Here is a 220706-nt window from a genome sequence, read left to right on the forward strand (position 1 = left end):
CGTCTGACGGAAGGCCATGAATTCTGAAAACATTCTCGATGATGATTTGTGCCGTCTCTTTAGCAGAAGGAAGCTTAGCAAGGGGAATGAAATGAGCCGCCTTAGAGAACCTATCGACAACCGTAAGAATAACAGTCTTCCCCGCTGACGAAGGCAGTCCGGTGACAAAATCTAAGGCGATGTGAGACCACGGTCGAGAGGGAATGGGAAGCGGCCTGAGACGGCCGGCAGGAGGGGAGTTACCGGACTTAGTCTGCGCGCAGACCGAACAAGCAGCCACGAAACGACGCGTGTCATGCTCCCGGGTGGGCCACCAAAAACGCTGGCGAATGGAAGCAAGCGTACCCCGAACGCCAGGGTGGCCGGCTAACTTGGCAGAGTGAGCCCACTGAAGAACGGCCAGACGAGTAGGAACGGGAACGAAAAGAAGGTTCCTAGGACAAGCGCGCGGCGACGGAGTGTGAGTGAGCGCTTGCTTTACCTGCCTCTCAATTCCCCAGACAGTCAACCCGACAACACGCCCCTCAGGGAGAATCCCCTCGGGGTCAGTGGAGGCTACTGAAGAACTGAAGAGACGAGATAAAGCAGGGGTGTCAAAGTCAAATGGACGGAGGGCCAAATAAAAAAATCAGCTACAAGACGAGGGCCGGACTGTTCGAATGTTCATTGAAAAAATTTTAAATGACGCATATAGTCTAGTGAACCTAATTGAACCTACTGAAAACCTAACAAATATATTACAATATGATCAGATAAATAAAGCAGTATTTTCTTATGGCTCTGTCAGTAATCTTTAATTTTCAACAGACACAAAAGACAAATTTCCTTTATATAAATATCCCCATAACATGAACATTAAATGAAAGAAACCGGTATTCAAGGCACCATCAGTAGACTATATTTTCTATTTTAGCAAAAGTGGGCTAAATTTACTTCAAAGAAAAAACAATAATAGCAATTTTCTATCATCCACTCAACTGAAATATTTTTAAAATATAATTGGATTGAAATACAAAAAAATAAAGTGCAAAAATCTATTAATCAAAAACAACACTTTGTTTAAGGAGAAGTAACATGCAGTGAAAACAAATATTACATTTTAACTTTTAAACTTGAACTGAGTAAAAACTCTAAATATGTGATTGCACAGTAATGTTCACTTGTTTGAGGTTGAGGGTGATACTTGGTGGTGTCCCATCTTTTCCACAAGTTCATCAATGTTCGGGGTAAGGCTCTGAGCTGAAGAAATCCTCAGAATTGAGTGGAGGTGTTCAGCAGTAAGTCGACTTCTGTGTGATGTTTTGTTCAGGTTCATCAAAGAAAACAGTTGTTCACACAGGTATGTGCTGCCAAACATAGACAACGTTTGAGCAGCCTGGATGCGCAGCTGGGGCATTGTGCCGGGGAGGAAACGGGCGAACTCCGCAGCACCCACTGCCGCATATTTTGCCCTCAGTGCATCATTGCATTGGAGGTCAATCAACTCCATTTGGAGGTTTGGTGGTGAGCTTTCCACGTCAACAGCAAATGGGTTACCGAGCAGTTCCAACCTGCTTTTTTGTGCTTCAAAGTCAGCAAATCGGCGTCGAAAGTCAGCGGCAAGCATACCTATTTTATCAGCCAACTGTGTGCTCGGGAACGCACTGGTAGAGAGCTTCTCTTTCATGGTCTGGCAGCTGGGAAAGTGGCTCAAATTTTCTTTCCGCATCTGCGTCTCCCACAGAGTCAGTTTGGTTTTAAATGCCTTCACTGTACTGTACATATCAGAGATGACACGATCCCGACCCTGCAGCTGCAAGTTTATTGCATTCAGATGACTCGTAATGTCACACAGAAAAGCCATTTCACACAGAAACATTTCGTCTCGGAGTTGTGTTGTGTCTTTCCCTTTGCTGTCCAAGAACAGACAAATCTCCTCACGAAGCTCGAAACATCTTTGAAGCACCTTTCCCTGGCTTAGCCATCGCACCTCTGTGTGATAAGGCAAATCACCATGCTCCGTTTCTAACTCCGTCAGAAATGCCTTGAACTGGCGGTGATTCAAACCTTTGGCTCTGATAAAGTTAACTGTGCGCGTGATGATGCTCATTACATGCTCCATTTTCAAGGCTTTACCGCACAACGCTTCCTGGTGTATGATACAATGATAAGCTGTCAGCTCACCTGTCGCGTTTTCCTCTTGCATCTTTTCCCGTATCTTCGCCACCAGTCCGCTCCTGTGTCCACACATCGCAGGTGCTCCGTCGGTTGTCAAACCCACGAGTTTTTCCCAAGGCAGCTCCATCTCATTTACACATCTTGACACCTCTTCATACAAATCATGCCCCGTAGTTGTGCCATGCATAGGACGTAAAGCCAAAAACTCCTCTGTCACGCTTAGGTTGGAGTCCACTCCGCGGATGAAAATTGACAACTGGGCAATGTCAGAAATGTCGGTGCTCTCATCCACAGCCAAGGAATATGCAATAAAATCTTTTCCCTTTTTCACAAGCTGCTCTTTTAGATTGATGGACAACTGGTCTACTCTCTCGGCAATGGTGTTTCTGCTCAGACTCACATTTAAAAAGAGTTGCCTTTTTTCTGGGCAAACTTCGTCACAAACTTTAATCATGCAGTTTTTGATGAAATCCCCCTCCGTAAATGGCCGGGCTGATTTAGCGATCTCTTCTGCCAAAATAAAACTGGCCTTGACAGCAGCCTGGCCTTGTGATTTGGCTTTTTTGAACAGAGCCTGTCGAGATTTGAGGCCTCGTTTTAATTCCTCTGCCTTTTGTAGCCTTTGTTCCATGTCCATATTCTTGTTTTTGTCCGCGTGTTTCGTTTCATAATGTCGTCTCAGATTATACTCTTTCAGTACCGCCACACTTTCTCCACACAGAAGACACACAGGTTTTCCAGCTACCTTCGTGAACATATACTCCGACTCCCACCTTGTTTGAAACCCCCGGTTCTCAGTATCCACCTTCCGTTTTGCCATTTTTGATGGGTATCTGAAAGTTAATTTTACTGTGATGCTGACGACTGCTGTGCCAATAAATATTGAAATGAAGCAGCCTACTGCTCGGTGCGTCACCTTTGCATTGTGGGAAATGTAGTATTGGTGCGTGTAAAAGATCTGCGGGCTGCCGGCTTGCTGCGGGCCGGTTCTAATAATAAATCAAGATCATCCCAGGGGCCGTAAAAAACCTTCTTGCGGGCCGGATGTGGCCCGCGGGCCTTGACTCTGACATATGTGAGATAAAGCATCAGGCTTGGTGTTCTTAGAGCCCGGACGATAAGAAATCACAAACTCGAAACGAGCGAAAAACAGCGCCCAACGCGCCTGACGCGCATTAAGTCGTTTGGCAGAACGGATGTACTCAAGGTTCCTATGGTCAGTCCAAACGACAAAAGGAACGGTCGCCCCCTCCAACCACTGTCGCCATTCGCCTAGGGCTAACCGGATGGCGAGCAGTTCGCGGTTTCCCACATCATAGTTACGTTCCGACGGCGACAGGCGATGAGAAAAATACGCGCATGGGTGGACCTTGTCGTCAGAGAGGGAGCGCTGAGAAAGAATGGCTCCCACGCCCACCTCTGACGCGTCAACCTCGACAACGAACTGTCTAGAGACGTCAGGTGTAACAAGGATAGGAGCGGATGTAAAACGATTCTTGAGGAGATCAAAAGCTCCCTGGGCGGAAACGGACCACTTAAAGCACGTCTTGACAGAAGTAAGGGCTGTGAGAGGAGCTGCCACCTGACCGAAATTACGGATGAAACGATGATAGAAGTTCGCGAAGCCGAGAAAGCGCTGCAGCTCGACGCGTGACTTAGGGACGGGCCAATCAATGACAGCTTGGACCTTAGCGGGATCCATCTTAATGCCTTCAGCGGAAATAACAGAACCGAGAAATGTGACGGAGGAGGCATGAAAAGTGCACTTCTCAGCCTTCACAAAAAGACAATTCTCTAAAAGGCGCTGGAGGACACGTCGAACGTGCTGAACATGAATCTGGAGTGACGGTGAAAAAATCTGGATATCGTCAAGGTAAACGAAAACAAAGATGTTCAGCATGTCTCTCAGGACATCATTGACTAATGCCTGAAAGACAGCTGGAGCGTTAGCGAGGCCGAAAGGAAGAACCCGGTATTCAAAGTGCCCTAACGGAGTGTTAAACGCCGTCTTCCACTCGTCCCCCTCCCTGATGCGCACGAGATGGTAAGCGTTACGAAGGTCCAACTTAGTGAAAAACCTGGCTCCCTGCAGGATCTCGAAGGCTGAAGACATAAGAGGAAGCGGATAACGATTCTTCACTGTTATGTCATTCAGCCCTCGATAGTCTATGCAGGGGCGCAGGGACCCGTCCTTCTTCTTAACAAAAAAAAACCCCGCTCCGGCGGGAGAGGAGGAGGGGACTATGGTACCGGCGGCAAGAGCTACAGACAAATAATCTTCGAGAGCCTTACGTTCGGGAGCCGACAGAGAGTATAGTCTACCCCGGGGGGGAGTGGTTCCCGGAAGGAGATCAATACTACAATCATACGACCGGTGTGGAGGAAGAGAGGTGGCCCTGGACCGACTGAACACCGTGCGCAGATCGTGATATTCCTCCGGCACCCCTGTCAAATCACCAGGCTCCTCCTGTGAAGAAGAGACAGAGGAAACAGGAGGGATAGCAGACATTAAACATTTCACATGACAAGAGACGTTCCAGGAGAGGATAGAATTACTAGACCAATTAATGGAAGGATTATGACAAACTAGCCAGGGATGGCCCAAAACAACAGGTGTAAAAGGTGAACGAAAAATTTAAAAAGAAATGGTTTCGCTATGATTACCAGAAACAGTGAGGGTTAAAGGTAGCGTCTCACGCTGAATCCTGGGGAGAGGACTACCATCCAGGGCGAACAAGGCCGTGGACTCCCTTAACTGTCTGAGAGGAATGTCATGTTCCCGAGCCCAGGTCTCGTCCATAAAACAGCCCTCCGCCCCAGAGTCTATTAAGGCACTGCAGGAAGCTGACGAACCGGTCCAGCGTAGATGGACCGACAAGGTAGTGCAGGATCTTGAAGGAGAGACAGGAGTAGTAGCGCTCACCAGTAGCCCTCCGCTTACTGATGAGCTCTGGCTTTTACTGGACATGAAGTGACAAAATGACCAGCAGAACCGCAACAGAGACAGAGGCGGTTGGTGATTCTCCGTTCCCTCTCCTTAGTCGAGATGCGGATACCTCCCAGCTGCATAGGCTCAGCACCCGAGCCGGCAGAGGAAGATGGTAGTGATGCGGAGAGGGGGGCAACGGAGAACGCGAGCTCCTTTCCACGAGCTCGGTGACGAAGATCAACCCGTCGCTCAATGCGAATAGCGAGTTCAATCAAGGAATCCACGCTGGAAGGAACCTCCCGGGAGAGAATCTCATCCTTTACCTCTGCGCGGAGACCCTCCAGAAAACGAGCGAGCAAAGCCGGCTCGTTCCAGCCACTGGAGGCAGCAAGAGTGCGAAACTCAATAGAGTAGTCTGTTATGGATCGATTACCTTGACATAGGGAAGACAGGGCCCTGGAAGCCTCCTCCCCAAAAACAGATCGATCAAAAACCCGTATCATCTCCTCCTTAAAGTCCTGATGCTGGTTAGTACACTCAGCCCTTGCCTCCCAGATTGCCGTGCCCCACTCACGAGCCCGTCCAGTAAGGAGAGATATGACGTAGGCGACACGAGCAGTGCTCCTGGAGTAAGTGTTGGGCTGGAGAGAAAACACAATATCACACTGGGTGAGGAACGAGCGGCATTCAGTGGGCTCCCCAGAGTAACACGGCGGGTTATTGATTCTGGGCTCCGGAGATTCGAAAGCCCTGGAAGTGGCCGGTGGATCGAGGCGGAGATGGTGAACCTGTTCTGTGAGGTTGGAGACTTGGGTGGCCAGGGTCTCAACGGCATGTCGAGCAGCAGACAATTCCTGCTCGTGTCTGCCTAGCATCGCTCCCTGGATCTCGACGGCTGAGTGGAGAGGATCCGAAGTCGCTGGGTCCATTCTTGGTCGGATTCTTCTGTCAGGTGCGTGAATGAGGACCCAAAAGCGAATTAACAAACAGAGTTTCTTTAATGATGAACACACGTGGGCTCAGATGGACAGGTAGATTCCGACAGGACAGGACAAGGTTGCAGCAAACACGATGATAGTCTGGTTCAGGCATGAGACACACAAACAAGAATCCGACAAAGACAGGAGCAGAAACAGAGAGAGATATAGGGACCTAATCAGAGGGAAAAAGGGAACAGGTGGGAAAAGGGGTGAAATGAGGTAGTCAGAGAAGACAAGGAACAGCTGGGGGAAAGAGGGACAGAAACGGTAACCTAGTACGACCAGCAGAGGGAGACAGGGTGAAAGGAAAGGACAGAAACAAGACACAACATGACACATGTGGAATTTGACTGCCATCATGACTGGTGACTGCTGGTGTGGCAGTAATATGGTCACCATAACAGCCCTAAATGGGCTGTAATTTGGGACGCAACAGTGTGTATGGTCAAAATACACTTCATGGTAAAGAGGGATTTTCGCTCATATCATTGTTTTTCCTATACAACAACCATAGATTTTTCATCACAAAACGGCATCTGTAGGATGATAAATATTATCTCTGGCATTTGGGCATCAACATGGTTTATGGGTGGTAGCGAGAGGTATACTATCAAAATCGGAAAGCCTGACAAAACTGAACAGGAGGCACTATCCTTTGTTGTTTTGGATGTTCTCATTTACATTTTGGAACTCAACTTGCCCATCATCTGTATAAAGAAGAGCACTTCTGTTAGCTCCCACATCCATTCTCACTAAAAATAGACAACAGCATTCTTGATGAATGGGGGATTGATAAGGGGGATTGATAGCATTCATGGTAAATTGGCATTTATTTGCTGAATAAAATAGGTTTAAATAAAATCTGGTTTTATTTGGATACCTTAAAGGGACATTTCACTCATAAATGGAAGTTTGCTCCATCTTTTCACGCCTCAAAATTAAAGTAATGTCAAGATGAAAGCATGTCCCATGACATTAGAGGTCTGAAAACATCTGACAAACTTTTAATGTCACTTTAAGTACTCATTGCATTAAGAACTCTAAATGATTATGTTAGTACAGATTAAGATCAGAGGTGGCAGAGGAAGTATAGAAGTGTTAATATTGCAGTTTCTCTCTCCTTAGGAGCTGCAAGGGCCTCAACTGTTCTCACTGATCAATCACTGATGCAGAAACTGATTGTAAGTGTCTCATTGGGTGTTCCATGAACACCTATTACGTCACCTTTCGTCATCCTTCGGACACTATAAAACTGCTAACTAAATGTAATTAAAAGAGCAGACCCCCTCCCCATTATCAAATAAAATCATTTAGCAAAGTCACCTCATTGATATCAACATATTCTTATATTGAGATATACTGTATCCAATAGGTATTTTTGTTAGCAGTTTACCTTCAGTAGATGAATTGAAATTTCACAAATAGATGAGTGTAATATGACCTCTGGGTTACTCTATTTGGTTGTCTCCATCTATCCCCTCTGGCACCAAACTGTTCTCAGGGCATGTCGTATTATTCTGTACATAAATTGGAGACACACCATTTAGTATGATATGTTACGTTTCGTACGATATGTATTAATTTGTGGACGGATGTCCATCATCCATTTCGTATGATATGTTACGAATTTGCAAATGTGCAATATGTTACAAATCTGCTAAACTTATTTTATAAAAATAAAAAAAATGCACCTTTATTTAACCAGGTAGGCAAGTTGAGAACAAGTTCTCATTTACAATTGTGACCTGGCCAAGATAAAGCAAAGCAGTTCGACACATACAACGACACATGAGTTACACATGGAATAAAACAAACATACAGTTATGATATGTTACGAATTCCAATTTGTTGTGGCACTAACGTTAGCTAGCTGGCTAACGTTAGATAGGGGTTAGGGTTCAAATTAGGAGTTAGGTGAAGGGCTTGCTAAAAGGGTTAAGGTTAGGGGAAGGGTATGCTAACATGCTAAGAAGTTGCAAAGTAGCTAAAAAGTAGCAACTGGCTGAAAAGTTTCGAATTAGTTAAAATGTGAAAGTTGTCCGTGATGAGATTCAAATACACAATGTTTGGATTGCTAGACGTTCCCGTTATACGTCCCATCCACACCGACCAAGGATAGTTCGCGTTACACGCTCACCCATCCACCTCAGCCAACCACCCTACTTTTATTTTTGCCTGAAGTAAGCTTCTGTCTTATGTAACCATACCAAACGTAACATATCATACGAATTTGAGTGTCCTGGATTTACATTTACTATGTTACATCTGGTCTATGAGACCAGGATCCTGTCACTTGTCACAGTTGTTGTGCTCTGATGACACCCTCTGCTGTTCACTTTACACCACAGAAAGTTCCAGTGGCCACATGACTAAATCAAATCAAATCAAATGTTATTGGTCATGTACACATATTTTGCAGACGTTATCGATGGTGCAGCAAAATGCTTATGTTTATATCTCCAACAGTGCAGTAATACCTAGCTACAAGAATAGTGGCCAAAAAGGACAAAACCAACTGTTTTTATAAAAAATATCCCACAATGTGTCTCCTTACAAATGAATCCAGCTCATCAAATGTGTTTACACGAGTCAGCAGGGTAATTTTCATTAATGCACACCGTAGCAAAACATTTTACAACGAAAAATGGAAATGTGTGTTTCTTATTGGGCAAGTTCAGGTTTTTAAAGTGTGTGTGTGTCTCTGTCTGTCTGTCTGTCTGTCTGTCTGTCTGTCTGTCTGTCTGTCACCAGATCTCAACCCAATTGAACACTTATGGAAGATCCAGAATTCCAGACACTCTTAAAATCTATGCCAAGGCACATTGAAGCTGTTCTGGCGGCTCGTGGTTGCCCAATATCCTATTAAGACACTTTATTTCTGAGTTTTAACAATGTAGCTAGCCATTGACAGGCTCTTCCCAGTTGTAATAGTGATAGAGAGGGCTGAGATTGGACACCAATATAAATTGTCCCTGAGATGCCATCTGGCCGAGCTTAGAACCCACTTTATCCACCTTGACAAGTGAAAATAAGCACAATATTTTATTCTTATTTTTTTCATTAGGTTTAATACACACATCCATTAGGACCGTTTTGTACTGTTCAATGCTACTGTCAAATATTATAAGGGTCTAAACTCTATGGCGAGGGTGCAGTTGTGTTGCTCTACTCATTCCCCCTATGTTCTTCTCATTGCTCATCTCAACCTTCATGAATCCTTCATATGCCTGACCACATCTCGGCTAATGTGCTACAATGCATCTCTTTAAAACTGTGTTAATCTGCTAAACATAAGTCATACTCGTTCGCTCTCCACAGCTCCAAGTGGCATGTTTCAAACTGACAAGACCAGAGGGGGAGGAGGGCAACAACATTGGCGGTGGTGGGTTGCTATTGGAAACCCTCTGAAAAATGCAGCTTTCATAACTCCCACCTCAGTGATTTGAGCCTGCATTAGCATCCCAGAGCTGATTCCCACTCCATGGCAGGGAGACTGCGTGGGCGGCCGTTGGGCTCCGAGTGGCCCGAGTGCAAGTCTACACAGGAGGGTTCAACTTCAAGAAGTGCAAATTGAACAAATCTGATGTGCGTTTCCACAGCATACGGCTAGGGCTGTTGTGTCTCTGCTATTTCTGTATCTGAGGATGTGTGTTCAAATTCAAATTGCAAAACTGGCTACATAAACTATAGTTAGTAATGAGGATGTTTTAATGAATATGTTGTGCTGCTTAGTCTGCGGCTATACTACAGTGTCTGTTTCATGGTGGGGGTTCCGGTTCAGAAAACTGCACACTTGAGGCAATTTCACCAGCAAACTATTCTTATCCTTGAGAATAAGCAAAGAAACAGTTGCAAAGCTAGGTCACATATTTATGGTACAGCCAAGCATTCCTTGACCGAGATGGCAACTCCAAAAGAAATGCCGATAAAATCCCTACACAGTAGCTTGGTGTTTTTAGACGACAATCAACAACCAATCAACTAAAAAAAAAACAACCCCCTCCAGCAACTCCATAGCAACCATCACCACCACAATAAATAGCACCGTGATGGTCTGTCTCACTTAACAGTTGCTGATGTGGCTAATGTATGAATCCTACATCGGTAGCATGATTCAGCCTGTGCCCTTTTAGCTGCCGTTAAATATAACTGAGGTAGTTACTATCCGGAACGGAAGGCAGGATGGGATAATTACCACATGCTCCAGTTTCCCTTGTCCTCTCATGTCCATTGTGATTTGTGCATAGTGATTAAAACATAAGTGCTGCAAGTTGCACATAGTGTATTAGCTAAGGGAGGAGCCATGGAGGGTGGAAAGCAACTAGAATGTCAAAAGAGGACAAACTTGAAAATGGATGAAGGGGAAGGTGTTTAGGAGTGGGTTTTATCATTGCTGTTGTTGTGTGTTGGGAAGGTGTCTGTGTGTGGATGGGTGTGTGTGAGTGAGAGAGACAGGGGCAAAGAGAGAGATAAGGTGGGTGGGTGGGCGTGCATACCATTGGTACAGTAGATTACAAGTAATATCCTCCGAAAAGCTTTCCAAACAGATGAATCCAAACATTCAGTGTAAAGGTGTTGTAATGTGTTATTCTGCAAGACTGCACATAGTGAGTGGTGAGTGCATTTCACTGTATACATTTTTAGCATGCAATCAGTTCTACATGAGCCAAATTTGCCAGGTTTAAAAGATTGATTAGCCACAACACAAGGGAAAGAAATCACACTGTTAAGGGCCTATGGCAAGAAGAAGGTAACAAACTGAACACTGTGCTCATATTATTACTTCAATCGCTATTCCACTATTTATTTGTTTTTCACCACAATCAAACCTGCCAAACACCATACAGACTTCTACACTTAAGACATTTTTATTGAACCATGTAGATACTTTACTGTTATATATATATACATACATACATACATACATACATACACACACACACACACAGGGACAACCATGACAACCAAAGAAAGTCCCTAAATAATAAAACATTAACGTAATTGAATGTTATGTACTGAGCAGTCCTAACGATTCTATTTCAATGAATTTCTCTTTAGAGTTGCACAAAACACACACATTAAAAAAGTTTAACTGTCAGATCAGAAAAGTCATACTTCTTTATTGTAAAATGTATATGATTATATAGCCGTACGTAACGTACATTCCCCCAAATCATCTGCCCTCACCTTGCCATTACCTTGCTAACTTGTTATTACACTTGCTCTTCAAATCCATCAAAATGCACTTTCCACTTGAGTGCACTTGTTTTGTTTACAACAAACAAAATCATGCTGCAAAATGTTATTTTGGGTCATAGACATTTATCGACCCGATACTTGGGAAGGAAGGAGAGTGTGTTTGTGAATAAGAGAGTAAGAGTGTGTGTGTGTGTTAGAGAAAGAGAGTCTGTGGGGGTCTTCCAAACCTAGATCTAGTTCTATTTGTGTTATACGGTACGGTGACTTTTTTTCTCTTCATGAAAAGAGCTCTTGATGTTGGAGTGGCATGCATCTTTCTGCCAGGAACCACGACCTAACAGTTCAAGCTCTGACGCTTCATCTCTCTCTCCTCTACTTCTGTTCCCGTCGCTTCTGAAAAGCACACACACAGACAACACGGCATCACAGACTGGAATGGCAGGATATGACTGGTCCAAACTCACTAGCACAGTGATGGTGATCTAAAAGACAGCTTTTAAAGGGTTCACTGAATGATGAGAGCAAATTACCACCATTACTTTAGCAACTGTGAAAATGTTAAGAAAGAAAGCTTATTGGAACATAATTCCTACATGCACACTTTTAAATCTTTAGTGCTAAAAGTAGTTGTGTAGTGCTAAAAGTTGTGAGATCATCAAGAGTGCATCATGTCCAAAGTAGTATGGTATGCTAAATATCCACTATAACTAACCATCATGAATGATGTCTTATCAAATCTTATGAAGTAAATCATATTGTGTAGAACTGTCAGACAATGCTATAACAATGCTATAACAACTTATACATGTAAATGTAATTATAGAAAATAGGTACAAAACTCCTTGTCTACATAGGTATTTGACTGGTGTAAGTATTCATTGCTCATACAAAACACAGTCGAGATCTTGCACTCTCATGACATTAACTGGATACCATCTGTATTATTGCCTAGAAACACGGAATTAAGTCAGCAATGTTCTGAAAGCTTTTTTTCCTATCCGGGGGTTAGGTGATAGGAGGCTGGCTGGGTTACTGATTCCTGAGGGAACACACACAGTTTGCTAACACTCTGTTGAGAGTATTGAAACGATTAAGAGTATATTAGTAATATAAAGAGTAAGAATAAGACTAATGTTAAGAGTAATAGTAAGTAATAGCAACAAGACTACCTTAACTCTGACAGGAAACATACCTCGGCCATTGTGTAAAACTGTGGCAATTATTTTGTACTGATAAGGCAGCTAATATATGCCAGTCAACCCTACCGTGGGTATCAATGACATAACCTTTGATTTATTGGAATTTGGAACCTGAAGTTGTGTCCAATGAATGATAGACAGTAAGTGTTATTGCATATTAGCATCATGTAATAACATGGTCATTAATCCCTCTTGTGATCAATGTCACTACTATGTGACTAAATATTATTTTCCACTTTCTTTCTCAGTCCTCTAACATTACAAACAAAACTGTATACAAAGTTATTAACTTTCGTATGACCTCGTTACATTGTACAATACAGTTGATCACTAGAATGACTTCTTAAAGATCACAGTCTATGTACCAAAGCCCGTCTCTAAAAGGCAAACTTGTTGTGTATTCAAGTTATGTTTAAAGTATACTAAAGTTTGTAATTTCCACTTAAAATTGAAAAAAAAATATATACTTGCCTAAAGAACAATTTATGAACTCCTACAAAAAATGTCCATTAATTATTATCCACATAATAATTCACATTTCCTCGTTCTCTGGGATTCTTTTCCTGCTGTAGCAAACTGGCTCAAATTAAGATCCTACATCTGTAATACAAAAAATATGTTTCAGGTGCATGATAATAGAAAGGGGAGACTCTTATAAACACGATGGTGTAAATATATGTTTCTGGTGCATGATAATAGAAAGGGGAGACTCTTATAAACACGATGGTGTAAATATATGTTTCTGGTGCATGATAATAGAAAGGGGAGACTCTTATAAACACGATGGTGTAAATATATGTTTCTGGTGCATGATAATAGAAAGGGGAGACTCTTATAAACACGATGGTGTAAATATATGTTTCTGGTGCATGATAATAGAAAGGGGAGACTCTTATAAACACGATGGTGTAAATATATGTTTCTGGTGCATGATAATAGAAAGGGGAGACTCTTATAAACACGATGGTGTAAATATATGTTTCTGGTGCATGATAATAGAAAGGGGAGACTCTTATAAACACGATGGTGTAAATATATGTTTCAGGTGCATGATAATAGAAAGGGGAGACTCTTATAAACACGATGGTGTAAATATATGTTTCTGGTGCATGATAATAGAAAGGGGAGACTCTTATAAACACGATGGTGTAAATATATGTTTCTGGTGCATGATAATAGAAAGGGGAGACTCTTATAAACACGATGGTGTAAATATATGTTTCAGGTGCATGATAATAGAAAGGGGAGACTCTTATAAACACGATGGTGTAAATATATGTTTCTGGTGCATGATAATAGAAAGGGGAGACTCTTATAAACACGATGGTGTAAATATATGTTTCAGGTGCATGATAATAGAAAGGGGAGACTCTTATAAACACGATGGTGTAAATATATGTTTCTGGTGCATGATAATAGAAAGGGGAGACTCTTATAAACACGATGGTGTAAATATATGTTTCTGGTGCATGATAATAGAAAGGGGAGACTCTTATAAACACGATGGTGTAAATATATGTTTCAGGTGCATGATAATAGAAAGGGGAGACTCTTATAAACACGATGGTGTAAATATATGTTTCAGGTGCATGATAATAGAAAGGGGAGACTCTTATAAACACGATGGTGTAAATATATGTTTCTGGTGCATGATAATAGAAAGGGGAGACTCTTATAAACACGATGGTGTTCTCCGTTTTGCTTTACGACCCCCACAAGGTAACTCGGTACAGCTTTATGGAGGTAGTTTTATGCCAACCAAAAAAATGGGTTTAAATATGAGTCCAAAACACAGAAATATTTCCTGAGCTTTCTTTTATCACCTAGATATAGGACAGACACTTTTAAACCTTATGATTATTTTTTGAATGTCTGTTTTCCCATTTATGAATGTATTATTCATTATGTTTCTATGAGCGTGTCACGACTTCCGCTGAAGTTGGTCCCTCTCCTCGTTCGGGCGGCGTTCGAAGTCGCCGACCTTCCAGCCATCGCTGATCCTCCTTTCATTTTCCTTTGGCAAATTTGTCTTGTCTTGTATCACACCTGGTTTCAATCCCATTCATTACTTGTTGTCTATTTAACCCTCTGTTCCCCCTCATTGTCCTTGGTGATTGTTTGTTTGTAAGCATTGTGCAAGTTATGTTCTGGTGTGCGACGGGTTTTGGCCTGGTTGGTTCCTCTAGGTATCGAGGCAACAGGCTGGGCGCTCTGGCATCACCCCAGGTCGGCACCCAGAGCCCTCGGTTGCACATATGTTTGTCTGTCACTTTCCCCGAGTTTTCCCCGCATTCCCAGCATAAGGCGCTCGTCGATTCAGGCGCGGATGGGAATTTTATTGATAGAGCTTTAGACCATAGTTTAGGGATCCCCATCGTTCCCGTGGATGTGCCTTTTCCCGTTCACACAGATAGTCGACCATTAGGGTCAGGGTTAATTAGGGAGGTCACCGCTCCTCTGTGCATGGTGATGCAGGGGGGTCATGCGGAGATAATTTGTCTCTTCCTTATTGACTCTTCTGTGCTTCCCGTGGTATTGGGCCTACCCTGGTTAGCTTGTCATAACCTCACTGTTTCTTGGCCACATAGGGCTCTCACGGGGTGGTCGCGAGAGTGCTCAGGTAGGTGTTTAGGGGTTTCTGTTGGTGCTACTATGGTGGAGAGTCCAGACCAGGTCTCCACCGTGCGCATTCCCCCTGAATATGCCGATTTCGCTCTCGTCTTCTCCAAAAGGAAGGCGACCCAATTACCACCTCATCGACGGGGCGATTGTGCAATAGATCTCCTGGTAGACGCTGCACTTCCCAGGAGTCACGTGTATCCACTTTCACAGACGGAGACGGAGGCTGTGGAAACATATGTCTCCGAATCCCTGAGTCAGGGGTACATTTGGTCCTCCACTTCACCCGCCTCCTCGAGTTTCTTTTTTGTGAAGGAGGGAGGTCTGCGCCCGTGTATTGACTACTGGGGTCTGAATCGGATCACGGTGAGGTATAGTTACCAACTACATAGCCACAGCGACAGAATCAATGCACAGGGCGCGCTTCTTCACCAAACTAGATCTCAAGAGCGCTTACAACCTGGTGGGTATCCGAGAGGGAGACGAGTGAAAGACGGCTTTCAGTACCACCTCTGGGCACTATGAGTACCTCGTCATGCCGTACGGGTTGATGAACGCGCCATCAGTCTTCCAAGCCTTTGTAGACAAGATATTCAGGGATCTGCACGGGCAGGGTGTAGTGGTGTATATTGATGACATTTTGATATACTCCGCTAAACAAGCCGAGCATGTGTCCCAGTTGTGCAGAGTGCTTAGTCGCCTGTTGGAGCATGGCCTGTTGGAGCATGACCTGTACGTCAAGGCTGAGAAATGCCTGTTCTTCCAACAGTCTGTCTCCTTCCTAGGGTATCGCATTTCCACCTCAGGGGTGGAGATGGAGAGTGACCGCATTGCAGCCGTGCGTAATTGGCCGACTTCCACCACGGTAAAGGAGGTGCAGTGGTTCTTAGGGTTTGCCAACTACTACCGGAGGTTTATCCAGGGTTTTGGTCAGGTAGCAGCTCCCATTACCTCACTGCTGAAGGGGGGCCCGGTGCGCTTGCAGTGGACAGCTGAGGCAGACAGGGCTTTTAGTCACCTGAGGGTTCTGTTTACCTCGGGTCCTGTGCTGGCCCATCCGGATCCCTCTTTGGCGTTCATATTGGAGGAGGACGCATCCGAGGCTGGGATAGGAGCGGTGCTCTCTCAGCGCTCGGGTACGCCACCAAAGCTCCGCCCATGTGCCTTCTTCTCGAAGAAGCTCAGCCCGGCGGAGTGAAACTATGACGTGGGGGACTGGGAGTTGTTGGCTGTCGTCAAGGCCTTGAAGGTGTGGAGACATTGGCTTGAGGGGGCTAGACACCCTTTTCTCATCTGGACTGACCACCGTAATCTGGAGTACATCCCGGCAGCGAGGAGACTGAACCCTCGCCAGGCAAGGTGGGCCATGTTTTTCACCCGTTTTGTGTTTACCCTTTCTTACAGACCAGGCTCCCAGAACGCGAAGGCAGACGCATTGTCCCGGCTGTATGACACAGAGGAGCTGCCCATGGATCCCACTCCTATACTCCCCGCATCCTGCCTGGTGGCGCTGGTAGTGTGGGAGCTGAACACGAACATTGAGCATGCGTTACGTGCAGAGCCCGCTCCCGTCCAATGTCCCGCTGGGCGTCTGTACATCCCGTCTGCTGTCCGTTACCGGTTGATCTATTGGGCCCACACGTCACCCTCCTCTGGTCATCCTGGGATCGGTCGTACAGTGCGCTGTTTGAGCAGGAGGTACTGGTGGCCTACCTTGGCTAAGGACGTGAGGGTTTATTTCCTCCTGCTTGGTGTACGCCCAGTGTAAGGCTCCTAGGCACCTGCCCAGAGGTAAGCTACACCCCTTACCCGTTCCACAGCGGCCTTGGTCGCACCTGTCAGTGGATTTTCATACTGATCTTCCACTCTCACAGGGTAACACCGCGATCCTGGTCGTTGTGGATCGTTTCTCTAAGTCCGGTTGTCTCCTCCCTCTGCCCGGCCTCCTTACGGCCCTACAGACTGCGGAGGCCTTGTTTACACACGTCTTCTAGGCACTACGGGGTGCCTGAGGATATAGTGTCTGATCGGGGTCCCCAGTTCACGTCTGGGGTCTGGAAGGCGTTCATGGAACGTCTGGGGGTCTCGATCAGCCTTACTTCAGGTTTTCACCCCGAGAGTAATGGGCAGGTGGAGAGAGGGAACCAGGATGTGGGCAAGTTTCTACGGTCCTATTGCCTGGACCGGCCAGCGGAGTGGGCGGAGTTCGTGCCCTGGGCCGAGATGGAACAGAACTCGCTCCACCATTCCTCCACTAACATCTCTCTCTTCCAGTGCGTACTGGGGTACCAGCCGGTTCTGGTGCCTTGGCATCAGGGTTAGACCGGGGTTCCTGCGGTGGACGACTGGTTCAGGCGCGCGGAGGAGACATGGGAAGCCATCTGTGTCCACCTTCAGCAGGCCGTGATGCGCCAGAGGGTTAATGGTGTTCGCACCGGGGGACCGGGTCTGGCTCTCGACCCGAAAACTGCCCCTCCGTGTGCCATGCTGGAAGCTGGGTCCGCAGTTTGTTGGGCCATTTAAAGTCCTGAGGAGAGTGAACGAGGTTTGTTATAGGTTACAGCTTCCACCTGATTACCGTATTAACCCCTCGTTCCATGTGTCTCTCCTCAGGCCGGTGGTGGCTGGCCAGCTCCAGGAGTCTGAGGTGCGGGAGGTTCCTCCGCCCCCTCTGTACATCGGGGGGGGCCCTGGCGTACTCAGTAAGCTCCATACTGGATTCGAGGCGACGGGCAGGGGGCTTCAGTACCTCCTGGAGTGGGAGGGGTACGGTCCGGAGGAGAGGTGCTGGGTTCCGGTCGAGGACGTGTTGGACCCATCAATGCTACAGGAGTTCCACCATCAGCTGGAGCCGCGCGTCAGTGGGGGGGAAGTTGGTTCCTCTCCTTGTTCGGGCGGCGTTCGACCTTCTAGCCATCGCTGATCCTCTTTTCATATTACTTTGGTTTTGTCTTGTATCACACCTGGTTTCAATCACATTCATTATATGCTGTGTATTTAACCCTCTGTTCCCCCTCATTGTCTTTGTCGGTGATTGTTTGTTTGTTAGCATTGTGCAAGTTATGTTCTGGTGTGCGACGGGTTTTGTACCCACTTGTTTTTATTTTGTATATTTTGGTTTTCGGAGTTTGAGCACTTATTAAACTGCTCCGTTTATACCAAGTTCGATCTCCTGCGCCTGACTTCCCTGCCACCAGCACGCACCCTTACAGAGCGATAGTAGTAAATGCCAAATTCAATACTTTATTTAAAAAAATATATATATATTTTTTTATACCTACAGGGGTCCTAAAATTCCAAATCTAATATCTAAATGATCCATAGTATGACCATATTAAAACAATTCCATATGTTAGCTTAGTAGACTTGGGAAAGTTACCAGAATGTTGCTACCCTAATTCTGCAGAAGCTCTCACCTCCTCTCTGGGTTTGTCTTCCTTCATTCTCTTGCGAGTCATGTGACCACGGAAGCTGGCCTGGATCTTGGCAGCAGCCTTGTTGGCCTCGGGGTCATCCAGGGGGATATCCATGATGTCATCCTCGTGGGTCCTTGGACTCCCATCCTGAGGGGGACAAACACCGGGTTGGGGTCGGTTCCTTTTTCAAATTAATTTAACTGGAATTAAAAAAAATGTTTTATTATCTTTGAAACACCAAGGCCAATGTCAGCTGTTCTCATCCCATTCACTGACTGACTCTTGTACAATGTGAAAGCTAGCCTGGGTGCCATGTCTGTCTCTGCTTTAGCCAACTTGTTGCTGTCCAGCCAAACAATGGAAGGCAAATTTTCCATCATTCTGAATACAGTAACAGATACAGGCTCCTTTGATTTGGCCAACCATCTGTATATCTGTCTAGGGCAGATGTAACTTACTGTAGTTATATAGATAACTCATAAACTTTTAGGTTGCTATCTAGCTCTTATAACATGGTTTGATGGTCCGATATTGGAAGTTCAAAAATGTCTGGTCTGCATGTATGGCTATGAGTCAAGTGGACCAAATATGCTACTCCAAGTAATGAGGTATAATTTCCAAACAATTTGATATAAATGAAAGTGAAGGACAAATGGTGCTCAAAATTCACTGATAATAGAAAAAAAGAAAAGATTGACAAGGGTTAGAACACAGTATAGGTATAGTACCAGTTTCGGTTAGGATAATTTTTCCAACAATTGCTTACAGAAAGATTTCACTGTATCACAATTACAGTGGATCAGAGGTTTACATACACTAAATTGACTGTGCCTTTAAACAGCTTGGAAGTTTCCAGAAAATTATGTCATGGTTTTAGAAGCTTCTGATAGGCTAATTGACATAATTTGAGTCAATTAGAGTTGTACCTGTGGATGTACTCCAAGGCCTACCTTCAAACTCAGTGCCTCTTTGCTTTGACATCATGGGAAAATCAAAAGAAATCAGCCAATACCTTCACAAGTCTGGTTCATCCTTGGGAGCAATGCACATGAGGACAAAGATCGTACTTTTTGGAGAAATGTCCTCCAGTCTAATGAAACAAAAAATAGAACTGTTTGGCCATAATGACCATCGTTAAGGGCGGGAGTGGCAGCATTATGTTGTGGGGGTGCTTTGCTGCAGAAGGGACTGGTACACTTCACAAAATAGATTGCTTATTGAGGAAGGAAAATGATGTGGATATATTGAAGCAACATCTCAAGACATTAGTCAGGAAGTTAAAGCTTTGTCGCAAATGGGTCTTCCAAATGGTAAATAACCCCAAGCATACTTCCAAAGTTGTGGCAAAATGGCTTAAGGACAACAAAGTCAAGGTGTTGGAGTAGCCATCACAGAGCCCTGACCTCAATCCCATAGAAAATTTGTGGGCAGAACTGAAAAAACGTGTGCGAGCAAGGAGGCCTACAAACCTGACTCAGTTACACCAGCTCTGTCAGGAGGAATGGGACAAAATTCACCCAACTTATTGTGGGAAGCTTGTGGATGGCTACCCGAAACATTTGACCCAAGTTAAACAATTTAAAGGCAATGCTACCAAATACTAATTGAGTGCATGTAAACTTTTGAACCACTGGGAATGTGATTAAATAAATAAAGAATTATCTCTACTAATATTCTGACATTTCACATTTATAAAATAAAGTGGTGATCCTAACTGACCTAAGACAGGGAAGTTTTACGAGGATTAAATGTCAGGAATTGTGAAAAACTGAGTTTAAATGTATCTGTCTAAGGTGTATGTAAACTTCTGACTCCAACTGTAGGTATAGTACCAGTACAAAGGCTACCACAAAGACCTGCTTATCCCTAATGATCAGTATGCACATGTAAAATACGAGATAATCAATGTTAATAGACTATACACTAATAAAAAAATGTAAACAGAAAAAAACAAATGGCTTATAAGTCGATTTATCATTCTATACCAATAACATACAGTGACATTGGGCATTGTATTGTCATATCATTGCGGAGCAGATAAACAGTCTCGGAGCGCATTGTTCACCTCTAAGGAACAAAATCTCGTCAAAGAAAATAGCTTCCTGTGCTTTGTCTGTAGCTCTCCAGCCAGGTCTTGAGTTTCATCTGCACATCTATTTTTTTCTTGACTGTTAGGGGATGACTGTGTCCCAATTGCCATTCTATTGCATGTATAGTGCACTACAGATCCCTATTGGCCCTGGTCAAAAGTAATGCACTATATATGAAATAGGGTGACATTTTGGAGACAACTGATGTTTGTTATAGGTCAGAAGCCTTACTTGGCTAATGAAGCTTGCTATTACATGATGGTAGTTTAGTGAAATTAAAGCAAGATCCTCACGTGAATTTCATGCCAAGGAAAACAAGGGGATGTTATACAACAAGTGTGGCCTCGCAGTTATAAAATATTCCTGAAGCCTAAACTATCTGACTTTCACAGAGGTAAATCGATAGGCCACTCTAGTGGGTGATGTTTTTTTCCCATCTTTAGATAATGGCCTCCAACACTTTACCATTGTCTTACATCTGACAAGGTACAAATCTGTCGTTCTACCCCTGAACAAGGCAGTTAACCCACTGTTCCTAGGCCGTCATTGAAAATAAGAATTTGTTCTTAACTGACCTGCCTAGTTAAATAAAGGTACATTTTTTTTTTTTTAAACATTGGATTCTGCCTGCACGGATCTGTCTCGCATCTCACAAAAGGTAATGGGATAAATCAAAAGTAGTCTGGCTACAATGGGCTGCCATAACATTAGAAAGTATTACCATCAAATATGAATATGAGTTCCACGTTCGACAAGACAGATCAGTTTGACGGACGAGCGTCACGGAGGAGTGACGCCATCTGGCGTGAGACAATGAAACTTCACTTAAGGACAAAGGTCATAATTCATTATGATGCAGTAATAATGCATAATCATTATGCATTATTGACATAAGCACATATGACCTCGTATGATGTCTTACCATTATTCCTGATTCATCCTGAATAATCAGCCCTAGGCATTAATGAGTGCATAATTAAACATGATAAGGGCTCATACCTAATTACAACAAGTTATAATGCATTATACCTGTTGACCTGAGTTATTTCAATGATGTGGTCACAAAACAAAAACCAAAGACGAGGAGGAGTGGTTTGCGAGGTGGTTACCACTGAAATACCTTGGTGGCAGTTACATTTGCCAAGACACACAGTTACATGTGCCAAACACATCTTAGGCAGTATACTATGAGCAGAAACAAGATTGAAGAGGGAATATTTAGGTCAAGTGGCACCCAATATCTTTTTAATATTCAAATAGAATACCATGTTGTTGGGCAGAAATGTACCCTGTCAAGATATATACTTTTTATGTAATTATCAATCATTGACCAAGTCATCTGACATAACGGATCTTCAAATTATGCAGATCAAATGATTGGTGAGAGTTAGTATACAAATTACCATCTGTCTACTCTATTCACAAGCACATGGTAGCAAGTCTTCAAATTATACACAGATAATGGAAGTTTCTTGAAAGTCTGGGGTCCACCTTCAAACACACAACTTTCAAGCCCACGCAGTTCAGCAAGGATGAGTTGTGTAACGTACCAACTGCTTCTATCCCTCCCGGAAAAAAATGAAAGCCAAACACTTTGCATGAAATCATCCACCCCAACTGAATATAGCTCTCTTTGCTCAAATCCCAATAGAATAAGTTGTCAATGTCGGATTGCTTTTGAAGATCTCCTTTTCTAAAATGATTCACAGAATGAAGTTCAGTGATTATGCTACACATTATACAGCTGCCATTGTAGCCCTTTCCTGCAGTCAAATGACCTCGTGACCTTATGGATGGAATGTTATTCATATTTTTCATAATTAATAAGAATTATTTTTGAGAGAAAAAACTACGAAAATATGGCGTTTCGATGTCAAACAGTTTTGTTATATTTCAGTCTTCTATGATACAAAGTATAATATTGGGATGCAAACTCAATATGTAATACATTTCAACTCTATATCTGTCACGCCCTGATCTTGGTTATCTTTGTTTTCTTTATTATTTTGGTTAGGTCAGGGTGTGACGAGGGTGGTATGTGTGTTTTTGTATTGTCTAGGGGTTTTTGTATGTCTAGTAGTTTTTCTAGTCTAGGTGTTTATATATCTATGGTTGCAGTAAAAGGTTAAGCTGTCATGTTACTATGCCATAGGAATCAAGAATCTACAACTGAACTGGTTACAGTACACAGGGCAGCCTTGCAGGTGAAGGCTTGTGCAGACACCAGGTTATGAACTTGGTAGTATTCAACTTAAATCCTGCAGGTTTAGTGCTTTATAACTTGTTATAAGAATGTATAAGCCTATATAATGTCTTATAAACAAGGGATGTGTTATGTCTCAATGTGTCCACATTTCATTTAAACTGACTCAAAGTGGCTGGTATTTAGCCAAAGTCCTTGTTAGATAATAAGACATAAGGGGTTATATATGCTTATAACAAGTCTTACGATGCATTATACCTGTGTTACACTATATATATACACACACAAAAGTATGTGGACACCCCTTCAAATTAGTGTGTTCGGCTATTTCAGCCACACCTGTTGCTGACAGGTATATAAAATCAAGCACACAGCCATGCAATCTACATTGGCCTTACAGAAGAGCTCAGTGACTTTCAATGTAGCACTGTCATAGGATGCCACCTTTCCAACAAGTCAGTTCATCAATATATTTTTTGCATTGGATATATTTACCATATCATATGGAGACAGAAACAAACATTTTACCTTATCATAAATATATATAATTGCAAATTATGAAATCCTTCCAATAGAAATGTAAAAAAAAACTATTTAGTTACAAATTGAAATTTAATTAAATGAGTTGACTCTTCACATGGGATGATTTCACTGAATAACAAAAGAAAGGGAATATAGAAAAATCTTCAATGATCCATTGCATCTACCAAAAACATTTTCAACATTCATCTGTAAAATGAAACTAAAGCAGCTTTGGTTGTCTTCCTCTTAGGCTTCCATGTCTTCTCCCTGGACCTCCTCAATGGCCACCTCTTAAACATCAGACTTTGAGGCCTCATCTTCACTGTCACTTTCCAACCTTGTTGAAGATGGCTCGTTGTCAGCCTCAAAAAGCCTCAAATTTGCCCGGATGGCCACGAATATCCTTGTATTGGTCAGCCTGTTGTGTGCTTTGGTGTGTGTGTTCCCAAACAAGGACCAGTTGCGCTCTGATTCGGCTGATGTTGGTGGGATTTGGAGAACGATGGAGGCAACAGGGGAAAGAGCTTTAGATCAACAAAGTCCCCTCCACCAGGTGGCTGATGAGATACTGTATGTTGGCACGACTGCCATATTGCATCTCCATCCCAAAGCCCTTGCTTGAAAGTACACTTTGCCAGACTGCCAAGAACCTTGTCCTCATCCAGGCAAAGGTGGCAAGACACAGTAGTGATGACACCATAAGCCTTGTTGATCTCTGCACCAGACAGAGGGTCCAACATGTACGCTGCGGCATGTATGGGCTTCAGGCAGAAGACTTCACGCTTTTTGATGTATTTCAGAACTGCAGTTTCCTCTGCTTGGAGCAACAGTGAAATGGGCAGGGGAGTACGGATTTCTTCTCTAACTTCTGCAAGCAGAGTCTGAACATCAGACAGGATGGCTTTGTCTCCCTCAATCCGTGCAATGGCTACTGCTATAGGTTTCAGGAGTTTCAGGCTGCTTTCCACTCTCTCCCAAAATACATCATCCAGGAGGATCCATATTGGCAGACCCCCCAATGGGTGTTGCTGGGCAGCTTCAATGTGGTGCTCTTATTCTTCTCACTTTGCTTGGTGAGGTAGATTGCTGCTATAACTTGATGACCCTTCACATACCTAACCATTTCCTTGGCTCTCTTGTAGACTGTATCCATTGTTTTCAGTGCCATGATGTCCTTGAGGAGCAGATTCAATGCATGATCAGCACATGCATTGAATCCACTTTAGACCAAGCAGCCTTCATGTTCGCAGCATTGTCTGTCACCAGTGCAAATACCTTCTGTGGTCCAAGTTCATTGATGACTGCCTTCAGCTCATCTGCAATGTAGAGACCGGTGTGTCTGTTGTCCTTCGTGTCTGTGCTCTTGTAGAATACTGGTTGAGGGGTGGAGATGATGTAGTTAATTATTCCTTGCCCATGAACATTCGACCAGCCATCAGAGATGATTGCATGCAATACATTCTGCTTTCTCTATGATGTGCTTGACCTTCATTTGAACTCTGTTGAACTCTGCATCCAGCAAATGAGTAGATAAAGCATGTCTGGTTGGAGGGGTCTATGCTGGGCGAATAACACTCAGAAATCTCTTCCAATACACATTGCCTGTGAGCATCAGAGGTGAACCAGTTGCATACACAGCTCGAGCAAGACATTCATCAGCATTTCTCTGACTACGTTCCTCCATTGTGTCAAGAAAACTTCTGATTCCAGAAGGACCATGTGCTGGTGCTATCGATAAGGTGTCTGATTCATAATTATCTCCTCGAATAGAAGTAGAGGGACTTTTGTCAGAGGCTGCTTGTTGTGAGCTCTGAGGGAACTTTATACACTTGGCCAGATGATTCTGCATCTTTGTTGCATTTGGCATAGTATTTGCAAATGTACACAGCTTTTCCTTCTACATTAGCTGCCACACGTGGCATTTTCCTGTAAAGATTAGGAAAAAAATAGGAAAAAAAATAATAATACAATTCCATGTACAGATAAATAGTTAAGCAGTTAGATTAAACAACTCCTTTGTAAATGTTGTAAAATGAATCATGTATGGAAACAGGTGAATTAACACTCCTCAGTTAGCAGCCTCAAGCAAGTTAAATCCCACATGGTAGCAAAAACTAACTAGCAGAAATTGTTAACAAGTTAGAAATGATTTAAACATACTTTGCTGTAGGCTACTATTTACTAGTAAACACAAAAATTATGTCATATAAAATATATTCACCCCACCCAGTATTGTAATCAAAACTTACCAGAACGCATGTAGTCCTTGGCTCAGAAAGTGTAGTAGTGTGGGCTCAATAGCATCTCATTAGTGTGCAAGATCTTGAGAATCAGCTGTACATGTGATGGAAGAATGCACTGTGCATACAGAGGGTTGCTATAGTTTAACCAAAATATGCCACAAGACCTAGAATTGCCTTGTGTATCCCACAAAAAAAAGATTCACTGATATAAGCTAACTTTATGATGAATTTAAGCTAAATTCCCGTGCTTAACTTCTCATGGAAAATATCCGGAAACATTCTGGACATTTAGCGGAAAGTTTCCGACACTTTGCAACACTAGTCCCAACTGTAAAGTTTGGTGGAGGAGGAATAATGGTCTGGGGCTGTTTTTCATGTTTTGGGTTAGGTTCCTTAGTTCCAGTGAATGGGAAATCTTAAAGCTGCAGCATTCAATGACATTCAATGCAGTTTGGGGAAGGCCCTTTCCTGTTTCAGCATTACAATATCCCTGTGCACAAAGCGAGGTCCATACAGAAATGCTTTGTCGAGATTGGTGTGGAAGATCTTGACTGGCCTGCACAGAGCCCTGACCTCAACCCTATTGAACACCTTTGGGATGAATTGGAACGCCGACTGCAAGCCAGGCCTAATTGCCCAACATTAGTGCCCAACCTCACTAATGCTCTTGTGGCTGAATGGAAGCAAGTCCCCACAGCAATGTTCCAAAATCTAGTGGGAAGCCTTCCCAGAAGAGTGGAGGCTGTTACAGCAGCAAAGGGGGGACCAACTCCATATTAATGCCCATGATTTTGGAATGAGATGTTCGACGTGCAGGTGTCCACAGTTTTGGTCATGTAGTGTATAATGCATTATACCTGCATTACTGCACAAACCAGTCATTGGAGTACAGGTAATACAGTATTTAACCAAATGTTTGTCCTCATTCTAGCCTGGATTTTCCTGAGTGATTTGCATGTGCCTGTGCTTATTATACCGAAGGTCAATAAGGTTAACGTTATCTGTTGGAACCAGTCCAAACACCTGCACAAGATATTTTCACCACCCTCAATCAAATGCTGGTACCGTGGCGATTTTGGGCAGTCTGGCAATTTTGGCAAATGCTAGAAGGGCCGGACCATCTTTTATTGGGGTGGGCTGATCGAAATATTAAATATATAATATTAAATCATTATTTAAAATAAAACATTGACACTGCCGACAGCCCATGGACCTGCTTTTTTTAATGACATTTGAGCAATTTGTCATTATAATCTATATTGAGCATTTGGCTGACCATTGGGGTACAGGCATTGGATTGCGAGTGGCACCGATGAGATGTGGGCTGGTGTAGCTGAATTTTTGTCCCAGTCCGCCCATGGTTGGCATTATCATCCTGTTTTAGCATAGTTTTAAATCTTTCCAATAATTATTACGCAAATGTACATTGGACTGAAAATTACATACAGCCGAAAACACAGTTTACTAAAACTGTAGTAAATGTAAATTACATCAGATGAGTTAAACACATCTGTCAACAGTTCTATGCACTACTGATTTGAAATCAATCAAATAATGCTAGTGTGAGCCTGCAGCTGCTCTCCCACCTCCATGATTAGAAGGCTAGCCGAACCAAATAATTACTTTGTCTCATCATCTCTACATGGATCCAAATTCTTTGTGCAATTTTGTGTTGAGTCTCTGGTCAGCTTTTGTTTTGGAGTAGTTTTCTTTTCATAAACGCACCAAAAACACATTGACTTTGGAACGTCAATTTTGTTGTACCCATTTGGGTGCCTTGGAACGTCATGTCAATGTCTGAATGTCGTTTTATCAGATTGATTTACTATATCCATTAGTTTAACCTGTCTCCCGTTATTCATTATGAAATACATCTAACAAAAGGTAGCCTAAAACGTAAGACTTTATGTTCAACATCTCAAATTTTGACAAATGTAACCTAGAGTTCGATACTTACATTTCGACATTCCATTGCGAGAGAATGCAAAAGAAAAATCCTGTACTGAAACGTAACGTTCACTTCTCAGACTTTTTGTTTGATATTTTTGAAGAATAAACCTCGTCCTCTTCGTCACGTCTTTCCCGTAACTATTTTACTCCTATATGGCAGTATGCATGCACATCGGGATTCATTCTCCAATCAGCTGATAGCACATGAACGAGCTCTGACGTGATTCCTTGCCCTGCTCTCCCCGAAATCACAAAAAAAAAAACATTACAGAAGTGTACGAAAAGGTTATGGCAATGACTCATGATAGCAATGACGGGTATATCTATTGTACAATGCATTTTCCCTCGTTATCTTCATAATATTACACACTGACAGCCTGTAAATTCCCCACTGGCCAAACCATGTCATTTCAACTTATAAATGTGGTTAATATTTGGTTGAGATGTTGAACAATGAGATTGCAACCTTTATTCAACCACTCAAAAAGACAGCCAGTAGTTGAATTCCCGACTTGTTATCACTATACCATCTAGAAGCACAACCAAATTCCAATGGAAAACAATGTCAGATTTTTGGTTTAGTTGTCATCAAAATGTCTCCAACACAATCATTAAGTTTGCTGACGACACAACAGCCTGATCAACAACAACACCCCTAATGTTACTTCAATACCTCAACTACCTCGTACCCCTGCACATTTACTCGGTACTGATACTCCTTGTGTATAGCCTCGTTATTATAGCCTCGTTATTATTTTATTACTATTTATTTTTTTATTTCACAATTTTTTTTAAATATATTTTTTCTTTTTTCTCCTTATTATCCAATTGTTAGTAGTTACTATCTTGTCTCATCGCTACAACTCCCGTACAGGCTCGGGAGAGACGAAGGTTGAAAGCCATGCGTCCTCCGAAACACAACCCAACCAAGCGACACTGCTTCTTAACACAGCGCCATCCAACCTGGAAGCCAGCTGCACCAATGTGTCTTAGGAAACACCGTGCACCTGGCGACCTGGTCAGCGTGCACTGCGCTCGGCCCGCCACAGGAGTCGCTAGTGCGCGTTGAGACAATGATATCCCTACCGGCCAAACCCTCCCTAACCCGGACGACGCTAGGCCAATTGTGCATCGCCCCTCGGACCTCCCAGTCGCGGCCGGCTGCGACAGAGCCTGGGCGCGAACCCAGAGTCTCTGGTGGCACAGCTAGCACTGCGATGCACCACCCTGGAGGCCCGATTTGTATTACTTTTGAACTCTGCGTTTCACTGCTACACCTGTTGTATTCAGCACGTGACCAATACAATTTGATTTGAATTTCTATTTTTTGTTGAATTCTGGGTTGAATTGAAAAACAATAGCTGCTGATGACTTTGCAAATGCTATATAGGCCTATATGAGTGAAATTATCTATGGTCATACCATATTTCATTTGCTCTGTTAAACTTACCCTATGGAATGAGTTCAATAGGGTTAGGGTAGCAACAGTTAATTTATTTAATTTTTTAATTTTTAAGTGGAATTCTCTCAACAATCATTCTCAAGATAGCACATTGGTAATAGTCAGTGACAAATAGCATAGCTAAGCATGGCTTGGTTAAAATCCTGGATGGGAGACCAAAGGATAGCTGTAAAAAGATACATTATCCAGTAAGAGGTACTGCCCGGCCTATTGTTTTTCTGATAGTGGATATAACGTTGAAGATCTGACGTTGTTTCAAAAGTACAAATTTAACATATTTTATACAAGGTTTGTCTATGTTTAAATTTGGATACCATGATGACAACATCCTGTGGTTGAAATTACCCAGTTTAATTTGATGCCTTTTTAAAATCCAATGTATTTTCCACATCACAAGACATTGACAAATTACATTGAAACCAGTTGGTGTCTAGTGGTGTCTAGTGGGAAATGACTGCCAAATATTGTAAATGTTATCGTTAGGTAGGTCTATAACATCTCTTAATTATCATATTATTACAAAATACTAATGGATAAACAAAATATGTGGGACAGGTAACCATTTTAAATAGTGCCCTTTATTCATGTGTTCTTTATGCATCTTATTTGCTGATAAATAAATAAATACATTCTCCATGATATTGGATAATCTTAATAAACAGTTTTTTGTTGCCTTCATCATACTTATACCATACTGTATCTAACATGTCATACTTTGTTCAGGCAGAACAGTATCATAGCAGATGTGAAAACCTTGTTTCCTGTGGGATCTTTCCAGTCTCTGTAGGCTGTTCATCAGTGTTGGCCCTATGTTCCTCCTCTAACTTCCCTACCATGTGGTGTTATGATAATATATTTCCACATCTTTGTTCAATTCTTTTCTTCTGTGGTGTTATTTTAAGAGCAATCATCACACAACTCCCTGAGACAGTTCAAATACAGTTTGGTCTGTCTGAGTGGGCAAATTGTCACTTTAACTTCTCACATAATGGAATAAATATTAATTAGAATTGCATTGCAGGAATGATATGCTATACAGGACCTATGCAAAAATCCAAAGCTTAACTGTGCATAATTAGCCTACAGTGCCTACTCTGTGTGCAAGCATATGCTTTTGTTGAATCGGTTTTCAATTATAAAACAATTTAAAAAAGGGTACACATCAAAAAATATTCTTATTTTTTACATTTCACCTTTATTTAACCAGGTAGGCAAGTTGAGAACAAGTTCTCTCAGCGAAGTAAATACAATATAGCGAGTAAAACACTGGAATGGTTGATTTGCAGTGGAAAAATGTGCTGAGGAGAGATAGAAATAATGGGGTGCAAATGAGCAAAATAAATAAATACAGTAGTTGTTTGGGCTAAATTATAGATGGGCTATGTACAGGTGCAGTAATCTGTGAGCTGCTCTGACAGCTGGTGCTTAAAGCTAGTGAGGGAGATAAGTGTTTCCAGTTTCAGAGATTTTTGTAGTTCGTTCCAGTCATAGGCAGCAGAGAACTGGAAGGAGAGGCAGCCAAAGGAAGATTGATTTTGGGGGTGACCAGAGAGATATACCTGCTGGAGCGCGTGTTACAGGTGGGTGCTACTATGGTGACCAGCGAGCTGAGCTAAGGGGGGACTTTACCTAGCAGGGTCTTGTAGATGACCTGGAGCCAGTGGGTTTGGCGACGAGTATGAAGCGAGGGCCAGCCAACGAGAGCGCACAGGTCGCAGTGGTGGGAAGTATATGGGGCTTTGGTGACAAAACGGATGACAAAATGGATTTAAACGGATAAAACGGATAAATACAGTGTATGAAATAAAATGGATAAATACAGTGTATGAAGTAAAACGGAAGTGACAGGTTCATCCAAATATAGCATCCTCCCTTGAGAACGCAGACAGGCAATATCACTTGGTGATGCTCACGCAATCCCTAGAATTGTGTGAGTAAAGGGGATAGTGTATTGGTAGTGTCTTGGTCGCACAGTATAATATATAGTATACAATAGAACAGCAGCGTTGACTGTGTGTGTGTGTGTGTGTGTGTGTATGTGTGTGTGCTTGTGTGTGGTTGTGTGTGTGTTTATGTGTGGTTGTGTGTGGTTGTGTATGGCTGTGCTTGTGTGTAAGGGTTGGATGTGTGGAGAGTCAGTAGTGCAGATAGTCTCTGAGGTGCAGGTCTGTGCAGGTCGACAGCTAGGTTTACCTGTTTAGCAGTCTGATGGCCTGGTTGTAGAAGCTGTCTTGGAGTCTATTGTTCCGAGACCTGATGATCCGATATCATTTGCCAGATAGTAGCAGAGTGAACAGTCCATGGGTGACGGAGTCCTCAACAATCTTCGGGCCTTCCTCAGACGCCGCATGATATTGCTATTGCTTACTAGCCATTTAATAGTTAGAGTCCTACTTCATTAGACAGGAAAATGGCTTGTGGCAGTTAAAACACTGTATAAACAAAGTGTTGAGATTTCACTTCAGGAGGAATTTCTTCACTCTGCAGGTATCCATGGCAACATACTCACAAGAGTAACTCAGTCCCTCATTGTTGCCTGCAAATTTCAACAGAGTCTACATCAGATGCCTGGGAAAAATGTTCACATTTGAGAATACAAATTGGTTGAATTGGATGGTGTTTGCCTCTGTCTCAAAATGTCGATGTATGTGACAATCAGCACATCCACATTGAACTGTTAATGTGCCAGTGTTTGAACCACAAGTTATTTCTGAGTACACCTCTAGTTTCTCTTCATTTGGGTGTGAGCGAATCATATCAGTGATATGATATCACCCAATGCACCATGGGTTGTATATGTATCGATCGTCTCCAAGTAGGAGAGCTGTTCTTGGATTAGTTCCCTCCTGTCCATATAATTGTATCAATTGTGGGGTTGGCTTAGACTGTTGAAAACAAATACATTTGCACATTGAGCACTTGTTGTCTCTAAAATATGTTGTTATAGTTGTTGGTTAGCCACTAGTCAGCCAGGATCCGCCAGAGCCGCCAGTCAGCCAGGATCCGCCAGAGCCGCCAGTCAGCCAGGATCCTCCAGAGCCGCCAGTCAGCCAGGATCCTCCAGAGCCGCCAGTCAGCCAGGATCTTCCAGAGCCGCCAGTCAGCCAGGATCTGCCAGAGCCGCCATTCAGCCAGGATCTGCCAGAGCCACCATCCAGCCAGGATCTGCCAGAGCCGCCATTCAGCCAGGATCTTCCAAAGCCGCCATCCAGCCAGGATCTGCCAGAGCCGCCATTCAGCCAGGATCTGCCAGAGCCGCCATTCAGCCAGGATCTGCCAGAGCCGCCATCCAGCCAGGATCTGCCAGAGCCGCCAGTCAGCCAGGATCTTCCAGAGCCGCCATCCAGCCAGGATCTGCCAGAGCCGCCATTCAGCCAGGATCTGCCAGAGTCGTCAGTCAGCCAGAAGCTGCCAGAGCCGTCAACCAGCCTGAACGATCTCTCAGTCCTGAGCTACCCCTCAGTCCTGAGATACCCCTCAGTTCTGAGCTGCTCCTCAGTTCTGAGCTACCCCTCAGTCCGGAGCTGCCCCTCAGTCCGGAGGAGTTTGTTTAGTCCAGTGGGGCACTTTAGTAGTGTTGCCAGTCCTAGATTGGCGGCGAGGGTCGCCGTTCCTAGGAGGAGACTAAAGCGGACAAAGACTTTGGTGGAGTGGGGTCCACGTCCTGCGCCAGAGCCGCCACTGCGGACAGATGCCCACCCAGACCCTCCCCTATATGTTCAGGTTTTGAGGCCGGAGTCCGCACCTTGGAGTGGGGGGGGGGGCGGGGGGGGGGGGGGGGGGGGGTACTGTCACGTTCTGACCATAGTTCTTTTGTGTTTTATTTGTTTTAGTGCTGGTCAGGACGTGAGCTGAGTGGGCATTCTATGTTGTGTGTCTAGTTTTCCCATTTCTATGTTTGGCCTGATATGGCTCTCAATCAGAGGCAGGTGTTAGTCATTGTCTCTGATTGGGAACCATATTTAGGTAGCCTGTTTTGTGTTGGGTTTTGTGGGTGGTTGTCTTCTGTCTTTGTGTTTATGCACCAGATAGGACTGTTTCGTTTTTTTCACATTTGTTGTTTTGTATTTTGTAGTGTTCACGTTTATTGTCCATATTAAACATGTTGAACACTAACCACGCTGCATTTTGGTCCTCCTCTCCTTCAACGGAAGACAACCGTTACACTCCCCATCCAACTTAACTGAGCTTGAGAGAATCTGCAGAGAGGAATGGGAGAAATTCCCCAAATACAGGTGTGCCAAGCTTGTAGCGTCATAACCAAGAATACTCAAGGCTGTAATTGCTGCCAAAGGTGTTACAACAAAGTAATGGGTAAAGGATCTTAATACTTATGTAAATTTGCAAACATTTCTAAAAACCTGTTTTTGCTTTGTGATTATGGGGTATTGTGTTTAGATTCATGAGGATTTTAAAAAATGTTTTAGAATAAGGCTGTAACGTAACAAAATGTTGAAAAGTGAGGGCGTCTGAAAACTTTCCGAATGCACTGTAAAGTTTCTCCCTTTTCTCTTTCCCTGTCGCTCACTCAAACTCACACACGTACTCAGTTGCAGAGAAGAGGATGATATTTGCCAAATATACCCATTTCTAACAATGTTTGTTGCAGGAATGATATGACAGACATAACTTATTATTTTTTTGTCTCTTAATGTCTCATTACGCAAACAGTTTTTGCATTTACCTTTCTTGGGGGAACCGCTGTCTGGGACAATGTCCTCAGGATTATGGAACTGTGTGTTTATACAAAAGTTGTATTTATATAGCCCTTCTTACATCAGCTGATATCTCAAAGTGCTGTACAGAAACCAAGCCTAAAACCCCAAACAGCAAGCAATGCAGGTGTAGAAGCACGGTGGCTAGGAAAAACTCCCTAGAAAGGCCAAAACCTAGGAAGAAACCTAGAGAGGAACCAGGCTATGAGGGGTGGCCAGTCCTCTTCTGGCTGTGCCAGGTGGAGATTATAACAGAACATGGCCAAGATGTTCAAATGTTGATAAATGACCAGCATGGTCAAATAATAATAATCACAGTGGTTGTCGAGGGTGCAACAGGTCAGCACCTCAGGAGTAAATGTTAGTTGGCTTTTCATAGCCAACTGACATTTGAGATAATTGAATTTTAATTTCTCTACCACAAGTCGCTTCCAACATAATTTTAGACAATTTGACAGTACGTTCAACCGGCCTCACAACTGCAGACCACATGTAACCACGCCAGCCCAAGATCTCCACGTCCGGCTTCTTCACCTGCAGGATTGTCTTAAATCAGCCACCCGGACAGCTGATGTAACTGGGGAGCATTTTGGGCTGTAATAAAGCCCTTTTGTGGGGATTGTTTCCTGCTGATTGGCTGGGCCTGGCTAGCTAGTGGGTATGTCTGCCCCCCCCCCCCCCCCAGGCCCACCCATGGCTGCGCCCCTGCCCAGTCATGTGAAATCCATAGATTAGGGCCAAATGAATTTGTTTATATTGACTGATTCATTATATGAACTGTAACTCGGTAAAAAAAAAAAAAATTGTCACATGTATTGTGTGATATTTGGCATTTCATTAGGATCCCCATTAGATGTTGTGAAAGCAGCAGCTACTCATCCTGGGGTCCACACAAAACACAAACATGACATAATACAGAACATTAATAGAAAATAATATCTCAAAGACAGAACTACATAAAGGTAAAAACGGCACACAGCCTACATACATATCAATACATACACACAAAATATCTAGGTCAAATAGGGGACATGCATTGTGCCTGTTAGGTGCTGTTTTATCTGGGGGGTATTTACCATCTTTGCTGTTCATTTGAGCAATATGAGATGGAAAGGAGTTCCATGCAATAATGGCTCTATATAACACTACACTTTCTTACATTTGTTCTGGATTTGGGGACTATGAAAAGACCCTTGGTGGCATGTCTGGAGGGGTAAGTATGTGTGTCAGAGGTGTGTGTAAGTTGATTATGTAAACAATTTGGAATTTCTAGAACATGAATGTTTCTTATAAAAAGAAGTGACGCAGTCAGTGTCTCCTCAACTCTTAGCCAAGGGAGACTGGCATGCATAGTATTAATATCAGCTCTCTGATTACAATGAAGAGAAAGGTGTGCCGTTCTGTTCAGGGCCAGCTGCTGCTTAACTATGTCTTTCTTTGCAGTACTTGACCACATGACTGGACAATAATCAAGGTATGACAAAACTAGAGCCTGCAGGACTTGCTTTTTGGAGTGTGGTGTCAAAAAAGCAGAGCATCTCTTTATTATGGACAGACCTCTCCCCATCTTTACAACCATTGAATCTATATGTTTTGACTATGACAGTTTACAATCCTAAGGTAACTCCAAGTAATTTAGTCTCCTCAACCTGTTCAACAGTCACACCATTCATTATCAGATTCACCTGAGGTCTAGAGTTAAGGAAACGATTTGTACCAAATACAATGCTCATGAAAAAGGAATTTGTGGCGGAGTTGAAGTAGTAAAATGTGATTATTTCAAGCCCTCAGACAATCTATTATCTGTACACTACTGAAGTATTGCAAACACATTGGCCAAAATGGATGTATGGCCACCTAGTGGTATTAAAATGCATATACTGTATTTAAATGTGCCAAGAGAGGGTAAGTGTAAAGGCCTTCTCAGCAGCGGTATATTTGTTCAAAATAAGTAAAAATGCATTATAATTAACAGGGAGAGAACAACACAGAACTATATTAGACATTTGGTCCAAGGTAAACTACTATTCAAAAGTTTGGGGTCACTTAGAAATGTCCTTGTTCTTGAAAGAAAAGCCATTTTTTTGTCCATTAAAATAACATCAAATTGATCAAAAATACATTGTTAATGTTGAACTTGACTATTGAGACCTTGTGGGACTCCCAATCAGAGCTGGTTGTGATACAGCCTGGATTTGAACCAGCGTGTCTGTACGGACACCTGTTCTTCAAGGAGTTCTGAAATGCAGTGCCTTAGACCGCTGCGCCACTCAGGAGTCTGAGTTACAACATAATAGTGAAGACATCAAAACTATGAAATAACACATCATCATGTAGTAACCAAACAAGTGTTAAACAAATCAAAATATATTTAATATTCAAGATTCTTCAAATAGCCACCCTTTGCCTTGATGACAGCTTTGCACACTCTTTTAATTCTCTTAACCAACTTCACCTGGAATGCTTTTCCAACATTCTTCAAGGAGTTCCCACATATGCTGAGCACTTGATGGCTGCTTTCCCTTCACTCTGCGGTCCGACTCATCCCAAACCATCTCAATTGGGTTGAGGTTGGGGGATTGTGGAGGCCAGGTCATCTGATGCAGCACTCCATAACTCTCCTTCTTGGTAAAATAGCCCTTACACAGCTTGGAGGTGTGTTGGGTCATTGTCCTGTTGAAAAACAAATGATAGTCCCATTATGCGTAAGCCAGATGGGATGGCATAATGCTGCAGAATGCTGTGGTAGCCATGCTGGTTAAGTGTGCCTTGAATTTTAAATAAATCACAGACAGTGTCACCAGCAAAGCACCCTCACACCATAACACCTCATCCTCCATGCTTTGCAGTGGTAAATACACATGCAGAGATCATCCGTTCACCCACACCGAGTCTCACAAAGACCTGGAGGTTGGAAACAAAAATCTCCAATTTAGACTCCAGACCAAAGGACAAATTTCCACCGGTCTAAAGTCTATTGCTCGTGTTTCTTGGCCCAAGCAAGTCTTCTTCTTCTTGCTGTACTTTTAGTAATTGAATCTGGTTGAGAGAATGCCAAGAGTATGCAAAGTTGCCATCAAGGCAAAGGGTGGCTACTTTGAAGAATATAAAATATTACTCCAAATCTTAAAGACGTGTTCACTTAAAAGTATATGCTTTTGCTCACTAAGATTAAACAGGACCTGATTAACTGGTCTACGCTACCAAACTCTCTGTTTGGCAGAATGAATGTCCTTCCTCTATTCCAAAATATCCCCTGCCATCTATCTCAGTACTTTTTTCAGGAAATGAATGCCAATATGTCTAAATATATCTGGAACAATAAGAAACCCAGAACCAAATTTACCAAACTAATTAAGCCGAAGGATTTAGGAGCGGTCTCTTTTTCAAATCTGCAACTATATTACTGGTCTGCTCAGATGAAACACATGATTAGTTGGTGCCTAGACAGACCACTTACTTTGGGTTTGGATGGAATCAATAGCATGTCATCCAAGTGCATTAGCCTTATCTGACAATTATCTGACAGTACACAATACACTCTTAGCTTTGGAAAGATGCAAGGACGTACTTGCAGATTCCAGACCATATATCACTCTGGTCACCGATTGCCCTTAATCCAGCTCTTCCCCCCAAATAAGGAGTATTGGACTTCTGGACTGGAAGACAAAGGGTATTGCTGACCTTACGCCTATATTTACTCAGGACACTCTGAAATCGTTCCAACAGATAAAAACTGAGTTTGACTTACCCAACAAATATTATTTTAGGAACCTACAATTTAGACACTTCATAGAGGGTCAGAAGAAAGTTGATTAACTATATTTTTTATCAAGGCACAAGGCGAGACCCAAATGCAGACACAGGAGGCAGATGGTTGGAGTCTTACAATGTTTATTAATCCAAATGGGTAGGCAAGAGAATGGTCGTGGACAGGCAAAAAGGTCAAAACCAGATCAGAGTCCAGGAGGTACAGAGTGGCAGACAGGCTCGGGGTCAAGGCAAGCAGAATGGTCAGGCAGGCGGGTACAAAGTCCAGAAACAGGCAAGGGTCAAAACCGGGAGGACTAGAAAAAGGAGAACGCAAAAAGCAGGAGAACAGGAAATCCGCTGTTTGACTTGGAAACATACAAGACAAACTGGCACAGAGAGACAGGAAAAAGGGATAAATATACTGGGGAAAATAAGTGACCCCTGGAGGGGGTGGAGACAATCATAGGACAGGTGAAACAGATCAGGGCGTGACAGTTTTCAAATGACTGAAGTTATAACACTATTTACGAATCCTACTGTTCGGAGAGGTTTAATCTCCGACATTTTATTGAACAGAAGTGCCTCATCCCATGATGTGTTGAGACATGTTTTGGAGAGAGACATTGGACATGCATACTATCTGCGAAAAGGTCTACTCCAAATGCACCTCCATAAACATCCAATAACCAATAACTACAATTTTTTAATAGAACCTACTTCACACCTGTCCGCCTTCACAGAATGTTTTCCAATGTATCATTTATGTTTCAAATGTAAACAGGATACTGGCACCTTCATGCACGTTTTTTGGTATTGTGGCAGAATCCAGTCTTGTTGGAATGATATTCATTTACACATCCAGAAGATCGTGGGTAGACAATTTGCTTTTTCACCTTATATTCACTCTACTTTGATTGTAACCTTGTGTTTTGACTCTGAACATCTGTTCAATACCCTTGTTTACTTAGCCAAAAAAATCATTGTAACTGTGGTCCACACCTGAAGTACCATCTGCGAGAATGCGGCTTTCTCAAGCTTCTGCTATTCTACCCCTAGAGAAACGCCTCTCTGGCGCTCAAGGGCACCAGGTTTCCCATCATTACGCACACCTGTCACCGTCATTACGTGTATCAGTGCTTCTTTCGACTCACCTGGACTCCTTCACGTTTTTGATTGAGTTCCCTATATCTGTCTATTCCTCAGTTTCATCCCCGTGTCAGCATTATTGTCATTATGTTTCCCTTGTCCAGACGCTGTCCTTGTTTCGTTTCATCGTTTCATTCATTAAATGTTCACTCCCTGTCCTCACAAAGACAACTCGGAATAAAACGAGATCAAATCATGACATTAGTTATCTTCAAGTTGGAAAGTCGGAGCTCTAGAAAGATGCCCAAGTTTCCAACTTCGAATTCCGAGATGGATGACCGTTCAAAACTATTTTTCCCAGTCGGATCAAAACATTTTCTGAGTTCCCAGTTGTCCTGAACTCACTGAAGTCAGCTATTTCCGACTTCCCAGTTGTTTTGAACATGGCATTCTTCTTCCACCTGATGGTGAAACTCAAGTCACACCGCATTTGCCTCATGCACAAATTCAGGTTGTTCCTATGACCAGAGAAAGTTAAATATGAATTGATAATTTATATGAAAATAGACATGACGAGCTGCTAATAATAATAAAAACAGAAGGCTTTCAATACACTTGTCTACTCATTCATTGCAGCTGTAGCGCGAGTGGAACTACGGAGAAGCTAGTTCTGTTTTGTGATAGTGTTGAAAAAAAGTGTTGACAGTAGAGAATTAGGCATGAACTCATTCATAAAAACAGCAGCTCTGCAGTATTCTTTGACAGTCTCTCTCTGGTCATTGTTTTAAAAGTTACAAAATCTCAGGCTAGTATTAAACTTTCCTGTGGCCGTGGTCCCTATAGGCACGGTGATTTGTGCTATCCGAATGGCCAGTGCAGTAGGTACACTCGATTTAGCCACAGATTTGCCAAGTAGGCAGAGTTTGTATTTCAGACAAATGAAATGGTTCAGAATGGGAACACTTTGCCTACCCTTAATTTTAGCATTAAAAGACTCAAAAAATGGCCAACAATTTCAGGTCCAGTACCATCGTTGGGCTGCGGGTGTGAAAGATTCAGCAGACTGCTGGCATTACACATCTGGCTAAAAGACTACTGTAGCTCTGCTGGAGTCACTTTTATTGATAACTTTGACACCTTCTGGAAACAGAAGATACTCTACGGGAATGACGGAGTCCATCCAAATCATCTTGGCTCCTGGACTCTGTCCACACATTTCAAGGCTGCGTTGAAACAATGACTGGTAAATGATCCAAGACCAGCTCAGTTAATCCCTACAATTGTGACAATTAGTTGTCATAATGCTGCATCAAATGTACAGTACATGATCTTAAGGGCATTGGCAAACACAATGTAAGTAATTTAATTGATGTACCCCAAATTGCACCAAATACATCTGTTTATCCTACAGCTATTGTAAGCAATAATCATGAGCCTATAAAACAGAGTTACACTGTTAGCACTGAGGCAGTGTGCAATAGTAGGAAGACCACTTTATGCAGCTCACCCTGCACTATCAGCACCAATGTAAATAACATGAGTAAGTCTATCTCTGATAAGCTTCCTAGTAGAGCATTAAAAACAATCAAGCAACCCAGAAAAGTGCTAAAAATAACCCATATTAATATATGTAGCCTAAGAAACAAGGTCCATGAAGTCAATAACTTGCTGGTAACAGATTCATATTCTGACTCTGAAACTCACTTAGATAATACCTTTGATGTGGTAGCAATACATGGTTAAAACATCTACCAAAAAGCGGTTTTCGCTGTCTATATTCAGAAGCACATTCCTGTAAAGCTTAGAGACAATCTAATGTTAAATACTGTTGAAGTAATATGGCTACAGGTTCAATCTTCCTCACCTAAAGCCCATTCTTGTGGGAAGCTGCTATAGACCACCAAGTGCTAACAGTCAGTATCTGGATAATATGTGTAAAATGCTTGATAATGTATGCGATACCAACAGAGAAGTATATTTTCTGTGTGATTTAAATATTAACTGGCTATCATCAAGCTGCCCACTCAGGAAAAAAAATACAACTGTAACCAGTACCTGCAACTTGGATCAAGTTGTCAGTCAACCTACCAGGGTTGTTACAAACAGCACAGGAATTAAATCATCAACATGCATTGATCACATCTTTACAAACGCTGCAGATATTTGTTTTAAAGCAGTAACCAAATCCATAAGATGTAGTGATCACAATATAGTAGCCATATCTAGGAAAACCAAAGTTCCAAAGGCTGGGCCTAATATAGTGTATAAGAGGTCCTACAATAAGTTTAGTAGTGATTCATATGTTGATGATGTAAAGAATATTTGCTGGTCTGTGGTGTGTAATCAGGAGCAAACAGATGCTGCACTTGACACCTTTATGAAACTACTTATTCCAGTTACTAATAAGCATGCACCCATTAAGAAAATTACTGTAAAAACTGTTAAATCCCCTGGGATTGATGAGGAATTGAAAAATTGCATGGTGAGAGGGATGAGGCAAAAAGTATGGCAATTAAGTCTGGCAGCCCAACTGATTGGCAAATGTACTGCAAATTAAGAAATCATGTGACTAAACTAAATAAAAATTAAAAATAAACTACACTATGAAACAAAGATAAATTATATAAAGAAGGACAGTACAAAACTTTGGGGAAACTTAAATTACATTTTTGGGGAAAAAGCCAACTCGGCTCCTTCATTTATTGAATAAGATGGCTCATTCATCACAAAGCCCACTGATATTGCAAACTACTCTAATGACTTTTTCATTGGCAAGATAAGCAAACTTAGGAATGACATGCCAGGAGCAAACCCTGACACTACACATTCAAGTATATCGGACCAAATTATGAAAGACTGTACTTCTGAATTCCGTAAAGTCTGTGTGGAAGAGGTGATTTTTTTTTTGTTGTCTATCAACAATGACAAGTCACCAGGGTCTGACAATCTAGATGGAAAATGACTGAGGATAATAGCAGACAATATTGCCACTCCTATTTGCCACATCTTCAATTTAAGCCTACTAGAGAGCGTGTGCCCTCAGGGCTGGAGGAAAGCTAAAGTCATTCCGCTACCCAAGAATAGTAAAGCCCCCTTTACTGGCTCAAATAGCCGACCAATCACTCTGTTACCAACCCTTAGTAAACTTCTGGAAAAAACTGTGTGTTGACCAGATACAATGCTATTTCACAATAAACAAATTAACAACAGAATTTCAGCATGCTTATAGGGAAGGACACTCAACAAGCACAGCACTTACACAAATGACTGATGATTGGCTGAGAGAAATGTATGAATAAATGATTGTGTGGGCTGTCTTGTTAAACTTCAGTACAGATTCTGACATTATTGATCATAGTCTGATCAATTATTGATCATAACACGTATGTGTTATAACCCCCTGTTATAATGTGGATAAAGAGTTACTTGTCTAACAGAACACAGAGGGTGTTCTTTAACGGAACCCTATCAAATATAATCCAGTTACAATCAGGAATTCCCAAGGGTAGCTGTTTAGGCCCCTTGCTTTTTTAAATTTTTACTAACGACATACCACTGACTTTGAGCAAATCCAGAGTTTCTATGTATCGGATGACTCAACACTATACATGTCAGCTACTACAGCGACTGAAATGACTACAACACTCAACAAAGAGTTGCAGTTAGTTTCAGAGTGGGTGGCAAGGAATAAGTTAGCCCTAAATATTTCTACAACTAAAGGCATTGTATTTGGAACAAAACACTCACTAAACCCTAAACCTCAACTAAGTCTTGTAATAAATTATGTGGAAATTGAGGAAGTTGAGATGACTAAACTGCTTGGTGTAACACTAGATTGTAAACTGTCATGGTCAGAACATATTGATGCAGTAGTAGCTAAGATGGGGAGAAGTCTGTCTATAATAAAGCGATGCTCTGCCTTCTTAACAACACTATCAACAAGGCAGGTCCTACAGGCGCTAGTTTTGTCGCACCTGGACTACTGTTCAGTCGTGTGGTCAGGTGCCACAAAAAGGACTTAGGAAAATTGCAATTGGCTCAGAACAGGGCAGCACGGCTGGCCCTTGGATGTACACAGAGAGTGAATATTAATAATATGCATGTCAATCTCTCCTGGCTGAAAGTGGAGGACAGATTGACTTCATCACTACTTTTATTTATGAGAGGTATTGGTGAATGCACCGAGCTGTCTGTCTAAACTACTGGCACACAGCTTGGACACCCATGCATACCCCATAAGACATACCACAAGAGGACTCTTCACAGTCCCCAAGTCCAGAACAGATTATGGGAGGCACACAGTACTACATAGAGCCATGACTACATGGAACTCTATTTAATATCAAGTAACTGACACAAGCAGTAAAATTTGATTTAAAAAACAGATAAAAAAAACACCCTATGGAACAACGGGGGCACGGGCACAGGCACAGGCACAGGCACAGGCACAGGCACAGGCACACACACACACACACACGCACACACGATAACATACGCACTATACATACACATGGATTTAGTACTGTAGATATGTGGTAGTGGTGGAATAGGGGCCTGAGGGCACACAGTGTGTTGTGAAATCTATGAATGTATTGTAATGTTTTAAAATGTTATAAACTGGAGAGTAGCTGCTACTTTGGCAGCAGCTAATGGGGATCCATAATAAATACAAATAGAAATACCCTGATGCACAGGGCTTCAAAATCAAGTGCCCCTATCCCCAACAGTGAAAAAAAAATACAAAAAAAGGAGCAAGCCTTTATCGTTGGTTTTTCAGAAATATTTGGTGATCGAATAGGAATGACTGGATGGTGACCACTGCTGTAGACCATTCCTCAAGCAAGTGGAGATGGAGGGAATCTCCAGAGTTAGCCATCTCTGAGATAGGTTGTAATTATGTAGGTTATCAGAGAAGTGTTTTGTAAAATCCATGAATAACTTCGTAAAACCCACAACCTTCTGATTGGTGGTGTTAAAGTGATTTCCATTTTTCAGATTTTTAAGACCTGGAACATTCTAATCTTGTTGCTGTAAAATTTACTCCAGATTTTCATCTGTGTGTTGGTTGGTCTGTGAAGGGCTGCTTCTGCAGCTCAGGTGTGCATAATGTAGTGTACCCAACCACTATAGGGTCTCTGTTTAGAGTCTTTAGATATCCTTTTATATCATGATGCCACAACTTAATGGTACATTTCCACTCCCTGTAAGCACTCTATTGCTACCCTGGTGAAGTATAATCTTACACTCCAAATGTACAATAAAGATTTGTTGATGCATGACGCCACAGTATGGCATGTTTCCACTTCCTGCTGTTTTTTTGTTGCTAACCTAGATCCGGTAACGAGCTCGAGCTCCAACAGATATCTAAAAACTTTTGACAACTTCAGACACTGCTTTCTAAGTTTTGCGTTTGCGCAATAAACTACTTGAGGGAACTGCTACTTGTAGGAAACGTCTGTTCACTAACTAACCACAGGTTGTTGTTTCACAGTGTTCCGTTATTTCCTTCATATACTTTGAGTTCCAACCAGTCTTTAGGTAGAGGTTTCTTTGATCTCCCTGTGAAACTGCGAATGTGCAGACCGCTGACATAGCAGGTGGTATGGCCTCAACCAATCAAGAGCAAAATAATTAGGTCTCTGAGTGGTTCTTACTCTAGCACACTTTCTGTACCAACTGAGAACTTTAAAGTAACTTTAAAGTAACATGTCTCTTAGGATTTTAGCCAAATGAAATACTAATTCTGAGAGTTGTGTTAGCATCATATTTTAGCTTTATTAGTTGTGGATCATGTCATTTAGAGTGATAGATGGATAAAAAATAGTTACACTGTTGGGGGAAAATGGTCTCTTGTAGAAAGGAAAGAGTTGTGGTTTTGGCACTTGTGAGCTACTTAGTTCTGCAGTGGGTGTTTTCCTCCATTGGACAGGAAGACATGACAGGGAATGTAAGTGTTTGTGTGAGTGTGCATGCGTACTTGCATTCATGATCAGCTATTGTGTCTGAAAGACATACAGAAGTATCGGTACACAGAGTCTTTGGCTAGAGGGTGTAGGTTCACAATGCTGTTCACAATGCTGTTGCCACAAGCTTTCTCTCTCCTAACCACCCTCACCCTCTCTACCCAATTTACTGGTGAGTATTTCTGTCTTATTGTTGCATTTTGGTAGCATTTATCTATTAGTTGTACAGTTGTACAATGATTCATTGTAAAAAGAATTGTAAGCTACAGTAGCATTTCAGGGTGATTCGTCCATTCAGTGGTTTAGTTGTTTGAATCAACATACTGTAAGAGTTGAAAACCAGTTATTGATTGACCAGTCAATGTAGATATGAATATTATATTGTAACAGCTATTTGGGTTTGCTTTGTTTCAGTAGCGGTCCGTGCTGTTTTTTATGAGCATGGCCTTATTTCTATTACAGCATATTGGATGACTGTCATTCATATTCCATTCACCCAGCTCAATGTAACACTGATAGGTTTATGCTACAACATGATACAAAAATGTTCCCTATACCCATCATGAGGTTGCTTCCATCTAGCCTATGAATTCAAGTTTACAACGTAGGTGCACAGGTTGTGAGAAAAATGTCAGTAATCAAGGTAACCGACAATTCAATACCGCTTTGCACACTCTTGCCTGCATCTAACTTATCTACGGTGTAATCAATAGTACAAACAGTTGTAAACGAGAGTTTGCATTGGACAAGTTGAGGTACTGTATGTTTATCCCCATTCCGTTTGCTTCCGTTTAAGAAATGTTTTTCAACAGAATTGGCGGAATGAATACACACCCCTGTTCACCTGCACACACAGTTCACTTTCAATACAGCGAGATACAAACAGCATGATCACTTTTCTCATTGTATAATTTCTTCTTGCATGTACACACTCTCCTCTTCTCATCTTTTCCCTTCGCTTGTGGACTTCAGTGCACAACAAAACCGCTCTCTGTGAGCAGGCGAAAAAACCTTTCCAAGCCAAACCTTCATACCATAAGCGCTCAACTCTACACACAGCCTACTTCATTGTCACCATATTAGCTAATGTCATAGTCAACATAGCTTAAAGAACTAATGCGTTAGTAAACCCCTTCCTCTGAGGAGTCTCCACTGCTTTGGTTGCATTAATCTGGAACATCAACTTTTAGCCACTTCATATAGGTATTTTCAGTACTGGAAGTATGTAAATAGTATGGCCTAATATAGCATGATCTTAATATGGGATGAACTTTGTTGTTATTACCATTATTTGTATTTTTGTTCATTTCCTTTACTCTCACGTAGTATCATGAGTGTACAGTTTCCTGAATATGAATGAGCACATAACCTGTGTCCTATTTTATTGTGTTAACTTTGGATTGAAAAATAATCCTGTTTGGTTCCGCAGGTGTTAAGGAGAACGTTAGAGCAGCCGAAGGCAGTCCTTCCCACCTTCCTTGTCCCTCACCCTTTGGATTTGATGGGAAAGTTGTTTTTAAATGGAAGAAAATTGGAAGTCCTGGCATTATTTGCGAATACAATGTGAATAGAGAAATCAGTTCAGTCGTATCCTGTAAATCTCAATTCAAGGTAACCGGACAACCTCCTAAGCTGTATGTTACAGAGCCAAAGAGCACCGACTCTGGTCTATATACCTGCTTCATATCAAGAGTCATACCACCACCAACCATTGAGAATTCCTCCGCTGTTGAGCTTCAAGTGACAGGTAATTTATCTCGTTGAAGATATCACTTTATAAACACGTGTTTACTGGTTTTTGTGTCTCTAAATCAAAGCATACAGTAGGATATTAGAATGGCATTTACAGTCGTTCTAGTTCCAGTGCTATTCTCTTCTTCTGCAGTGCCTCCAGGTCTAGTCCTAGAGAGGCAGAACAGCAGTGATCCTGGCTGCATCCAGCTCCTCTGTACTTTGGAGGGCCTTGACCCCCAGGACGTCAACTTCACTTGGACCCGACAAGGTCAGGGTTCACTGGAGACACTGTTGACCAATCACACCCCCTCTAAACAGAGCAGCTTTCTGACCCTGTGCCAATCAGTGTGGAGAGAGGGTGACACGATCACCTGCAATGTCAGACTCCTAGCCAATAACACCAACCTGAGCATCAGACTTCCCTACAGGGAACTAGGTGGGTGACATTCAGACATAATACATGTACTGTTAAGTAGTGCAGTCTACTTTTAATAGTAATTGACTTCTGATTTTGTTATTTTTCTCCCTCTAATTCATTGGTTGACTGTTGAGTGTAACCTGACAAGATTCCTGACACACAAGGTCATAGAAAAACTGTGATAAACAGACACTGAACAGTGGGGTTAGCTAAATCAGGTTGTTATTTTGCCCCAAGCTTCACAATCACATATGGCAGGCTGGACACTTTGATTGATGACACTATCTATAACGGTAAATCTCTGACCCTTGATGGTCTTGTTGTTTCAGAGACCTACCATGAGGACAACCTTTTGACTATCATCATCATCTGTGTCAGCACATCCATCGGGGTTGTGGCCATCGCAGCTGTCACCATAAGTATTTACAAATGTAAGTCTTGTAGTCTATATATTTTTGGGGGGTCAGTGCTTTCTTAAGCTTACACAATTTATACATATTTTTCTATTTACACAAAAGGCCATGTAAGTTCCATGGTCAATTACTTTATTCACAGGCTTGATCATTTGAGGTAACGCTCAAGTCACTGGTCTTGTAACCAGTTCACTTTAAATTGTGGTTTGTTGTTTGGATTCACTGGAATCCTGAACAAAGAAAGCAGAAGTGGACCATTACTTACAGACAAAATCTTGGCCACAGCGTCACCTTACATTTCAAAGTGATATTTACTCTCATTGGAGAAAAATTCTGCCCCCTCATACTCAAAGAGGAAATGACTACCTTCCCACCACCCCTGCTGTTGACGCCTTTGCCTGCTATCTTATGTTGACATCCTGGCTTGTAGGCTACCAATTTATGGACTAAACCACGAATCACATCAGCTTCCATTTTAGGACTCAGTGTGTTGGAGCACGCCTGCTCTGCAGCGCTCTCATCGCCAACACCTCTCTCCAGAATTTTTCGGCGAGTTCCTCCTTAGACTCCCTGACTGGCTCTGGTTCACCCCTTGGTTCTGATATTATAATTTGATGCTATAGTTGTCTTTCTTTTACCACCACACAATGATAAGTCATTGTGAATTTTGCACAGCTTAGTTTACAACTGTTTCAGCATTTCGAAAACAAATCTTGAAGGTTTAAGACTGTATAGTCTAAACTGTCTTTTGTGTTTGTGATTTAACAGGACGTCACGATCATCTAAAGAATTAATGGACCAAGGCGCAGTGTGCGTAGAGTTCCACATGTTTAATAAATGAAACCCACCAAAACAATACAGAACGAACGAAGCGTGAAGTAAATGCAGTGCTCAACAGCAACTACACAAAAACAAGATCCCACAAAAACCCAGTGTGAAAAAAGGCTGCCTAAATATGATCCTCAATCAGAGACAACGATAAACAGCTGCCTCTTGATTGGGAATCATACCAGGCCAACATAGACATATAATAACTTAGATAACTAACCCTAGTCACACCCCAACCTAACCAACATAGAGAATAAAAGGCTCTCTATGATCAGGGCATGACAGTACCCCCCACCCCAAAGTGCAGACTCCGTCCGCAAAACCTGACTCAATAGGGGAGGGTCCGGGTGGGCATCTCACGTCGGGGGCGGCTCCGGTGCAGGCACAGGACATACCGGACTGGGGAGGCGCACTGGAGGCCTGATGCGTGGGGCCGGTACAGGTGGCACCGGACTGGTGACACGCACTTCAGGGCGAGTGCGGGCAGCAGGCACAGGAAGTACCTGACTGGGAAGGCGCACTTGAGGGAGATTGCGAGGAGCAGGCACAGGACTGGGGACACGCACTTCAGGGAGAGTGCGAGGAGGAGACACAGGACGTACCGGACTGGGGAGGCGCACTGGAGACCAGATGCGTGAAACTGGTGCATATGACACCGGACTGGTGTCACGCTCCTCAGCATGCCCGCTCTGCAGCGCTCTCATCACCAACACCTCTCTCCAGAATTTTTGGTTCACCCCTTGGCTCCGCCGACCACCCCATGTGCCCCTCCAAAAAACATTTTTTGGGCTGTCTTTTGGGCTTTCTACCTGGCCGCGAACCCCGAAGTCGTCGCTGTCCTCCCTTCTCTTCTTGCGTCTCCCTCCAAGGAAGGTGATTTCCTCCCAAGTCCAGGATCCCTTCCCATCCAAAATCTACTCCCAAGTCCATGATACTTTCTCCACCTGGGCATGCTGCTTGGTCCTGTTGTGTGGTGGGATCTTCTGTCACGATCGTCTAAAGAATTAACGGACCAAGGCGCAGCGTGCGTAGAGTTCCACATGTTTAATAAATGAAACTCACCAAAAAAATACAGAACAAACGAAGTGTGAAGTAAATGCAGGGCTCAACAGCAACTACACAAAAACAAGGTCCCACAAAAACCCAGTGGAAAAAGGCTGCCTATATATGATCCCCAATCAGCTGGGGAACCATACCAGGCCAACATAGACAGATAATAACCTAGATAACCCACCCTAGTCACACCCTGACCTAACCAACATAGAGAATAAACGTCTCTCTATGGTCAGGGCGTGACACGGGGATTCTATGCAGGGCATGCAACTACAGGTGAGTCATTTTCAGCATATGGACTCTGTGAGGTCTGTGCATAGACCTACAGTTCCTTCAGAAAGTATTCATATTCCTTGACTTTTTCCACATTTTGTTGGGTTACAGCCTGAATTTAAATTGGATTAAATTGAGATTGTGTGTCACTGATCTACACACAATACATAATAATGTGAAAGTGAAATTATGTTTCCAGACATTTTAAAAATGTATAAAAAAGGAAAAGCTGAAAGGTCTTGAGTCAATAAGTGTTCAACTCGTTTGTTATGGAGTAAAAATGTGCTTAACAAGTCACACAATAAGTTGCATGGACTCACTCTGCATGCAATAATAGTGTTTAACATGATACACACATACAATTATCTGTAAGGTCCCTCAGTCGAGCAGTGAATTTCAAGCACAGATTCAACCACAAAGACCAGGGAGGTTTTCCAATGGTTCGCAAAGGGCACCTATTGGTAGATGTGTAAAACAAAAAAAAGACATTGACTATCCTTTTGAGCATGGTGCAGTTTTTATTACACTTTGGATGGTGAATCAATACACACAGTCATTACAAATATACCGCGACCCTTCCTAAGTTGTCAGAGAGGAAAGAAACCACTCAAGGATTTCACCATGATTTTAAAACAGTTACAGAAATGAAAGGCTGTTAGAGGACAAAACTAAGAATGCATCAACGACATTGTAGTTACTCCACAATATTAAAATAAATGAGTAAAAAGAAGGAAGCCTATATAGAATACAAATATTAAAAAAAGTAATACTGCCAAAAATAATTGCTAAGAAATAAACTTTTGGTCCTGAATACAAAGCGTTATGTTTGTGGCAACCCCAAATCACACCCTGACCGAACCAAATAGAGAAATAAAACATCTCTCTAAGGTCAGTGCATTACAGTACCCCCCCCCCCCCCCCCCCCCCTACTCCAAAGGTGCGGACTCCCGGCCGGAAACCTGAACCTATAGAGGAGGGTCCGGGTGGGCATCTACCCTCGGTGGCGGCTTCGGTTCGGGACGTAGCCCCCGCTCCCTACGCTGATCCCTACGGAGGCCTGGGAACCCCCGCTGGGGGCTCTGGACTGCAGCTCGTCGCTGAAGACTCCGGAGTGCTGACCGTCGCTGGAGGCTCCGGACTGGGGGCAGTCGCTGGATGCTCCGGACTGGGGACCGTCGCTGCAGGCTCCTTGCCATGGATCATCGCTACAGGCTCCGGGCCATGGATCATCACTGGAGGCTTCGTGCCATGGATCATCACTGGAGGGTCCGGGCCATGGATCATCACTGGAGGCTCCGGGCCATGGATGATCACTGGAGGCTTCGTGCCATGGATTATCACTAGAGGCTCCGGGTCACGGATTATCACTGGAGGCTTCGGGCTATGGATCATCCCTGGAGGCTTCATATGTGGAGCCGGAACAGGTCTCACCGGACTGAGGAGAAGTACTGGCAGCCTAGTGAGTGGAGCTGCCACAACACGTCCTGGCTGGATACCCATGTCCCCGGAACACCAGTTGCCCAATCCTACTCTAGAAAAAAAATGGGTGGCCCTGAGCTCAGCACAGCTCAGCTCAAATCTCAATATGACCTTATAGTTCCCACAAACTTGTCATACAACACAACAGAGGTGTGAAAAATTAAGCTAAATTGAGAGTTACCAATGTTTTTCAAGAGTAGTACGGTATCAATCAGCCCACATGCAAAATGTTATTTTAGTATGTGCTTTATTTAATATGGTGCATGATCGTCTAAAAAAATATTGGATACAAATACATTTATGGTGTTACAGCTCTGTTACAGCTCTGTTTAAAAACTGTAATTTAATTTGATTAATCTGTGCTATTTTGCACCACCAAAATGTTGCCTGGAACGCAGTAAGTAGTAGGCAACTATTCAGCTTAAGAGTCAACACAAAATGTGATTAGTTGATTGGCCTTCTCCCCATGCAGGTCGGCAGAGGACCAATGATGAAGGTGATTCCGTCTCATATAACAACAAGGTGTACGAGAACTTCAGTTTCAGCACACAAACCCAACAGAGACAGACGACCACTGCGTCCATCCAGGAACAATGCATTTATGAGAACTAGACAATCTTAATCTCACTCTGACACCCTTGTTCCTCTTTTCATCCGAGTTCATAGATGCGACATTATGACATTGCCAGCAGTAAGATTTTAGCTTGGTTTCCAAAAAGTCAAGGCCTGTAGCTTTCAAATGATATGTCAATTTCTATTTTCTGATTATTATTTTGGGGGGGGGGGTTCAGAGTTTAACAGGTTAAAATATATCTGACAATCACACAAAAACTCTTTCCAAACATTTACTCTAGGCATACATTGGGTGGTTGCCATTGATATCATTAAATTGTATATAACGTTTTCCTCTTGCTGTCCTTTTTAATGTGATATAAAACCTTACTGTGCGTGTGTGAATCACTCTGGATAAGAGTGTTTGGGCCAATGACTACTGGTAAATTAATGTAATGTCCTCAACACCTGCTTGGGACTTATTTTCTATGAGATTTGCATGTTCTGAATATCAATCCTGTGGAAATTCATTGCTAAATTAACATGTATGTAAATGGTTTAATGTACTGGTTATCTGCGTTGCACCTGCAGACTCATGACTTTTCTTGACTTCTTCTGTTATTACAAGTACACATGGGTTGTTCCAGAAAAGGTTGAACAACTCTGACCCTGTTTGAGTGCCAACATTGCTGTCAATGCTACAGTCTGCTTTCACGTGACTGGAAACAATTAGGGTGCAGTCTATCAAGTTCACCACTCAGCAATGTTGCTGTCCACTTCTGCAGGTCCCTCAGCCATTTTTGCCATCATTGATTGCAATATTCTTTTTGATGTGGAGTTTTTTCACAGTTCACAGTTTTATGACTTTATGACTTTTCACAGTCTTCAGAGTGAACAATTCATAATTTCTAAAGGTCTCTTTTTGCTCACCAAAGCCACAGAGTATATACAGTACCCATCAAAAGTTTGGATACAGCTACTCATTCAAGGGTTTTTCTTTATTTTTACTATTTTCTACATTGTAGAATAATACTGAAGACATGAAAACTATGAAATAACACATATGGAATCATGTAGTGACCAAAAGATGTGAAACAATTCAAAATATATTTATATTTTATATTATTCAAAGTAGCCATCCTTTGCCTTGATGACAGCTTTGCACACTCTAGGCATTCTCTCAACCAGCTTCACCTGGAATGCTTTTTCCAACAGTCTTGAAGGAGTTCCCAGTTAGCTTGGGTGCTTGACTGCCGTTGAACGCTGGATCAACCCTACTCCTTGGCCAAAGCATCCAGTGTGTGCTCTGAACGCTCTGAGAGCGAAACGCTCAAAATTTACAAACGGACAATCTGACAACACTCTGGATTTACGAACGCCCAGAGTGCACTCTGGCACTCCAGATTGAATTCACGAACACACGCAAAATCGTAAAATGTCTAGCTAGTCATTTGCTATGCTAACAAGCTAGCAAGAGGTTGAATAGCAACAGCATCAACTTCCGGTAGACAGGCGAAGCACTAGTACGCTCAACTTAAACAATACGGTTCGTTTACAGTATACGTCAGCTCCTGACTGACGGGCGGCTCTGGCAGCTTCTGACTGACGGGCGGCTCTGGCAGCTCCTGACTAACGGGTGGCTCTGGCAGCTCAGGACAGATGGGCGGCTCTGGCAGCTCAGGACAGACGGGCGGCTCTGGCAACACAGGACAGGAGGGAGACTCTGGCAACGCAGGACAGGAGGGAGACTCTGGCAACGCAGGACAGGAGGGAGACTCTGGCAACGCAGGACAGGAGGGAGACTCTGGCAACGCAGGACAGGAGGGAGACTCTGGAAGCGCTGGACAGGAGGAAGACTCAGGAAGCGGGGCTGCCACCGGAGGCCTGGTGCGTGGAGGAGGCACCGGATGAACCGGACCGTCGGTGCTGCACAACCTGTCCTGGCTGGATACTCCCCATAGCCCGGCAAGTGCCGCGGGGTGGAACAGACGCACTGGGCTGTGCTGGCGAAGTGGGGACACCATGCGTAGGGCTGGTGCCATATAACCCTGGCCGAGGAGACGCACTGGAGACCAGATGCGCTGATCTGGCTTCATAGCTCCTGGCTCGATGCCCACTCTAGCCCGGCCAATACGAGGTGCTGCGATGTAGCGCACTGGGCTATACCTGCGCACTGGGGACACCATGCGCCTCAAGGCATAACACAGTGCCTGCCCGGTTCACCTCAAACAGTTTTGTTCTAAGGGGGAGGGGTGGGGGGTGGACTATCGTAGGTCAAATTATAATTTATGATTGCATAAGAAAGAATCAATGACTTTGCAACTGAAATATGAAAATTACGGAACCAAAATGAAAAGTGATTGCTGAGAGAATTGCTGTTTGGTTTTACACTTGTGGTAAATTTAGTAGACAGACCCTACATTTATTGACTTAATACATTTGTCCCAGCCAGTATGGAGCTGGGAAGTGAAGTGGCTTAAAATAGTTTTACAATTGTCATATGTATCACCACCTGAACCAGTTAATCACCTGTTCTCGGACTGATCAATATTGGTCTCTTTTTTCTACAGGTTTACTTTCAAATCCAACAGCAGTCATATTACACAAAGGAAATTCAGTGACGATTAACTATAAAAGGAACAGAGGTGCTGTGCTTTTCTCAGTTTAACAGACGAGAGTGGCTGGTGTCGAAGACATGTAAAGAAAGCATACAATTTAATTGGAATAATGAGACTGAAGAGATACTTTTAAAAAACTTGGATGCATTTGCTGTTTGTTTTGGTTGCGTTTCACATTATGCTGCGCCCAATATGAATGGTAAATAATGTATGGTGTTATTTTGGAGCCCCTTTTGTAAATAAGAATACATTTCTAGACACTTCTACATTAATGTGAATACTACCATGATTATGGTTAGTGCTGAATAATGATGAGTGATAAAGTTCGCCACAAATATCAAGTGATATAATTTCTAAACGGTTCACCTAATATGGATGAAGATACCCTCAAATTGAAGCTGACTGTCTGCACTTTGTATCATTGCAAATCCGAAGTGCTGGAGTACGGAGTCAAAATATCAGCGCTGTGAGTCAGGAAGCAGATGCAACATTTAATAAAACAATTCCATTGTTTACCGGCTACATGCTGGTAAACAATAACAATACCAACTGGTAGAGAACATGAGGGAATGACATATAAAGGGGAGGAAATGATGAAGGTAATGAAGTCCTGGTGTGAATCATGATTAACAGGTGCGCGTAATGATGAGTCCCAGGACCAGTGGTTAGTATTCTGGCCGATGTTGTACACCGGAGGGGAGGAGCAGGAGAAGATGTGACAGTAATGAATGACCACTAGGAGCAGGTCGGTCTGGGCGATGAAGGTGGAGATCACGGATGATGTTGAGGGTCCAGATTGTCCTCCACCGGAACCCAACACCTCTCCTCTGGGCCAAACCACTCCCAGTCCACCAGATACTAGAGCTGGCCCCCCAATACATAGGAAGTCCAGTAGGGATCTTACAGCGTAGGCCTGGGGAACAGTATCAGCTAGAGGACCAGGAACCACCGGCCTGAGAAGGGAGACGCGATATTGACTGGGTAGTTGTAACCTGTATGTCACCTCATTGACTCTCTGGAGAACCTTGAACAGCCTCACAAACCGGGGGCTCAGTTTCTTCCAGGGCAGGCGGAGTGTGAGGTTCCTGGTAGAGAGCCAGATGTGGTCCTCAGGATGGAACACAGGTGTCTCACTGCGGTGACGGTCTGCCTGTTCCTGATGCCAGAACCACTCATCTACTGCAAAGGAGCTGTGATCAGGCCCGGGGTCCACGGGGTCAGGGCCGGCTGGAAACCCAAAACACACTGGAAGGAGGTCAACCCAGTGGGGGAGTGACATAGGGAGCTCAGGGCGTACTCTTCCCAGGGAAGGAATCGTCCACACTCACCCTGCCGATCCTGACAATGACTCCTCAGGAACCTCCCCAGATCCTGGTTCATCCTCTCCACCTGCCCGTTGGACTGAGGCCGATACTCGGAAGTGAGGCTGACCGTGATCTGCTGGAAGAGACCTGCTGAAGACCTGCTGGAAGAGTGCCTCAGCAACCTGGAGAGCAGTGGGGAGACCAGGAAGAGGGATTACGCGATGATGAAAGCATAAGAGGGGGGAGAGAGATCGGTTACACAGTCAATGGATAGATGTGACCAGGAGTTGACATAATGAGTGACACCCTGCACCAAGGTGGGCCACCAGTACTTCTTAGCGATGGAGTGGATGGTGCGAGAAATACCTGGATGTCCAGCGACGACAGCTGTGTGTGCCCAGGACAGCAGCCGGTCCCTTATCCCTGTGGGAACGTAGATGTGTGTGCCCAGGTCAGCAGCCGGTCCCTTATCCCTGTGGGAACGTAGATGTGTGTGCCCAGGTCAGCAGCCGGTCCCTTATCCCTGTGGGAACGTAGATGTGTGTGCCCAGGTCAGCAGCCGATCCCTTATCCCTGTGGGAACGTAGATGTGTGTGCCCAGGTCAGCAGCCGATCCCTTATCCCTGTGGGAACGTAGATGTGTGTGCCCAGGTCAGCAGCCGATCCCTTATCCCTGTGGGAACGTAGATGTGTGTGCCCAGGTCAGCAGCCGATCCCTTATCCCTGTGGGAACGTAGATGTGTGTGCCCAGGTCAGCAGCCGATCCCTTATCCCTGTGGGAACGTAGATTCGCTCGGGAGGACATTTTCGGGGTGCAGGCTCCTTCTCTAGAGCCTGGCGGATGTCCACATCTATGTCCCAAACCACTGGACCCATGACTCGGGAGGATGGGATTATGGGTGCCCTCTGGACAGGAAGCTCTCCCAAATTGTAGATACGGGACAGAGCATTGGCCTTCAGTTCTTAGAACCTGGGCAATAAGTCAGCATGAAGTCGAACCTGGTGAAGGTGCACACCTGGCTTGGCGCGGATTCAGTCTCCTCGCTGTCCGTATGTACTCTAGTTTTCGATGGTCGGCTAGGATGACGAATGGTTCCTTGGCACCCTCCAACCATTGACTCCACTCCTCTAACACCAACTTCAATGCCAGGAGCTTCTGATCGCCAATGTCGTAATTCCTCTCTACGGAGGAGAAAGAAAGCACACAATCTCAATGGGTTACCCTGTCTTAGACAACTTCCCCCACCTCAGATGTGTCTACCTCAACCACAAGAAATAGAGTGGGGTCTGGGTGTTTTAGCAAGGAGGTGGAGGTGAAACGCCCCTTGAGACGAAAGGCCTCATCGGCTGCTGGAGACCACACCAACCTACGAGGCCCACCCTTGAGGCCGGAGGTGAGAGGGGTGGCGACAGCGCTGAAAATCCTGATGAAGTGGTGGTAGAAGTTGTCAAACCCCAGAAACCGTTGTAACCCCTTGATGGTGGTTGGGACTTGCCATGACCTTAACTCATCTACCTTCTTGTTCTCCATCCTCACTCCCTGCAGGTGATTTGGTAACCCAGGAAGGATACAGCCCTCTGGTGGAATTAGCACTTCACCTTGACAAACAGGTGATTGACCAAGAGGCATTCCAGGACTGCTCGAACGTGGGTGACGTGATCTTTCAGGTTGGTCGAGAAGATCAGGACGTCAATGTATACAATCACCTGCCCTCCGAGCAGGTTCCTGAACCTCTCGTTGATGAATGCCTGGAACACTGACAGAGCATTGGCCAAGCCAAAGGGCATAACCAGACATAGTGACCAGACATCGTGCTGAACGCAGTCTTCCACTCATCCCCCTCATGGACGCGGATGAGATTGTAGGCACTACGCAGGTCCAGTTTGGTGAAGAACTGAGCCCAGTGGAAATGCTCTATGGCTGACGGCACCAACAAGAGAGGGTACCAATACTTCCTGGTAATGTCATCAAGTCCTCGGTAATCGTTACATGGGCATAATCCTCCCTCCTTTTTGGTCATGAAGAAGAAACCAGCAGACGCAGGGGACGTGGATGTGCGGATGAAACCCTGTTGGAGTGCCTCTTGAATGTAATCCTCCATGGCCTGGGTCTCAGCCACAGACAGAGGGTAGAAGATTTTCTGATTTTCATCCCCGACCATGAGATAGGGTTATGGCATGTGGAGCCAAGGGAGGCCGATTTTGTGACCTGGTGCACTTGTGATGAAGAAAGATGCTCTCCTGGTGATTGGACTCTATGGTGAGGGTGAGTGGTTGAGTGATGTGTGTGATAGACCCAGATCCTAAAGTCCTTGAACTGGAAAAGGAGAGGAGAGCAGATAGATGGTAATGTTGAGGGAGTAGGCAAGGGTCTGATCCATAAAGTTTCCGGCAGTGCCGGAATCCACTAAAGCTGTAGACAAAGTACATGAGGGACAGTCAGCCAGAGTGATGGACACCAAAAAGAGTCTAGCAGGAAGAGCTGAATATGGAATACTCACTCCTGGTCCAGGGGATGGAACAGCACATGACTGTCCCTCTGCTCTAGTGAATCCCAGATTCAGAAGTACCTTACACCGCTGGAGGTGGTGCCTTCCTTGCCCGCAATACAGACATAGCCCAGCTGTATCCGTCTGCGTTGTTCTGCCGCGGAAAAGCATGTGACCTCTACCTCCATGGTTGATCCAGAGTAATCGCCGAAGGAGGGAGAGAAGCGATGAGAATGCCGACTCTCCTGGAGAAGGTTATCCAGGTTATCGCAATGAGTGCGTCCAGGGTGAGGTTGTCGTCCCGACAGGGCAGTTACGTCTGGACCTCCTCGAGCAGACCTCATCTGAATAGCGTGTGAAGCACCGGCTCATTCCATCCACTGGAGCTGCTACTGTCTGGAAGGTGAGTGCATACTCAGCAGCAGTCTGATTCCCCTGCTGTAGCAGAAGCAGACGCTCACATCCCACTCTGATCGAAAACGCATTTAAACAGAGCCAGAGCCCCTCATAAGAACCTAGCTCCTCCTCTCCTTTCTCCCAGATGGCCATGTCTGTAGCCATGAAGTGCTTTGAAAGGCTGGTCAGAGTGAACACCATCATCCCAGAAACACAAGACCCACTGAAAGTTGCATTCCGCCCCAACAGATCCACAGATGATGCAATCTATATTGCACTCCACACTGCCCTTTCCCAACACCTCCCTCTGCAACTGGATCCTGGACTTCCTGATGGGCCGCCCCCAGGTGGTAAGGATAGGTAACAACACATCGCCACACTGATCCTCAATACAGGGGCCCCTCAGGGGTGCGTGCTTAGTCCCCTCCTGTACTCCCTGTTCACTCATGACTGCACGGCAAGGCACGACTCCAACACCATCATTAAATTTGCCTATAGGGAGGAGGTCAGAGACCTGGCCGGGTGGTGCCAAGACAACAACCTCTCCCTCAATGTGATCAAGACAAAGGAGAGGATTGTGGACTACAGGAAAAAGAGGACTGAGCATGCCCCCATTCTCATCGACGGGGCTGCAGTGGAGCAGGTTGGGAGTTTCAAGTTCCTTGGTGTCCACATCACCAACAAACTAACATGGTCCAAGCACACCAAGACAGTCGTGGAGTGGGCATGACAAAACCTAATCCCCCTCAAGAGACTGAAAAGATTTGTCATGGGTCCTCAGATCCTAAAAATGTTCTACAGCTGCACCATTTCATCACTGCCTGGTATGGCAACTGCACAGACTCCAACCGCAAGGCACTTACAGAGGGTAGTGCGAAAGGCCCAGTATATCACTGGGGCCAAGCTTCATGCCATCCAGGACCTCTATACCGTTAGGTGTCAGAGGAGGGCCCTAAAAATGTTTTAACGACTCCAGCCACCCTAGTCAAAGACTGTTCTCTCTGTTACCGCACGGCAAGCGTTACCGTAGCACCAAGTCTAGGTCCGAGAGGCTTCTAAACAGCTTCTACCCCCAAGCCATAAGACTCCTGAACATCTAGTTAAATGGCTACCAAGACTATTTGCATTGCCCCCCCTTTACACCGTTGCTACTCTCTGTTGTCTTCTATGCATTGTCACTTCAATAACTCTATCTACATGTACATACTACCTCAACTAACCGGTGCCCCTGCACATTGACTCTGTATCGGTACCCCCCTATACAGTATATAGTCTCACTATTGTTATTTTATTGCTGCTCTTTAATTACTTGTTACTTTTATCTCTTATTCTTATCCGTATTTTTTCTAAATAGCATTGTTGGTTAGGGGCTCGTAAATAAGTAATCACATTTAATTTTATTTTATTTTATTCTAGGCAGAGTTCCTCTGTCCAGTGTCTGTGTTCTTTTGCCCATCTTAATCTTTTCTTTTTATTGGCCAGTCTGTGTTATGGCTTTTTCTTTGCAACTCTGCCTAGAAGGCCAGCATCCGGGGGTCACATCTTCACTGTTGACGTTGAGACGGGCCAGTTTCAGTGCTTCTTTAATGAGCACAACAGTTTTCAGCTGTGCTAACATAATTGGAAACCCCCTTAAGTTGTGCCGTGGCGGAGGTCTTTGTGGGCTATACTCAGCCTTGTCTCAGGATGGTAAGTTGGTGGTTGAAGATATCCCTCTAGTGGTGTGGGGGCTGTGCTTTGGCAAAGTGGGTGGGGTTATATCCTTCCTGTTTGGCCCTGTCCGGGGGTGTCCTCGGAGTGGGCCACAGTGTCTCCTGACCCCTCCTGTCTCAGCCTCCAGTATTTATGCTGCAGTAGTTTATGTGTCGGGGGGCTAGGGTCAGTTTGTTATATCTGGAGTACTTCTCCTGTCCTATTCGGTGTCCTGTGTGAATCTAAGTGTGCGTTCTCTAATTCTCTCCTTCTCTCTTTCTCTCTCTCGGAGGACCTGAGCCCTAGGACCATGCCCCAGGACTACCTGACATGATGACTCCTTGCTGTCCCCAGTCCACCTGGCTGTGCTGCTGCTCCAGTTTCAACTGTTCTGCCTTATTATTATTCGACCATGCTGATCATTTATGAACATTTGAACATCTTGGCCATGTTCTGTTATAATCTCCACCCGGCACAGCCAGAAGAGGACTGGCCATCCCACATATGCTCTCTCTAATTCTCTCTTTCTTTCTCTCTCTCGGAGGACCTGAGCCCTAGGACCATGCCCCAGGAATACCTGACATGATGACTCCTTGCTGTCCCCAGTCCACCTGACTGTGCTGCTGCTCCAGTTTCAACTATTCTGCCTTATTATTATTCGACCATGCTGGTCATTTATGAACATTTGAACATCTTGACCATGTTTTGTTATAATCTCCACCCGGCACAGCCAGAAGAGGACTGGCCACCCCACATAGCCTGGTTCCTCTCTAGGTTTCTTCCTAGGTTTTGGCCTTTCTAGGGAGTTTTTCCTAGCCACCGTGCTTCTTCACCTGCATTGCTTGCTGTTTGGGGTTTTAGGCTGGGTTTCTGTACAGCACTTTGAGATATCAGCTGATGTACGAAGGGCTATATAAAATAAATTTGATTGATTGAATTTGAACTAGTTTTCTAATGCTCAATTAGCCTTTTAAAATGATAAACTTGGATTAGCTAACACAACGTGCCATTGGAACATAGGAGTGATGGTTGCTGATAATGGGCCTCTGTACGCCTATGTAGATATTCCATTACATATCAGCCGTTTCCAGCTACAATAGTCATTTACAACATTAACAATATCTACACTGTATTTCTGATCAATTTGATGATATTTTAATGGGCAAAAAATGTGCTTTGCTTTCAAGAACAAGGACATTTCTAAGTGACCCCAAACTTTTGAACGGTAGTGTACATACGAGGAAAGCTGAAGTCTCTACCTTTCTATTGATGTCTGATTCCCAGTTCATCCAACAGATAGCAGTAGTACATCACATGACGTCTCTTGCCGCCTTGAAATCAGTTGCACCTGGTTTGGGTAGTGAGTCACTGTTCCAAAATGGCGGAAAAGATTTAAGCCTAAAATATTAAAATGACCTTAGCAATCAGGGCTTTCAAGTTATGTAGTTAAACAATTAAAAATAAGACACAGACAGGTAAAGGAACTTCAAACCTTTTTTCCCGTTCACTTTTGCTATTGTAAACAATGTTCTAACTAAACAGTGCATGTGGAGGATGCATACAAGGTCATGTGGAGAAGGAAATGCATTGCTTTACAATGACCATCAGAGTGTACGGTTTCCATGCATACTACATGTTGACACTTTTGGTGACTTGACTTAAATATGTCCATAGCGCATCCCTCTGAATGAGAGTGTTTTGGCCAATGATTACTGGTAAATTAATGTAATGTCCTCAACTGCTGCTAAGAACTTATTTTGTTTGAGATTTGCATGATTTGAATTTTCTAACTTGGAGATAACTGAAGTCAAACCTAATATATCTATCCTGTGGAAATTCATTGCTAAAATAACATGTATGTAAATGGTTTAATGTACTGGTTATCTGCGTTGCACCTGCAGACTCATGACTTTTCTTGACTTGTTCAGTTATTACGAGTACACACGGGTTGTTCCAGAAAAGGTTGAACAACTCTGAGTTCCTGTTTTAGTGCCAACATTGCTGTCAATGCTGTGGTCTGCTTTCACGTGACTGGAAACAGCTATGGCGCAGCCTGTCATGGAAATTGCAGGATTATGTTATAATGTTTGTATTGCATTATAATGGTTGTTTTATTCGACAGAATAGAATATTCTGTTAACTATTGTGTGTGTGTGTTCTACAGAGGATGGGCCTCTATGAGATAACACTGACAGAGGAGATTTACGATGTCTTTGGGTGATAAAACCTAAAGAACATTCCAGAGAACATGAGTTAATGTTTCTGCTCTATACCGTACCAGGGTGAGATGGTTCCAGTTTGGAGTAGGAGGGCCAGACACTGGTCTATACAATGAAAACTGTTGACACAGCAGTTGCTGTCTGCTATGTATTATAGATATCTTTCATACAAATCTTAACCTTGTGACCATTCTATGTATCTGTTGTTCGTCATGTAGGTTGAGAGGGGTGTATCTTGGCTTTAAAATAACTTTATACTTTTGTTTTATCACTCTCAACGGTTAATTAGAAATGGTGAATCGTTGAAAGTCATTGCTATTGCAAAGCTCTTCTTATTAAAGATTTAGTTTAAGTATAACTCTGACTTGTGTGATAAGTTTGTCTCTCCTCGTTTGATAATACAGAAATTAACCACCACAAGCCTCTCACATTCACCACTCAGCAATGATGTGGCCACTTCTGCAGGACCCTCAGCAGTTTTTGCCATCATTGACTGCAGTATGATGTGGATTTTTTAAAAACAATTTCATGACGTTAGCCACAGTCTTCAGAGAAAACAATGCATTATTTGTAAAGTTCCTTCTTTGCTCACCAAAGCTAGAGAGAATGTATAAAGAAGGTAAGATAAGGATCTGAGAGTGGGAGGGGAGCTGGTGAAGCATTTGGGTATTTTTCACATTTTGTTTTGCTTGACAACTTATACCAAAAAAGTGTGGGGAAAAATCTTAACTAACCTTTAACCTCTAGCACTTAGCCATCCCGGATCCGGGATCGTGAATACAGCCTCAAGCTCATTACCATAACGCAACGTTAACTATTCATGAAAATCGCAAAATGAAATGAAATAAATATGCTAGCTCTCAAGCTTAGCCTTTTGTTAACAACACTGTCATCTCAGATTTTCAAAATATGCTTCTCAACCATAGGAAAACAATAATTTGTGTAACAGTAGCTAGCTAGCGTAGCATTTAGCGTTAGCGTTAGCATTCAGCAGGCAACATTTTCACAAAAACCAGAAAAGCATTCAAATAAAATAATTTACCTTTGAAGAACTTCAGATGTTTTCAATGAGGAGACTCTGTTAGTTCAGTTTTTCCTGAAAGATTATTTGTTTAGGAGAAATCGCTCCGTTTGGTGCGTCACGTTTGGCTACCAAAAAAAAACGAAAATCCAGTCATCAAAACGCCAAACTTTTTTCAAAATTAACTCCATAATATCGACTGAAACATGGCAAACGTTGTTTAGAACCAATCCTCAAGGTGTTTTTCACATATCTCTTCGATGATATATCGTTCGTGGAAGTGTGCTTTCTCTCCTGAATCCCAGGAGAAAATGCCCGCACCTGAAGATTACGCACCAATTTAGACAAAGGACACCGGGCGGACCCCTGGAAAATGTAGTCTGTTATGGCCAATCTTCCAATGATATGCCTACAAATACGTCACAATGCTGCAGACATCTTGAAGAAACGACAGAAAGGGCAGGCTCGTTCGTGGTGCATTCACAGCCATATAAGGAGACAATGGAAAACAGAGCTTCAGAAATTCTGCTCATTTCCTGTTTGAAGTTTCATCTTGGTTTCGCCTGTAGCATGAGTTCTGTGGCACTCACAGATAATATCTTTACAGTTTTGGAAATGTCAGACTGTTTTCTTTCCAAAGCTGTCAATTATATGCATAGTCGAGCATCTTTTCGTGACAAAATATTGCGCTTAAAACGGGCACGTTTTTTTATCCAATAATGAAATAGCGCCCCCATAGACTCAACTTTAAACCTGCCCCTTTTAACCTGCCACTAAAAGGTCTACATACTTTCTTGGTGTCACGGTCGTCCTCCTCTTCATCTGAAGAGGAGAGGCGAAAAGGATCAGAGGACCAATATGCGGCGTGGTAAGTGTCCATGGTAAATCTTTAATCAAGAAAGTACTGAACACTGAAAACTATACAAAACCAGTAAACAAAATAACAACCGTGAAGCTAATGCGAGCTGCGCTGAAACAAGCCATCAACATAGACAAACAAACATAGACTGCCCACCCAACTCACGCCCTGACCATACTAAATAAATACAAAACAAAGGAAATACAGGTCAGAACGTGACACTTGGTCTTGTCCTAATCTGAGGGTGGGTTGATGATAGTATCTGCATGCTGTTGCAAACTGTTTCAATGTTTTTTTATACTATGTGAAAGGTATTTCTAAAGCTAATATGGATGTTTGTGTATTTTAGAATACAACTACAACTTAGATTGATGAATCCAGAATGAATGCTACGTTCAGTATTGTTGATTGAAAAAATAGTGAACATAGGAAATTCTGGATTCACCATGCTAACTACAACTAGGGTTCGAAGTCAAATCAAATCAAATCACATTTTATTAGTCACATGCTCTGAATACAACAGGACATTATAGTGAAATGCTTACTGACGAGCCCCTAACCAACAGTGCAGTTTCAAAAAATACAGATAAGAATAAGATAAAAGTAACAAGTAATTAAAGGAGGAGCAGCAAAAAATAACAATATATACAGGGGGGTGCCGGTACAGAGTCAATATATACAGGGGGGTTCTGGGGGCACCGGTTAGTTGAGGTAGTATGTAAATGTAGGTATAGTTAATTAAAGTGACTATGCATAGATGACAACAGAGAGTGGCAGCGGTGTGGAGAGGGGGGCAATGTGAATAGTCTGGGTAGCCATTTGACTAGATGTTCAGGAGTCTTATGGCTTGGGGGTAGAAGCTGTTTAGAAGCCTCTTGGACCTAGATTTGGCTGTAAGGGGTGCGTAACTGGTGGCAGGGAAGTCAGACGCAGGAGAGAAGAACTAGGTAATAGCCGGAGCAGTTTAATTCCAAAACCAAGGGCATCAAGAAAATAACAACTTGAGTACAAAACCCGACGTGCGCCAGTCAACATGTGCACAAACACTTACAAACAAACAATAACACACAAAGACATGGGGGGGAACAGAAGGTTAAATACACAACACGTAATGAGGGAATGAAAACCAGGTGAGTGGGAAAACAAGACAAAACAAATGGAAAATGAAAAACGGATCGGAGATGGCTAGAAGACCGGTGACGTCGATCACCAAACACCGCCCGAACAAGGAGAGGAACCGACTTCGGCAGAAGCTCCGGTACCGAAAAATGGATCGGAGATGGCTAGAAGACCGGTGACGTCGATCGCGAAACACCGCCCGAACAAGGAGAGGAACCGACTTTGGCAGAAGCTCCGGTACCGCTTGCCGTGTGGTAGCAGAGAGAACAGTCTGTGACTGGGTTGGCTGGAGTCTTTGATAATTTTTAGGGCCCTCCTCTGACACCGCCTGGTATAAAGGTCCTGGATGGCAGGAAGCTTGGCCCCAGTGATGTACTGGGCCTTTCGACACTACCCTCTGTAGTGCCTTGCATTCAGTTGCAATAGCAGACAGTGCTGCAACCACTGTTTTGTCAGGATGCTCTCGATGGTGCAGCTGTAGAACCTTTTGAGGATCTGAGGACCCATGACAAATCTTTTCAGTCTCCTGAGGGGGAATAGGTTTTGTCGTGCCTACTTCACAACTGTCATGGTGTGCATCGACCATGTTAGTTTGTTGGTGATGTGGTCACCAAGGAACTTGAATCTCCCAACCTGCTCCACTGCAGCCCCGTCGATGAAAAGGAGGCGTGCTCATTCATCTTTTTCCTGTAGTCCACTATCATCTCCTTTGTCTTGATCACGTTGAGGGAGAGGTTGTTGTCCTGGCACCACACGGCCAGGTATCTGACCTCCTCCCTATAGGCTGTCTTGTTGTTGTCGGTGATCAGGCCTACCACTGTAGTGTCATCGGCAAATTTAATGATGGTGTTGGAGTCGTGCCTGGCCGTGCAGTCATAAGTGAACTGAGAGTACAGGAGGGGGCTGAGCACGCACCCCTGAGGGGCCCCTGTGTTGAGGATCAGCGTGGCGGATGTGTTGTTACCTACCCTTACCACTTGGGGGTGGCCCGTCAGGAAGTCCAGAATCCAGTTGCAGAGGGAGGTGTTTAGTCCCGGTGTCCTTAGCTTATTGATGAGCTTTGAGGGCACTATGGTGTTGAACACTGAGCTGTAGTCAATGAATAGCATTCTCACATAGGTGTTCCTTTTGTCCAGGTGGGAAAGTGCAGTGTGGAGTGCAATAGAGACTGCATCATCTGTGGATCTGTTGGGGCGGTATACAAATTGGAGTGGGTCTAGAGTTTCTGGGATGAGGGTGTTCATGTGAGCCATGACCAGCCTTTCAAAGCACTTCATGGCTACAGTTGTGAGGGCTACGGGTCGGTCGTCATTTCGGCAGGGTAACTTAGTGTTCTTGGGCACAGGCACTATGATGGTCTGCTTAAAACATGTTAGTATTATAGACCCGGACAGGGAGAGGTTAAAAATGTTAGTGGAGACACTTGCTAGTTGGTCAGCGCATGCTCGTAGTACACGTCCTGGTAATCCGTCTGGCCCTGCGGCCTTGTGTATGTTGACCTGTCTAATGGTCTTATTCACATCGGCTGCGGAGCGTGTGATCAGACAGTCTTCCGGTACAGCTGGTGCTCTCATGCATGTTTCAGTGTTAATTGCCTCGAAGCGAGCATAGAAGTAGTTTAGCTCGTCTGGTAGGCTCATGTCACTGGGCAGCTCTCGGCTGTGCTTCCCTTTGTAGTCTGTAAATGGTTTGCAAGCCCTGCCACATTGGGCAGCAGGTAGCCTAGTGGAGCGTTGGACTAGTAATATCGAATCCACAAGCTTTACAAGGTAAAAGTCTTTCTGCCCCTGAACAAGGCAGTTAACCCACTGTTCCTACGCTGTCATTAAAAATATGAATTTGTTCTTAACTGACTTGCCTGGTTAAAGGTAAAATAAACAAGTGTCAGAGCCATTGTAATATGACTCGATCTTCGTCCTGTGTTTACGCTTTGCCTGTTTGATGATTCGTCGGATGGCATAGCGGGATTTCTTGTAAGCCTCCGGGTTAGAGTCCCGCTCCTTGAAAGCGGCAGAGCTAGCCTTTAGCTCAGTGCGGATGCTAGTTGGGGTATGTACGTACAGTCACTGTGGGGACGACATCATCGATGCACTTATTGATGAGGCCAATGACAGATGTGGTGTACTCCCCAATGCCAGTGGAGGAATCCCGAAACATATTCCAGTCTGTGCTAGCAAAACAGTCCTGTAGCTTAGCATCTGCTTCATCTGACCACTTTTTTAATCAATCTAGTTACTGGTGCTTCCTGCTTACATTTTTGATTGTAAGCAGGAATCAGGAGGATAGAATTATTGTCAGATTTACCAACTGGGAGAGCGATTGAATAAACCCCCACTTCCATTGCATAAAAGTCCCCGGCTACTAGGAGCGCCGCCTCTGGGTGAGCGTTTTCTTGTTTGCTTATGGCGGAATACAGCTCATTTAATGCTATATTAGTACCAGCCTCTGACTGTGGTGGTATGTAAACATCTACAAAGAATATAGATGAAAATTATCTCGGTAGGTAATGTGTTCTGCAGCTCATCATGAGAAACTCTACCTCAGGCGAGCAATAGCTCGAGACTTCCTTAGATATCGTGGACCAGCCATTGTTTAAAAAATACATAGAACGTTGCCCCTTGTCTTACCAGACACCGCTGTTCTATCCTGCTGGTATGTCGTATAACCAGCCAGTATGTTGATATTGTCGTCGTTCAGCCATGACTCCGTGAAGCATAAGATGTAGCTTAATCTTCCCAATAACTCGTCCATTTTATTGTCCAAAGATTGCATGTTTGCGAGCAGAATTGAGGGAAGTGGGGGTTTATTCGATCGCCTGCTAGTCCTCAGAAGGCAGCCCGCAATCTGCGGTTAAACCCAATGGTGAAAAAACCACATGAGATGAACTGGGCAGTTGGGTTTGTAAATGTACATGATATCACTGTTGTGTGGTAGAACGTAGCTAGCACCCACCTTTGCGCTAACCTGAGATTTTGAGCAAAGATCCACTAGATTCACACACATTGAACCTGCTCTGTAAGGAAATGAACACCACAGCAGAGACTCAATCTGCTTAAAAATAGGGGGGACACATCCCACAGGAGCTCTGTGATTTTGTTAAATTTTTCTTAGTTCATCCCTGAGTCAAACTGTGCTGCGTTTTGTGCTGTCTGAAAAATAAAGTTGTTTTTTCGCTCAGTCCCATTGCACAGCATTGTGTGCTGTCTGTTGTGTCTGCAGTGCACTGCCACTAAACTGCTACTTCTTGTCTTCTCCTTCCCCTCATCCATGCCTATCACTTGTTTCTCTGTTGCAGACATCACTCACAACCCTGTCACTCACCGCTCCCCCATGCATGCAACCATGTACACTAAACTGACACTTGCACCATAATAATCCCATACCTCCGTCAGCTCAGTCAAAACTCCTTGCTCCTTTCTGAGTGTTGTTGTACGTAGCTATCTAGTTAAGTCAAGTCTCTTGCCAACATCGAACAGAGGGGAATAACAAAAAATATATATGACCATGTAAATTACAAGTTTAGTATTTTGTAAAGAAAAGAGACTGTATTTACTATTTACCCTCCCTCGTACATGGCGGAAAATTCCCAATGTGATTTGATGTCGGCCATTTGGGAGCTAGCTCAAGAAAACTCTAGGCAACATTCTGCCTTCTCCCTACAGTTTTCAGTGGTTAGCTTAGCCCACGACTGGCTCATGTGAACTACATTCCTGTGTTTTAGCGTTTATAAATGTCATTAATCATCGCTTGTGATATGACTTTCTAAACATATGGCCCTAGTTGGTGTTCGGAACATGCTAGATAGCTAATTAGCAAAAGTATTAGTCTCTGTCTTCTGTCTGTTTTCCATAAAAGTGCGGTAACATGGAGAGAAGGCCATGTGGGAACACTAACCCTTAAAAGGTGTGTATCAATTAAACCTTTTGTGTTTTTTTGTTTTTTTATCGCCAATATGAAAAATATGGTCCTTATGCTTCCAAACCTGTCCTGCAAGCAATGCATGTTAATGTTCAGACCAAGCGTCTGGGCTCTTAATAACAAAACTGCCCCGTACAGAAGACGTTTTCGTCCGATATCTCTTATGTGTAATGGAACTGAGAGATGATCAAGGGCTATGTGGGCACTAGCTAGCTGGCTGTAGCTATTTAGCAAGTGTAGAGCATTAAGAAGAAGACGTCACCAGACATCATAGAATGTTCTTGTAGCTAATCAGAAGAATACAACTGGACAATTTAGAATGCATGCGTTCTAAATGCATATGCAAAACTTCTTGACATGAGTCTCACGTTAGCTAACCAGCCTTTGCGCTAACCTGAGATTTTGAGCAAAGATCCACTAGATTCACACACATTGAACCTGCTCTGTAAGGAAATGAACACCACAGCAGAGACTCAATCTGCTTAAAAATAGGGGGGACACATCCCACAGGAGCTCTGTGATTTTGTTAAATTTTTCTTAGTTCATCCCTGAGTCAAACTGTGCTGCGTTTTGTGCTGTCTGAAAAATAAAGTTGTTTTTTCGCTCAGTCCCATTGCACAGCATTGTGTGCTGTCTGTTGTGTCTGCAGTGCACTGCCACTAAACTGCTACTTCTTGTCTTCTCCTTCCCCTCATCCATGCCTATCACTTGTTTCTCTGTTGCAGACATCACTCACAACCCTGTCACTCACCGCTCCCCCATGCATGCAACCATGTACACTAAACTGACACTTCCACCATAATAATCCCATACCTCCGTCAGCTCAGTCAAAACTCCTTGCTCCTTTCTGAGTGTTGTTGTACGTAGCTATCTAGTTAAGTCAAGTCTCTTGCCAACATCGAACAGAGGGGAATAACAAAAAATATATATGACCATGTAAATTACAAGTTTAGTATTTTGTAAAGAAAAGAGACTGTATTTACTATTTACCCTCCCTCGTACATGGCGGAAAATTCCCAATGTGATTTGATGTCGGCCATTTGGGAGCTAGCTCAAGAAAACTCTAGGCAACATTCTGCCTTCTCCCTACAGTTTTCAGTGGTTAGCTTAGCCCACGACTGGCTCATGTGAACTACATTCCTGTGTTTTAGCGTTTATAAATGTCATTAATCATCGCTTGTGATATGACTTTCTAAACATATGGCCCTAGTTGGTGTTCGGAACATGCTAGATAGCTAATTAGCAAAAGTATTAGTCTCTGTCTTCTGTCTGTTTTCCATAAAAGTGCGGTAACATGGAGAGAAGGCCATGTGGGAACACTAACCCTTAAAAGGTGTGTATCAATTAAACCTTTTGTGTTTTTTTGTTTTTTTATCGCCAATATGAAAAATATGGTCCTTATGCTTCCAAACCTGTCCTGCAAGCAATGCATGTTAATGTTCAGACCAAGCGTCTGGGCTCTTAATAACAAAACTGCCCCGTACAGAAGACGTTTTCGTCCGATATCTCTTATGTGTAATGGAACTGAGAGATGATCAAGGGCTATGTGGGCACTAGCTAGCTGGCTGTAGCTATTTAGCAAGTGTAGAGCATTAAGAAGAAGACGTCACCAGACATCATAGAATGTTCTTGTAGCTAATCAGAAGAATACAACTGGACAATTTAGAATGCATGCGTTCTAAATGCATATGCAAAACTTCTTGACATGAGTCTCACGTTAGCTAACCAGCCGGTTAGCTTAGCTAAAGTTAGTTAGCGCCTGTTAACGTGTTTGAAGTTACTGGACATGAATAGCAACAGGCATTGTACACTTGTCATTGTTTTATATGTTTTTTTCACCTTTATTTAACCAGGTAGGCTAGTTGAGAACACTTTCTCATTTACAACTGCGACCTGGCCAAGATAAAGCAAAGCAGTTCGACACATACAACAACACAGAGTTACACATGGAATAAATAAACATACAGTCAATAGTATATATACAGAAAGTATATATACAGTATGTGCAAATGAGGTAAGATAAGGGAGGTAAGGCAATAAATAGGCCATAGTGACGAAGTAATTACAATATAGCAATAAAACACTGGAATGGTAGATGTGCAGAAGATGAGTGTAGTAGAGATGCTGGGGTGCAAAAGAGCAAGATAAATAAACAAATACAGTATGGGGATGAGGTGGTTGGATGGGCTATTTACAGATAGATACATATGCAAACATAGATACTATATGTTTGCTGGATTTTTAGTTAGGTCATCTGAGAAGGACAGTGTACCGTCTAGCTATTCTCCCAAGTACTTGTATACTCCCACGTGCTTGTATGAGAAGACTACCTCAAGCTCTAAGCCCTCAGAGGTAGTAATCACACCAGTGGAGAGAGGGGCATTCGTATTACCAAACCACATGAGTTTTCAAAGATGTCAAATTAAAAGAAAGTAGACAATGAATGTAGGGTGTTCCAGCAAGAGCGAACATTGAAATATTTATTTATTGAGGCATCAGGGAAAGCTGTGTGCTTAGTGTGCAAAGACAGCATCGCTGTCTTGAAAGACTACAACTTGTCCCAACCCTTCCAGACAAAGCATGCAGAGAAATATAGAAAAATGTCTTCTGAGCAGAGGGCAAGTGCTTCGAAAGAGTTACTTTCTCAGCAGCAATAGCAGCAAGGACTTTTCACAAAACTGTATTCATCAAACGACACAATTGCGAGAGCTAGCTATTTACAGTCCCACAAAATTGCTAAACATAGCAAGCCATTTGCTGAGGGTGAATTCATTAAAGAATGTTTAATTGACTGCAGCAATACTTTGCCCCGACAAGAAAGATCTGTTTGAAAATGTTTATCTGTCAAGAAGAACAGTGACACAACGTGTTGAGGACTTCGCAGAGAATATGGAACAACAGTTGAAAGACAAGGTAAAATATTTCACCTATTTCCCCATGGCCCTGGATGAGAACAGTGATGCATGTGACACGGTGCAGTTGTTGATATTCTTACGAGGCATAACCCCAGACTTTGAAATTACAGAGGAACTTGCTTCAGTGCAGTCAATGAAGAGCACAACCACAGGACAATATTTATTGGAGGATGTTAATAAGTGTGTGGCAAATCTGGGACTGAGTTTTGAAAAATGATCCAGTGTGACCACTGATGGGTGCCCAAATTTGGCCTTTTGATAAGGATACAAGATCAAGTAGCTGAGTTGAACCCAGATCAGAAAATGATTTTCCTGCATTGCATTATTCATCAGGAGGTTCTCTGTAAATGTGTTCTGAAAATGAGCCATGTTGTGGATACAGTCACTAAAGTGGTAAACTTCATAAGAGCAAAATCTTTAAACCACAGGCAGTTTGTCTCACTGTTGGAAGAGACTGAGTCGGGCCCTGCAGATATCCCCTACCACACAAACATGTCATGGCTGAGTCTGAGGAAGGTGCTTAAAAGGATGTGGGACCTGAAGTCGGAGAGTTATTTCAAATGAAACGAAAACATGTGGATTTCCCTCAACTGCAAGATAAAGAATGGTTGGCTGATTTTGCCTTCACCGTGGACATCATAGCCCTCATGAATAAACTGAATTCCAATCTACAAGGGAAGGGCCTTTTTGCACATCAGCTGTACGGCCTTGTCAAGGCATTCAAGGGAAAATTACTCCACCTAACCCGCCAAGTAGGTGCCAACAATCTCACCCACCTTCCGACACTTCTAGCCTGTTCCCCATCAGATAACCAGCAGGAGAAGTATACATCGCTGCTGCGTGCTTTGAACGGTGAGTTTTCTCATCGTTTTGAGGAACAAACAGTCTGCCCCTCGGTTGGGTAAACAAGCAATTTCATAGTCAACAAAGCACACAGGAGTCATGAGAAAATAGCATGAAGCACAAGAACAAAATAGAACGACTTGGGGCTAGTAAGTTCAAAGAGTCACTGCCCCAACAAGATAACTTTAGAGAGTAGCTCTCTATGAGTCCAGTAGGCTATAAAAGTATGAGATAAAAGCTAACATAATAAGCTTCACTGCAGGAATGACTGCAGGAATGTCCCTCAGAGCTGTTACCTGAGAATGTCATGATAATTTCTCTACCATAAGCCGCCTCCAACATCGTTTTAGACAATTTGACAGTAGGTCTAACCAGCCTCAAAACCGCAGATCACGTGTATGGCGTCGTGTGGGGAAGCGGTTTGCTGATGTCAATGCTGTGAACAGAGTGCCCTATGGTGGGGTTAGGGTATGATCATGCATAAGCTATCAACAACGAACACAATTGCATTTTGTCAATGGCAATTTGAATGCACAAAGGTACCGTGACAAGATCCTGAGGTCCATTGTCGTGACATTCATCAGCCACCATCACCCCATGTTTCAGCATGATAATACATGGCCCCATGTCGCAAGGATCTGTACCCAATTCCTGGAAGCTGTCTGCATACTCACCAGACATGTCACCTACTGAGCATTTTGGGATGCTCTGGATCGGCGTGTACGATAGCATGTTCCAGTTCCCGCCAATAGCCAGAAACTTCGCACAGCCATTGAAGAGGAGTGGGACAACATTGCACAAGCCACAATCAACAGCCTGATTAGCTCTATGCGAAGGAGATGTGTTGCTCTGCATGAGGCAAATGGTGGTCACACCAGATACTGACTGGTTTTCATATCTGGTAAAAGATACCTTTTTTTAAGTGTATTCCCAGTCATGTGAAATCCATAGATTAGGGCCTAATGAATTTATTTAAATTGACTAATTTCCTTATATGAACTGTAACTCAGTAAAATCCTTGAAATTGTTGCATGTTGCATTTATATTTGTGTTCAGTAATACTTTGGATTCACTGGAATCTGGAACAGAGAAAGCAGAAGTAAACCCTTAACCCAGAGACTGATATCTTGGTTACAGAATGTACTTATATTTCCAAGTGATATTTACTGTCATCGGAGCAAGATCTAGCCCCCTCATGAAGTCAGAGGAAATGACTACATTCCCACCACCCCTGCTTTTGACGCCTTTGCCTGCTGTCTTGTGTTGACATTCTGTTTTATAGGCTACCTATTTATGGCACTAAACTACAAGTCACATCAGCTTCCATTTTAGGACTTGTTATGTTACATGATGTTATTTGAATCACAACTGTTTCATCTCATCCAACAGGAGTCCTGAAGGTTTAGAACTGATTGGATATTCTAAACTGCCTTTTGAGTGTGATGTAACGGGTTCAATGGCCATGCAACTACATGCTTAATTTTTTATTTCCGCTAGAGGTCAGCAGATGGACTCTGTCAGGTCTGTGCATGTACCTGTGTGTGAGACTATCTTCATTTCAGGACATAAATGTATTTTCCATCACCAATTTACAGTTTGAATCAGGACTTGAATACTTTATTTTAGCGCAGCAAATATGCAGTATGTCACACCGGCACCATTTTTGCCACCATATTAGATTTGTGAGTGTTTTAATGATCCTATATAAAAATGTAAAGGTGCAAAATGCAGAATTTGCTCTTTTCCTGGTCGTCAAAATAATTAGCCTAGTTTTGGGTTTATGTGACAAAACAAACACTCAGAGTGTAGAGAACTAATGTACCATCTAAACCTCTTTGAAATATATTTTAAATAACCATATTAAACGTATTTTCAGCTGTTTGAACATAAAACGTGAAGCATAAAAATAGCGCACAAAGAACAGATCTACCGCTTCTTAGACTTGCTTTCAATGAGAATGACAGATCTATAACTCGCATTTCAGTCCAGATACAAGGCAAGGTTGGTTTGTTTCCGGCACCTGGGCTGCCAGTTGTCAAACCCTGCTCTAGAAAAAATGGGTGGCCCTTGAGCTCAGCACAGCACAGCTCGCATCAGACCTTAATATGGCATTATACCTTGTCATGAAACACAACAGAGGTGTGAAATTTAAAGCTGAGAGCCACTAATGTTTTTCAAGGTATCAGCCCACAAGCAAAATGCACTTTTAGTATGAGCTTTATTTAACATGTTGTATGATAGTCTACCAAACACTTGGATACAAAATAACTCACTTATGGTGGTACAAAATTGATTGTCAGCTCTATTCAAAAACTGTCATTTGATTTAATTTGATACTTTTCTGCACAGATCTGTGTTATTTTGTACCAAAAAAATGTTGCCTGCAATGCCAAACACCTTAACAAATCTTTTGACACTTAGCAGTAGGCAACTATTCAGCATGAGCTTCAACCCTAAATGTGATTAGTTGATTGTCCTTCTCCCCAAGCAGGTCAACAGAGGACCAATGATAAAGGGGATTCAGTCTCATACAACAACAAGGTGTTTGAAAACATCAGTTTAAGTATGCAAACCCAACAGAGACAGGCGACCACTGCATCCATCCAGGAACAATGCATTTATGAGAACAAAACCATTTAAATCTCACTGTCACTCCTTTTTCCTCTTTTTATTTGAGTTCATAGGTATTTGTAGCCTTTAGCCAATTTTCAAATATGGTAGTATTGTTGTGTGATGCTTTACTATCCCAGATCAAGGTATTGTTGAATCGATCAAACATTGGACCAGAGTGTCTTGAATGCTAGCTCAGTTGAACATGTCCAAGCTACAGAAATAGTAATTTAATATATCTGACAGTCACCCATAAACTCCTACCCTACATTCACTCTGCACATAAATTGGATGGTTGCCAGTTATATAATTACATTGTATATAACGTTTTCCTCTTGCTGTCATTTTTAATGTGACATAAAACCTTAATGTGCATGTGTGAATCACTCTATAAGAGTGTTTGGGCCAATGAATGTAACGTCCTCAACTGCTGCTTAGGACTTATTTTGTATGAGCTTTGCATTATATATATTTTCTGACTTGGAGATGAAAAGTCTAACCTAATATATCAATCCTGTAAACATGTATTGCAAAAAAAAAATCGGGAAATGGGTTTAATGAACTGTTCATCTGCGTTACACATGCAGATTCATGACTTTTCAGTTATTTGTAAGTACGCATTGGTTGTGCCAGAAAAGGCTTAACAACTCTGACTTCCTGTTTCAGTGTCAACATTGCTGTCAATGCTGTGGTCTACTTTTACTTTACTGAAAACAACTATGGTGCAGCCTCTCACAACCACCACTCAGTAATGTTGTGGCCACTTCTGCAGTTTTCTCCATCGTTGACTGCAGTATGCTTTTTGACCTGGTAGTTTGTTTCACAGTTTCATGACATTAGCCATAGTCTTCATACATTCTCAAGTCCCCCTCTGTTCACCAAAGTCAGAGAGAAAGTATCTAAAAGGTAGGATAAGAGAGTGTGAGAATTGGAGGAGAGGTGGTGATGCATGTGGGTAATTTTCACATTTTGTTTTGCTGGACAAAATCTTAAAACTAATCTTAAAACCTAGCTGCCCATTATAACCTGATACTCTTTCTGGGTCTAGTTCTAATCTGAAAATTATTTTTAACACCTAGCTAACTATTGCAATTTTACTTGCCTTCTCTAAATAGGTTTTTATTGTATGTTTCTTGCCAAAGTAGAGCTTTAGATAACTCTGTAATGAAAAGCGTTAAACCATAGTATTACTAAGTGTGTTAAAAAAAAAAAAGATTCACATGAGCTGTGAACTCTCTGTTTCAATTCGCCATATGACCATGGGCTGAGTATCTGCATGCTGTTGCAAACTGTTTCAATGTTTTATTATAGTATGTGAACGATATTTCTAAAGCTAATATGGATGTTTGTGTATTTTAGAATACAACTACAACTTAGACTGGTGAATCCAGAATGAATGCTACATTCACTAATGTTGATTGAAAAATAGTGAAAATAGCTTATTCTGGATTCACCATGCTAACAACAACTTGGGCTACAAGTCAAACCATTATCAGTAGTTAAACCCAATGGTGAAAAAATCACATTGGGTCTGTAAATGGGTCTGTAAATGTCACTCAAGGCGTGTTGTGTGGTAGAGGGTAGCTAGCACCAATCAGCTAACATGAGATGTTGAACACAGAAGCACTAGACTCACACTCATTGAACCTGCGCTGTGAGGAAATTGATACGAGATGCAATGGTGATATAAATTATAGTGGTTCACACAGCGACACAGAGGACGTAAGTACAGTGCATATCTTGAGGATTTGGATGCAGGTGTCTTTAACTAATAGATATGGTGTATTCAAACAGATTTGTTCATTCCATCTTAATTAAAAAATGTATATTTAAATGTAAAAAATGTTATTATTTTAACTGCACTATGGAAAAATCAGTCAAATATGAGAGTAAACGGAATGCTTCTTGAACGATTTTTGTATTCAACTTCTGTTAAATCTATTCACTGAGAGACTTGCATATGCTTTAGGTCCGCAAGACTCCACACTTCTGTGTCAGAATCTTGCAACAAAAATAGAACTGCAATACTGCGATAGATAGAACTGCGATAGAACTGCAATATTCAACATACTTTAATGTCTACCATTCAAAATAAAATGTATTTGTTATTTTGGAAACTTCACAAAAAACATTTCTGTCATTCCATGCATGTTTTCAGTGTATGATACAAGCCACACTTCACGTACTGAACCTCTTGTAATCACAGGATGTGAAGGTTGAAAAACCACTGAAATGTTGTGTTTAAGTAACTGTCTTATCTTTGTCGTTGCTCTTTTTGGAACAGATGTCGGTGCTCTATTCTTCTGTTCTGCATTTGGCAATGCTTCTGAGTCTCCACTCAGGTAATGTGAAATGCTTTGACAAAACCTCTTCATACATGATACATGATACATTTAGAGACTGCACTTACTATGAAAACTGTGGACACTTAAGGTACAGTTTTGTTCTAAGGGGAGGGGTGGGGGGTGGACTATCGTAGGTCAAATTATAATTTATGATTGGATAAGACAGAATCAGTGCCTTTACAACTGAAATATGAAAATTATGGAACTGAAATGAAAAGTGATTACTGAGAGACTTGCTGTTTGGTTTTACACTTATGGTAAATATAGTAGACAGACCCTACATTTATTGACTTAATACATTTGTCCCAGCCAGTATGGAGCTGGGAAGTGAAGTGGCTTAAAATAGTTTTACAATTGTCATGAGGTGTATCACCACCTGAACCAGTTAATCACCTGTTTTCTCAGACTGATCAACATTGATCTATTTTTCTACAGGTTTGCAGAACCTAACTACACTGCCAAATCCAACAGCAGTCATATTACACAAAGGAAATTCAGTGACGATCCACTGCACCCACAATTTACCCAATGACATTGAAATATTTACAGTAACTATAAAAGGAACAGAGGTGCTGTGCTTTTCTCAGTTTAACAGACAAGAGTGTCTGGTGTCAAAGACATGTAAAGAAAGCATACAAATTAAGTGGAATAATGAGACCAGAGAAATCTCCTTTTCACTGATGAATCTACAGATAAATGATTCTGGACTTTACTCTTGTGAAGTGAAAAGAGCTGCACCTCCACCCGCACAAGTTTTCTCAAAAAACATAACTATTTGTGTAACAGGTTAGTGATCTCTGAAAATACTTGATAGAACTACAATCTACATGTAAAACCATTATGACCCTGTCATCACATGGTATGTGAATGCTAGTTGCCTCCAAATTGAAAATAATTTGTCTACAGTTTAAACTCTTTGTTTACACTTTTATTTCTGCATCTGCAACTTTCTGTTTGTGCATCCAGCCCCTCCTGCAGTGTCTGTGTCTGATGTAAAGGAGTCCAGTAGTGGACTTCCCATGTTGCTGTGCTCCTCTCAGGGGTTTTACCCAAAGACCATAGAGCAGGTGTGGTTTAGAGATGGTCAGCTCCTCAACACCAGACTTTCAGACAGGCAGAGAGAGGTCAACACAGATGGTTCCATCACCGTCCACTCCTACCTGCCTCTGTCCTCAGGACCCAGCCAGGCTGGCCTCTATCTCTGCTGGGTCAACCACTCTTCCCTCAGCCATCCCATCACTGTCAATCACACAGTCATGTCCAATGGTGAGAGCTAAGTGTTAATAAATCAGGATTGCTAGTTGACAATGTAATCGGTTGATTTCTATATCTATGTAATATAATGTTGGTGGTCTACACAACTTTTCCATAATATCTTGTGATACAGTGTACTCCAAAAGTATTGGGACAGTGACATATTTTTGTGGTTTTGGCTGTGTACTCCAGCACTTTGGATTTGAAATGATCTGGTTAGAAATTACAGCACTTTTTGTACATTGTCCCCCTATTTTACAGGACCAAAAATATTGGGACAAATTCACTTACATGTGTATTCAAGTAGTATAAAGTATTTGGTCCCATATTCATATCACACAAAGACTACATCAAATTTGTGACTCTACAAATTTGTTGGATGCATTTGCTGTTTGTTTTGGTTATGTTTCAAACGGTTCACCCAATATGGATGAAAATAACCTCAGATTAAATCTGACAGTCTGCACTTTAACCTCATATTCACTGTATAATTTCAAATTGAAAGTGCTGGAGTACAGAGCCAAAACAACAACCAATGTGTTACTGTCCCTATACTTTTGGAGCTCACCACCATTCAATCACCATTCTAAGAGAATGGTGGATCCATTTTTCAATATACTGATCTAACTTCTATTCTTTCTGGCAATAATTATGTTTTGGGGTACTGTATGTCAATAATTTTTCTCATTATTTAATGAACATCACACACTTTTCCTGATATTTTTTAGGTGTCCCAGTGCATTGGCCATTTATTGTGGTCAGCATTGGAGCAGTCTTGATTCTAGTGGTCCTTATCATCATGATCATCAAGTGTACACATTTCAGTGAGTAATTAGCTTTTCTGTTTCGCATGCTTGACATCGTGATAGCATGATATGATATATTAAAGATGCACTCTGGAATTTTAAGCTCAACAAATTCATAACATATTGCACGAATGAGGTTTGTAGCATCACACAAATTGCTAAATCCCTATGATATAATACGAATTGCAAAATTCGCAACATGACACAAAATGTATGATGCAGTACACAATTTGATGACGTAGTACACAAAAAACTGACCTGTGTTGGCTCGTGAGCACCACTTTCAAACTACTGGCTGAAATGATACAAGAGTTTTAGAGTGCATCTCTAAGTATCAAGCACTAGATGTGTAATGCATTAGAAAACACTAAAAATTGTTAACTACATTTCCAATTATAGTACAAGTCATAAACATACAGTAATGTTTGGGAGTCGGGTTTTTTCTAGGGGAATTATTTGTGACATATTTCCCAATCGAACATATTTTGTTACAGTGCATTTGGTCCAGTTGATCAATGTCACATTGATTTTTATCCAGAGAGAGTCAAACACCTTTTTCTTCTTGGAAAATCCCAAGAACCTGTCCACACTGTCTCCTCCGTGACTGAGAACATCATCTACTCAACACTGGGAGACCATCATCCAATCACTCTCTCCACTGCTGTACCAACATAGACAAGGGATCAACAAGCAGTACTGTACCAATAGGGCCATAGACAGTACCACCTGATGTACCAAATCCTAGGATGGGATCCTAGCTGCAGATGAATCATGTAGGACTTTCTCAGAATCACCATGTTTGGGACACTTGACTGAGGAATGAAAAAATATAAATTTGCTTGTAGGCTATCTATTCTAATGATGTGCATAAAATCAATTTGATGTTGAATGGTTCTCCATACTGTAATGCCTCTGATTATGTTAATCTCAGATAATCCAATGATGACTGTCATTGATACCAGTAATAGTCTCTCTATGTCTGGGTAGCAGCCCAGTACAATTCCTCCTCCCAGCTGCCCACTGCACGGAGGCTAGGAAACACTGTCACCACTGATAAATCCATGAAAATTGAGAATTTCAATAAGCATTTTTCTACAGCTGGCCATGCTTTCCACCTGGCTACCCCTACATTTTCTCTATTGTGTTATTGGCTGTATGTTTTGTTTATTCCATGTGTAACTCTTGTGTTGTTGTTTGTGTCGCACTATTTTGCTTTATCTTGGCCAGGTCGCAGTTGTAACTAGCCTACCTGGTTAAATAAAGGTGAAATAAAATAAAATTTAAAAAAATGATATGCCATTAAAAAACATATTACATTTTATTTCTGTGAAATGTATTTTTGATGGAGACCTCCCTTAGAGAGCAACTTGTATAAACACAGCATACTATCATACATTTAGGACATGTAGCAACAAAGCAATATATACAGTGGGGCAAAAAAGTATTTAGTCAGCCAACAATTTGGCAAGTTCTCCCACTTAAAAAGATGAGAGAGGCCTGTAATTTTCATCATAGGTACACTTCAACTATGACAGACAAAATGAGGGAAAAAATCCTGAAAATCACATTGTAGGATTTTTAATGAATTTATTTGCAAATTATGGTGGAAAATAAGCATTTGGTCAATAACAAAAGTTTATCTCAATACTTTGTTATATACCCTTTGTTGGCAATGATAGAGGTTAAATGTTTTCTGTAAGTCTTTTCACACACTGTTGCTGGTATTTTGGCCCATTCCTCCATGCAGATCTCCTCTAGAGCAGTGATGTTTTGGGGCTGTTGCTGGGCAACACAGACTTTCAACTCCCTCCAAAGATTTTCTATGGGGTTGAGATCTGGAGACTGGCTAGGCCACTCCAGGACCTTGAAATGCTTCTTATGAAGCCACTCCTTCGTTGCCCGGGTGGTGTGTTTGGGATCATTGTCATGCTGAAAGACCCAGCCACGTTTCATCTTCAATGCCCTTGCTGATGGAAGAAGGTTTTCACTCAAAATCTCACGATACATAGCCCCATTCATTCTTTCCTTTACACGGATCAGTCGTCCTGGTCCCTTTGCAGAGAAACAGCCCCAAAGCATGATGTTTCCACCCCCATGCTTCACAGTAGGTATGGTGTTCTTTGGATGCAACCAAAAAGTTATATTTTGATTTCATCTGACCATATGACATTCTCCCAATCTTCTTCTGGATCATCCAAATGCTCTCTAGCAAACTTCAGACGGGCCTGGACATGTACTGGCTTAAGCAGGGGGACACGTCTGGCACTGCAGGATTTGAGTCCCTGGAAGCATAGTGTGTTACTGATGGTAGGCTTTGTTACTTTGGTCCCAGCTCTCTGCAGGTCATTCACTAGGTCCCCCCGTGTGGTTCTGGGATTTTTGCTCACCGTTCTTGTGATCATTTTGACCCCACGGGGTGAGATCTTGCGTGGAGCCCCAGATCGAGGGAGATTATCAGTGGTCTTGTATGTCTTCCATTTCCTAATAATTGCTCCTACAGTTGATTTCTTCAAACCAAGCTGCTTACCTATTGCAGATTCAGTCTTCCCAGCCTGGTGCAGGTCTACAATTTTGTTTCTGGTGTTCTTTGACAGCTATTTGGTCTTGGCCATAATGGAGTTTGGAGTGTGAGGTTTGAGGTTGTGGACAGGTGTCTTTTATACTGATAACAAGTTCAAACAGGTGCCATTAATACAGGTAACGAGTGGAGGACAGAGGAGCCTCTTAAAGAAGAAGTTACAGGTCTGTGATAGCCAGAAATCTTGCTTGTTTGTAGGTGACCAAATACTTATTTTCCACCATAATTTGCAAATAAATAAATAAAAAATCCTACAATGTGATTTTCTGGATTTTTTTTCTCTCATTTTGTCTGTCATAGATGAAGTGTACCTATGATGAAAATTACAAGCCTCTCTCATCTTTTTAAGTGGGAGAACTTGCACAATTGGTGGCTGACTAAATACTTTTTTGTGCAAATGTACAGGATTACTGGATACGGAACCATATAATAGTAGAATGAAAAGTACGTCGGAAGCTTTTTGTGAAGCTCTCTCTTTCATGGACGTTAGCTGACAATCAAAATACTGGAGTAAGTGGATTAACTTTTAGATTTATTTTATATTGAATCTTTGATTTCTATTTCCATGAAGTCTCTTGTCAGTAGGGTATTGATGTTGGATGTATATCCATTAGTAATGAAGTTAAGATGACAAGTTAGTGTGATGATGATTGAAGTGATGCTGAAACAGCCAGCTTGTCACTAACATCCGGAGGCTCAGTTAGCTACTTTAGCTAGATAAATAAGGTTGTGGAATGCATACTCTAGTTATTGCATTGTCGACACCTATTCCATAAACACGTTTGGGTGTTTTGTCAGCTACCTGCTTCGGATTTTATATAACGTTGAATGTTACAATAGCTAGTTAGGTAGGATAGCAAAGTTACTAGCTAGCTAACTAGCAAGCCTGTGCGGGTATAATTATCTTGTTATAGCTAACCATATATATCCTAGCTAACTAGATAACTACTTTTACAACTCGCCAATAAAGACATTGGATTGCTAGGTCATTTCTGAGGGCTGAACGTACTCAACTATCTACAGTTCTGCAGTGGTCGATATGCAATGTATTCTGTACTTGCATGTACTGTTTATTTACTTATGTCTCTGATGGGCTTGGTGTTTGACTGTATTTGCAGTTGATGTTGGCCAATTTGTCAGCCATGATGACCCATGGGTTTAAGAGCAGTAAGCAAGACTTCATATTCGGACCATGGAAAGTGACTGCAGCAAAAACCCACATTATGAAGTCTAAGGACATTGAACGGTAACCTGGTCCAAGTATTTTGCCGATTTTTGTGTCAGACTAAACGTTTTCTTTAATGTTGTCTGTTTAGTATTCTTAAGGTTTAATCTACATTGGGGAGCTTGTTTATCGACTTGGTCTTACTTTAAAGACTAGTAACCAAAATGGTTGCAAGTTCAAATCCCCGAGCTGACAAGGTACACATCTGTCGTTCTGCCCCTGAACAGGCAGTTAACCCACAGTTCCTAGGCCATCATTGAAAATAAGAATTTGTTCTTAACTGACTTGCCTAGTTAAATAAAGGTCAAATAAATATTGTCAACTTACTTGGCTAGCTACATTGAGGTTGGTTTTGTCCCAGGTTAGGGGAGGAGATGCACATGCCCTCACTCCCAGAGATGCTGTTTGGGGACAACGTTCTACGCATTCAGCACACAGACGGCTATGGCATTGAGTTTAATGCCATCGATGCCCTCAAGAGGGTCAACAACATGCAGGACTCTGTGAAAGTGGCCTGTGCACAGGAATGGCAAGAGAGCAGGTACAACCACTATCATAATACCACTGTGATAACAATATCCACCTTCATTGTCTATATGCTTGTAAAATAAATACAACAAAAAATGGCATTTTTAAATTGTTTCGATAAAAAGTGTTGAATAATCAGTCAATTACCAGTCCCGTTATGGAGAATGGATCTGAGACTGTTGTCGTGTGGTTGTATTCCCAGGGCCGATTCTGAACACTCCAAAGAGGCTGTGAAACACTACGACTGGACATATACCACAGACTACAGAGGCACTTTGTTAGGAGAGGACCAGCAGATGAGGGTGAAAGGCCTTTCAGTTCACACTGGATACAATACAATATCCCAAACAAACACATTACAAAATAAGGGGCAAATCTTAATTTGAATTTAAGTCAAAATTGAACTTAGTCTCACATTGATACATGACTAAATGTATATTTGACATACAGTACCGGTCAAAGGTTTGGACACTTACTCATTACAGGGTTTTTCTTAATTTGTACTATTTTCTACATTGTAGAGTAATAGTGACAACATCAAAACTATGAAATAACACATGGTATCATGTAGTAACCAAAAAAGTTAAACAAATCAAAATATTTTATTTGAAATGCTTCCAAGTAGCCACCCTTTGCTTCATGAGGTAGTCACCTGGAATGCATTTTCCTCACAGCGCAGGTTCAAATATATAAAAAAAATAATTAAAACCTTGAATGAGTAGGTGTGTCCAAACTGTTGACTGGTACTGTAAGTGGAAGATAGGATTCACCCCCAAGTCATTGGCTGCGTTTCAGGTCGTCTATATTGCAAACTCCTGCCAGATCTATCGGTGATTAACATATCAACTAACCACACCATATGGTATATCAGTCTGATGCCTGACTGCACCGTCAATGATGTGGAACACAACCATCGGCTGATGCAATGCAACAACTGCAATGTAGTCCGCCTGGAATGCAATGTTTCTTTCACATAGGCATAATATTCATTAACTTATCTCAAGCTGTCAATTGCCTTATTCATTAGGAATCAAATTGAGGCAAACATGCCGAAACAACGAGAGACCTACCTACCTGAATGTGTCCAATAAAAAAAAATTCAGTTGCAAAACGTTTAGTTTTTTGCTAAGGTTTTTGCACTAATAAATCACTCTTTATTCCATCAGGCGACAGAAACGTTGGAGCGCATCGACATGGAGAAGCTGAAGGCGCGAGAACAGATCATGTTCTTCGATGACGTGCTGCTGTTTGAGGACGAGCTTCACGACCACGGCGTGTCCATGATCAGCGTCAAAATAGTGAGTGCCACTTTCAGACAGGAACTGACACTTTATGATGATGCACATTCGCCCCATATGATGTCTGTGGCTGTGTGACAAGCACCAAAGGACATGTCCTTGCGGGGGCTGTAAGACCAGGAATAAAAAATGCTTTTTATATTCACCTATAGTACTTATGTTTAATGGATTTTCTTAAACGCTTGCATCTTTGAGAGACAGATTAATTTGTTCTGAGGAGATTTTGAAGAATGACTTACTCCCTTCGTACCCACTTGTGTGTGATACAGAGAGTGATGCCCACCAGTTTCTTCCTGCTTCTGCGGTTCTTCCTGCGGGTGGATGGAGTTCTGATCCGGATAAATGACACGCGGCTCTATCACGAGGCAAGTGTGACTGGGCTTTCCTGGGAAATGGCAATCGATTAACGGTAACCACCAGAATGGATATGCATTGGAATCAAATTCTGTGGATAACTTTAGTGATGTCCATTTCCTTCTATGTAACTTCAACTACATAATGGTTATGCCTACTTATGAAATGACTAATCGCTTACAGAGGTTTTCTTTACAGACTGGAAAGAATTACATGATCAGAGAGTTTAGCACTCGGGAAAGCAAAATTTCAGAATTGAAGGTGAGATTTTTCTTCTCTGTTTGAAAAGTACATGTGTAGCGGAAGTCAGCATTGTGCAGTGATGTGTATATGTCACTGTGCAGCTGATGCAATCATACCACTATTGTAAATGGAGAACAATTAGTCAATGGCAATATCTAGAAAAGACAACGGCATTTAGTTTCTCTCTCTTTGCCTTCCAGAACGTCCCTGCTGCTCTGTATACTGACCCCAACGAGATTGCCCAGCACTTAACTTTGAAGTTGACCGAGTGCGAGAAGTTGGAGCTCCCTGAGACAGGCCCCCATCCAGGGGACACAGAGGCCCCCCAGTGATGGAGAGCAGGCTGGGTCCTGTGATTGGACATCAAATTCTCTCCTGCCTGGACTTAAGATGAGCGTCTGCCAACCAAGGCAGAGTTCATCCTCCCTCCGCTCTACAAAGAAATACATTTTTTTTTTTTTTTTACCAAAACACTGCACCTGCCTCCCTCCATACACAGGAAAAACAACAGTTAATGGAACTTCATTTTGGCATTTTCAAGTGGCCTCTTATTTTTAGTGTTATTTCACATTTCCTCAACGTAAATATTTTGGTCGGAAAATTGTGATAATTGCGTCTTTTCTATTAGAACTCCACATAATGGGTTTGTTGAATTCCACATAAAGTAGTCTGATATTTGAATGTTGTGCTATCACAGAGATAGCTATTATAGAGATCCATTCCTCATGTTATCAAAATGTTGAAAGAGCCAATGTGTAAATAAATTAACTTTTTGTATGTGTTTAATCTTTTACTGGACATTGGATCTTGATTAGAGGAGAGCTCACTGCAGAAGTCGAGGAGCCCCTCTTGTGCATCTCACTTCAATGACATCTCCCTACCTTTCCCCCTTTTCAAACTAAGATTTTGTTCTAGCTAGCTGTTGTAATTAGAACGGTCTCCTTACAGAACCTGCTCAGCTCTGCTTGTTTTATTGTATTCAAGATAAATGTCAACTAATAAAAGTCTTTAGCCTTAACATGCAAACATTCATTGTAGTGGTTGCGTATCATTTCTGTATTGAATACAATTTGGAAATAATCCACACTCGAGACATGAATCACCAGAGCGGAATGGAAAGTACTTGTTTGCCTTCGGACATTTTATGCTACCGGACAGAACACGATTCTCACGTGTAGCTATCAAACCAAACTGATTTGGGAAAAGGGAGAGTTTATAGCTAATATGTGTTAAATCCGAAGGTGGGAACATAAGCAAAACAGGTAACGTTCGCTATGTTTTAGCATTATATAACGTTAGCTACAGTTTGCAAGCTAGCTAACGTTAATTAACGTTAGCCCATAAACTTTGTTATTAGCTAGCTAACATTTGTATCTGAAGCTTGCTACAGTAGCTACACAACACCGAGTATTTGCTATCGAACGGGCTATTCCAACTGCACTTCACCAAGGGCACTGTTAATCTTAATTTGATAGCAATGCAAAATTGAAACTGCTAATTAGCTATATTCTAATCTAATGCCACTGATGTAACGTTCTCTATCAGCTAAAGATGCCCAGGAAAGGAAGAAAAGCAGCATCCGGAGATGAAGAGGTCGCTCCCAAACATAGGAAAACAGACTCCAATGGCGTCCCCTCTCCTTTCTGCTTCGACACCCCAGACACTGTCTTCCATAGCCTAATTTCCCCAGTGGGACAGGAGGAATTTTTCACTGACTACTGGGAGAAGAAGCCCCTCCACCTCCAGAGGTCTGACCCAGGCCTGGCCTCCTACTACAAGTCTCTGTTCCAGCTTTCAGACCTGAAGGGGCTGTGCGCCCAGGGCCTGACGTATGCCAGAGACCTCAATGTGTGCCGCAGCGTCCAGGGCAACAAGACTGTGTTGAACAAGGAAGGCCGTGTCAACTACAGCCAGCTCAAAAAGGACTTCAACCAGAAGGCCACCATCCAGTTCCACCAGCCTCAGAGGTTTAAGGTGAGAGTAGTGGACATGTGTTTATCCACAGTGTTTTGTACTCCCGAGTCATGGGTTCTGGTCTGTGATAGTATGAAACAAGAGAACATGTTTTGTTTCTACTGAACATGACTCTGCTCCTGTAGGGCCACAGTATGTGGGGAAGGGTTGTCCCAGCCTAGCATTATTACCTAAACACATGATTCAGCTTGATTGTATTAATTATGACTGTTGATCAGTTGAATAAGGTATTATTAGATCTTGGCCTGCCAAAACTGCATCCCTGTAGAAAATGGAGTGAAGGTCCTAGTTAATGCAGCACTGTGGCAGTGGCTCTGTGGTAACAGAAAGGGACTGGTAGTGACATATATCCTTTAGCTAAGATGTTGTTTAGCTCAGATTCAGATTTGCCTATTTTAAATGGGAACACCTTGAATATGTTGGTGAACACAACATGAATTAAAATCTATGGCACAGATATCTGAACATCTTGATCATTCCATATTTGTGCAGAGCTGAACCCAATAGTATTCTATTCAGAGATTCTAAGATGCCTGCTCTCCTCTAACTAACCGTGTGTCTCCAGGACGAGTTGTGGCGGATTCAGGAGAAGCTGGAGTGTTTCTTCGGCGCTCTTGTGGGCTCCAACGTCTACATCACCCCACAGGATTCCCAAGGGCTACCCCCACACTACGACGATGTGGAGGTACACCACTGAACTGGCCCCAAAATGGTCCACATCAGGGTAGTGTTCAGTGGGAACCAGAACATGTCATAGCTACCCATAAGAAACTAAAATTTCACCTTTACATTTCAAATAATTTTGCTACAGTGTTCCCTACTGAACACAACCCTGGCTGCAACGTTTGTAGTATAGTTTGAGGATTAGACAATATTTAAATGTTTACATACACTTTTACCCACTTCATATGTATATGCTGTATTCTAGTAATCCTATATATCTACTGCTGTACACCTTTCCTATTCATATACTGTCCATACTGTCTACACACCATCATAAACACACAGTGGGGCAAAAAAGTATTTAGTCAGCCACCAATTGTGCAAGTTCTCCCACTTAAAAAGATGAGAGAGGCCTGTAATTTTCATCATAGGTACACTTCAACTATGACAGACAAAATGAGAAGGAAAAAAAATCCAGAAAATCACATTGTAGGATTTTTTATGAATTTATTTGCCAATTATGGTGGAAAATAAGTATTTGGTCACCTACAAACAAGCAAGATTTCTGGCTCTCACAGACCTGTAACTTCTTCTTTAAGAGGCTCCTCTGTCCTCCACTCGTTACCTGTATTAATGGCACCTGTTTAAACTTGTTATCAGTATAAAAGACACTTGTCCACAACCTCAAACAGTCACACTCCAAACTCCATTATGGCCAATATATATATATATATATATTGATATGCCAGATCTGTCAAGTGGATGGATTATATTGGCAAAGGAGAAATGCTCACTAACAGGGATGTAAACACATATGCACAACATTTGAGAGAAATAAGCTTTTTGTGCATATAGAAAACTTCGGGATCTTTTATTTCAGCTCATGAAACCAAAACTTTACATGATGCCTTTATATTTTTGTTCTATATATATATATATATATATATATATATATATATATATACTGCTTAAAAAAATAAAGGGAACTATTAAACAACACAATGTAACACCAAGTCAATCACACTTCTGTGAAATCAAACTGTCCACCTGTGGACGTCGGGCCCTCATACCCCCCTCATGGTGTCTGTTTCTGACCGTTTGAGCAGACACATGCACATTTGTGGCCTGCTGGAGGTCATTTTGCAGGGCTCCTCCTGCTCCTCCTTGCACAAAGGCGGAGGTAGCGGTCCTGCTGCTGGGTTGTTGCCCTCCTACGGCCTCCTCCACATCTCCTGATGTACTGGCCTGTCTCCTGGTAGCGCCTCCATGCTCTGGACACTACGTTGACAGACACAGCAAACCTTCTTGCCACAGCTCGCATTGATGTTCCATCCTGATGAGCTGCACTACCTGAGCCACTTGTGTGGGTTGTAGACTCCGTCTCATGCTACCACTAGAGTGGAGGAACCGCCAGCATTCAAAAGTGACCAAAACATCAGCCAGGAAGCATAGGAACTGAGAAGTGGTCTGTGGTCCCCACCTGCAGAACCACTCCTTTATTGGGGGTGTCTTGCTAATTGCCTATAATTTCCACCTGTTGTCTATTCCACTTGCACAACAGCATGTGAAATTTACTGTCAATCAGTGTTGCTTCCTAAGTGGACAGTTTGATTTCACAGAAGTGTGATTGACTTGGAGTTACATTGTGTTGTTTAAGTGTTCCCTTTATTTTTTTGAGCACTATATATATATATATATATATACACTGAACAAAAATATAAAGGCATCATGTAAAGTTTTGGTTTCATGAGCTGAAATAAAAGATCCTGAAGTTTTCTATATGCACAAAAAGCTTATTTCTCTCAAATGTTGTGCATATGTGTTTACATCCCTGTTAGTGAGCATTTCTCCTTTGCCAATATAATCCATCCACTTGACAGATCTGGCATATCAAGAAGCTGATTTAACAGGTGCACCTTGTGCTGGGGACAATAAAAGTATACTTTAAAATGTACAGTTTTGTCACACAACAAAATGCTACAGATGTCTCAAGTTTTGAGCGAGTGTGCAATTGGCATGCTGACTGCAGGAATGTCCACCAGAGCAGTTGCTAGAGAATTGAATGTTAATTTCTCTACCAGAAGTGTTGTTTTAGAGAATTTGGCAGTAAGTCGAACAAAACACAGACCATCTCGGGGAAGCTCATCTGCGTGCTCGTCATGCTCTGGATCAACTTGTACAACGACGTGTTCCAGTTCCTGCCAATATCAAGCAACTTCACACAGCCATTGAAGAGGAGTGGGACAACATTCCACTGCCCTCAATCAACAGTCTGATTATCTCAATTCAATTCAAGGGCTTTATTGGCATGAGAAACATGTGTTAACATTGCCAAAGCAAGTGAGGTAGATGATATATAAAGTGAAAAACAATACAAATGAACAGTAAACATTGCACATACAGAAGTTTCAAAACAATAAAGACATTACAAATGTCATATATATATATATATATATATATATATATATATATATACAGTGTTTTAACAATGTACAAATGGTTAAAGGACACAAGATAAAATAAATAAGCATAAATATGGGTTGTATTTACAATGGTGTTTGTTCTTCACTGGTTGCCCTTTTCTCGTGGCAACAGGTCACAAATCTTGCTGTTGTGATGGCACACTGTGGAATTTCACACAGTAGATATGGGAGTTTTTCAAAATTGGATTTGTTTTCGAATTCTTTGTGGATCTGTGTAATCTGAGGGAAATATGTCTCTCTAATATTGTCATACATTGGGCAGGAGGTTAGGAAGTGCAGCTCAGTTTCCACCTCATTTTGTGGGAAGTGAGCACATAGCCTGTCTTCTCTTGAGAGCCATTTCTGCCTACGGCGGCCTTTCTCAATAGCAAGGCTATGCTCACTGAGTCTGTACATAGTCAAAGCTATCCTTAATTTTGGGTCAGTTACAGTGGTCAGGTATTCTGCCGCTGTGTACTCTCTGTGTAGGGCAAAATAGCATTCTAGTTTGCTCTGTTTTTTTATTAATTCTTTCCAATGTGTCAAGTAATTATCTTTCTGTTTTCTCATGATTTGGTTGGGTCTAATTGTGCTGTTGTCCTGGGGCTCTATGAAAAGGAGATGTCACTCTACATGAGGCAAATGCTGGTCACAGCAGATACTGACTGGTTTTCTGATCCATGCCCCTACCATTTGTTTAAGGTATCTGTGACCAACAGATGCATATCTGTATTCCCAGTCATGTGAAATCCATAGATTATGGCCTAAAGAATGTATTTCAATTGACTGATTTCCTTATATGAACTGTAAATCTTTGAAATTGTTACATGTTGCTTTTATTTTTGTTCAGTGTATATATTTATATTCTGGACACAGACATTGCTCATTATGCTATTTCTACATTTCTTTCTTAGAATTTGGGGGATTTGAGTGTATTGTTTTGTAATGTTCGGTATAACTGTTTGAGCCAGAAACAAGTATTTTGCTGCACCTGCGATAACATCTGCTAAATATGTGTACGCCTTTCCCCAGGTGTTTATCCTCCAGTTGGAGGGCGAGAAACATTGGCGTCTGTACAGCCCCACGGTGCCCCTGGCCAGAGAGTACTGCGTGGCGCTTGAGGAGCGCATCGGCAGCCCCACACACGACATCATACTGAAGGTACGTTAGGAGCAGGGTGACGCTGCCCATAATCTGTGTCAGTTTGCATTTATTGGGGGCAATTGCGACATACATTTTGGGACTTTAAAATTAATGATATACAGTCGTGGCCAAAAGTTTTGAGAATGACACGAATATACATTTTCACAAAGTCTGCTGCCTCAGTGTCTTTAGATATTTTTGTCAGATGTTACTATGGAATGCTGAAGTATAATTACAAGCAGTGTCAAAGGCTTTTATTGACAATTACATGAAGTTGATGCAAAGAGTCAATATTTGCAGTGTTGACCCTTCTTTTTCAAGACCTCTGCAATCCATCCTGGCATGCTGTCAATTAACTGATGGCAGCCCATTCATGCATAATCAATGCTTGGGGTTTGTCAGAATTTGTGGGGTTTTGTTTGTCCACCCGCCTCTTGAGGATTGACCACAAGTTCTCAATGGGATTAAAACCTCTCTGGGATATGTGGAACGCTAGCGTCCCACCTGGCCAAAAGCCAAGGAAAATGCAGAGCGCCAAAATCAAATAAATTACTATAAAAATTTAACTTTCATTAAATCACGCATGCAAGATAGCAAATTAAAGCTACACTTGTTGTGAATCCAGCCAACATGTCAGATTTCAAGAAGGCTTTTCGCTGAAAGCAAACGATGCTATTATCTGAGGATAGCACCTCCATAAACAAAGAGAGAAAACATATTTCAACCCTGCAGGCGCAACACAAAACACAGAAATAAAAATATAATTCATGCCTTACCTTTGACGAGCTTCTTTTGTTGGCACTCCAATATGTCCCATAAACATCACAAATGGTCCTTTTGTTCGATTAATTCCGTCGATTATATATCCAAAATGTCCATTTATTTGGCGTGTTTGATCCAGAAAAACACCGGTTCCAACTTGCGCAACGTGACTACAAAATATCTCAAAAGTTACCTGTAAACTTTGCCAAAACATTTCAAACTACTTTTGTAATACAACTTTAGGTATTTAACGTAAATAATCGATAAAATTGAAGACGAGATGATCTGTGTTCAATACAGGAGGAAAACAAACTGTAGCTAGCTTTCTGGTCACGCGTCCCTAGATGCAGTTGCACCCCTAAAAACTAAAAACATTTCTCATAAGAAACTAGCTCCCTGGTACACAGAAAATACCCGAGCTCTGAAGCAAGCTTCCAGAAAATTGGAACGGAAATGGCGCCACACCAAACTGGAAGTCTTCCGACTAGCTTGGAAAGACAGTACCGTGCAGTACCGAAGAGCCCTTACTGCTGCTCGGTCATCCTATTTTTTTAACTTAATTGAGGAAAATAAGAACAATCCGAAATTCCTTTTTGATACTGTCGCAAAGCTAACTAAAAAGCAGCATTCCCCAAGAGAGGATGGCTTTCACTTTAGCAGTGATAAATTCATGAACTTCTTTGAGGAAAATATCATGATTATTAGAAAGCAAATTACGGACTCCTCTTTAAATCTGCGTATTCCTTCAAAGCTCAGTTGTCCTGAGTCTGCACAACTCTGCCAGGACCTAGGATCAAGAGAGACGCTCAAGTGTTTTAGTACTATATCTCTTGACACAATGATGAAAATAATCATGGCCTCTAAACCTTCAAGCTGCATACTGGACCCTATTCCAACTAAACTACTGAAAGAGCTGCTTCCTGTGCTTGGCCCTCCTATGTTGAACATAATAAACGGCTCTCTATCCACCGGATGTGTACCAAACTCACTAAAAGTGGCAGTAATAAAGCCTCTCTTGAAAAAGCCAAACCTTGACCCAGAAAATATAAAAAACTATCGGCCTATATCGAATCTTCCATTCCTCTCAAAAACTTTAGAAAAGGCTGTAGCGCGCTTTCTGGTCACGCACCTCTATCTAACAGTACACTTCAAGTGACCCTCGTTGAAGATGGCCGTACTTCTTCATTACACAAAGGAATAACCTCAACCATTTTCTAAAGACTGTTGACATCCAGTGGAAGCGATAGGAACTGCAAGAAGGTCCCTTTAGAAATCTGGATTCCCAATGAAAACCCATTGAAAAGAGTGACCTCAAAAAACAAAAATCTGAATGGTTTCGCCTGCTAAATAAGTTCTGTTATACTCACAGACATGATTAAAACAGTTGTAGAAACTTCAGAGTGTTTTCTATCCAAATCCACTAATAATATGCATATCTTATCTTCTGGGGATGAGTAGCGGGCAGTTGAATTTGGGCATGCATTTCATCCGGATGTGAAAATACTGCCCCCTGTCACCAAGAAGTTAAGGGCTGGGGAGTTTCCTGGCCATGGACCCAAAATATCAATGTTTTGTTCCCCAAGTCACTTAGTTATCACTTTTGCCTCATGGCAAGGTGCTTCCTCATGCTGGAAAATACATTGTTCGTCACCAAACTGTTCCTGGATGGTTGGAAGAAGTTGCTCTCGGAGGATATGTTTGTACCATTCTTTGTTCATGGCTGTGTTCTTAGGCAAAATTGTGAGTGAGCCCACTCCCTTGGCTGAGGAGCAACCCCACACATGAATGGTCTCAGGATGCTTTTCCGTTGGCATGACACAGGACTGATGGTAGTGCTCACCTTGTCTTCTCCGGACAAGCTTTTTTTCTGGATGCCCCAAACAATCGGAAAGGGGATTCATCAGAGAAAATGACTTTACCCCAGTCCTCAGCAGTCCAATCTCTGTACCTTTTGCAGAATACAGAGAGGTCCTTGATGAAAACCTGCTCCAGGGCTCTCAGGACCTCAGACTGGGGTGAAGGTACACCTTCCAACAGGATAATGCCCCTAAGCACACAGCCAAGATAATGCAGGAGTGGCTTCGGGACAAGTCAATGTTCTTGAGTGGCCCAACTAGAGCCTGGACTTGAACCCAATCGAACATCTCTGGAGAGACCTGAAAATATCTGTGCAGCGATTCTCCCCATTCAACCTGACAGAGCTTGAGAGGATCTGCAGAGAAGAATGGGAGAAACTCCCCAAATATTGGTGTGCCAAGCTTGTAGCGTCATACCCAAGAAGACTCGAGGCTGTAATCGCTACCAAAGGTGCTTCAACAAAGTACTAAGTAAAGGGCCTGAATACTTATGTAAATGTGATATTTCATTTTATTTTATTTTCTTTACCAGTATCGCAGACTACATAGACTCTTTGGTCCTGTACAAACTTGCTATATGTCAAATATTGTGTGCTATAGCTTGGAAAATAAATACATGTGACTGGATGACAACATGATGTTTGTTTCCAATAGTAGGGCTATTTTCCTATAAGAAGTTTGTTTCCTTGCCACAATATTGAGTATCGATATTGAGTATCGCCCTACTGATGTTGTCCCGGCCCAACTATAAATGCCTCATGAGCTTAGTTTAACTGTCATACACTATCAGAACCCAACATTTAAGCCTGTTTTACTTCATTGTTTGCAAACAATGTAATTGTAAACAAACACTGTGTAGCTTCAAAACAAGTTTTAACCATCATTTTAATACCATGGACGGTCAGTCCTTGCATCCATAGCTTTGTCTATGAATTTGACCAAAACAGTGGCAGGGTGATCACGCTTTAGGGGTTTCCTGTCGACTAAACAAAACCAATGTCTCTCTAGGCAAGACCAGTCAAAGGCCACAACCCGAAAGTAATCCACAGTAGTGCACTTAAGAGTCTTGATCCACATTTGGAAAACGCTTCATTGGAGTATTTTGCAACGTAGTGTGACTTGTGGCCTGAGCTATTGAGGTTAAGTGAGGGGGGTGTTTGTCCTTTTTTTCCATAGGCAGGTGATCTGCTCTACTTCCCCAGAGGAACCATCCATCAGGCGGACACCCCCGTGGGAGTGGATCATTCTACCCACCTAACCCTCAGTACCTACCAGAACACGTACGTGAGACTCACTGTGGCACCTAAGAAATTGATACCAGCGACCCTCTGGTTGCGAACTCATTCCTTGAAAAGTAATACGCGCAACGCTCGCACACTATTAAAAACCTGATATTTTATTTATACAGCTATTAATATCATGTTTCAGCCATCAATGGCCTTAGTCAGAATTTGCCAACTCGTAGCCTGACAGATCTTCCCCTGGGTTTCGAACTGGCTATACCTCTCTAACCTCAACGCTATCTCAGCCCCACCACTTCTTCATTCTCTCATTTGAAACAATGGAAATTCATAATCTTGGTGTGTAAAGTTACTTAAACTTTTTTCACCTCAGGTCATGGGGAGACTATCTGGCCAACGTGTTCCCCAATTTCTTGTATGACTCCCTTAAGACCAGTGACATCACCAGGAGGGTAGGCATGCCCAGGAGAATCTTGATGGTGAGGTCCGCTTCCGTACTCTGTTCCAACACTTAAACATTTCATCCTTCCTTCTGTCCTTCCTTGAGGGAAACACTCATCTGCCATGGTCAGATTGGTGAATGTGGAATAAGGAGGAATAAGGAATTTGCACTGAACGATGTGTTGAATGTTTAATGTCTAAACTTTAGTTCTCACTGGTTGCATGTTCTGCTAAATTTAGTTTCATAATAGAAATTACAATGTATGCCTATTGAAAATAATAGTGTCCTATCTGCGTAGTTCAGTCTTACCTACTGCTATCTATTAAGCACTATAACATTGTGTGTGTACAAGGGAGCCAACGCAGCCCCAGACACAAGCAGGCAGTTGGCCTCATTATTGAGGAGCGTGGCAGATCAGATGGAGAGGGGCGAACACGAACTCCGTGCCGGGGACATGAAGAGGGACTTTGCCCTCCACAGACTGCCACCTTACACACCAGAGCAAGATGACATCTCATCATCAGGTGTGTGTCTTGCTGAATAATATTTAAAAGTCCAATGAGTAGAATGTTTATTACAGACAGTGTGTGTTGCCCATAGAATGTGAAACAGTAACTGGACACAGCCATATTCTGAGATATGAATCAATTTAAATTAGAAAAGGACAGTGGTGTTTTTCTACTAAGAAGTGATGTTTCTGTACAGGCTACAGATATGCATTTAAATAGTGATGTGCATTGATACTTTAGAATGCGCCTCTTACGTTTTTCTGACAGACTTAACATATTTGTTAACATCTGTCCGGACGCTTGCTATATATATATTTTTTTACCTTTAATTTAACTAGGCAAGTCAGTTAAGAACAAATTCTTATTTTACAATGGCGGCCCACCCCGGCCAAACCCTCCCTTAACCCGGACGAATCTGTGCCAATTGTGCGCCGCCCTATGGGATTCCGACCACGGCCGGTTGTGATACAGCCTGGGATCAAACCAGGGTCTGTAGTGACGCCTCTAACACTGAGATGCAGTGCCTTAGACCGCTGCGCCACTCGGGAGTTGAAACTTAATACTCTTGGTTCTGAAGGAAGGTATATATATTGTGTGTATATATATATGTGTGTATGTGTATATATATATATATATATATATATGTATGTGTGTGTGTGTATATATATATGTGTGTGTATGTGTATATATATAATATAAATATATTTAATATATATAATAAGTAACAAGAGTATTAAGTAACTAATATGGTACAACCTATCCAATCCTTTCAGAGCTACAAGAAGTTCCCAGGAGGAGTTTATTGGGCATGAGTGTACATGTATTAGCCTAGGTCCTTCTCTCTAGATCTAATCTGTGTGTGTCTGTTTCTGTGTGTGTGTTCTTCACAGCTGGAAAGATGCCTGCTTTAGAAGATACGGTGTGTCTGAGGTTTAAAGACCACATCCTGGTGTCTTTAGAGACGTGTCAAAGCCCATCAGTAAGTGCCTTCAGTTTTAACAGTTTACATATTTTACCTAGCTGCTCTTGGACTAAAGTGTGTGTTTGTGTGTGTTTAGGATGGGTCGGTATCATTGGTGGTTGATGTGATGCACTCTCTGAGGAACAGAAGGGAGAAACATATGATGGGACAGAGTGGTGATGATGATGATGATGATAGTGGTGGTGATGACGATAGTGGTGAAGAGGAGGAAGATGCACCCTCTGAGGTAACCTGGCACATTTTGCATAGACAATGTATTTAGTTGACACTATGGATATAGGATTTGAGTTAAAGCACCTCTACCATTTGGATATTATATAGGATTCTTAAAGTAGATTATACACTGCCAGTCAGCCAGGATTTGAATGGTTTATGAATGAAGATGTTTGTGTTACTGTAATTCATATTGACCCTCATCAAAGTATCGAATCAGAAGCTATATGTCTGTAGATAAGGCCCAATTCCTGATATTTTGTTTACACAGGCAAAATGCATGGTCATGTCTGAAACTGTCTATAAAGTTCTGTCTGTCATCTCTCTCCGCCTATCTCCTAGACCCCCGGCATGACCTTCCCCTTCGAAGACCTCCCGGCCATCAGGCAGCTGCAGGCGGGACAGCCCATCCCCGTGTCTCAGCTAAAAAGGCAATTGGACAATGACAAAGTCCAGATGGCCCTGGTGCTCTGGTCGGAGGGCCTGCTGGAGGTGTGCTAATACCCCAAAAGCATACTCTGACACCAACAACCACTGCTTTCCATTTGGTCACACAATAAATCAAGAGTCCTTTATTCTACGGTTTACTTCATCTAATTTAAATGTGCGGTGTGGTGTGTGTGTGTGTGTGTGTGTGTGTGTGTGTGTGTGTGTCTGTTTACAGATCTGAAACAACTGTAAATGTAATATTGTGACACACTTTATCGACTGGAAACACATCAAATACATCAACATTGCTTGGGCAAAGCGGGGGAGTAGACACGGGGATGTGGTTGGCTCGGTCTGAGTCTGCTCATAGGCTCCTAACACCCCCAGACCTTCCAATGCAAAGTGTCTGTATGCAAACAGACTTTCTTGGTTCCACAGGTACACTGTAGTTGAAGAGATCTGTGAATTTAGGCTGGATGATTTGTGCTCTGAGGAGAGCAGCAGTTATCAGACCTGGCCTTTCTGCCACCCTAGGCACGACAAAAAACATTGCCCCCCTTCCCCAATAAAATAGAATAGTCCCAGTAAGCAAGTTTGAAAATATTTATTTTCCAGAAGTTAGGTTCAATTTAGGTTCTAAATGAAAGTTGAAACCTGAACCAAACATGGAAGTATATAGCCCAAATTAAGGCTGGTCCAGACTGGACAAAATCTAGACCAATCTATGATTGGTTCAGATTTGGTCAGGACTAAAAACCAATGTGGAAATCTAGGCCTGTCTGGACAGGACCAAAAAATATGTCAAAGGCATCGGTCTGTGTGTACTGGGGTGTAGCCTACAGTGTCTGCCTGCAATGGAATTCTATGAATGCCCATCAATGCGGTAGGCATAATGTTTGTGAAACACCAAAAGCCTGCTGGTCCAGATGGGACCAAAAAAAATACATATAAAAGACGTCTGCGTCGGTCCTTGCTTACACTAGTGTTTAGGCCACATGTCTGGTTGCATTGGAATTTTATGAATGCCCATCTGCGGTAGACCCACCGTTTGTAAAACAGGCCGTTGCATTGGCTTTAGTCCTGATTCCTGTGACGAATGAATGGCTATTTATAAGATGAATATCAGCAGCTACCCAACGTTATCAGGAGTTATCCTGGGCCTATTTGCAACGAGAAGCAATGTGTGTACACAGCGGGAAATGCAGATGTATTTTATTTTTCGCTATGATCATAAAAAATCGATGGATACAAACTTGAAACCATCATGACTACTTAGCTCACGGGGTGAACCCTTACAAAAAAATGTTATGAAAGTGCAGTCGACTGGTATTTTGGAGGCAGTGATTGCAGTAAAACATTTTGGACGCAGTATTTACAGCATACTACAGTTAGTCGTACTGCACTCTGACTGCAATCTTTTTTCGTAAAGGAAATTCCTGGACCGCAGTTGTGAGTAGCCTGATTGTCCATTTTACTTTGACCTCTCCTGTTTTTGGGGGATGTTTGTTTGTTCATATTTTTTGGGATTGGGTGCCATTTAGGTTAGGCTATTTGATCGGAGAAACCTCCATGATGTAGTCTATATCTGCTACATGATTTATGTTCAAATATTTTAGGGGGACGGAAAGTTGGTGAAGCCTCGCGTCTCTCCAACAGCACCCTGGAGAGGCGTGCTCGGAATGGACAAGCGAACTATTTTGCGCTATTGAAAAAGTGACCACTGCTTATCACAGGGCGGCATCAGCGCTCACCTAACAAGCCCATATGCCACTGGTTGAGCTAAATCGTCTTTGTTTTTTGGCAAAATAATGTGAGGTTTTATTTGTTGTTGGAGGTGCGCCTTGGTCAGTTCAGAAATGTCCGCCATCAATCTGCGCTGCAAAGGCTATGCTTCGACCAGAAGTGATGAGTTTGACAACTCTTCGCTCTAAGAGATTGGCCGCTTCATGGGCGTAGGCGTGAACCTATTCAAGTAAGTAAATACATTTGGAAAATGTTTATAATAAAATATATATATATTTTTTTTAAAAGTATTATTAGCTAGCTGTGTATGCTATTGAGCTGCTTGTTAGCTAGCTAGCCAACTTTACAGAACTAAGTGAAATATCACCAACTAACGTTAACTTCATATTAGCTTGTTATCTTGAAGTTTGCCTATGTATCATTGTAAATTAAAAATGTATGCTCCAAATGCATTTGTACTGAACAAAAATATAAATGCAGTGTTGGTACCATGTTTCATGAACTGAATTAAAACGTTCCAGAAATATTCCATATGCACAAAAATATTATTTTTCTAAAATGTGCACAAATTTGTTTACATCCCTGTTAGTGAGTTTTTCTCCTTTGTCAAGATCATCCATCCACGTGACAGGTGTGGCATTTTTAATTAAAAAAAAAAGCAGATTAAATAGCCGGCTCATTACACAGGTGCACCTTGTGCTGGGGACAATAAAAGGCCTCTCTAAAATGTGCAGTTCTGTCACACAACACTGCCACAGATGTCTCAAGTTTTGAGGAAGCGTACGATTGGCTTGCTGACTGCAGGAATGGCCACCAGAGATGTTGCCAAATAATTAAGTGTTAATTTGAGCTTCTAGTCATGCTTCTAGTCAAGCAGCCTACTCAATCACTTTTTATAGCTACTGGCCTCCTGGGCCATATACAGCGTTCCTCATTGAGTTCCCTGAATTCCTATCGGACCTTGTACTCATAGCAGGTAATATTCTAATCTTTGGTGACTTTAATATTCACATGGAAAAGTCCACAGACCCACTCCAAAAGGCTTTCGGAGCCATCATCGACTCAGTGGGTTTTGCCCAACATGTCTCTGGACCCACTCACTGTCACAGTCATACTCTGGACCTAGTTTTGTCCCATGGAATAAATGTTGTGGATCTTAATGTTTTTCCTCATAATCCTGGACTATCGGACCACCATTTTATTACGTTTGCAATTGCAACAAATAATCTGCTCAGACCCCAACCAAGGAACATCAAAAGTCGTGCTATAAATTCACAGACAACACAAAGATTCCTTGATGTCCTTCCAGATTCCCTCTGTCTACCCAAGGACGCCAGAGGACAAAAATCAGTTAACCACCTAACTGAGGAACTCAATTTAACCTTGCGCAATACCCTAGATGCAGTTGCACCCCTAAAAACTAAAAACATTTCTCATAAGAAACTAGCTCCCTGGTACACAGAAAATACCCGAGCTCTGAAGCAAGCTTCCAGAAAATTGGAACGGAAATGGCGCCACACCAAACTGGAAGTGTTCCGACTAGCTTGGAAAGACAGTACCGTGCAGTACCGAAGAGCCCTTACTGCTGCTCGATCATCCTATTTTTCTAACTTAATTGAGGAAAATAAGAACAATCCGAAATTCCTTTTTGATACTGTCGCAAAGCTAACTAAAAAGCAGCATTCCCCAAGAGAGGATGGCTTTCACTTTAGCAGTGATAAATTCATGAACTTCTTTGAGGAAAATATCATGATTATTAGAAAGCAAATTACGGACTCCTCTTTAAATATGCGTATTCCTTCAAAGCTCAGTTGTCCTGAGTCTGCACAACTCTGCCAGGACCTAGGATCAAGAGAGACGCTCAAGTGTTTTAGTACTATATCTCTTGACACAATGATGAAAATAATCATGGCCTCTAAACCTTCAAGCTGCATACTGGACCCTATTCCAACTAAACTACTGAAAGAACTGCTTCCTGTGCTTGGCCCTCCTATGTTGAACATAATAAACGGCTCTCTATCCACCGGATGTGTACCAAACTCACTAAAAGTGGCAGTAAGAAAGCCTCTCTTGAAAAAGCCAAACCTTGACCCAGAAAATATAAAAAACTATCGGCCTATATCGAATCTTCCATTCCTCTCAAAAATTTTAGAAAAGGCTGTAGCGCAGCAACTCACTGCCTTCATGAAGACAAACAATGTATACGAAATGCTTCAGTCTGGTTTTAGACCCCATCATAGCACTGAGACTGCACTTGTGAAGGTGGTAAATGACCTTTTAATGGCATCAGACCAAGGCTCTGCATCTGTCCTCGTGCTCCTAGACCTTAGTGCTGCTTTTGATACCACCGATCACCACATTCTTTTGGAGAGATTGGAAACCCAAATTGGTTTACACGGACAAGTTCTGGCCTGGTTTAGATCTTATCTGTCGGAAAGATATCAGTTTGTCTCTGTGAATGGTTTGTCCTCTGACAAATCAACTGTAAATTTCGGTGTTCCTCAAGGTTCCGTTTTAGGACCACTATTGTTTTCACTATATATTTTACCTCTTGGGGATGTCATTCGAAAACATAATGTTAACTTTCACTGCTATGCGGATGACACACAGCTGTACATTTCAATGAAACATGGTGAAGCCCCAAAATTGCCCTCGCTAGAAGCATGTGTTTCAGACATAAGGAAGTGGATGGCTGCAAACTTTCTACTTTTAAACTCGGACAAAACAGAGATGCTTGTTCTAGGTCCCAAGAAACAAAGAGATCTTCTGTTGAATCTGACAATTAATCTTAATGGTTGTACAGTCGTCTCAAATAAAACTGTGAAGGACCTCGGCGTTACTCTGGACCCTGATCTCTCTTTTGAAGAACATATCAAGACCATTTCAAGGACAGCTTTTTTCCATCTACGTAACATTGCAAAAATCAGAAACTTTCTGTCCAAAAATTATGCAGAAAAATTCATCCATGCTTTTGTCACTTCTAGGTTAGACTACTGCAATGCTCTACTTTCCGGCTACCCGGATAAAGCACTAAATAAACTTCAGTTAGTGCTAAATACGGCTGCTAGAATCCTGACTAGAACCCAAAAATTTGATCATATTACTCCAGTTCTAGCCTCCCTACACTGGCTTCCTGTCAAAGCAAGGGCTGATTTCAAGGTTTTACTGCTAACCTACAAAGCATTACATGGGCTTGCTCCTACCTATCTCTCTGATTTGGTCCTGCCGTACATACCTACACGTACGCTACGGTCACAAGACGCAGGCCTCCTAATTGTCCCTAGAATTTCTAAGCAAACAGCTGGAGGCAGGGCTTTCTCCTATAGGGCTCCATTTTTATGGAACGGTCTGCCTACCCATGTCAGAGACGCAAACTCGGTCTCAACCTTTAAGTCTTTACTAAAGACTCATCTCTTCAGTGGGTCATATGATTGAGTGTAGTCTGGCCCAGGAGTGTGAAGGTGAACGGAAAGGCTCTGGAGCAACGAACCACCCTTGCTGTCTCTGCCTGGCCGGTTCCCCTCTTTCCACTTGGATTCTCTGCCTCTAACCCTATTACAGGGGCTGAGTCACTGGCTTACTGGGGCTCTCTCATACCGTCCCTGGGAGGGGTGCGTCAACTGAGTGGGTTGAGTCATTGATGTGATCATCTTTTCTGGGTTGGCGCCCCCCCCTTGGGTTGTGCCGTGGCGGAGATCTTTGTGGGCTACACTCAGCCTTGTCTCAGGATGGTAAGTTGGTGGTTGAAGATATCCCTCTAGTGGTGTGGGGGCTGTGCTTTGGCAAAGTGGGTGGGGTTATATCCTTCCTGTTTGGCCCTGTCTGGGGGTGTCCTCGGATGGGGCCACAGTGTCTCCTGACCCCTCCTGTCTCAGCCTCCAGTATTTATGCTGCAGTAGTTCATGTGTCGGGGGGCTAGGGTCAGTTTGTTTTATCTGGAGTACTTCTCCTGTCCTATTCGGTGTCCTGTGTGAATTTAAGTGTGCTCTCTCTAATTCTCTCTTTCTTTCTCTCTCTCGGAGGACCTGAGCCCTAGGACCATGCCTCAGGACTACCTGACATGATGACTCCTTGCTGTCCCCAGTCCACCTGGCCGTGCTGCTGCTCCAGTTTCAACTGTTCTGCCTTATTATTATTGGACCATGCTGGTCATTTATGAACATTTGAACATCTTGGCCATGTTCTGTTATAATCTCCACCCGGCACAGCCAGAAGAGGACTGGCCACCCCTCATAGCCTGGTTCCTCTCTAGGTTTCTTCCTAGGTTTTGGCCTTTCTAGGGAGTTTTTCCTAGCCACCGTGCTTCTACACCTGCATTGCTTGCTGTTTGGGGTTTTAGGCTGGATTTCTGTACAGCACTTTGAGATATCAGCTGATGTATGAAGGGCTATATAAATCAATTTGATTTGATTTAATTTCTCTACTATAAGCTGCCTCTGTTGTTTTAGAGAATTTGACAGTACGTCCAACCAGCCTCACAACCATAGATTAGGGCCTAATTTATTTATTTCAATTGACTGATTAAGTAAAGTTGTTGCATGTTGTGTTTATATTTTTTGTTCAGTATAGATAACAGCAATGGAAAAGGGTGAAAGGGTTTCTTGCTCCAGCTGTCTTAAAGGGTGAAGGTGGACTAGTTAATATAGGGCGGGTTGTGGGATGACAATATGAAAATATTCTCCAGTTTTAGTCCCAAGAGAGGAAAACTGAAGACAGACCGAGAGATAAGTCAGGGCTGTCTAATTGTAATAAAGTGAAGCCTGTTTCTTTGTGATGTCTGTCCTTGGATATGGAGAACTGTGGAAGCATGTCTGCAGATTGAAGAGGGCCCAGTGAATGCCCCAAGAGACTTCTGGCACATCGTTGTATGCCATGGGTTGTATGTGCACTTATGGTAGCAAATGTTTTATTCAACAATAGATTTCTCTAATTTGTCTGTTTGTTGCTTTCTCAAATTACATGACCTTTTTGTCCAGTTGTGAGCTCTTCAATTGGTTTTATTTGATTGTCACTGTCTCAGGATATCAGCCATGTGAACTCATTATGCAGCTTATCATAATGTCATGCATCACCAATGCAGCCATAGTCCTACAGTATGATGACATAACTGGTCTAATGGGCATGTGTACATCTGAAGCAGAGAATAGCTAGACTCAATGCCATGACACCAGTATAATGAAAGAGCGATAAGCTATAATATGAGAATCAAGATACCATAATACCATTGGTAGCATATTACATGGACCATTCATGCTTAGTGTATCATTTACAATGTTTTTAATGCATGTTACTGGTGATTTCTATCCTTTGGTGGGATATTTCACAATTTCAGTTTTGAGGTTTAGGCTGCTCGATGTTCATAACTAGCTAACAGCACAAGCAAACGTGCAAATCTCTCTTCACTCACCATCAACACCAACAGTCTCTGCAATCATGCTTTTGACCTTATGATTTTGTCTCTGTATTCTAGCAAAGCAAAACCATATAAAATTGGAAAACCAGACACAGCAGGGATTGGCTTTCCTCCATCTCTTTTGGTTGTGATTGCCTGGAACTATGTTTCATGAATGGAAGACTTTCAAGCAAACGTCTGCTCAGTAAGAAGGGTTCGCCAGCTCACCTTCCCACAATCCCATGCCCATTTCTTCGCGTACTCCCATTGAAATTGAATGGGGCGGGACTTTGGCAAATTCTGAGGTGGTGGAAACCCTACGTAATGAGCGGACCGGCCCTGGCAGTTATGCATGGACAGGCCCATAACTATACAGAGGAAGGCTCTTTGGGGACCACGGGATGTTTAGCAGTATACACTTGAGTTAGGGTCTTATCACTGAGTCAATTTATTATGGCTGCTACCGATTCTCCACCCTTCTCCAGAAGTGTGCACTCGTTCACTCCCCCTTATGCGTTGTCAACCTTGTAGTGAAATGGCTCGCTGCTATACAGCTGCAACGGCGCCATCTAACGGAGAAGTAGCAACCACACAGCTTGGCAGTGCGCCACAAAACGTGGTCTGTCTCATTTACCTTATTGGCCAAAATTAGCATGCATTTCATAGTGTTGTACAAGTGGTTTGAAACTCTATAACGATTGATTACAAAACAAATTGTCAATGTGAAGGTAATTCTAGTTTTGAAAATTTGTTTCAAAGATACAAAATAGTTATTTGTAAATGGGCTGTTGTGCCATTTGTTTACATGAGAAAATTGCAATTTGAAATTAAAACGGATACAATTGAAACTCAATTCGTTTACAATAGAAACTCTTATGAAATTACGTAGGCCTAATTGAACTCATACAGTGACATTCATTATGAAATAGGAAGTAGGCTACTTTTGATATTAAAAAAAATGTAAAGCCCATTTAGGTAACCTATGCTGGTGTAACGGATGTGAAACGGCTAGCTTAGTTAGCGTGGGCGCTAAATAGCGTTTCAATCAGTGACGTCACTTGCTCTGAGACCTTGAAGTAGTAGTTCCCCTTGCTCTGCAAGGGCCGCGGCTTTTGTGGAGTGATGGGTAACGATGCTTCGAGGGTGACTGTTGATGTGTGCAGAAGGTCCCTAGTTCGCGCCCGGGTATGGGCGAGGGGACGGTCTAAATTGTACTGTTACACTGGACAACAATAGAATACCAGGCATCCACACTACAAATGGCCAAGAAGAGACAAAACATTTAATTTCAACCAACACAATAATACATGCATCTTTATTGATCCATTACCAAAACAAAAAAAACGAGTCTGTTTTCATCTAGAGCGTTGGTGATTGTAACCGTTGCCACGTTCACTGACACCTGCCATATTCAATGCGTTTGTAAATTAATCAGTTATTCTGCGCTCTGGCACGCTCAGACGAGAGTGCTGTGAAATCGGAGTAGATAGCCAGAGTGCATTTACGAACGGACCCTTAGTATTGATGGGAAACCGAGGCTTTCTTAAAGCTCCGAGCCCTTTCACCAAATTGTTGCTGAAAAAACGGTTTATTACTCAGAGCATCATTATCTGTTCATAATATTCATTAGTGACATCTGCTGGTCAGCAATAAATAGCGGCGTGAGATGTTCAGATATACGTGTTTTTCCTCCGCTGTTTTCATACATACTCAGTGGCGCAGCGATAAATCGTTGGCCTTTACACGGAACCCAAACCGGCTGCGCGCGTGCGCCATCGTGCGCACATTTATTTTGTCCCCCTACACCAAACGCGATCACGACACGCAGGTAAAATATCAAAACAAACTCTGAACCAATGACAATAATTTGGGGACAGGTCGAAAAGCATTAAACATGTATGGCAATTTGGCTAGTTAGCTTGCACTTGCTAGCTAATTTGTCCTGGGATTTAAACATTGAGTTCTTATTTTACCTGAAATGCATAAGGTCCTCCGACAATAATCCACACATATAACGGCCACCCGAATCGTTTCTAGTCATCTCTCCTCCTTCCAGGATTTTTCATCTTTGAATTTATATGGTGATCGCATCTAAACTTTCATAATATTACCACAACCACCAGCAAAACAGTTCGTCTTTCAATCACCCATGTGGGTATAATCAATGAGGAGATGGCACGTGGGTACCCGCTTCTATAGAGGCAGGACTTTCAGCACGATCTGCGACAGAAATAGAACGGAGGTCTATTTTAGCTCTTGGCATCGCAGACGCTCGTTGGTGTAACGGGTGTGAAACGGCTAGCTTAGTTAGCGGTGGTGCGAGCTAAATAGCGTTTCAATCGGTGACTTCACTTGCTCTGAGACCTTGAAGTAGTAGTTCCCCTTGCTCTGCAAGGGCCGCGGCTTTTGTGGAGCGATGGGTAACGATGCTTCGTGGGTGACTGTTGTTGATTTGTGCAGAGTTATATTGATGCTGTTGACCCGGATCACTGGTTGCTGCGGAAAAGGAGGAGGCAAAAGGGGGGTGAGTGTAACGGATGTGAAACGGCTAGCTTAGTTAGCGTTGGTGCGCGCTAAATAGCGTTTCAGTCGGTTACTTCACTTGCTCTGAGACCTTGAAGTAGTAGTTCCCCTTGCTCTGCAAGGGCCGCGGCTTTTGTGGAGCGATGGGTAACGATGCTTCGTGAGTGACTGTTGTTGATGTGTGCAGAGGGTCCCTGGTTCACGCGCGAGCAGTGTGGGTGCAATAATTGAATAACATGGATTTCTAAATGTATTTTGCTACCTGTCAGGTCTGGTCAGCATGTTAGTAGTTTATAATCAGTTAGAATACCAGGTTTACATCATGCTTCCCCTTTTTTTTGCCTTGAAGTTGACTATTTTTCAAAAACTGAATCTATGGCATTATTTAGGATGCTTAAGACAATAGCTTTTACTATACTAAATAAAACAAATTATTTAAAGATTTGCATAAACATACTGTTCTCTAACATAAACATAAATATATAGCCAATTATATATAAAATCGTGAAAACAGTAATAATAAAATGTAGAAAGTAATATTTCATGATCAACCGTGTCCAACGCTTTGGCTAAATCTAAAAAAGATGCCTAGAGGTATTCATTGTTGTTCAGGGCTGTAAAGATTTGATCCACAAGTTGCAAAAGAGCCATGTCTGTGGAGTAGTTTTTACGAAAACCATGTTGGTGCTCATATAGAATACAGTGTTGATTTAAATGTTTCAACATTCTCTAATCACCAATTTTTCAATGAGTTTAGAAAAGCATGCTAGTACAGATATTGAGCGATAATTTGTAAAAGATCTGGGATCGCAAGATTTATAGAGGTGAATATCTTTGGCAATTTTCAAATATTTAGGAACAATACCCATTTGCATTGATTTTGTGAAGATATATTTCAGAGGCTCAGTAATTGAGGAAGACACTGATTTCCCCAGAGGAACCAATCTTGTCATGACCTGCTGCTGATATCTTAAAGTTAACAATTATCTCCATCACCTCCATTACATCAGGAGGATCAAACTGAAGCAGAGAAGGGAAATGTCCCTTAATGTAATCCAAAGGATTTCCATCAGTTTTTTGTTTGACAGAGAGGAAGGAACCTACATTCACAAAAACGTTATACAATTAACATGAAATAACATCAGGATCACTGTAGGTCCTCTTTTCAACAATAAATTGAGATGGAATAGTTGTAGATGTCTTTTTATTCAACAGTTGATTGAGGATTTTGAATTTATTATTTAAGGATTTTTGGAATTTGTTTGTAAAATAATTTTGGGGGGATATCCAAAGTAGATGAGTAAATTTATTCTTATACTTTTTGTAATTTGCAGAATTCAGGGGAGAGGGATTTTGAAAAAGTTTTTATACAGGATTTTAACTGAGGATTTTTTAAAACCAGTTGTAAACCAAGGTTTCCAGCTCTCTTACGTGATTTACAGTGCCTTGCGAAAGTATTCGGCCCCCTTGAACTTTGCGAACTTTTGCCACATTTCAGGCTTCAAACATAAAGATATAAAACTGTATTTTTTTGTGAAGAATCAACAACAAGTGGGACACAATCATGAAGTGGAACGACATTTATTGGATATTTCAAACTTTTTTAACAAATCAAAAACTGAAAAATTGGGCGTGCAAAATTATTCAGCCCCTTTACTTTCAGTGCAGCAAACTCTCTCCAGAAGTTCAGTGAGGATCTCTGAATGATCCAATGTTGACCTAAATGACTAATGATGATAAATACAATCCACCTGTGTGTAATCAAGTCTCCGTATAAATGCACCTGCACTGTGATAGTCTCAGAGGTCCGTTAAAAGCGCAGAAAGCATCATGAAGAACAAGGAACACACCAGGCAGGTCCGAGATACTGTTGTGAAGAAGTTTAAAGCCGGATTTGGATACAAAAAGATTTCCCAAGCTTTAAACATCCCAAGGAGCACTGTGCAAGCGATAATATTGAAATGGAAGGAGTATCAGACCACTGCAAATCTACCAAGACCTGGCCGTCCCTCTAAACTTTCAGCTCATACAAGGAGAAGACTGATCAGAGATGCAGCCAAGAGGCCCATGATCACTCTGGATGAACTGCAGAGATCTACAGCTGAGGTGGGAGACTCTGTCCATAGTACAACAATCAGTCGTATATTGCACAAATCTGGCCTTTATGGAAGAGTGGCAAGAAGAAAGCCATTTCTTAAAGATATCCATAAAAAGTGTCGTTTAAAGTTTGCCACAAGCCACCTGGGAGACACACCAAACATGTGGAAGAAGGTGCTCTGGTCAGATGAAACCAAAATTGAACTTTTTGGCAACAATGTAAAACGTTATGTTTGGCGTAAAAGCAACACAGCTGAACACACCATCCCCACTGTCAAACATGGTGGTGGCAGCATCATGGTTTGGGCCTGCTTTTCTTCAGCAGGGACAGGGAAGATGGTTAAAATTGATGGGAAGATGGATGGAGCCAAATACAGGACCATTCTGGTAAAAAACCTGATGGAGTCTGCAAAAGACCTGAGACTGGGACGGAGATTTGTCTTCCAACAAGACAATGATCCAAAACATAAAGCAAAATCTACAATGGAATGTTTCAAAAATAAACATATCCAGGTGTTAGAATGGCCAAGTCAAAGTCCAGACCTGAATCCAATCGAGAATCTGTGTAAATAACTGAAATCGCTGTTCACAAATGCTCTCCATCCAACCTCACTGAGCTCGAGCTGTTTTGCAAGGAGGAATGGGAAAAATTTCAGTCTCTCGATGTGCAAAACTGATAGAGACATACCCCAAACGACTTACAGCTGTAATCGCAGCAAAAGGTGGCACTACAAAGTATTAACTTAAGGGGGCTGAATAATTTTGCACGCCCAATTTTTCAGTTTTTGATTTGTTAAAAAAGTTTGAAATATCCAATAAATGTCGTTCCACTTCATGATTGTGTCCCACTTGTTGTTGATTCTTCACAAAAAAATACAGTTTTATATCTTTATGTTTGAAGCCTGAAATGTGGCAAAAGGTCGCAAAGTTCAAGGGGGCCGAATACTTTCGCAAGGCACTGTAACTAAAGGAAAGCTGTGGTAAAATACGGAATTGAAAGATGTGAGGAAAGTATGGTAAGCAGACTCTATATTATCAATAAGGGTGGCAGATGAAGTGGTCACTCTTGTGGGCTTATAGATGAGGGGGATACATATAGCTGGAGTATAAAGTATTTAAACATCAGATGTCAGTGAGTGGTTCTTACTTTTAAATAAGGTATGTTGTAGTCACAAAATAGAAAACAAATGTAACCTTCATTATTAATCAAATCCAAAGTTGATGCGAGGACATCAATGAAGCCTTCCGAGTGGCGCAGCGTTTTTAGGCACTGATCAGTGCTAGAGGTGTCACTACAGATCTGGGTTCGATCCCGGGCTGTGTCGCAGCCAGCCGCGACCGGGAGACCCATGAGGCAACGCACAATTCACTCCTTGTGGCGGCTGGGTGCATGTACGCTGGCTTCGGTTGCCAACTGTACGGTGGTTCCTCCGACACATTGGTGCGGCTGGGTTAAGTGAGCATTGTGTCAAGAAGCAGTGCGGCTTGGAAGGGTCGTGTTTCGGAGGATGCATGGCTCTCGACCTTCGCCTCTCCTGAGTCCGCACGGGAGTTGCAGCGATGGGAAAAGACTGTAACTACCAATTGGGAAGAAAAAGGGCAAAAAAATATATATCATAATAATTTTTTGTAAAAAGGATATCAATGAAACTACCAATGTCAGAATCTGGTGGCCGATACCAGGGAATTTCTACAAAATCAATGTCATCTGTAAGTGTGAGGTCCTCTCTTACAAAGAATTTAAAACATTTATGAACAAAAATGGACACTTCTCTACAGTGGTGAACAACATTATAAGGAGATATGTCATAAAGCAAGGTTGTCTCTTCAAGAGTATCCCAAAGTATTTTGCTCTCATTGTTAAAAACACAGTAGCTCATATGGTTGACATCCCTCATTTGCCGTCATTACTGATTGATGGGCATGATTTCACAAGTGATAAATTGCCAAACAAATGAATCCATCAACTTTAAACCAACAATTTATTTCCTATGCAATTCAGCAAAAAATCCATATCTCTAATTTATTCGAAGCCCATTATTAGGAAATGTATTAATTACTTGTCTTTTCCTGTACCGCCTAAAGTAAAGGAATAATGCACTTCAAAATATTGAATGATATATATCCCTCAAGAGAATTCCTTAGGCATAGATTCAATTTTGGTCACAATAACTGCATATTTTGTGTCTCAGAATTTGAAACTACAGACCATTTGTGTTTACAGCAACACACCCTGGAGTGATATGTATTACTGGTTAGAAGAAGAAAAAATCTTTCCAATAACCCAGTTTACTAGAGATAATGTAACTTTCGGTATAACATTTGGAAGATAAGAACATAGAATTTCTATTGAATGTTTTACTTATTTTTGGTAAATGTTATATTCATGAAAAGTAAATACAGCCTTTGCTTATTGTTTTTCAGAAATAATATGTTAATTACTTCAATTCATTGAAATGTGTATGGAAAAAAAGTTGTCTAAAAGACTCTTGAAATGTCACATCTGCTCCTGCTATGCCCTCTGGTGTTCATCCGGTGTCTTCTTGACCTGCAGTTACTCCCCCTGTACACACTTTCTCTCTCCCTCTCCCTCTCTGTGTGATTGTGTGGTTGGAGACAGGTGTGCTGGAGTCAGAGCAGATCCCTACCAGCTGCAACTTGTTGCATAATCAAGACCTCTACAGACACTCAGTCCTGCCACTTCCACTGCCAGATCGTGATCTCTGCTCAGTCAGTTCATGATTCTAGCCATTTATGATTATGCAAGATCCTGTTACGCTGCTGTGCCTGTTTCCCTGCCTGACACCGTTTATCCTCTCATTGTAGTTACCGCTCTGTCTCTGGCTCCTGTCTCCTGTTCCACATCTCACCACCCAACTCCCTTGCTCTGGATTTTACTCAACACCGCTACCTTGGATTCCCCTCAGGACCTGTTTACCCTGTTCTACTCAGCTAGCTCCAACCTCAGTCTCCACATCTGTTTTTTCTGCAACTCATCCGAGCTTCCCGGATCTGCACTCCATGTGTAACAATTAATAACAATAAATATTTTGGTTCATTCATCCCAGTTTCCTCATCTGAGAATGCTCTTGGGTTCCCCTGTGTCTCACCGCTTAACATAAAATTGATTAATAGATTAGATTTATTAGAAGACCCCATAGCTTAAGTTATGCCTAATTTGTAGCCCTTATTTTATTATGGTTTATTTATTTCCTTTTGTATTTTGGTTTGTTTACTTAGCTGTGGTGTAACCCTTGTGTGCTCTGATTCCCACTGACTATTTGAATGCATGTTATGCCTTATTGTATTTGTTCATTGGCAATAAAATACATGTATACAAAAACGTTATCAGAAGCACGTGATAAATGACGTCCGAAGCTTCATTTTGTCGAACAACCACCTGATTGGTTTGGTAGTGATTTGTTAGAAGACAAAAAGCCTTCGATGCACACAAGCTATGGAGTGTGGGACATCATCTATAATGATTTTGCTGCTCTAAATTCTTTTGACCAGCAGGTGACACTACTGAACACTGTTGATCAAAGCCTTGACTAATGAACCTATTTTAGACTAAATAGAGCTCGCCAGCTTGTGGTGCAAAAATGCAGGTTCATTCAGCCATCCCTATGGGAAAATGAATTGGGAATGAATAGGGTTTTGGAAAAACCCTGAAAATGAGATCTGAGGTTAACACAGGCTTAGGAGATCTTATACGTTTGGTTTTTGTGATAATAGCAGTCAGTTAACATGACCTTTTATGAATTATGTGCTTTGTGTTTTTTATTACGTAAATGCTTAAAAATTCACAAAAAGTTACGTTAGCTGGTGAAGGTTATCTCATAGAACAAAACGTAGAAAATCTTCTAAACCTGTGTACACCACATAACTTATTTTCAGCGTTTATCCAAAAACCCTACATGAACGCCATTCATTTTCTCCATAGGCTTTGTCCAACAAACCATGGTAGAGTTTAAAAAATATATAAAAATGAATTGCAACAATAACAATATTGCACATCAATACAGGGACATTCCTGTAAAAATAAAACAAAACAACAGGTGAACCCCCCCTCCCCCCAGAAAATAAATAAATAATAATAATTCAGGACATCATTTATATGTGACAAGGCATTGAGACATTAACAGACGTTCAGAGGTGTAAATTCTAATAATTTTTCCAACATTTCAAGTTTCACAAATTTGAGGGATTTATAAAATTGTAACAGTTAAATGAAAAGAACAATAAAATAGGAATTTTTCCACCCCATTTATATTTGTGAACAATTTGGCCAAGAGAATAATGTTAATAAAATAGTTACGGTCGGAATTACAAGGATAAGCATAATCCCATTTAACATCATCAAAGAGAATTCTGGAGAATTTATACACAGCCATTCATGAATTTCAATCCATAGTTTACTAGAATGGCTGAATGAAAAAAATAAATGCTTTATAGATTCTGAATCAGAGGAACAAAAAACACAAGGCATTTTGCCAAAATTGAATATTTTGTGCAAGAAATCCTTAAAACAAGATAGATGGAAGAAAATATTTTAAAATTAGTTTCAAAATTTTTTTTTTTACATAACTGGATAATTAAGGTTAAAGGTAGTCGTTTTTGACCATAGCATGGGTTGGTCACTTCCATAGCAATATATTGAATTATGAATATACTTCATTAACTGCCAATCGTATCCACTTATTGTAGATTTTTATTAATGCGTCATTAATTTGTAAACTTGGAAAAGAGGGAACAACCTCATAATATAACAGTGTTCTTAATAAGTCCAAGTAAAGGATGTGTAATTGCTTTGCAAACCTTCATATATTCTCTCTGAGTAATATTAACCTGAACTGTACCAATTAATTCATAAAACTGCAGAAACTCCCCAGTGTTGTCGAACAGATCACATACAAAATGAATACCCTTGTCAAACCAAAGGCCTTTGAAAATGGATTTCCTATTAATTTTAATAACTCTATTATTCCAAATCAATGTTTTGTGGTTGAATATCATTTACCAGAAACATCTAATTTGCTGGTGAAACTTAAACAGTTTCACAGGTAATTTTGGAGGGTCAAAATCGCATTTCATTCGGAATTTAAGTTCACGAAGTTTATAAAACCAACTGTTAGGGCTATGATACCACCTAGAGGTAGGATTAGACAGACAATTTCAACCATTTAATTCTAAAAGCACCCACTAACGACTCAAAATCAATAGCCTGTAAACCTCAATCGTCATAGTCTTTCACTAATTGAGATTCCCAACTATAATGTGTTTTATTCCTCCAAACAAATCTAAGTATAACAGAATTAACTGTTTTCGATGTTTTTAGAAGAAAGGTAAAGAGAGGGACTTGGGTAAATGATTCTAGATAAACCATCAGTCTTGGACCAAAGAATACGACCCAAAATGTAGATATCACGTTGCAGCCATTGACTTAATGAAACTCTCATGGAATTAATTTTATTACTGACGTTTAAAGATTCTCTATCTGAAACGCTTTTAGTGATAACAATTCCTAAATATTTAACTACCTTTTTAACAGGTATGGAGGCAATGTTGACGGAGTCACAGCAATGAATTGGCATGAGATCACATTTGTTAAATATGAGAGTCAATTCAGAGGCCATTGAAAATGTCTTGATTCTGTCAATAGCCAAGGGAATAGCCGCTCTATCCTTTAGGAAAAGGGCAGTATCATCTGCAAATTGACTGATATTTATATATTTACCAAAAATACGTATCACTTTTAAATTATCAGATTTTTTAAGAAATACGGCTAGTAAATCTGTGGCTAAAATAAATAAAAGAGAAGAGATTGGACAACCATGGTAGAGTTTAAAAGGGATACGCCATTACTATGTATTTCTGTTGACAGGAGACACACAGCCAGAACAATTACCTCTTTCTCCAGTAGAGGGAACTAAAGGTGTCTCTCTTCAGATTCACTACATTGACCTACTTGTGCGTCTGTGAATTCTGAACATTAGTTTTATTTTTTTGAGAATATCTACACTTTGACATTACTCAGGTCAGGTTTATGGCTGATACAGCGAGACATGGAAATGCTTTTTCACTGTTTATTTCAGAGCCATGAAAAGCTATATATGGCTCTGGATTATATTAGATATATAAAAACATTGCGTCATAAAATGTTCGTTTTTCTGCTCCTGATAGGCATGATGTGTGGATGAATCACAGTTATTCCATTATTCCCGTGTGTTCATAGGTCCTATATTCTCATTTGCATAACACTGGGGATTTTTTTTATCAATGCGATTGGGAATTGTATTTAGTCATTTGCACAGTATTTCTCCACAACAATTTTTTGTCATCATCTGTAAAATATCTACAAAATGGACTTTTAAAAAGTGTTTTCTTTTGAGAGTTGATTGACTGTTCTTTTAAATTGCGTCACTTCCTCAACGAAGGAGGTGGGTCTTTGAGTGTCACCTAATATTTCCACTATAGTAGATAGTACAGCCATAGCTGTAAACTATATCGTAAAATAATTTCTTGGTCTTAATATAAAGTTAGCAGTGTGGTTAAGGTTACGGTTAGGCTTAAAATCATATTTTCAGAGGAGAAATTGTAGAAATAGGCGGGGTTTATGACTTTGTGGCTGTTGTAACTAGTGACGACCCTTGCCTAACCGAACGAAAATAACAAACATTCGAAGTGAACGACAGAGAACGGTAAGTGTCATCGAATGTTCTCTCAATGCGTATTCGAAATATATATATTTCAATGGTCTGACGGCGTAGGTATATTTCCCGATGATTTTTGTTAAGGACCATTGTTTTAGGTTACAATATATTCCCTAAATCATAGCTACAGTAAATGAGCACGCGTACAAGTAGCCTACAACCTGTTACTTCAAACACATATCATTGTCGCAATCAAATAATAATCTATTGATCATGTCGATATATATACAGCTTGGTTTCAAAGCAATGTAATTTGATGCATTTTGTGTGTTTTTATTCACTGTCGATTTTTTTTTTTCTGGAATCATTCTGATTTCGGGGAATGTTTTTCTCAATTCAAAACATTGGCTGCGGCATAGCATGAAAACCGGTTCAGGATACATAAACGTATAGAACCCGTGCAAGTTTTCTATACACATAAAACAAAAAAAATCTCCAAGAACTTGAGTTTATTCAAGTAGAATAGAAATCCACTGCAATTACGTCACAGTCACATTGGCCAAGTTCAAGAATTATTAACTAATTGTTATATCTTGTTCTAATGCCCCCCCCCCCCCCCCCCATTACGCATTACGCGTTGGGCCACAAAGGTGTTGTCATGGCAGCTGTGCGCATGACCCCTACCCCCACCTTCTCCCATAGGCCAACCATGTCCTCCGCTCTTCATTAATATACCCTACGAAAAGAAGAAAAAATACAAAATAATAATAAATATACATGCATATACCCTACCGGTAGTCTTTTGTGATGGAAGTCGTGCTCTATCGGAGATTATCGTTGAGTTTTGTCACATGTAACCTTGACATCCAAAACCTGTTTCTGTTGTGTCCTTATGATATGGCATATGCTCATGTTTTGAGGTAGTAGCCTATGTTTGAGCGTACAGTTTGCCTAGTGGTTACAGAATAGTGTTCACATTGTCAACAAGCGTGTTAAAGAATTTGAGTTAACTCTAGTTATTATTGAAAAGCATATCTCAAGTCTGGCTGACTTGTCAAGGCAAGCAGGCTATGGTTGTGGTTTAGAACCACAAAAATCACATTGCTATAGTCTATTTTATCGGACATACTTGAAAATCCCAGCCAAGATCGCTTGGTAATGTAACTATATAAACAAATGTTGCACCTGTAGTACCACTGTTGCTCTCTTGGCCCTTACAATGAGCTAAAATACCCATGACTATCAGGGCTAATCTTCCTGGATTCATACTCAAACACAAAGTTATCTCAGTGTTAATCCCAGTTTGCTGTCAGAAGCACCTGATCTGGGCTATTCGTCACGTCTTTGATCCCAGGTGTATCGAAGATTGAAACCAGAGGGTCTCTGATATGGGAAACCTTCTCTAACTGGACTTCACACAGGTTCTTGACAGAACCCTGTCTGTATGGTGTCATCATGTTGTCTCAGACGGCTCAGGGCTGGGAACAGAACCACTTGAGATATGCCTACTGGTTTATTGGCTGCTTTACACTACTGAGCCAAGCTGAACTGCGCTGGCCTGGTTACGTATAGTGCTGGAAAGGGCAAAGTGAAAATAAAATACCTGAGTTAGGCTAGTTCTGTATGGTTCGAGTCAGCATGATGGTGTGAAAAGGGTATGTTGTGAGTTCAGATGGGTCCAGGCCAGAGAATCAGTTTGCAGACAGACCGAGCTTAACCCAATCAGATAGCGAAACCGATAAGTCTGATCATTTAGATAGCACTGTAAGAATCCGACACCTGCTCAGACACCTGTGTCCTTACGAAAGGGATTACATATCTCTAACTTCATACCTGGAGAGGCTTTTGTTCCAGCCCAGCAGAAACACACCAGGCCTTGATTCAACAAATTGTGGTTCAGACTGAAATTGAAACAGTGCTGCCCTTACGAAAAAATATTGAAGTTAGAGTGCAGTATAACTGCAGTATGCAGCAAATACTGCATCTAGAATGTCTAACTGCAATTACTGCGTCCAAAATACCACAGTTGACTGAAGTTACTGCTCTTTTACTGCAGTTTAAAAACTGAAATCTTTGTAAGCTTTCACTAAAGCCTGTGTACCCAGTAGCACTCCATGACCGTTGGAGTTGGAGAGAGTGTATGGACTTTTCTTTTGACTCAACAAATAGACTGTTGCGTAAACCTTATGCAGGCTAAGTGAACCACAAATGTTAGAGATCAGTGATTTCTGTCAGACTAGTAATCTAGTAATCAAACGAGAGTTGAACAGGATATGTTAAAGAACAGAGTAGAGTGAATCATTGTTACTTCTATTGAAAAGGTCATTATTATATCTATGGTTACTTCATTGAGATGATGTCACAATGTGGAAGGATAATGGGTTCACTCTTTTAGCTCATGTGACACGCTCTCTTTCTTTTCTCCCCCCCTCTTGGGCCCTCTCTCTCTCCCTAAGCCGCAGTGTACCAGGCCTGTGCTGCGTGAGCCACTGGCACTGCCTCCTCATCCACCAGGCCTGGCCGGTGCCAGAGAGGGAGAGAGACAGCACCTCCTCACAACACTACAGCCCAGAGGTGTCTGTCTGTGGTCCACACCAACTTTACCCCTAGAGGAGTCATATTTGTGAGTCAATATTTCAAACATTCTCTGCTAACCTTAAGTCAATGTTTTGGTACGTGAACAAGATTTGACTTGTTAGCATGTATGCTATCAGTCAGTTGAAAGGGCATGTAACTAAAGCCATGTGCTTTATCTGTAAAGACCTATAGCCTCTATATGCTAAACCAAGTGTTTCCAAGTCTGATTGGCATGGACATGTGGTGTACCCAACAAGTCCTACTGTACTTTGTAACCATACCCCTGGGTGTAAGCCTCTCGTTCTCTCTGATCATACAGTTGGGGCCATGGAGTCCTCTGATGAAGAGGAGGGGCGCACCTTTGTCCAGGTGGTCAGTGAGAAGTACAACCCAGAGAATTTCCCATACTGTCGTGGGAACGGCATGGGTGTCGTGGTAGTGTCTCCTCCACAGGGGTCGCCCATCAAAGGTCAGAAATCAAGGTGTTTGGATCCGTAGCTTATGCTGCCTTCAAATGCTCCTCGCAAGTAGGAAATACGAGGTTCCGTGGGAATGTTGGAGATAATTTCACACTAGTTGTGACGATTATAAAGCAAATACATTTTTGGCATTGTCAAACTTATCAATGTAGATAATGTAGCTAGTTTGACCATATTGGCAACGTTAAACAAGTTAGCTAACTTTATCATTAGCAACATTAGCTAGCTCCTCTAGCTAGATAAAATCTAATTGTTTGAGGAATTATTCTGACTTCAAAACCACTTGAACACAGTCATGTCGGACTTATGACTTCATAACTTTGAAGTTTTCCAGTTCCGACAAGCATTTGAAGGCCGCATTAGCGCGCTGACTTTGAGTAAAAACTCAGTGATATGGTGGCCTATGCATCTTTTCTCTGTAGCATTTGTTATGTTACGTGCTAAACTGAGTTGGTGGGTGCGATGTGATTTATACTCTAATGAACTGAAAAAGTTGTTATTTCTCAAGGTAGAAGAGTCAAGGGCCATACTTTACAGCCTACTTTCTGTTTTACAAAAACACCTGAATTAAGCGGTAATAAATCCATGTAGGCTTACTTGCATGTGTTATACAGGGAAATCACACAAGTTATCATCTTCTAGTTACTCAGGAATACTGCAAACTCCATGTACTATAAGGGATATAGTGTATCTACACATCATGAGTCATTCTCTAATGCCTTAGCGCCCCAAGGATACTGCCTATGTAGTGATGCCAAAATAAGTAATGACAATAAGTGATACCAGGTTGTTGTCCCCTGTAATGTGAATGTGATTCTTATTGACGGTACAGTTTGATTTAAATAAAGAACAATTATTCACTAGAAAGATTGTTGTCTCGCTCCAGATCGTCTGAACCTGCCCAGTGTGCTGGTCCTGGACGGCTGTGGCATCAGTAAAGCTGGGGACAAGGCTGAGGTGGCCACCTTCTGTGCCCACGTGGTGGAGCTGGACCTGTCCCACAACCAGCTGCAAGACTGGAGGGAGGTGGGTACTGTAGTTCTCCTTATCCTCCTCACCCTTGCTACCATGTTATGCACCATTTATTTATAAGCAGCTAGTTATTAGCACGAAGGCACGGTCAACACATTTTTTTGTTTTACACATTTTTCATTGTTTTCATAATTTTCAGAGATTGTTAACTTTTTTGATAAAAGTTTGACTTATTTTCTACATGTCTAAGGTGTTTTATCTGGACAGTTTTTACAAAATAACCAACTATTGGACTTTTTAAATGTCCAGCACCTCTTGGCTAGCATTAAAGAAGCATGTAGCAAATGGACCATACTGCCTTATTCAGGGGCAGAATGACAGATTTTGTACCTTGTCAGCCCATTCCCATCCCCCATATTTACATTTCTGTCACCCATGAGTGTGATACCTACAGTTGAAGTCAGAAGTTTACATACACTTAGGTTGTAGTCATGAAAACTAGTTTTTCAATCAATCCACAAATTACTTGTTAACAAACTATAGTTTTGGCAAGTCGGTTAGGACATCTACTTTGTGCATGACACAAGTCATTTTTCCAACAATTGTTTACAGACAGATTATTTAACTTATAATTCACTGTATCACAATTCCAGTGGGTCAGAAGTTTACATACACTAAGTTGACTGTGCCTTTAAACATCTTGGAAAATTCCATAAAATGATGTCATGGCTTTAGAAGCTTCTGATAGGATAATTGACATAATTTGAGTCAATTGGAGGTGTACCTGTGGATGTATTTCAAGGCCTACCTTCAAACTCAGTGTCTCTTTGCTTGACATCATGGGAAAACCAAAAGAAATCAGCTAAAAACCTCAGAAAAAAAATTGTAGAAATAAAAAAATTGTAGATTAATTGTGCAAATCAATCCCAGAACAACAGCAAAGGACCTTGTGAAGATGCTGGAGGAAACAGGTACAAAAATATATATATGCCAAATAAAATGAGTCCTATATTGACAACCTGAAAGGCTGCTCAGCAAGGAAGAAGCCACTGCTCCAAAACCGCCATAAAAATGCCAGACTACGGTTTGCAACTGCACATGGGGACAAAGATCGTACTTTTTGAAGAAATGTCCTCTGGTCTCATGAAACAAAAATAGAACTGTTTGGCCATAATGACCATTGTTATGTTTGGAGGAAAAAGCGGGAGGCTTGCAAGCCGAAGAACGCCATCCCAACCATGAAGCACGTGGGTGGCAGCATCATGTTGTGGGGGTGCTTTTCTGCAGGAGGGACAGGTGCACTTCACAAAATAGATGGCATCATGAGACAGGCAAATTATGTGGATATATTGAAGCAACATCTCAAGACATCAGTCAGGCAGGAAGTTAAAGCTTGGTCGCAAATGGGTCTTCCAAATGCACAATGACCCCAAGCATACTTCCAAAGTTGTGGCAAAATGGCATAAGGACAACAAAGTCAAGGTATTGGAGTGGCCATCACAAAGCCCTGACCTCAATCATATAGAAAGTTTGTGGGCAGAACTGAAAACGTGTTTGTGAGCAAGGAGGCCTACAAACCTGACTCAGTTACACCAGCTCTGTTAGGAGGAATGGGCCAAAATTCACCCAACTTGTGGAAGGCTACCCAAAATGTTTGACCCAAGTTAAAGAATTTAAAGGCAATGCTACCAAATACTAATTGAGTGTATGTAAACTTCTGACCCACTGGGAATGTGATGAAATAAATAAAAGCTGATATCAATCATTCTCTCTACTATTATTTTGACATTTCACATTCTTAATTAAAATAAAGTGGCAATTCTAACTGACCTAAGACAGTGAATTTTTACTCTGATTAAATGTCAGGAATTGTGAAAAACTGAGTTGAAATATATTTGGTTAAAGTGTATGTAAACGTCCGACTTCAACTGTACATGCCAAGTGTAGACTAATATATTGTGCTCCGTACAAGTTATAAAAAAAGAGCAGAAGTGCTGAGCCTAGCCGTTCAGACCCCAATCCTACCTACTTTTTGCTCTTTTAGTATTTGTTCAGGAGGTTTCCTTGAAGAAAGACCCAAAAAGATAATACAAAAATAAAACAACTATAGTAAATACTACAGGAATTCAAAACCGGTCAACATGTGTATAAATTATGTAAAGTATACACTCCACCATTTCAGTTTGTGACAAAACAAGCAATTATAGTGTAGAGAATCATTGTACCATCTAAACCGCTGTGAGATATATTTTCCATAAGCAAAAATATTGTATTTTCAGCTATGGTGTTCAAAACCGCTGGTGTACAAAAGTAAAAGATTCTAAAACTAAATGTAATAACGGGAAGCAAATAAATAGCGCACGTAGACGAAATCTACTGTTTCTTACTTGCGTTCTATGAGCATGACAGATCTATAACTCACATTTATGTGGGTCACCCAAAAAGTTACATATTGCTGCTTCAAAGGTTTAATAGAGCAACATAGACAGGCAAATGAGAAAACAGATGCCTTCCTCTAAGGGGTTCGCAGGGCAGACCTAAACACTTGTGTATTATCTTTTTGCGCTTTCACCCTTCCATGCCTGAAGCTAAAACATTAAATCAAGGATGAGACCTAGGGTTTGAATAGACTATACATTTCAAATGTATTGATTGCTTAAGGACACCATGACCTAGTTTATGGTTCAAGGGCCCAGGCCTTCCAATCGGGAATAATCATCAGAACATCATTCTTAACATAGTACACTACAGTGTATACTACAGTATACAGCTTCTACCCCAAAGCCATAAGACTGCTGAACAGTTAATCAAATGGCCACCTGGACTATTAACATTGACCCCTATGCACACTCACTGGACTCTACCCTCACATTCACACATGCTACGTTGACACTCCAGCGTGCGCGCACACACACACACACACACACACACATATTATGCACAGTACATATTGATGCCACAGACACACTTTCACACTCCACATATGTTGCTGCTATTCTATTTATTTATTATCTATCCTGATTGCCTAGTCACTTTTACCCCTACATACATGCAATGTTCCCTCAACTGCACACGCACCTCCTCCAGAACTGGCCGCCGCGCACCTCCTCCAGGACTGCTGTGCAGAACGAATGCCATGCTGCACAGAGACGCACAAGATTGAACTTCACTGAGTTTGCCCCATTAGTTTGCACTATATTATCAACTTTTTTTCTGTGGTCGAATCAATGTTATATCAGCCCCTTTTCAATGAAACAAACCAAAACCAATGTTATTTTGTGTTACTATTTGATTGTTTTTTTTTGCTCATCCTTCTTCCTTTTTAACTCTGCGTTGTAGCGAAAGTCTACACCTGTTGTATTTGGTGCATGTGACATACAGTGTGATTTGTGCATAATATCTCCAATCTGTCTTTTATGTTGTCAGTACAGTCAGTTAAGTGTTTTGGCTCCAATCTGTCTTTTGGGTTGCCAGATCTGCACGATTGTGTCTAACATCCCCAACCTGGACTTCCTTAACCTGAGTATGAACCCTCTGAGTGGGATTGAACTGGAGCCAGGCCTGGCTGAGGTGTTCTCCCGAGTCCGCCGCCTGGTCCTCATCAACACGCGTGTCACCTGGGACACGGTACACACACTCACACGCCAGACCCCTGAGTAAGTCATGACAGATAGTGGACTGTGAATCACAAACCAGACACATGGCACACGTGAATACAATTCGGTGCCTTTTAAGAAGTGTAACTTGGTCCAAAATATATTTTTAATTTCACCTAATTTTAACATTGTCATAAAGAGGACATGTTCAACTTCATAAACACGTTTTCAATCTCAAGAGGTACAAAAAAAGCACTAGTACGTGCCTGTTAAGTGCCAAATAAAGTACCAGGGTTGACCTCACCAGTTTTTACACTATGATTTGACTATTACATGTTCAATGTTTGTTTTGAATTTTTTTTTTTTTAAGATAAAAATGTGAGATCAGTTCACGTAACAGGGTAGACCATAAAACGAGGAACAAATGAATCACTAATCGCATGAAATAAATAGTAATCTTCAGAAATTACTTTATCAAAGCAACACAATAACTATGGCCTTACAATGATGGTAAAAACATGGATACATTTTGGGATTAAGTGGGTTGAAACTTCCTAGAAGAGGCACAGGGTTGACGGTGGGACATGTCAAAATGCAGAATTTGGCCACTTATTAAGTCTTTATATAAAACAAATGATATCTGTTTATTGAATTCTCCATGTGGTCTATATTAAAGGGCACTTCATTTAACATAACAGGCTTTTAAAATTGAATATTGGTGTACAAAGGGATATTTTAAGTGAAAAGGGCACTCTTTGTGGAACGACCCAGCTACCTCTGATACTCATACTATCTCCCCCTGCAGACTGGAGGAGCTCTTCCTTTGTCTGAATGATTATGACCAGGTTGCTGAGTCCCCGGTCCCCTGCCCCTCCCTGCGCCTGCTCCAGATCACAGACAACCAGCTACAGGAGTGGAGTGAGGTCCGTAAGTTTGGGCCGATGTACCCGTGCCTGGACACCCTGGTGTTGTCCAACAACAGACTCAGCTCTGTGGAGGAGGACACACCTCAGGACACACTGCAGTGCCTGTTTCCTAACCTGCGCAGCATCAACCTCAACAACTCAGGTTTGCGAAGGGAGTCTCATACACATGCAAACACACACACACACACAAGCGCGCACACACACACTCAGCAGGAGCATACTTAAGTGATAATGCTCGAGAAGCCTGTGTTTGGAGGATATATTGGCACGTGTGTTGTTAGGCCCAAGTCTTCATCTCTGGCAGGAAAACCGGGACAATATATCCTCCAAACACCGGCATTATCACTTTTTTTTTTACAATGGGTTACCAACATATTCAAATAAAGATTTGACATATTTTCCTATTTTAAAATATTTTTGATTAATTTATTCATACTATTTCATCCTTCCACAAGATATAGTCCCAACACAAATCTAGGGTTGCTACCCAAGCCGGCTGGTCTAACATTCTATTGGTTCGGTTGCCAGAGACGCGACCCAGAGACGCGACCCAGTCGTTCATTCTAAATGTTCCATTGCCATACTGGCTGCCAACGTTCTTATCCCTTGCTTGCTAGCCAGCCAACCGCGGCTAACTTAGTCACGTCAAACAGTGCAGCCAGAATAACAACAGTACCTGCATTTGTGTTTGTTTAAGCTGTTTTCTTATGACATTTATTTGGATACATCGGTAACAATGAGATAATGATGAGCGATTTCGCCTGGCGTAAAAAATGTCTCTCTCGTCCGGACACTTATTCAGACGAGTTAGCCAACAACACAGCTAACACAACCACTTAAACTGAAAATGGAAAGACTGCAAACTAGCTGCACTTTGTGTTTTACCTGTTTTCTATTGATAGTTCTTTGTACAGTCGTGGCCAAACGTTTTGAGAATGACACAAATATTAATTTCCACGAAGTTTGCTGCTTCAGTGTCTCTAGATATTTTTTTCAGATGATACTATTGAATATTGAAGTATAATTACAAGCATTTCTTTTCAAGACCTCTGCAATCCGCCCTGGCATGCTGTCAATTAACTTCTGGGCCACATCCTGACTGATGGCAGCCCATTCTTGCATAATCAATGCTTGGGGTTTGTCAGAATTTGTGGGTTTTTGTTTGTCCACCTGCCTCTTGAGGATTGACCACAAGTTCTCAATGGGATTAAGGTCTGGGGCGTTTCCTGGCCATGGACCCAAAATATCGATGTTTTGTTCCCTGAGCCACTTAGTTATCACTTTTGCCTTATGGCAAGGTGCTCCATCATGCTGGAAAAGGCAGTTCGTCACCAAACTGTTCCTGGATGGTTGGGAGAAGTTGCTCTCGGAGGATGTGTTGGTACCATTCTTTATTCATGGCTGTGATCTTAGGCAAAATTGTGAGTGAGCACACTCCCTTGGCTGAGAAGCAACCCCACACATGAATGGTCTCAGGATGCTTTACTGTTGGCATGACACAGGACTGGTGGTATAGCGCTCACCTTATCTTCTCCGGACAAGCTTTTTTCCGGATGCCCCAAACAATCAGAAAGGGGATTCATCAGAGAAAATGACTTGACCCCAGTTCTCAGCAGTCCAATCTCTGTACCTTTTGCAGAATATCAGTCTGTCCCTGATGTTTTCCTGGAGAGAAGTGGCTTCTTTGCTGCCCTTCTTGACACCAGGCCATCCTCCAAACGTCTTCGCCTCACTGTGCGTGCAGATGCACACACCTGCCTGCTGCCATTCCTGAGCAAGCTCTGTACTGGTGGTTCCCCGATCCCGCAGCTGAATCAACTTTAGGAGACTGTACTGGCGCTTGCTGGACTTTCTTGGGTGCCCTGAAGCCGCCTTCACAATAATTGATCCGCTCTCCTTGAAGTTCTTGATGATCCGATAAATGGTTGATTTAGGTGCAATCTTACTGGCAGCAATATCCTTTCCTGTGAAGCCCTTTTTGTGCAAAGCAATGATGACGGCACGTGTTTCCTTGCAAGTAACCATGGTTGACAGAGGAAGAACAATGATTCCAAGCACCAGCCTCCTTTTGAAGCTTCCAGTCTGTTATTCCAACTCAATCAGCATGACAGAGTGATATCCAGCTTTTCCTCGTCAACACTCACACCTGTGTTAACGAGAGAATCACTGACATGTCAGCTGGTCCTTTTGTGGCAGGACTCAAATGCAGTGGAAATGTTTTTTTGGGGGATTCAGTTCATTTGCATGGCAAAGAGGGACATTGCAATTCATCTGTTCACTCTTCATAACATTCTGGAATATATGCAAATTGCCATCATACAAACTGAGGCAGCAGACTTTATGAGGACTATGTATTGTATTGTACTACTTCTGTACGCCATAGTCAATACTGTATCCTGGCCTTCCATAGAGAATGAGTGCTGATCATTTCCATATCCTTGGGTGTGTGCATGCATGCGTGTGTTTGCACATGTGTGTCCTAAAGGACTTAACCGATGGGAGGACATAGAGAGGCTGAATTTCTTCCCTAAGCTGGAGGAGGCGAGGCTGATGGGGATTCCCTTACTGCAGCCTTACACCAACAAAGAGAGACGCAGCCTCACCGTGGCACAGTGAGTGTACACACACACACACACTTACATTTTAGTCTTATCCAGAGTGATTGAGTTAGTACTTCATCTTAAAGGTAGCTAGGAAAAGCAACCACATGTCACAATAGCATGTAAAAAAATTATTCAATTCAGCAGCTATCAGCAAAGTCACTACTAGTGAGAAAAGGCAAGTACAGGTGTTAGTGCAAGAAAAGTACAAGTACAATGGTAGGGTGTTAATTATTTATTTGCGTTTGGGGGGGGTTATTAAACCTGTTGAATACACACCTGTTTCATTTGTGTAAATGTGTCACACACACACTCAATCTTTGTCCTTTTGCAGGTTGCCATCTGTGACTGTGTTGAATGGGAGTGTGGTGACGGAAGGAGAGAGGGAAGACGCTGAGAGGTTCTTCATCAGACATTACCTGGACTGTTCTGAAGAGACGCTGCCTCAGAGGTACTGTTGACACACATACACACTCCACACTCTGTTGAGGTAGAGCTACTGTATGTCAGAGGAACTGTAAACACACGCACACATTTTTCTTCTGATATGAACCAGATGGAGGTTGTTCTTAATAGCACTATCATTCCTCTGAGACAACAACCTCAACAGCAGACAGGAATCACTGAGTCAGTACCTCTCTCTGCTTATGTTAACACTCCCCTCAGTGTTCTAACACACCTGACATCCCGTAACATATTGTCATCTCAGGACTTCCCATGATGGGAATTTTATTGGGGGGGGGGGGGTTTCGGGCCCATGCATAAAAATTAATCGGCCCACGCTTTTTGCCAGCCACATTCCACTTAACCTTAGGAGAATGTGATGGAAGGATTTTCGGGGGGAAAGCGCGCTCCTTGACTGGGGGAAAGTAACCTTTGCGAGACAATGGCACCAGTCACTGCCTACTCAATGACTTCTTTGTGCCTCTGAATACTCAGATCGGAAAACCGATACACAAGGTGGCAGGTAGATTATTTTTTTGACCTCCTCCTCCTTCACTCGTTCATTCGCTCTCTCTTTTCTTTTCCTTTAAGGGGGAGATTGAGAGCTTGACTCATTTCCCTGTGTAACCAGACCTGTTGTAGCTCGGCTCTGTGTGAATATTGTCCTCCTAATTATGTGGGGAAAGTGCCTTTTTTGGTGGGGGGGTGCTTGGGTTTTCTTTTTCTCTGCAGGTGTGTTTCTGCCAGTGGACCAATGACTCCAAACCAACACAGCGTCCCCACAGTGTCTCAGATTAATCAGGGTACTGCAATGGAAGTGTTTCAAAGCCGCAAACCGCTTTCTTGGTTTTCTTTTGCTCACTTTTCTCTGTTTAATTATATTTCTCTCTCTCCTCTAAATCTCTCCTCTATATTTCTCTCTCTCCTTTTTAAACAACTGGTGAACACGGCAGCCTGCACAGATTTGACAGACAGCTGCCTTTGAATAACCGTAGCCTAGTCTTAGTCATAGCTATAGATGAACAGATCACCTCAAAATAATATATTATTATACTAATACAATTGCTCAGAGAAAGAGATTCTGTTTGCAATACTGTAGCCTTTTTCTACAATGTTTTATGAGATTGGAGAACACGTTGGGAGGGTTCTTAGACCATTCCTCCAAACAGAATATTTCCAGATCCTTGATAGCCTTCGCCTGCTCTTAGACTGCCCTCTTCAATTCAAACCACAGGTTTTCAATGGGGTTCAAGACTGGAGACTGAGATGGCCATTGCAAAATGTGGGTTTTGTGGTCAATTAACCACTTTTTTTGTGGATTTTGATGTGTTTTGGCATATTTTCTTGCTGCAAGATCAACTTGTGGCCAAGTGTCAGTCTCATGGCAGAGGCAACCAGGTTTTTGGCTAAAATGCTCTGGTACTTAGTAAAGTTCATGATGCCGTTGACCTTAAGGGCTCCAGGACCAGTGTAAGTAAAAAATATATTTTTTAAATAAAATCCCCATAACATCAAAGATCCCCCACCATATTTTACAGTAGGTATGAGCTACTTTTCTGCATATGCTTCTGTTTTTCAACACCAAAACCACCGCTGTTGTGCATGGCCAAAGATAAATATTTTCATGTCAACTGATTAAAGCACCGCCTGGAGTTTGATAAACGGAATTGGCACTTGGATTTGAACCACTGCTATGGTCAGGTGACATGAAAATAGAGCTATTTGGTGGTCGTAAGCAGCTTTCTGAAACAGCTTGGGGAGATTGAAATGATGCGAGAGTGGAGAGACTGGGGAGGCTTGGGGTAAGGAGAGAGAGAGAGAGAGGAGGGGTTTACAAGAGGGGTGTGGTGAGGAGTGCACTTGAGGTAAGGAGAGAAAGAAGGGGCTACAGAGGGGTCTGGGTAAAGAAGGGGGGGTTATAAAGAGGAAGGGCCTTGTGATATGTAGAGATGGGGCATGGGGTCATTATTAAGAGACAGAGTAAGGGGATTGAGGGCATACCGGGGAAGTGAGGAAATGCAACGTAACACAAACCTTTTAGCACGTCATCTCTCAACCAGGCAGCTGAGGAGGATTAAAGAACAGAGAGTGAGAGTGGCATGAAATGCCAGACGATAAGTCCCTAAGAGATCTCGGGTAGATACAAGGTAAGGTATTAGCCCCAATACTTTTGGCCGTGTATAGAAACACGGGTATTAAATGAATGCCACAGCTTTTTTTCAGGCACCACAGGACCATTAAAATTGGCATTTAGCATTACCATACCTCCATTATCTCTCGCAATGTAATTTACAGAGGTGTATAAGTAGTTAGTTACCACATTAAATGAGACCTTTAAGTGAGAGTAGAAATGGGCTTCTCACAGAATGGCACTTTGTGCACTGACTGGGGCCTTGGAGTAGAATTCCCATGGCGGTGGCACACACACGCACTGAAACCCCGGCCAGGCGGGGTTTTGGGGGTGGGAAGGGGAAATTGCTTTGATTGGCCCAGATGGTATAGTAGCTTTGAAAAGAGAAAGGGTTTTTCTCTGGGATTTTATTTAATCGTTCCTTATCTCTACCTCAGTGTTCCCTTGAGGGGGGGCGTGGGGGCTTTCTCACGGCTGAGAGAGGGGTAGAGGGCTCACTGTGTTTTCCGAACGAGCACACCACTCTTAGCGAGCACACACAAACACACACTCATTCACTAACATTTGTCCCAACTTACCACCACAGTGTCAGAAAAAGCTTTTTTCTTAGATAATGATTAGGCTATAAAATACTGCAAACCTTTTCACTATGTTTTTGCTGGTGTTATCGTTCAGATATATTCATTGTATATTAAACTGAAAAATAATATGCTTGTTTGAGAGAGAACAGTTTGTCTCAGTGTACATCACGTCTGCAAAACGTGGGATTAAAATGGTCTGTTTCCCATAATGTACAGTGCTTTCAGAAAATATTCATACCCCTTTAATTATTCCACATTTTGTTGTTACAGCCTGAATTCAGAATTTATTTAAAGTGATTATTTTTCCCACCCTTCGACACACAATTAATTTGTTAGTATAAACTTTTGCAAATGTATTGATAATTAAATACGGAAATATATAATTTACATAAGTATTCACAACCCTGAGCAAATAGATGTTAGAATCACCGCAGCAATTACAGCTGAATGTCTTTCTGAGTAAGTCTCTAAGAGCTTTGCACATCTGGAGTGTACAATATTTGAACATTTATTATTTTAAAAATTCTTCAAGCTCTGTGAAGTAGGTTGTTGATCATTGCTAGACAGACATTTTCATGTCTTGCCATACATTTTCAAGCCGATTTAAGTCAAAACTGTAACAAGGCCCCTCAGGAACATTCAGTGTCGTAAGCAACTCCAGTGTATATTTGGGCTTGTGTTTTTAGGTTATTGTCCTGATGAAAAGTGAATTTGTGTCTCCCAGTGTTTGTTAGAAAGCAGGCTTTTCCTCTAAGATTTTGCATGTGCTTGACTCTTCTGTTCCTTTTATCTTAATTAACTCCCTAATCTTTGGTGATGACAAGCATACCCATAACATGATGCAGCCACCGCCTTGCTTGAAAATATGAAGTGGTACTCAGTGATGTGTTGTAGGATTTGCCCCAAACATAAAGCTTTGTATTCAGGACCTAAAGCCAATTTCTTTGCCAGATTTTTAAAAAGTTTTACTTTAGTGCCTTATTGCAAACAGGTTGCATGTTTTGGAATATTTTTATTCTATACAGGCTTCCTTCTTTTCACTCTGTCATTTAGGTTAGTACTGTGGAGTAACAACAATGTTGTTGATCTATCCTCGGTTATCGCCTATCACACCCATTAAAGGATGCCTGTATCTTTGTAGTAACTGGTTGCATTGATACACCATCCAAAGTGTAAATAATAACTTCACCATGCTCAAAGAGATATTCTTCAATGTCTGCTTTTTTTAACCATCTACCAATAGGTGCCCTTCTTTGCGAGGCAATGGAAAACCTCACTGTTGTGATTGAATCTGTGTTTGAAATGTACTGCTCGACTCGGGGACCTTACAGACAAGTCTGTGTGGGGTACAGAGATGAGATTGAATTTAATTTATTTTGGCTAACAGACATACAACAAAGTGTACAATGTGGACCGAGGATATCACTTAAAATGATTAATTAAAACGCTTGTTTCCAACGTGGTTCTCGATTGGCAAATACAATAACACAAAAAATGAATAAAAGGCTAGACAAAATTACAAACTACCATAAATACATTAATTTATATTGACATCCTAAAAAGTGGCACTATTCACTGCCCTTCTCCCTAACCTTAAAAATCAACCATATTCATTTCACATTTCAACCTTAAAAAACAATCTTCATTGCACATCATACCTATCATTCAAATAAATACATCTGACCAGCAGTAGGGGGCACAAGGGGCAGTGGAGTGGTTTCTCTTACTTTTTCTAAATGAAAAACCTTTGCCTGCTTTTTAAAGATTATGCCTTTTTTGTGCTTGATCTCCAAGGGGAGGCTATTCCATAGACAAATGCCTGTATAGAAAACGTGCTCCTCGCAGTACTGTTTACTCTTGGGGTTTTACAAGACATCACACTAGCGCTGGTATTGTGACTGTGTTGGTTAAGACCATATCAATGTGGTTTTTCATATAGCCTGAAGCATGATCATTTAAGATGTCAAACATACGATTTAAGTTTAAGTTGGTCCACTCTGCACTTCAAAGGTAACAAGCCCACCTCCTGTACCCCTATATGGGTCCTAGAGGGGACATTAAGCATATACCTGATAACATTATTTTGCATGACCAGCATTCTCTTTTTCAACTTTGTTCATAGCCCACTATACCAAGCAGAGCAGGCATAATCAAAATGAATCAAGGTTGAGACCAGCAGTTTCTTAACTTTAATCTTAAAATATCTAGTGTTATGATATAAAAAATGTAAATTTATTCACCATTTTAGAAATAATTTTAGCAGGTCTCCAGAAAGGGATTGATGTAGGGACAGACCATGATAAGGTACACTTGTTTTAGATTAATTATCCTGGCCTGCACAGTTTACCTTTTTATCTTGTCAGCCCTAAGCAATCTAAGTTTTGTTCCAAACAAAATCGATTAAGTTTTTCCTAAATGTAGCGACAATTTGTTGTCAGTCAACCAATCTCTAACAAAATGCAATTCCTTACTCAGGGTCTCCTCTATGTAAAATGTATCCTTTCCAGATACCACTATGGCTGAGCCATCAGCATAAAGTAGTAGTTTACACTGTTTCTGGCATATCATTAACGTATATTAGAAATAAGAGAGGCCCTAAAATTAATCCCTGCGGTACTTCACAGGATATTTCTTTGGCCTCTGACAGAACATCACCAACATTACATACTTGTGTTCCGTTGTTCAGATAAGACCTATACCAATTCACTGCTACATCATTTATACCCATGCATTTTCAGTTTCATCAGGAGAATATCATGGTCCACAGTGTCAAATGCTTTCTGCAAGTCTAACATGACCATACCTGCATAGTTCCCCTTCTCACTTTCCTGCTTGATGCGGTCAAAAAGGTGTATAAGGCAAGTATCAGTAGAATGAGCTGTTGTAAAGCCAGATTTGAGTTCATAAAGAAGCTTGTGCTCGAAGGTATCCCTCAAATTGATTTTAAAAACAATTCTCTCAACAACTTTGGATAAGGTGCTGAGGATTGACACAGGCCTGTATTTTCCTAAATTTGTCTTACTGCTCTTCTTGTGGAGCGTAACCACCCAGACTTTTGAGATCATTGGGAAATGTACCAGTACTAATAGAAAGGTTTACAATATGTATTATCATTTTAGCAGTGACACAAGTGCTATCCTTTATGAATCTTGCAGGAAGGTTATCCAGCCCAGTTGCTTTGTTTGTTCTCATTAAGCATAGTAGATTGGAAACTTTGTCCTCTGTTACCATGCACGGCTCAAACATACCTTTGCTATGGTAAAAGTTATTAATGAAAGACTGGCCATAGTATCCAGAGCAGGTGGGTAACTTCTTAACCAGAGATGAGGCTATAGTGGTAAAACCTTGTTCATAGCATAAAACATAATCAATATCCAGGCCAATATTACAGGATTTTGAGCCAATATTCTTACATTTTCCACAGTTTACGAGGCTGGTGTAAGTTGTCATTATTAACAACGTCGTTATAATGTTGGGATTTGGCCTTATCCGTTTTGTATCTTTCCTATAGTTAATATAACCATCATAATCGTATTGTAGATTTGTCCTTTTGAATTTGGCCAGGCAGTGATCCCTTTTCCTTATAAGGTCAAAGATCTCGGAGGTGATCCATTTCCCTGACCACTGTTTGATTCAAATTAGTTTCATCGGAGCCAGAGAGTCGAGTGCCGACAAACAGATCTTTAAAAAGATACCAAGCTTGATCAACATCACAGTTTAGTACATGAGACCAATCCAAATTCCCAAGTACTTCTACAAAACATTCCTTTGAGTATTGTTTCATAGACCGTACCTTCATGAAGTTATTACCTGGCTCAAGCAGCATTTTGGATTTCTTACAGGTACAGTAGGTTACCATATGATCACTAAATGCAATATTTAAAAGTCTTGACAGACATATGTTCTCTTGGTCTGACACAATAATCAAGTCCAAAGTTGATTTACTGTCAATACATACCTGGGTTGGCTCAACAATCAGTTGTTTCAGTCCAAATAACTGATTAAAGTTATACAGGGCATTTACTTGTGTACTGTTCTTGGGTGATAACTGCACATTTGTATTAAAATCACCAAGCAAAATACATTCTCTATCAGCAAATACTTTGATCACACCAATTTGATTCAAGTAAATAATAGACATTATTCTGCTTAGGAGGCCAATAGCAGACAGTGACAGGACAACATTTAGGAAGAAGTATATCTACCCATGCAACTTCAAGACCTATTTTCAGTTATAAACAAGGGTTAAAAAACACTTAATACCAAGTAAAAACACACCGCCACCGTTTCGGTGAATTCTATGAATGCTATAACCCCGTTAGCTCAACGTTATTGTCCTCAATTGACCCATCGAGCCATGTCTCAGTCACAGCAACTACTGCAGCCCAGGTGTTAGAAGCGAGGTGTTTTAATTCCTCTAATTCCGATTGCAGGCTCCACGCGTTCACATGGATAAAGTGAAGTCCTCTCCGATTGTAACAGTCAAACATGTCATTTTCTGTCCCCACTACTGATAAGTCGACTATTTCATCTAGATTGCACTCATCATCCCTGCTTGTGTCCAGCATCCCAATGTTTGGCTCCGTGTTTAAACAGCATACATTGCAAACAAGCTAAATGTTACTTTGAGACAGCTTCATTATATGACATGGGTTGGATATCTCCATACTTTATGTGAACAAACACATCACAAATGTCACAGGCCACCGCTTTTGAGTTCTTCGGTCTTACCACAGTTTGGGCATAGTTTTCTAGCTTGCTTTGTGGTGTTTGGACCAGGACAGCGGTGTATATTGCCACAGAGTAGCAGACTGAAAGTAGCCAGCAGCTAGAGACGGACATTAAAAAATCATCTTAAAAACTTATTGCAACAGAGTGAGTCAATGCAACTTATTATGTGACTTGTTAAGCACATTTTTACGCTTGAACTTATTTAGGCTTGCCATAACAAAGGGCATTTCAAAAGACATTTCAGCTTTTCATTTTGAATTAATTTATACACATTTCTAAAAACATAATTCCACTTTGACATTATGAGGTATTATGTGTAAGCCAATGACACAATCTCAATTAAATCCATTTTAAATTCAGACTAACACAACAACATGTGGGGAAGGTCCAGGGGTGTGAATACTTTCTGAAGGCATTTGGAAAGTATTCACACCCCTGGACCTTCTCCACATTTTGTTGTGTCACAGCCTGAATTTAAAATGGATTCAATTGAGATTGTGTCATTGGCTTACACATAATTCCACTTTGACTAGGGTCGTTGTCGTGCTTAGGGTCGTTGTCCTTTTGACAGGTGAACCTTCGCCCCAGTCTGAGGTCCTGAGAGTCTCTGGAACATGTTTTCATCAAGTATCTCTCTACTTTGCTCCGTTCATCTTTGCCTTAGTCCTAACTAGTCTCCCAGTCCCTGCCGCTAAAAAACATCCCAGCAGCATGATGCTGCCACCACCGTGTTTCACTATAAGGATGGTGCCAAGTTTCCACCAGATGTGATGCTTGGCATTCAGGCCAAAGAGTTCAATCTTGGATTCATCAGACCAGGGAATCTTGGTTCTCATGGTCTGAGAGTCTTTAGGTGCCTTTTGGCAAACTTCAAGCGGGCCGTCATTTGCATTTTACTGAGGAGTGGCTTCCGTCTGGCCACTGTACCATAATGACCTGATTGGTGTGCAGAGATGGTTTCCTTCCCGAAGGTTCTCCCATCTCCACAAAGGAAATCTAGAGCTCTGTCAGAGTGACCATCAGGTTCTTGGTCACCTCAATCAATTGAATTTACCACAGGTGGACTCCGATGAAGTTGTAGAAACATCTCAAGGATGATTAATGGAAACAAGTTGAACCTGAGCTCAATTTCGAGTCTCATAGCAAAGGGTCTGAATACTTAAGTAAATAAGGTATTTCTGTTTTATTTATTTTTATTCATGTGCAAACATTTCAAAATAAATGTTTCACTTTGTCATTATGGAGTATTGCATGTAGATTGCTGAGGATTATTTTATTTATTTTATCAATTTTAGTATAAAGTTGTAACGTACCAAAATGTGGAAAAGTCAAGGGGTCTGAATACTTTCCGAAGTTACTGTATGTACAAGACTGACCAATCACCACTATTCTTGAACAAATGACCAATCCCAACTTCCCATCCATCCTGTCCTATCTCAAAAGGTACCACGTCCTGGTGTCCAAGTACGGGCAGCTTGCCCCGTTGGCAGAGGTGGACCTGCGTCCGCCCTGCACGGCCACCCTGGAGGTGCGCTGGGGCGAGCGGACGGAGGCGCTGAGCCTGCGGCTGGAGCAGACTGTTGGGGAGCTCAAGAAGGAGCTCAGGGCGCTGGTGGGGCTGCCAGCCAATGGCATGCGACTGTACTACATCGCCCGCGAGCTGGGCTCCGCGCTGGGACCTGAAGAGATGAAGTACAGCAGCCGGGCACTCCACTCGTACATGATCCAAGACGGGGATGAGATCCTGGTGGTGCCCAAAACCAAGAGCCGCACCATCTCATCCACCTCCTCCGACTCCTAAGAAGTTGTGTGTGTGTGTGGAGGACTCAGGGCTTAATTACAGACTGACCAGCTTCTGGCACCAACTTTCTATGCAGTCTCTTTTTTTATTTTATTGTTTTATTCTGTTTCCTAAATTACGTTGATTGTAAAGATGTTTATTAGCAAAGCCTCTTACTGTACACACACACACACACGACTCACACATGTATGCTACATGCACACTATCACACTGAGGGCTCAATTTATGGCTAGGTGCGAAGCACCGCACTGCGATTTGCGATTGCGCTTGGTCTGTCAAAAGAGAGCACAGAAGAGTCTTTTATCAGAAATATTTATGGTTTTTAAGTATTGTTAACCCAATAGCATAGTCCCCCTCTCTCCCACTCAGTCTTGAACCACGTGCTTCAGATGTCCTGAGATAACCTCTGAGTCAGAATTAGAGGGTGGTGCACTGAGAGACACTCCATTGAGCTTTGAGGATGATAGAGCTTGTGACACACAGAGACCACACGGAACATCACTGACCTCAACTCACACAGGTGACCTGGCGGAAAGAGGAGGAGGGGAGGTGCACTGCACTCAGGTTGCTTCAGGTCGTCTTGCTGTCTGTTTCCTCATGAATGGAGCAGCTCTCTACCCCCTTGCTGAGGGGAGTGGGGATGGGATGTGAGGGGTAGGGGGAGTGGGTGTTGGAAGGAGAACCCCAGCCCAACCTCACTGGGTAACCACACACCGGCCGCTGTGTCACGGTCACTTCCTCTGTGCTTGGATTTCAATTGGTTCACCCAACAGGCTGTGGCCTTCCTCACCTCTCTCTATCGCTCCCTCTCTCGTCCTCTCTCCCCGTCTCACACCTCCACTGGAACCAGTGTCCATTGTTTTAGTCGACCCTGGGTCAATGATACACCCCTGGAATTTGTGCTCTCCCATTGGTGCATGTTGTCCAATAGGTGTCTTCAGATTCAGAGACCTTCTCCAATTGGCAGATAGATGTGAGAAATGACCAATGGGAAATCACATCTGGTTGTTCCCCAGTCCTATGGATAATTTCACTCAGTGTTTGTTTGCATCAGTTTACATCTACTCTTATAGATGGGAGAAATCCGTGAACCACATACTGGGTTTATTTACCAATTACTCTACCAATTACATTTCCCTTTTTAATCTAAATTCCTCTGTGATGTTTTTTACATTACATATTATGTGGAAAAATGTAAGAAAAGTACGTTTGCAAAAGCTGAATGAACGTGACTATCTGTCACAGCTAGGCTTTGTTTAAATAACTGGATGACTTTTGTCCTTTGGGAATTATTTTAGGTGAATCTCAGGTGCTTCTTGATCCTTTAGTATGTTGTGTTTGCATGATTGGTAATGGTAAAGTGTGTAATATATGGTATGTGGGCTGGGACCATGGATTTTTTAAAAGTGGGCCATTTAATATTTGGGATTGCATGCACTTTTAACAAATTAGAGGTACCTACACTAAAAGTGTATACTATAGTATGTGTTTATCTGATGTTACATGAAGTTATTGGAGGATGATCAGATCAATAACTATTGTTTAGTGATTAAGATTTTTTTCTGAAAGCTTCAATGCCTCCAGTACATTTCTTTTAAATGTTATTTTGTCTTTGGCTAAAATCAAATTGAATGCACACATAATTTATTTACCAATGTTTTCCTGCAGACTGTTAAATCTGACTATTTGTAGCACTGTAATTTACTTCTGTCTACAACCTTTTACCATCGCCTTGATATCTGTAAATAAATGTTTTAGATACTTTTGGTTTTATGAGAAGGTTTTGCTTTATTATGGTGGTGTTTTATGGTTTTCTCTTATATTGGCAATGCTTTATTTTACAGACCTATTTCAGATCGTATTTACCTAGAACTTGTATAACGGGATAACAATGGATATTTTCTGCAACTTAATCTATGTACTTCAAGGAATTCAATATAGTTGGTAACATTCCACCAAATTGTTGTAGTGGTCTTTGTATCAATGAATGCCAAAGAAACCAGAAGGAAATGGTTATATAATTGTTTGTTTTATATTATTTCTAAGTAAATATTGGACTAAGGAATAAAGCATTGCATTTTTCTTTTACTTTTTCATATGAACTGTATGCTAACATAGAGGCTTAGGACCATATCGTCACATGGCTGTTTTAATGTTGTTTTTTATTTCACCTTTATTTAACCAGGTAGGCCAGTTGAGAACAAGTTCTCATTTACAATTGCGACCTGGCCAAGATAAAGCAAAGCAGTGCGACACAAACAACACAGAGTTGAACATGGGATAAACAAACGTACAGTCAATAACACAATAGAAGATCTGTATACAGTGTATGCAAATTAAGGAGGTAAGGCAATAAATAGGCCATAGTGGCAAAGTAATTACAATTTAGCAATTAACACTGCAGTGATAGATGTGCAGATGAGGATGTATAAATACTGGTGTGCAAAAGAGCAGAAAAACAAATATGGGGATGATGTAGGTGGTTGGATGGGCTATTTACAGATGGGCTGTGTACAGCTGCAGCGATTGGTAAGCTGCTCTGACAGCTGATGCTTAAAGTTAGTGATGGAGATATGTCTCCAACTTCAGTGATTTTTGCAATTCGTTCCAGTCATTGGCAGCAGAGAACTTGAAGGAAAGGCGGCCAAAGGAGGTGTTGGCTTTGGGGATGACAGGTGAAATATACCTGCTGGAGCGTGTGCTATGGGTGGGTGTTGCTATGGTGACCAATGAGCTGAGATAAGGCAGAGCTTTACCTAGCAAAGACTTTTAGACGACCTGGAGCCAGTGGGTTTGGCGACGAATATGTAGTGAGGACCAGCCAACGAGAGCGTACAGGTCGCAGCGGTGGGTAGTATATGGGGCTTTGGTGACAAAATGGATGGCACTGTGATAGACGGCATCCAATTGGTTGGTTTTATAAATGACATGGAGGATCGGTAGGATGGTCAGTTTTACGAGGGTATGTTTGGCAGCATGAATGAAGGAGGCTTTGTTGCGAAATAGGAAGCCGATTCTAGATTTAATTTTGGATTGGAGATGCTTTAATGTGAGTCTGGAAGGAGAGTTTACAGTCTAGCCAGACACCTAGGTATTTGTAGTTGTCCACATAATCCAAGTCAGAACCGTCCGAGATGCTAGTCTGACGGGCGGGTGCAGGCAGCGATCGGTTGAAGAGCATGCATTTAGTTTTACTAGCATTTAAGAGCAGTTGGAGGCCACTGAAGGAGTGTTGTATGGTATTGAAGCTCGTTTGGAGGTTTGTTAACACAGTGTCCAAAGAAGGGACGGAAGTATACAGAATGGTGTCGTCTGCATAGAGATTGATCAAAGAGTCACAGCAAGAGTGACATCATTGATATACAGTGTCTTGCGAAAGTATTCGGCCCCCTTGAATATTTCAAACTTTTAAAAAAGTTTGAAATATCCAATAAATGTCGTTCCACTTCATGATTGTGTCCCACTTGTTGTTGATTCTTCACAAAAAAATACAGTTTTATATCTTTATGTTTGAAGCCTGAAATGTGGCAAAAGGTCGCAAAGTTCAAGGGGGCCGAATACTTTCGCAAGGCACTGTATACAGAGAAGAGTCTACCCGAGAATTGAACCCTGTGGCACCCCCATAGAGACTGCCAGAGGTCTGTACAACAGGCCCTCCGATTTGACACACTGAACTCTATCTGAGAAGTAGTTGGTGAACCAGCCTAGGCAGTCAATAGAGAATCCAAAGCTGTTGAGTCTGCCGATAAGAATGTGGTGATTGACAGAGCCGAAAGCCTTGGTCAGGTCGATGAAGATGGCTGCACAGTACTGTCTTTTATCAATGGCGTTTAAGATATCGTTTTGGACCTTGAGCGTGGCTGAGGTGCACTCGTGACCAGCTCGGAATCTGGATTGCAGAGCGGATAAGGTACGGTGGGATTCAAAACGGTCGGTGATCTGTTTAACTTGGCTTTTGAAGACTTTATAAAGGCAGGGCAGGATGGATTATAGGTCTGTAACCGTTTGGGTCTAGAGTGTCTCCCTCTTTGAAGAGGGGGATGACCACGGCTGCTTTCCAATCTAGAATTCTCAGACGATACGATGTAAGCACTTCCACTGACGATTTTGTAAACGCTGCCTGCATACAGTCCAGCCAATGCAGCTCCATTTCATAGGCTGCAGTAGCCTTGTGGGCTCGGTAAGGTAGACACGTCAGGTCCATTCCACAAACCTAGGTTCTCTCTCTCCGGCATTCATGTTTAAGCTTAGCTGCAGCTATGTTTCCATTCCATAGGTGCCAGGTGTTGGGTTTCTGGGGATTCCCCTCTCTACTCCCCTCCTTCATTTCCCACCAAAATGTATTTCATCCGGAGCCTATGAGTGGTATAGCTATGTCCACCACCACAAGACCCCTTCTCAAGGCAACTCAGTGCAACACTATCCCGGTGAAGGGTGTCAACTGGAACTCAAGTAATTAAAGAGCAGCAGTAAAATAACAATAGCAAAACTATATACAGAGGGGTATCGGTACAGAGTCAATGTGCGGGGGCACTGGTTGGTTGAAGTAATATGTACATGTAGGTAGAGATATTAAAGTGCATAGATGATAACAACAGAGAGTAGCAGCGGTGTAAAAGGAGGGGGGGGGGCAATGCAAATAGTCTGGGTGGTTTTTGATTATGATCCACTGGCTTTAGGTCATACATTTCATAATTTATAGTTTTGACTGATAGCAAGTTGCTTTCCTGACCTGTTTTGTGGGAGACCTGAAAAAGCCAACTACTGCAGTCACCACCACGGAGCGCAAGTCTTCCAACTGGAGCCAGTCCCACAACCGCCTGGATCACTGCAACAACTTGGCTGCAAAATAATCAGGCTTAATTGGTGTCACCCAGCCTGGAGGTGCTGAAAGCTCCACCTCCCCTCACTCCCCATCCTCCAGCCATGGTGTGACTGTGAACCACATGAGACACATTTGGCTGATGCCATCGCAACCTCCCTCAGCCAATTCAGCCGGCCGGCTCTAAATCCCAACTTCCAGCCCCAGCAGAAGCTCTGTCACCAGGCAGAGGTTTGAGCTGAGGTCTCCTTGGCCTGGGCCTTCTCTGACTGGAGCACCAGGCCCACCAGTTCCAGTTCCTCCACAGAGGGAAGTCTAGGCTTCTGGAGGCAAACAGGCTGGTGATAGGGTTACCAGGCTGTGAAAACGAGGCTGCCCCGCTAATGCAGGGTCACGCAGAGGTTGGGAGGTGGTGGGGGGTGAGTTGTTGCGTTACCTCTTCACGCCCTTGTCCCGTATCTAAGACCTGGCCGGGCAGGCGGTATCCTGATCTCCCCCATTGCATTATGGAGCTGGACCAAGGGCAGGTTGGGCTGAACGGAGCCCATTGTGTGCCCAGGAGAAGGAGTCTTTTGGGAAGGTGGATTTGGGTTACCACAAGGAGGTTCTACATTGTGGAGGAAAGAAGAGGAGAGGAGGGCAAGGCCAACTGCTGGGCATAGGGGGAGGTTAGAGTGTTGATATGGAGTGGCCCCCTCTGGGGATTGGGTGACTGTTGTGCTGAGCTCACCCAGAATCCATTCCAGGATAAATTTTTTTGGAGGGTTGGTCAAGCTTGATGGGCTCTCCAGAACTTCTGATGTTTGATACGCCCGACTCTGTTCTCACCTGTCACTGTGGTCCCACATAAACGGTTGATGTAATGCTTTTTTACTTATTGAGGTAAATGGATCAGTCCGTTTCAACCATGACTTTTATTTTCTCAACTTTTTTACAATTGAAACGACAATCAGACCATTTAGTCATAGTTCAACCTCCTTAGGAAGACTATGTTCCTGGAAATATCTATGTCATCCTGTCCTCCATTTTGGCATAGATGTGTGCACACCTTACATGGGGCAAATATGCAGTGTCACCTCAGCTGAGCTCAGTATGTAACAACCAATTTGATTATACAACACTGTCCCCATTCCCAGTGAGCTAAATGGAGAGGGAGCGACCATTATCCTCTCACTATCATGTCCTTGTTGTCGAAAGAATTTTGTTTGGGCAGATGAGAGTGTGAGTGAGTCCATGCGAGAGAGAAAGGGTTCAAGTGAAAATCCGGACTATCGTCCCCATCTCAATTTCTCCCACTTCTCCTTGTCCTCGACATTTCCCAAAACACTGACCGTTAGCACAGGAGGATCCCGGTCCCGGCAGGCCCACTGGGATCATGTTGTTTTTTGTCCCCTTTTGTGTGTCGCTTTCTTTCACAGGTTGGTTAAGAGTATGTGCTTTTTACACAACAAGGCATGGGAGGTGTAAAAGAATCCTCCACAGAGAGCCCCTACACTGGTCAATGGGAGCCCCGGGTCGACCCTCAGTCCTGCAGCCTTTCACACATCCTGCTCCCACCTCTCCAGTTACCTCCACTGTCCCCCTTACAACAAAGACCCAAGTGACTCCCCTCTCCTTCCCAGACCCTATCAGCATGGATCCACCTACGATTTCCCTTATGCCTAATCTCTCCAGGATCTATGGAAATGAGGTGCGCTGTGTGTCCCTGTAAATGAGGCTGTCCCTAATTAAAGAGAAGCACACAGTGTGTCCTAAGTGACTCATGTTAATTCTGTAACTCAAACTACCCAAGGTCTTGAAAAAGCAAGGTTTTAGTATGTGTGTTTTTCTCTCTCTTTGTGTCCATAAAATAACCGAGTGAGACTGGGATGCTTTGGCTGAGTCTGAGTCACTCCGGTAGAAAGCTTTAGCCATACATAGACAGACCCTGTCGACAGGGCTGATGGGGGGGGGGAATCAGGGCCCAATCCAAGGGGCTGACATTTATGTCAATCCTATTTGTTTAAACCGTTTTGCCTTCCATGCTTGGAGGGAAATAAGGTCTAGTTTCAATATTTTGCCTTTGCTTGTGTAGTATTTCCTCCCTCATTTCCAGGATCTCTTATTTGCTCTCTCCCTCACTTTCTACACACTCTCTCTCCCTCTTTCTGCACTCTCAAAGTCCCCCTCCCCACTTTCCCCTTTCCCCAAACACTGATTTCTGATTAAGTTGAACACTATCCCCGGTAAAGTTTGCACCTGCCTCTTTTAGTAAAGTTCCTTCCAGAGCTTCGGCAGGGGCTTACACTTTCTCTGCTCCTCTCATTCAAGTATTCTCTTTCCCCCTGCTCCTTTTGAAATCCATTGGATGCCCTAGGCGAGGATTCGGCTGTTTTCTGGGACTCCCATTATTACAGTACCGTTAATCCTGCTGGAAGTGGATGAGAAGTGCTCCTCTGTTTGGATGTCCACCCCCCTCCCCTCCCACCACCATCACCACAACAACCACCACCACCCCTCAGTCTTTCTCCAGTCCTCTCCTCACTTCTTTTAAACTCTGTGGATGTTCCCAGCTGGATGGAACACAGCTGTGTACTGGAGGCAGCCTGGTGAGAGTGGTGAGGAGCTAAATGTCCATCTTCTGAAAGCAGGTGAGTGGTCAATCTATCTACCTCTTCCTCTATCTCTCTTTCACTCCAGCAGGTTCCTCACCGACAAGTGGACAGTTAAGGTGAATCTGACTCCTGGATAGGTGTGTGTTTTATACTTGTTTATCCTTGGCATCTCATAGCTGTTTGAAGATAATCCCTGTCACTGATAGACATGTTTTATACAGCATTTAAGGTATCAGGACATTTTATAGCCTCACCCATTTCAGCTCTTAGGAAATATGGACATGAGAGTATAGAGGACGTCATATTGCTTTATGAGCATGTGTGTGGTGATGTCTCACAGGGAAGATGACGGAGCTATCCTTGGCATTTGGTCTTGGAATAATGTAATGCCTTTCTTTCATTAGTTGATACTGTATTAAGATTATATGTTCAATGTTATAACATTGCTACTGCTGAGCATCTGGCAATATAGTTTGACTTGACAAGTACGTGCTAATGAAGATGTGTGTTGAGAAGTTAATCAGTCTGTCGTTTTAATAGAATTTCAGTAACATTAGCCAACAGTCCCTAATCTACTTGTGTCTTCAGATACATGGCAATAATTATGCTATATTTGAATGTTCTGCTAGCTGTATTATTTCATGAATTGGATACTCCCACACTTGTTTGTGTTCTATTAGTTGTAGCTAGAGTAAACTCCTGGTAGATTCAGAAGTTTAGGGCACTGGAGTGTGAGCCCAGAGGGGTTGTGTTTACACCATTAGAAGAGCTCTTTCTTTAGAAAGTGCAGTCCCCGAGTGCCTTCCCGGGCTTTATCTCCATTGTTCTGTTGAAACATTATGGAGTGAATGTCTGTCAGATAGCGTGGGGGGAACTGAACTGACAAAGCATGACGGCAGGGCGATGACTGAACGATGATCCCCTCTCACCAGGGTCCACTAACCTTGGCACACCTGAACACAATTTACCATCAGGCTGAATACTGTACACGCATTAAAGAGATGACAGTGGAGATTTGGGAGAGACATACTTCATTCACATCACATTCCCCAGAGATCACAATGAGGATAACTGGGCACATCATTTCAACATGGACATTTGGGTAATATTTGGTTGAGACGTTGTTTAATGAGATTTCAACCTTTATTCACCCACTCAAAAAGACTGTCAGAAGTTTGTTGAAATCCCATTGTGTTATCACTAGGCTTTCAACCATTTAATAGCACAACAGAGTTAAAATGGGAATACATGTTATCACTGTGCTTCATCTCATAGCACAACCAAATGACCTGAATTGCAGTTGAGATTGCATTAAAAGTACATAATGCAAGTGATCCAAGCTCTTTGAGATTCTGCGCATATTATTATAGCAGTTGTGAAGATCTCCACAGACCAGCGACCTGCATGCTATCTTGATAATGATTACATAAGAAGTTACTGTAGGCTTAACTCAAAATGTGGCCATGAATGTGTTACTCATTTTAATGTTGAATAAATACTGTTACATTAGTTTGTTAGCCTTAACTTTTTATGTGACTCCAACATCAATTATTAATTTGTAGATTAACTGAATATTGATTTCTGTTTGGTTGACAACGCAACCAAATATCAACATTTTAAAGGATATCCAACATATCAATTATTAATTTGTAGACTAGATGGAATTTAAGCCAGACTAAGTCAGTGGCACAGATGGAACTATCCAAGCAGAAGATGAATCTCCTTCAAATGTTGGTAATTGGTTGTCATGACAACCAAACACAATTCAATATCAAGTTTGTCTACAAATTAATCATTGATGTTAGATTCCTGTCTCCATCTCAACCAAAATCGAAGTTAAAGAATTGGACTACATTTAAGGACTAAACTTACATTGTTGGTTGAGATGGAGATGTGAATCCAACATTTTAATGATTTACTTGAAGATAACATTTGAAATCAACCAAAGCTTGAAACTCTAGGCCTATATGTATTGTCTGTATTCAGTTGAAATGGAAGCTGTTGATGACTTTGCAAATGCTATAAAGGCCTAATAAATAGTATAATTGATATGAGACTTATAAAGTATGGTAACATTGAATTTGCTTTGTTAAACCTACCCTTTGGAATGACTTCGATAGCTGGTGGTGCCTCCATGCATCTCACTTCAGTCTTTCGATGGACCCACTCTTCTCACGTAGAGCCCCCCCCCAGCCGCTTTACATAAGGGATAAACGGCAACATTCTGTGCATTACCTTGGAATAATGGACAACGCTGCAGGATGAGGTGGAGCCCAGTCCCTTTGCAGAGTTAATTTTTTAACGATAATGTACAGAACAGAGGCGTTTATCGTTAAATAAAGGTAAAAATGTATTTTACATTTTTTTTATATAAATCGTGCTTATTCCATATTTGCATGAGAAAATAATATGAAAGCACTAATTTACCAGTATAAATACTTTTTGGGTTGATATTTTCATAAGCGACAGTCGGGACCAGAGAAATTCATGTTCATCACTCACCATGTTAGGTCATCAGATGCTCCAAAAAAAAGTATCTGCAAAAATAAATGAATGCTAGTTAGCTAGCTACGTTTTTTCCTTGTTGGACCTGCATTTACAATGTATCCAATTTTGGTTTGTGTGGTTGTTGGTTTAGCTTTCTGTGACTTTGAAGCAAGTCCGGCCCTCATGTGAAGGTGCTTATTGCGTCATGATTGCAAGGTGTCCCAATGTCTTTTCCAACTGTCCCGATATCTTGTTTTAATGTACATTCTAACCAATCAAAAACAAGCATTCAATAATGCTGTGGTATGATTTAATTTAATTCACAAGGTATTACAAACTGGCCACAGTATTTAAGTGTCAGTCTTTTTCCAATTCATTTACAATGACATAATCCACATATTTTTGGTGCGTTAGGGGAGGAGTAGGAGCTTAGAAGCCCTAAAAAGGCATAGCACCTCAAAATACAAATACAGTTGAAGTTGGAAGTTTACATACACTTAGGTTGGAGTCATTAAAACTCATTTTTCAACCACTTCACAAATTTCTTGTTAACAAACTATAGTTTTGGCAAGTCGTTTAGGACATCTACTTTGTGCATGCTTTTTCAGCTACTTTGACATAGGTAATTTTTCCAACTATTGTTTACAGACAGATTATTTCACTTATAATTAATTCACTGTATCACAATTCCAGTGGGTCAGAAGTTCACATACACTAAGTTGACTGCCTTTAAACAGCTTGGAACATTCCAGAAAAGTATGTCATGGCTTTTGAAGCTTCTGATAGGCTAATTGACATAATTTGAGTCAATTGTAGGTGTACCTGTGGATGTATTTCAAGGCCTACCTTCAAACTCAGTGCCTTTTTTGCTTGACATCATGGTAAAATGAAAAGAAATCAGCCAAGACCTCAGAAAAACAATTGTAGACCTCTACAAGTCTGGTTCATCCTTGGGAGCAATTTCCAAATGCCTGAAGGTACCACGTTCATCTGTACAAACAATAGTGCGCAAGTATAAACACCATGGGACCACGCAGCCGTCATACCGCTCAGGAAGGAGACGCGTTCTGTCTCCTAGAGATGAACGTACTTTGGTGCGAAAAGTGCAAATCAATCCCAGAACAACAGCAAAGGACCTTGTGAAGATGCTGGAGTAAACAGGTACAAAAGTATTTATATCCACAGTAAAATGAGTCCTATATCAACATAACCTGAAAGGCCACTCAGCAAGGAAGAAGCCACTGCTCCAAAACTGCCATAAAAATGCCAGACTACGGTTTGCAACTGCACATGGGGACAAAGATCCTACTTTTTGGCGAAATGTCCTCTGGTCTGATGAAACAAAAATATAACTGTTTGGCCATAATGACCATTGTTATGTTTGGAGGAAAAATGGGGAGGCTTGCAGTGAAGTGAAGTGCACCATCCCAACCGTGACGCACGTGGGTGACAGCATCATGTTGTGGGGGTGCTTTGCTGCAGGAGGGAATGGTGCACTTCACAAAATAGATGGAATCATGAGACAGGAAAATTATGTGGATATATTGAAGCAACATCTCAGTTAAAGCTTGGTCGCAAATGGGTCTTCCAAATGGACAATGACCCCAAGCATACTTCCAAAGTTGTGGCAAAATGGCATAAGGACAACAAAGTCAAGGTATTGGAGTGGTCATCACAAAGCTCTGACCTCAATCCTATAGAAAATTTGTCAGCACAACTGAAAAAACGTGTGCGAGCAAGGAGGCCTACAAACCTGACTCAGTTACACCAGCTCTGTCACGAGGAACGGGCCACAATTCACCCAACTTATTGTGCAAAGCTTGTGGAAGGCTACCCGAAATGTTTGACCCAAGTTAAAGAATTTAAAGGCAATGCTACCAAATACTAATTGAGTGTATGTAAACGTTTGACCCACTGGGAATGTGATGAAATAAATAAAAGCTGAAATAAATCGCTCTCTCTACTATTATTCTGACATTTCACATTCTTAAAATAAAGTGGTGATCCTAACTGACCTAAGACAGAGAATTTTTACTGTAATTAAATGTCAGGAATTTTGAAAATCTGAGTTTAAATGTATTTGGCTAAGGTTTATGTAAACTTCCGACTTCAACTGTAAGTATTGCTTTATGTAATTAGTTTTTTATGCAAGAGCTACACCTCAAAAAATGATAACTGTAATATTTAAAGAGAGTCTTGTTGGACAGGCCTATGCTGCCACCTACTGTAGTAACAGAAGAGGTGTTGGCATCCTCATAAATAGGAATACACCCTTTTCCATTACTGTATATCCCAGCATACGGACCAAGAAGGACAATTTCTAATTTGAATTGTACCTTACATGAGGAAATATACACATTGATTTCATTGTATATCCTCCCAGGTGCAAACCTGGTGTTTTGAGATATAATTCAAGCTATATTAGATCAACACCAGACTGGAACTATTATTTTAGCAGGTGATCAGCCATTTAGCAAGTTAGACAGATATGGCAATAAAAAAAGTTAAATTCAAGGAATACAGGATACAGGAATACAGGATATCTGCAGATTATTATTCCCAACTACAAAATACTTTATTTTGTCTCAAAGTAAGGAAAGCTATTCAAGAATTGACTACATTTTGATTTACAAAAATGCACTCAACAATATACTGGGTTTTAAAATATATGATACGGTGCCTTCGGAAACTTTTCAGACCCCTTGACTTTTTCCACATTTTTTTTCTCTCAGTAATCTACACACAGTACCCCATAATGACAAAGCAAAAACAGTATTTTAGAATTTTTGCTAATGTATAAAAAATGAACAAAAATACCTTATTTACGTAAGTATTCAGACCCTTTGATATGAGACTTGAAAGTGAGCTCACGTTCATTCTGTTTCCGTTGATCATCCTTGAGATGTTTCTACAATTTGATTGGAGTCCACCTGTGGTAAATTCAATTGATTGCACATGATTTAGAAAGGCACACACCTGTCTATACAAGGTCCCACAGATGACAGTGCATGTCAGAGCAACAACCAAGCCATGAGGTCGAAGGAATTGTTCGTAGAGCTCCGAGACAAGTTTGTGTTGAGGAGAGGCACAGATCTGGGGAAGGGTACCACAAAAGGTCTTCAGCATTGAAGGTCCCCAAGAACACAGTGGCCTCCATCATTCATAAATAGAAGAAGTTTGGAACCACCAAGACTCTTCCTAGAGCTGGCCACCCGGCAAAACTGCGCAATCGGGGGAGAAGGGCCTTGGTCAGGGATGTGACCAAGAACCCAATGGTCACTCTGACAGAGCTCTATAATTCCTCTGTGGAGATGGGAGAACGCTCTAGAAAACCATCTCTGCAGCACTCCACCAATCAGGCCTTTATGGTAGTGGCCAGACGGAAGCCACTCCTCAGTAAAAGGCACGTGACAGCCCACTTGGAGTTTACCAAAAGGCATCTAATGACTCTGACTAAGAAACAAGATTCTCCGGTCTGATGAAACCAAGATTGAACTCTTTGGCCTGAATGCCAAGCGTCACATCTGGAGGAAACCTGGCACCATCCTTATTGTGAAGCATGGTGGTGGTAGCATCATGCTGTGGTGGGAATGTTTTTCAGTGGCACGGACTCAAATCAAATCAAACTTTAACTTTAATTTTATATGCAGGGGGTGCCGGTACCGATTCAATGTTCAGGGGTACAGGTTATTCAAGGTAATTTGTACATGTTGAGATAGATGTTGAGTGACTGCATAGATAATGGGGGGGGGGGGGGGGGGTCACTGTAAATAGTCCGGTGGCCATTTGATTAATTTGTTCAGCAGTCTTATGGCTTGGGGTGTTAGAAGCTGTTAAGGAGCCTTTTGGTCCGGACTGGGAGACTAGTCAAGATCGAGGCAATATGCAAACATTTCTAAAAACCTGTTTTTGCTTTGTCATTATGGGGTATTGTGTGCAGATTGATGAGGGGGGGGGAAACAATTTAATACATTTTAGAAAAAGGCTGTAACTTAACAAAATGTGTAAAAGGTCAAGGGGTTGGAATACTTTCTGAATGCACTGTATAGTGATATTGGATCATTCTCCTGTATCATGCTTAATTGTACCCACATAAAATACACTTAGTGACAGAATATGGAGAATGAACAGATTGCATCTTCAAGACCCAAAAGGTATTAAATATAGTAAATGAAAACAAAAATGAATTTTACATTACAGATGTAGACCTAGAGGACAGAGAAAAGCTGGCCCCCTACATAATTTGGGATGCTTTTAAGATGTCCTTATAGGGGAATGATAATCTCATACTCTGCAAAAGTTAAATCTGAATTAGTTATTTATTTGTATTCATTTCTATTTTAGAAAAAAGATACAAAATCTTTACATGGTAAAGAAGATAATACCAATTCTGAACTTAAACAGGTACAGTGGGGCATCACCTATTTTCATCATAGGTACACTTCAACTATGACAGACAAAATGAGAAAAAAAATTCCAGAAAATCACATTGTAGGATTTTTATGAATATATTTGCAAATTATGGTGGAAAATAAGTATTTGGTCAATAACAAAAGCTTATCTCAATACTTTGTTATATACCCTTTGTTGGCAATGACAGAGGTCAAACGTTTTCTGTAAGTCTTCACAAGGTTTTCACACACTGTTGCTGGTATTTTGGCCCATTCCTCCATGCAGATCTCCCCTAGAGCAGTGATGTTTTGGGGCTGATGCTGGGCAAAACTAACTTTCAACTCCCTCCAAAGATTTTCTATGGGGTTGAGATCTGGAGACTGGCTAAGCCACTCCAGGACCTTGAAATGGTTCTTACGAAGCCACTCCTTCCTGAAAGACCCAGCCACGTTTCATCTTCAAAGCCCTTGCTGATGGAAGGAGGTTTTCACTCAAAATCTCACGATACATGGCCCCATTCATTCTTTCCTTTACACGGATCAGTCGTCCTGGTCCCTTTGCAGAAAAACAGCCCCAAAGCATGATGTTTCTACCCCCATGTTTCACAGTAGGTATGGTGTTCTTTGGATGCAACTCAGCAGTCTTTGTCCTCCAAACACGACGAGTTGAGTTTTTACCAAAAAGTTCTATTTTGGTTTCATCTGACCATATGACATTCTCCCAATCTTCTTCTGGATCATCCAAATGCTCTCTAGCAAACTTCAGACGGGCCTGGACATGTACTGGCTTAAGCAGGGGGACACGTCTGGCACTGCAGGATTTGAGTCCCTGGCGGCGTAGTGTGTTACTGATGGTAGGCTTTGTTACTTTGGTCCCAGCTCTCTGCAGGTCATTCACTAGGTCCCCCCGTGTGGTTCTGGGATTTTTGCTCACCGTTCTTGTGATCATTTTGACCCCTCGGGGTGAGATCTTGCGTGGAGCCCCAGATCGAGGGAGATTATCAGTGGTCTTGTATGTCTTCCATTTCCTAATAATTGCTATTGCTACCTATTGCAGATTCAGTCTTCCCAGTCTGGTGCAGGTCTACAATTTTGTTTCTGGTGTCCTTTGACAGCTCGTTGGTCTTGGCCATAGTGGAGTTTGGAGTGTGACTGTTTGAGGTTGTGGACAGGTGTCTTTTATACTGATAACAAGTTCAAACAGGTGCCATTAATGCAGGTAACGAGTGGAGGACAGAGAAGCCTCTTAAAGAAGTTACAGGTCAGTGAGCGCTAGAAATCTTGCTTGTTTGTAGGTGACCAAATACTTATTTTCCACCATAATTTGCAAATAGATTCATAAAAAATCCTACAATGTGATTTTCTGGATTTTTTTTCTGATTTTGTCTGTCATAGTTGAAGTGTACCTATGATGAAAATGACAGGCCTCTCTCATCTTTTTAAGTGGGAGAACTTGCACAATTGGTGGCTGACTAAATACTTTTTTGCCCCACTGTATATGATATTTTACTTTTGAAGAGAGCCAACAGCTTCAGGTTACACTAAAAAAAGCATACTATTTTATGCCAAATAAACCTGGTAAACACCTCACAGCCCTCACAAAATGAGTACACACCAAACCAATTCATAATTTTTAAAGATACAAATGCTTTAATTAGAAACAACAATGTCAGTCATGTCTTAAGTGTAAAACTAACACTAATTCAGTAATTCATAACTTCTGCGAGAGCTATCAAGTCCAAAAGTTAAAGGTAGAGTTAGAAAGTTGGATGTCAGAAGTTTGACAATGTAAATGGACTTTTAATCCACCCATCTGCATATTCCAAGACATGGCAAATGGGGGTGCGGTGAGATACCCAGTGGGTTGGACAATATTGCTATTACTTAAATACTGGGAGTCAAATGATACTCCAACGTTAAGAGAATGGAAGAATATACTGCTTCATTATTTTAGACAGAAATAAAACACAATTTGTCATATGGGGTAGAGTCTTACAAGTATTAGAAACAACACTGAGTGTGGATACGATGAGAACTTGGGTCTGCGCAAGTGTGACATTAAAGAACGAAAACTAAAATACAATATATCAAAAAAGGAATGACTTCGATAGCAACAGTGAAATATATTCCTTTATTAAGAGATCTCTCAATAATCATTCTCACAATAGCACATTGTTAGTAGTGACAAAGCTAAACCAGGGCTTGCTTAAAATCCTGGATGGATAGCCAAACAAATAGCTGTAAATAGATCAACTCTCCAGTAGGATGTGTTGCCTTGCCGATTGTTTTTTTCCTGATAGTGGATATAACATTGAAGGTCTGACATTGTTTCAAAGGTACAAATTCAACATATTTTATACAAGGTTTGCCTATGTTGAAAGTTGGTTACAATGATGACATAATCCTATGGTTGAAATTCCACCAGTTTACGTTGATTACTTTTTTCAAATCCAATATATTTTCCACATAGATTCCACGTCACAATATGTTGTAAAATGACTTCGAAACAATGTTGGTTCAACCAGTTTGTGCCCAGAATGTTGCATATGATACTGTATCTCTCATTCTTAGCAAAAAGGTCAAGAGCCACATGAACTAATACATTTAAAAAAATAAAAATTTACATAGATCTAGTTTTATAAATGAATATTTTTTAAACTACATCTACAAACGCTTAATTTGGATTATGTAGATCAATGGGCATGGATATCAATTAACATTGTCCATTATGAATAAAACATGCTATTCTCTGTGATCACTTTCAAAGGCAATTAAAAAACCACCTATGCAAAAAAAGTACCTTGAGTTTTGGTTTTTCAAATCAGTAATGAAGTAATAACGTAATCATTGAACCCCTTTGGGACTTTCTCCAAGCTTCTTACAGGCACAAATCAGAGAGGACACAACGTTAAATGATATTTTTACATTCAATTGACGACAACCATTCAATCAACATTCAGCTACCATTCAATCAAATGTTGAATTGAATTAGATCAGGAATTTTCCCTTGGATGGACTTGGCTGTACATTCTGGTTTGGCAGTGGGAAGCCGGCCAAGCCAGGCACCGACGCAACCCCAGAGGGCCACAGTAAGAACCCTAGCAATTCAAGCCTGCTCAATTAAAGCTATTAGTGCTCCACTGTTTACGCTCCCCTCTCTTTAGCCAACAAGACATGGCTCCCAAACAGACGTGGTAATGAGCTCCCAGGCCCAGCTCCCATCAAGGAGACTCTGGAGCGGAGAGGCTTGGGTTGGGCCGCAGGGTCCATGGCTTTGAGAGGGCATAGCCCCACTGTGGTCCACTCACACGGGACCGCAAGGCGAATGTGATCCTGACACATTGTTCCTGAATGCATAATGGGGCCTTTTCAGGGCTCCTTTAATGGGCCACCGCGGCGGGGAGAAGGGGGTACTCCCAAGGGAGACATGGGAGACTGATTTTAAAGAAGTTACATGTCGTCGTCGTCGTCGACCGGCTGGCCGGTACTCCCTTGCTCCCCAGTGCTCTTGTTAAATGCTCCTGTTTATGAGAAGTTGTCTCTGTGAGTCATTTTACCCTTCTTTGGTATCAGCCTCCTAGAAGACATAGGATTATAGTTGCTGGCGCTGTTGTTCATGAGGTTTTGGGGGTCTATGGCTATGGAAGAATCCGAAAAACTAAATCAACAAGCCCTTCCTGAATAACTCTCGTTAAATGCTTTGTCCTGAATTAACTATTCTCACTCTCATTGTACCCAGTGGACTTACTTCAATCCCCTCTTTCTCTTTCCTCCATCTAGGATGCTCAGGCCAGGCACTCCAGTCATTCTGTTCCACCTCTTTAGCTTCTTTACTCAGAGAGGTGAGTGACGTGGATCCCATTCTGATTCACATGTTTTCTGTATCTTATATAGAGGTATCAGAGCAAATTATTCAATGACCTCTGTCTTATAGACCGTTATGAAAGAGTAAAAATTCTGTATGTTTAGAAGGCATAAGTTATTTTCCCTTTCTTTCTGGTTTAACAAGCACAACATTGATATTGTCTTGATTGAATTCTCAAAAATGTCTCAGATGACATGAGTAGTCTATCTAAAAATGTGACCAGTTGTTCTCCCTTCTTTGCTAGATCTGTTACAATTGTCTCCTTCTTCCTTCAGCTCTTTCTCAAGAGATCATGTACCCCTATGGGCCCGTCCACCGAGATCTGGAGACACCCAAGATGGATGATGGAAGTTCCACTGAAATAATTATACTCATGCCATTCATTTTCTTTAATAACCCCTATCGCTCAATCTATGTAAGCTCCTATATACCCTTATTTCCTTCAATAATGGCAAATATCTCAGAGAAATGTTAATCCACCATTTCATTCACCTAACGATTAATTGTTCTTTTTATCACCAATCTGTTCATCAACACATCAATCATTAACGTGCCTCCCTCTCAATCTCTGCAGGTCAACAACAACGGTGTGATCTCCTTCAACGTGCAGGTGAGCCAGTTCACCCCCGAGGCCTTCCCCCTGAGTGACAGCAGATCCTTCATCGCCCCACTATGGGCAGACGTGCACAACGGCATCCGCGGAGACGTGTACTACCGCGAGAGCACAGACCCAGAGTTACTGGAGCGGGCCTCACAAGACATCCGCAAGTACTTCAAGAACATGCCCACCTTCACAGCCACCTGGGTCTTCATCACAACCTGGCACCAGGTCACCTTCTACGGAGGCAGTCAGACCACCCCGGTAAAATAACCACAATCACTAATCACAAGGATTATTATGCTCCACACTCAAAACACCTCTAGGCACACGCACAAGAAAAGAGATGGTACCTGAATTGGGGTTCTACAGTATGTGGCCTTAGTTGACGATGGCCACTGACATTACCATTTATCCCAGAAGAAATTTTAAAAATCATGTGTGTCTGTGATCCTTAGCCAGAACTGAAGGTAAATGTTGCCTCAAATAGAAATCTCATTGAAACTCTAGGTAAGTATATGTTTAGTCTAATGGTCCGTTCTGTTAAAAGGTCCGTTCTGCCAGGTGGTGAATCTTTGTTTATTTAGTCTCACTCAGGGTTTTTCTTTTCCCTCTCTTTGGGCTCATATTGAACTTACTATGCCTGCATATTCTCACCTCTCTATAGGTTAACACGTTTCAGGCTGTATTGATATCAGATGGTCTGTCATGCTTTTCCATGTTCAACTATGGAGAGATCAACTGGAGCACAGGCACTGCAAGTGGAGGAGACCCTCTGACTGGTTTAGGTGGAACCACAGCACAGGTAGTCCAATCATGATAACCTACATATACCACCAACGGCACACATCAAACCAATCACATTTCCCCATGTACTACCCCTAAAACACACCAAACCAACCAACCAACCATGATGTCCCATATACCTCCCCTAAAACCATATCAGACCAATCATGAAGTCCCACCTATGACCTCTAAAACACAGAAGACCAACCCCCCAGATGTAGCTGAAATACAGCAGATCAATCTTGATGCCTCCCACCTCTAAGTAAGTGATAACCTCCTCACTTGCCTTTCCCCATCTCTCCCATTTCCAGTCAGGTTTTAATGGAGGAGACATTGGTCACTTCCTCAACCTGCCTGGGTCCCGCTCCAATGACGTGGTTGAAATCGAGCAGACGACCAATGTTAACCTGCCTGGCCGCTGGGTCTTCCGTATAGACACTGCCCTGATAGACCCAGCCAATGGCTGCAGTTACAATGGTGAGTATGAAGTGGAACATAACAAAGACTTGACACACAGGACAAATATCTAGGTTCGGGAAGACCCCATAGTCATTAGGAATGTCCATATCTTCTCCTAGGGCGGTTCTATCGCCGCGGCGAGATCTTCTGGCTGTCTGATCAGTGCTCCCAGCGGTGCCGCTGCCTAGACTTGGACAATGAGGTGCTCTGCCAGGAGGCGCCATGCGGCCAGCTGGAGACATGCGAGCAGCAGGAGGGTGCCTTCTACTGCCAGCCCACGCGCACCAGCACCTGCGTGGTTTTCGGTGACCCACACTACCATACCTTTGACGGCTTCCTCTACCACTTCCAGGGCACCTGCTCCTATTTGCTTGCGCGGCCATGCTGGGAGGTGGCCGGCCTGCCCTTCTTCAGCGTGGAGGCAAAGAACGAGAACCGCGGCGTGGCCTCCGTATCCTGGTTGAGGGACGTCACTGTGGAGGTGTACGGCCACCGCGTCACCCTGCCTAAGGGCAGCCTGGGCACTGTACAGGTGAGGCTAGGTACATAAAAGTGGTCTGATCAGGTAGTTTGACAGGTAAGACCAGCAGATTCTGTGTACCGCTCTATTGGTTATCGAATATGGTGTTTACGTGGTACTAAACTCCATAATCCGCCCTGAATCTCCTAGCTCTTTCTTTTCCAGGTGGATGGGCTGGTAAAGACACTGCCAGTCCAACTCCAGCTGGGTGCGGTCAGGGTGTACCAGTCAGGTGTTGCTGTCGCCCTGGAGACCGACTTTGGCCTCCTGGTGTCTTACGACGGGCAGCACTATGCCTCTATCTCCCTGCCTAGCTCCTACTTCAACAACACATGCGGCCTGTGTGGTAACTATAACGATGACCCTGCTGACGACCCCGTGTTGCCCGACGGCTCGCTGGCCGAGAGCGTGGTGGAGCTAGGTGGCAGCTGGCGGGCAGAGGATGCTGACTGGCGCTGCACGGATGGCTGCGCTCAGAACTGCAGTATCTGTGACCCGTTGACCGAGGCGTTCTACTTCCGCCCGGACTACTGTGGACTCATCAACAAGACAGATGGGCCTTTCAGGGACTGCAGGGCAGTGGTGGACCCCACGGCCTTCGTCTATAGTTGTGTCTATGACATGTGCAGCAACAGGGACAACATTACCACCCTCTGTCAGGCCATCCAGGCCTATGCCTTAGCCTGCCAAGCCCTGGGGGTCACCATACGACCCTGGAGATCACGCACCTTCTGTGGTAGGTGCTCTTCTGTCCCACATGTATCTCCCACATATGTCGGGGTAGGAATGGTTTTGTTTGGACATGAAAGGGACTCATAGCTACTTATCCCTAAAATAAAGATGTAATTTGATGTTTCTGTTAGGTGTGGTTAATATTGCTTACTCCAACAGCTGTCTTTATCTCTCATTCTTTCTTTGCCCCCACAATATCATAATACAACTTATAGTAGTAATCATTTAACACATAACAACATAACAATGTTTCATTAATATAATTTGTAATATAACATCCTCTTTCTCCTTTGATTTGCTGCCAGCCCTGACATGCCCTGAGTCCAGCCACTACCAGGTGTGCACCAGTGCCTGCCCGGCCTCTTGCTCAGACCTCACCGCTCACCTGTACTGTGCCCACCCCTGCACCGAGGGCTGCCAGTGCGACCCAGGCTACGTGCTGAGTGGCAGCCGCTGTGTCCGGCGGCAGAACTGCGGCTGCGAGCGTGACGGCCTTTACTACCCCCTCAACGACACTTTTTGGGCGGGCCCCACTGGCGAGGCCAGAGAGTGTACCCTGCGCTGTGTCTGTGGGCCCAACGGCGAAGTCTCCTGCTTCAATGACTCGTGTAGAGAAGGCGAGGTGTGTGTGGCGGAGGTCGGCCTGTTGGGTTGTTACCCCCGCAGGGAGGGAGTGTGTTCTCTGGGCCAGAACGCTGTGACGGCCTCCTTCGACGGGGCCTCCATGTTCTTTCCGGACGACAGCTCCTACTACCTGCTGAGGTCATGCGGGCCGACGCCGGCCAACGTGTCGGCTGTGGAGGTGAAGATGGGCCGGCGGTTGGTGAACAAGGGTCCGGCCTGGATGAGGCCCGTGGTGGTCAGGGTGGCCAACCTGGAGGCCCAGATGGGTGGATCGGACTTTGACACAGTGAAGGTCAGTATTATAGCCTGGTGCTCCAATCTGTTTGTGCTTTAGCCAAATTGTCTCTGTGTTTGTTCATTGTCATGCAAAACATACAGTATGGGACCAGGCTATTTTGGTACTACCTCAGTCTTATGATTGAGAGAAAACGTATGAGTCTCCTGACAGAAAAAGAGATCTGTAAAGATTCTGTTGAAAATGTATTCAGAAGGCATCAGTATTGTGGGCCTCGTTGCCGGTCGGTTTTCCAGACCTAGGCTAACTTTACTTCTGGACTAAGAATCACTTCCAGTGGAGAAACTCCATTTGACATAATTTTACACCAGGGATAGGCTAATTATGAGTCTGGGAAACTCGCCCTGAAAGTCTGTTATCATGAGATACCTTTCTCATGCTCAAAGTAATTTAGCTGGAATATATGTATATCCCAACACTACATTACAGTGATTTAATGTTGCTGCCGGGTAAATCTATTTCAATTAAATGGCTTTTTGACAACACCCCTCTTGATTTGAATGAAACCTTCAATAAATATTTGCCAATGGTATAAGTGCTCAGAAAGGGACATATTGGAGATAAAGGTGCTCAAAGTTGACCAATTTCTTATACCCCACCATGTCATGTCGTCATCACTGGAAAAGATAAATGGTTGAGATTGATTTAAAAGCTTACAAATAGGGTTGTCAAACTATTTGATCATTTTTCTTGGACATGTTTTTTGTATTTTTTTTTAACCTTAAACACCAATTATCTAAAAACGCATGAACTAGAGTTTTCATATTCGCATATGTTGTAGCTTCCACTTAATTTTACATCATCACCTTGTGTTGTGCTCGCCATCGGTTGCTCTCAACACGCTCTTGAATATGGGTGTCATGCTCAGGATGGGTGTCATTTACAAAAATGTTAAAAGCATTTACATTTCAACTTTCAAATGGTACCACAAAGATGGTTGGAGGTCCACACATCAGAGAATGTTGACTTGGATGGGAATATCTTTTGTTTCAAATAATACTGTCAATCTTCCATAGGAAACCTATTGAAATCATAGAAATATAGATAATAGAATAGACATGACCATTTAAGTTGACATTCAACGGTGGGTGATTCGGCGGCCATCTTTGTTGTAGTAATTCGAAGTAAAAATGTAAATTCAATTTCAATGGTGTACTAGCTAAATTGCAGTTGTCTGAAGGGATAAGTCCAATCTATGAATTACATTTCTATGATTGAAATGACACCCACCCTGTATTCAAGAGCATGTTGTATCAACCAATGGCAGGCACAAAAAAAACCCACAGATGATGTAAAGTAGGGTCTAAGCTACAACATACGCGAATATGAAAACAATCAGAATTTACATAATGTTTGATAATTGACGTTTAAGGTAAAATAATGCCGTGTGTGTGTGTGTATATATATATATATATATATATATATATATATATATATATATATATATATATGTATATATATGTATGTGTATGTATATGTATATGTATGTATATATATATATATATATATATATATGTATGTGTATATATATATATGTATGTGTATATATATATATGTATGTGTATATATATATATATATGTATATATATATATGTATGTATATGTATGTATATATATGTATATATATATATATGTATGTATATATATGTATGTATATGTATGTATATATATATATGTATATATGTATGTATATGTATGTATATGTATGTATATATATATATATATATATGTATGTGTATATATATATATATGTATGTGTATATATATATATGTATGTGTATATATATATATGTATATATATATATATGTATGTATATGTATGTATATATATGTATGTATATGTATGTATATATATATATATATATATATATATATATATATATATATATGTGTATGTATATGTATGTATATATATGTATATATATATTTGAAAGAAATTATTATAAAATAAAATAGTTTGACAAACCCGTTTTGTAAACTTTTAAATGATATCAAACTCAACCATTTATCTTTCCCAGCGATAAAGACATGGTTGTCTCAAGGTATTATGGGATATGCAAAATGGTTCAACTTTGAGCACCTTTATCTCCTGGTTTTTGCATTCAGGTCCAAAAAGTAACTTCCTGACCACTTCTTCCCTGGGCAAACATGTATGGAAAATCTTGTTTAAATCAAAAGGGATGCTGTCAAAAAGTGATTGAATTCAAATGAATTTACCCTGCTATTACCAGTCTGTGACACAATGTTATGATGTCTCTAATTCCCAGCTGAACGGTGAGCCGGTACTACTACCTTATATCCACCCTCTGGAGACCCTGATGATCTACCGCGCCCCGGGCAACGCCACCGTGGTGGAGTCCAGCGGATTGGTCCTAGTGCGCTACACCCGCCAGGGCTACCTCAACATCTCCCTCTCTACCCTCTTTTACAACGCCACCTGTGGCCTGTGCGGCCTCTTCAACGGAAATGCCAGCGACGACCTCCGTCTTCCCAACGGCCGTCTGGCCGAATCCCCCGAACTCTTTACCGAAGGCTGGCGGGCCATCGCCGACGACCTGACATGTAACGGCGATTGCGACGACCTGTACCGCATGTGCACAGACCTGCGGCTCTACCAGAGCCCATGGATGTGCGGCAACATCAACGACCCGGGGAACAGCTCCTTCCTGGCGTGCCACGGTGCCGTCAACCCCTCCCCTTTCTTCCGGAACTGCCTGTACAACATGTGCGTGCGGGAGGGAAACCGCTCGGCGCTCTGCTCTTCGCTGCAGGCGTATGCCTCAGCCTGTCAGGACGCCCAGGTGGGCCTTGCCGCCTGGAGGAGTGCTACCAATTGCCGTGAGTTAGTCCCCTCACCACCACCACCTTGGAATGTTGTTGAGTAATTGACTAACCATGTATTTTTCCTTTATGAACCACGCATTGAATCTGCTAATTATTTTTGTGTTTCTCTTGTTTCTGTCTCTGTTCGACATCTGTCTTTATCTCTCTACTTTTTCTCTTTCTTTCTTTCTCTCTCCCCCACCTTTCTCTCTCTCCTTCCTGCAGCCTTGCCCTGTCCAGAGAACAGTCACTTTGATGAGTGCACTAGCGCGTGCCAGCTGACCTGCGCCGGCCTTGACGAGCCAGAGGAGCCGTGCCCACTGCCCTGCCAGGAGGGTTGCCAGTGCGAGGAGGGCTTTGCGCTGCGCGATGGCCAGTGCGTGGCACGCAGTGACTGCGGCTGCCTCGACCTTGGCAGCCGGCAGCTGACCACCAACCAAACCTTCTGGACCGACTGGGAGTGCAAAGAGCGCTGCTACTGCAACGGCTCGGACAACAGCGTCTACTGCACTCTGGCACCATGTGGGGAGGGCGAGTACTGCCAGGAGGGCCTTGAGGGCCTCTACTTCTGTCAGCCGCGCACCGAGGCGCTATGCGTTGCCGCCGGTTACAGCCACTTCCTTCCGTTCGGCGGTGTGCCTTTCGAGCTACAGAGCAGCTGTACCTTGAGGCTGGCTACGACGGCGTGCAACGGCGGGGTGGTGGGGGAGGATGATGGGGATCAGAGCCCCGCCACCCAGCCTGGGACGAGCAGCAGCGACACCTTCCCTCACTTCAAGCTGTCAGCCCGGAACGAGGAGAGGGACACGGGGCAGGCCATTTGGGTGAGAGGGTTCATCTTGGAGGTCTACGGCTATGAGATTGAGGTGTCTCGGAGCTACAAACACACCATCACGGTGAGTGGATTTCACACTACCTCTCCCTTTTCACACTACCTCTCCTGAACCAAACTGTACTGGCTCTGATATTTATGTATTTTTTTACTCCCTTTTCTCCCCAATTTCATGGTATCCAATGTTAGTTGTTACTATCTTGTCTCATCGCTACAACTCCCGTACGGGCTCGGGAGAGACGAAGGTCGAAAGCCATGCGTCCTCCGAAACACAACCCAACCAAGCCGCACTGCTTCTTAACACAGTGCGCATCCAACCCGGAAGCCAGCCGCACCAATGTGTCAGAGGAAACACCCTGCACCTGGCGACCTGGTTAGTGCGCACTACGCCCGACCCGCCACAGGAGTCGCTAGTGCACGATGAGACAAGGATGTCCCTACCAGCCAAACCCTCCCTAACCCGGACGACGCTAGGCCAATTGTGCGTCGCCATGGACCTCCCAGTCGCGGCCGGCTACGACAGAGCCTGGGCTCGAACCCAGAGTCTCTGGTGGCACAGCTAGCACTGCGATGCAATACCCTGCACCACCTGGGAGGCCCGGCTCTGATATTTTTATTTCACATTGTCCTTTGTGAAATGCTCAGTAATGCTTGGTTTGGTTTGAGTCAGTAGTGTGAAAAACTCTCGAGGCACAGTCAATCTTGTTAGACTTTATTAGGAAGAAACCTCTGTGGTAAGTAATGGGAACAGGCCAATAATCTTACCAATGCCTTTCAGAGAATCCAACTGAAAAGTGACAGGGGAAATGTGTTCTTATTATGTCTTAATTTCAGTGCGTATTCATCCTTCCAATGTGACTGATGTATTGTGAAGGTCACAGTGGTTGGATGTGTAAGGGATAGTTATTTGCTAATCAAGCCTATAGAATAACGGAAAAAAGTGTGAATTCCTCTTTGATTGGCTCAGGGTAGATCTTATTTCAATCAACATCTTTTATCGGGCTGGATTGGGCTCAGAGGAACGGCTGACCTGAGCGACATTTGGAAAGGGTTCACAAGCCAACCCAAAGATCTGAGAAAAACCACAATACACACACTTGATCCTACACACACACACACACACACACACACACACACACACACTGTCATGGCTGAATCAGAATTAGTTAGGTAACATTGATAAATTAAATGTTTTATTTACTTTCATAATATGCTTATGTGAGATACTTGTCCTTAGGATGTATTTTTTTGGACTATACTGTCGGCAGTTGTATTTTCCTTTCTTCTCTAGGGAAAAGTCACTTGGGGCCCAGAGAGGGGAGAGGTCAGGCTTGTCTTTTATATGTCTGGTAATATGCAGAATATCAGAAAGGGAGAAGTCAGAATTGAACTTTTTCTTCATATGTGAATGTATCTGTTATACCATGTGATGGGAAGATGTCGTGGAAAATTGCAAGATTATGTTATAGTGCTTGTAAGATTATTTTATAATCTTTGTATTGCATTAGAATGGTTGTTTTATTCGACAGAATAGAATCGGTTGACTATTGTGTGTTCAGTGTTCCACTGAGGATGGGCCTCTATGAGATAGCACTGACAGAGGAGATTTACAATGTCTTTGGCCAATAAAGCCTAAAGAGCATTCCAGATAGTGAGGTAATGTTTTGGTACTATGAAGTACCAGGAACGAGATTAGAATCTTGTTTTAGAGACCAAACTGAACGATAATTTATAACTAATGCCATCTCGCTATGGGATACTCATTTTTTTAAGTAAAAGGCCCTTTGTGAAGAGTTCCTGAGATCTGTGGTTTGTCATGTAAGTTGAGAGGGGTGGATCTTTGCTATAAAAAAATCTCAGTTGCCATTATGTTGACACCTTCAGAATTCATTTATAGACACTGAATTGATCTGAGAGTCACAGGGCTATGGTTAAGCTCATATTATTAAAATATGAAGTTTAAGTATAACTCTGACTTGTGTGTGGTTTGTAAACTCTCCTCATTTAGTAATACAGGAAATTACCACGACAACACACACAAACAAACAGGCAGACATACAGAGCCATCATGATCATAGGGGGCACAAGGGCACGTGTCTCATTATATTTGTCCTGTTAAAAAAATTAAAATAAAATAAACATACAGTACCAGTCAACAGTTTGGACGCTGGCTCATTCCAGGGTTTTTCTTTATTTTTTACTATTTTCTACATTGTAGAATACTAGAAGACATCAAAACTATGGAATCATGTAGTAACCAAAAAGTGTTAAATAAATCACAATATATTTAATATTTGAGATTCTACAAATAGCCACCCTTTGCCTTAATGACAGCTTACACACTCTTGGCATTCTCTCAACCAGCTTCACCTGGAATGTTTTTCCAACAGTATTGAAGGAGTTGCCACATGTGCTGAGCACTTGTTGGCTGCTTTTCCTTCACTCTGCGGTCCAACTCATCCCAAACCATCTCAATTGGGTTGAGGTTGGGGGATTGTGGAGGCCAGGTCATCTGATACAGCACTACATCACTCTCCTTCTTGGTCAAATAGTCATTACACAGCCTGGAGGTGTGTTGGGTCATTATCCTGTTGAAAAACAAAAGATAGTCCCATTAAGCACAAACAAGATTGGATGGCGTATCGCTACAGAATGGTGTTGTAGCCATGCTGGTTAAGTGTGCCTTGAATTCTAAATAAATCGCAGACAGTTTGCCCTGACAGCTTTGCACACTCTTGGCATTCTTTCCACCAGCTTCATGAGGTAGTCACCTGGAATGCATTTCAATTAACAGGTGTGCCTTATTAAAAGTGAATTTGTGGAATTTATTTCCTTCTTAATTCATTTTGAGCCAATCAGTTGTGTTGCGACAAGGTAATGGTGGTATACAGAAGAAAGCCCTATTTGGTAAAAGATCACATCCATATTATGGCAAGAACATCTTAAATAAGCTAAGAGAAACGACAGTCCAACATTACTTTAAGACATGAAGGTCAGTCAATCCGGAAAATTTCAAGAACTTTGAAAGTTTCTTCAAGTGCAGTCGCAAAAACCATCAAGCGCTATGATGAAACTCAGGCAGTTAGGAAAGCTAAGGCTAGCTTTTTCAAGCAGAAATTTGCATCCTGTAGCACAAACTCAAAACATTCTGGGACACTGTAATGTCCATGGAGAATAAGAGCACCTCCTCCCAGCTGCCCACTGCACTGAGGCTAGGAAACACTGTCACCACCGATAAATCCACTATAATTGAGAATATCAATAAGCACTTTTCTACAGCTGGCCATGATTTCCACCTGGCTACCCCTACCCCTGTCAACAGCCCTGCACTCCCCACAGCAACTCGCTCAAGCCTCCCCATTTCTCCTTCACCCAAATCCAGATAGCTGATGTTCTGAAAGAGCTGCAAAATCTGGACCCCTACAAATCAGCTGGGCTAGACAATCTGGACTCTCTCTTTCTAAAATGATCTGTTGAAATTGTTGCAACCCCTATTACCAGCCTGTTCAACCTCTCTTTCGTGTCGTCTGAGATTCCCAAAGATTGGAAATCTGCTGCGGTCATCCCCCTCTTCAAAGGGGGAGACACTCTAGACCCAAACTGCTACAGACCTATATCTATCCCACCCTGCCTTTCTAAGGTCTTTGAAAGCCAACTCAACAAACAGATTACTGACCATTTCGAGGTCCAAAACGATATCATAACCTCCATCGATAAGAGACATAACTGTTCAGCCGTATTCATCGACCTGGCCAAGGCTTTCGACTCTGTCAATCAAATCAAATCAAATGTATTTATATAGCCCTTCGTACATCAGCTGATATCTCAAAGTGCTGTACAGAAACCCAGCCTAAAACCCCAAACAGCAAGCAATGCAGGTGTAGAAGCACGGTGGCTAGAAAAAACTCCCTAGAAAGGCCAAAACCTAGGAAGAAACCTAGAGAGGAACCAGGCTATGAGGGGTGGCCAGTCCTCTTCTGGCTGTGCCGGGTGGAGATTATAACAGAACATGGCCAAGATGTTCAAATGTTCATAAATGACCAGCATGGTCCTATAATAATAAGGCAGAACAGTTGAAACTGGAGCAGCAGCACGGCCAGGTGGACTGGGGACAGCAAGGAGTCATCATGTCTGGTAGTCCTGAGGCATGGTCCTAGGGCTCAGGTCCTCCGAGAGAGAGAAAGAAAGAGAGAAAGAGAGAATTAGAGAGAGCACACTTAAATTCGCACAGGACACCGTCAATGATGTCAATGATGTCGCTCTTGCTGCTGGTGATTCTCTGATCCACCTCTACGCAGATGACACCATTCTGTATACTTCCGGCCCTTCTTTGGACACTGTGTTAACTAACCTCCAGACGAGCTTCAATGCCATACAACTCTCCTTCTGTGGCCTCCAACTGCTCTTAAATGCAAGTTAAACTAAATGCATGCTCTTCAACCAATCACTTTCCGCACCTGCCCGCCGTCCAGCATCACTACTCTGGACGATTCTAACTTAGAATATGTGGACAACTGTAAATACCTAGGTGTCTGGTTAGACTGTGAACTCTCCTTCCAGACTCACATTAAGCATCTCCAATCCAAAATTAAATCTAGAATCAGCTTCCTATTTTGCAACAAAGCATCCTTCCCTCATGCTGCCAAACATACCCTCGTAAAACTGACTATCCTACCGATCCTCGATTTCGGCTATGTCAATTATAAAATACCCTCCAACACTCTACTCAACAAATTGGATGCAGTCTATCACAGTGCCATCTGTTTTGTCACCAAAGTCCCATATACTACCCATCACTGTGACCTGTACACTCTCGTTGGCTGGCCCTCACTTCATACACGTCGCCAAACCCACTGGCTCCAGGTCATCTACAAGTCTCTGCTAGGTAAAGCCCCGCCTTATCTCAGCTCACTGGTCACCATAGCAGCACCCACACATAGTACGCGCTCCAGCAGGTATATCTCACTGGTCACCCCCCCCAAGCCAATTCCTCATTTGGCTGCCTTTCCTTCAAGTTCTCTGGTGCCAATGACTGGAACGAACTGCAAAAATCACTGAAGCTGGAGACTCATTTCTCCCTCACTAGCTTTAAGCACCAGCTGTCAGAGCAGCTCACATATCACTGCACCTGTACATAGCCCATCTGTAAACAGCCCATCCAACTATCGCATCCCCATACTGTATTTATTTATTTATCCTTTGCACATCTACCATTCCAGTGTTTAATTGCTATATTGTAATTACTTTGCCACCATGGCCTATTTATTGCCTTACCTCCCTTATCTTACCTAATTTGCACACACTGTATATAGACTTTAAATATATATATATTTTTTCCTACTGTATTATTGACTGTATGTTTGTTTATTCCATGTGTAACTCTGTTGTTGTTGTATGTGTCAATCTGCTGTGCTTTATTTTGGCCAGGTCACAGTTGTAAATGAGAACTAGTTCTCAACTAGCCTACCTGGTTATATAAAGGTGAAATAAAATGTAAAAAAATAAAAATGGCTCTCATGAGGACCATCAAAGGAAAAGGAAGACCCAGAGTTATCTCTGCTGCAGAGGATAAGTTAATTAGAGTTACCAGCCTCAGAAATTGCAGCCCAAATAAATGCTTCAGAGTTGAAATAACGGACACATCCCAACATCAACTGTTCAGAGTAGACTGCTTGAATCAGGCCATGGTTCAATTGCTGCAAAGAACCCACTACTAAAGGACACCAATAATAAGAAGAGACTTGCTTGGGCCAAGAAACCTGAGCAATGAATATTAAACCGGTGGAAATCTGTCCATTTGGTCTGTGTCCAAATTTCAGATTTTTGGTTCCAACCGCTGTGTCTTTGTGAGACGCAGAGTTGGTGAATGGATGATCTCCGCATGGAGGAGGAGGTGTGTGTGCTTTGCTGGTAACACTATCAATGATTTATTTAAAACTCAAGGCAAGCTTAACCAGCATGGCTACCAAGGGCATTCTGCAGCGATGCAGCTGAAGTCGGAAGTTTACATACACTTAGGTTGGAAATATTAAAACTTGTTTTTCAGCCAATCCACAATTTCTTGTTAACAAACTATAGTTTTGGCAAGCCGGTTAGGACATCTTCTTTGTGCATGACACAAGTAATTTTTGCAACAATTGTTTACGAACAGATTATTCCACTTATAATTCACTGTATCACAATTCCAATGGGTCAGAAGTTTACATACACTAAGTTGACTGTGCCTTTAAACAGCTTGGAAAATTCCAGAAAATTATGTCATGGCTTTAGAAGCTTCTGATAGGATAATTGACATAATTTGAGTCAATTGGAGGTGTAGCTGTGGATGTATTTCAAGGCCTGCCTTCAGACTCAGTGCCTCTTTGCTTGACATCATGGGAAAATGAAAAGAAATCAGCCAAGATCTCAGAAAAGACATTGTAGACCTCCACATGTCTGGTTCATCCTTGGGAGCAATTTCCAAACGCCTGAAGGTACCACGTTCATCTGTACAAACAATAGTATGCAAGTATTAACACATGGGACCACGCAGCCGTCATACCGCTCAGGAAGGAGACGCGTTCTGTCTCCTAGAGATGAACGTGCTTTGGTGCGAAAAGTGCGAATCAATCCCAGAACAACAGCAAAGGATCTTGTGAAGATGCTTTAGGAAACAGGTACAAAAGTATCTATATCCACAATAAAATGAGTCCTATATCAACATAACCTGAAAGGCCGCTCAGCAAGGAAGAAGCCACTGCTCCAAAACAGCCATAAACAAAAAGCCAGACTATGGTTTGCAACTGCACATGGGGACAAAGATTGTACTTTTTGGAGAAATGTCCTCTGGTCTGATGAAACAAAAATAGAACTGTTTGGCCGTAATGACCATCGTTATGTTTGGAGGAAAAAGTGGGAGGCTTGAATGCCGAAGAACACCATCCCAAACATGAAGCATCATGTTGTGGGGGTGCTTTGCTGCAGGAGGGACAGGTGCACTTCACAATATAGATGGCAACGTGAGGAAGGAAAATGATGTCGATATATAGAAGCAACATCTCAAGACATCCGTCAGGAAGTTAAAGCTTGGTTGCAAATGGCTCTTCCAAATGGACAATGACCCCAAGCAAATTTTTCCAAAGTTTTGGCAAAATGACCTAAGGACAACAAAGTCAAGGTATTGGAGTGGCCATCACAAAGCCCTAACCTCAATCCTATAGAAAATGTATGGGCAGAACTGAAAAAGCGTGTGCGAGCAAGGAGGCTTACAAACCGGACTTATTGTGGGAAGCTTGTGGATGTCTACCCGAAAAGTTTGACCCAAATTAAACAATTTAAAGGCAATGCTACCAAATACTAATTGAGTGCATGTACACTTCTGATCCACTGGGAATGTGATGAAAGAAATAAAAGCTGAAATAAATATTATTCGGACATTTCACATTCTTAAAATAAAGTGGCGATCCTAACTGACCTAAGACAAGGAATTTTTGCTATGATTAAATATCAGGATTGTGAAAAAATATGTTTTAAATGTATTTGGCTAAGGTGTATGTAAACTTCTGACTTCAACTGTACTTCATTCCATCTGGCTTGCGCTTAGTGGGACTATCATTTGTTTTTCAACAGGATAATGACCCAACACATCTCCAGGCTGTGTAAAGGCTATTTGACCAAGAAGGAGAGTGATGGAGTGCTGCATCAGAGGTCCTGGCCTCCACAATCCCCCGACCTCAACCCAATTGAGCTGGTTTGGGATGAGTCGGACCGCAGATGAAGCAAAAGCAGCCAACAAGTACTCAGCATATTTGTGAACTCCTTCAAGACTGTTGGAAAAGCATTCAAGGTGAAGCTGGTTGAGAGAATGCCAAGAGTGTGCAAAGCTGTCATCAAGGCAAAGGGTGGCTATTTGAAGAATCTCAAATATGAAATATATTTTCATTTGTTTAACACTTGTTTGGTTACTACATGATTCCATATGTGTTATTTCATAGTTTTGATGTGTTCACTGTTAATGTAGAAAATAGTAAAAATAAAGAAAAACCCTTGAAAGAGTAGGTGTGTCCAAACTTTTGACTGTGTGTGTGTTGTGTGTGTACAGTACCGTTGAAAAGTTTGGGGTCACTTAGAAATGTCCTTGTTTTTGAAAAGCACATTATCCTTTAAAATAACATCAAATTGATAAAAAATACAGTGCTTGTAAATATCTATTGTAGCTGGAAATGCCTAATTTTTTATGGAAAATCTACATAGGCGTACAGAGACCCATTATCAGCAACCATCACTCCTGTTTTCCAATGGCAAGTTGTGTTAGCTAGTTTATAATTTTAAAAGGCTTATTGATCATTAGAAAACCCTTTTGCAATTATGTTAGCACAGCTGAAAACTGTTCTGTTGATTAAAGAAGCAATAAAACTGGCCTTCTTTAGACTAGTTGTGTATTCGGAGCATCAGCATTTGTGGGTTCGATTACAGGCTCAAAATGGCTAGGAACAAAGACTTTCTTCTGAAACTTGTCAGTCTATTCTTGTTCTAAGAATTGAAGGCTATTCCATGCGAGAAATTGCCAAGAAACTGAAGATCTCGTACAACGCTGTGTACTACACCCTTCACAGAACAGCGCAAACTGGCTTTAACCAGAATATAAAGAGGAGTGGGAGGCCCCGGTGCACAACTGAGCAAGAGGACAAATATATTAGAGTGTCTAGTTTGAGAAACAGACAGCTCACAAGTCCTCAACTGGCAGCTTCATTAAATAGGACCTGCAAAAAACACCCGTCTCAACGTCAACAGTGAAGAGGCGACTCTGGGATGCTGGCCTTCTAGGCAGAGTTGCAAAGAAAAAGCCATATCTCAGACTGGCCAATAAAAAGTAAAGATGGGCAAAATAACACAGACACTGGACAGAGGAACTCTGCCTAGAAGGCCAGCATCCCTGATTTAGTATGACTAGCTTGCTAAAGGTTTGCCTGCATTGTTTAAATGTCGATTAATAGTGGAGCGATATGTAAACACTCCGAATTTTCTGTGAAAATATTAAGTAACTAATGTTAGGGGAGCAAAAGTAGCATATTTCACTATGGACTAAGCTAACAGGTTAATTTCCACCACTCACGGACTACACCCACCTTCCTTTGTGCAAAATTGGGTGACACATTATAACCTGCCCAGGGACTGCGGTTGAAAATGAGCTGGCTGGCTAAAACCGGCACTTTTCCTGAAAGGTTGATTAATGTGCACTGTCCCTGTAAAAAGAAAAAAAAAAATAAACATAGTGTCGCCCTTTTCTCTCTCCTGTCTTTCTTTTAGTTTTTGGAAGCCAGATTTTTCTTTAGGAAGCGAGACATGATACTCACTGCTACCAAGTACCTTTCCCGCCCAGTTTGGGGGCAGGACAGAACCATTTCATGCAAACAGAGGCTCTCTGGATGTTTACTTTTAGCCAAAAACAAGAAAAGAAAAATAAACTGTTAGTTTTATTAGTACATTGTAAATAAAATATTATATTAATGATGATAGGTACATTTTTTTCAATATTAAATTATTAACCTCATGTTCTAATAATTTTTTAGGGCCCCTGTCAGTCACAGGCCCTTAGAATCATCTTAACTTTCCCCCCCTATACGGCGTCCCTGCACACACACAGACACACAGCCATGACTCTCTCTCATGTTATCTCCTAGGTGAATAAGGAGCGTCTATACCTGCCTCTGAAGCTGGGACCAGGGAAGGTCCACATCTTCACCTTCGGCATGCAGCTGGTGTTGGAGACGGATTTTGGCCTGAAGGTAGCCTTCGACTGGAACACCCTGCTCCTGCTCACGCTGCCCAGACGCCTCTACAACGCAACCTGCGGCCTGTGCCAGGGCATGCCACTCTCCTCTCCTCCCACCTTCACCACCAACGACTGGGGCATGGCCTGGGCCGATCGGGACACCTTCTGCCAGGTAGGCTGCGGCGACTCGTGCCCACGTTGTGGATTGGTCGAGAGAGGCCTCGGCGCCGTCGACGCCCCTCTCCTTGTCACGGATGCCAACGTGGAAGATGGGGCCCAAAATGTCGAGGGAGGAGGCATCAATGTTGAAGGCGGGGGCTACACGGGAATCCGATTCCACCTGGGTGACGGGCTGTACGTGTTTGTGGAGCCCGAGGCAGTGCGTCTGTGCGGGCTGATCGCGGACCGCGGTGGTGTGTTTGCACGCTGTCACAGCAAGGTGGCGCCAGCGTTCTTTTACCAGAGCTGTCTGCAGGACACGTGCCTGGACCAGGGCGCCCCAGAAACTATTTGCAACTGGCTGCAAATCTACACCAGCACATGCCAGACCCAGGGGGTGCGCGTGTTAGGCTGGAGAAGTGACACGCCCTGTGGTGAGCACAATAATAATTGAGGCTCACATGGGACTACACTTCAATAGAAATAGCTTACTAGATAATAATACCTTATACTTTCTCAAAGGTTACATGGAGTTTTCAGTCATATTATTAAGGAAGAGATTAATCACAAGCAGGAGCTTTATGTAACCCCTCCTATACAATGACGTACATTGTCACATGAACAGCTAACTAATATTTTGTTCATATCTATTCTGCGTATACCATCCACTAAATGCACCCAGACTTGTAATTTGTCCAGAGTGCCAGTGCCAGGTAAATAAAAAAAAGGTTTATCATGTCTGTCTAGTGCACTACTGTACATAAGGAATAGGGTGCCATTTTGGTCTTAACCCACATCTTCGTTGAGGACATGATTACTTTTTCTCCTTCCTCAGTGCTGACATGCCCAGCCAACAGCCACTACTCTGGCTGCATGTCAGTGTGCCAGCCGCAGTGTGCCCCAGCCCGAGGCCAGAGGGAGTGCACCCAGGACTGTGTGGAGGGCTGTCAGTGTGACCAGGGCTACGTCCTCAACGGCAAAGGCTGCATCCTGCCCCAGAACTGTGGCTGCTACACGGACGGCAAGTACTATGAGGTGAGTAAATCACACAGAGTAGTCTCTCTCCACAGACGATACTGTTCACCTGACATGGTACCAGCAAACAAAAAGTTCCCAGAACATATGTTAGGTCACGGCAAATGTTCTCATAACACAAAAACTGTCCAGTTGTGAGGATGTTTATATAATGTTTATTTTAAGTGTTCCCAGAACATTTAATTTGGTTATGGGAACAGTGTGGGTATATTACAAGAGAGAGGTTACTAAAAAAACTAAATAGGCTCAGTTGTGATGGGATTCATACAATGTTTAAAGAAAAATTCCACCCCAAAACTATCTTTTGGTATTTGTTTCCTTAGTCCATTGTTGATATCGTCCCAACATGTTTTGCATGCCAGCAATCAAGTTTTCAAGATATAACTTTCAAAATACCGAAATACAGCCGGTATGATGCATTTTGCATCATATGACACAAACTACCACATCATATGACACAAACTACCACATCATATGACACAAACTACCACATCATATGACACAAACTACCACATCATATGACGCAAAATGCATCATACCGACTGTATTTCTATACATGTTTGTGAGAGTCTCAGCTTTTCCTAGATATCTTTTAATAGTTTGTATCTCAAACCATTCGGACTCCACAGACGTTTTTGTAAAAATAAAAGACCTGGCTTAGCCCCTTCGGTATCTGCCCTTGTCTCACAAAGACCACGCTAGCAGCCCCTGTTAATCACACAGACTAATGGTTGATATCTACAGAGGCAGATGAAATAGACAAATCCAATAGTATAACCCAGTCTGTAGCTCAAACTGTAGTACACACGATCGTCTGTAGTCTGTAGTTTAAAAGGGGTTAGAAGTCCTAAATCATGCCGGCATTATGTTGGGACTCATTGGGTCCCTCTTCACCACCATGGGATATCTGTATTGCAGTGTTCTTTCAGTCTAATATGGTCAATCAGGACATAGAACATCATCATTTGTTGTTATTAAAATGTTCCCATCCTCTTCACATGCTGTGTACTTGTAAAACTGTATTAGATGATTTCCTTTCTCCGTCACGTGTTGGAAGTATTATAAAATTGGATTTGAGTTTGATTGAGCTTCATTTAAGTAACTTGAATTATTGTGAATTCATATGCTTCTTAAATACAGGCTCCAAACCATCAAACTAAATAAGAAAATAATTTGACCTTTTCTTATAAAAGCAAAAGCCATTCTGAAATATATAAAAAACATATTGATGTTCAATGCAATAATCTTTTATTGATTTAAAGGTCCAATGCAACTGTTTTAATCTTAATATCAAATCATTTTGGGGTAACAATTAAGTACTTTACTGTTGTTGTTTTCAATGAATTGTGAACACAACAAAAAATACAATAGCAAAGAGAGAAGTCATAATATGCAGTGTTACAGTACACAGCATAGGAAGAGAATGGGAACATTTGAATAACTCAGAAAATGTCTTCTGTGTCCTGATAGACCATATTAGACTGTAAAAATCCTGCAAGGCCAAAGATATCCACTGGTGGTGAAGAGGGTTAATGATCTGGTTGGAGATCCTAATATTTCAGGTTCAATCCCACATATTTTTGAACCATGTTTCTTTAAAAACAAAACAACAGTGAAGTTGAGGCACAGATATACTCTACTGAAAGAGAGGATGTCTTTATTTGGTCCAGGCTAGGTGTTATGTCAACATTCTTATGGGAATGTCTTGTGTAACCTAGCTTTAATTTTTAGGAACGTTACCACAACAAAGCACATCTCTTATAATGTACCCACACTGTTCCCAAAGCCTAATTAAATGTTTTGAGAACCTTTTCTGTTAACATTTTTGCAACATTATATTCGTATTTTGTGCACACTGATACAAACATAATTTTAATGTCAGCACATCTGGATAGGTTCCCATAACACTAAAACTATCTCTTGTCATATCCCCAAAATTTTCCCACAACCTAAAGAAACTTTTTACAAACTTTTAAAGAACATAAAACATTTGGTCTTGGAACATTCTTTTAACACCAGGTGAATAAAAGGTAACAAAATATGTTGGCCATTCCTGTATAATCTGCACAACTCAACAGTTTTTTGTGTTTTGGGAACATATCTTTTGTGATGTCCCCACAATGTTCCCAACAGACTCTTCCCAACCTAATGAAAAATCAGGGAACTTTTAAGGAACAGACAAAATGTGTTCTGGGAACGTTATTGCAACATAAGGAGAATGTTTTATAAAAACATTATGATCATCATCATGACTAAACAGTTTTTGTGCTTTGAGAAAATTTGCTGGTAACTTTCACAGAACAAATTTGGTTGGCTGGGAAAATGTTACTGGGACATTGTTTTTACACTTCTTGGAAACCTAATGAGAACTTTGGGGGAAGGTTCTGTGGTGGTTGTTACAGATGTTGTGCATTTTAGTGAATGTCAAGAGAACATTACAAGAGTATCTTATTTAAAACATTTTTATTTTGTATTTTCATCAAAAACATTATTAGAATGTTTTGGGGATGTTATCATCTTAATGTTAGATAAAACCCCAACTAGAGCTTAATGGGAATCTTAGCTAATGTTCTGGGAATGCTCCCAGTATGCTGGGTAGTTAGCTTGAGATTTCAATTATGTTTGGAGAGAGTACACAGACACTACTTAATGCAATGAATTGTCTGTTGTGTGAACTGAACATTATGGAATGGTATTCAGCCTTTGAAATCCTCACCTAGAGGTTTAAATATTGTAACATTAAAACTGCACATACAGTGCTTTCAGAAAGTATTCACATCCCTTTTTTGTGTTACAGCCTGAATTTAAAATTGATTACATTTAGATTTTGTGCCACTTACCTACATGCAAAACTCCATAATGTCAAAGTTGAATGTTTATACCTTTATTAAAAATTAAAAGCTGAACTTCTTGAGTCAATAAGTATTGAACCCCTTTTTTATGGCAAGCCAAAATAAGTTCAGGAGTAAAAATGTGTTTAACAACTCACATAATTTGCATGAACTCACTCGGTGTGCAATAATAATGTCTAACATGATTTTTGAATGACTACCTCATCTCTGTACCCTACACATACAATTATCTATAAGGTCCCTCAGTTGAGCAGTACATTTCAAACACAGATTCAACCACAAGACAAGGGAGGTTTTCCAATGCCTCACAAAGAAGGGCACCTATTGGTAGATGGGTAAAAAAAGCAAACATTGAATATCCATTTGAGCATGGTGAAGTTATTAATTATACTTTGGATGGTGTATCAATAAGCCCAGTCACTACAAAGACACAGGCGTTCTTCTTAACTCAGTTGCCGGAGAGGAAGGAAACCCTTCAAGGATTTCTCCATGAGGCCAATGGTGACTTTAAAATAGTTACAGAGTTGAATGCCTGTGATAGGAGAAAACTGAGGATGGACCAACAACATAGTAGTTACTCCACAATACTAACCTAATTGAAAATAAGGAAGGCTGTACAGAATACAAATCTTCCAAAACATGCATCCAGTTTGCAGCATGGCACTAAAGTAATAATGCAAATAAATGTGGCAAAGCAATTCACTTTTTGTCCTGAATACAAAGTGTTATGTTTGGGTAAAATCCAATACAAAGCATGTATTATTTTACCTTTATTTAACTAGGCAAGTCAGTTAAAGAACACATTCTTATTTTCAATGATGGCCAAGGAACAGTGGGTTAACTGCCTTGTTCAGGGGCAGAACGACAGATTTTTACCTTGTCAGCTTGGGGATTTGATCTTGAAACCTTTCGGTTACTAGTCCAACGCTCTAACCACTAGGTCTACCTGCCGCATTACCACTCTCCATATTTTCAAGAATAGTGTTGGCTGCATCATGTTATGGGTATGCCTGTAATCATTAAGGACTGGGGAGTTTTTTCAGGATAAAGAAACGGAATGGAACTAAGCACAGTCAAAATCCTAGACAAAAACCTGGTTCAGTCTGCTTTCCACCAGACACTGGGAGATAAATTCATTTTTCAGCAGGACAATAACATAAAACACAAGACCAAATCTATGCTGGAGTTGCTTACCAAGAAGACTGTGAATGTTCCTGCATGACCAAGTTACAGTTTTGACTTAAATCTACTTCAAAATCTATGGCAAGACCTGAAAATGGTTGTCTAGCAATGATCAACAACTAATTTGACAGAGCTTGAAGAATTGTGAAAAGAATAATGGGAAACTGTTGCAAAATCCAGGTGTGGAAAGCTCTTAGAGACATACCCAGAAACAGTCACAGCTGTAATCGCTGCCAAAGGTGCTTCTACAAGGTATTGACTCAGGGGTGTGAATACTTAAGTAAATGAGATATTTCTGTATTTCATATTCAATACATTTGACAACATTTCTAAAAACATGTTTTCACTCTGTCAGTATCGGGTATTATGTGTAGATAAAAAAAAATGTTTTTTTAAGTCATCCATTTTGAATTCAGGTTGTAACACAAAACATTTAGGAAAAGTCAAGGGGTATGAATACTTTCTGAAGGCACTGTATTGTCATAACTTATGTTCCTCTTCGCCAGCCCAAACAGCTGTTCTGGAATGGCGACTGCACCAAGCGCTGCCAATGCATCGGCCGCAACCTCATCCAGTGCGACCCGCGCCGCTGCAAGGCCGAGGAGGAGTGTGCCCTGCACCACGGTGTGCGTGGCTGCTTTGCCCGGCGCTCGCAGCACTGCGTGGCATCCGGCGGCGGTGTCTTCAGGACTTTTGACGGGGCGTCCTTGCGCCTGCCTGCTTCCTGCTCCTTCGTGCTGTCCACCAACTGCCACAAGCTACCTGACCTCTCCTTCCAGCTCATCGCCAACTTCGACAAGTGGAGCACGCCAAACCTCACCACCATCTCCCACGCATACCTCTATATCAACGAGGAGAATATACTGATTTCCGGGAGCACTGTGAAAGTGAGGAGAAAAGAGGGATAGAGATGGATGGTGGATAGATTAATAGATTAATTAATACATGGATGGATGAGTTTTAGCATCACTTTATAATGTTTATTATGAAAAGAATGCATGTGAAATGTGTGTGTTTGTATTAGTTTGAAGTTAGACGGTGAGTTATGTGTATAGTTATTTGTTTATGTGTACTTAGTCTCACCACGTCAATGCGCGCATGAATATTCGCTTTCTCGTCCTCCTAACCAGGTGAACGGCACACCCGTATCGGTGCCATTCGTCACGGGTTTAATGACACGCGTCTCCACGTCGGAGGGCTTCCTGGTCATCGACACACCACAGGACATCCAGGTGCGCTACAACCGCTTCAACACGCTTAGTATCACCATGGGTCAGCGGCTGCAAAACAAGGTTTGTTGTTTTCCTTAGGGTTTAGAGCATTATATACGCTTTATGTAATGCATTATATGGTTATTGTAAAGCGTCTTTAGGTTTTAGAAAATAACTGTGAGAGCTATAAAAGAGCTATATATTATTATTATTAAGGTGTGTGGCCTTTGTGGCAACTTCAACGGAGACCCCACTGACGACTACATCACCTCCCGCGGGAAGCCAGCCATCAGCGCCCTGGAGCTGGCCCAGAGCTGGAAGACCAATGGCATGCAGAACAGGTGAATTGGAGAGGAGGCATGGGAAGGGGTGACATGGAAGAGATAGACAGTTGTTAAATTGACAGTAACATTTTTTAAAATGTTTTTGCTTATCACACCTAGGATTTTGTGGCTTCCTCCAAGCTGTTTTTAAATTTGTTTGCTGGTTATTTGGCGGTGTCCAGAATCTTCTAGGATTTCTGGAGATTGTTGTGGTGCTAGTTTAAACAGATTTGTGCACTCTTACCTCCCATCTCTTCACCCTCTCCCCAGCTGTGACGAGACCCAGTACGTGGCACTGGCCCAGTCGTGCGAGAACACGGCCGTGCTTGGCCTCCAGGGCGAGGAGGGATGCCAGAAGCTCACCCAAATGAAGGGCTTCTTCCAGCCCTGCCACGGCTTGCTGGACCCCAGGCCATTCTACCAGTCCTGCTACCTGGACGGCTGCTACAACCACCGCAAGGCCCAGGTGTGCGGCTCGCTTGCTGCCTACGGCGAGGCCTGCCGCTCCCTGGGCACGCTCACAACAAAATGGATCGCGCAGGAGAACTGCTGTAAGGGCACGGGATGGGGACGGTCATGGGGGCATGGTGGAAAGAATGGCTTTCTGGAGGAGGGGTATAAGGGGAGGCACTTGAATAGTGAATGGTGAATAGGTACCAATTTGTGCAGTTTGATAAAATAGTATTTAGAACACTAAGTTCACTAAGAGTTCTAAGAGTTCTGCAGGAGTAAGTCCTTGGACCATTATTGTTCCTACTAAGCTGTACATGCTACCAATGGGCGATGTAACACACAAACATATTTTGCAATGGCTCTCATTGTTTCAAACTTGAGCTACAGTGCCTACTCAAACCCCATAACTTATTCTACATTTTGTTGTTACAGCCTGAATTCAAAATGGATTACATTTAAAAAAAAATCTCACCCACCTACACAAATAGCAAATTGAAAACATATTTTTAGAAATGTTAGCACATTTATTGAAAATAAAATATAGAAAAATCTGATTTGCATAAGTATTCACACCCCTGAGACAATACTTTGTAGAAGCACCTTTGGCGGCGATAACGGCTTTGAGTCGTCTTGGGTATGTCTGTATCAGCTTTGCACATCTGGATTTAGGGATTTTCTCCCATTCTTCCTTGTAGATTTTCTCAAGCTCTGTTAAATTAGATGGGGAGCATAAGTGAACAGCAATCTTCAAGTCTTTCCACAGATATTCAATGGGATTCAAGTCTGGGCTTTGGCTGGGCCACTCTAGGACTGTTTTGGCTGTATGCTTGGGGTCAATGTCCTGTTGGGACATATACTAAACAAAAATATAAATGCAACATGGAACAATTTCATTTTTTTTTACTGAGTTACTGTTTATATAAGGAAATCAGTCTATTGAAATAAATTCATTAGGCCCCAATCTATTGATTTCATATGACTGGCAATACAGATATGCATTTGTTGATCACAGATGCCTGTAAAAAAAAAAAGTAGGAGCGTGGATCAGAAAACAGGTCAGTATCTAGCGTGACCACCATTTACCTCATGCAGTCTAGCGTGACCACCATTTACATCTCCTTCGAATAGAGTTGATCAGGCTGTTGATTGTGGCCTGTGTAATGTTGTACCAGTGAAACACGCTGTTGTACACGTCGATCCAGAGAATTCCAAACATGCTCAATGGATGACATGTCTGGTGAGTATGCAGGCCAAGGAAGAACTGGGAAATTTTCAGCAGCCAGGAATTGTATACAGATCCTTGCGACATGGGGCCGTGCATTATCATGCTGAAACATGAGGTGATGGTAGAGGATGAATGGCATGACAATGGGCCTTAGGATCTCGTCGCGGTATCTCTGTGCATTCAAACTGCCATCAATAAAATACAATTGTGTTCATTATCTGTAGTTTATACCTGCCCATACCATAACCATGGAGCACTCTGTTCTCAACATTGACATCAGCAAATTGCTCGCCCACACGACTCCATACAAGTGGTCTGCTGCTGTGAGGCAGGTTGGACGTACTGTCAAATTCCCTTTAAAAAACTTATGGTATAGAAATTAACATACAATTTTCTGGCAACAGAGAATGTGTTGTGTGACAAAACTGCACATTTTAGATTGGCCTTTTATTGTCCCCAGCACAAGGTGCACCTGTGTAATGAGCATGCTGTTTAATCATGTTCTTGATATACCACACCTGTCAGGTGGATGAATTATCTTTGCAAAGGAGAAATGCTCACTGACAGGGATGTAAACATATTTGTGCACAAAATTTGAGAGAAAGCTTTTTTGTGCATATGGAATATTTCTGCTATCTTTTATTTCAGCTCATAAAACATGGGATTTATATTTTTTTATTTTTTGTTCAGTGTAAATCTTCACCCCAGTCTAAGGTCATTTGCACTCTGAATCATCATCTCATCAATGATTTGCCTGTATTTGGTTCCATTCATTGTACCCTCTATCCTTACCAGTCTCCCAGTCCCTGCTGCTTATAAGCATCCCCATAGCATGATGCTGCCACCACCACGCTTCACAGTAGGGATGGTGTTAGACTGTTAGACAGGTAATGAGTTGTGTACAGTTAAGGAACATTTTGTCTCCTCAGACCACAGAATCTTTTGCCTTTATGGTCTGTCTTTCACATGACTTTTTGCATACGCCAGACGATCGGGGAAATTGGATGCACCTGAGCTCAATTTGTAATATCATAGCCAAGCGGTGATAATACTTTATATCATTTTCAATACATTTGCAAAAATGTCCAAAAATGACTTTGTCATGATGGGTTATTATGTCTAGATGGGTGAGATAAAAATACATTTGATCTATTTTAAATTCCGTCTGTAACACAACAAAATGTGCAATAAGTCAAAGGACATTAATACTGAAGGCACTTTATATACAGGTAACTTGACCTTGGAGCATGTGTTAATGACTGGGTGGTTTGCAGGAAAATGTTTGTTACATTTATAAAACATAGCATTAGGCTCTTCAAGAATAACAGTTAGTACAATTGGTTGGATGAGGTGGTGTGACAGCTAACATTGTGCCTGGATCTGTCTTTAGCAGAATGGATCTACGACCCCTGTGCAGGAGAGATCTGCACCAACAACACGTGTGAACAGGAAAACGGGGGAGACCTGTGTGGCTGTCCTGAGCTGCCCAACAACGCTGGGGGTGAGTGTGTGGAGGGAGGGAGGGGAGTCAGGGAAGGGGGATGAGCGAGGGGGTGGTGGTAATCGTTAGGCTATACAGGATAAATATATATTTTATCTCTATTTTTAATCTTAATAATTAATTTATCCAGCTCAGTCTTATTTTGATCAAATCTTTTACAAGAATACATTGGTCGTGTTCATTAGGCATGAAATGGGAGTACTATTTGGTATTTTATTAGGATCCCCATTAGCTGTTGGGAAAGCAGCAGCTACACTTCCTGGGGTCCACGCAAAACATGAAACACTGCCTAATACAGAATATTAATAGACAAGAACAGCTCAAGGACAGAACTACTTGCATCCTGACGTGTTGTATCACTGCCTGGAATGGCAACTGCTTGGCCTCTGACCACAAAACACTACAGAGGGTAGTGCATACGGCCCAGTACATCACCGGGGCCAAGCTTCCTGCCATCCAGGACCTCTATACCAGGCGGTGCAAGAGGAAGGCCCTAAAAATTGTCAGACTCCAGCCACCCTAGTCAAGGACTGTTCTCTCTGCTACCGCACGACAAGCAGTACCCGAGCGCCAAGTCTAGGTCCAAGACGCTTCTAAACAGCATCTACCCCCAAGACATAAGACTCCTGAACATCGAATCAAATGTCTACCCAGACTATTTGCATTGCCCCCCCCCCCCCCCCCCCCCCCTTCTACGCTGCTGCTACTCTCTGTTATTATCTGTGCATAGTCACTTTAATAACTCTACCTACATGTACATACATATTACCTCAATTACCTCGACACCAATGCCCCGCACATTGACTCTGTACCGGTACCCCCTGTATATAGTTCTGCTATTGTTATTTACTGCTGCTCTTTAATTATTTGTTATTCTTATCTCTTACTATTTTTTGTGGTATTTTCTTAAAACTGCATTGTTGGTTAAGGTTTTGTAAGTAAGCATTTCACTGTAAGGTCTACTACACCTGTTGTATTCAGCATTTCACTGTAAGGTCTACTACACCTGTTGTATTCAGCATTTCACTGTAAGGTCTACTACACCTGTTGTATTCAGCATTTCACTGTAAGGTCTACTACACCTGTTGTATTCAGCATTTCACTGTAAGGTCTACTACACCTGTTGTATTCAGCATTTCACTGTAAGGTCTACTACACCTGTTGTATTCAGCATTTCACTGTAAGGTCTACTACACCTGTTGTATTCAGCATTTCACTGTAAGGTCTACTACACCTGTTGTATTCAGCATTTCACTGTAAGGTCTACTACACCTGTTGTATTCAGCATTTCACTGTAAGGTCTACTACACCTGTTGTATTCAGCATTTCACTGTAAGGTCTACTACACCTGTTGTATTCAGCATTTCACTGTAAGGTCTACTACACCTGTTGTATTCGGCGCATGTGACAAATACGATTTGATTTGATTCAAGTTTGAACACGACCCAAGCCCAAGTCTAGCATCTGTATTCAAGTTAGCTACCGTAGTCTTATGATTCTCAACCCCTGTGTTTTCCCACTAGACGAGGATGACATCATCCAGGCAGAGGTGACGTGTAAGCACGCCCAGATGGAGGTGTCCATCTCCAAGTGTAAGCTCTTCCAGCTGGGCTTCGAGCGTGAGGACGTGAGGATCAACGACCAGCACTGCCCCGGCATCGAGGGAGAGGACTTCATCTCCTTTCACATCAACAACACTAAGGGCCATTGCGGCTCCATCGTACAGGTCTAGGATCAGTGGATAATTATTAAAACTTGACCTTAATCATTAGGGATTTTATTTTTTTATTTTACCTTTATTTAACTAGGCTAGATCAGTTAAGAACAAATTCTTATTTTCAATGACGGCCTAGGAACAGTGGGTTAACTGCCTGTTCAGGGGCAGAACGACAGATTTGTACCTTGTCAGCTCGGGGGTTTGAACTTGCAACCTTCCTGTTGCAACCTTCCTGTTACTAGTCCAACGCTCGGCTAGTCCAACCACTAGGCTACCCTGTGATAATACAGTTGAAGTCGGAAGTGTACATACACTTAAGTGTACATACACTCAGTTGACTGTGCCTTTAAACAGCTTGGAAAATTCCCCAAAATGATGTAATTGCTTTAGAAGCTTCTGATTGACAGGAGGTGTACCTGTGGATGTATTTCAGGATTCAAACATAAAGATATAAAACTGTATTTTTTTGTGAAGAATCAACAACAAGTGGGACACAATCATGAAGTGGAACGACATTTATTGGATATTTCAAACTTTTTTAACAAATCAAAAACTGAAAAATTGGGCGTGCAAAATTATTCAGCCCCTTTACTTTCAGTGCAGCAAACTCTCTCCAGAAGTTCAGTGAGGATCTCTGAATGATCCAATGTTGACCTAAATGAATAATGATGATAAATACAATCCACCTGTGTGTAATCAAGTCTCCGTATAAATGCACCTGCACTGTGATAGTCTCAGAGGTCCGTTAAAAGCGCAGAGAGCATCATGAAGAACAAGGAACACACCAGGCAGGTCCGAGATACTGTTGTGAAGAAGTTTAAAGCCGGATTTGGATACAAAAAGATTTCCCAAGCTTTAAACATCCCAAGGAGCACTGTGCAAGCGATAATATTGAAATGGAAGGAGTATCAGACCACTGCAAATCTACCAAGACCTGGCCGTCCCTCTAAACTTTCAGCTCATACAAGGAGAAGACTGATCAGAGATGCAGCCAAGAGGCCCATGATCACTCTGGATGAACTGCAGAGATCTACAGCTGAGGTGGGAGACTCTGTCCATAGGACAACAATCAGTCGTATATTGCACAAATCTGGCCTTTATGGAAGAGTGGCAAGAAGAAAGCCATTTCTTAAAGATATCCATAAAAAGTGTTGTTTAAAGTTTGCCACAAGCCACCTGGGAGACTGAACTGAAAACTGCTGTTCACAAATGCTCTCCATCCAACCTCACTGAGCTCGAGCTGTTTTGCAAGGAGGAATGGGAAAAAATGTCAGTCTCTCGATGTGCAAAACTGATAGAGACATACCCCAAGCGACTTACAGCTGTAATCGCAGCAAAAGGTGGCGCTACAAAGTATTAACTTAAGGGGGCTGAATAATTTTGCACGCCCAATTTTTCAGTTTTTGATTTGTTAAAAAAGTTTGAAATATCCAATAAATGTTGTTCCACTTCATGATTGTGTCCCACTTCTGGTTGATTCTTCACAAAAAAATACAGTTTTATATCTTTATGTTTGAAGCCTGAAATGTGGCAAAAGGTCGCAAAGTTCAAGGGGGCCAAATACTTTCGCAAGGCACTGTATGTTTGGAGGAAAAAGGGGGAGCTTGCAAGCTGAAGAACACCATCCCAACTGTGAAGCACGGGGGTGGCAGCATCCTGTTGTGGGGGTGCTTTGCTGCAGGGGGGACTGGTACACTTCACAAAATAGAGGAGGGAAAGTTGTGGATATATTGATGCAACATCTCAAGACATCAGTCAAGAAGTTAAAGCCTGGTCGCAAATGGGTCTTCCAAATGGACAATTACCCCAAGCATATTACCCCAAGCAAAGTTGTGGCAAAATGGCATAAGGACAACAAAGTCAAGATATTGGAGTGGCCATTACAAAGCCCTGACCTCAATCCTATAGAAAATGTGTGGGCAGAACTGAAAAAGTGTGCACGAGCAAGGAGGCCTACAAACCTTACTCAGTTTCACCAGCTCTATCAGGAGGAATGGGACAAAATTCACCCAACTTATTGTGGGAAGCTTGTGGAAGGCTACCTGAAATGTTTGACCCAAGTTAAACAATTTAAAGGCAATGCTACCAAATACTAATTGAGTGAATGTAAACTCCTGACACCCTGGGAATGTGATGAAAGAAATAAAAGCAGAAATTAAGAATTCTCTCTACTATTATTCTGACATTTCACATTCTTAAAATAAGTGGTGATCCTAACTGACCTAAGACAGGGATTTTTACTCTGATTAAATGTCAGGAATTGTGAAAAGCGAAATTCAAATGTATTTGGCTAAGGTGTATGTAAACTTCCGACTTCAACTGTGTATCTGACCCTATATCAGTGATCTCCTTCTACATTAACAACACCAGGGGCCACGTGGCTGTATCGTAAAGGTTGCCACAGATCTGTAGTCAGATTATCTTACATTTAATCATAACTAGTCATTAGGGGGATTGAGAAATATCTGATCCTGGAGTAGTGGTTAGTGCTACTTCCACCTACTGGTGCCAAACACATGCCTTAGGCTTGTGACTCATCACCAAGAGGCAATAGGACTTAATTTTATTGGTGAGAAACTGTATAGCCAATAGGGTAGACCTGTCATTTCCTATCGCAAGGGCCAGTAGGGCTCCATGTTACTGAGGAAATCTCTTCCCCGGCCAATAGGCATACTATACTTACTGTAATGATGTTTATTGTCCAGCATATCTGCCATTTTTATTTTCTACCAGTCCAACAGCACACACATCATGTACAAGAACACGGTGTGGATTGAGAGCGTGAACAACACTGGCAACATCATTACCAGGGACAAGACAATCAACGTGGAGTTTTCCTGCGCCTACGAGCTGGACCTCAAAATATCTCTGGAGACCGTGCTTAGGCCCATGCTCAGGTTAGAGGACCTACTTTTTCTCAACTTTCCCCAAATTTTCAGGTTTTCTAATCTAAGCAGGAAATTTGGAATCTTCAAATCATAACTTCCTGTAAACCTGGTAATTTTGGGAGAGTTAGCGGAATTTTGCAACCCTACTGTGATTGTTTTCAATTAAAATGGCCAAAAAGAAACTAAAATAGCTTCATGGCAAAGACTAATTTCTCAAGGAAGAATTTACTAGCACTGTCTGGGAGTGGTCTGAGTGGGAAGGGGAAAACTGAAAACGACCTGTTATTGGCAGAGGTTTGGAACCCTTTTTTCTTATTGGTCTATTAACTAATGTACCACCTGGTGATGTCACCAGGTAGCTCAAAACTCCATCACACCAAAACAGGCTGAAATTTACACTAAAAGGGCATTATCATTTTCACAATTTCACAGAATTATTCCAACCCCATAGTGTGGAAATGTATATAAAACACTAGAAATCAAGTTTTTGACTGCACTAGGCCTTTAAAGGACAAGTTCACTTTTTTTTCTTTTTTTTAACCAAAAATGTATTTGGCATGTTATAGAAGTGTCCAGACACTTTTTTTGCGATTTAACTTGGTTTGGAGAAACCTGCCCACCAGTGATCTACTTTCTCATGCTCGTTGTATGTTCATGTTGTACACATGAAATTGTGTCATTACAACTTTATCCGCAACGCTATAGCATTCCGTTGGTCTCAAGCGATACTTCTCTGTGTAGCCTGCGCATGCGTGTACAGAAAAGTACTGCTCCACACAAGACCAATGTTTTCCATCGCCTGACTTGTTATAGAGTTTATTCAATGATGTCCCTCAATGATATCCCTCACCTTCTCTCCCCCTTCCCGAATCTCTCTCTCCCTAAACCCTTTCTCCAGTGTGATCAACCTCACCCTCCCCACCCAGGAGGGTAACTTCATCACTAAGATGGCACTGTACAAGAACTCGTCGTACCACCAGCCGTACCGCGAGGGCGAGGTGGTGCTGAGCACGCGGGACATCCTCTTCGTGGGGGTGTTTGTGGAGGGAGCTGACGAGAACCAGCTCATCCTTATCGTCAATATGTGCTGGGCCACGCCGTCCCGCTACAGCAGCGACCGGCTCCGCTACATCATCATAGAAAGAGGGTAGGCTCAAAATAACATACCACATGTCTGCAGCCAATATAGAACCCTATCCCCTATAACTTGCACAAATGACAGACAGACGTTAGGAACAGACGTTAGGTTGTATTGTACGAAAACAAAGGACCACACTACCTTCTCTTTCTTTATCTATGAAGTTGTCCCAACATCAAGGATAACACCATTGGCATGGCTGAGAACGGGGTGTCCCTCACCTGCCGCTTCCACGTCACAGTCTTCAAGTTCATTGGGGACTATGACGAGGTCCACCTCCACTGTGACGTGTCGCTGTGTGACCACGAGATCAATGCCTGCAAAGTGGTGAGGAAACCCTGAACATGGTGATGAATACTGAATTAAATACGGAACCAGTTTTGTCTTTGTCCAGTTTTTATAAGCGGCAAATGATAACAAATCTAACATGTTGTGAAGCATGCTTAGAATAGCTAAGCTTACAATGGCTATGTTATGCCACCTTAATACAAGTGTGTGTGTGTGTGTGTGTGTGTGTGTAGAACTGTCCCCACAACAGGAGGATGTACACGGACTACAGCAATCACAAGGAGCAGATCCTCACTGTAGGACCCATCAGAAGGAGAGGTACAGATGAGTGTTGCCCTAGTGTGTGTGTGCGTGCATGTATGTGATACAGACATGTCGCCTTAGTGTATGCATGCACTTGTGTAAATACCAGTATGTGTGCGATTCACAATTTTGTGTATATTAGAGTCGGACTGGTGTGAGGTGGGGAACGGGGGCTGTGAGCAGATCTGCACCAGTAAAGGGATGGGAGCTGTGTGTAGCTGTGTGACTGGGATGCTGCAGAGGGACAGAAAGAGCTGTAGAGGTAAACACACATCCTATACATTGCTATATGGGTCATTCTATGAATAAAGTGCCTTTTAAGGATTGTAATTTTGTTTAAAAAAAATACTATTTCACATCATTTTAACCTTCTTCGTAACAATGTTATCCCATCTCAACAGTGTGACTGGAGTTGCAAAATTCCGGTAACTTTCCCAAAATTCCCAAATCTGGATTTCTGCATAACTTGGGAATTGTGCAAACAAAAATGCACATACACTCTACAAAGGTTGGGGTCAATTCCATTATAATTGACTGAATTTAAATGGAATTTATCCCACGCACTGTACTGTTGGCACACACTCTGTCTTAATTTTGAAGGTACTGTACTTGCAAGTAAGGGATGTGTAGAGGAAGTCCTGTGTAGCTCAGTTGGTAGAGCATGGCACTTGCAAAGCCAGGGTTGTGGGTTTGATTCCCATGGGGGACCAGTATAGGGAGAAAATAAATAATGAAAATGTATGCACTCACTACTGTAAGTTGCTGTGGATAAGAACGTCTGCTAAATGACTAAAATGTCAAATGTAAATGTAGAGTGTGACAAGCACAAAGAGTGTGCATGTGACTTCCTCGTTCAATATTTTACAAGAGTTTTTTTTACAGTATTTACAGTACTTTTTCCTCTGGTATTAACTTGGTGTGTTTACTAGGAAAAATATGTGGTATCAATGGTTACTTTCTGGTACTTATTCAACACAATTGGTAACTACTTGTTACCTAATGATTACCAGTTGTGCTTGTTTTAATCAATCCTCAACAAACGAGCCCGTAAATCATTAATACTGTGTTATTAACATGTTACCGTCTATTTTTAAGTAATACCTGGTCATTTCAGTACCGTAAAGTAAGTGCTACCAAAAAATTATGTTTACCTCCAAAGGCACTGGGGTTCTCTTATGTACGGGACCTCCTATGTGTGCACATGCTTAATCATAGAATTACATTTAGAATCCCTATTACTTCAGTAGGATCTCTGTGGGCCTAGTCGTAAAGATTTATAATTTCACTTTTTAAATGTATTACATTTTATTGTGTCATAAACACAACCAGTCTTGATGTTTTTAGTCACTTCAAAGAAGCTCCTTTACTAGGCTACCTGTACACGTTCATCCACTAGAAACATATTTCCAGCCTCCAAGCAGTGGTGAATGGAAAGAGACATCTGTTACTCAAACATTTTGTCATTAGGCCAGAATTTATGTATCCACTACTGTCCGCGTGCGTCTTGGTGTCGGCAATTCATCTCTTCCTTGGCAAAATTTCAGTGTTCTCGTCTAACCACATTGCATGTTAGGGCGTAGGCTATACCAACTGTTTACTTGTCCATTCACTCATTTTTCATGCCTCTGACATGTGGTAGCCTAATGATAAATAGTGGTGTAATAGCCTCCAGTTTTCTTGACATTTGGTTTTAGTTATTGTGAAAGGCTCATGTTTTACCAGTATGGCGTACCCCCACTATATATTTTGATGGGACGCCGTACCGGACCGCCTTACTTTCACCCCTGCATCTGACCCTTTATTCTGTCCTTCATAAGACATCCTTCTTCATTTATTTTGTATTCCCTCCATCCAGCTGTCAGCTCCAGCGTTGACCTACGACCCCTCGTTCTCCCTCTGGCCCTTAGCACGGTGGTCTCCGTGCTCCATGCTCACTCACACACTTTTCTCTTCTCCTAACACTGGGAGGACAGTTAGAGAGAGAGAAGGGAGAGAGAGAGAGACAGATAAAAAGAGAAGAGGAGAGCAATGTAACATGAAATAACAGCAAAATATAGAACAGGCAGCTACACTTCCTGCTCACGGTCACAGAGACATCCACAGCAACCAATCATAGAGACAAGAAGCCCTTCCCTCTGGATGGACTTGACAACAGCAACAACTCACAAGGCCCTGGATCACAACAACAACAACAAGGCCCTGGATCACAACAACTCACAAGGCCCTGGATCACAAAAACAACAACCACAAGGCCCTGGATCACAACAACAACAACAACTCACAAGGCCCTGGATCACAACAACTCACAAGGCCCTGGATCACAACAACAACAACTCACAAGGCCCTGGATCACAACAACAACAACTCACAAGGCCCTGGATCACAACAACAACAACTCACAAGGCCCTGGATCACAACAACAACAACTCACAAGGCCCTGGTTCACAACAACAACAACAACAACAACAACTCACAAGGCCCTGGTTCACAACAACAACAACAACAACAACTCACAAGGCCCTGGTTCACAATGAAAAAAGCCCCCCTAAATAATATTTTTACTCACATAAACTTTAGCACAAGAAAGTCAGTATATTTCATTTAAAAAACAGCTTAGTGAGTTAGTATTAGATAAAGCGTTGTTTTATGAAAGGTGAGGGCATAGTTTGCCCTACATTTATCTTTGATGGCAAAGCTTGGTTTCCAAAATGATTAAAAAATATATTTTATCATTATTTATGTGTAAAGTCTAAGGCTGTGTATGTGAATTGATTACTTGTTCCCCACTCAACCCCTTATCCCCAACTCTGAAAATATTGAATGAGTCTCAATAACATGCAATGTGCTGGTAGATGTGCCTTGACTACCAAAGGGTTTGGTCATGTCACACTGCCATTCTATGTGCCTACTCATGTGCCAGCCTCAATCAGAAACAGTTCTAAAATAATTTGTATGTTCTAAATGATACTCCTAGAAACATTTGATTGAAAAATAATGAATATTGTGAAAGTTAAATTACTTCTCAAAATGTTTTTTTTTTGTGCACAACAGACATTTTGTAAAAACCGATGCAGGTCCAGTTCTCCAGACCGATATCATTATGAGCAAAAAAGCAATGTGACCTGTGTCAAAATACGCCTACCTAGGCTACTGTTATCAGCATGTGAAATAAGCAATGTTTTTGTACAATGACACAGAAAGAAGCTCGTCCCACTCCATATAGCTAGCAATAACCATTTATGTTAGAAAATATTGGAGTATCTCATAACATTTTCATTATGTACAAATGTATACTGAACAAAAATATAAATGTAACCTGTAAAGTGTTGGTCCCACATTTCATGAGCTGAAATAAAATATCCCAGAAATGTTCCATACGCACAAAAAGCTTATTTCTTTCCAATTTTGTGCACAAATTGGTTTACATTCCTGTTACTGATCTTTTCTCCTTTGCCAAGATAATCCATCCACCTGACAGGTGTGGCATATCAAGAAGCTGATTAAACATCATTACACATGTGGGCAATAAAAGGCCACTCTAAAATGTGCAGTTTTTTCACACAACACAATGTCTCAAGTTTTGAGGGAGCGTGCGATTGGCATGCTGACTGCAGCAATGTCCAACAGCGGTGTTGCCAGTGAATTTAATGTTAATTTCTCTACCATAAGCAGCCTCCAATGTCGTTTTAGAGAATTTGACGGTACATCCAACCGGCCTCACAACCGCAGACCACGTCTATGGCGTTGTGTGATCGAGCAGTTTGCTGATATCAATGTTATGAACAGAGTGCCCCATGGTGGGGTTAGGGTATGGGCAGGCATAAGCTATGGACAACGAACAAAATGTACATTTTATCAACGGCAATTGGAATGCACAGCGATAGATACCGTGATGAGATCCTGTGGCCCATTGTTGTGCCATTCATCCGTTGCCATCACCTCATGTTTCAACATGACAATGTTGCAAGGATCTGTACACAATTTCTGGAAGCTGAAAGTGTCCCAGTTCTTCCATGGCCTGCATACTCACCAGACCTTTCACCCATTGAGCTTGTTTGGGATGCTCCGGATCAACGTGTAAGACAGCGTGTTCCAGTTCACACCAATGTCCAGCTACTTCGCACAGCCATTGAAGAGGAGTGGGACACCATTCCACAGGCCACAATCGACAGCCTGATCAACTCACGCTGCATGAGGCAAATGGTGGTCACACCAGATACTGACTGTTTTTCTGATCCTCGCACCTACTTTATTTATTTATTAAGGTATCTGTGACAAACAGCTGCATATCTGTATTCCCAGTCATGTGAAATCCATAGATTAAGCCTAATGAATTTATTATAGTTGACTAATTTGCTTATATGAACTGTAACTCAATAAAAATATTTTAAATTGTTTCATGTTGCATTTATATTTTTGTTTAGTAAACATATTGTTGGTACAGGCTTTTTTGTTGTGATATTGTATGAATTTCAATTGGCATTTCAATATTGAGTTTGCACAATTAATTGACGCTAAAAGGCAGTTAGAGGAGGCAATTATCCCATTTTAGAAAAGCAATAACATTTCAAGAATAAACTGAACAGCTCTCATAATTGACCATTGTGTCTGTTTTGTCTCTTCAAAAGTTCCACATAAGCCTACATGCATTCATGCCTCAATGATTTTATAAAACCATAAACTGAATTAATATGCTAAACGTAGGCTGTGTGAAAGAGCTACAAATGTTAACATGCTTACTGTTAATTTGGGGTTGTGTAGTTGTGCAATAAATAGGCGCGAATTGTGGACTATAGACGAGCGTGTGCATGGGTATTCCGTCACTAAGGCGACCGCGTGATACCGGGTCTAAAATACTTTAAAAACAAAAATAGACCTAGCTACTGTACATGCATGCAATATACACAGCTTAAAGATACGGCAACTTTACCGCTATCTTGATGGAAGGTGGAATATGTTAGATATAATGTGCAGATATAGATAAGGGCAAAATAAATATTGGTTTGACATCGACGCAGAAGCTACATTTGCGTTTTGGACACTGCAGAAAAGTGAAGACTTCGAAGGTGCGAGAGAACCTACTTTATGTAGTCTACTGTACACTAATTGCAATGATGTAACTGGCTAAGCGTAAATCTAACGTTGGTTACCGACTGTCTTTAAGCCCGGTTCCATGTAAAAGAGCATGGGTGGACAAGACTACTGATGCTACGATACTGTAACGACCCTGGGTTTGCGCTCTTTGAAAGGAGGGAGTAGTGTTTGCTCACGAGCATGGTGTCAGAAGTTATCGGACCTCGCATCCACGACAGTGTATGTGCTTGACCGGTGAGCGCGTTCCTGTAAGACGTAGTGCCGGGAGCTAGCACGAGGACGCTCTCTTTGGGAGTAGACCCTGGGTTTGCGCTCTTTGAAAGGAGGGAGTAGTGTTTGCGCACGAGCTGGCTTTTGCGGCCCAGTCGATAGCGCGCCGGACCTCGGGCTCAAAGGTCGAGGGTTCGAGACCTGCTCCCTGCTGTTTCATTACAATACTTTTTAACCCCCTCTAATGTATTGCACCTACTAGGCCAGCTGTCTTCCCAACCTGCAGACTATGTTTATAGCAACTACATAACTACATCAACAGGGGTTTGTTTGCGTTGATTTTGATTTATGCATTAGCAAAAAGGGACAATTAGGGGGCCTGCGTCTTGTGACCATTGCGTACGTGTAGGTATGTACGGCAGGACCAAATCGGAAAGATAGGTAGGAGCAAGCCTATGTAATGCTTTGTAGGTTAAAAAAATCAGTCCTTGCCTTAACAGGAAGCCAGTGTAGGGAGGCTAGCACTGGAGGAATATGATCACATTTTTTGGTTATAGTCAAGATTCTAGCAGCCGTATTTAGCACTAACTGAAGTTTTAGTGCTTTATCCAGGTAGCCGGAAAGTAGAGCATTGCAGTAGTCTAACCTTGAAGTAACAAAAGCATGAATTAATTTTTCTGCATCAGTTTTGGACAGAAAGTTTCTGATTTTTGCAATGTTACGTAGATGGGAAAAAACATTCTTTAAACAGTCTTGATATGTTTGTCAAAATAGAGATCAGGGTCCAGAGTAACGCCGAGGACCTTCACAGTTTTATTTGAGACAACTGTACAGCCATCAAGATTAATTGTCAGATTCAACAGAAGATCTCTTTGCTTCTTGGGACCTAGAACAAGTATCTCTGTTTTGTCCGAGTTTAAAAGTGGAACGTTTGCAGCCATCCACTTCCTTATGTCTGAAACACAGGCTTCTAGCAAGGGCAATTTTGGAGCTTCACCATGTTTCATTGAAATGTACAGCTCTGTGTCATCCACATAGTAGTGAAAGTTAACATTATGTTTTCACATGACATCCCCATGAGGTAAAATATATAGTGAAAACAATAGTGGTCCTAAAACGGAACCTTGAGTATCACCGAAATGTATAGTTGATTTGTCAGAGGATGAACCATTCACAGAGACAAACTGTTATCTTTCTGACAGATAAGATCTAAACCAGGCCAAAAGAATGTGGTGATCGATGGTATCAAAAGCAGCACTAAGGTCTAGGAGCACGAGGACAGATGCAGAGCCTCGGTCTGACGCCATTGAAAGGTTATTTACCATCTTCACAAGTGCAGTCTCAGTGCTATGATGGGGTCTAAAACCAGACTGCGCAACAGCTTTTTCTAAAATGTTTGAGAGGAATGGAAGATTCGATATAGGCCGACAGTTTTGACAGGTTTGGCTTTTTCAGGTTTGTCTTTTTCAAGAGAGGCTTTATTACTGCCACTTTTAGTGAGTTTGGTACACATCCGTTCTTCTATACACACAGTCTTCTATTAATGAATTATTCTTTACCTTACGTCAGTCTCATTCCAAACGTCGTAAATTGTTGGTTATCTGCACGAACCCAGTCTAGACTATCAATCATCCATACACCAATTGGCTTAATCATTAATTTACTAACTAACTAAACAATCACAGAAATGCATAACAAACAGTAGATATTGGTTACTAACAATGATAGGGAAGATCCCCTATTGGGCTAAACCGATATGACAGCTTGGTATACAAAGAAAAGGGGGTGTGGTCCGATAAAGGAGCGGGAATGACAAAACGGATCACAACACACAGTAGACAATTATATTATTTGAAATGCTAATCCTTTGCACATGAACGCTCGCTCATTCGGGAATAATTGCAATCAATATATTTACGCCCATATGTCGCTATTGGAATTGTCGGTCCGTCTGCTGGAGAGTCAGTTCATCAGAGATTTTCTGGTTACTCAAGGTGGTAGCTCTGTCGGCGGCTCCTGATAGTGTCTGTTGTAAAGAATATGTCAGGCGTTCATTGTTCTTAGAGTAGATGTTTTGGTGGTTGTCCTTTGTTTACATAATTTCTAGCTGCAGCCTAGTAATTAGTATCTAAGATTTGCTCTTATTCTGTAGGGATCGATAGTTTGAGTTTGAGTTTATTTAATTTTTACAGGGACAGTGCACATTAATCAACGTTTCAGTAAAAGTGCCGGTTTTAGCCAGCCGGCTAATTTTCAACTGCAGTCCCTGGGCAGGTTATTAAAAATTATTACAATATAGACAATAGCAACATAGGACAAGCAAGACATAGCATACAGACAGAGCAACATAGGACAAGCAAGACGTAGCATACAGACAGAGCAACATAGGACAAGCAAGACGTAGCATACAGACAGAGCAACATAGCACACGCAAGATGTAGCATACAGACAGAGCAACATAGAACAAAAAGCAGCAAGACAAAATTCATAAAAGCAACAAAGTGTTTCCACACCTCACAAGCTACAACAGATAACATGGAAAGCGGCAACACACAGCTAGGGATTATGTTCACAAATCTGATTGACCTTTAGCCATGTCTTCAAGCATTTTGTGAAAGTGTGATATGTGGTGCAGTTATGTGTGTCTGATGGCAGTGTATTCCAGACATGTGTAGCTCTCACAGAGAAAACGGATTTACTAAAGGTGCTTTTCCTTACAGTCACCTCTCATGGCAGACCTTGTGGATCTGCTGCCATATGTTTGGGTTTCCTGTTTAACAAAAATACTGAGTGGAGGGGGAGCTAGGCCATTTAGGATCTTGAATACAAGACATGCTTCGGTGTATTGCACAAGATTTTCCCAACTCAGGAGCTCATGCTTTCTGAGGATGTAACAGTGATGATGGCTATTGGGCTTCCTATCAAGCACTTTGAGAGCCTGTTTGTAGACAGACTGAATAGGTCTTAATGTTGTACAGCGAGCTTGGGCCCAACTAGCCAAGCAGTATGTTAAGTGAGGGAGTATCATAGATTTGAAGTACAGTTTTGTTACCTCTGTAGTCAAACAATTTAATATAAATCGGAAATTAGCTAGGTTGAATTTGTTTATTTGAATTACCTTTTTCACATGCTTTTTAAAAGAGAGGTTGGAATCAAGTATGATGCCAAGGTACTTAAAATCAGATACCACCTGGAGCTTCTCCCCTGACACATAGACATCTGGCTCAGTAGCATCTGTTGCCCTCTTTGTGAAGAATATGCAAACAGTTTTTTTTCACATTGAGATGCAAACACGAGTCACTGAGCCACTTTGTAACCTGGACCATTACAGTAGTGAGTTCTTGTGCAGCTTGTTGTTTGCTCTTTGCGTGCACATATATCACTGTATCATCTTGCATACATTTCAACTTCAGACCCAGTACAGACAGAAGGCAGATCATTAATGTACAGGCTGAACAGGAGGGACCCCAGTATTGACCCTTGGGGCACGCCCACATCATAGAGTAGGCGACAGCTCATTGCTCACTCTGACACACTGAGTTCTGCCTTCAAGGTAGGATTTCATCCATCTCAAGGCATCAGGGGAAAAGTTGAACTTGGACAATTTTGTGATGAGAATCTCATGGTTAACAGTATCAAAAGCCTTCCTTAGGTCCAGAAACACAGCCCCAACAACGCCCCCTTTGTCCATCTTGGACTTCACATTTTCCAGAAGAAAGCAGTTGGCCGTATCTGGGGAGTGTTTCGCTCTGAAGCCAAACTGCATGGAGTGTAATGTGAAGGTGATTTTGTTGAGGTGGGCAATCAGTTGTTCTGCTACACACTTTTCAACAACCTTTGACACCACAGGTAGTATACTAATGGGCCTGTAGTTACTCACGTCAGCAGAGTCCCCTGATTTAAAGATGGACGTTGTTATGGCCAACTTCCATACCCTTGGAAACACCCCGAGACCAATAGATGTTTTGGTGACCTTAGTAATGGGGCCAATGAGTGACTCTTTGTAGTTTTTAAGAAAGGTAGAGTCCAGCCCAAACACATCTTTGGCTTTAGAGTTCTTTAGTGAGCTAATCACCTTGTTCACCTTTGACTCAGAAACTTCCCTTATGATTAAGGCAGGTTGAGCGTCATTTACTAGCACTGAGCCCAAGAAACCAGTGGAGGGGTTCTGTGTCAATACCCTGACAGTCAATAAAGTAGGAATTGAAGGATATTGCTATTTCTACTGCATCCTGTGTTAAATTGCTATTCACCGTGATTTCTAGTCTTTTTGCAATGTTACTATGGTCTTTCCCTGTTAACTTTTTTACATTCTCCCAGATCAGTTTAGAATTTCCCTTTGCTTCACCAATTATGTTAATAAAAAGGTTTGCCTTGGCCTGTCTGATTTCTTTCATCACCTTATTTCTCAACATGGTAAACCTACGTCTGTCATGCTCTAATTTGCATTTTAGGGCTATTTTTAGAGCATAATCTCGTTCTTTCATCAATTTCCAGATTTCTCCATTTAGCCAAGGAAGAGTGCTCTTTTGGCCAGGTTTGGATTTGATTTTCTTTAGGAAACCATTTCTTGTAGTCTGTATTGTGGATAGAAGAACTTGACTATCAGCTTCCACATCTGTATAGGACAAGAGATCATACCAGTTAATTCCCTTAATTACATTTTCAAAATAGCTTAATTCACTCTTAGGTATTCTTAGTTGATCCGGCTTTCTAACAGTAGAGAGGTTAAACCTGCTCTTAGACAGCTTTCTGGCTATAAGTGTCAAATTATGATCAGACAGCCCAGTAACCATATTGAATGATTTAGTCACTCTCTCTGGTTTATTACTGAACACCAGGTCAATCTGTGTTTTAGAGCAACAAGTCACCCTGGTGGGCCCTTTAACTAGCTGTGTAAGGTCAAAGGTATTAGTGATCCGTTTGAGGGTTTTCCTACAAAACTTGTCTTCATAATTAATGTTAAAATCTCCCATTAAGATGACCTCTTTCCCAAAGTCACATTCCCTAAGCATGTTATTAAACTGATCAAAAAACAGACTTTTGGTGGAAGGTGGCCTATACAATCCAATAAGGGTAAAATACATTTGGGGAGACAGTGTAACGTTCAGGCCAATACATTCTAGTTCATCATCACATGACCACTCAATTTGTTTACATCAGATATCTTCTGTAATGCAAATCATCAGACCCTCTCCTCTTCCTTCAGTTCTGTCTCTCCTGAAAACATTGTAGCCAGGCACAATCACAGCAGCATATGGAGAGGTTTTATGGAGCAGTGTCTCTGAGAGGCAGAGGAAGTCAAGGTTGGAGTCTGTGAGTAGATGTTGAATTTGATCACCTTTTGGACACTACGAATGTTCAAGTGCCCCCCTAGTAGTCCCTTGGGCTTAGCCCGTGGGTTCCAGATGACTCGAGAGTGATTGACACATTGAAAAAGTTAAATTTTCTGTGTTTTCTGACGGCTGGGTTTAGGCCGTTTTGTTTAGTTTTGATTAAGGGCAGTTCGGTAGCGCAATTAACAATCCCTCCTGCCTGCACTGGATGCGGGGAACAAAATAAAACAGCTTGCGTACCAGAAGCAGAGTCAGGGATCACATATAGCGACTCGGGTATGTTTGAAGAGTCAAAATCTATCCTGGAGCCGGGTGAGTCGAGAGAAACCATGGGACCATAGCACTCACCCACTTCCACAGTGGATGAGGCCATCCACTGCTTTCCACTCCGGAGAGTATAGCTGGCTCGGTGATGTTGGGCCCAGGATTGAGTTGCACATCCCCGGATAAATGTTGGACTTGTGTTTGTTACGCCTAAGCTGTTCAGTAGAATAGGGAGCGAGATAGACTTGGCCATTATTCAGAACATTATGGTACGCTGTGTACTGATTATCAGTAGAGCAGCTACATAACTGACAATCATGGCAGAGTACTGGAGATAAAACACATAATTGCGCTTTAACTCTTTGCACAAGTTACTTAGCTGGGGTCGGCGTACATGATGGTTTAGATAAAATTACAGCATTCGAATGAGAAGCGGCACCTGCCGCACCACCCTGTCTTTCCGTCCGCCATCGTGACTTTTCTTGAGCCAGAAGAGGGTGTAGCATCTTAAACTCTCAGAGTTTAACCATTTCCAGCCGTGTAGCCAATGCACATACGTGGTATGATTTTCTAGTCTTGGTACTCAACCATTGCAACCACAGATCACGCTGGGGGTTTTCTTAGTCTGAAGAGGATTTCCTCAGGAGGGTCTTTTATTCATAACAATAGAAAAGGGTGGTTCTGTCACGATCACTGTTGTCGTGGAAATGACCGGACCAAGGTGCAGCATGGTGAGCTTACATTTCTTTTATTGGTAAATGTCGCCAACAAAACAAAGAACAAGGAAACGACCGTGAAGCTTACTTAGGCTATAATACCACTAACAAAGACACCTGCCCAGAAATACAAAAAGGATAAAAGGCTGACTAAATATGATTCCCAATCAGAGACAACGATAGACAGCTGTCCCTGATTGAGAACCATACCCGGCCAAAACATAGAAACAAAGAACATAGAGTTTCCCACCCGAGTCACACCCTGACCAAACAGACATAGAGAATGAAAGGATCTCTACGGTCAGGGAGTGACAGGTTCCATGACGCCAGATTATGTCTGTGCTCACGGGGGCGTGGCCGCTGACTAGTTCAACTTTACAGGGAATACAATTCTCTCATTCTAAAGGTTAACATCACATTACATCATTTCACAAATCGTTTAATCTATTCATCTATACTCATTCATTTTATACAAGAATCATATGAAAACCCCATAATTGAGAAGTGTACACATTCAGAGCGATAGTTATGTGTGTTTCCTGTCCTCCATGAGTTCACCAAATGAAACATACCCACCCCTTAAGTGTCCACGGATCATTCCCACAAGTGGGAATATAGTTTAATTACCCCATTTTGTGGATTTAGGGAGTTTGGCCAAGTGAAATCCTTTGTTCACTCTGGTGTCTCTCTCTGCATAACCAGAGAAAGCAGAACATGGGTGTAGGAGAGAGTGAGAGAGAGGGGGAGCCATGATTTACACCCAGAAAGGGTCACGTCATGACAGTGGTTCCAGACTTGTTCCATTTAAGAATGATGGAGGCCACTGTGTTCTTGGGGACCTTCAATGCTGCAGACATTTTTTGGTACCCTTCCCCAGATCTGTGCCTCGACACTCCTGTCTCGGAGCTCTACGGACAAATCCTTCGACCTCATGGCTTGGTTATTGCTCCGACATGCACTGTCAACTGTGGGAACTTATATAGATAGGTTTATGCCTTTCCAAATCATGTCCAATCAATTGAATTTACCACAAGTGGAGTCCAAGTTGTAGATCTCAAGGATGATCAATGGTAACAGGATACACCTGAGCTCAATTTCGAGTCTCATAGCAAAGGGTCTGAATACTTAGGCAAATAAGGTATTTCTGTTTTTAATTTTTAATAAATTTACAAACATTTCAAAAAAAACATTTTTTTGAAGATTTGTGTGTAGATGGATGAGGAAAAACATTTCTTTAATACATTTTAGAATACGTAACAAAATATGGAAAAAGTCAAGGGGTCTGAATACTTTCCGAAGGCATTGTAAATACATCATACTCTGAGAGCCAATCTGTAGTTGATTCATAGTGCCTTTAAAGTGGCACATCAGATAAAGGTAATGATAGCAATACGACTTGGATGTTCCCATGGTGGCATAGGGTAATAGCTATGCTTTCCATGCCTCTTGGCCCTCAAGACAGGGCTGGTGGTGAAAGCAAACACAAGGACACTGAGTTGAAATAATTAGGTATTTATGCAATTCTCACTGTAGACCACTAGATAACAATCTTCCCTATGTACAGCAGAGGGCAGCAAATTACTATTTTATACAGTGGCAGGTTCTCCTCAGGATATTTTAACAAGATGGTGCTGCTGAGTACGGCATTTTTGAACACCTGTAAATGCCATTTCCTGCAATCTAGAGCAAAAATAATACTCTATTAGGTGTGGTTTCTGGCCTTGAATAATAACAAATAAAGTACAATTTCATAGTTTACAGAGTGGTGCAGCCAGTCCACAAAGTGGCGCAGCTCCCATCTTACATTCTTTGGGGAGAACCCTGAGTAGTACCAAAGTAGTAGAGACTAAAGAGCGAGGGAGTTCACTGTGTCCTTTAAGTCCCAAGTAGGTAAGTTTACTTGGTTTCAAAGCATTTTTTTTTAATTGTAAGGGAAGACTAGCCTCATTCACAGTGACATTCACAACAACATGTTAGCCTATTCCACCTGGTTGTATTATCATCAAGTGACATTGAGCTACTAGGAGCTGAATTTAATGTATGAGTTTGCCTTGATGGAGAGGTTAACTAATGATTGTTTGGATATGGGGGGATGTAGTCGTAAAATATAGGTGGATAAACCCTGAGCACTGTGGGTCAATAGGTGGGTAAACCCTAAATGTATAAAAACTCTAGTGTAAGACATGGGAGAACCCTATTCACAAAATAAGGTGTGTCTACCCCCTCTACATCAGTTGTTATTGGGTGTTTGCTGTTTGTGTTGGTGTTTGGCTTCTCAGTTGTATAATCATTCCAGATGAGCATATGTATGACTATTAATCCATATCTTCCTAGTGGCCAATGTGAGTCATCTAGCCTATCTAATGTTGTGCTGTCTTGTTTGGTTTCCGGGGTGATGACACCTTACCTAGTAGAAGTACAACAGGATTCCCAGGTAGGGCTTTTCCCACAGAGGCTTCCCTGGAATTATGTGAATGTCTTGTAATGTATACTAAGGTGTGCTTGTGTGTACATCACTATTATTGTGTGTGTGTGTGTGTGTGTCACGCCCTGACCGTAGATTGCTTTGTATGTTTCTATTTTTAGTTTGGTCAAGGTGTGATGTGGATGGGTATTCTATGTTTTTGTTCTATGTTTGTATTTCTATGTGTTTGGCCTGGTATGGTTCCCAATCAGAGGCAGCTGTCAATCGCCTGGTTTCGCCCTTGAGTTGTGGGTAGTTGTTTTCTGTTGTGTGTCTGCACCAGCCAGAACTGTTTCGGTCGTTTGCGGTGTTATTTTTTGTGATTTCAGCGTTCATTAAATAAATATGGACACATACCATGCTGCACCTTGGTCTTCTCCTTCCAACAGCCATTACAGTGTGTGTCTGTGTGTGTGTGTGCATGCAGCCATGCACCCATATGCATATTGCCAAGTTTGCATTACAGTCTTATTGCTTACGTGTGTTGTCAATTAAGATTTTTACTGCATTTTTGTAATGTTTCTGATTTTACAACGATTCTTAGAGACCTTATCATCAATGAGGCACATTCTGTCTTTACTTTAGGTTCCAGTATTTCCAGAAAGACAACGCACCTTTTCCCTTTCCTTCACAAAGAAGGACTGAGAGCATAGTCATGTTCATTAGGCACCAAATGGAAGAAACCGACTGAAAGTGTGAGCACTACTTGGACTATGAGAAATGCTCATTTTCATTGGCGTTACATTTTCTTTCTACGTTGCATGCCCGAATGAGTACGACCCAGGATTTTGTAGGTAATGGAATTGTCACCAAGATGAATAATGTTTCCATTATTTTTTACAGAAATACACTATATATACAAAGTATGTGGACACCCCTTCAAATGAGTGGGTTTGACTATTTCAGCCACACCTGTAACTGACAGGTGTATAAAATCGAGCACACAGCCATGCAAGCTCCATAGATAAACATTGGCAGTAGAATGGCCTTACTGGAGAGCTCAGTGACTTTCAATGTGACACCGTCATATGATGCCACCTTTCCAACAAGTCAGTTCTTCAAATTTCTGCCCTGCTAGAGCTGTACCGGTCAACTGTAAGTGCTGTTATTGTGAAGTGGAAACGTCTACGAGCAACAATGGCTCAGCCGCAAAGTGGTTGACCACACAAGCTCACAGAAAGGACCGCCAAGTTCTGAAGCATTTGAGTTTTCCTCAAAGAAGTTCATGAATGTATTACTGTTGAAGTGAAAGCCATCCTCTCTTGAGGAATGCTGCTTTTTAGTTAGCTTTGCAACAGTATCAAAAATACATTTTGTATTGTTCTTATTTTCCTCAATTAAGTTGGAAAAATAGGATGATCGAGCAGCAGTGAGGGCTCTTCGATGCTGCACGGTACTGTCTTTCCAAGCTAGTCGGAAGACTTCCAGTTTGGTGTGGCGCCATTTCCGTTCCAATTTTCTGGAAGCTTGCTTCAGAGCTCGGGTAGTTTCTTATGACAAATGTTTTTAAGGGGTGCAACTGCATCTAGGGTATTGCGCAAGGTTAAATTGAGTTCCTCAGTTAGGTGGTTAACTGATTTTTGTCCTCTGACGTCCTTGGGTAGGCAGAGGGAGTCTGGAAGGGCATCAAGGAATCTTTGCTAGCTATAAAAAGTGATTGAGTAGGCTGCATAAATTTCATGACTAGAAGCTCAAAAGACGAAAACGTAATTTTTTGTTGTTGTAAATTTAAATTTGCTATCGTAAATGTTAACAACACCTCCGCCTTTGCGGGATGCGCAGGGGATATGGTCACTAGTGTAACCAGGAGGCAAGGCCTCATTTAGCACAACCGGTTGAAAGCTTATATCGGCTGAATGAGCAACACCGGTTGAGCATTCCTACAGCATTTCCCTCCAGAAGCCATGAGAAAGTTGTCCGGCTGCGGGGACCGTGCGAGGGGATTTATACTAACGTTACTATCTGTACTTACTGGTGGCACAGACGCAGTTTCATACTTTCCTACACTGAAATGACCCTTGCCTAACGCTTGTGTCTGAAGGTGGCCTTGCAGCACAGCTATCCTCGCCGTAAGGCGATCATTCTCCTGTATATTATGAGTACAGCGACTGGAATTAGAAGGCATCATGTTAATGTTACTACTTAGCTTCGGCTGTTGGAGGTCCTGACGAACCATGTCCAGATAAAGCGTCCGGAGGGAAAAACTAAAAATATAAACATAATTAAAAAGTAAAAACTGTAAAGTTGTCAGGTAGCAAAGTAAGGTTGGCAACAAAACGCACAGCAACACGTAAACAAGTCTGCAGAATAATGGTCTGGGGCTGTTTTTCATGGTCCGGGCTAGGTCCGTTAGTTCCAGTGAAGGGAAATCTTAATTCTACAGCATACAATTAAATTCTAGACAATTCTGTGCTTCCAACTTTGTGGCAACAGTTTTGGGAAGGCCCTTTCCTGTTTCAGCATGACAATGCCCCGTGCACAAAGCAAGGTCCATACAGAAATGGTTTGTCAAGGTTGGTGTGGAAGATCTTGACTGACCTCAACCCCATCAAACACCTTTGGGATGAATTGGAACGCCGACTGTGAGCCTGGCCTAATCGCCCAACATCAGTGCCCGACCTCACTAATGCTCTTGCTGCTGAATGGAAGCAAGTCCCCGCAGCAATGTTCCAACATCTAGAAGAAAGCCTTCCCAGAAAAGGGGAGACCAACTCCATATTAATGCCCTTGATTTTGTAATGAGATGTTCAAAGAGCAGGTGTCCATATACTTTTGGACATATAGTGTATATTGAGTTCCCACTGTATGCTGCCTCTAAAATATCTTAGTCATTTAAAATCTGGGTGAGCCTTCAGCTTACCTTACGCAGAGAGATCTTTCCTGGAGTAAGTGATATTCTGATATTTGTAATGCTAATTGGTATTTTGACCAGCTCTGAAAAAGACCTGATGTGAAAAGAAAAAAAATCAGAATTGTGCTGCCTGTTTAAACGCAGCCAAAGTTTGTTTTGGTACCCTACAGTATATTGATGTGGTGAGGTGACATCAGTAGGGTAAGGACTGGCGTGTTCAGGGGGGGTGGAGGTGGGGGGGTGCGTGCGTGCGTAATCTTATGTACAGTGTGTGTGCGTGCAATCGCGTGTGTGTGTGTTTGCATAGACGTACACGCGTGTAATGTTCTGTACTGTGTGTGTGTGTGTGTGTGTGTGTGTGTGTGTGTGTGTGTGTGTGTGTGTGTGTGTGTGTGTGTGTATGTGTGTGTGTGTGTGTGTATGAGATCAAGGACCTCTCACTTACGACACATATCCATCCAATCCTTACCTGATTCATCAACAAACTACAAGTTACGTGGCTATGGCATTGGACTCTGCCCAGCGCACACTTAATGACCAGGCCACCCAGCTATAAGCTGTAAACTGTACCTGTCTCCATGGAGGTCTGTATAGAGCTGTTAAGTTTACAAGGACAATTGCTGCTGTCCTCTGCACTTTTCTGTGGTAAACCTAGCTATATAGATAGATGTCAAGGCCAATGGGTTCTCCTAGGATGACGGCTTCTAGTCTAACTAGCAAGGCTCATTCATGGTTCCTGTGTGTGCGTGTGCACGCATGCGTGTGACCGTTAACCTGCTCTTAATGTAAATGTCCACCTCTGACAGAACCCAGAGAGACCAGAGACTGGTGAGGTCCATATGGAATCTAGCATGTATGCAATGAACTGCCCAGACACCTAAATGCTCTCGCTGTCTATCTTACCTTCTTGTACAAAAGCTGAAGGACATACACACATCCAGGTACTTTTTGCAGGTGCTGGAGTTATAGGTGAATTCATGAAAAATCTAAATGAAAATGCAGCACACTGCTACTCATGCTCCTAGGTTTCGACCCTTAGGTCTTCATCAGCCATGTATATCGGTATGGATTCCTGATGAAAAGCTAAGGGTCTCAGCAGTGTTATAATAAAATCAGCTGGGAGCATGAGCAGCAGTTTGCAGCATTTTCCTTTTTATTTTTCATGTCTTTCCTTCTTACAAGGAACAGTTTTTTTTTTTCTGGTGTTTACGTGGAAATTATTTGGTAACAGCTTTATTACCTCATGATTACCTGCTTAAATTCCTTTCGAATGTTGTGGGATTCAGTGAAAGAAGTATGAAATAAACCACTAGGTTTCAGGTAGTTTTCTCAATAATCACCAGAAAGTAATTGATTCTCTCACTTTCTATATCGTCTTTTCTTTATCTCTGTCTTATCCTCTCTCGCCTTCCTCTCTGTCTTTCCCCTCTTTCTCTCCTCTCTCTCTCACCTCTCTCTGTCTTTCCCCTCTTTCTCACCTCTCTCTCTCACCTCTCTCTGTCTTTCCCCTCTTTCTCTCCTCTCTCTCTCACCTCTCTCTGTCTTTCCCCTCTTTCTCACCTCTCTCTCTCGCCTCTCTTTCTGTCTTTCTACTCTTTCTCTCACCTCCCTCTCTGTCTTTTCCATCTTTCTCTCCTCTCTCTGTCGCCTCTCTTTCTGTCTTTCCACTCTTTCTCTCGCCTCTCTCTCTGTCTTTTCCCTCTTTCTCTCCTCTCTCTCTCGCCTCTCTCTCTCATTCCCCTCTTTCTCTCCTCTCTCTCTCGTCTCTCTCTGTCTTTCCCCTCTTTCTCTCCTCTCTCTCTCGCCTCTCTGTCTTTCCACTCTTTCTCTCGCCTCTCTCTCTGTCTTTTCCCTCTTTCTCTCCTCTCTCTCTCGCCTCTCTCTGTCATTCCCCTCTTTCTCTCCTCTCTCTCTCGCCTCTCTCTGTCTTTCCTCTCTTTCTCTCCTCTCTCTCTCACCTCTCTTTCTGTCTTTCCCCTCTTTCTCACCTCTCTCTCTCGCCTCTCTCTGTCTTTCCCCTCTTTTTCTCCTCTCTCTCTCACCTCTCTCTGTCTTTCCCCTCTTTCTCTCCTCTCTCTCTCGCCTCTCTCTCTGTCTTTCCCCTCTTTCTCTCCTCTCTCTCTCGCCTCTCTCTCTGTCTTTCCCCTCTTTCTCTCCTCTCTCTTTCTCTCCTCTCTCTCTCTCGCCTCCCTCTCTCTGTCTTTCCCCTCTTTCTCACCTCTCTCTCTCGCCTCTCTCTCTGTCTTTCCCCTCTTTCTCTCCTCTCTCTTGCCTCTCTCTCTCGCCTCTCTCTCTGTCTTTACCCTCTTTCTCTCACCTGTCTCTCTGTCTTCCCCTCTTTCTCTCCTCTCTCTCTCGCCTCTCTTTCTGTCTTTCCACTCTTTCTATTCTCGCTCTCTGTCTTTTCCCTCTTTCTCTCCTCTCTCTCTCTCGCCTCTCTCTGTCATTCCCCTCTTTCTCTCCTCTCTCTCTCGCCTCTCTCTGTATTTCCCCTCTTTCTCTCCTCTCTCTCTCACCTCTCTCTCTTGCCTCCCTCTCTCTGTCTTTCCCCTCTTTCTCTCCTCTCTCTCTCGCCTCTCTCTCTGTCTTTCCCCTCTTTTTCTCCTCTCTCTCTCACCTCTCTCTGTCTTTCCCCTCTTTCTCTCCTCTCTCTCTCGCCTCTCTCTCTGTCTTCCCCTCTTTCTCTCCTCTCTCTCTCACCTCTCTCTCGCCTCCCTCTCTCGCCTCCCTCTCTCTGTCTTTCCCCTCTTTCTCACCTCTCTCTCTCGCCTCTCTCTCTGTCTTTCCCCTCTTTCTCTCCTCTCTCTTTCTCTCCTCTCTCTCTCTCGCCTCCCTCTCTCTGTCTTTCCCCTCTTTCTCACCTCTCTCTCTCGCCTCTCTCTCTGTCTTTCCCCTCTTTCTCTCCTCTCTCTTGCCTCTCTCTCTCGCCTCTCTCTCTGTCTTTACCCTCTTTCTCTCACCTGTCTCTCTGTCTTCCCCTCTTTCTCTCCTCTCTCTCTCGCCTCTCTTTCTGTCTTTCCACTCTTTCTATTCTCGCTCTCTGTCTTTTCCCTCTTTCTCTCCTCTCTCTCTCTCGCCTCTCTCTGTCATTCCCCTCTTTCTCTCCTCTCTCTCTCGCCTCTCTCTGTATTTCCCCTCTTTCTCTCCTCTCTCTCTCACCTCTCTCTCTTGCCTCCCTCTCTCTGTCTTTCCCCTCTTTCTCTCCTCTCTCTCTCGCCTCTCTCTCTGTCTTTCCCCTCTTTTTCTCCTCTCTCTCTCACCTCTCTCTGTCTTTCCCCTCTTTCTCTCCTCTCTCTCTCGCCTCTCTCTCTGTCTTCCCCTCTTTCTCTCCTCTCTCTCTCACCTCTCTCTCGCCTCCCTCTCTCGCCTCCCTCTCTCTGTCTTTCCCCTCTTTCTCACCTCTCTCTCTCGCCTCTCTCTCTGTCTTTCCCCTCTTTCTCTCCTCTGTCTCTCCTCTCTCTCTCGCCTCTCTCTCTCTGTCTTTCCCCTCTTTCTCACCTCTCTCTCTCTGTCTTTCCCCTCTTTCTCTCCTCTCTCTCTCACCGCTCTCTGTCTTTCCCTCTTTCTCTCCTCTCTCTTTCACTCGCTCTCTTTCACTCGCTCTCTCCATAAAGAAATTAAAGCAGAAAGATCATCAGAGACTATGTATTTCCACGTTCTGTAAGTTGCACATTATATCATAAAGTCAAATTGAATAGTTTAAATGCATGAGGCGCCCAAAAGCCACCCTATTGGTTGGTAGTAAAGGCGCTGACACTCATCAACCAATCAGAACCCCAGGACCACAACCAGCTGATGATCCACCTTAAAGTGTGGTATTGTGGGAGATGACTTTGTAGCAATAGGGGTGATTGACAGCAGGCTGGGAGCAGAGAGTAGAGTGTGGGGGGTGGGGATGATGTCAGAAGACTAGAGACCTTGTGATGAGGGACTGTGGGGCTGCTTCTCAATTGGCAACTTCTTCCCTAGATAGTGCACTACTTCTGACCAGGGCCCATAGAGATCTAGTCAAAAGTAGTGCACTAAATACAGAATAGGGTGTCATTTGGGACGTAGTCTGTGATTATTATCAAATGTATTCTTCACAGTTCACCACAGGCCAGACTCTGGGTTACTGTTGAAATGCACAGGAATAGCACAGAGTACAACATGTTTTGGGTAAGCAGCAGGGCAGATCTTTTACACGCCGATCCACACGTTCTATCATTCCAGTGTTTAATTGCTATGTTGTAATTACTTCGCCACCATGGCCTATTTATAGCCTTACCTCCCTTATCCTACCTCATTTGCACATGCTGTATATAGATTTTTCTTATTCTTATTATTGATTGTATGTGTGTTTATTCCATGTGTAACTCTGTGTTGCTGTATGTGTCAAACTGCTTTGCTTTATCTTAGCCAGGTCGCAATTGCAAATGAGAACTTGTTCTCAACTAGAGTACCTGGTTAAATAAAGGTGAAATAAAAAATACATTAAAATTAAAAATATGCCTGCAGCTAATGTCTCTTTTTATGAAGAGGAGTTGAAAAGATATCTCTTCAAGGTCTCGCCAGGGCATTTGTGATTGATGTTTAAGATCCGTTTGTTTGGTGGAAGTGGTGTTTATCCTGTATGTGTGTGTGTGTGTCTACAAGGTGAAAACCAGACTTGTCCTAGTTTAAGGCACAGAAATTACACAGTCAGACAGTCAGATGTCTTGAAAGAAATGGCAAGAGAGAACAAAGGTGTTAAGGTGACACTTTGCTGAGTTGTCTCTCCCATAGTAACTTTTATGCCAGTGATACACATAACTGCAATGTGTGTTTTCTTGTCCAGCACAATGACAGGTTTGCTTAGTAGGAATGCACATGTGATTTTCATGCACACACCACACACAAGGTCCCTGAAAAATATATACCACACTTTACTTAGTCAGCCATTGATTTGCAATTGTCTAGTACAAGGGTGTCAAGATCCAGAGGGCCATACTGAAAATGTGTTATATTTCCTCACAGTCCAAATTTGCAAAACATGGTAATCTATCCATTGTTTTGGGATTTTTTTCTCTGTAATTGATAGCGAGCTGGACAGAGTGAAGAGACTCAAATGGAGGTCCATCATCATGTCTACACTGTTTAAATTTGGTTTTGGTCATTGAGGTCGTTTTCCCCCAGAATTTTGTATATATTTATTTTTACACACACTGCTTGGCATCAACACGACATGGAGCAAGTCGCATTTTATCGTATTACCAAACACTCTTGGATAATATCCCAACTTTAGCCCCAAACTGACCGGAAGACTTCAAAAAACCCACCTCAAACAGACTGTTTAATAAATGTTTGCTATTTCCTCATAGAACATGATGTCATTTTGGCTCATTGGTTGAGCTGGCTAATCAGCGGTCTACTTGTATGACATTTTTTTAGGACCGGTAACTCAAGTTGAAGGCCAACAGGGGCAGTGCAGGTTACCTTTAGCAACTATTGTAAATTATTGTTATAACTTCTTCTGTGTGTGATTTTAAAATAATTGGTTCAAGGACATACATTTGGTCTATTAGAGGCAATTATTGGTACCATGATTGTCTTCAAATTGTTTCGTTTTTTCCACTAACATTGCCCACGCAATTTTTCCATTCACTATAATGGGGAATCCTGTTTTCTGCTAACAATGCCTGCATTACCATGGTCAGCCTTGAACTTCCGTGGTTTCAATGAGAGGGGGTAGTCGGTCCACCCTAATTCAAACAGGCCCCATTTCAAAGGAAACGAGTGCTCATTAAGATCAGCTGTGGCCAATTAATGGGTGTGGCCAACACACCTCAACATACTTTACAAGATTGAGGGTGGAGTGTTTTCTGAACATTACTAAAGTTTTCTTGTGTTTTTTATGGAAAGTTCTCTGCTTGTTCTGAGAATGGAATTTAGAGCTTATTGATGTTAATGCGTACAATTAGATGTTTTTTTACATTCCCAGAATATTTCCAAGATCTGATATAAGAGCACCTTACATTCTCTGAACGTTTTGAGAACATTGCTTCAGTCACACCATTTTGAGAAGGTTTCCATAGTGTAGTTAAAATATGACATTAAATAGAACCTAATGGGAACTTGTGTGGAATGTTCTGTGGAAGTACTGAAATTCACACAGAAGAAGGCTGTTTCTTAACGTTCTCGGAACAATTTCAGAATGACTTTAAATGGAACCACAATGAAACATGCTGAGTTACTGAAATTCCCACAGAAGAACATTGTTTGACTCAGTACCGGTACCCCTGTATATAGCCTCGTTATTTTATTTTTGCTAATTTATTTTTTACTTTTGTTTATTTAGTAAATATTTCCTTAACTCTTATTTTTCTTAAAACTGCATTTTTGGTTAAGGGCTTGTAATTAAGCATTTCACAGTAAGATCTACACCTGTTGTATTTGGCGCATGTGACAAATACAATTTGATTTGATATGTTTCTTAACGTTCTCTGAACTATTTGAGAACTTTTCCAATGTGAAACAAGTTGGAGAACGTAAATGTAAACATGTTTCAACTTTTAGGAAACGTTCTGTTAAAGGTTTTTTTGTGAAGTTCCTTAAATGTTCTGAAAATGTTCCAAAGCCAAGCAACTGTCCTGCAGCATTCCTAGAAAATTGTGGGAAGGTTGTATGCAAAATAACCATAGGACAACCACCCTCACACCATGCTCTAATAAAAACATGGTTCTTAGAATGTTATGTGCTTGCTTGGCTATTTCGATCATATTGTAGTTAAAAGTCATATTTCATAGAAATCAGGAAACACTGGACAGTTACTTTTTTTATGGAATTGTTGAGACGAAAACACACTTGGATGTGTATATACACACACACACACACATTTCTTGTTAGTAGGTGAACAAGCACTATGAGGACAAAGACACACACACTCACACAGTGATGCAGGCACTAGTTTGTTCCTAGAGTTTGTTGTGGACACACAGGTCTATTCCATGGCAGTCTGAGAAACCCTGCTCTTAAATCTCTCTCTCGCTCTCTTGCTCTCTCTCTGTCGCTCTCCACCCACTCCACACTCTCATTCATCTCTTTTCCCTTTCATTCATTTCCTCCCTACTTTATTCGCCCCCTCTAGCTCGCTCTCTCTCCCTCTCTGTCCATCCACCTCTCTGGGCAACAGTCCAGATGTGGAGTCCATCCAGCACAATGGGTCACATGCCTCCATGACTGTGCCCCCCTATTAGCATTTGTTAAGAGCTTAATGCTCTAACACCATGTGTGTGTGTGTGTGTGTGTGTGTGTGTGTGTGTGTGTGTGTGTGTGTGTGTGTGTGTGTGTGTGTGTGTGTGTGTGTGTGTGTGTGTGTGTGTGCGCGCGCGCGCGCGCGCTGCACTTTAAACCCCATTCATGTTATGTAACTATTAATAGCCGGCCAGCATCAGCTGACAAGACTTTTACCGGCGTAATTGAGGCCAGAATCCCTTCAGATTTCCTTTCTGAGTCAAAGGTATGCTTCGGCCCCCTACCATATTTAGTAGCATATACACCAGTACCACCAGAACAGCTACCTACCTATATTATGCATTTTAACAAGGGCTTCAAGCACCCCAATAATCAGAGAGGGCACAGTACTTGAGGATGGCTGGGGGAGGTGGGTCTGATGTTAAATACTGTTGAAGTAATATGGCTACAGGTTCATCTGCCTCACCTAAAGCCCATTCTTGTAGGAAGCTGCTATAGACCACTAAGTGCTAACAGTCAGTATCTGGATAATATGTGTGAAATGCTTGATAATGTACAGTACCCGTCAAAAGTTTTGACACACCTACTCAATCCAGGGTTTTTACTATTTTTTACATTTTCAAATTAAGTTGAAGACCTCAAAAATATGAAATAACACATATGGATCATGTAGTAACCAAAAAAGTGTTAAACAAATACAAACATATTTTATATTTGAGATTCTTCAAAGTAGCCACCCTTTGCCTTGATGACAGCTTTGCACACTCTTGGCATTCTTTCAACCAGCTTCATGAGGTAGTCATCTGGAATGCATTTCAATTAACAGGTGTGCCTTGTTGAAAGTGAATTTGTGGAATTTCTTTCCTCAATGCGTTTGAACCAATCAGTTGTGTTGTGACAAGGTAGGGTTGGTATACAGAAGATAGCCCTATTTGGTAAAAGACAGAGTCTATATATTCGCAAAAACCATCAGGCGCAATGATGAAACTGGCTCTCATGAAGACCACCACAGGAAAAGGCCCAGAGTTACATCTGCTGCAGCCCAAATAAATTCTTTACGGAGTTCAAGTAACAGACACATCTTAAAATCAACTGTTCAGATGAGACTGCGTGAATCAGGCCTTCATGGTCGAATTGCTACAAAGAAACCACTACTAATAAGTCACCAATAAGAAGACAAAAATAAATGGCTGCCGTGCTTCTATCTCTTAAGAGATTTTGCGGTATTTTTTTGTTGTTGAGTGTGTTATTTCTTACATTATTAGCCCAGAATTGTTTTGGGGTTATTACATACAGTCGGGAAGAACTTTTGGATATATTTTGATTTGTTTAACACTTTTTTTGGTTACTACATGATTCCATATGTGTTATTTCATAGTTTTGATGTCTTCACTACTATTCTACAATGTAGAAAATAGTACAAATAAAGAAAAACCCAGGAATGAGTAGGTGTCCAATCTTTTGACTGGTACTGTACATATAAGTAACAGTATAGCTTCCGTCCCTCTCCTCGCCCCTACCTGGGCTCGAATCAGGGACCCTCTACACACATCGACAACAGCCACCCTCGAAGCATCGTTACCCATCACTCCACAAAACCCACGGTCCTTGCAGAGCAAGGGGAACAACTATTTCAAGGTCTCAGAGCGAGTGACGTCACCGCTTGCAACGCTATTAGCGCGCACCCCGCTAACTAGCTAGCCATTTCACATTGGTTACATATACATACACATATAAATACACACACATATATATATATATATATATACAGTGCCTTGCGAAAGTATTCGGCCCCCTTGAACTTTGCGACCTTTTGCCACATTTCAGGCTTCAAAGATAAAGATATAAAACTGTATTTTTTTGTGAAGAATCAACAACAAGTGGGACACAATCATGAAGTGGAACGACATTTATTGGATATTTCAAACTTTTTTAACAAATCAAAAACTGAAAAATTGGGCGTGCAAAATTATTCAGCCCCTTTACTTTCTAACACCTGGATATGTTTATTTTTGAACCATTCCATTGTAGATTTTGCTTTATGTTTTGGATCATTGTCTTGTTGGAAGACAAATCTCCATCCCAGTCTCAGGTCTTTTGCAGACTCCATCAGGTTTTCTTCCAGAATGGTCCTGTATTTGGCTCCATCCATCTTCCCATCAATTTTAACCATCTTCCCTGTCCCTGCTGAAGAAAAGCAGGCCCAAACCATGATGCTGCCACCACCATGTTTGACAGTGGGGATGGTGTGTTCAAGGTGATGAGCTGTGTTGCTTTTACGCCAAACATAACGTTTTGCATTGTTGCCAAAAAGTTACATTTTGGTTTCATCTGACCAGAGCGCCTTCTTCCACATGTTTGGTGTGTCTCCCAGGTGGCTTGTGGCAAACTTTAAACAACACTTTTTATGGATATCTTTAAGAAATGGCTTTCTTCTTGCCACTCTTCCATAAAGGCCAGATTTGTGCAATATACGACTGATTGTTGTCCTATGGACAGAGTCTCCCACCTCAGCTGTAGATCTCTGCAGTTCATCCAGAGTGATCATGGGCCTCTTGGCTGCATCTCTGATCAGTCTTCTCCTTGTATGAGCTGAAAGTTTAGAGGGACGGCCAGGTCTTGGTAGATTTGCAGTGGTCTGATACTCCTTCCATTTCAATATTATCGCTTGCACAGTGCTCCTTGGGATGTTTAAAGCTTGGGAAATCTTTTTGTATCCAAATCCGGCTTTAAACTTCTTCACAACAGTATCTCGGACCTGCCTGGTGTGTTCCTTGTTCTTCATGATGCTCTCTGCGCTTTTAACGGACCTCTGAGACTATCACAGTACAGGTGCATTTATACGGAGACTTGATTACACACAGGTGGATTGTATTTATCATCATTAGTCATTTAGGTCAACATTGGATCATTCAGAGATCCTCACTGAACTTCTGGAGAGAGTTTGCTGCACTGAAAGTAAAGGGGCTGAATAATTTTGCACGCCCAATTTTTCAGTTTTTGATTTGTTAAAAAAGTTTGAAATATCCAATAAATGTCGTTCCACTTCATGATTGTGTCCCACTTGTTGTTGATTCTTCACAAAAAATTATAGTTTTATATCTTTATGTTTGAAGCCTGAAATGTGGCAAAAGGTCGCAAAGTTCAAGGGGGCCGAATACTTTCGCAAGGCACTGTATATATACGTCTTTAAAAAAATATATTTTATTTTATTACTTTCTAACCCTACCACCCCTCCTCTAATTGGAGTAAACTAGTGAACAACAACGCTTAGGCTTCTACTTCCAGCTTATACATACAGTTGAAGTCTGAAGTTTACATACACCTTAGCCAAATACATTTAAACTCAGTTTTTCACAATTCCTCACATTTAAGCCTAGTAAAAATTCCCTGCCTTAGGTCAGTTAGGATCACCACTTTCTTTTAAGAATGTGAAATGTCAGAATTTTAGTAGAGAGAATTATTTTTTTCAGCTTTTATTTCTTTCATCACATTCCCAGTTGGTCAGAAGTTTACATACACGCAATTAGTATTTGGTAGCATTGCCTTTAAATTGTTGAACTTGTGTCAAACGTTTTGAGTAGCCTTCCACAAGCTTCCTACAATAAGTTTGGGGAATTTTGTCCCATTCCTCCTGACAGAGCTGGTGTAACTGAATCAGGTTTGTAGGCCTCCTTGCTCGCGCACGCTTTTTCAGTTCTGCCAACAAATTTTCTATAGGATTGAGGTCAGGGCTTTGTGATGACCACTCCAATACCTTGACTTTGTTGTCCTTAAGCTATTTTGCCACGACTTTGGAAGTATGCTTGGGGTCATTGTCCATTTGGAAGACCCATTTGCGACCAAGCTTTAACTTCCTGACTGATGTCTTGAGATGTTGCTTCAATTTATCCACATAATAGATGCCAGCTATTTTGTGAAGTGCACCTGTCTCTCCTGCAGCAAAGCACCCCCACAACATGATGCTGCCACCCCCGTGCATCACTGTTGGGATGAAGTTCTTCGGCTTGCAAGCCTCCCCCTTTTTCTTCCAAACATAACAATGGTCATTATGGCCAAACAGTTTTATTTTTGTTTCATCAGACCAGAGGACATTTCTCCAAAAAGTACGATCTTTGTCCCCATGTGATGTTGCGAACCGTAGTCTGGCTTTTTTTATGGGGGTTTTGGAGCAGTGGCTTCTTCCTTGCTGAGCAGCCTTTCAGGTTATGTCGATATAGGACTCGTTTTACTGTGGATATAGATACTTTTGTACCCGTTTCCTCCAGCATCTTCACAAGGTCCTTTGTTGTTGTTCTGGGATTGATTTGCACTTTTTGCACCAAAGTACGTTAATCTCTAGGAGATAGAATGCGTCTCCTTCCTGAGCAGGATGTTTATACTTGCGTACTATTGTTTGTACAGATGAACGTGGTACTTTCAGGCATTTGGAAATTGCTCCCAACGACTTGTCGAGGTCTGCAATTTTTTTTCTGAGGTCTTGGCTGCTTTCTTTTGATTTTCCCATGATGTCAAGCAAAGAGGCCCTGAGTTTGATGGTAGTCCTTGAAATACATCCACGGGTACACCTCCAATTGACTCAAATGATATCAATTAGCCTATAAGAAGCTTCTAAAGCCATGACCTAATTTTTTGGAATTTTCCAAGCTGTTTAAAGGCACAGTCATTTTAGTGTATGTAAACTTCTGACCCACTGGAATTATGACGCGGTGAATTATGAGTGAAATAATCTGTCTGTAAACAATTGTTGGAAAAATTACTTGTGTCATGCTCAAAGTTGATGTCCTAACCGACTTTCCAAAACTATAGTTTGTTAACAAGAAATTTGTGGAGTGGTTGAAAAATGAGTTTTAATGACTCCAACCTAACTGTATTGTAACGGTTTTCTTCTGTCGAAGGAGAGGAGGACCAAAATGCAGCGTGGTTATAATTCATGGTTTTTAATAAGAGAAACTAAACATGAACACAATTACAAAAACAACTACCGTGGCCAAAAACCAAAACAGTCCTATCTGGTGCATAAACACAAAGACAGGAAACAACCACCCACAAACCCCAACACAAAACAAGCTACCTAAATATGGTTCCCAATCAGTGACTAACAATGACTAACATCTGCCTCTGATTGAGAACCATATCAGGCCATACATAGAAACGGACAAACTAGACACACAACATAGAATGCCCACCCAGCTCACGTCCTGACCAACACTAAAACAAGGAAAACACAAAAGAACTATGGTCAGAACGTGACATGTATGTAAACTTCTTACTTCAACTGTAGTATATACATTTTATGGACACAGTCTATTTTACAATAGTTATATTTTGTTTGTTTTTACTCCTGTCCTTCCTCTACCCTCAACCTCTTCCATCTATTTCTGATGTCCATCCGGTTCTATTTGCTATATCTTTCACACTGTGCTCTTTCACTAAAGTTCTGAACCTATATGTGTTTTTTTGGACACAGTATGTTTTACATTGGTTATCTTGTTGTTATTAGTTATTAGTCCCAACCTTCAGCTCCATTCAACCCCTCCCCTCTATCTCTTAACACCGTCCATATTGGATTTCTATTTGCCATATATTTTTCAACTGTGCTGTGATGTTTCACAAAAGTTCTGAACCTTTCTAAAGCTAAATGTATTATTATTTTATTGATTGACTGAATATGACTTTTCAGATCACCCAGTGACTTAGAAATGTACTTACAGTATGTACAGAAATAATGTACAGTAATGTATTAAACAGTATAATGATGTACTGGATCCATTGATTCTTGAAGAATATATCTTAGAAATGCCTCATGAACTACATTTCTCCAGCACTCAGCTTTATAGCAAACCAAGTGGCGAGGCTGGCCATTTAGTGTTTTTATTTTTTTATAATTTTATTTTTACAGAGTGGACCTCCTCCCTGTCTGTCGGTAGAGGAATTAGCCTGCAGCTATGGCTGGTGTACACAGAGTCCAATGGTCTATTTTACATTCCTATTGGTTTGACTTGAGATGTACTTTACCGGAGTCAGGTTCATAAATGATGAAGTGGATGGCGCCGAGGTAATGTTGCAGCCAGAGAGCAAGGAGGGACAGAGTTTCGCTTTCATACTGTACTTTCAGGCTCATTCCAAGGTTAACTATGTCTATTCTGGCTGTGGCGTTTGCATAGACTCAATGAGTTAGCTCTGTCTATATTTCTGTCCTGAAAACAACGTAGCTGTGAGAGACCCTCTATATCAGGGATCATCAACTAGATTCAGCCATGGGCCAATTTTTTTTCTTGAGCGGATGGTCGGGAGGCAGGAACATAATTACATATAATTTGTAGACTGCAAATTAACAGTGCTGAAGCCCAAACAGATATAATATTTGACTGAAATAAGATTTTCAAACCTTGCTTACATTTGTATACAATCAAGTGTCTCTCTATTATGTGTGGGAATACTTGGAAATATATTTCCAATATCACTTGGAGCTGATTTCCTGGTTTTCTTTTTACAGTCATATGTCCGGCATCGAACACTATATCGGCATTGCCTGGATCTTTCATTTAAAGACCCTTGCTCCCTTCGGTCTCAACGTAGAGTTTGATCTGAAGCCAATCTTGTGATGATTGTGTTTTTGCTATCCATTGTAAATCATGTTTGTAGGCCTATGTAGCCAAATTGTATTTATGATCGTATGTTATCCGTTCATGATTTTTTATGTGTTCTATTTATATCTGTAAATCAAACAATTAAATCAAGCCACAGCCAGCCATGATTACAAACACCTGTGTGTTCTTCAATAATCACTCATAATCACGTCAGCTGTGTGTGCGTGTCCGACTATCTGTGTGCACATCTGTGCTGTGTTCACTAAATGCCAGCCGAGTGTGTGTGTGTGTATTGGGAGCTATTTTAGGGTCCCCCA

The 220706-nt window shown here is 42.1% G+C and overlaps 6 protein-coding genes, 1 long non-coding RNA gene, 1 other non-coding gene and 1 pseudogene across 18 annotated transcripts; all 9 read left to right on the forward strand.

The window, feature by feature from the left end:
- The first annotated feature begins 43842 nt into the window (after positions 1 to 43842).
- On the forward strand, positions 43843 to 62312 carry LOC110533458 (uncharacterized). 3 transcript variants are annotated; one of them, XM_090186086.1, is made up of 5 exons: positions 43843 to 44658; positions 45916 to 46233; positions 46372 to 46656; positions 46968 to 47069; positions 51157 to 51820. In XM_090186086.1, the coding sequence occupies exons 1-5, from the start codon at positions 44493 to 44495 to the stop codon at positions 51294 to 51296; spliced, it is 1011 nt and encodes a 336-aa protein (XP_090042212.1). In that variant the 5' UTR covers positions 43843 to 44492; the 3' UTR covers positions 51297 to 51820. The 3 variants fall into 3 exon arrangements, with proteins under 3 accessions (XP_090042212.1, XP_090042214.1, XP_090042213.1); XM_090186088.1 differs by having other exon boundaries at positions 43882 to 44658; positions 46372 to 46488; XM_090186087.1 differs by lacking the exon at positions 51157 to 51820 and adding an exon at positions 60028 to 62312 and having other exon boundaries at positions 44202 to 44658.
- A 9708-nt stretch (positions 62313 to 72020) lies between these two features.
- On the forward strand, positions 72021 to 72699 carry LOC149979953 (general transcription factor II-I repeat domain-containing protein 2A-like; annotated as a pseudogene).
- Positions 72700 to 75940: 3241 nt separating this feature from the next.
- Positions 75941 to 80965, forward strand: LOC110533459 (tapasin-related protein). Of its 4 annotated transcripts, none has more exons than XM_036989851.2 (6): positions 75941 to 76145; positions 77524 to 77581; positions 78020 to 78370; positions 78551 to 78850; positions 79567 to 79662; positions 80183 to 80965. In XM_036989851.2, the coding sequence occupies exons 2-6, from the start codon at positions 77524 to 77526 to the stop codon at positions 80317 to 80319; spliced, it is 942 nt and encodes a 313-aa protein (XP_036845746.2). In that variant the 5' UTR covers positions 75941 to 76145; the 3' UTR covers positions 80320 to 80965. The 4 variants fall into 4 exon arrangements, with proteins under 4 accessions (XP_036845746.2, XP_090042216.1, XP_021473363.3 ...); XM_090186090.1 differs by having other exon boundaries at positions 80222 to 80965; XM_021617688.3 differs by lacking the exon at positions 75941 to 76145 and adding an exon at positions 76831 to 76961.
- Positions 80966 to 82609: 1644 nt separating this feature from the next.
- Positions 82610 to 86900, forward strand: tiprl (TIP41, TOR signaling pathway regulator-like (S. cerevisiae)). Of its 2 annotated transcripts, none has more exons than XR_002474961.3 (8): positions 82610 to 82732; positions 83341 to 83468; positions 83809 to 83988; positions 84178 to 84277; positions 85142 to 85273; positions 85543 to 85682; positions 85826 to 85888; positions 86071 to 86900. XR_002474961.3 is itself a non-coding variant. In XM_021617690.3 (8 exons), the coding sequence occupies exons 2-8, from the start codon at positions 83344 to 83346 to the stop codon at positions 86200 to 86202; spliced, it is 828 nt and encodes a 275-aa protein (XP_021473365.1). In that variant the 5' UTR covers positions 82610 to 82732; positions 83341 to 83343; the 3' UTR covers positions 86203 to 86900. The 2 variants fall into 2 exon arrangements, 1 of the variants encoding a protein (XP_021473365.1); XM_021617690.3 differs by having other exon boundaries at positions 85543 to 85638.
- On the forward strand, positions 86766 to 98692 carry riox2 (ribosomal oxygenase 2). Its single transcript, XM_090186091.1, has 10 exons — positions 86766 to 87132; positions 87416 to 87844; positions 88410 to 88529; positions 92002 to 92130; positions 95907 to 96010; positions 96345 to 96450; positions 96766 to 96937; positions 97813 to 97901; positions 97981 to 98130; positions 98460 to 98692. Exons 2-10 carry the CDS (start codon positions 87422 to 87424, stop codon positions 98616 to 98618), a joined length of 1452 nt encoding a protein of 483 aa, XP_090042217.1. The 5' UTR covers positions 86766 to 87132; positions 87416 to 87421; the 3' UTR covers positions 98619 to 98692.
- An 832-nt stretch (positions 98693 to 99524) lies between these two features.
- On the forward strand, positions 99525 to 105264 carry LOC149979954 (uncharacterized). The gene is made up of 2 exons (XR_016483605.1): positions 99525 to 100518; positions 104312 to 105264. It is a non-coding gene; the product is annotated as an uncharacterized LOC149979954 (long non-coding RNA).
- Positions 105265 to 116707: 11443 nt separating this feature from the next.
- LOC110533462 (tubulin-specific chaperone cofactor E-like protein) lies at positions 116708 to 139559 on the forward strand. Of its 4 annotated transcripts, none has more exons than XM_036989854.2 (9): positions 116708 to 117002; positions 119411 to 119577; positions 119851 to 120000; positions 120897 to 121036; positions 124457 to 124638; positions 125384 to 125646; positions 127990 to 128116; positions 128439 to 128555; positions 137435 to 139559. In XM_036989854.2, exons 3-9 carry the CDS (start codon positions 119859 to 119861, stop codon positions 137790 to 137792), a joined length of 1329 nt encoding a protein of 442 aa, XP_036845749.2. In that variant the 5' UTR covers positions 116708 to 117002; positions 119411 to 119577; positions 119851 to 119858; the 3' UTR covers positions 137793 to 139559. The 4 variants fall into 4 exon arrangements, 2 of the variants coding, with proteins under 2 accessions (XP_036845749.2, XP_036845750.2); XR_016483606.1 differs by having other exon boundaries at positions 116710 to 117002; positions 128439 to 129351; XR_016483607.1 differs by having other exon boundaries at positions 116724 to 117002; positions 119417 to 119577; positions 128439 to 129351.
- On the forward strand, positions 123009 to 123062 carry LOC149979955 (U7 small nuclear RNA). The gene has a single exon (XR_016484228.1). It is a non-coding gene; the product is annotated as a U7 small nuclear RNA (small nuclear RNA).
- A 5554-nt stretch (positions 139560 to 145113) lies between the features above and the next one.
- LOC110533463 (alpha-tectorin) lies at positions 145114 to 193041 on the forward strand. Of its 2 annotated transcripts, XM_021617692.3 has the most exons (25): positions 145114 to 145244; positions 155867 to 155928; positions 156227 to 156366; positions 156526 to 156813; positions 157217 to 157354; positions 157647 to 157812; positions 157914 to 158326; positions 158480 to 159050; positions 159352 to 159962; positions 162233 to 162803; positions 163014 to 163684; positions 173283 to 173967; positions 174369 to 174568; positions 179109 to 179489; positions 179733 to 179894; positions 180030 to 180154; positions 180407 to 180687; positions 183205 to 183315; positions 184839 to 185041; positions 187766 to 187929; positions 188819 to 189067; positions 189223 to 189385; positions 189580 to 189664; positions 189792 to 189911; positions 191505 to 193041. In XM_021617692.3, the coding sequence occupies exons 2-25, from the start codon at positions 155868 to 155870 to the stop codon at positions 191606 to 191608; spliced, it is 6663 nt and encodes a 2220-aa protein (XP_021473367.2). In that variant the 5' UTR covers positions 145114 to 145244; position 155867; the 3' UTR covers positions 191609 to 193041. The 2 variants fall into 2 exon arrangements, with proteins under 2 accessions (XP_021473367.2, XP_090042219.1); XM_090186093.1 differs by lacking the exons at positions 173283 to 173967; positions 174369 to 174568; positions 179109 to 179489; ... (9 more) ...; positions 189792 to 189911; positions 191505 to 193041 and adding an exon at positions 171229 to 172014.
- Positions 193042 to 220706: the final 27665 nt, after the last annotated feature.

This window comes from Oncorhynchus mykiss, chromosome 10 (assembly GCF_057628025.1).
Source record: "Oncorhynchus mykiss isolate SJ-2025 chromosome 10, ASM5762802v1, whole genome shotgun sequence".
NCBI lineage: Eukaryota > Metazoa > Chordata > Actinopteri > Salmoniformes > Salmonidae > Oncorhynchus > Oncorhynchus mykiss.

Coding starts and splice junctions, on each gene's coding strand:
- LOC110533458 (XM_090186086.1), top strand. CDS start 44,493: ATGCGTACTTGCATTCATGATCAGCTATTGTGTCTGAAAGACATACAG. Junction 46,657..46,967: donor ACTTCCCTACAGGGAACTAG/GTGGGTGACATT, acceptor TTGTTGTTTCAG/AGACCTACCATGAGGACAAC. Junction 47,070..51,156: donor CACCATAAGTATTTACAAAT/GTAAGTCTTGTA, acceptor CTCCCCATGCAG/GTCGGCAGAGGACCAATGAT.
- LOC110533459 (XM_021617688.3), top strand. CDS start 76,848: ATGTTGAACACAGAAGCACTAGACTCACACTCATTGAACCTGCGCTGT. Junction 76,962..77,523: donor CACACAGCGACACAGAGGAC/GTAAGTACAGTG, acceptor TTTTTGGAACAG/ATGTCGGTGCTCTATTCTTC. Junction 78,371..78,550: donor CATAACTATTTGTGTAACAG/GTTAGTGATCTC, acceptor TTGTGCATCCAG/CCCCTCCTGCAGTGTCTGTG.
- tiprl (XM_021617690.3), top strand. CDS start 83,344: ATGTTGGCCAATTTGTCAGCCATGATGACCCATGGGTTTAAGAGCAGT. Junction 84,278..85,141: donor GAGAGGACCAGCAGATGAGG/GTGAAAGGCCTT, acceptor TTATTCCATCAG/GCGACAGAAACGTTGGAGCG. Junction 85,274..85,542: donor CCATGATCAGCGTCAAAATA/GTGAGTGCCACT, acceptor TGTGTGATACAG/AGAGTGATGCCCACCAGTTT.
- riox2 (XM_090186091.1), top strand. CDS start 87,422: ATGCCCAGGAAAGGAAGAAAAGCAGCATCCGGAGATGAAGAGGTCGCT. Junction 96,011..96,344: donor CTCAGTACCTACCAGAACAC/GTACGTGAGACT, acceptor TTTTCACCTCAG/GTCATGGGGAGACTATCTGG. Junction 98,131..98,459: donor AGGAAGATGCACCCTCTGAG/GTAACCTGGCAC, acceptor CCTATCTCCTAG/ACCCCCGGCATGACCTTCCC.
- LOC110533462 (XM_036989854.2), top strand. CDS start 119,859: ATGGAGTCCTCTGATGAAGAGGAGGGGCGCACCTTTGTCCAGGTGGTC. Junction 124,639..125,383: donor CTCACACGCCAGACCCCTGA/GTAAGTCATGAC, acceptor CTCCCCCTGCAG/ACTGGAGGAGCTCTTCCTTT. Junction 125,647..127,989: donor CATCAACCTCAACAACTCAG/GTTTGCGAAGGG, acceptor TGTGTCCTAAAG/GACTTAACCGATGGGAGGAC.
- LOC110533463 (XM_021617692.3), top strand. CDS start 155,868: ATGCTCAGGCCAGGCACTCCAGTCATTCTGTTCCACCTCTTTAGCTTC. Junction 157,355..157,646: donor TAGGTGGAACCACAGCACAG/GTAGTCCAATCA, acceptor TCCCATTTCCAG/TCAGGTTTTAATGGAGGAGA. Junction 179,895..180,029: donor GTCAGCGGCTGCAAAACAAG/GTTTGTTGTTTT, acceptor ATTATTATTAAG/GTGTGTGGCCTTTGTGGCAA.